The 220,841-nt window shown below is 37.2% G+C and overlaps 26 protein-coding genes, 2 long non-coding RNA genes and 3 other non-coding genes across 54 annotated transcripts; 11 read left to right on the top strand and 20 right to left on the bottom strand.

The window, feature by feature from the left end:
- Nucleotides 1–1,170: 1,170 nt before the first annotated feature.
- Nucleotides 1,171–1,243, bottom strand: Trnak-cuu (transfer RNA lysine (anticodon CUU)). The gene has a single exon. It is a non-coding gene; the product is annotated as a tRNA-Lys (tRNA).
- A 9,909-nt stretch (nt 1,244–11,152) lies between these two features.
- LOC149734483 (DNA-binding protein inhibitor ID-2-like) lies at nt 11,153–11,787 on the bottom strand. The gene has a single exon (XM_089880682.1). It carries the CDS (start codon nt 11,701–11,703, stop codon nt 11,410–11,412), a length of 294 nt encoding a protein of 97 aa, XP_089736808.1. The 5' UTR covers nt 11,704–11,787; the 3' UTR covers nt 11,153–11,409.
- A 1,905-nt stretch (nt 11,788–13,692) lies between these two features.
- On the top strand, nt 13,693–16,635 carry LOC149734482 (sulfotransferase 6B1-like). Its single transcript, XM_089880667.1, has 8 exons — nt 13,693–14,164; nt 14,218–14,451; nt 14,502–14,615; nt 14,674–14,783; nt 14,834–14,975; nt 15,132–15,241; nt 15,309–15,459; nt 15,782–16,635. Exons 1-8 carry the CDS (start codon nt 14,158–14,160, stop codon nt 15,892–15,894), a joined length of 981 nt encoding a protein of 326 aa, XP_089736793.1. The 5' UTR covers nt 13,693–14,157; the 3' UTR covers nt 15,895–16,635.
- Nucleotides 16,631–19,189, bottom strand: LOC149734481 (sulfotransferase 1C2-like). Of its 2 annotated transcripts, XM_089880668.1 has the most exons (8): nt 18,553–19,189; nt 18,256–18,489; nt 18,092–18,205; nt 17,924–18,033; nt 17,732–17,873; nt 17,490–17,599; nt 17,271–17,421; nt 16,631–17,015 (listed from the first exon to the last, which is right to left on the bottom strand). In XM_089880668.1, the coding sequence occupies exons 1-8, from the start codon at nt 18,557–18,559 to the stop codon at nt 16,903–16,905; spliced, it is 981 nt and encodes a 326-aa protein (XP_089736794.1). In that variant the 5' UTR covers nt 18,560–19,189; the 3' UTR covers nt 16,631–16,902. The 2 variants fall into 2 exon arrangements, with proteins under 2 accessions (XP_089736794.1, XP_089736795.1); XM_089880669.1 differs by lacking the exon at nt 18,256–18,489 and having other exon boundaries at nt 18,553–19,136.
- Nucleotides 19,190–20,741: 1,552 nt separating this feature from the next.
- On the top strand, nt 20,742–21,338 carry LOC149734480 (DNA-binding protein inhibitor ID-2-like). Its single transcript, XM_089880683.1, has one exon. It carries the CDS (start codon nt 20,814–20,816, stop codon nt 21,105–21,107), a length of 294 nt encoding a protein of 97 aa, XP_089736809.1. The 5' UTR covers nt 20,742–20,813; the 3' UTR covers nt 21,108–21,338.
- A 12-nt stretch (nt 21,339–21,350) lies between these two features.
- LOC149734479 (uncharacterized) lies at nt 21,351–22,694 on the top strand. Its single transcript, XM_089880662.1, has one exon. The coding sequence runs from the start codon at nt 21,351–21,353 to the stop codon at nt 22,692–22,694; it is 1,344 nt and encodes a 447-aa protein (XP_089736788.1).
- A 4,158-nt stretch (nt 22,695–26,852) lies between these two features.
- LOC149734478 (G protein-coupled receptor 84-like) lies at nt 26,853–38,518 on the top strand. The gene is made up of 12 exons (XM_089880657.1): nt 26,853–30,264; nt 33,329–33,432; nt 34,213–34,426; nt 34,916–35,051; nt 35,126–35,246; nt 35,303–35,386; nt 35,718–35,791; nt 35,988–36,068; nt 36,496–36,556; nt 36,624–36,681; nt 37,366–37,568; nt 37,885–38,518. The coding sequence occupies exons 1-12, from the start codon at nt 29,872–29,874 to the stop codon at nt 38,024–38,026; spliced, it is 1,671 nt and encodes a 556-aa protein (XP_089736783.1). The 5' UTR covers nt 26,853–29,871; the 3' UTR covers nt 38,027–38,518.
- Nucleotides 38,519–43,803: 5,285 nt separating this feature from the next.
- On the top strand, nt 43,804–53,174 carry LOC149734476 (putative monocarboxylate transporter 5). The gene is made up of 9 exons (XM_089882067.1): nt 43,804–44,225; nt 44,438–44,586; nt 48,320–48,494; nt 48,781–48,902; nt 50,034–50,270; nt 50,680–50,879; nt 51,154–51,379; nt 51,767–51,883; nt 52,247–53,174. The coding sequence occupies exons 1-9, from the start codon at nt 43,912–43,914 to the stop codon at nt 52,648–52,650; spliced, it is 1,944 nt and encodes a 647-aa protein (XP_089738193.1). The 5' UTR covers nt 43,804–43,911; the 3' UTR covers nt 52,651–53,174.
- LOC149734477 (uncharacterized) lies at nt 45,523–46,151 on the top strand. Its single transcript, XR_016385390.1, has 2 exons — nt 45,523–45,662; nt 45,738–46,151. It is a non-coding gene; the product is annotated as an uncharacterized LOC149734477 (long non-coding RNA).
- Nucleotides 53,175–53,494: 320 nt separating the features above from the next.
- LOC149734475 (methylcrotonoyl-CoA carboxylase subunit alpha, mitochondrial-like) lies at nt 53,495–57,974 on the top strand. The gene is made up of 7 exons (XM_089882065.1): nt 53,495–53,783; nt 54,223–54,349; nt 54,730–54,922; nt 55,206–55,444; nt 55,642–55,887; nt 56,309–56,401; nt 56,675–57,974. Exons 1-7 carry the CDS (start codon nt 53,572–53,574, stop codon nt 57,761–57,763), a joined length of 2,199 nt encoding a protein of 732 aa, XP_089738191.1. The 5' UTR covers nt 53,495–53,571; the 3' UTR covers nt 57,764–57,974.
- A 6,908-nt stretch (nt 57,975–64,882) lies between these two features.
- Nucleotides 64,883–72,694, bottom strand: LOC149734474 (uncharacterized). Of its 3 annotated transcripts, none has more exons than XM_089880457.1 (15): nt 72,543–72,694; nt 71,808–71,901; nt 71,726–71,753; nt 71,397–71,457; nt 70,835–70,909; nt 70,533–70,571; nt 70,007–70,150; nt 69,411–69,541; nt 69,169–69,232; nt 68,834–68,914; nt 68,222–68,473; nt 67,695–67,948; nt 67,056–67,155; nt 66,314–66,426; nt 64,883–65,325 (listed from the first exon to the last, which is right to left on the bottom strand). In XM_089880457.1, exons 1-15 carry the CDS (start codon nt 72,583–72,585, stop codon nt 65,233–65,235), a joined length of 1,572 nt encoding a protein of 523 aa, XP_089736583.1. In that variant the 5' UTR covers nt 72,586–72,694; the 3' UTR covers nt 64,883–65,232. The 3 variants fall into 3 exon arrangements, with proteins under 3 accessions (XP_089736583.1, XP_089736582.1, XP_089736585.1); XM_089880456.1 differs by having other exon boundaries at nt 70,835–70,912; nt 72,543–72,693; XM_089880459.1 differs by lacking the exons at nt 64,883–65,325; nt 66,314–66,426 and having other exon boundaries at nt 67,045–67,155; nt 70,835–70,912.
- Nucleotides 72,695–74,810: 2,116 nt separating this feature from the next.
- LOC149734472 (vinexin-like) lies at nt 74,811–99,348 on the bottom strand. 16 transcript variants are annotated; one of them, XM_089881709.1, is made up of 23 exons: nt 97,866–98,008; nt 95,681–95,764; nt 94,326–95,330; nt 93,798–93,877; nt 93,203–93,251; nt 92,653–92,849; nt 91,964–92,278; nt 91,554–91,638; nt 91,234–91,302; nt 90,567–90,727; nt 90,078–90,147; nt 89,811–89,865; nt 89,429–89,531; nt 88,486–88,560; nt 81,272–81,349; nt 80,824–80,856; nt 79,722–79,756; nt 78,659–78,738; nt 78,329–78,384; nt 77,780–77,959; nt 77,305–77,450; nt 76,555–76,745; nt 74,811–76,062 (listed from the first exon to the last, which is right to left on the bottom strand). In XM_089881709.1, the coding sequence occupies exons 2-23, from the start codon at nt 95,712–95,714 to the stop codon at nt 75,542–75,544; spliced, it is 3,618 nt and encodes a 1,205-aa protein (XP_089737835.1). In that variant the 5' UTR covers nt 95,715–95,764; nt 97,866–98,008; the 3' UTR covers nt 74,811–75,541. The 16 variants fall into 16 exon arrangements, with proteins under 16 accessions (XP_089737835.1, XP_089737829.1, XP_089737831.1 ...); XM_089881703.1 differs by lacking the exon at nt 95,681–95,764 and having other exon boundaries at nt 97,866–99,348; XM_089881705.1 differs by lacking the exon at nt 95,681–95,764 and having other exon boundaries at nt 89,811–89,862; nt 97,866–99,348.
- LOC149734473 (uncharacterized) lies at nt 81,356–88,479 on the bottom strand. Of its 2 annotated transcripts, none has more exons than XM_089881721.1 (2): nt 85,373–88,479; nt 81,356–85,173 (listed from the first exon to the last, which is right to left on the bottom strand). In XM_089881721.1, the coding sequence occupies exon 2, from the start codon at nt 84,811–84,813 to the stop codon at nt 82,651–82,653; it is 2,163 nt and encodes a 720-aa protein (XP_089737847.1). In that variant the 5' UTR covers nt 84,814–85,173; nt 85,373–88,479; the 3' UTR covers nt 81,356–82,650. The 2 variants fall into 2 exon arrangements, with proteins under 2 accessions (XP_089737847.1, XP_089737846.1); XM_089881720.1 differs by having other exon boundaries at nt 81,356–85,154.
- Nucleotides 99,349–109,526: 10,178 nt separating the features above from the next.
- On the top strand, nt 109,527–110,941 carry LOC149734471 (uncharacterized). Its single transcript, XM_089881723.1, has one exon. It carries the CDS (start codon nt 109,688–109,690, stop codon nt 110,768–110,770), a length of 1,083 nt encoding a protein of 360 aa, XP_089737849.1. The 5' UTR covers nt 109,527–109,687; the 3' UTR covers nt 110,771–110,941.
- A 175-nt stretch (nt 110,942–111,116) lies between these two features.
- On the bottom strand, nt 111,117–140,617 carry LOC149734470 (phosphatidylinositol 4-kinase alpha-like). Its single transcript, XM_089881701.1, has 45 exons — nt 140,479–140,617; nt 140,080–140,196; nt 139,503–139,590; nt 134,556–134,732; nt 134,118–134,291; nt 133,483–133,604; nt 132,991–133,165; nt 132,517–132,644; nt 131,854–132,015; nt 131,157–131,307; nt 130,676–130,778; nt 130,268–130,363; nt 128,821–128,911; nt 128,420–128,515; nt 127,790–127,893; nt 127,224–127,308; nt 126,660–126,923; nt 126,337–126,445; nt 125,417–125,565; nt 124,885–125,018; nt 124,262–124,412; nt 123,786–123,886; nt 123,354–123,459; nt 122,766–122,939; nt 122,491–122,634; nt 121,991–122,098; nt 121,625–121,719; nt 121,110–121,347; nt 120,621–120,742; nt 119,972–120,112; nt 119,078–119,346; nt 118,616–118,758; nt 118,144–118,302; nt 117,763–117,906; nt 117,307–117,440; nt 116,908–117,015; nt 116,271–116,397; nt 115,538–115,732; nt 114,956–115,117; nt 114,374–114,505; nt 113,735–113,859; nt 113,265–113,385; nt 112,712–112,885; nt 112,072–112,257; nt 111,117–111,816 (listed from the first exon to the last, which is right to left on the bottom strand). The coding sequence occupies exons 1-45, from the start codon at nt 140,554–140,556 to the stop codon at nt 111,733–111,735; spliced, it is 6,246 nt and encodes a 2,081-aa protein (XP_089737827.1). The 5' UTR covers nt 140,557–140,617; the 3' UTR covers nt 111,117–111,732.
- Nucleotides 140,577–143,694, bottom strand: LOC149734469 (uncharacterized). The gene has a single exon (XM_089881722.1). It carries the CDS (start codon nt 143,531–143,533, stop codon nt 142,061–142,063), a length of 1,473 nt encoding a protein of 490 aa, XP_089737848.1. The 5' UTR covers nt 143,534–143,694; the 3' UTR covers nt 140,577–142,060.
- A 3,859-nt stretch (nt 143,695–147,553) lies between these two features.
- On the bottom strand, nt 147,554–152,488 carry LOC149734468 (uncharacterized). Its single transcript, XM_089882014.1, has 8 exons — nt 152,301–152,488; nt 151,618–151,774; nt 150,627–150,775; nt 148,616–148,840; nt 148,237–148,518; nt 147,959–148,071; nt 147,841–147,903; nt 147,554–147,760 (listed from the first exon to the last, which is right to left on the bottom strand). The coding sequence occupies exons 1-8, from the start codon at nt 152,452–152,454 to the stop codon at nt 147,725–147,727; spliced, it is 1,179 nt and encodes a 392-aa protein (XP_089738140.1). The 5' UTR covers nt 152,455–152,488; the 3' UTR covers nt 147,554–147,724.
- A 3,839-nt stretch (nt 152,489–156,327) lies between these two features.
- On the bottom strand, nt 156,328–166,115 carry LOC149734467 (codanin-1-like). 3 transcript variants are annotated; one of them, XM_089882010.1, is made up of 19 exons: nt 165,204–166,113; nt 164,917–165,035; nt 164,587–164,723; nt 164,204–164,355; nt 163,604–163,678; nt 162,304–162,445; nt 161,771–161,855; nt 161,338–161,528; nt 160,962–161,088; nt 160,624–160,712; nt 160,080–160,260; nt 159,537–159,660; nt 158,991–159,164; nt 158,507–158,667; nt 158,201–158,239; nt 157,995–158,118; nt 157,516–157,641; nt 156,717–156,801; nt 156,328–156,666 (listed from the first exon to the last, which is right to left on the bottom strand). In XM_089882010.1, exons 1-19 carry the CDS (start codon nt 165,993–165,995, stop codon nt 156,428–156,430), a joined length of 3,162 nt encoding a protein of 1,053 aa, XP_089738136.1. In that variant the 5' UTR covers nt 165,996–166,113; the 3' UTR covers nt 156,328–156,427. The 3 variants fall into 3 exon arrangements, with proteins under 3 accessions (XP_089738136.1, XP_089738137.1, XP_089738138.1); XM_089882011.1 differs by having other exon boundaries at nt 164,204–164,349; XM_089882012.1 differs by lacking the exons at nt 156,328–156,666; nt 156,717–156,801; nt 157,516–157,641; nt 157,995–158,118 and having other exon boundaries at nt 158,481–158,667; nt 165,204–166,115.
- Nucleotides 166,116–171,868: 5,753 nt separating this feature from the next.
- LOC149734466 (integrator complex subunit 11-like) lies at nt 171,869–178,620 on the top strand. Its single transcript, XM_089882013.1, has 11 exons — nt 171,869–172,163; nt 172,784–173,012; nt 173,434–173,648; nt 174,052–174,193; nt 174,485–174,627; nt 175,192–175,390; nt 175,829–175,987; nt 176,579–176,760; nt 177,279–177,336; nt 177,681–177,827; nt 178,140–178,620. The coding sequence occupies exons 1-11, from the start codon at nt 171,961–171,963 to the stop codon at nt 178,278–178,280; spliced, it is 1,818 nt and encodes a 605-aa protein (XP_089738139.1). The 5' UTR covers nt 171,869–171,960; the 3' UTR covers nt 178,281–178,620.
- A 350-nt stretch (nt 178,621–178,970) lies between these two features.
- On the bottom strand, nt 178,971–182,345 carry LOC149734465 (12S rRNA N(4)-cytidine methyltransferase METTL15-like). Of its 2 annotated transcripts, XM_089882016.1 has the most exons (7): nt 181,973–182,345; nt 181,265–181,456; nt 180,789–180,859; nt 180,319–180,469; nt 179,530–179,751; nt 179,081–179,255; nt 178,971–179,047 (listed from the first exon to the last, which is right to left on the bottom strand). In XM_089882016.1, the coding sequence occupies exons 1-6, from the start codon at nt 182,269–182,271 to the stop codon at nt 179,126–179,128; spliced, it is 1,065 nt and encodes a 354-aa protein (XP_089738142.1). In that variant the 5' UTR covers nt 182,272–182,345; the 3' UTR covers nt 178,971–179,047; nt 179,081–179,125. The 2 variants fall into 2 exon arrangements, with proteins under 2 accessions (XP_089738142.1, XP_089738141.1); XM_089882015.1 differs by having other exon boundaries at nt 178,986–179,255.
- A 1,190-nt stretch (nt 182,346–183,535) lies between these two features.
- LOC149734462 (microfibril-associated glycoprotein 4-like) lies at nt 183,536–187,199 on the bottom strand. The gene is made up of 6 exons (XM_089881963.1): nt 186,835–187,199; nt 186,392–186,507; nt 185,914–186,010; nt 185,504–185,600; nt 185,168–185,308; nt 183,536–183,886 (listed from the first exon to the last, which is right to left on the bottom strand). Exons 1-6 carry the CDS (start codon nt 187,079–187,081, stop codon nt 183,694–183,696), a joined length of 891 nt encoding a protein of 296 aa, XP_089738089.1. The 5' UTR covers nt 187,082–187,199; the 3' UTR covers nt 183,536–183,693.
- Trnac-gca (transfer RNA cysteine (anticodon GCA)) lies at nt 184,514–184,585 on the top strand. Its single transcript has one exon. It is a non-coding gene; the product is annotated as a tRNA-Cys (tRNA).
- Nucleotides 184,767–184,838, bottom strand: Trnac-gca (transfer RNA cysteine (anticodon GCA)). The gene has a single exon. It is a non-coding gene; the product is annotated as a tRNA-Cys (tRNA).
- Nucleotides 187,200–187,473: 274 nt separating the features above from the next.
- On the bottom strand, nt 187,474–187,987 carry LOC149734461 (uncharacterized). The gene is made up of 2 exons (XR_016385378.1): nt 187,874–187,987; nt 187,474–187,677 (listed from the first exon to the last, which is right to left on the bottom strand). It is a non-coding gene; the product is annotated as an uncharacterized LOC149734461 (long non-coding RNA).
- Nucleotides 187,988–188,308: 321 nt separating this feature from the next.
- LOC149734460 (putative sodium-coupled neutral amino acid transporter 12) lies at nt 188,309–195,560 on the bottom strand. The gene is made up of 12 exons (XM_089881962.1): nt 195,420–195,560; nt 194,614–194,735; nt 194,261–194,345; nt 193,907–194,012; nt 193,287–193,394; nt 192,525–192,624; nt 191,875–191,977; nt 191,571–191,664; nt 190,439–190,740; nt 189,661–189,777; nt 189,126–189,364; nt 188,309–188,831 (listed from the first exon to the last, which is right to left on the bottom strand). The coding sequence occupies exons 1-12, from the start codon at nt 195,432–195,434 to the stop codon at nt 188,732–188,734; spliced, it is 1,491 nt and encodes a 496-aa protein (XP_089738088.1). The 5' UTR covers nt 195,435–195,560; the 3' UTR covers nt 188,309–188,731.
- Nucleotides 195,561–195,746: 186 nt separating this feature from the next.
- LOC149734459 (succinate dehydrogenase assembly factor 4, mitochondrial-like) lies at nt 195,747–197,124 on the top strand. The gene is made up of 2 exons (XM_089881964.1): nt 195,747–195,995; nt 196,606–197,124. Exons 1-2 carry the CDS (start codon nt 195,764–195,766, stop codon nt 196,713–196,715), a joined length of 342 nt encoding a protein of 113 aa, XP_089738090.1. The 5' UTR covers nt 195,747–195,763; the 3' UTR covers nt 196,716–197,124.
- On the bottom strand, nt 197,090–198,532 carry LOC149734458 (small integral membrane protein 7-like). The gene is made up of 5 exons (XM_089881965.1): nt 198,288–198,532; nt 198,133–198,174; nt 197,822–197,877; nt 197,625–197,715; nt 197,090–197,410 (listed from the first exon to the last, which is right to left on the bottom strand). Exons 1-5 carry the CDS (start codon nt 198,311–198,313, stop codon nt 197,395–197,397), a joined length of 231 nt encoding a protein of 76 aa, XP_089738091.1. The 5' UTR covers nt 198,314–198,532; the 3' UTR covers nt 197,090–197,394.
- Nucleotides 198,533–198,643: 111 nt separating this feature from the next.
- On the bottom strand, nt 198,644–202,493 carry LOC149734457 (serine/threonine-protein kinase RIO2-like). The gene is made up of 6 exons (XM_089881961.1): nt 202,188–202,493; nt 201,469–201,609; nt 200,965–201,181; nt 200,468–200,649; nt 199,929–200,048; nt 198,644–199,300 (listed from the first exon to the last, which is right to left on the bottom strand). The coding sequence occupies exons 1-6, from the start codon at nt 202,421–202,423 to the stop codon at nt 198,688–198,690; spliced, it is 1,509 nt and encodes a 502-aa protein (XP_089738087.1). The 5' UTR covers nt 202,424–202,493; the 3' UTR covers nt 198,644–198,687.
- Nucleotides 202,470–203,361, bottom strand: LOC149734456 (protein transport protein Sec61 subunit gamma). Its single transcript, XM_089881967.1, has one exon. It carries the CDS (start codon nt 203,229–203,231, stop codon nt 203,025–203,027), a length of 207 nt encoding a protein of 68 aa, XP_089738093.1. The 5' UTR covers nt 203,232–203,361; the 3' UTR covers nt 202,470–203,024.
- A 443-nt stretch (nt 203,362–203,804) lies between these two features.
- LOC149734455 (putative E3 ubiquitin-protein ligase HECTD2) lies at nt 203,805–217,634 on the bottom strand. Of its 2 annotated transcripts, none has more exons than XM_089881957.1 (21): nt 217,416–217,634; nt 216,997–217,069; nt 216,030–216,123; nt 215,665–215,788; nt 214,747–214,892; nt 214,164–214,274; nt 213,049–213,169; nt 211,577–211,641; nt 210,469–210,624; nt 209,789–209,934; nt 209,319–209,442; nt 208,908–209,030; nt 208,449–208,544; nt 207,959–208,064; nt 207,366–207,473; nt 206,666–207,049; nt 206,350–206,424; nt 205,843–205,979; nt 205,343–205,487; nt 204,829–205,001; nt 203,805–204,632 (listed from the first exon to the last, which is right to left on the bottom strand). In XM_089881957.1, exons 1-21 carry the CDS (start codon nt 217,557–217,559, stop codon nt 204,512–204,514), a joined length of 2,772 nt encoding a protein of 923 aa, XP_089738083.1. In that variant the 5' UTR covers nt 217,560–217,634; the 3' UTR covers nt 203,805–204,511. The 2 variants fall into 2 exon arrangements, with proteins under 2 accessions (XP_089738083.1, XP_089738085.1); XM_089881959.1 differs by having other exon boundaries at nt 216,997–217,066.
- Nucleotides 217,635–218,248: 614 nt separating this feature from the next.
- On the bottom strand, nt 218,249–220,613 carry LOC149734454 (origin recognition complex subunit 3-like). Its single transcript, XM_089881960.1, has one exon. It carries the CDS (start codon nt 220,529–220,531, stop codon nt 218,411–218,413), a length of 2,121 nt encoding a protein of 706 aa, XP_089738086.1. The 5' UTR covers nt 220,532–220,613; the 3' UTR covers nt 218,249–218,410.
- Between the last annotated feature and the right edge of the window lie 228 nt (nt 220,614–220,841).

Here is a 220,841-nt window from a genome sequence, read left to right as displayed (position 1 = left end):
AATTTTAACACAAACTGCGTAAAATATGGGTTTTACAAATTTGTTGTGTCGCAAATAAATGCAGAGGTTCCAATTGTGCTGTCTCTTCTTATGTTTGGGTGAAACGTAATAAAATCAAGGCCTATATTGTAATAATCAAGGCTTAAAATATAAGTACACTGTTTGTTGTTTATCCCACGAACCGGTACACTGTTTGTCGTTTATCTCACGAACCGGTACACTGTTTGTCGTTTATCTCACGAACCGGTACACTGTTTGCCGTTTATCCCACAAACCGGTACACTGTTTGTCGTTAATCCCACAAACTGGTACACTGTTCATATTTTATACCTTCTACCGTTTAAATGCAAATTCATTTATATTTTGAAAATAACAGAAAAGTTTATTTATTCAAAATAATATCCAAGACCGTTTACCAAGATATGGCAGCGTACTAATGGGCCATTACAACAGCGAGCGACAAAAAAAAAAGAGTCCGTACAATCATTTTGCTATCTGCTGGATGTCTAATAGCAGCTCCGGTAATATCGACAATAAAATTATTTGTAAAGGTCGTAATGGTTAAGTAATTTCGGCAAAACATTGGTCGCTACGACGCCATCTCTGGCGCCGGACTGACGACAGAAAATATGAGAGTAACTTGTAAGTAGGGGTATTAGGAAAACATGAACGCCCATTAGTATTGTACTGGGCGACTAACTGGCGACGTAGCTTAGATCCTATAAGCCCTGGGTCGTAATAGGTGTGTAAGCTTAGACCATAATTGCATGTTAAGCCTTGCGCTCATGGGCGTTTGTATACTGCGTGAAAATCTGCGACGTTTTGGCATTGTCGCAAATTTTCACGGGGTTGATGTATTTTGAATGGGTTACCGGTATTTCGACGTCACAGACGTAAGACAATGGCATTGTAGCGGTGCAGCGTATTCTCACGGTTGGTGTATTGTACACGAAACAATATAGACGCTTGTGACGACACAATATACCGCGTTACTAGATTCCAAACAACAATAGTCAACGCGTATGTTACAATGAACACCTGTTCATTATAAACACTGGAATAAAATCAACAAAAACGTCACAATAAAAATATCCAATCAATTCGACGGTGGAAACTCGAAAAAGAAAATACTGCACCAAGATAAGTTTTAAAAACTTTAGAAAAAATATTCGCCCAACGTGGGGCTCGAACCCACGACCGTTGGATTAAGAGTCCAACGCTCTACCGACTGAGCTAGCCGGGCGACGTTTGCAGACAACCCAAGTGCGGTATATGAACAAGGTCGCATGTTTTAGACAGAGTTAAATAAATTTGTGTTTTATTTGTGTCTTGTGTGTATATATTTTGCGATTCCGATAAAAGCTTTTATAACTTTTTGTGAATTATTTTGTACAAGTGATATACACTGTATATTAGGGCGTCCATTTATCTAGTTTGCGTAGCAGTAATCTAATTATAATTCAATTATTGGGTATTTAAAATGCTTTTATTTATAATAACCGTGATGTCACTGGTTTTACAGTAAATTATAAACCATGGTAAATGGGTGTATTGGATGCCGGTGTAAATCGGGACGGCTGGTCGGATAATAAGCGCGAAATCGACAATTATGACGACACAGAACCCCCTGTTCTTACACCTGCAGATTATTAATTAGATTAAAAGCGCGAGATTGAGTGTTACGTCATAATCGCGCGCGGTCGGTACAGGTGCGCGTGGCGGTCGGATTGTCGCACCTGTGTGACGAAACAATGAGGTTTATGACGACACATAGGTGAGAAAACAGTGATAATGAAACAAGATACCAGGCCCTTTGTTTACGAACAAACCCCATTCATAGTATACTGTTACGTCATAAACAATCTTGTGGCGTCGTGATTCTAGTTACCAAGGGCAACGGTAGGTAGACAGGTGCGTCTGGGGAATAGTTTTCGGGAACAAAAACCAAAACTATAAGCCCGACTCCAGCGCTTTTGGTTTGATGTCAAAAATTCGCCCAATAAATGAATTCAACACAAAATGTCAAAAACGCTAAAATATTCGTAATTTTTATCAAGAAACTGCAGAATTCTTTGTCAATTTGGGTGGTTGGGCACATACGTCTTATAAAATCAACATAACATGATTTTGAATGGGGAAGATGTATCTAACAGCTGGTGGGCGCGTTCCGGGCAACTGGGGCTCTATTGGGGCGCATTGAACCCACTATGTGCACCTGCGTTGGTCGGGGGTAAATATACACGCTTAGCCAAGCATAAAAACACCAAGCGTAGTTTTGTTTGTGATTTGTAACATGATATACGTCATAATTAACATTGTGATGCAATCGTGAGGGTATTGTCCGGTTATTGTTTGTTGACAATCATAACCAGAGATATAAAAAAACGCGGAAAAACAGGAAACGTTTTTTGGGAATCTGTAAAATTAAACCTTTATGACGTAATAATGTAATAACGAAGGGGTTATATGATGACATAACAAGAATTTTAGAATTATTTAATTAAACAATGTGTGAATTAGCAGTAGAACTGTAGTAAGCAATATAAATAGGCCAATAACTCGTTTCCTACTTTATAATTGTAATGTTTCTTATTATAAATACATCATTAGGTGTAAACTACACCATTAAATTTCGTTACCTTTTTCCGTTGCTAATTTTACCGTTTAACCCTATAGTCAGCGTAATATAACACAGACAGACCAACAAACATAATGGAGAAGTAACGTGGCAGATAAGTAAGTACCCGAATGCACCTGCACGCCTGTATTTAAATAAGGACAACCGATTAAACCATAACAAAGTTACCAAACACGATTAATTCTCTAAAATCGCTAAGTCAAATTGCACACCTGTCCTTCTATGACGTAATAAAAATGTTCAAATTTAAAAAAAGCGCGGGAATTTTTAAAACATTATGTTTTAGTTTCTAATAAAATCTTTAAAAAAATGTTTTTTTGGCAATGATTTGAGTTTTGATGTTTAAAGTTTCGTCTGCCATCAACAAACATATTTCATCATTTCGTTAAAATGCTACTGACTGTACATTTTAAGATTCCACCATATTGCAGTTTTCTTGTAAAAAATATTTTCAGCTGAAGGCATGTTATAGCTATACAAGTTTAGAATGACGTAAATTGCTATTTCACCGACCAGAGCATTATTATGATTATACTGATGGGGGGAATGCGGTGTATTTGACTTCATGCATTCCTGGAACAGCCTCTCAAATTTCCACTGTCACTAATTAAAACGTGTTGAGCGTTGAACAAAATGTTACCGAGATATTTTCTTGCGGGAGGTATTCTACCTTTCAACGCATATTGGTAAGGGTGGGTAAATGGACTTAATTAAAATTTAAAGAATAAGCGTGTAAGATCGTAACGAGTCTTGTGACGTCGTAGCGGTACTTAAGTATTATATCTAGTAGGGTGGGGGAAGATTAAACTCCTTTTCATTCTAACTTCTCGTTCCATTTTATAGTAAATAGAATAGTTTTCCACTTCCACAGCTCAATGAATCATAAACAGCAATTTGATGTCCCAGCCCTGGCCATTCTAATCAAATGTGACACTAGTTGGCCGGCCACCCTAAACAGAACACCCGTGTTATAATGGCCTTCACTGGACCGCCATGCGAGGATAAACAAGTTGCATTCATTCAACGTTGCTTGAGTTTGGGGATCTCTGCCTGGCCACAGATAAAAGACGATTTTTGACAAATTTGAACCCAACCAACACCAATAAAAACTGTAAACCCTCTAAAACTGACAACATATTTGGCACACCTACAAACCCAAGGTTTCGCAGGTGTTCGGGAGATTTCGGTTCTTTTCGGATGACACCCCAGCCCAGATGTTGCGGATTTTAAAACCACGACCCAGCTGTTATCCATTTTAACTCCTGGCAACTATCTTCACGTTACATAACAAGTTGCATAAAATTCCTAATGACGTCATTACTGGTGACGTCATCCCGCAAAAATAACACACAAACGTTATAAAGGCACATGGCGTCATGAATATGTTCGTAAAATATAGATTTTCTGGTCAGATTCAATATAATCATGAAATCTCATATATTTATAATACGATTTTCATCTCAAACGTTTCGGTTGAAAAACTAAAACATTTTCAAGAACGTCGTAACGTAATAAATAAGATCGCTAAATTGGAAAGCATCAATAAACATCCGAAGTGTCGCCAGAATATATTAAAATAATCCCATTACAAAGGGCCACCCTAACAGATCCAATTTTGAAATCTTATTACTTAACATCCGGCGCCGGCATTGGGGTTTTAAGGCGTCATAGGCGGGCTTCGGAACAAAGTATCCCCGCGGGGAAAGTCGGTTACGCTCGGGCTCACAACTGTGCAGTTTATGACCGCTTCATTGAACGTGACTGTCGCTTCCCAAGCCCACCCGGAAGATAGCCGACGCACATATGTGTTTACATTCGTCCTCAAAACAGTTTTCGTAATGCAATTAATAATTTATTAAATTTATTATTATTAGGTTAAACTCAAGGTTCAAATTATAAAATCTAAAAATTAATTTAACCACGTGATTTTATATAGGATTTAAATTTAAAACAGGCATTCTACATTGTGACGACATAAAAGTCATCGTTACGAAAATAAAAGCTCAAAAATCAAAGCAGAATTTCAATTCCGCGCAAAACTGCTCCTGCGAAGATAAAAAAGAAACTACTTCTCCGGAGGATAATAAAGAAACAAAAGAGAAAAGTGAGAAGCGAAGTTTACATTCCGCCAGAGCGAGACGTAGTAAAACGGGGCCGCAGACTGAGCGACGCCAGTAGCCACCTGGGCCAAACATACGACCAGGCTTCGCATTAATTTGGTCGGCTCCCTACAGGTGCACTGTGTGGTTCAATTTGTTATTCCATCGAATCAAGGTAATGTTCAAACATAACACGCGACACGCCTTCAACATTATCATTATAGCATACGAAGGGTCATGAGTATGAAATACGTCACCAATAAAAATAAAGTCAAAATAATTGTATTCCGTTAGAAATAGTTCTGTGGGGGAAGACGGGACACCTTTAGCACATAATATCTAAATATCTTGATCGTGTTTTAAACAACTAACAACAATCTATGGGAGTCGTGAGGATACGGTTTTATAATTCTTTGAATGTTCTTTGTTTACTACAAACTGGGACGAGAAAATAGAAAGACAGGTTGCCCCATCTTCTCCCCCCCTCCACTATATATATTGTTCTGAATATATGACAAACACAAGACTCATGATTTTATTTTAGACAATGTATATACTTTATAAAATAATCTTTGGACCTGATTTTGTTACATACTTCGTAGCGCTTGGTCCTGACTGTTATTTGGTTACGAGAATCGTCCAACTTCATTAGATCAGGACCAGATTAATGGAAATCAACACATTATACATATATGTCGGTTTGAACAAGTCTCGCGACTTAACAGCGTTCACCGCGAAACTTTGTTCGTGAACAACTAACATTGAGCTAAAACCGCGTGTTTTTATATTATGATGTCATAGCCAATCGCGCACCTGTATTGTGACGTTTCAAAGTAATATTGACACGTCATAATGCAACATTGTTTAACATAATGAACAATAATGGAAGAATCTGGAATTCTAGAACTTAATAGCGCATTAGTCACGTGATGATAAAATGTGGTTTATGACGTACAATGGCGGAGACAATGAACTTCTGCAATATTGAAATTGTGACGTCATAAGCAGAAACAACTCGTTGTGGATTTTAAACCAGGGTGTGACCATTGTGACGTAGCTTATACGTAAACAATGGGTTTTGTGACACGTGAATAAAAATAGTTCGTGAAATTTTGCAGAAGATTAAAAATGGATTTCCCCAAAAAAACATACCACTAAGGATGGTTAAAGTTGATTAACTGAAACTGCACCATCCTCAGTGTTAGATAAGACAAGAGTGAGTGTTATATAAAGACCACTTGGTACTTGCAACACCGATAATGGTTAAAGTTGATTAATGAATGAACGACCCGTGTTTCCGTCGGTGATTTAAAAGCAGACGATAAACCGAACAACCTCTAACATGATGATCACTTAATTGTCGGCACAGTTGTGTTAGCTTAAGCAAGTATATGAAGTTAACCGTTGTGTTTACACACGTGCACAACCTTTCAATTCATGTTTGAACAAGGAAACACTGCTTAGTGAACTTGCAAACACTAAGTCAGTGATGACCAAACAAATTTTGAAAAAAAAACTTCAAAAAAGGTAATTTTTTCAAACACATAAAAATAATTCTTAAGGTGTTTAATCTCTAAAACTACTAATTTAAAACTACTAAAAAATCAAAGTGTACCATTTTTGTTCGGAAGCACTTTAAAAATAATCTGGCAACACTAAATTTTGTTTGCAGACCTTCCCAACACGTTAACTGTGTGCACACAGTAGCGGTTGTGAGGTCACTATGGCCCATTGTTGCATCCCGTTTGATCACAATGGTTAAAACCCTGAATAAATGTACGCAGCTGAGTTGTTGCAGCTGAAAATATTTTAACAGGGGGATTCTAGAATAACTTATTACGTACAATAACGACTGTGACGTCATTAGGAAACAATACACATTGTTTTAACCTCATAGATATCAAATTTTGTAATATGGGGTAAGATGGGACACTTTTATCACATAGTATCCCACATTTCCCAAACTTGTTTTAACAATTAACAACGCTCTTTTAAAGTCGTTAAAAAACGGTTTTATAATTCTGTAAATATTCTTTGTTTGCTACCAAATGGGACGAGAAAATAGAGTAACAACATGAACCATCTTGCCCCAACCCACTATATTGCAGAACAGTCGAGTATATGGAACAACCCTCGCTATTGATGACGTCATTATATAATGACGTCACGCTACGTTTCGTCACGATCGAAAAACAGGAAAGTCCCTTTTCGTGATGTTTGTAAAAACACATTTGCTTGTTTCCAAATAATCGTCTTTGTTTTAAAACAATGGATGATACACTCCCATAGTTACGTCATAATACATGCACCGCTTCCATAACGCGGGTTTTAAACTGCTGACGCTATTCCCATATTTTCGACGTATAGTGTGTTTTTAACGACTGTTGTTTTCCTACTAAAATTTGTGTTGTTTTATATTTATTGACTGTGAGTTTATTGTATGTTAGGTTCAGCAGCCACGCTTTTTATTTGACATTTTTCATCAAGTAGTTTTAGTAGTTTTTACCATAGCGTGTTTTAACGACTTTCGTTTTGCTGCCAATTTTCCTAGTTATTTCAATTAAACTGATATTCAATGTCGTTTTTAAAATGATAAATAAAAGTTATGTCATGTTATAACTGTGAACTGTGACGTCACAGGAAATAATAATGATGAACGTGAACAACGGCTTTTATGACGTCACAGGAGAAAATCCTGATCGGGAATTCCGTAATTCCATTGTCTCCCATTGTTGAAGGCATTGTTCGTAACAATTAATGAATTCTAGAATATGTTTACATAGTTTACAACCTCCGAGAAATAATGAGTCATATTTGGCATTACGGGTTAAGTGTAACGATTTACTACCAAAGGCGGGGTTTGAGTCATGAACCTCAAGGTAATTCTGCATTCACCATCAATAGAGGGTTGTTCCATATACTCGACTGTTCTGCAATATAGTGGGTTGGGGCAAGATGGTTCATGTTGTTACTCTATTTTCTCGTCCCATTTGGTAGCAAACAAAGAATATTTACAGAATTATAAAACCGTTTTTTAACGACTTTAAAAGAGCGTTGTTAATTGTTAAAACAAGTTTTTAAAAAAATCAAAAAAACATCTAAATCAAACGTTTAAGCGTAGATATAATAATTGATTGAAACACGATAAGGGTATTTGAACATTATGTGATAAAGATGTCCCATCTTCCCCCACAGTCACTATATTTAAATGTTTTTGCAGCCGGCGTCTATACACTGTAGCATAGCTGCCTCGGCGTAAAAGGAACAAACAAAGAAATATCTACACCCAGCGTTGTTCAGCGCAGGTCAGCGTAGATATTTCTTTGTTTGTTCTTTAAAACAGCGTTTACGTTACATTGATTGATTACGTATTTACCCAAATGTGATAACGCCCTTTTAAAATAAATAGAATATCTGCAGTAGTTACTTATATATTTTTGTTTGCCCCACCGAGTCATATAAAGATAAACATATCGGTTTTGTGCAAAGTGTTTATGTCCGGTAAATATGTTCAACAGATGCGTGAACCAGGTGCAAATGTAGGTGCAGCTGTGATCACTGTAGTTTAAATGCCTCTGCCTGTTTGGACTCAAAGTTACGACAGTTTGGGGGTCGTTTATGTAAAGATATGATTTGTAATGTTGAACCACGAGTGCTGGGAGTTTGAATGCAAGTTGTAAAGGATAAATAAACAATGCGTGATAATTGCCAGATCATTTAAACTTAAACTCATGATCAGCAGATGTTTCGGACTGTAACTTGGTGAATAGTAACCTCTTTTACACTGATGGTGGACCAAGTTATAGAACACAGCATTCATCCCAACAATAAGCATACAGCGATTTACGCGACCACGGCATTGGTTTGTTTACATGCAAATGACCTTTTGAACCTTGCTGCATTCATTATGCGTTTTCTTTCTTACATGGCGTAACAATAAACCTGTCACGTCACAGATTCACTTGTTGCAAGATAAAAGCTTCTTCCGCTTAATTATTACGTCATAATATGATCGATTGTTGGGTAATTTCCTGCAACGGATCTTTTGAAATTCCGACGCATGTTCTCGCGTTAAATTGTGACGTCACAGAGGACGATTGTTCCCACGCGTCCGCCATCTGCTTACAACCATTATGACATCACAGGCACATGGGACACGCGCGAATAACTAACCGCGAAAATGTTCCCATCGTTCCCATGGGCGGAAACAGCTGATTACGCGATTTTCGCGAAATTCAGAATCCGTCGCGATTTGACGCGGCAACAACAATCGTTTTAAAACAATACCATTTATCGAATTCCAGAATATCAATGTACATCAGTCATTGTTATATAGCGAACGAAGTGGTTAATAATCATGATATAAAATTCAAATTACGTCATAATCAAATGTTATGACGTAGTAATGACGTATACATTAATATATGTATTACCACAAATATAACATAAACGCTTTCCGTAATGGCATAACTTCCTAAATGGTTAAACACATCGGGTATAAAAAACATCATACCTTTTTAGATCTATATATTATACCTTCGTTGCTCCGTTGCGCCGTCTTGCGACCACTTTTTTCACAATGTTTCCGCTTTACATCGATACATTTTAGACCTAGCCAGGTTCTGTCGGCAATGTTGGTTAAGTATGAAACAGCTCTCTCATGCCATCTGCCGGCACAAACTAAGCACCTGTCGCGCCTCTGTCAACAAAGTGAACACATGCCTCGAAACTAGACACAGCAACAAGCCTATATCAACTTATACCTTCGGGTACGGATGCCAGTTTTTCAAGCCATTAAGTTTGTTTGTAAAATTTAGTCTACATTTTATCATATAGTACTAAGATGGGAGACCTTTAGAACATAATATTCAAATATCCTGATCTGCTTAAAACAATTAACAAGGGTCTATGAGAGTGGTGAGGATATGGTTTAAAAATTCTTTAAATGTTCTTTGTTTACTACCAAATGGGACGAGGAAATAGAGTGAAAAAGCGTCCCATCTTCCCCCACCCTACTATACATGATACGATATGCAGCAACTCGACAGTGAACATAAGGTGTGCCGTTCTTATTTTATGTAATATTAATAGCGTCTTTCGACTAATTAAATATACTTTTACCCGTAAGCCTATTTCATATTTAACGACTGTTGTTTTGTCGCTATATCTTTTTGACGTCACCTGTTCTTTAATCTACGCTACCGTAATCAAAGATACAAATAATAATTATTGTTATAAACTAGCCCTGTTAAAATATTGGCTAAAACTGGTATTCACATATCTAATAGCTTTAAGCAACCGCAATACTGCTAAACTAGCGCACTCCGCCTTAGCAATTGTGGCTAATACAGTAACTACAATGTATATTACTGCTTGGCCGTGCCCGCGTTGATTATTTGATTACAATTACGCTTTGTAAAGGTGTACTGACTATGTAAACATAAAGGGTTGTTTTATGCGAATATACAATGTTTTTCATCATATTTTGTTATAAATTAGGTAACTTTAAAGCAATATTTGTGTATGGTTTAGAAATGTAGTATCAGAACATATTTAAATGCCACCTAAATGTGTTTTAAAGTTTGTATGTAACGAGCGCTAGGTTTATTACCGAGATTTCGTACGAAGAACGCCGCGAGCCCGGTTAGCTCAGCCGGTAGAGCGTTGGACTTTTAATCCAACGGTCAAGGGTTCAAGTCCCTTATCGGGCGCGACTTTTTATTCCATTTTTGTTTAAGTTTTAATTCGATTGCACATGTATTAAATATATGTTGCATTCATTATAATTTTTAAATTTTTTAAATAACTCTAACGTTAATTGATGCTACATTTCGAACGCAGCGTCGCGTAATATATCAGTGTGTTTATGCCAGACACCGGCGTGCCTGATTAGCTCAGTCGGTAGAGCGTTGGACTTTTAATCCAACGGTCAGGGGTTCAAGTCCCCTATCAGGCTGTCTTTTTAATTCAATATTAAATGTTTCATATGGAATGCTTCTGCACATTTTTTAAATCAAGTTAAATGTCGCCTATTTCAATTTTTTAACATATTAGATAACTTTAGTATACAATGATAAACGATTTTGCTGCCGGCTTCGCAGCGCGTAATATAACCTTATGTTTGAGCGAGACAGACGCGAGCCCGGTTAGCTCAGCCGGTAGAGCGTTGGACTTTTAATCCAACGGTCAAGGGTTCAAGTCCCTTATCGGGCGCGTCTTTTACTTTCATTTGATTTTTTAAACCTAAACTTTGGCATATACCTAGTTATTGCAGAAACTTATTTTATCTTTCATGTTTTGAGCACTGTAGAGTCTGTAGAAAGTAGACAGTCTAAATAACCTTGAATATTATATTCACAAGTTTCTAAATGCAGTATTGTCATTCCAGCACACCTCTTAATAGAAAAACCTCGAATCTTTTAAAATAGTTTTTGTATTACGTACAATACGATATCACATCACTACTTTAGTTTAAAACATACAATAAAACGATTTTTTTCATTTTTTAACTCTTCGTTGTTTTGCGCCTTTTCTTGTTTCTATTGTTCCACGTTACCTTCTACGTCACAGAACCAACTCTTGCGTCACAATTAAGTGATCTGGAATTTGATGACGTCATCCACATGGGTGATTCCCCGGACTTGATCCTCTCATGAAGTAAAGGTATCCATCTCAAACTGCTTGCAACCTTGTCTGGTGTATAACAGGATATGACGTCATATCTTCGTCACTCAATGTCGACCATAAATCGTGGATATAAAATATCGCGTGTTGGATTATCTCCAATGACGTCACTTCACTACTTCCGTTTACAGCTGGAACTGCCGCTTTTAATTTCCGCAGAAGGTCGTCAACGATTGGTTCTTCCACTTTTCCTTCGCGGGAAATCGAGATCGACTTTGCAGCCAAACTTTTCAAATTTTGTCGAGCCGACAACTTTGATGATTTTCGAACAACTTTAACCATTTTGCTGATTCTAGAATTCTTTCAATTATTAAAATACTCAAACGTTTGTGACGACACAGAGCAGTGTATGACGTTTTATAGTCGATTGCCTTTTTCTTCTCGACTGCCAGAAGCCGCTTAATCAGTTCCAGACGAAATAATCAAACAAACAAAAGAATCGCGTTCCTATTGTGACGTCGTGTCATTTTCCAGCTGCGATGACGTAACAATGAGCGCTCGAAACAGAGAAGGAAAATAAAACAAGAATTTTATCCAAAGTTATTCCAAATATTAGTTGAGCTTGTTTATCTGTCTGTATTTGTCTTCTGCGTGTTTACACACGTGATCTGTTTAAAATAATTGTTGCAATATGACGTAACAATGCTTGTCTGTGGCGACAGATAACGCGAGACGTCGCGTGTGATCAAGAATTTTATATTTTTGAAACTTTTTATAAAATATTTCGCCTAAAATTATTTGACAACCTAATTTGCATATCGGGTTCAAATTTTCCGCCCAATCTAATCTTGCTGCTTGATTGGTCAATTTATGATGTCACGTGTCGCATGACAATACATATTGTTTCGTCATCATTGATTCTCATCGTAAACCACCTGCTCCCACTCTCTCCTCTTTTTATTCTCTTTCATTCATCTTACTCCTCCTGATTGCCGCTTACCGTTTAATGCCAATTATGACGTAATAAAGCCAGTGGAAATGAGCGCGTTCCCACGCCGCCCACCGTCGATTAGCAATGGCGTCCACCCGAGTTCCCGAACGCTGATTCGAACGCGAATCATCGGATTACACCTGATGTGACGTCATTAACGCGAGCGTGGGAAAACGAAAGCGTGTCTCCTTCAATTATGACGTAATCGACAGCGTATGTCGTGATATTACGTCACCATATGCATTATGACGTATGTATCGGTTAAAACAGATGACACGTGTTCGCGATTTATTAAAAATCTATTTTAAACACGCGAGGGAACTAATAGCAAAGAAAATAGTTTGGTTCATTTAAGTTGCGCGGGTTTTATATTCAGTTTATTCTATTGTTACGTTCATATTACGTAACATTGCTCCAGGTGTTACATCACAAACGTATTTATGCGATTCGGGCGGGAAATTTGAATGAATTTGTTAAAAATACAAAGACGGCTGGTGATTCGCTGAAGCAGCTGCCACGTAGACAATGGCGTATATGACGTCATAAGTAACATACGGAGGTCGATATGTGGTTGGTTGGCAGCAGTAATTCGGGAATTTAACTTCTGTGACGTAACATATGGGTTTATGTGATTCTTACGTAACCATATGTGTTCAATTATGTGTCCTAGTCAAATATAATGGTGTTCTTTATAGTTAATATTGAAGGTAAATAGGCCAATGCTATAGGTATAACAAATTTGTTCATGCCCGCTTACAAGTTACCACGCATGTAACTTATTTATCCTCGCATGACGGGGCAACGACAGTCGTTATAACACAGGGTGTTCTGTTTCATACACCTCAAGCCGGCTTACAAGTTCGGTAATCCTTTAGCTGGTGGCCACCTGAAATTTTGGTTTTAAAATGTTCTATAGCCCTCACTGATACCTGCCGTCTACATTTTTTTTAAAAAAGTCGGGCGTTCAAAAATTAACTTTGAAAATGCGCGAAAACATGCTTCGTCACCGTGATTCGTCTGATTTGCGTAAGGTTAACGATTTATTACGTCACAATCGCGGTCTGTTACGTCACAATAGTGGTATATTATATAAGTTACGGGACGTTAGAGCCTTGTTTTTTCCCCACTGTTTTAACGTAGGAATCAAATGTAACAATACGCGTTCTATGACGTAATAATCCAACCTTGGTTTAATTCATAACGGCTGGTGTGGAAAATACGGTGACGCAGCACGATTTCGCACATTTTCAAAGGTTATTTTCGACACAAACGCCCGGGTTTTTTGAAAAAAAAAAAATGTGGACAGCAGGTATCAGTGAGGGCTATAGAACATTTTGAAACCAAATTTCAGGTGGCCACCAGCTAAAGGATTACCCAAGTTTCTATGTATGCAACTTTGCTGGCGAATATTCTCAGACAAACGATTGTTCCAATTGTCCCTACTGCACAACTTTGTAAACATTGTTCAAAACAAACAAAAGCTTTGCTACGCTCCAATGCACTTTACAACTGCAGCGCTTATAGCACACACACTCCACCGACGGCCTCCGTGCTCAGTTAGTCGCATACTAGGGTTATTTGGCAACAACATAACGCAAGTATGCACGGTTTGCAGGTGTAAAAAGCTTCTATTTCCAAACACAATCTTTCAAAGTTTATTTAGAAACAAGGACAAGCTAGAATACGACGATATAGTGATTACTTATACAGCTAGTGACGAAGCACAACAATCTTGGTTGTAAAGGTTGATTGTAGATTGTTATTGTTGCGTCACAATACAGGAAGTTAATCGGCATAGAGCTAAAATGAGCGGTAAGATTGAAACGACAGACTTTTACACTTATTACAACTTTTTGATGACGTAGGGAACCCGGAAGAAAATATCATCAATGACGTCACAAGCTACATGCAAGAGAGCGAGCGACCAGATATGACGTCATTAATAGAATATTTCAAAAATGGAAGTCTCAACCCGGAAGTGAAACTATGGAAGGGATTTCGATTTTGGCCGCGGTTCAATCCCGAAACTGCCAAATTCGCGTACGAGGATATGACGTATAAGGATAGTGACGTCATTGTGGCGTCATTCGCAAAAACAGGTAACTCAAATACTGACTTGTGTAAAATAAGTAAATATTACGTCACACAGGTACAACTTGGATACGAATGATAGTTCACCACCTAGTGTACGACAGCGACCCCATGCGGATGGAAATTAGTTCAAAGATGAACATGCCTTTCAGTTACCTTGAAACCGGGATTCGTATGTTTCGATAAACGCAACAAAATAACCTCGATTTTTACTTTACTTTGCACCCCAGCGTTAAAGTTTCAAGTCGTGAATAAACTTCCCCTGCCACGGAGGGTGTTTGGGACGCATCTGAACGCACAACTTGTCAATTTAAACAAGATCAAGAAATCTGGGGCAAAGGTGAACTTTGTGACGTCATGCTTACGTCATCATTACATCATGTTGTGCAGGTGATCTACTGCATACGTAACCCGAAAGATCAAGCCGTATCGTGGTACCACATGTATCAGAATTACCCGTTTCGTGACCACCCGAACTTCAAACACTTTTGTCCGAAATCTTGGGATGAATTTTTCAAACTTTATACCTCCGGTAGGTGGCGCACTTTAAATATTTTAAAAACAGTAAACTTTCGTGTTTTGTAAATGAGAAGTTCAGTGTTTTATATTTTATTTGCATAATTCTCATAACTTTTTGTTTTGTCATGTTGTTTTAAGAATATTGAATCGTTGTATTATGACGTCACAGGCAAACAGCCATTGTGCACACGCGATGGCGAGTGGTATCCTGACCACGTGATGTCGTGGTACGAACACCGTGATGACGTCATGTTTGTTGTTTTTGAAGAAATGAAACAGGTTATGACGTCATAAGCATAAATAATTGTCACAATCGCCAGTGTTCCCGATAAACTTTCTTTCACAGGATCCGGTGAAAGGAATTTTAGAAATCGCGAAGTTTCTAAATATTCCGGCAACACTGGGAAGAGCTCAACAAATTGCGGATATGACGTCTTTTAACAACATGGCCGCTAATTTGAAGAAAGGTCATCCAATAAAAAATTTTTTTAGAAAGGGTAAAAAAAAGTTTTTCTAATTAACTTTATATATTTAATATGGGTAATGGGCCAACTCTGGTCTAAATCCCAGGTCCCATGGCGTTCCTCACTGTAGGACCTCACTCATATAGAATAGAATGTACACATACTATTTTGGGGTAATGGGCCAACTCTGGCCTAGACCCTAGGTCCTCGACAAGAACCTCACCCATATAGAATAGAATGTACACATACAATGTTGGGGTAACGGGCCAACTCTGGCCTAAACCCTAGGTCCCATGGCATACTCACTGTAGAACCTCACCCATATAGAATAGTTTCTATTATTTCTATGAAACAGGAGAGGTGGGAGATTGGAAGAATTATTTCAGTGATGACCAATCCAAAATCATGGACGAATTAATCCAAGAAAAACTTGGAAACACTGAAATTAAGTTCATATACGAACTGTGACGTAATAAACAAGATTTTCTGGTCTAACAATTAGCAATTATTACTTTTACATTGTGATCAGTTTTATACTGTTACGTAACAATGCTTGTTGTGTCGATTCTATTATTTAGATTATGTCGTCACAATCACTATTGTTACGTAATACCGAACAAACCTTATATAAAAAGTGCGGCAAATTTAAATATTTTATCACTTGGTAATAATGTCATGCATTATTGTGACGTGTGAAGCAATCATAAATACCTTTTTGACGTCATAACCCAATATGTTTGGTTTATTTTCTTCATAATACACATCTAGTATTATACTGGTATAGACTATTTTGCAAAATATACTTGTTTTATTCAGAGCTGATTTGTTTAATGTTCGCGTTAATACAGCGTGTGTCAATTATCTAACAGGGTGGGGGAAGATGGGACACCGTTTGCACGTAATATCCAAATATCCTGATCGTGTTTTAAACAATTAACAACGGTCTATGGGAGTCGTGAGGATACGGTTTTATAATTCTTTGAATGTTCTTTGTTTACTACCAAATAGGACAAGAAAATAGAATACAAAGGTGTCCCATCTTCCCCCACCCTACTATATATTAAGTTACAAAGCGTATACTAATCACCATTGTTGGCGCATTCCTTCGTTTTCCATATTATAACATTCCTGTGTTTTGTGTGGTGCCGTTGATTGGTTAATTGCGTGGTTTCACAAATTCTCTTCGTAAGAATACATCAGTACAGTTGAGTTAGTGAGGTCGTTTATTTCTACATAGATGAAACCGCTACAATACTATGACGTAACAATGTCGTTAAATGAAAGGTTGTGACGAAACATTTGTAATGGAATAATACGATACAACAGGTAAGCAATTGTTATTGTTACGTAACAATATGTTGAATTATGAAGAATATAGATAAATACGTCATAATACAAAGTTTCTAATCGCAAAAATATTTGAAGTCTTCATTATGACGTATATCATCCTTCTTATATTGTGACGTTTCACTTATATCACGGTTCGTATATAAACTTAATTTCAGTGTTTCCAAGTTTTTCTTGGATTAATTCGTCCATGATTTTGGATTGGTCATCACTGAAATAATTCTTCCAATCTCCCACCTTCCCTGTTTCATAGAAATAATATAAGTTATTCTATACGGGCGAGGTACTACACGGTGGGCACCCCATGGCACCTGGGGCTTAGACCAGAGTTGTGGCCCATTACCCCAACATTGTATATATGCACATTCTAATCTATATGGGTGAGGTCCTGCAGTGAGGCACGCCATGGGACCTAAAATTTAGGCCAGAGTAGCCTATCACCCCAAAATGTATTCTAAATTCATTAAAAGAAAAAACGAAAATATATTTTTTCCTACCCTTTCTGAAGAAATTCTTTATCGATTGTTTTTTGCTCATATCGGCCGCCATTTTGTTAAATGACGTCATGTCCGCAATTTGTTGAGCTCTTCCCAGTGTTGCCGGAATATTTAGAAACTTCGCGATTTCTAAAATTCCTTTCACCGGATCCTGTGAAAAAAAAGTTTATCGGGAACACTGGCGATTGTGACAATTATTTATGCTTATGACGTCATAACCTGTTTCATCTCTTCAAAAACAACAAACATGACGTCATCACGGTGTTCGTACCACGACATCACGTGGTCAGGATACCACTCGCCATCGCGTGTGCACAATGGCTGTTTGCCTGTGACGTAATAATACAACGATTCAATATTCTTAAAACAATATGACAAAACAAAAAGTTATGAGAATTATGCAAATCAAATATAAAATACTGAAATTACTGTTTTTAAAATATTTAAAGTGCGCCACCTACCGGAGGTATAAAGTTTGAAAAATTCATCCCAAGATTTTGGACAAAAGTGTTTGAAGTTCGGGTGGTCACGAAACGGGTAATTCTGATACATGTGGTACCACGATACGGCTTGATCTTTCGGGTTACGTATGCAGTAGATCACCTGCACAACATGATGTAATGATGACGTAAGCATGACGTCACAAAGTTCACCTTTGCCCCAGATTTCTTGATCTTGTTTAAATTGACAAGTTGTGCGTTCAGATGCGTCCCAAACACCCTCCGTGGCAGGGGAAGTTTATTCACGACTTGAAACTTTAACGCTGGGGTGCAAAGTAAAGTAAAAATCGAGGTTATTTTGTTGCGTTTATCGAAACATACGAATCCCGGTTTCAAGGTAACTGAAAGGCATGTTCATCTTTGAACTAATTTCCATCCGCATGGGGTCGCTGTCGTACACTAGGTGGTGAACTATCATTCGTATCCAAGTTGTACCTGTGTGACGTAATATTTACTTATTTTACACAAGTCAGTATTTGAGTTACCTGTTTTTGCAAATGACGCCACAATGACGTCACTATCCTTATACGTCATATCCTCGTACGCGAATTTGGCAGTTTCGGGATTGAACCGCGGCCAAAATCGAAATCCCTTCCATAGTTTCACTTCCGGGTTAAGAGTTGCATTGTTAAAATATTCTATTAATGACGTCATATCCGGTCGCTCGCTCTCTGGCAAGTAGCTTGTGACATCCATTATCATACTTTCTGTTAGATTCCCTACGTCATAGTCAAAATTTAAACAATCGAATACGCGATTATTACGTCATCATTTAAACTTACCGCTCATTCTAGTTCTAACGGTTGGTCTTTGTTTTGTATTATGACGTAACTATCCAGGAATCAACTACCTATTTTTCCTACTATAATGTGTTTGTTTTATAAATCATCCAAACAATAACAATTCTCTTGTTTATTTATATTTAAGTTCAAGGGTTTATCAACCACGCTTTAATTTGACACTTTTACTCAAGTAGTTTTTACATAGCGTGTTTTTAACGACTTTTGTTTTGCTGCTAATTCCTTTCTCTTTGTTGTTTAATTAATTTGATCTTCGCTATCGTATTCAAAGAGATAATTAAATACCATTATGTTATACGTTAGCATATACACTACCATACGTTAGCATATACACTACCATACGTTAGCATATACACTACCATACGTTAGCATATACACTACCATACGTTAGTATATACACTACCATACGTTAGCATATAGGCTACACTATAATATACTACGAATCTTGGCTCTTTCTGTCAATGCTAGCATACCGTAAACCTGCTTGCCTTGCTTTGCATTTCGTTCGGTTAATGTTCGACTAAGTAGGGTTGCTGTGACTGAGTTCTGAAGCGGTTTGGTTGAAATGGTTTTGTTTGATTTTAACAATGTTTAAAGTGCTGCAGTAAACATGAGTTAAAAGCAAATAAAGGGTTGTAACCAATTTATTCTCGCATGGCGAGGCAACGACAGTCGTTATACACGGGTGTTCTGTTTTATACACCTCGTGCCTGCTTACAAGTTACCACGTATATAATTTAATTATCCTCGCATGGCGGGGCAACGACCGTCGTTTTATCACAGGTGTTCTGTTTCATACACCTCGTGCCTGCTTACAAATTACCTCGTTTGTTACTTTGTGGGTAATTTATTTATTTTTGCCCTTTTTAAACCTCTGGAACAGAGGCGACCGTTCCATCTATAACGTCATGTTATGACGTCAAAATCTTTGATCCATAATATTGAACATATTGTTACGTAAGAATCACATAAACCCATATGTTACGTCACAGAAGTTAAATTCGCGAATTACTGCTGCCAACCAACCACATATCGACCTCCGTATGTTACTTATGACGTCATACACGCCATTGTCTACGTGGCAGCTGCCTTAGCGAATCACCAGCCGTCTTTGTATTTTTAACAAATTCATTCAAATTTCCCGCCCGAATCGCATAAATACGTTTGTGATGCAACACCTGGAGCAATGTTACGTAATATGAACGTAACAATTGAATAAACTGAATATAAAACCCGCGCAACTTAAATAAAGCAAACTATTTTCTTTGCTATTAATTCCCTCGCGTGTTTAAAATAGATTTTTAATAAATCGCGACCACGTGTCATCTGTTTTAACCGATACATACGTCATAATGCATATGGCGACGTAATATCACGACATACGCTGTCGATTACGTCATAATTGAAGGAGACACGCTTTCGTTTTCCCACGCTCGCGTTAATGACGTCACATCAGGTGTAATCCGATGATTCGCGTTCGAATCAGGGATCGGGAACTCGGGTGGACGCCATTGCTAATCGACGGTGGGCGGCGTGGGAACGCGCTCATTTCCACTGGCTTTATTACGTCATAATTGGCATTAAACGGTAAGCGGCAATCAGGAGGAGTGAGATGAATGAAAGAGAATAAAAAGAGGAGAGAGTGGGAGCAGGTGGTTTACGATGAGAATCAATGATGACGAAACAATATGTATTGTCATGCGACACGTGACATCATAAATTGACCAATCAAGCAGCAAGATTAGATTGGGCGGAAAATTTGAACCCGATATGCAAATTAGGTTGCAAATAATTTGAGGCGAAATATTTTATAAAAAGTATCAAAAATATAAAATTCTTGATCGCACGCGACGTCTCGCGTTATTTGTCGTCACAGACAAGCATTGTTACGTCATATTGCAACAATTGTTTTAAACAGATCACGTGTGTAAACACGCAGAAGACAAATACAGACAGATAAACAAGCTCAACTAATATTTGGAATAACTTTGGATAAAAATCTTGTTTTATTTTCCTTCTCTGTTTCGAGCGCTCATTGTTACGTCATCGCAGCTGGAAAATGACACGACGTCACAATAGGGACGCGATTCTTTTGTTTGTTTGATTATTTCGTCTGGAACTGATTAAGCGGCTTCTGGCAGTCGAGAAGAAAAAGGCAATTGGCTATAAAAGGTCATACGTTTCTCTGTGTCGTCACAAACGTTTGAGTATTCTAATAATAAAAGAATTCTAGAATCAGCAAAATGGTTAAAGTTGTTCGAAAATCATCAAAGTTGTCGGCTCGACCAGATTTGAAAAGTTTGGCGGCAAAGTCGATCTCGATTTCCCGCGAAGGAAAAGTAGAGGAGCCGATCGTTGACGACCTTCTGCGGAAATTAAAAGCGGCAGTTCCAGCTGTAAACGGAAGTAGTGAAGTGACGTCATTGGAGATAATCCAACACGCGATATTTTATATCCACGATTTATGGTCGACCTTGAGTGACGAAGATATGACGTCATATCCTGTTATACACCAGACAAGGTTGCAAGCTGTTTGAGATGGATACCTTTACTTCTATGAGAGGATCGGGTTCGGGAAGTTCCCAGAGGATGGACGCGTGTGACGTCACGAAATATGACGTCAGAGCATATATCAGTGACATCATAATGGCGACCACAAGAAAACCAAGGGCGTCTTCAAGTGGATTTAGATATCGAAATTGTTGGTCGCCAGTGGGCGGTAGTGAATGGTGTTTGTTTCGCGAGAATTGATTTTATTATGACGTGATTTCACGTTTAGTATGGCTAGCGGACGGTTGTCCGCAAGGGCAGCACCTGAAAGGGCCAGCTTCGCTCAGATGGTGGCAGCTAATACACCAGGAATAGTGTTTAAAAGACCAACATGCCTTATGTTTAGAACGAACAAGCTAATGTCAAGAAGCGAGATAATATTTCTGTTAAAAGAAGCAGGTTTTACAAAAAACAGAATAGCTGGCATTGCAGCAATGAAAGGTAACAAAGTGGATATCACCTGTGTTACCAGGCAGAATGTTCTGGATCTGTTCGAAAAGTTAACGACAGTAAACGAAATTTACGGCCTTCGACTGTACGAATCCGACATTGTAAATGTAGTAATAGGATGGGTTCCAATACCCTTTCCTGAGAAAACGCTGCTGGAACACATTGAAAAGGAATATGGCAAACCAATTAAAAGCACTCACAAAATAGATAAAGATGGGTTCAAGACCGGAGTCAGATACATAACAATGAAAAGAGAAGATGTGGAAAAAAACCCGATTCCCAGTTATATCGTAGTTAACAATCTTGAGTTTTATGTCTCATACTTTGGCCAAAAGATTACATGCAAATATTGCTCAAAACCTGGTCACAAACAAGCAGACTGCAAACAGAGAAAAAGCGACTTCCCTCGTCTCGAAACTGCCACGCTCGAGCAAGAGTCCGGCCTGAAGCTGAATACTCCGACAGCCAGTGCGAGGCTACCTGACGTCAGAGATAAGAACGCCAGCACGCTGCCGCAGGTAGCGCGTGACTCGCAGGAGGCGTCAACTGCTATGGAGAGCGAAACAACCGCTGCTCGAATCAAGAGAGCTTATCCCAGCCCTGATGACCAAAGAAACACTAGAGTCAAGTCGGCTAGCGTCAGTGAAAAAAAACTACCGGTAAACTGCCCAAAGTGCAATATGGAAGGACTCACCACAGAACAAACCGAAAGCTACTTCTGCTGGAGCTGCAGCAACGAATTTTTGATATCCAAAGTGTGCTGTGGAAGCGACCTATTCCTCACAAGCTTCGATAGTGAATCAACTGCATGCCCAGTATGCAAGGAAACTATGCTATTGATGCCGTGCTGTAAAACGGTACAACCAGAATACAGATTGGAAGATGGAACATACGAATGTGCGAACTGCCAAAGGTACTCCACACATTGTAAATGCAACCAATTTAACGTTCTTCTTGGTAAACCCTTAAGTAAAGCTTGCACTAACGCTAAATGCAAATGTCGCCTAATCCACTGCGATTGCGGAAAAAGGTATATCAAAGAAATAGAACCGCAAGCACCATTTAAATGTAGCTGTGGCTTTGAATATGAATACGATGTTGATATTGGTGTTAGAAAACTTTAATAACAACTTTCCAATGACTGTAAATTTTGCAACCTTTAATGTAGCTGGTCTAAGAAATGATAAAAAACGTAAAACTATTTTTCGCTATTTACAAAACAAACGATACTGTATAACTTTTTTACAAGAAACGCATTGCTCGAGAGAGAAACAAAAACTTTGGGAAATGGAATGGCAAGGGGAAATTCTGTGGGCCAACGGTACCAATAACAGTAGGGGGGTAGCAATACTCTTTAACAAAAGACTGTCATATGAAGTGCTTACCCACGCTGCGGATCCTATCGGACGGTGGTTAATGGCAACGATAAAGATTAACGGCACGATATTAACCATCACAAACATATACGGCCCCAATAGGGATGAACCTCAGTTTTTCGAGGACCTATTTCAAAAGCTGCTTATTACCCAATATACCGGAGCTACTATAATAGGAGGAGATTTCAATGTAACGATAAATCCTGCGCTAGACAGAAACATCCCAACCCTTCGAAACAAAAACTCCCACCGCGTTTTAACAACCAATATGACTGCTCATAACCTTTCAGACCCACTCAGATTTAATAATCCTGGTCTAAAGGTTTTCACGCGCATCCAAAACAACCCATACGCCGCTAGTAGAATTGATTACTTTTTAGTCTCCAAACTCGTCCTATCAAAACTGCGTGCTGCGTCCATAGTTCCCGGCGTAAAGTCAGATCATTGCGTCGCTACATTTGAGGTTATGCTTGATCCTAACCCACGAGGTAGGGGTACTTGGAAACTGAACTCGACTGTGTTATCTGATGTTCGCTACATAAAAATGATTAAGGCAGAAATTAAAGAATTTTGTACATTTAACCCCCCGCAACAGTTTAAGCCGACGCTGAGGTGGGATGCGTTAAAATGCCATCTGAGAGGAGTAACAATCAAATTTTGCGCGGAAAAGACACGAGCTCTTAAAGCTGAACAAAAAGAGATTGAAAATAAAATTAAAAAAACGGAATCCGAAATAACGAGTATAATCAACCCGTCGACGGAACTTTTACAACAAAGGGAAGCTCAAAAGAACATGCATAATACCTTAGTAGAAAAGCGGACCATGGGCGCAATCGTGAGGAGTAGGGCGCTTTGGACCGAGAAGGGAGAAAGAAGCACAAAATACTTCCTAAACCTGGAAAGAATACGCAGAGAGAAAAATACTATCTTTAGACTTAAAAGCGATAACCGGGAAATAACAAACCAATCGGCAATAATAGCGGAACTAGCAAACTTTTACCAGGAACTATATGAGCCAAATCGCACAAATTGGAATACTAAACAAATCGCTGCTCATCTCGCAAGCCTTTCCCCGCCTCGCTTGACCCCAGAGCAAAGTATGGTGCTTGAAACCGAAGTTACAGAAAAAGAGTGCTTATTCGCAATTAATTCAATGCGGAACAATAAATCACCAGGCAACGACGGCTTTCCTATCGAATTTTACAAAGCGTTCTGGCCGACATTGAAACCCGTATTCATGCAAGCCGTTCAATTCTCGGAAAAAACAGGTATTTTATCCACAACCCAAACACAAGGTGTCATTACACTTGTACAGAAAAAAGACAAGGACCCACACTATCCGACAAACTACAGACCGATAACCCTTCTAAATTCAGATTATAAAATTATCTCAAAAGTAATAAACAACCGCATGAAATGCTTCTTAGACGATCTGATCCACAAGGACCAGAACGGTTTCATAAATGGACGATATATCGGAGATAATATTCGGCTCATGTTTAATATGATTGAGTACTGCGACCTAAAACAGATACCGGGAGCTATTATTTCAGTAGACATGTATAAGGCCTTTGATACAATAAGCTGGGAATATATAATCGAAACGTTAAAAGCATTTGGATTCGGTAGTAGAATTATAAAGTGGATTCGGACAGTGTACGATGCGCCAAAATGTGCTGTCACAAACAACGGGTATGTGTCGAAGTATTTTGATATACGCAGGGGTGTCCGGCAAGGCGACCCTCTGTCTCCTACTCTGTTCGTTATGGCTATAGAAATGCTGGCGATCGAGCTACGAGCATCACCCTTTCAAGGTATAAATATTAATAGTCATGAAACAAAGCTCTCTCTACTGGCCGACGATACGGTAATATACACGAGGGGCAATCTACAGGATTTTAATCTAATTTTCCAAATACTGCGACGTTTTGGTCATGCCTCTGGCTCTGTGACTAATCTGAATAAATCAAACGCATTCTACGTAGGAACGAAACGGAATTGTACAATGCGCCCAATGGGCAATGAAGGTCTCGCATGGCCTAATGATCAAATAACATATCTCGGGGTTGTCATTCCACTGGAAATGCAAAGTAAAAGAATCTTCACGCTTAACTCCGCCACTATGATAAAAAAAGTCGACATTCGTTTAAACATTTGGTCTAGTCGTGCACTGACGCTTCTCGGGAAAATAACGGTCATAAAATCCCTCATCATTCCCATCCTCACCTACAAACTTACAGTCTTACCCGAAATACCACCGCAGACGTTTATTAACAAATTAAAACAGAAACTATTTCGTTTCGTCTGGAAATCTAAGTGGGAAAAGATAAATCGTACAAAAATGTGCACAGACATAGAAAGAGGCGGGGCTGGTATGATCGACATCGAAACATATCTTTTAACACTGAACCTACGATGGATAAGAAACGTACTAGACCCAAATTACCACGCTCCCTGGAAATTAATAGAAAAAGAGTTTGTCGACCAAAACATCATGACCGTCGCTATGTTATCACCAATGAGAGATGGCTGTGCCGACTTTCGGCGCATATTCCCACTGCGCGCCTTACACAAATCAGTAATTCTACTGCGGCGATTGTTTAAGAAAGGGATAATTTCGGACTACCGTACGGACCCACGGCTATTGTGGTTAAACCCAAAAATTAAAACGAAACAACAAAGCTTTTTAATCGAACAGTTTTTAACTCATGGCATCTCCTCCTATCATGACCTTATTAACGAAAAAGGCGAATACATGGGATACAACGAAATAATAAAAAAATGGAAGGTCCCATATAAGGAGACAGATTTTTGGAGCTACAACCGGCTTATAAAAGCTATCCCGGACGAATGGGACAGGGAGGAATCGCCTCCAGCAAATCAAACAGAATATAGAGAATACCCCGAAAAACTGCTAAAAACGGTGATGGACTGCCATAACACCAAACATCTATATAAGACATTAGTGAATATATCCTGCGAGCAGACAAATAAACAGGGCCAAACGTGGGCCACGTTACTAGGTATCGACCCTGATTGGAAAAAAATATACAAAACCAATTACTTCTGTACCTTAAAAACAAAATTCCGCTCATTCCAAATAAAAGTAAACAACCTGGCGATAATAACAAATGATAAACTATTCAAATTCGGAATTGTTGACTCAGGCCAATGCGTTTTTTGTGAGAGTGCACTGGAAACAGTGCATCATATTTTCTGCACATGCCCCAAAGTAATTTTATTCTGGAAAGAAGTTTCCGACTGGATATGTGCCACTTTACGCACCCCTTTTGTATTTCAAGATGAGCATTTTCTTTTTGGTGTGAGTGATAACCCGATAGTTTCTTGCTTATTACTATGTGCTCGCTTTTGTGTATACCGCTCTAAAGTAGCAAAGAATGAACCGAAATTGCACATGTTCTTAAGTGATGTAAACAGAATGAAAAACGAAGAATGGATAATAGCAAAAAGCAAAAATAAGAAAGATGTGCATAACTTAAAATGGAGTAACTTTTAAAAGTCAATTATATACATCGTATTTTCTATTTGCTGCTGTGTATTTTCAACCAACTGTGCTGTTGCGCCTTTTTATTATAAAAAAAAAAAAAAAAAAAAAAAAAAAAAAGATTTTATTATGACGTAATAAACACTCTTGTCATAAAACCGCGACATGATTATTACATGCACTGATAATGCAGACAACTCTTTATTAAACATAACCTCAAAGTCGATGTTGAGTTCAAAAAAGTTCAACTATATTTAGTTTACCTCGTACATAAGCAACTACCAACGGTGTCATTAGTTATTGTGCAAGCAGGAAGATGCGATCAACGGGTATTTGGTTCCTAACAATTCATGCGAGAGCGAGAAATGTTTGAAATAAAACAATGTAGCATCTAAAAAAGATAACGAAACAAGTCATGGCTGTCTCTTTAATTACTTTTTATTTAATTAAGGAATGAAAAGGGTATAGATGTTTGTAGGTAATTTTTAACGTATTTTTGCATAATTTGTCTAACATTAAAAATGGTTTTGGGTTGTAAAATTTTTCGGCATTATATTTTTTTTAAACTTGGTTTAATAAAAATGGTCGCTTTTGTTTCTAATTTGGAGCTATATAGTTTCGTCAGTTAACCCACATAAGTTAACAATGAAAATAAAAGTTATATTCACGTGTGGATAAATAAAGGAAACTCATTCATTTATTTTATTTCAGTTTGCCATAAAGCGGATTCTTTTAAGTTAGTTATTGACGCTTAGCAACCGTTACTATGTAAGCAGGATGTGTATAATGACGTCACACTGATAAATTGTGACGATTGAATGGACCATTTTGTAAGTACTTTGCACTTTAACTTAGTTTAGAATTTAAGAAGTGTCAGAATTAGAACATTTGATATGACACAAATGGTCAGTTACGTCACAAAGATAAATATGACTTGACAGTTTTATTTTAGATTTATTAAATAATAAATATCAGAAATAATAAAAATTTGGATAAAATAATATTTTGGGGAAATTTGGAAATTGCATATTCGGGAATTATAGTTATTGAACAATAAATTAATTTTTATTTTTAGTTAGTTACCGCAATTGTACAACAAGATGGGACAGCTTTTCATTCTATTTTCTCGTCCCATTTATTAGAAAGCAAAAAAACATTCAAAGAATTATAAAACTGTATCCTCACTATTCCCATAGACCATTGTTAATTGTTTAAAACACTATCAGGATATTTGGATATTATGTGCTAAAGGTGTCCCATGTTTCCCCACTGAGCTATATCTTACCATATTACCCCACAGTATATTATACCCAACTTTAGGCGGCTTTACATGAGCTCTTTAGAACATCTACACAGTTTAAGTCAATAAGTCTAATTCGTAACTTAAATTAGGCGCGAGTATTTTATTAAAGGAATTTGAATTTGCGTAGCATTTCATTGATTTTGTTATTTGATTGCGGGTTTGTTTACCAAGAAAGGATTAATTATTTATTGTTACTTGCTCTTGTCGTGGGAATTGCGGTAAAACAAGTTTGATAACATTATTTAATCTTTTAAATACGGTATAGCGAAAATCAAATTAATTAAAACAACGAAGAGAATTGAATTGACAGCAAACAAATCGTAAAACACTCTACGGGTAAAAACTACTTTAGAAAAAATGTTAAATAAAAGCGTGGCTTCCTAAATTAAAACCCATGAATTGAACCACATACGGATTAAACTAAAGTTAATATCGTATCAGCGTCTGTCTGTCCACGACCGATATCAGGTTCCAAACTCGTTTATTGGGTTGTCACAGCACAAGCATATACTCGTACCCCTTTATGGTTAATGGGGGGCTTCCTACTTCCCCAAGTGGCGGTTAAATGCATGTCATCCCTGAAAATATGGACCTACTAGCTTGTTTATTTTTGCCATCAGTGGGACCTTGATTTCTGAGAAATCATGGCTTCGTTTGATTTAGAGGTTGTAATAATTTTAACCTTGATTTGCTGAGGCGGGCGATAGAGGTTTACTTTTTGAATGTGCATATACAATGTTGGAGTAATGGGCCAACTCTGGCCTAACTCCAAGGTTCCATGGCTGGCTCCACTGTAGGGCCTCACCCATATAGAATAGAATGTGCATATACAATGTTTGGGTAACAAGCGAACTCTGGCCTAAATCCGAAGTCCCATGGTATGCCTCACTGTGGGACCTCACTCATATAGAATAGAATGTGCATATATAATGTTGGGGTAATTGGCCAACTTAGGCCTAAATCCCAGGTCCCATGGCATACCTCACTGTAGGACCTCACCCATATAGAATAGAATGTGCATATACAATGTTGGGGTAATGGGCCAACTCTGGTCTAAATCCCAGGTCCCATGGTGTGCCTCACTGTAGGACCTCACCCATATAGAATAGAATGTGCATATACAGTGTTGGGGTAATGAGCCAACTCTGGTCTAAATCTTGAATCTCATAGCGCACCGTACTGTAATTGGAGGGCGTAATATTTATTTGGCAACCTGGAAAATAAATTAGATTGTCTTGGAATTTTGCAACCCGATCCTGACAAACGATCTTTGTCCTAATTATCGAGCATACGCTTACCGCGATTGTTTGTTATTATGACGTCATAAACAGAAACAATATATCGAGAGCTAGAATTCGATAATTTTATTTCAAGGTTAAATGAAGACATGTGTTCATTGTTAAATAATGTTATATAATAATCTGCATTGTTACGAACGTGAATGTCAATATATATAGTAGGGTGGGGTAAAACGGGACACCTTTAGCACACAATATATCTAAATATCGTGTTTTGAACAATTAACAACGATCTATGGGAGTCGTGAAGATACGGTTTTATAATTTACCAACAAATGTGACGAGAAAATAGAATGAAAAATGTCCCATCTTCCCCCACCGTACTATATGATAAGATTTTCATCTCGGACACCTCGGTTCAAAAACAATAACCTTTTTCAGTGATGCCGGAAGTTTAAAATCCGGTGTCTGCTGGTTACGATAGCTGTTTAAGGTCCGACATCACTGGAAATGGTTCTAGTTTTTAAACCAAAACATTTAAAATGAAAACAAGGGTTATAACTATAACTTCATCTTGAATACCACAACATTATACAATATATCTGAGTATTAAGACTTGATACAGAGAGTTTATGCTTTGTATTGGAACTGACCCAAAAATTCTTGTCCTATTCTCATAATATGCATTGTTACGTCATAATAGGTGATTGAATTGTCATCGAATTGCAATCGCGATATTATTAATGACGATTTTATTGCATGAACATTTTGTTGGGGGAACGCGAGAGTTGCAGGGAGAAGAAGACACTGTGACGTCACAATCATGGGATTCTAGAATGCAAGCGCTGGGGAGTGATTTAAAAGTTAAACGCGTCGCTGATGATCGAAGCAGTCGCGACTTCTATTACATCGAGTGCATTCGATAACCGAGGAAACTTTGATAGTTCTGGAATATTTGACAATCAAGTGAACGATTCAACTACAATGGGGGAATTCGAGAATACGACAGACTACATTGTGACGTCAGCAATCAATTTCAGCGTCGCAACGACATCGGAAGTCGACGTTTCAGCGATGAGATTGTTAGGAATCGTCATCGGGATTATTGATATATTTGCTGGAACATCGGGAAATTTATTGACTTTGTTGGCGATATACAACAACAAGCGACTACAAACTACTTTCCATATTTTCATCGCTAATTTATGCGTCATAGACCTCCTTACAGCGTCAACAATGATGCCATTCAACGTCACAAGTTACATTAAACAGGTGAATTATCATTTGAATTTAGCATTTGTTAAAAAGCAAATTTTGTTTTATTCCAAAATTTAAGATTTTATTAGGAATAAAAACGTTAAAAATAAATACGTTTTTTACTAAATGAGCGACAAAAACATTAATTTACATTACGCCTGGTAGCAGAAGTAACACAATTATTTATCATTGTTCAATAATGGACTTTTGTTGCGTATTTCTTTTTACGTCACGTGCCCAACTTTCGCGCGATGTATTTCCTCAATTACTTTGAAACATTGTGACGTAACACTCAAATTCTTGAAACCATAACACCTGTGCGACAATAAAGCGTCCTGGGGGTGGGGGGGAGGGTGTAAAACAATGCCAAACAATACAGGGCATTCTTGCTCTTGAAGAAACGAAATTTAAACACACCGCATTGTCCCATTTGTGCTGTAATAATAGTGTTTGTTTAGTATTAACTTTATTAAAACTGTATTGTGACGTAACAGACCTTTGTTTCATCAATCCAACGTCACACGCACGATTGTTACGTAATAAACACAAGCACAAGCGTTCATTAAGAACGCGCGAAAACTCCAATGATCCGAATCCTCTGTGACGTCACAATAAATCAATATTGGCTAATCCGTGTATCAAAAACGCGAAGGTGCTTCGTTCCGCGAGGTTCTTCTTTCATCGGAGTTTCACTAAACATATTATGAAAGTAAATTAGTTTTCGACGCTAACTTTATAGGACCATGTATATTGTGACGTATCGTCGATCATAATTGATTTTCACGCGCGCGAAACTCGCGTAATACAATTTTAGACGCGGCGGGTCGTGGGGGGGAGGGGGTGTAACGACACGTCAGCATTAATATTCAAGATGGCAAATATCTTGTTAAAAATAGATTCGTTAAAGTAGATACCACATAACGCCGTACTTTCTCCCTAGATTATATTTCTATGATAAACTCACTTTTTGTCAAAATACTGACAAGATAAAAATCTTCATATGACGTCACAATCCACTTTTTCAACGTAACAAACACTGACATTTGATATTTTTTGTCACAGTACGTGTTATTCTAAAATATATAATTCAAATGTGACCTAAAAAGCTCTCAGTGACGTCACAATGCTGTACAAACACTCAAGGGAATACAAATGTAAAACAACAACATTATTTTGAAACCGCTAAACCCGCAATTAAATATTCTGTGTATTTTATTTCAAACAACAAATTAATAATTAAAGCTTTTAAAACAAACTCTTGTCGGGCAATAACTTCTTTATTAATTTTAACATTTTAAATCATCCGACGTATCAGTTGCGTCTATTCTTACTAAAACCGCTTCTTAGATCTCCAATCACGCCAAACCTGCGGTAAACGAGATCATAAGCTCTTATAGACTAACCCAATGGCTTATATATACATGCGTACAACTTAACGGTGATATGCCGTACAATATAATGCACGTATAGTACTGTAGATAAGATGCAAACCGTTATATGACATAATATCCAATATTTCCTAATCGTGTTTTATAGTACTGTGGGGTAAGATGGATACCGTTAGCACATAATATCCCATATTTTCCAATTATGTATTAAATTAAACAATTAACAGGGATCTATGGGAGTCGTGAGGTTACGTACTTTGGGGTAAAAGGGATACCTTTATAACAATAATAATAATATCTCATATTTTCTAATCGTGTTTTTAACAATTAACAACGGCATTTTAGAACCGCGAGGATACGGTTATACAATACTGTAAAATGAAAACATTCTACATGTTTACCACCAAATGGGACGATAAAAGAGAATAATGACCATCTTACCCCACTCTACTATATACGCGACACGGTTTAAGAATCAATTATCTAAAGCCCTCGAACACGCATCGATTATTAATTATTAGTTGACAGCATTAATTGTGACGTAATATAAGAGAGACAATTCTCCATATTCCAAACCACGTGATCGAAACTACCGCGGTTAACATATTATGACGTCATAGTGAAGCTCATCGTGTAACCTATGACCTATATTCGGGAACACAAGAGGTCGCCGAATACTCGCGAGAGCAGTTTATTACGTCACAAACGGTACGTCATCACACGAGTTCACGCGATTGGTTCCTATTTTACAAAACAAGTTGTTTTTCTTCCATAAATAGATTCTTGAATATTCATTATTAATTCAAACACCCTTTGTTTTAAAACAATTGCATATGTGACGTCACAGGGTTTGAGAGAAATTAGAGTTCGAAAATAGAAAACAATGTATATTGTTACGTCATAATCATCGAAACATTGTATATTGTTACGTTATAATGTGTGTTGTTGAGAATGTGACGTAATAATATAAAATTTTAGTTGAAAAAAACTATGTCGTCACAATTACAGTTGTTATAAAACTTTCACCCGGTTGTTCTAATTTCCGTTTCGAAATTAATTATTACGTCATAATGCATATAAGGACACGTCATAATTAAGTTATTACGAAGGAATAATAATCCGAGGGGAAATCACTTCAGTAAGAAGTTTAATAAGTTCGGATGCGAGTTTGGATCTTTGCATTAACGTCGTCTATTCTAATATTCATCAAATAATGGTTGGCCTCCTCTGTTACGTTGAGTGACGTCACAAGGGAATTGAACGCGATGATGAAAGACATAGATATCTAATTGAAGATAATTAGCTTTATTTGTTTTATATAAACCCCATGAACCCGGATTCGAACCTTGCAAGGTTTAAACGTAAACATTATCGCAGAAAACGAAAAATTCGTGGATTCTATCAGTTTTACTCATCCATTCGCATGCATACCTTCAAATACGATTCGGGTAATTTATTCTGTACGTTGGGTTTAGCAGTCATGTTTTTATTTGACACTTTTACTCAAATAGTTTTTACGCATAGCGTGTTTTAACGACTTTCGTTTTGCTGCTAATTCCCTTCTCTTTGTTGTTTTAATTAATTTGGTCTTCGCTACCGCTACAAAAGGATAAATACGAAAATATGGAACTAAATTTCGGGTTAAAACTTGTTTTTTTTTATGACGTAAAAGAGCATATATTGTGACGTAGGAATGGCCGTTCGAGAATGACTTCACGTGTTCTTTCATGGCGTTTTCTTACTATTGTTGTGGATATACTTCGATCGTTTGTTTGATTACAATCACTGTAAATAGGTGAGTTGTGAATAGAAATTTCACTCTTGTTTTTTTTTTTTATTTATGTATAACTAACATTTTTATAGATGTAACTTATTTATCCTCGTATGGCGGGACAATGACAATCGTTATAACACGGATGTTCTGTTTCATACACCTCGTGCCCGCTTACGAGTTACCATGTATGTAACTTATGCATCCTCGCATGGAGGGACAATGACAATCGTTATATCACGGGTGTTCTGTTTCATACACCTCATAACCGCTTACAAGTTACCACGTATGTAACTTATTTATCCTCGCATGGCGGGACAATGACAATCGTTATAACACGGATGTTCTGTTTCATACACCTCGTGCCCGCTTACGAGTTACCATGTATGTAACTTATGCATCCTCGCATGGAGGGACAATGACAATCGTTATATCACGGGTGTTCTGTTTCATACACCTCATAACCGCTTACAAGTTACCACGTATGTAACTTATTTATCCTCGCATGGCGGGACAATGACAATCGTTATATCTTATGGGTGTTTTGTTTCTTACACCTCGTTCCTGCTTACAAGTTACCACGTATGTAACTTATTTATCCTCGCATGGCGGGACAATGACAATCGTTATAACACGGATGTTCTGTTTCATACACCTCATTACCGCTTACAAGTTATCACGTATGCAACAGTGTGATTGACTCCATATCCTTTGGTCTATACAGTCTAGACCCAAGGGGCTGTTTAACTGGCATGTCAAGGCTACCCCACAACCCACAATTGTTAACTTTCTCCTAATTCTCAGGTACGTTGGAGTCTGCCATCCCAAACATAGCGACAGGTTATACACACGTAACAGAACAGTTGTCGTCATTATAATATCATGGTTGTTTGCTCCTGTGGTTTTATCTCCATTCTTCCTACCGGGTGAGGGCGGACAAAGGGGGTTTGGTTGGGTGCAAAGGTTGACCTTGTGCGTGTTTAAAATAACAGCGAAATGGCAGCATTATTACATGGAGGTAAACGTTCATTTTCGTTCTTTGGTGAATAGCGTCAAATGGCTCTATTCTTTTTATTAATAGCAGAGAAAAATCAACATTCTCAATACGTTTCAGCATCTTGTCTAGAAAATATAAAGGATTGGTGTCGTTTCTTCCATTGTGGGCGTATGTGTCCTTGGGCGTAAACAGAACACCAGTGTAATAACGACTGTTGTTGCCCCGCCATGTGAGGATAAATAAATTACATACGTGGTAACATAAAAGCTGGCACGAGGTGTATGAAACAGAACACCCGTGTTATAACGACTGTCGTTGCCCCGTCACACGGCAATTAATAAGTTACACACGTGGTAACATGAAGCTGGCACGAGGTGTATGAAACAAAACACCCGTGTTCAAGAAACATACGCCCACAATGGTAGCACCGACGAGCCTCAAACCCAGATACTCGAAGCCACTTAATACCACCATCTATATCCGCATTAACATTACCTTCCTTCCTTCTAGTTCACCCGGGTATTATTCCAACTCCTTCCCCTCTTGGTAATAGTTGCGTTATACACCCTTATCTTTATCGAGGTGAGGAAAAGCGGACGTGACGTCATGGCGAGGTCGAAACGTAGCGCCACCAAGCGGATTACAGGTTTAACCCATAAATACCATGTATATAAAGTTTACTCAAAATTTGTCAAAATGTTTTATTTAAATAATGTACAGGCATCAACGATCGTTGTAACGTTTGCGATTTAAACAATCGAATTCTCAAAAGTCCAACACAGCCTATGACGTCACAGAGGAATTCATTGTCCGCTGCGCCTTCTATTCACGTCCTAATAGAGTAAGTTTAAAACAATCGTTCAGCTGTGACGTATAATAATCCATGTTACGTCACAGTTGCAAAAAATGCTCAAGTGAAACTGATCCGTTACGTCATGATACCGAGGAACCAACAAACATCGAAGAACCGACGCCAAAAAGGTTGGTGTGACGTCACAAACATTCAACGTAACAATAAAATTATGTTAACAAGCGTAAAATCATATTTAACGCTTTGTTTAATATATGCGTGTTAAGGTGCCGTGCTGGGCCAGTGGTTAGCGCTCCTCACTACAGGCCAAAAAGGTTACTGGTTCCAGGCTCGAGTTTGACATTGACGACTGTCGTTGCCCCACCATGCGAGGATAAATAAGTTGCATTTATTGATTGATCTGTCATTATGAAGTTTCCATTTTGATGAAAAAGTTTTATTTAATCGTTCAATTGTGTGAATTATTCATATTGTTACGTCACAATCACCATTATACTTTAGTAATGAGATCGCAAACTTGATCGCGAAGGAACGTTCTGGAATTATATCCGAACCCGTGACGCCACGAACGAAAGGTAAACTATATAGATTATATAGTTGACTGTGAGGTAAGATGAAAACTTGTTTGCAACTCACGAATTTCCTGATCATGTTTTTAACAATTAACAACGGTCTTTCGGAGTTGTGAGGATACGGTTTTATAATTCTGTAAATATTCGTTATTTACTACAAGTGAAGTTACACTAATCGACTATTTCTTATGTTTTTAAGGCAAAGACAACTTAGGTGTCAAAGTTGAGATTAAATATTTACAAGTTGGTAAAAAGAAGAGAATCAACAAAAAAGAAAAAGGTAAAAGTTTGCCTTTTTCATCCGGGGTACACCGCATATACATGGGGTTAAAATATTTGCTTAATTAGCCTGACACCTAACTGTTGTTTAATTTGGTAGTTCGATTTTTTTAGGTTGCTAAGAATTGTGTGTATTATTTTGTTCTGTGGGGTAACATGGGACACCTTTAGCACATAATATCTAAATATCTTGATCGTGTTTTAAACAAACAACAACTGTAATTCTTTAAATGTTCTTTGTTTAGTAACAAATGGGACGAGAAAATAGAATGAAAGGGTGTCCCATCCTCCCCCACGCTATTATATAAGGGGTAAGATGGAAATTACGGCGGCAACTCAAGGGATTTGGGAGTTGCCACGTTTACATAAAATATTCATATCATTTGTTACTGAAACGTCTTGTTAATTTAAATTGTTACTTCCGCTAGAAGTCGCCCCGAGCCCGACTTTACATTCAAACGAAAATTCCCATTGTCAACCAACAAAGAGGTGAATTATGTCGTAACAGTTGATAATTTATCTTGATTGTTACGTAACACAACAAAAAAATACACAGCAATTTGAGACTGAAGAGACAATATACGGCTATGCAGTTGGAGGAACGAAAGAGAAAGGTGAATGAATGTATCTATTTATACCAGCGGTTCCCAAAAGATTCAGGGGGTTAAGGTGGCTGTACACAGTATCCGGCGAATTCGCTTGCGAAGTCGTATGCAAACCCGTGTCCAATTCCACATGCGGCAGCAAAATCCGAACAAAACAGACAGAATGGACGAATTCCGGATACTGTGTACAGCCACCTTTACCGTATTTGATAGTTTTTGATTTATTTTTCACTGGTGCGGTTTTTTCATTTTTCTGTAGCAATCTTGGATTTTTATTGGTCTGCGAAACATCAAATGTTTAAACAAGCCAGACAATGTTATGTGTAGAACTATACATATAGTGCTGTGGAGTAAAATGGGATAACTTAAGCACATAATATGGTAGGGTGGGGGATTATGGGACATTTTTTTCTTTTCTATTTTCTCGTCCCATTTGATAGTAAACAAAGAACATTCAAAGAATTATAAAACCCTAACCCTACGACTCCCATAGACCGTTGTTAGTTGTTCAAAATACGATCAGGGTATTGAGATATTATATGTGCTTAAGTGTCCCATCTTATCCCACCCTAATCTATTTTGTAGAATAGGATTTGTTTAACTTTTTTTTTGTCTGTTACAAATTTCATAACACCAGACCCCGACAGAGTTCTGTTCCATGCATCCCAAATATTAAACTTTGTAATTTTTCAGAGTTTGGATCGAAAGTTACTCCGCATGAGCGTCGCCATCTGTATTGTGTTTATGATTCTGTTTCTACCAAGCGTTGCGATCAACCTAGCCCAGGTGAAAGATCCACGTGTTCATATGTTCGCTAGCGTCATCACGTGGTTGAACTCATGTGTGAACCCAGTGGTTTATTGTTTCATAAACAAAAGAATGAGATTACAATACAAGTAAGTGACGTAATAATACAAGTAACTGACGTAATAGCATGTGTGAGTTACGTAATAGTACAAGTAGGTGACGTATAAAAGTAGCAATTGTTACGAAACATTGTATATTTTTTTTAAATAGTAAATCACTCTATTACGCTTCGGTACCAACGTATTTGTATAAGACGCACGTCCAAGCACTATATATACCAATCAAGTCGCATTAACCCCTAACCGAAGCTTAACAGAGCGATTTCATTGTTTATAAACGGGAAATGGCTGCGTACTTAAAACAAATAACAGTAACTTCCTAAAAAATGTTTTGTTTTTGTTCTAGAAATCTTTTATTGAAGTTTTGGGGTCGCGTGTGTGTTTGTATCGGGAAAGAATCGACCCACAGCGCCCACAGGCGGACGCGTTATAGTAGAAGTTCCCAACACTCGGAGTCGCAGAAGAGCTCTACGAGAAATCGAATATAACTTAATGATCCTCGCATGGCAGGGCAACAACAGTCGTTATAACACAGGTGTTTTGTTTCATACACCTCGTGCCCGTTAATGAGTGGATTCGAACCCAGGATCTCTGGTTCTCCAACCCTGACCTGGATTCGAACCCAGGATCCCTGGTTCTCCAACCTTAGCCTGGATTTGAACCCAGGATCCCTGATTCTGAAACCCTGGCATGGATTTGATACCAGAATCCCTGGTTCTTCAACCCTGGCCTGGATTTAAACCCAGGATCCCTGGTTCTCCAACCCTGGCGTGGATTTAAACCCAGGATCCCTGGTTCTCCAACCCTGGCCCGAATTCTAAGCACAAATGGTTAAAGCTGTTGTTTTACGCCTTAGCTACTGCGCATTATAAAACTGTTGTTTTGATCATACGTCTCGTGTGCAAAAATATGAAACGTCACAATGACTTTTAAAACGTCACAAAGTTCAAAATATTAAAAAATAAAAATGTCTAAAATTAAAAAAATCATAATTATGTTTTAGTAGCTGTCATCACTCAAGAAAATATCCCGGCAACACTGAAAAAAGTGGCCTGGTAACACTGTAGCTTGAGGTCAAAGGTTTGAGGCATTTTAACCAAAATACCAAAATCCACGGCTTAGCGAACGGTGGAAGAAGGCGCGTGAAAATTTGCGAAATGCTGCAAAATATAAAGAGAGTTTTTTGTAGCGAGTACTTTAGGTTTACGAAGCACAGAGTGTAGATTTTGTATTAGATGGTGGGTGTGACGTCACACTAAAGTCGTGCGCGTGACGTCACAAAAAAAACTAAAATACGAATTTAAAAAATCGAGTTTTCGCGTTAAAGATGCACTCGCAGAAAATAACAGACCGCTATTGTTTACGTCACAGTTATCAGCTGTTCCCGGTGAAGTGTGACGTACACAACAAGTTTTGTTCGTCAGATTCACAGTGTAACTCATTCCCCATTGTGACGAAACAGTAGGTAGGTGAGGATTGTGACGTAACAGTAGATGGTTATTACGTACAGGTGCTTAATTAATGTGTTTAAAAGGTATATTTTAAGTAAATACAGTGCTATGGGATAGAGTGGGTGCTGTTAGCACGTAAGTATAACACTGTGGGGTAAGATGGATACCGTAACACATCATATTCGTATAGTTTCCTAATCGTTTCTTGTAGAGTCATGAGGATACGGTGGTAGAATTCGGTAAAAGTTCTTTGTTTACAACAAATGGGACGACAAAACAGCATAAAAACATGGACCATCTTACCCCACTATATTATATGTGAAAGTTTCGGCAGATTATATTTTATATTTTTATGGGGAGATTTCCGACTAAGTTTTAACAAAGGGGTTTAGTGGGGGGGAGGAGCTGGCAATATCTCGAGTGCAATACGCCACACCGCAATCCTTGAGACACAATCGAAAGTTAGTAGCATCTTGTTGAAGTGACGTCACAATACCCATTGACGCAACAATGGGGTCGAGTCTAGAACGCTTTGCACGTGGTTTCACGTCACATGGAGATGTGAAAAGTCGTCAGAGGGCAAATGAACGTGTGGTGTATATGGTAGGGTGGGGAAGATGGGACATGTTTTTTATTCTATTTCTCGTCCCATTTGGTAGAAAACAAAGAACATTCACAGAGGTAAAAAATCGCACGACTCCCATCGACCGTTGTTAATTGTTTAAAACACGATCAAGATATTTGGATATTATATGCTAAAGGTGTCCCACCTTCCTCCATTATATAACTATAAAAAAACCTTGAGGTCACAGTCAGAAGTTTTGTATTATACCTTTGCTTTTGAGGGTTACTGCATGGAGGCATGATCCGTAAGTAACTTATTTATGGCAGCAAAAATGGCAGCAAAACGACAGTCGTTAAAACACGGTACGTATGTTATGCTATTGTGGATGTACGAACGAATAAATGCTATGGAGTATATGACTATACAAACTTACAAGAGATGTGCGTATACGGGGTTGGACGGTTGAATGCAACGTATTTATCCTCATAAACTTAGTCACCACGTATGTAGTTTTGGGGGCTTTATAAAACTATATTTTATGTAAGGTCAAATAAAGAATGGAACTTATTTATCCTCGCATGGCAGGGCAACGTTAGTTATTATAAAACTGGTGTTCTGTTTCATACACCTCGCATCGGCTTACGAGTTATAACTTATATATTTGTTCAACTGAAGACTTTGCGCGCCCTATGACGTCATACTAGTTGCGTAATTCTTAGGATGGCAAAATTTAAGTATATTTGCTGTTGGTATAGTTTCGATAAAGCCAAGGTCGGTAAAATGTCAAAACTATGAAAGTTCAAAAGTCCAAATGTGGGTTTGAGGTGTGTGACGTCATAATAAAGTCGCGCGCTTCAAGATGACGTTGATAAAACTTGGACTCAGTGTAGAGTATAGCAGTCTGGTATATATGTACGTCCTATATCGGTGCAATAAATTGCTATATGTATAGTGGGATGGGGGAAGATGGGACACCTTTAGCACAAAGTGTATAAATATCCTGGTCGTGTTTTAAACAAATAACAATGGTCTATGGGAGTCGTGAGGACAAGGTTTTATAATTCTTTAAATGTTCTTTGTTTACTACCAAAATGTACGAGAAAATAGAATGAAAAGGTGTCCCATCTTCCCCCATCCTACTATATGTATTAAAAATGTAACTTATTTACCCTCGCATGGCGGGGCAACGACAGTCGTTATAACACGGGTGTTCTGTTTCATACACCTCGTGCCGCATATAGGTTACCACGTATGTAACTTTGCGGGTGGATGTTTTTCTGTATGGCTGACAATTTAGATAACTCGTTAGTGACCAGCACTAAGTTATAACACGGGTGTTCTGTTCCATGCACCTCGTACCCGCTTATGAGTTATAACTGGTATATGTTTCCCTTTGTATTTGTGTAATATACCAACATCCAAGGTCACGTGACAAACTTGGTACCGGTATGGAAATCAAAGTTGTTTCATAAAAATATCCGTTTTATTTGTTTTATATCATTGTTTTTGTTATTGTGGCCTAGTCGTTTGGCGAATCTCCAAGAAATATTAAAGTTATTTTATAAATAGCGGTTGTATCGCGTTACGGCGCTCTAGGCGTTCTAGAATCGCTTGTTCAGCACTGTGACGTTACAATCTCACAAAGCTATTGTTGCCATTCGAGAATTAATCTTTCCAACTATGACGTTGCAATTGATTGTTGACCCCACAATTCACATTATGGTCGTTGTTTCGACACAATGTAAATAGAATGTTCTGTATGACGTCATATACAAGGTTGTTGGTTTAGCAGCCACGTTTTTATTTGACACTTTTACTCAAGTAGTTTTTCACCTGTAGCGTGTTTTAACGACTGTCGTTTTGCTGCTAATTCTTTTCTCTTTGCTGTTTTAATTCATTTGATCTTCGCTATCGTATTCAGAGATAAATATTATGCATTACAGCTTATATACGCCGGTTTAGTTGTAAGACGTTTTACGATCATTGTCAACCCACATTACCACATAATGTGTGGTGGGGTTTCGGTAAAACAAACTAGAATGTCCAATACAAATATGCGTAGTGGTATTGACGACGAGGTTCCGTAACCTATATGTGCTGTTATACGAGCTTTTACTTTATCAATAATTTATGGAAAAGTTTTATCATGTTGTAAAGAGTTTTAAAAATGAAGTTTTCAAAACTGCCAACACATCTTTAATTGAATGAATGAATGTAACTTATTTATCCTCGCATGGCGGGGCAACGAAAGTCGTTATAACACGGGTGTTCTGTTTCATACACCTTGTGCCCGTTTATGAGTTACCACATATGTAACTTATTTATCCTCGCATGGCGGGGAAACGACAGTCGTTATAACACAGGTGTTCCGTTTCATACACCTCGTGCCCGCTTATGAGTTACGACGTATGTAACTTGTTTGTAGGTGATTATTTTGGGGGTATTTTTAAATTTTAAAAGGTACCACGTTGAATAAAACAGAATATACATTACCGCGGGGCAAGATGGATACCGTTAGCACCTAATATACCATATTACCTAATCTTGTTTTTAACATTTAACAACGTTCTTTTAGATTCGAGAGGACACCTTTATATAATTCCTTTAATATCTCATCTTACCCCAACAATCTGCACAAGAACTTTAACAAAACGTGCGTTCGTCTTCTGTGTTCTACAATCGTAGATTACGCGATTTTGATTGTTTTACGTTCGGTTTCCTACAGCGACCAATCTTTGATTGTTAGGTCACAGAAGCCATTGTTAGAATAAACCAGTATTGTGACGTCAGTGGGGCTCTTTGAGATTGGATTGTGAAAACTATGACGTAATATGGAGTACCAAGTGGTGTTTGTGACGCGACAATATGTTGGGGGTGTAACAATGTTGGTTGTGATGTTGATTATTAAATCACAATCGTTATTATTACATGGGAAAGGGGGGTGTTACGTAACAATCACGATAACAAAGGAACAATTCTCCATACGCGCGAAACAGTAAAACACGCGGTAACTCGAAGCGGTAATGATGCAATTGTTTCATCACTAAATACGACGAAGGGTTTCCAGAAGTGACAGCTTTAGTCGGTGTGGGGATATCGCGGTATCGATGCGAAACATTAGAACAAATGGAACATTAGACTTCCGTGACGTAACAATACTTATGACAGCGTGATTGTTACGAAAGAATAAACATTGTTCAACGAATGTTTCGCAATTTGCGTTCTGAGATTTTGCAATCGCCGTTATTACGTAACAATCCATACACTATGACGAAACACCGCTCCTGAATAATTGAGAAAGGATTGCTCCCACTTCTCGTAATTTCTTTGTTTCTTTATTATCCTCGATCCCCGGTGTTTTTCCTATCTCCTAGTCAGCTGATACAGCGCGTGGGGAGTCTGTGACATCACAGAGGATATTATGCGCTCATAACAAAGAACTTACATGTGCGTTAAGAACAGAACACGAGGCGTAAGGACAGAACAGGCAGCGAAAACGCGATTATTGAGAAACTTAACGTAAACAACATGTTGTATCAGCACTACAGAATAAGTGACAGCTCACAGGTTAACACCTAATATTCCTATCCTAGTATATAGGATATATAATGTTACTGTACATTGTGTAACAGCTTATATATGAGACATAGTTGATGATGAAGGTCTTATAAAAGCTTATGTATCTTGTCGTTTTATCAGTTAAGTTTTGTAAAAGTACATCTCAGGTTTTAATTGATTAATTTTTAAAATGTTTTGTTTCATTTTCTGAAAACTAATGTCGTTTAACGACCGTCGTTTTGCTGCTAATTCCCTTCTCTTCGTTGTTTTAATTCATTCGATCTTCGCTATCATGCAATTTGTTATGTCGTGTAAACCAATAAAAAGGCCTGTTTTCAAAGGTACGCTAAGTGTGCTATAAACCCCTATTAAATATGTCGTTTTTTACTCGTATGTAGAGAAGAACGCATTGACACAGTATATGATGGTAGCTTCACCATTAGGCATTCTGTGTGCGACAGATTGCAATTAGAAACACGCACGCCAGATGTTTACGTGTTTATTACTGCCTGCTGTTTTACTTGATGTAAACACAATATCGGTAACTTCGTTTCTTTGTTGTGCAAGAGTCATAAAAGGCATTGTTCGCTGACAGAGAGCACTGTGTCGTAATAATATCAACAAAAAGTTTCAATATTAGCAGAGGTTTGCAAGCCAGTCCAGTTTGACAGAACAATGATCATTGTGAGCTGTAATGCAGTGTGTTTGTGATAAAATAAAGAGGATGTGACGTCACAGTATCCTCTATTATGTGTAAACAAAGGATATTTTTCAGCAATAATTGATATTAAGTTGTACCATGGTTGAGCAGTTTCAACTTTTGTCTCAAAACGAAGACCAAGACAACGCAACCACACAAGCTAATGACGTAGACAGCATGACGTCACCAAATCATGACGTCACGGAGCAGCACGAAACTAGGAATGGCGGCACAACGAGTCCGAGCGTAACTTTCAGCAACGGATTTTTGTTTGATGACGTATTAGGCAGCCGTGATGTGATGTCATCACCTACTGCGTCACGAATGACGTTGGGCTTCGGTTCCTTAGACATTGTGATGGCGAACGACAAGACAAGGTCGCCTCAACACGTCACTAAGGAGGATGGTGGGAGGTAAGTGAATATGAAGAATGTAACGTTATCTTTTTGTGACGTAAACCGCAATGATGTCATTTGCTATGACGTAATTTACTGTGACGTAGTTTAACGTGACGTAGTTGACGATAGCGTTTTTTTTTATAGATTTTTCTATTACCCGATTTACTGTGACCTAATCAGATATGACGTTATTAATTATGACGTAATTAACGGTGACGTCATTACAGCGTCATACCCGAGAAACCACAACGATGGGGGTGGGTTGTGGTGGTCGCTTCATGGGTTGTCATGATACCAATAGCGGGGGTGCTGGCGAGTTTCGGGAACATCGTGTCTTCGCTCACAGAGGAGTTCAACGCTACAAAGCTAGAAGCAGGTGCGTTTGTGACGTCATAGAGTTTAATGTATTGGTTTATATGTCGAGGCTTGATGGTGGTGCCATTGTGGGAGTATGTGTTCTTGGCCAAGACACAGAGCAACCAGCCATACAAAAAAAACACAATCACCCGCAAAGTTACATACATGGTAACTCATAAACGGGACGAGGTGTATAAAACCAAACCTGTGTTTTAACGACTGTCGTTGCCCCGCCATGCGAGGATAGAGAAGCTACATTTATTCACGTAATAAACCCAATTGTATACGTCATTAAACGTAATAAACACACCCAAACAGCAAGGTTTGAATGCAATACTTTTTAAACGACTTTTTACGACGTTCGTACTTATGAGGGATTGTGCATCGTGTTTGCTTCACAAACGATGTGTTTTTAACACCCCACAGTCGTGAAATTGCGGTATATTAGATTTTATATGGGCCAGGTCCTATAGCACGCAAGGGGCCTGAGTTTAGGCCAGAGTTGGTACATAATTAGCCCGTTCACATGGCCAAAAAAAAGAAGGCATACCGCTTTTTTTTCGGAAAAAGCGGCAAATATTTGCTGAGTCACTTTCAAAAAAGACGGCAAATTCGGACCAAGTCGCGAGGTGGTCCAGACGAGAAAAGTCTCGAAAAAAAGAGGCATTTCACGGCGCGCGCGTCAGTTCACATTTAGCTTTGAGGTTGCGGGTGCTTGTTTTACTATTTGCAGTGAGGGTTTAGACAATGTTTAGTTATAAACTAGTTTAATATATATGGTTTTCAACCAAATACGAAGTTTCAGCTACAAACAATAAGTTTTTCTATCTTTAGGATGCATTTAGTATAAGAAACAGTACCGAATATAGTTTGTACAGGAATGATGATCCTAATTTGGCAATGAGAAAGGATGTGTGGTGCTACTGAACAATTATTAATCAAACTGCCATAATGCAGATGTAGTTGAAATAATGATTTTTTAACTAAAAATTGTATGTTGAAACATTTACTTTGAAATATTGATCAAAATGGATGGTGGACAGCAGCTCATTAAATTTGTGTCTTAATCACTACTGGACCAAGAGTTTGTAGAAGGTATGTTTGTATATGTCATGAGTTTGTGTTGTGTAATGTAAAACAGGTTGAACATATGCTCAATTTGTTCTGCAGGAAAATTGTCGACAACACCGGTACATTTAGAAGCAAGATGGAAACCGAAAGAGTGTGTGAATTACATGTATCAGTTTGGAGAGTGATTTGTAAACCCATCATTTGAAGAAAAGACAACATACATAACATAATACACAGAACTGACATTATACATAGTACTGGGCTGCTAAATCAAAGCAACAAACTAATCTTTGCTTTACCACAAACCAGTGTAATAGTAAAACACAATGTGTGTGTATTTTGTGCACATATGTGTATAATCAAAGCGGTTATTATTATTTACTTTCAATGCCTTTAAAAGCACATCCCTTTAAAAGCACAATCTGTTTTATTTTGTACATCAAATGCACTTTTGTTATTGTTTTCATGGAGTTGTGTTTTGTTATACTTTTCAATAAAACTAAAAACAAAGAACCTGTGCTATATTACAAATTGATTCAGCAGACACAAGGAATCTCAATTTATAACATGACTAAGTGGTAAGTTAGAGAAAAAAGTTAAGTGGGACTAGCATCTGTTGTGTATATTAGATATATTTATATGTGTGTTTGTGTTATATGTATATTAATACATTGTGGACAATACATTTTTTACCAAATAAGTGTTTATGATGGTTTCGACTACTTTTCTTTTTTGGCAGTAGTAATTCTAAATTTAAAATCACTCTTAACTATGGGAAAATATTGATTAAATATATTGCGTACATATGGGGAGAATTAAAATATTCAATTTCGACGTTTAAGAAAACGAGGCCAAATGGCCATGTGAACGCACGTCAATTCTGGCCAAAAATTGCCTCTTTTTTTGGCCTGGCCAAGTTTGGAAAAGTCTCTTTTTCGTTTGGCCATGTGAACGGGCTAAATGTATACGATTTTGTGCATTAGTTTTTATCTTCGTTTTTCAAGTCGACGAATACAACGATAGTCATTGCCGCGTTTTGCAAATACATTATGCTAATGTATATATAGTACGGCGGGGGAAGTTGGGACACCTTCAGTACATAATATGCAAATATCCTAATGGTGTTTTAGACAATTAACAACGATGTATAGGAGTCGTGGGGATACATTTTTTTAATTTTTTAAATGTTTTTTGTTTACTACCAAATAGAACGAAAAAATAGAATGAAAATGTGTCCCATCTTCCCCCACACTACGACAGTCGTTATAACACTTTGCTGCAACAGCACAAAACACATGACATTTTCTCGCCTAAAATCCCATATATTTTACTAGGCCATTCTACGAAGGTAATAAAACCAGTACTAAACTTGGCAATATTTACTTTCGCGTTCAAGGCAAAACCACACGCTTGAAAAACATGTTTATGTGTGGTGGGTTCTATTGTGCCGTGTGCAAAACCGTATGTGACGTCACAGACACCTTTATCCAAGATGGATTATAGGGAGTGTTACGTAACAAACCCAATTATGGTGTCATCATTATACAAGAATAAGTAAGATTAATACGTCACAATACTGTTTGTTGCAAACAAACACCCCGCTTGTTTGCAATAGGCAGAATTATGACGCAACAATCAAGATTCCAATGCAAATCGTGGAACCGCGCCGGCCGGTGTTTCGTCATCAATCGTTATTACGTCATCGATCGCGTATCGATTATTGAACAAATTAAACATCGCGACAGGCGTTCTAGAACCCGAGACAATGGGACCGCGATCGACGCGAAAACGCGAATGGGTAATTCTGGAATTACGAAACAAACCCAGAAACAGCGTGGGCCGCGATGTACCGCAATTTAAAAACTTCCTCTGGCTTTCGAAGATCAGCTGATCATATCAATAACAAAACTACACGCGGTTCAGGAACTTAAACCACGCGTCAATCACGCACTGATCACGCGTTGGCCGCGTGGTCTCGGGAATAACAAAGCATTGGAAAGATTGGAAAAATAAAGTTTCTAAAATAACATGAATATTTTTTTATCCCTTCGAATACGATATTGAAGGTCATATTAATGTAACAACGAAGTGTGTTAGCAGCAAAACGACAGTCGTTAAAACACGCTACGGTATAAACTATTCAAGGAAAACATCAATTAAAACAGGTTTCAGTTAAAACCGCCCACCCTAAGTCAATAGTATTTATGATCATAACAGCATATGTGACGACATAAGGGAAGTTAATATACTGTGAATACACAATACCCCTTATTACGTATCTCTGTCATCATAATTCATGTAAACTCGGTCAATATCAAGTGCGCGCGCTACCTTTGTGACGTCATGGTATGGACAATGAAGTAGAGCGTGCGTCTCCAGCGACATCTACGGGATGAAATTTAAGCTTATTAAATAAACACATTATAACAAATAGTAGAAAACCCTTTCAGCTAATTGTGTTTAAAACAATCACCTACAAAGTTACATACTTGGTAAATGGTAAACGGCATGAGGTGTTTGAAACAGAACACCCATGTTAAAACAACGAGGATAAACAAGTTACAGTAATTTGTAAATTGTAACTGATGTCTCTTAGCCAGAGAAAATAAACCTTTGATAAGACATCAAGGATAACTAAATGACATACATACACTAACTAAACATAACATACAATATCCCAGGTTGGATTGGATCTCTTGCCTTTAGCTTCACTGTTGGCACCTGTCCCCTCAGCACCCCCCTAATGACTGTATATGGAGCAAGGAAGGTGGGGTTTGTGGGCGTGGTGGGAGCGTCGATAAGTGTCTTTGTGACATCATTTACACCTGTATTACACCTCATGTTTCTTACCTACAGGTGAGTCAACTATAAGTTTTGGTTACATGTTTGTGTTGTTTATTAAGTAAGTAAAGACTTGGTTATAGTTTGTGTATGAATGAATGAATGTAACTTTTTTTTCCCATATCGCGTGTGTCCTGTTTCATACACCTCGTGCCCGCTTACAAGTTACCACAAATGTAACTGTGTGACTGTGGACATTGGAGCAACAACCGTAGATAAGCCACCCACGGACCCATACCCTACTAAATCCACATAACTACCCACATAACCACTCACATAACCACCCACTCCATCCATACAGTGCCATGCTGGGAATATTTGCCAACTTTGTCTACAACACTGCCATGAATCTAACTGGCCAATACTTCCCCAACAAACACCAAGCTTTGGCAACTTGTCTTGCATCTGCTGGGGTTTCATTCGGTAAGTTGCGTGTACCTGTAAAGAAATATATATATAGTAGAGTTGGGGAAGATGGGACACCTTTAGCACATAATATCCAAATATCCTATTTTTGTTTTAAACAATTAACAACGGTCTATGGGAGTCGTGAGGATACGGTTTTATAATTCCTTGAATGTTCTTTGTTTGTTTCCAAATGGGAGGAGAAAATAGTATAAAAAAGATGTCCCATCTTCTCCCCCCCCCCCCCTACCATGTACACCGCACTTCATTTGCCCTCTGACGACTTTTCACATCTCCATGTGACGTGAAACCACGTAGAGTGTTTTTATACTATATGTGTTTTCATAGGCTTTGGAATAGACATATATGTGTTTAGTCATTTAAGACTTGCACTTTTAAAAAATACACTATGTGTGTTTTGCCGCAAATTCCTTTCTCTTCTCTGTTTTAAATACGCTTATCTTCTGGTACTGTATTTGAAGAGATAATTAAAAATTTATGATCTCATGTGTTTGTGCTACCTGGGTTTGTTTAGTATTTTTAGATCAAACTTGTAGTCAAAGTAAAATAAAATTTTTTGTAATTTTCCATAGTGTAAAACAAATCCCTTCATAACAATCAACATTCAACCAAAACAATCCACAATCACGCTAAGGCATTTATAAAGTTGAACTTGTTTACCAATATACTGTGTGGCCTGAGATTGCAATAAATTGTTTTCTCACACGTTAAACTAAAAATAGCTTATATAGCTCCCTTAGCCATTAGTGGTACTTTTGATGGAATGTGTTATTTCAGTCGCTTAAACCTGTTTACCAAGATATTACCAAGAATCGAGTTGTTTATTGAGAGATTTACTTATTAAACCAAACATCCTATGTCTTTAACAGAATTACAATTGTAAACATGTAGCTTTTATGGCTTCCAACCCAAGGAATGTTCCTAGTTGATTATTTATTTAAACAAAAAAGAGTTATCTTTTTAAAAAGATGACTGAAATAAAAAAATTTAAATGTCTAACTGTTTTTAAATTTAACTTTATATTTTTGCCAGGGACCCTTCTTGTAATATTTTTACTGCATACTTGTTAAAAAAAGCAATTTTTATTAGTGTCACTTTTAAACATTTAACTTTATATTTTATTTTCAGGCACCCTCCTAATCAACCCCCTCACTGAATACTTGATACGCATCATTGGTTGGAGGCATACCCTCAAAGTTATGTCTGGTATGATAGCAGTGGTGGGCGGGGTGTGCGTCGCAACGTTTAAACCAGTGAAGACACAAGAGCAGAAGTTACAAACCAAGATACGAAAGGCTGTGAAGCAAGGCAAGGAAGCGACAGCAGAAGCGCTGATTGAAAAGAAAGTCGGATCTTTGTCAAGAGGTTTGTTTTGTAATTATTAATGAATATCTAGCACCACGGCAGAGTCATTAGTGCGCCTGCCCATGGCTTATAAGTTACGGATGCGAATAAAAGAAAAATTAAATGTAACTTATTTATTCTCAGTTGCAACGACGGTTGTTATAACACTAGTGTTCTGTTTTATACACTTCATGCCTGCTTAAAAGTTACCACTTATGTAACTTATTTATCCTCATGTGTTGGGGCAATGGCAGTCATAACTCGTGCCTGTTTAAGACTTGCCATGTATGTAACTTTGTGGGTGATTGTTTTTATTTTTTTGTTTTATATCATTTTTAAAAATCTTTAGTAATCTAACACAGATATGTTCTGAAAACTGGTTAACTGTGACGTAACAATACAGTTTGTTAACATTACAATTTTTATTCAGTTGACATAGAAGCTGTGACGGAATCGATCCAACACATGCACACAGAGAGTCGTATGAGTTTGGCCGCACAGGAAATTAAGAAGAATGTGATGGACAAGAGCGTGTGGGATTGTTCCTTCTGTAGCAACCCTGCGTTTATATTATGGATGTTGGGGACTTTGTTCTGGAGCATCTCATTTCTCTTCCCATTCATTTTCCTGGTGAGTAGAAATGGATAAATGTTACGTCTTCGCATTGTAACCAGAAGATAGTATGTTTAAGGCTCAATACAGCTACCATTATGAGTGTGTGTGCTATTGGGCAACAATTGTGCTACCCAGTGGTCACTAATGGGTTGTCCAAATTATCAGTCATACAGAAAAACAATTACATATAGTTGCATATGTTTTAACGACTATCATTGCCCCGCCATGCGGGGATAAATAATAAGTTACATTTATTCATTTATTTTTAATTTTAAAATATCCCTTTCAGATTGATTACATGGGAACAATTGGAATAACTGGCAGTTCATCAGCGTGGGTGCTTACAGCTTATGGAATAGCAGAGTTTGGTGGAAGGTTACTGTGTGCGCTGACAGCTGGAAAGATTAAGTTCAGTCTTGCCTATGTGTACGCTGCCAGCGCTGCGTTTGTGGGGGTGGCTACTATACTTGCCCCACAGGGAAAAACACTGGGAGTAATGTACGCGTACGCAATATGTAAGTTAGTTTGAATGAATGTAATTTTAACGTGGGGTCTAACCATGCAACATAGCTTTTGGAATGATATTAGGCAGCTCACTTCTTATTCAGAGGATATGTTGTTTATATATGAGTGATGCCTCATTGCGACATGGGACATGGGATTTAGACCAGGATTGTCTAATTACTGGCTTCGAAGATTAATGCTGCTACCATTGTGGGCCTAATTGTCTTTTGGCATAACACTTAACGATAATTTCAACATCCCAGTGGTCTCTAACGGGATGTACCACCCTGGATTTCGGGATAATGACCCAACTCTAACCTAAATCTCAGGTCTCTTGGTGTGCTGCATTGTATTAATATGACTTTTTTTCTTGTGTCAAATACTCAATACGATTTCAGCTGCCGGAATCAACTCTGGAATCCTAAACTCGTTGATGTATGTGACAACAATGCAATTGTTTGGTAATGAAAAGGGGAGGCATGTGTGGGGTTACATCAATGTTATGCTGGCTTTAGGTGAGTTGGAATATAATGATTAAAGTGCTTGTATTAACTAGAGGGCACTGGGATCAAGGCTCGATGCTGCTACCATTGGGGGTGTGTTCTTGGGCAAGACACTAAGGGTTTTCATTTATTTGTTCTTTTCTACCGTACTTTTCCATTTATTTTCTATAGCTTTTTTTTGACAACCATCATTTTATTGCTAATTTCCTTCTCTTCGTTGTTAAATTGATATGATCTTGGCTATCGTATTTGAAGAGATAAATAAACTTATCTTAAATTATTTAAAATGCAAAATTAAACTTTCTACCCCAAGGTGTTTTAGAAAACAAACAAATTATTGTTATGTTTTGAAATAAAAAAACTTTCTTTCCCCAGGCATGGTCACTGGCCCAGTAGCAGCAGGGGGAATATACGATGCAACAAAATCGTATTCCACTTCATTTTACATGGGTGGTGGATTATTTATACTATGTTCCATTGTCATGCTACTTATCCCAATCTCGTTGCGACATTTCCCACAAAATGAAGAACCTGAGCAACAAGTTGTCAAAATGAAGCCACCCCGCCCCCCACACCCCACCACCGGGTCCATCGTAAAACCAGGAGCCTTGCGGAGGCTAGCTCAACACCAGGCGGCGATAAAGAGCTCAAAGTCGAAATGGAACGGGGAGGTTGAGGAACATCTTCAAGCGTTGGATGAAATTGAAGAGGAAGTGAACCGGAACAGTCATGTGACAGAGACCGACCAATCAGAAGGGGCAAAAGATCCTTTGGTTTGAAATTAAAAAAAAATGTTTAAAGTTTTAAAAAAATCGTAATTGTGACAACAAACGAATATTTATGATGGAACAATCAAACGTTCGTGTGAAGTTCGATTGTGATGCAATCAATGGAAGTAACACTGTAAGAGTGTGATGTCATAATACACAAGACAAAGCATACACAATGTACATAAGTCCTAATGGTACGGCAAAAAAACAAGATTAAATCGCCATTGACACATTGCTGCTTTTGCTAGGGTGAAGACAGTTTCACAAACTTGCTGTATTTATTATTTTTTTAAACGAAATTCATGCATTTTTTTGTGAAGAAACTTAGTTTTTTCAAAATTAGAATTTTTTAATGCTTTGGTTAAAGAAAATTAATACATTCTTGAATGTTTTGATTTTCGGTAAAATTATTAAGCTTTGTGGGATAAGTTAACACCTAAATCTTTTTTTGTGCCGATTTGTTGAAGATTTTAACGTACTGCTTCTTTAAGAGTCTTGCATCAAATAAATTCCAAGAAAAATCAAAAACCAAATTTTAAATTAAAAAAAAACAATCGTATTTTAACATGAAAAAAATGCAAAGAAACATAAATAACTAGACACAACAATGCTGGCAGATGTATTTTATATCATTTATTGTAATATTTTTTAGTTTATTTTAAAGTTAAAAAAAAGCAAGGGTTAAGTTTGCCCTCCGCACCACCCCGATGTTCGGCGCCGGTGATTAAAAATAGCATTAACTTTTCTGCACTAAATATGCATAACAATTGTAATATTTCCCCAATAAGCATTTATCAGTCGACAGCAGCCGTTTTAATTAGTTATTACCCTTTAAATTTTCACATTATTTCTACGATTTCTGTGTGATCTCGAACCCAAACAATTCTGACATACACTGTCAACAAGAGTGATTGTTACGTCAAAAACATAATGCTGCAAATTACGAGAACAGCGATTTTTAGCCGTTTTCGGTGGCGTAGAGTCCGTAATAGTGCAGAATGTGTTAATTTTGTGCCAAATTATCGTCGATATTCAAGCCAGCCAGTTGAAATAAACGAAAATGTCAAAGAAACACAAATTTCGAAACTTCTTATCGCGAATCGGGGAGAAATCGCGTGTCGGGTAATGAAGACGGCGAAAAAGTGAGTTTTGGTTAAATTATATGTTTTTGTCACTTTAAATGTATAACAATAAAACGTATTGATGCTAAATAGTGATAGGCGTCTAAGGCGTGTGTGTTCTTAGGCACGACACTTAACGGACATTGCTCCAACCCAGTGGTCACTAATGCATTTTATTTCCCTTGGTGTATGGGACCACTGTGGGCCTGTGGCCTAAATTTTATGGCGTGCCTCACTGTAGGACCTCACCCATATAGAATAGAATGTGCATATACAGTGTTGGGGTAATGTCCATTACCCAACTTGGGCCATTACCCAACTATACAGTGTTGGGGTAACGTAATGTCCATTACCCAACTTGGGCCTAAATCCCAGTTCCCATGGCGTGCCTCACTATAGGACCTCACCCATATGAACAGAATATAAACCACCAGTTTTAAAAATTCTCCTTTACCTTCAGCATGGGTATTAGCACTGTAGCAGTGTACAGTGAAGTAGATAGATCACAGATGCATGTCCAGATGGCTGATGAAGCTTTCTGTATTGGAGATGAACAAGGTTACTTAGGAATGGATGGTATATTGAATGTAAGTTGCTTTGGGATTGCATGGGAAAAAAAAGTTTCATGTTTCATGCTGTTATTATATGACATGTAAATACGTTGGGGCTTGGGGGGCAATGTGGGGTAATTACAATTTTATTGAGGGATAGGACCTGAATCCTGAATGTAAGTTACAAGTATTAGTTACACTACACTGGATGCTTAACTGAAGGATCACCCTCCTGTGTTTATAAATTTAAGGAAAGATCTATAAATGTATTCTCAACATATTTCAATTAATTGTATTACAAAATAAGATGAATTTATTTTACAATGTTGTATGTTTACCCATTTCTGCTTTCCTCCATTTTTAAAAGTGTGATATAGGAGTGTAAACTCAATACAGAAAACTTATTTACTACACAGGTAGCGAAAGACGCTGGAGCCGAAGCCATCCACCCAGGTTATGGATTTCTGTCGGAAAACGCAGAGTTTGCCGAGTTATGTTCAAGCAATGGAGTCATATTTGTTGGCCCGCCCCCTTCTGCTATCCGAGACATGGGGATTAAAAGTACTTCGAAGAGAATAATGTCTGCAGCTAATGTTCCAATTATTGAAGGTGGGGAATGTATTATGTGGTAAAATATAAAGATACAGCAATGTGTTTCTTAGGTCATAATAATATAATTGCATGATATCATGCGTTTCTACCAAGATTTTAAAAACGCGATCCTATCCTACTAAAATCTTGGGTGGCATTGTTAAAATGCAGTTACAGTTCTAGTCATCAAAAGTAGTTGTTTGTATAGACACCTAACAGCAGGGTAAAAGCTGTTTTAACATCACATCAATATCTTGGACACCCCTAACATTTCACCCATAATAACATCTTCCACCCATAGGTTACCATGGTGATGAGCAGTCGGACTCACGCCTCCTTGAAGAAGCGGATCGGATCGGGTTCCCTGTGATGATAAAAGCTGTAAGAGGAGGTGGAGGGAAGGGAATGAGAATCGCAACATCCAGGGATGTCTTCTTGGAGCAATTATCGTCCGCAAGGAGCGAAGCGATCAAGTCGTTCGGCGACGATGTGATGTTGGTAGAGAAATATGTGGATCGACCGAGGCATGTAGAGGTTCAGGTGGGTGGGTTGTGTTGTAGAACTTATAGGCGAAAAAAGCAATAATGTGAAGAAACCCATGGTAAAAGTTGACATTTTTCGACATAGGTATTCGGTCAGCTTTATAATGGGTTGTCCAGTGTCCACATAGACTAAGACTGCCCCTTATATCATAGGATCAATCTATATAGGTGTTTAACTAAAGTCCCTCCTCACAGGTGTTCGGAGACCACCATGGCAACGCTGTCCACTTATTCGAGCGCGACTGTAGTGTCCAACGTCGGCATCAGAAAGTTATTGAAGAGTCCCCAGCCCCGGGTATTTCCCTTCGCACCCGTACCAACCTGGGTGAAGCCGCTGTCCGTGCAGCGAGGGCAGTGGGTTACGTCGGGGCAGGGACGGTGGAGTTTGTGATGGACCCCCAACAAAACTTCTACTTCATGGAGATGAACACGAGGTTACAGGTAGGATGGTGTGGTTGTGTGCACGTGGTAGTTTATGTATCCAAGTGTAAGTTGGTTACTCTAACTATGTTGGTGAATGTAAATTAAATGGAACCACAGGGTTGTGTTTGTACCAGAATGTGTTTGTAGCAGAACTCGAAAAAATCCCATTTTTTGCCAAAGTCAAAAAAGTGAGATTCTACCCTAACGCATGATACCGGTATCATGTGTTTGTACCAGAACTCGAAAAAATCCCATTTTTTGCCAAAGTCAAAAGAGTGAAATTCTACCCCAACGCATGATACCAAAATAGGCGCCAAGTTACAGGGTTTTGGAGTGGCATGAACAACACCTATATATATAAACGTATAAACGTTACTTATTTATATTCTACCATTATATAATAGTCAACTAATACAACCTTATGGGTATTCCCCTGTAGGTAGAACACCCAGTCACAGAAATGGTAACAGGGACAGACTTGGTTGAGTGGCAATTATTGGTAGCACAAGGACATCCTTTACCATCAACCCAGGTGAATATATTCTGTGTTATAACTTATCATTATGTGAGTGGTAATCATGGTGGAGCTCGGTTTGTTATTTACACAAACTATACATGAGATTTTTCGTTTTTTCCCATGTATACATATACCCAGGAATTGATTTTTTATATATATATAGTAATATAAGTATATACATAATAGCCTATACAAGTTATTTCATGTTTTTGATTTTTTTTGCTCCCAACTACATTCACCTTTGTGTTCAATCAGATTATTAATTAAACCTCTATTCTCATATCACAGCAAGAAATATGCGATCGAACACGAGGTCATGCTTTTGAAGCGAGGATATATGCTGAAGACCCTGACGATGACTTCATGCCCCGAGCCGGACCCCTAATCCATCTATCGGCCCCAAAAGTCACCCCGAACACCCGCGTCGAGACTGGGGTCCGCCAGGGTGACGTGGTATCCCATTACTACGACCCTATGATCGCAAAGCTAGTCGTTTGGGGCAAAGACAGGGGTTCTGCGCTGCGAGGGTTAGTTAGGGGTCTGGGTGAATATTCTGTGGTTGGATTAGACACAAACATCAAGTTTTTACAACGACTTGCTCTTCACCCAAGCTTCAAGGCTGGTGACGTACACACTGGGTTTATTGAACAACACAACGAAGCATTGTTTCCAAACAAACCCACGAAAATATCACCTCATGCTGCTTGCCGCGCTGCACTAGGGTATTTACTTCTAGAAGAAACACCTAACACTCAAGATCCATTTGTAGAATGTTCCAATTTTCAAGTCAATATCCCGAGTCCGAGAACAATAGAGCTGACAGTGGGTGATTGTGATGTCATAGTGGTCATTACTCCCCTTAGTGACGGAAAATACTCAATGAATGTGAATGGTGATGTCACAAACGAAAACAATGACATGATTGTCTCGGGTTCGCTAACAAAGGACATTATGACATCATCAATGAATTTAAAAACAACCATTGATGACATCACAACCAGCGAGAAAATGGTGTTTATCCCTGGAGAGTCTCACGTCAGGTTTTCCGACCCAGATTCGATCCATCTTTACCCGACAAACGGAGAAGAGTCTTTAAAGTTTTCGCTCCCGTTGCCGAAATACCTCAGCGAGTTTGCGACATCAGGAGTGTCGGGCGACCCGATGGCCCCCATGGTGGGCGAGATACAGAAGGTGCTGGTGGCACCCGGTGAAGAGGTGGCTCAAGGGCAACCCCTAGTGGTGATGATAGCGATGAAGATGGAACACACGATACGCTCGCCACGCGATGGGGTGGTGGAGTCGGTTCACGTCGCAGCGAAAGATAACGTCGCGCGTTTCGATGTGTTGGTTAAACTTGTGCCAGAAGAAGAAGAATAGATTTTATGATGTTATTGTGTCACTTGTGATGTCATATTGTTAATTTATGATGTTGTATTGCTATTTAATGATGTCATAATGTTCCTCTATGACACTATTGTGATACATTATGATGTTAGTGTGATGTTATGAAGAAATTGTGTCACTTTATGATTGGGAACTTGATATTTATTGCATCAAACTTGGTAAACAGTGATGCAATTACACATATTATGTCTTGTTGTTGTCGGTTCAGAAATTGAAACAAGTTTCAGATTATTTTAGAACTCTGAAAAAGATTTAATAAAGTTATAAAAATACTTCCCTCACATAATTGTTTAGTGGTTTATAACAGCAGATTTGGTGAGGTTGCCTACTACAGTACAGTGGTTCACTATATTTGACTCTTTAATATTAGTTTAACAAATTTAGTGTGTGGTTGCAAAAAAGGTGTGGGAAATGTAGTTTTCAGAAGTTCACACGTGTCATGTTTATGACATATTTATGTCATGTTTATGACATATTTATGTCATGTGTGTCATATTTGTGTCATGTTTATGTCATGTGTGTCAAATTTATGTCATGTGTTTCATATTTATGTCATGTGGGTCATATTTATGTCATGTGTGTCATATTTATGTCATGTGTGTCATATTTATGTCATGTGTGTCATGTTTGTGTCATGTGTGTCTTATTTATGTCATGTTTATGTCATGTGTGTCATATTTATGTCATGTTTATGTCATTTATGTCATGTGTGTCATATTTATGTCATGTGCGTCATATTTATGTCATGTGTCATGTGTGTCATATTTATGTCATGTGTGTCATGTTTGTGTCATGTGTGTCATATTTATGTCATGTTTATGTCATTTATGTCATGTTTATGTCATGTGTGTCAAATTTATGTCATGTGTGTCATATTTATGTCATGTGTGTCATATTTATGTCATGTTTATGTCATGTGTGTCATATTTATGTCATGTGGGTCATATTTATGTCATGTGTGTCATATTTATGTCATGTGTGTCATATTTATGTCATGTTTATGTCATGTGTGTCATATTTATGTCATGTGGGTCATATTTATGTCATGTTTATGTCATTTATGTCATGTGTGTCATGTTTATGTCATGTGTGTCATATTTATGTCATGTTTATGTCATATTTATGTCATATTTTTGTCATGTGTGTCATATTTATGTCATGTGTGTCATATTTTTGTCATGTGTGTCATATTTATGTCATGTGTGTCATGTTTATGTCATTTATGTCATGTTTATGTCATGTGTGTCATGTTTATGTCATGTTTATGTCATGTGTGTCATTTATGTCATGTTTATGTCATGTGTGTCGTATTTATGTCATGTGTGTCGTATTTATGTCATGTGTGTGATGACATAAACATGACATAAATTTGACACACATGACACACATGACATAAATATGACATAAACATGACATAAATATGACATAAACATGACATAAATATGACACACATGACATAAACATGACACACATGACATAAATATGACACACATGACATAAACATGACATAAATTTGACACAAATGACATAAATATGACATAAATATGACATAAACATGACATAAATATGACATAAATGACACACATGACACACATGACATAAACATGGACACACATGACATAAATATGACATAAATATGACACACATGACATAAATATGACACACATGACATAAATATGACACACATGACATAAACATGACATAAATGACACACATGACATAAATATGACATAAATGACATAAATATGACATAAACATGACATAAATATGACATAAATATGACACACATGACATAAATATGACACACATGACATAAATATGACATAAACATGACATAAATATGACACACATGACATAAACATGACATAAATATGACATAAACATGACATATGACATAAATATGACATAAACATGACACATGACATAAATATGACACACATGACATAAATATGACATAAACATGACATAAATATGACACACATGACATAAATGACATAAACATGACATAAATATGACCCACATGACATAAATATGACACACATGACATAAACATGACATAAATAACACACATGACATAAATATGACACACATGACATAAACATGACATAAATTTGACACAAATGACATAAATATGACACACATGACATAAATATGACATAAACATGACATAAACATGACAGACATAAATGACATAAACATGACATAAATATGACACACATGACATAAATATGACACCCATGACATAAACATGACATAAATATGACACACATGACATAAATATGACATAAATGACATAAATATGACATAAATATGACACACATGACATAAATATGACACACATGACATAAATATGACATAAACATGACATAAATATGACACACATGACATAAACATGACACACATGACACACATGACATAAATATGACACACATGACATAAATATGACATAAATATGACACACATGACATAAATATGACACACATGACATAAATATGACACACATGACATAAATATGACACCCATGACATAAACATGACATAAATATGACACACATGACATAAACATGACATAAATTTGACACACATGACACACATGACATAAATATGACATAAACATGAAATAAATATGACACACATGACATAAATATGACACACATGACATAAATATGACATAAATATGACATAAACATGACAAAAATATGACATAAACATGACATAAATATGACACACATGACATAAATTTGACACACATGACATAAATATGACACACATGACATAAATATGACACCCATGACATAAATATGACACACATGACATAAATATGACACCCATGACATAAACATGACATAAATATGACACACATGACATAAACATGACATAAATTTGACACACATGACATAAATATGACATAAATATGACACACATGACATAAATATGACACACATGACATAAATATGACACACATGACATAAACATGACATAAATGACATAAACATGACATAAATATGACACACATGACATAAATATGACACACATGACATAAATATGACATAAATGACATAAATATGACATAAATATGACATAAATATGACATAAATATGACATAAATATGACACACATGACATAAATATGACACACATGACATAAATATGACACACATGACATAAACATGACATAAATGACATAAACATGACATAAATATGACACACATGACATAAATATGACATAAACATGACATAAATATGACACACATGACATAAATGACATAAACATGACATAAATATGACCCACATGACATAAATATGACACACATGACATAAACATGACATAAATAACACACATGACATAAATATGACACACATGACATAAACATGACATAAATTTGACACAAATGACATAAATATGACACACATGACATAAATATGACATAAACATGACATAAACATGACAGACATAAATGACATAAACATGACATAAATATGACACACATGACATAAATATGACACCCATGACATAAACATGACATAAATATGACACACATGACATAAATATGACATAAATGACATAAATATGACATAAATATGACACACATGACATAAATATGACACACATGACATAAATATGACATAAATGACATAAATATGACATAAATATGACACACATGACATAAATATGACACACATGACATAAATATGACATAAACATGACATAAATATGACACACATGACATAAACATGACACACATGACATAAATATGACACACATGACATAAATATGACATAAATATGACACACATGACATAAATATGACACACATGACATAAATATGACACCCATGACATAAATATGACACCCATGACATAAACATGACATAAATATGACACACATGACATAAACATGACATAAATTTGACACACATGACACACATGACATAAATATGACATAAACATGAAATAAATATGACACACATGACATAAATATGACACACATGACATAAATATGACATAAATATGACATAAACATGACAAAAATATGACATAAACATGACATAAATATGACACACATGACATAAATTTGACACACATGACATAAATATGACACACATGACATAAATATGACACCCATGACATAAATATGACACACATGACATAAATATGACACCCATGACATAAACATGACATAAATATGACACACATGACATAAACATGACATAAATTTGACACACATGACATAAATATGACATAAATATGACACACATGACATAAATATGACACACATGACATAAATATGACACACATGACATAAACATGACATAAATGACATAAACATGACATAAATATGACACACATGACATAAATATGACACACATGACATAAATATGACATAAATGACATAAATATGACATAAATATGACATAAATATGACATAAATATGACATAAATATGACATAAATATGACACACATGACATAAATATGACACACATGACATAAATATGACACACATGACATAAACATGACATAAATGACATAAACATGACATAAATATGACACACATGACATAAATATGACACACATGACATAAATATGACACACATGACATAAATTTGACACACATGACATAAATATGACACAAATGACATAAATATGACACCCATGACATAAACATGACATAAACAAGACACACCATGACATAAATGACATAAACATGACATAAATATGACACACATGACATAAATATTGACACACATGACATAAACATGACACAAATGACATACATAAATATGACACACATGACATAAATATGACACACATGACATAAACATGACACAAATGACATACATAAATATGACACACATGACATAAATATGACACACATGACATAAACATGACACAAATGACATACATAAATATGACACACATGACATAAATATGACACACATGACATAAACATGACATAAATGACACACATGACATAAATATGACACACATGACATAAATATGACACCCATGACATAAACATGACATAAATATGACACACATGACATAAACATGACATAAATTTGACACACATGACACACATGACATAAATATGACATAAACATGAAATAAATATGACACACATGACATAAATATGACACACATGACATAAATATGACATAAATATGACATAAACATGACAAAAATATGACATAAACATGACATAAATATGACACACATGACATAAACATGACACACATGACATAAACATGACATAAATTTGACACACATGACATAAATATGACACACATGACATAAACATGACATAAATTTGACACACATGACATAAATATGACATAAATTTGACACACATGACATAAATATGACACACATGACATAAATATGACACACATGACATAAATATGACACACATGACATAAACATGACATAAATTTGACACACATGACATAAATATGACACACATGACATAAATATGACACACATGACATAAACATGACATAAATTTGACACACATGACATAAATATGACACACATGACATAAATATGACACCCATGACATAAACATGACATAAATATGACACACATGACATAAACATGACATAAATTTGACACACATGACACACATGACATAAATATGACATAAACATGACATAAATATGACATAAACATGACATAAATTTGACACACATGACATAAATATGACACACATGACATAAATTTGACACACATGACATAAATATGACACACATGACATAAATATGACACCCATGACATAAACATGACATAAACAAGACACACCATGACATAAATGACATAAACATGACATAAATATGACACACATGACATAAACATGACACACATGACATAAACATGACACACATGACATAAATATGACACACATGACATAAACATGACATAAATATGACATAAACATGACATAAATTTGACACACATGACATAAATATGACACACATGACATAAATTTGACACACATGACATAAATATGACACACATGACATAAATATGACACACATGACATAAACATGACATAAATTTGACACACATGACATAAATATGACACACATGACATAAATATGACACACATGACATAAATATGACACCCATGACATAAACATGACATAAATATGACACACATGACATAAACATGACATAAATTTGACACACATGACACACATGACATAAATATGACATAAACATGACATAAATATGACACACATGACATAAATATGACACACATGACATAAATATGACACACATGACATAAATATGACACACATGACATAAACATGACATAAATGACACACATGACATAAATATGACACACATGACATAAATATGACACCCATGACATAAACATGACATAAATATGACACACATGACATAAACATGACATAAATTTGACACACATGACATAAATATGACACACATGACATAAACATGACACACATGACATAAACATGACATAAACAAGACACACCATGACATAAATGACATAAACATGACATAAATATGACACACATGACATAAACATGACACACATGACATAAACATGACACACATGACATAAACATGACACACATGACATAAACATGACACACATGACATAAATGACATAAACATGACATAAATATGACACACATGACATAAACATGACATAAATATGACACACATGACATAAACATGACATAAACATGACACACATGACATAAACATGACATAAACATGACACACATGACATAAACATGACATAAACATGACACACATGACATAAACATGACACACATTGACACACATGACATAAATATGACACACATGACATAAACATGACAGGTAAAGGGTTAATCTTTTCACTCACTTTCCTTATCGACTCTTCACTTTTTGCAAAATTTACACATTTTTGGTTTTTCTTTATAATTTTTAAATGATTTTTTCTTCATACTTATTTATTTGGAATTAATTTCACTTTCACTATATTTAAAATCTGATCACATGACAACAATTGTTTTTAATTTTTTTCTTCCAGTCACAACTTACTTTTCGAAATTCGTCATTGAAAAATTGTTAATAAAATCGACTTTAATTATTTTCAGTTTAATTCTTAAAAAATTCACGACTGCACATATCGTTATGCAAACAATAGAATTAATAATAACAGCACGAATACGAGACCTCCCAAAAAACAAAAACTTCTAATAATAAAAAAATAATTAAACAATTCTAATTTAATTATTAAAATATTTAAACAATTGTAATTAATCAACAATTATATAGTAATTAAAAAATTACAAATTATTAGAAAAAATAATGATAGTTTCAGCGATGATTAAACAAAAAAAAATCAAATTCTAACTAATCAACAATTATAACTAATAAAAAATTACAAAATTACAAAAAAAGCAATCATTTTAGTTTTTAGTTTCAGCATTTAAAGTTCGTAAGCCTCCATGAGATAGTCCCGCGGAACAAGCCCAATGATTTTATCTTTCTCTGCCACCCACCAACCATAGTTGTCGTATTCCTATGAAATAAGAAACAATAACTTTATCTGATTATGGTAGCGAAGATAAAAGAATATTAAAGTAACGGTTGTTATATCAATAAAATTAGACATAACATGAATTTAAAAAAAATTGAACATAACATAAAAAAAATATAAAAAAATGGGACATATAACATAAAAAAAATGGGACATAACATAAAAAAATTTAAAAAAATTGACAAAACATGAAAAAAGTAGAAAAAAATGGCCATAACCTAAAAAACATACAAAAAATTGGCCATAATATGAAAAAAATTGAACATAACATAAAAAAAACAGAGAAAAATTGGAAATAACATGAAAAAAATTGGACATAACATAAAAAAACTAGAAAAAAATTGGACATAACATAAAAAAACAGAGAAAAATTGGACATAACATGAAAAAAATTGGACATAACTTGGAAAAAATAAAAAAAAATGGCCATAACATTAAAAAATGGAAAAAAATAGACACAGCATGAAAAAATAGAGAAAAATTGGAAATAACATGAAAAAAATTGGACATAACATAAAAAAAAAGAAAAAATTAGACATAACATGAAAAAAATAGTAAAAAATTGGACATAACATGAAAAAAATAGAAAAAATTGGACATAACATGAAAACAAAAACAAAAAATTGGACATAACATGAAAAAATAGTAAAAAAATGGACAAAAATGAGCAAAAATTGGTCAAAACATGGACTATTTATGTAACTTGTTTATCTTCGCATGCCGAAAATCGACAGTTACCATGTATGTAACTTTTAATAAATTAAAAAAAAACTAAAAAATGTAAGAAAAATATAACAAAACACGTAGAAAAAGCAACAGTTACAAATTCCCCTGTATCTAATTATTAATGAATTAAAAAAACTAAAAAAATGTACGAAAAATTGAACTAAACATGAAGAAAAAAACAACATTAACCAATTCCCACGTATGTACGTTGTTTATACCATACATATGTACATTATACACCAACCTTTGATATCACGTGGCATATTTCTCCACGCTTGAGCGCCAATTCATTATTTTCATCTGGAATAAGATCCCACATTCCCTGGTACATGTTCTCATAATCTTCTTGTGATGTCACTATAAACATTATGATGTCACTGTTAACATTGTTATGTCAACATTTTTTTTTCAAATAGAATCTTTTTCCTAAGTTTGACAACTATGAGTGTAACTGTATTTTAACAATGTCACCCCAGATTTTACCCTGCTGTTAGGTGTCTAAACAAACAAGCAGAGCCAAAGTATATTGCATTCACCACATTAATCAATGAGGTTCCCTATGTTTGACAACTATGAGTGTAACTGTATTTTAACAATGTCACCCCAGATTTTACCCTGTTGTTAGGTGTCTATACAAACAAGCAGAGCCAAAGTATATTGTATTCACCACATTAATCAATGAGGTTCCCTATGTTTGACAACTATGAGTGTAACTGTATTTTAACAATGTCACCCCAGATTTTACCCTGCTGTTAGGTGTCTATACAAACAAGCAGAGCCAAAGTATATTGCATTCACCACATTAATCAATGCGGTCCCCTATGTTTGACAACTATGAGTGTAACTGTATTTTAACAATGTCACCCCAGATTTTACTACAATAAACATTCAAACTATTCTGACAACCCATATTATAACACAACACCTAATATACAACACATATACACAAATATATTAAAATTGAAACATGAAATATCACGACTCACCATCGTCAATCACACCCGGTGGCGAGGGTATGGGTGACGGAGGAAGGGGGGTTGTCTTCGTTTCGTGTTTGTTACCCGGCACAGGAGGTAAGTTACGTGACTGTAAGTATTATGATGTCATAATTAAAAAATTACATTTGATACTAAGGTAATAGAAATAATGAGGATTAAAAAAAATGAAAAACAAAAAAAGGATTCTAATTTTTGTTGTAATACTTAATTATGACAAAGAGAAACATTATGACATGCAAACAAAGAAAAAAACTACAAAAACTGTTTTTTACTGTATTCATAAATGTAAAGGTAACATTTCATGAATGTGATGTCAAGACCAATTTTAGTTTTCGTGAATTTTTATTTAAATACAAAAAAAGAACTTGAATTATGACAAAGAAATATCCATTATGACATCATTAGAACAATTTTGTTTTGTATTTCTTAAATGAAATATTTTATGTGGAAAGATTGAAAATTAAAACATATTATGACATAACTAATATCCATTATGACATAAACTATGATATTATCACTGTATTGAAGACAGAAATGTCCCCAAAAATTTTTTTTGCTAGTTTATATTTAAAAAGTTAAATTAAAATTAAATTATGATGTAAGAGACCTCCTTTATGACATAATCACCTTATCAGGAACCGGAAGTTCTTTCCGGTTGAACGCACCACTAGCCGACCCCGACTCCTCGATATGAGCCCCCCCGGTGGGTGAACGAGGGGGTAACTTCGGAACGGAGCTCCAACCTGGGCTTTCCCCTGTAGGGGTCAAACTTGAGCGAGAGGGGCTCCGGTCACGAGGGGGGAGAAGAGGGGACCCAAGGGATTTTCCCGGTTTGGGGCCGAGAGATGGCGGGGGTAGGGGCAGGTTTCGTTTCGTTGGGTCTGAACATAGAAATGTTATAGATATAAAACATAGAATTTATAAAGATTTCAAATTAGGTCTTAGATCTAGTTAATTAGTGTTAATCTTTATAGTTATAGGGGCGAATACTTTGATTTTTAATTTGTGGGCGATTGTTTTTGTATAGCTTACAGTTTGGACAACCCATTAGTAACCACTGGGTTGGAGTAATTATCGTTAATATTTTGGGGGATTCGATTGGCAGTTAACGGCAGCATCGAGCTTTGATCCCTGCACCCCTCAGCCACAATTACCTGGTGCTGGATTCGTCGCTAAATCCTCGTAGTTTTCCTCGGGAGGTTGAGTGTCTTCATACACGTCGTCGTTGTTCACAGCTGTATCCATGTATGTTTCTGACGCCCCGGTATCGGTATAATCACCATTAGGTGGCAATATATCAAGGTCATCGTAAGTTTCCCCGGGTCCTGTGTCGTCGTACACGCTGTCGTCACCAACCTCCGAGATTGAAGCAGAACTCTTGGAGTTTTTCGATCCAAGACTTGAAACTAAAGTAAAAATAATTGAATGTATGTAACTTATTATCCTCTTGTGGTGGGGTTAGGACAGTCGTTATAACACGGGTGTTCTGTTTCATACACCTCGTGCCTGCTTACGAGTTACCACGAATGTAACTTATTTATCCACGCATGGCGGACAACGACAGTCGTTATAACACGGGTGTTCTGTTTCATACACCTTGTGCTCGCTTACAAGTTACCACGTATGTAACTTATTTATCCTTGTATGGGGAGGCAACGACAGTCGTTATAACATGGGTGTTCTGTTTCATACACCTCGTGCCTGCTTACAAGTTACCATGTATGTAACTTTCAGTCAAAATTTAAATTACAATCAATCCAACTGACTTATATTGAAGAAAGACTTTTTCCCGTGCGTTGGGGTGACAGTTTCCATGCTTGTAGTGGAGCAGTGTGAAGCGGACAAACCTATGGAATAAAGAGTATGATGTCACAATTGATGATGTCATAATTGGATGATGTCATAATATCGAAGCGTAATTTGTTTTTTATCTCTTCGAATACGATAGCGAAGATCAAATTAATTAAAACAACGAAGAGAAGGAAATTAGCAGCAAAACGACAGTCGTTAAAACACGCTATGGGTAAAAATAACTTGAGTAAAGTTTGGAATAAAAGCTGTTAACCTGATTTACTTCAAGTTAATGTTATTTCTATTTTACCTCGAGTGGCAGCAGAGAGAACCTTCTTCCATTTTTGTAAACTTTCTTTGTCACTGGCGCAAAACTGGAAAGTAATTAATTAAAATAAATTGATGGCACTTATTTTCCCACGCACCAGCTTACAAGTTACCACATATGTAACTTTGTGGGTGATTGTATATGTAACTTTGTGGGTGATTGTATATAAATGTAGGGGTGCTAGGGGTTTTAGGGTAAGTATGCACTAAAACACAACAACTTACGCAGTAAACTTTGTTCAATTTATCGTTCTTCAATTCGAAACACCTTTCTTTCCGCTTCGCTTCCTTTGTGATGTCATCGCGTACTTGGAACGAGAATCCAACGACACTAAACGCTTCTTTTTGTTTCTTATCTGATGTAACAATAAAAGTTAGAGTAAACATCCACAAAGTTACACGGAAACGCGCGGGCTCCTCCCTAAGTAATGCAAATGATGCCAAAATTTTATTGACTTCAGGTAAAAACCTTTCAACACCTAATTAGGTATGTGGTAATGGTTGTCCTTTACCCGGTACAGTGTTTGGTATTTACCCAGTACAGTGTTTGGTATTTACCCGGTACAGTGTTTGGTATTTACCCGGTACAGTGTTTGGTATTTACCCGGTACAGTGTTTGATAATTACCCGGTACAGTGTTTGATATTTACCCGGTACAGTGTTTAGTATTTACCCGGTACAGTGTTTGGTATTTACCCGGTACAGCGTTTGGTATTTACCCGGTACAGCGTTTGGTATTTACCCGGTACAGTGTTTGGTATTTACCCGGTACAGTGTTTGATATTTACCCGGTACAGTGTTTGGTATTTACCCCAGCTTACCTTTCGAGCTATCGTACATGTAGAAAACATTTTTATCCAAGACGCACCATCTCTTCTGCCACGCCCCCATCAACATGCTCTTGCTCTTCAGGTGGAGATGGTTACACATGGTGGCGGTAGTGAGCTCCTCGCATGGAATCGGGGCTGGGGAGTAAAATAAGGTAAACGTAAGACTAAGAGCCATGGTGAAACACTGGGGAGTGAGGGAAGGTGAATATATCAGCTCATAATAAACTAAGGAGTGGAGAAAGATAAATGTAAAAGCTGATGTAAATACTGAGGAGTAAAGGGAAGTGAATGTAACAGCTATGAAAATGATTCGGGAGTGGAGAAAGGTAAATGTAAGAGCTGTTGTTAATACTAGGGTAAGAAAAGATGAATTGGCCCCATTACCCCAATAATCGGGAATTTAGACCAGAGATGGTTTATAATCAAAAACAGCTAGATTAAGAAATTAAAAACACACAACCTGTTCATGAACGACAGTGTGAAGATTTTCCTTATAAAACTATTTTTACAAATTTACCTATTTCTCGCGTAGGAGCTTCTAGATCTGTATATTCATCTGCAAAATAAATAGAAAGTAAAAGGAGTTCTTAAATCACACAACTTTAATTTGTATCTACACTTGTATTGACTCTAGCGGGGAATCCTCCGCATGCAGATTTGGTGGGAAGTGTTAGAACTTGGAAGTTAGGGGTTATAGGGCTTAGCAGTCATTGAAGAAAGACATTAAAAAATTTCAAGACTTTATAAAAGCGAGAGTTTTCAATTTGTTATGGTCACACCACCTGAAAAGGCTACTAGCTGTATTTAACTAACACCCACCCTGCTGGTCCGCTACAGTGTCCGTGTAAACGTCGTTTGGTTGAGCTGTATCATTGTATGTGGTTTCTTCTACTTCTTCTGTAACAATGCAAGGTTAAATCATTGTTACGTCATAAATAAAATAATACGCATTCTAGAAATATCAATTTCATAATAATGAAGTAGGGTGGGGAAAGATGGGACACCCTTTTATTCTATTTTCTCATCCCATTTGGTAACAAACAAAGAACATTCAAGGAATTATAAAACCATATTATACTCCCATAGACCTTTGTTAATTGTTTGAAACATGATTAGATTATTTGAGTATTATGCGCTAAAGGTGTCCCATTTTTCCCATCCTACAATGTGTATAGTTAGCTATGTAACTTAACTTAAACAGAACACCCGTGTTATAACGGCTGTAGTTGCCCCGTCATGCAAGGATAAATCAGCTATATTATCATGAAATGTAAATTTTTAGAACGTTACATTCATCATCAATTAATAACTTACAAAATATGTTACAAAAATAACCATATTTAAAAGTTAAAGGCTAATAAATGGCATTATGATGTCATACTTCCTTCGACGTCATTGTAAACTTCGGAATCGTTTGTTACAACGTCATTGTAAACCTCACCCTAGGAATAATTATTTTTTAATAAAATAAAAAACATTTTTAATTAAAAAAAATATATATATAGTGGAATGGGAGAAGACGGGACACCTTTAGCACATAATATCCAAATATCCTGATCGTGTTTTAAACAATTAACAACGGTCTATGGGAGTTGTGAGGATACGGTTTTGTAATTCTTTGAATATTCTTTGTTTACTACCAAATGGGACGAGAATTAAAATAAATAGGTGTCCCATCTTCCCCCACTCTAACGTATAGAATTTATTTACCTCTTCTGTAGAAGCGATTTTCCGGCATCTAAAAATAAAATTGTTAATTAAATAATTAATTAACGCTGATACACGTTCTTACTTTTCAAGAGTTTTTTTCAAGCTTTCAATCAACGTGTCTTTTTCTGACGTCAGCTTTTTGTCGAGTTTCAGTTTCAAGAGAAATGTAAGAACAGCTGAAATGAACAATTTAGTTAACGTATTTGTATATAATGTATTTTAGTAATGTGGCCTATAGATGGATTCCAAAACCACGTAATATCGTCCGCCGCCGTAGAACTGTTGGTTAGCGCGCATGACTCTGACTCAGAGGTTATTGGTTCAAGGTTGTTGCTGCTACCATTGTGGGCGTATGTGTCTCTGGGCAAGACACTTAACGGCAATTGCTCCAACCCAGTGTTCACTAATGGGTTGTCCAAATTATCAGCCGTACATAAAAATGATGTTAAATCCGTTCGATAACGACTGTCTTGTTCCGGTCACGCGAGGATAAAGTTACTTTCATTCAGTCGTTCATCGTTATAACACGGGTGTTTAGTTTCATACACCTCGTGTTAGCTTACAGGTTACACATTTCTGCATGTTATTGGCAGCAGTTCATATAGTAGTATGGGGAAAGATGGGACACCTTTGCATTCTATTTTCTTATCCCATTGGGTAGTAAACAAAGAACAGTCAAAGAATTATAAAACCGTATCCTCGCGACTCCCATAGACCGTTGTTAATTGTTTAAAACACGATCAGGATATTTAGATATTCTGTGCTAAAAGTGTCCTATCTTCCCCCACCCTACTATATATTGATACGATTTACTCACCACTCAGTTGGCTCGTAGCTTCTCTCAATGCACCCGACTCCATATTGGTTTGAGGTCAGTTTTGCTGCGTGTTAACAGACACAAACTTATAAATAAAGTCAAATCTGTTAAAAAAATGTAAAGAATATTAGGCTGGGGTAAGATGGCACATATTTTCATTTTCTTTTATTGTCCAATTTGGTTGTGAACAAAGAATATTTACAGAATTATAAAACCATATCCTCACGACTTTAAATGTCGTTGTTAATTGCTAAAACACGATTAGGAAATATGGGATATTATGTGATAATAGTATCCATCTTACCCCACAGTACTATATAATAACGCGGCGATGATAAGGTGTATGAAGCCACCATGTATAACGCGCAACACCCGTGTATTAAATCCATATAACTGCGTAACAAACCTCTTTAAACCAACATTCTTAACATTGTAAACCAACGTAATAAATTTCCATGTAAATACAATGACAACTCCTTACGAAGACGCGACTTCATATTCGGTTACATATGGCCGTGCTAGCAAATGGTTTGTACGTTTTACTAGAAAGCCAATTCACTTAATTGAGCATACCCAAATGAAACCTTAGCGTATATATTTATATATTTATCCGGCTGTTATATGTATAGTAAGGTGGGGGGAGACGGGACACCTTCAGCACATAATAACCAAATATCCTAATCGTGTTTTATACAAATAACAACGGTCTATGGGAGTCGTGAGGATACGGTTTTATAATACTTTAAATGTTGTTTACTACCGAATGGGAAGAGAAAACAGAACGAAAAGGTGTCTCATTTCCCCCACCCTACAATAAGTGTAGCGGAGTAGGGGAAGAAAGGACACCTTACATTCTATTTTCTCGTCTCATTCATTAGCAAACAAAGAATATTCAAAGAATTATAAAACCGTATCCTCACGACTCCCATACCGTTGTTAATTGTTTAAAACACGATCAGGATATTTGGATATTATGTGTTAAATTTGTCCCGCCTTTCCCCAGCCTACTATATATGCACACTACACTTATACAGTATTACCGCACTCAACAATAACATGTCAACTTACAAACAAATTACTTCACTTAATTCACGATGAGCCTAATATTTAAATATCGACTTCCATAAACCGAGATTCGAATTCCTTTTGTTGCAAACAAACACTAAGCGCCATCCTCTATGACGTCACAAGCATTACCTCGCTTAGAACAAACGAACAGCAGAATAAGTGATTGTTAAACACGCTAAACGTCTCTTACTTCCTCTTAACAGATCGCATTGTTGTAACACAAACCTGATTATTGTCAACAAACTTGTGTTTGTTACGTCGCAATAGGGGAACTTAACACCAGCATTGTTGCGCACAATGACCTTTATTTTATCAACAATTGAATGAAACCTGAAACAAACTCTCTTATTACGTCATAACCAAACTATGACAAAACAATATCTGTTCAGTGTCCATGACGTCACAATCCTGTTTAACTTCAATCTAGAATCAAGGCATTGTGATGTAATAACTAACTAGTAGTTTTAACTGTTCGCTAATAAATCGCCTGCGTAACAATACCAACATTGTGACGTAATAAAACAATCACAATCGATCGCGGACAATCTCTACAGAGTCTACACTTTCGTTTTAGATTCTGATTCTTGCATCAGCGTTCTAATAATAGATTCCTTACCGAACCTACTAGAAATTCAACCTCAAACGCGAATTATTTATCTCAAAAACTGCCGCCTTTTGACGCGATGGACGCTTTTTGCTTCTGCAGGTGAAAGATAACTGTGCGGGTATTGTGACGTAACAAGGAAGTAACAATCCACATTGTGACTCACAATAAACGTGTGTGGTGTCATAATTAAAACACCAATACAGCTGTGTGACGTCACACTAGATAATAGTTTCTGTTCTAAAACTAACAAACCGCATTATGACGTGACATTAACATTGTTTCGATGCGAATTATTACAATCGAACTACTTTGGTTGCTCTGTGACGTCACATACCGAAATTCTGAACTAACTGGCCTTTCGATTCGAGAATCTAGCGATTATGACGTCATTATCTGGGATGATGACGTAAGAAACAAAGAAATAATATAAACACATTTGCGCTTTTATTTTTATTTGACACTTTTACTCAAGTAGTTTTGATCCACGGTCGTATAGCGTGTTTTAGCGACTGTAGTTTCGCTGCTAATTTCCTTCTCTTCTTTGTTTTAATTAATTCGATCTTCGCTATCGTATTTGAAGATATAAACAACAATTGTACATTATAGCAAGCTGTATTCACCAAATCTTGAAACAAAATTAGATTCTGACGTCACAATAATAAATATCAATCAATGATTATTGTTAACAATGCGCTAAATGACGTAACAGAAGAAAAGCAGAATGTTAATTGTGATGTTATAATGTTGCCTATGACGTCATATTAAAACATGATTATTACGTAATAAACACCTTTATTATAAACAAGCATAAAATTCATATTTGAACCATAATTCTAGTGCAACAAGGTGAATTGTTGTAGCGATTGTGGATTAATAAGCGCGATTATCAAGCGGATAATGTATCGGGCATGGGAAGGAAAAAAATTATGTTTTTTCAAAAAAAAAATATTTCAACCAATCAGGTGATAGCTCCACAGCGACCTACAGTGGCAAATTTACACATTGTGACGTGCATGGTGAATGTTTGTGACGTAATAAAGGCTGCGTGATAAAAGCATTGTTAAAATCATAATGACGTCACAAAAAACGTCATTGTTAATTAGATTTTGATTCACCTCCCTCTATTCATACGTCACAAGCAACATAATTACGTCACAAACAACATAATTACGTCACAAACAACATAATTACGTCACAAAAGTTCTGAAAATTCCCGTCAATTGGTCAACACTGGATTGATAAAAACAACTCGGAAACACTGGAAGCAGTTTTTAGCTGGCAACACTAGAGCAGCAGTTTTACTCGGCAACACTGCTTTCTTCCATTATTGCGCAGCAGTGACGTAATTTCCGGGGAAAGTCCCGAAACCCCCGGTCCGCTCCGAAGTCCCCACGTACCAGCCGTCGTCACAAATTTCGACCACGATAACGACGTCACCAGGGCGGAGGTCAAGTTCGTCCTCGTTGCTCGATTCGTAAGCGTACAAAGCCACGTAACGACCGATAATTTGGCCGTAATCGATGTCGGGCGCTGGGGGCGAGATGGCACGCGGGCTGGAGGGCTGGGAGCTTGTAGAAGAGGGGTAAGATGGTACGGTAGGTAGGGGTAAGGTTTGCTGGGTTGGGGGTGGTTTAGGGGACTGGGGTTTTATGGGTTTTGGGTAATCGTAATGGACCTCTATGTTGGTTGGTTTCGGCTGAGCGACTGTCGCGGTTGATTGGTCGATAACTTGGTCGAGCTCCGTGAGGTCGAACTCCCCCCGGTGACGGTGGTTGCTCGCTAGTGCCGGCGTGTGGCCGACAACGGAGTGAGCGAGAAAAGCAGCCCGATTCTTTTTCTCAGTTTCTGGGAAGAATAAGCAATTTATAGACACCTATGATACAGATATAAACACCTAATTATCTAGGAAAAAACTTCTATTCTATAAGGGTGAAGTCTTCAGTCAGGCACACCTGAGACCTGGTGTGTAGGTCTATTACCCCAACACCCAGGGTGCTACCATCTAGACCCTACTGAGGCAGTTTATAGACACTCAATAATAGAAATTTTATTCTATAAGGATGAGGTCTTCAGTGAGGCACACCTGAGACCTGGGATGTAGGTCTATTACCCCAACACCCAGAGTGCTACCATCTAGACCCCACTGTGGCAGTTTATAGACACTCAATAATAGAGATTCTATTCTATAAGGATGAGGTCTTCAGTGAGGCACACCTGAGACCTGGTTGGGGCAATGTCCATAACCCTAGTAAAACACCCAGGGTGCTACCATCTAGACCCCACTGAGACAGTTTACACGGTAATATAGTCATCACCCCACCATACAAACAAACATACCATCTGGTTCACTGCTGTCCAAACTAGTCTGACTAATAGTTGACGACTGTTGTGAATGGGATGATCTCGGCGAAACCTCAAGTTGTTTAGGAATCGTTTCTTTCTTGGTTTGTTTAGTTTCAGGTTCCAACGTTACTTGCACGTAGCCTACAGGGAGAATACCGGTGTTTGGACCAAGCTTGCCTTTGTACCTGGGGAGTTGGTGAAACAGGAGTGAATGTGTTGGTTTGTGAGTAGTATCTGGGACTTAGACCAGAGTTGGCCCATTATCCCAACATTGTATATGCACATTCTATTCTATATGAGTGAGAACCTACAGTGAGGCATGCCATTGGGACCTGGGGTTTAAGCCAGAGTTGGCCCATTACACAAAAACTAAACGACAATTGCTTCAACCCACTGACAATTACCCAAAGTTACATACGCGTTCATGACACCAATCAAGACACCGCGGCACCAATCAAGACACCGCGGCACCAATCAAGATACCATGGCACCAATCAAGACACCATGGCACCAATCAAGACACTGCGGCACCAATCAAGATACCATGGCACCAATCAAGATACCATGGCACCAATCAAGATACCATGGCACCAATCAAGACACCGCGGCACCAATCAAGACACCGCGGCACCAATCAAGATACCATGGCACCAATCAAGACACCATGGCACCAATCAAGACACTGCGGCACCAATCAAGACACCGCGGCACCAAGAGACACCATGGCACGAACACCACACTCACCAATTATCATCCACACGCTTCAACAAAACCAAATCATCTCCTTTCTTGAAGGAAAGTTCATTTTTAGTTTTCCCGTTGAAATCGAACTTTGCTTTGGCTTGTCCGTGCCGGGTGGGTTTGTCGGGTTGGCTGGATGATGTGATCACCTGGTGGGGGGGTTCATAACATGGGCGGAAACGAAAATGGTATTTTAATGCTTTGTTTTAAATTAATGGGACAAAAGTGGGGTGATCGTTATAGCACTGTTGGCCCGCCCACCCTGCCACCCCTGGTTTGGCGCCTTAGTCAGTAAACACTGCACATAAGCAACAAACATTTAAACAAAATAAAAACAGGGGAGGCAGGGATAGTTAGACAGACAATTCTTTAAAACAAATCTAACTTATTGGATTCACGTATTACAGCTCTTAATCCAACACAGATAGTAAACAAACCTCATATAGTTTTTACTCACAACTACGACCCCAACGCCCACCTTCAAATACTCCACGGGGATAATTCCGCTCTTTACGCCATCCGGTGTCTCCGTCATGTACCAATTATCGTCCACACGACGTGTGATAATCACCGTTTGTCCTCGCTTGACCGACAACTCCTTTCCAGTTCTTGAATTAAAATCAAACTTTGCTTTTGCTGGTTGTCGAATCCCATCACCCTAAAAAAAAAAATTATGTGTCAAAAATTATTTGTTTTATTTGATTTAAAATGTCACTTATTTTTGTTATCCTTGTTATCATATAGCTTAAATGAAAATTTAGTTACATTAAATACCCTACTTAATGAATGCACCTATTTATCCTCGCATGGCAGGAAATTAAAGTCGTTATAACACGGTTGTTCTGTTTCATACACCTCGTGCCCGCTAACAAGTTACCATGTATGTAACTTATTTATCCTCGCGTGGCGGCGCAACGACAGTCGTTATAACACGGGTGTTCTGTTACATACACATGTACTTTGTTGGTGATTGTTTAAATAGTAGCAGCATAAAGCTTAGTTATGACATCATAATCAACAAACTAACTTGTGATTTTCGTTGTTGTTGGTTCACGTTACGCTTCACTGCATCCGTGGTAGATTCTAAGGAATTAAGTTTTTGAAAATCAGGATTTTAATAACACATCATTAATGTTTTTAAGTTATTAGAAAGTTCAAGTTAAAACAATGAAAATATACAGAAGTTTTTACTTTTCTCTTTGAATTCGAGTTATTAGAAAGAAATTAGCAACAAAATTACAGTCATAACACCTTTTTATTCTACATGGTTGAGTTTCCATACCAACACTATGGAGTCAAAGTTGTCCCATTACTGCAATATTAGTGAGTTTATAATTCTACCGTAGATACGACTTACCTTTCTTATGCTGCGTTGTAATTGGTTGTTTAGTAACGTTGCTATGGTAACCCGACATTTTCGAATGAGGCGGGGTGTAACTGGAATAGAAATATTATAAAACTAATTTATAAATTACTTGCAATAAATATAACATTTCTATACCCTTATAAATGCTCTAATCTAAAACCTATAAAAAGAATAAAATTTTGCCGCTTAAGCTTTCACCCTGCTTACATTTCAACTACCTAAATAATTGATACGCAATTGCAGTCTCTGTCTGTACTGGACTGTTTTAGCTCTAAGAATGAACAATTTTCTCTCACAAAAGTAAATATTGTCAAACCTTAGCTAAAAAAAATTTAATGCAATACTGTTTAAAAACACTAACACTCTACAGCTGTTGCTAACGGGCATAATATAACTTTTAAAAACGAATGTTTTGGCATAAAAATTTAACTTTCTTGTTATTTTGCAACATAAAAGTAATATGCCTGCCAACAACAGTATATATACACTACTAATAGATCCCTGCAACAGTTAATATAGAAAAGCAAAACACGTGTTTAAAAAATAATTTTCTGGTAAAAAAAATTAAAAATAAAATTTTACCGAACTTTTTTGGTTAAGAGAAAAGTAGCACAAAAATTTTTACTTTTTATTGTTTTGAATAAATAAAAAGTAATAATTTGCCTGCCAGTAACAGTAAACTACTAGTATCCCTATATAGTAAGTTAAACCACAGCATAGCACACCGCAAGCATATTCGGCACGCTACTCGAGGTACGCACGAAAGTGAAATAAATCAAGATTGATGAAAACATTTCATTTCCTGTTTCATTGATTGAATGGGGATTGTGATGTCACTGATAGCAGTGTTGACCAAAACTTTTATACTTTCTAATTAAGCAGTGATGACCAGATATTTTCATTTAAGCAGTGTTGACCAAATGTTTTTAAATAGAGCAGTGTTGACCTTTTTATTTTGTTGGACAGTGTTGACCAAATATTTTTTATTTTTTTGACGACCAATTTTAATAATTTTAAGCAGTGTTGACCAAATATTTTATAAAACACCACAAACCTTGTAGATGAAGTTTGCACAGTTGTTTCCATTTGCTGGGGATGAAAAAAAACATTAAATATTTATCTCGTAAAATATAAACCATGAGTTTTGTACATTTGCATTGCAGTAATACATAGAAATATAAATATTATATCTATGTTCATAAAACACATATTTTCTGGTCAGTTTCAACACAAACATAACAGCATATATGCATGAAACAGTTGCCTTTATTTTTAAAAGCATCTGTTAATATCTGTTATCTATGATAAAATTGTTTTAACTGATTTACAAAGTTCATTTTTAGAATTACTAAACATGGTTTTAGTTTTTAAACCAAAAGTGAAGAAATTAAAACAATCTTATTATATATACATACAGTGGCGCAGCCAGAAAAAAATAAGGGAGGGGGGGTTTTAATCAAAAAATTTTTAAAAAAACTTTTTTGAATTATTACAAAAAATTTTTTTTGCGTTTTAAAAGGAACCCCCTAACCCCCTTGGCTGCACTGTATATATATATAGGCTGCTATGTGTTTATTAAAACTGACCGGGAAATGTGTGTTTTACGCACACGCATTGCTACATTGCAACTACAGCATGGTATTCATAAATAAGCCGTCACGACTGCTAACATCATTATGCCAAATATCTGTCATAATTATTGAGCCTATGATCGAATGAATAATTAACTAATCACGAAGTAATAAATAGGCGGCCAACTTTGTAAATACCAGGGGTGGTAGGCAGAACCTTCCCACCCCATGTGTTGCGAACATTTTATTAATTATCAATAATTTATGCAAAAGTTTAAGCATATGTTATGGAAAATCCAACTTTGGCCTAAATTCTAATAAGACCCATGGCATGCCTCACTGTAGAACCTCATTTATATCTCATATATAAAAAAAATATGAGATTTTAAGTTCGCAAAATAGATTCACAGAACTAAAGTGTGCTGTTGGCCCAAAAAGCCATAATTTATTCTATATGGGTGAGGTCCAGAGTTGTCCTATTATCTCTTGGAACTACTTCTAAAGTTTGCCAGGTGCAAAAAAGTGAGCTGCGTGAACCAGTGTGGCCATAGTTGGCATGACAACCAGGTTACTATGACAACTTACCTTCTTCACATCCATGTCCCATATTTTACTTGGCTGAGAGAAGAGAAGAAAAAAGGTTAAAGGAGAGAGAGAGAAGGAAAAAGGGAACCTCAACTAACTTTCTAGCTTACCAGTGCCCCCCCACTGAGGTCTGAACCAAGGTGTTTCTGTATAGCTGACAATTTGGACAACCCAATAGTGACTTCTAACCCCATAAACCCCAAATAATGCATCATGTATTGAAAATTTCCAGAACCCCCAAATAATGCAAAAGCTAATGTCCGTTAAATGTCTTGCTCAAAGACATATGTATCGGGAATCGAACCTAGCATCTTTTATTAGGATACAAACACCTAACCACCAAGCCACGGCTATTAACCCCCCTTACGGCCTTACTAATACATGCACTAACTAAGCTCATACAGACACACCATGGCCTTAACCTCAATGTGGGGACACCAGTTCTCACCGATTTCGGTTTAAGAATATCGTCAAAATATTCCTGCCAATCTTGCTGGGAAAAATCCTCCAGACTCGAGCTGCGACGCTGGAAAAATTCAAAAACGTAAAAAACGAAATATTTTGGGCAAATGTTGTCGTTACCACGGCATATCTGTAACTCTGAACTTCAAACATGCTTCACTTCAATGTTAACATGGACACGGCAAACTTAAACAAACACAAACTTTTGAAACCTAACACTAAATAATATTTGAGGTTAAATCACAAATAGGAAGTTTGTAGATTACAATTAACCAATTTATATTGCACTAAATATAAACTGAACGTAGCACATTCAAACAACACACAAGTTTTTAAAGCCTAACACCTTATAATGTAAAGTTAAATTACAATTACAATACACAACATAATGCAAACCTTGTTAAATTTATTTCCAAAACACAAAAACCTATGGAATCTGGCAAATATAAATAACCAATAAGTTTTTAAAACCTAACACACTGAATTTGAGGTTATTAACAACTGCAATACTTGATCCAGAATACCTTAAACACAAGCAGTTCTGAATCTTAAAACACTGCAAGGTTAAATTAAAAATACAATATCTGATAAAACACAAAAATTAATGCAAGCATTAAACATACTTGAACGCACAAGTTTAAGAAGCTTAACACACTGAATATAAAACAAGGTTAAACACAACAACAAATATGATTTGAAGTAAATTGCACCAACAAAATTGAACACACGAGACACCATGCTAGTGTAACAACCACTAAGTATATTCCTTGAAAGTAAACACACAAACTTTTAACACAGAACACTATAGTCCAGCAGAATGGTGAAATAATTGTGGAATTTGAGGTAAAAGCATGAAAATTGGTACTCTTGTAGAATTTAATACGCTGAACATTTTGAAACTCAGACCCATTCCGAAATCTCGATTTTATGACGTCACGGTGACGTCACGGTTCGATGATTTCATAACACAGTTTTTGCTAGTTTTACTTTTTGCTAGTTTAAAAAAACGTTTAAGTTTTAAGAAAAAAGGTCTGCAGTCGTCTTGTAAGGACCGTTGATGAATATATACAGTAGGGTGGGGGAAGATGGGACACCTTTAGCACGTAATATCCAAATATCCTGATCGTGTTTTAAACAATTAGCAACGGTCTTTCAGAGTCGTGAGGATACTGTTTTATAATTTTTTAAATGTTCTTTGTTACTACCAAATGGGACGAGAAATAGAATGAAAAGGTGTCCCATCTTCCCCCACCCTACTATACAAATCAACAGAACAAATCTAATGTTAATGTGATGTCATGGTGACGTCGCAATTTTGGCTTGTATTCGCATTATCAGGGAGACAAGCATAAAGTAACAATGGAGCTAACTGTCATGGAACGATAAATAAAACAAATAACGACAATGTTCATAGTCTATCGCAGTCTCCGTCACATTTGCAAAGCGCTGTGCATTGAAGCTCTGATTGAACACATTTGCACCGGCCACGGCAACCTTTTCTGGATTGCATCCACATTTAATTAGTTGTCTGGATGTTGACGATACTTCCGAAAGATTTGTCCAGAAAGGAACAAACCCTTCCGCAGATGTCTGCCATCCCCAGTTGTTTGGATTTGGAAGCTCGGGACTGGCAACCAGTGACTGGCCCCAGCAATGCCCAGCCTGATAAGCAGCTCTCCGCACATGTTCTAGTAACGCTGCTCTCGTGGGAGGCAAAGACTCAATAGATCTTCCCTTTTTTGTGAAAAGCTCTCTGCGGCAATCATCTACATAGCTACATGTGCTGACTCGATCATAAAGCAGGACAACGAAACGTTCCAAAACTGGTAAACTCTGATCAACGTCAGCAAGATCTGGTGCTTCAGAGAGAGATTTAAATGCTGGCGTGACATCTTCCAAGTGTTTCCATGTCTCCCAAGCTGTCTTTTTCCCTCTGCCTGCGAAGAAAGACACTTGATCGCAGCCTGTCAAAGCATGAAACATCAGAAGACTCTTCAATTTTTGCCTGCCAAGGCGGTTGCAAAGAGAATGGATAGGCAAATATCGCAAATTCTTTCCTGTACCGAATGCAACCCAGAGTTCCGAAAGGCCCAATTCGTGAAACATTCCCGTGGCAATCACCACTACATCCGTATCGACTGTCCGTATCATGGCTTTATCATAGCCACGCTTTGCTGCATTATATGCATGCAACAGAAGTCGTGTATCGGCTTCTTCCTGGCTGCAGGGGCAAATTTCGTCTGTTTCTTGTGGCAATCTGCACAAAACATTTTGCGCGTAAGTACTTATAATTTGTTTGTCGCAAGTAAAGATTTTGTTTGTTTCCTCAGCTAGATACTTGAACAGCTCGGTTTTGTTTTCATTCAAACGAAGAAAAGCTCCCCAGCATCCAGGAATTCTTGAATTTGGCTGTACTCTTCTTCGTACTCCTTTTCCGCGTTTGTTTCTAGTAGATGCCTTTAGACTATTGGCGATGTAAACATCCCAAACGACGTCCACCCTTGAAGCATCTTTGAGCTGCCTTTCAATGAATGGTAAATAGACATCCTTTGCATATTCTCCAAATGTTTTGGAATTCATTGGCTTCAACATATTAATTACTGCTGCACCATCAATGATGACTGCGTCAACATTAAGCTTTTCAGTGGATGGAGGGACAATAATTTCCAGACAGGTTACCAAATCTGCTTTTCTACCTGAGCGAATCTCCTCATTTTTTGAAAGTGCAGGAGGACAACTGTTGTTCTCATGTTGAAAGAATTCTGCAAGGTTTCCTTCTCGCACTTGGCATGAAATATAAAGCTGAGAGAAAAGTTGACAGTTCTTCTTTAGTGTATTGATCTCTAACTTCGTAGATGTACTGGATTTCAAAGGAGGATAGCTGAAGAGTGGGAATTTGTTCTTCGGTATAGGGTCAGATATTAACTTGTCTTTCTTCAATATGCGCTCCTCCAAAAACCTTCTGTATTGTTGATCTCCCGCTTTTTCGATACTTTTTACTGTTTTAATAACTTTTTCACTCATTATGTCACGCGTATCAAGCACGAGTAAGTCCTCACTTTCTTCCAAATAAGGATTTCCACTTTCCCCTATTACAAGTGTTAGAGAGCGGACTTGCTTCTCAAATTCTTGCTGCACACTCAATGTCTGTTCATGGTGCCGGTACAAAGTAGAGCCATGTTTTTCGCTACTTGTAAGCATTGACACTTCGAATTCCCCAACGATCCGGGCAACTTCAGGACCAGCAAGCATCCACCGTAGAAGTTGAGAGGAATCTTCCGTAAGCCCTATAGCTCCACCATCTCCTTTAACACACTTGTTATTTTGCTCGTGAGCGTGATCGAGTGCAATTGAAGAAAACTTATGCTTTGTCTTTCCCACAACAAAAGAACCTCTCGCAAATTCTATGGCAACATCTTGGTCTGTGTCTTCAAGCGTAAGCATATCATTTAAGTGAACAGATACCCAACGTGCATAGTGCGTATGGTTTAGGGCAAAAAACCACGGCAGGACCCTACTGGCATGCATCCTAACTCAGCGAATTTCAAAATGTTTCCAGCGAGTGCCTTATATATTGAGTTGCGGTCATATCCCTTTCTATGGAACGTCGCCGGACATAGCAGTTTCTCTGAAGTATCTTTTTGACAAATACAACATTTTCCCTAGTCAATAGTACTAGATTTTTCTCGTCTTACAGATCTTTCACAGTCGAAAATCACGATCTTCTTTGACATCACGTTTTATTGTCATACATCTGCAACCAACAGTTTCACTCTATTTAACGAGGTTCTGGAAAGCTATCTGAATCACAGTTACGAAGCAATTTCTTGACATATAATGGCTTCTAATTCCAAATGATCAGTTTCTCACTTTTGAAACAATAGAGTGCTGTAAATTATAAACAGTCAATACAGCGCCACGTAATAAAATGCGTTTAACCTCAATAACAAAAGTGCAAAAATTTCTTGATTTGTGGAATTTTTATGACGTCACCATGACGTCATAAAACGAGATTTCGAGATGGGTCTGAGTTTTAAAATAATCAGCATGTCCAGTTCTGTAAGTGTACCAAATTACATGCTTTTACCTCAAATCCCACAATTCGACCATAATTTGACACAATTCTGCTGGACTACTAAATATGATTCAAGTTAAAATTCATATAAAGAAGTTTTGCTGAACGGCAGATGAAACTGTTATAATAAACTAAACTACGGAATACATTTTGTTCCTCTTGCTACCAAGCATTGTTTAATAAATAAACTAACTCCTCTGGTATAAATATCCTGGTAAAGTCTTGCTAAATAGCAAATAAAACATTAGTGCAACAAAACTAAGGTTTTTATACCTAAATGTGACCTGCTCTTCCTGTCATGCATAATGTAACTCATAAACTAACCTATTAAAAATGGTTCCACCTTGACAAAATGTCAGTGGAATAAAATCATGTTTTTTAACGAAGAATTCAATTTATATAATTGTGATTAAATTACTAAACCGACCATGACCGTAATATAATAATGATATCACACATAACTGACTTGTCAATCTAACTTTAGCAACAATGATGATAAACCATAAATATGATGCAATTATTGCAGAGTGCCCAAACCTATATATAGCTAAAATATATTGAGAAATAGGGCATGCATAGGCGCCAAACCTGGGGTGCCAGGGTGGGCAGGGGTACCCCCTCTAATTTTCTGCACTGCATTAATCGCGTTTATAGGAGTTTGGTGCCCTATATGTAAAGTTACTGCACATTTATAAACAATGAAAACTTTCAATTTAACTTAAATTTATTAAAACTTATCCTAATCACTTAGACTTAAATTCTAACAACATTTATGCTTTGCATACAACAACACACACTACTATTACTGTGTGACATCACAATGTATATTGAACAACAAACAATGGTTAAGGAATTGTCTTGGAATGCATCCTATGACATCACAATCATTTCAAAGGAAATATACAAATGTTTGATTTGTTCTTGGAAAAAGGGGGTCTATACTGTGGGTTCGTGCACAGTGCAAGGACCATATATATACATATATATATAATATACCTCTAGAGCTCTTGTGTTTTATACAGGACAAAGTGATGCACTGGAGCGACCATCTCTCTTTTTATAAATTTATTTTTACTTTTAATTAACAATTTTTTTTTCTGCCTTTACTACTGCAGGGACATTTGGTTTAAAATATATAATGGACCCTGAATATGCTGTTGCTGCCAGCCATACATATCTGACTGAATGACAAAAAAATACCGGTACCATATCAAGCATCCCATCGGATATTTGTTCAAAAACAATCAATTTACCGCCAAGCGTTTTATACAGGATTCAGGAACACACAGTTTGGCACCAAACTCATAGACTGCAGGAATAGTTAGACCACAGACACTGTTAAACAAATTTCAACTTATTGTTTACTCCGCTTTGCAAGGTTTTTGAATCTGTTAAAAAATACTCTAAACACAAATACAACCTTTATCACAAATGAACATTTTTTCAAGGACCTTTAAGCCTTAACCCATGCCAGCTGTCAACAACAATAAATATAAAAATAGATTCCCCTTTTTCTTACTTAGCAAATACTACGCAAATATAAAAATACTTAAATCTACCAAATAAAGAATAGCAACTGCTAAGTCACAATTCAACCAACAACTGCTATCCATTCAACACACCCAATGTCAATAACTCGACACAATTCCATCGGAATAACAAAGTTTCCAACGAAAGTTTAAATGGCAGTCATGACCTTGTAGTTGAGGTTAATTGTTATAAGCGTGTGTCGAACATTCAAGTCTCTGTTCCCCTTTGTGATGTAACAATGCCTTCTATTTTGAAAGTACTTGAAAAGATCGAGTGCAGACCTGACCGCAGGTACAAATTTTCAAAGTGAAACAGCAATAGTGATGTAACAATTAAATGCTCATTGTTGAATTCTAATTAAATAATATATTACAATAACCTTTTTTAATTTATAAGTTATAAGTCCCTTTGATTACTGTATCAAAAAATTACGGAATGGGTAAAATGAAAAAAAACATATCGATAAAATAACAGCCGTTAACATGGCTGCAGGTTTGGCATTGCCATCCAAAAAGAGCAATAATATAGCGATGTAACAATTTAATGCTCATTGTTAAAATTATATTAATTGTTACATAACTATTCTGCTATTGCAAGTAGATAATGTAAATAAATTAGCTCGTCTGAAACGAAGTGTTCGTCCATCAAACATGCGTCGATTTTTATGACACTAAATATGAGAAACCCACACAGCAATAAACATGATTCAAGGTAAATTACAACTACAATACTTAAACACATGATAAAACATCAACCACTAGTATATTATACTACAATCCCTACCAGATACACTGTAACATATAAATTTGATTTTCTAGTCCAAAAAACGCTATTTTTAACCCTAAAGAAGCATTGCAAAATGGCAGGTATAACATGATTGTGTAATATAAACAACATTTTCTACCGGAAGAGACAATTTATATCAAACTAGACTGGTATCAGGATAACAAACAACAATCTAACCAACATAAAGGACCCTTCAACAGCTAATGACCTCGTTATAATGCAATTAATTTCCCAGAAATCATCATTGTTATAAACCAAAAACCACATAAGTCCAAATGATACTTAAACATAAATTTAAGGCCAATTATCAACAGTATTCATACTTTAACTTTAGGAATTTAATGTAATTATACATAACCAACAACATTCATATTCCATAAACATAAATACAAACTAGCTCGCATCAAACACTACAGTGGTTCATAAAACATAAGTCTACCAGTCTATAAAATAAGCAAACGCGTCTAGATCTTAACTCTGGCCCTAAGTCTATATGCCAAGCCTCGCGTGGCAGGGGAAATTCGTGAGTTATAACACAGGTGTCCAATTTCATGCATGTGGTACCCGCTTACGAGTTACCATGTAAGTAATGAAAAGATCTGCCTGATGTCTGTTTTTTATTTGAGTAAAAACGTTTCATTTAAGACTGAAAAGGTTGCAGAATCTGTCTTAATCTGATAATATATCTAAGGCTTTTTTTAAAAATAGTTTTTGAAAACCTGAATAATATTTAGGGTCTAAGAAAAAGTAATCCAAGCATTAGGTGAAAGTGAGGTGCAGGTAAGCCATGCGTTAGGTGTAGGACTTACTAAACATGGGGGGTTCCCCTGTACTGAGTATGTACGTGGGGGCGGGGGTTGGTGGTGGTTTAAGTTCAGTCTGATCTGGGTGGGTTAAAGTAGAAGGTAAAGGTATATGGGTAATTGTTAAGTGTCTTGCCCAACGACACATACGCCCAAATGGTAGCAGCGACGAGCCTTGAACCCATTACCTCTGGGTTAGAGACATACGCGCTAACCACTTTGCCACGGCACCAGAAAGTATTTAAGGGAAAAGCTAAGAGTTGTTAGCACATCTGCCTGTAGCAGTATTTATTTTACAGTCCTTGGTTCTCATTCTTTTTTTGTAGCCCAGAGTTTGGGGGTTCAAGGCCCGATGCTGCTACACAGGAGAAAATAAATATTCGTTCACTCATTCAGGAAAAAGGTGTTTATGGCTGTTTAAGTGAATGAATGTAACTTATTTATCCTTGCAAGGCACTGACAGTGGTTATAACAAGAAGAGTAAGATGAAAAAAGACAAAGAAAACAGAAAAAGAAAAGATTAACTATGTTAAAAATTAACCTGTTCTGTTAAAAACACTCAAAAATGTTAAAAATTACAGTTAAGTCATTTATACACTGCAATGAAATGTTAGAACTACCACATATGATACAAACTACAATAGTAACATGGATATACATAGGTTGTAAATTAAAATACTATAAAGCTACAATAGAAGTAATATATATATATATAGTAGGATGGGGTAAGACGGGACACCTTTAGCACATAATATCTAAATATCTTGATCGTGTTTTAAACAATTAACAACAATCTATGGGAGTCGTGAGGATGCGGTTTTACAATTCTTTGAATGTCCTTCGTTTAAAAGGAGAAGAGAAAAATAGAATAAAAGGTGTCCCGTCTTCCCCACCCTACTATATACAACAATTAGAAACAACGTTGTACTACAATAGAAATAATAAATACCGGTTTATTCTCAACCACGTATGGTTCAGCGGGTTTGTAATCCGTTATCTTTCCCACCCTGGTTGGTCGTTCCGTCTCCATGGATACGTGGTGTCGACCGTTGCTATGGGGATGAGATGGTTACGCCATCGTGTGGTGAAAAAATAACAGTCACACTCAAAATTTATATTTTCACAGTAACATCTTAACGTATAAAAAACACGGACTGGTACGCTGCCATTCATTTTAAACCAATCAAATTGCTCTGTTATGCTTTGGTGACAATATTTTAAAACTTAGAAGCAATAGGCCTTAAAAAGAAATAGGATATGAGTGGGGTCTGCTAGTCGCTTCCACTGCCTTGCAACCATTTTAAAAAACCATAAGATTAAACTACACCAACCTGCTATCTGCTGACATAGGCCTTGAACTTGAGCCATTTGTTTCTGGTGTGTCTGCTGTGAAAAATAAGAAAATGAATATATTAATGTTGTGCCTGCTTACAAGTTACCAGGTATGTTACTTTGTGGGTGATTGTTTTCTCTATGGCTGACAATTTGGACAACCCATTAGTGACCACTGGGTTGGAGCAATTACATACCACTACCCAGGCAAAGTAGACTTGGTGAAATATCTGCTATAGTATAATGAACCTAAACAAGCTACCTACCTTCATTCCCATCAATCTTATGCATTTGTTTGAACATGCTCTTATACCAATGCTTTGAATCATCAACTGACTGTGGGTGGGAAGAGTAAATATTTAAATTATTGAGAAATAGCTAGGATGGCGACAATTTATTAATTAAACTTCTTTCTATTTTCCATAAGTAAAGGACCTACAGTGAGGCACACCATGGGACCTGGGATTTAGGCCAGAGTTGGCTCATTACCTAAACATTGTATATGCACATTCTATTCTATATGGGTGAGGCCCTACAGTGAGACATGGCATGGGACCTGGGGTTTAGGCGAGAGTTGTCCTATAAGCTATAACCCCAACACCAAGGGTGCTACATTAGTGACCACTGTGTTGGACCAATGAATGTTAAGTGTTTTTCCCAAGGTCACATACGTCTATTAGTATCGAGCATCAAAATCCTTTTTTTTAGGTGTTTATTACAATTGACCTTTAATTAATCCACTAATTATTACTTACCGATTTCAACGCGACTGGCACCCCTGTCCCGGTAGTTGGCCCAATACCCTCATGGTGGGGTGCTTTAACAAGGGTGGTCGTCTTTGTGCGCTCAAGTACGACAGCTTGGGGGTCACCGGGGTTAGAAGCGGGGTAGTAGGTGTCCGTGTGGTACAGGTCGCCTAGATATATGGTTTTTGTGGTTAAGTTTGCAATTGTGTGATTTCTATGATGAAATAGGTTGGTTGTTTTTTATGACCCAGTCCTTTTAATAGGTGTCTGTGTGGTGTAGGTCGTCTGAGTATAATGTTTCTATGGTAAAGGACAATTCTCATGGTATTTCTATAGTAAAAATGTTAGTTATAGGATTTACACATTAAAGGTCATTATTATTATGATAGCTATGGTGCTACAAATCCACCCAATAATGACCATTTGGTTGAAGAAATGTCCCGCCCATGGACACATACACCTATCAGTATGAAGTCTCGAACCCGGTATCCTCCGGTTATTGTGCAAGCATCTTAACACTGAGCTATGGGCTGGATTTATACAAACATTAGACAAACAAAAAATCACATAATAATTTTAAAAAATTAAAAATCACCAACGATTTTTGGGGACAAGTTATGAATAAAAATTACCCCAAACAATTAAATTTTTTAAATTAATTAAATAATAAATTAACCTTCTTTGGTTGTGGTTTGGTAAACTGCTCCACCAGGTAAGTTGTGTTGCGGGGTAACCTCCACTGAGGCTGTGGATGATAATGGGGGTTATGATGTCATAATGAAAGGTTATGATGTCATAATGGCGGTTATTGGATATTGAAAGATGCAAATTAACTTCAAAATTAAAACAACCAAAAACTGTATATAGGCTTTATTAATTAAAACAACGAAGAGAAAGGAATTAGCAACAAAACAACAGTCATGCTACAATTGAACACCCCCTGGGTGAAGGTGTCAAAAACAGTCAGTAATACACGCTATTACAAAATAATCTCACCACCGGGTGGGGTAGGGAAGGGGGTTCCATGGATCGTTACTTTCGTGGAATTCTCAACTTTCCCTCCGTTAGAATTTGTGGGTTTCTAGTGAAACAAGGTTGTAGGAATAAAATATCTTGAAATATTTATAATTTCTGGTGAATATTAAAATAATTTTAAAAGGAGGTTTACTTGAATTAAAAATAATATATGTGCTTAAAAGAGAGAAATGAAATATAATATAAAAGAAAAGGACTTTCCTCCATTCGAATCCGTGGGTTTCTGATAAAACAAGGTTGTAGGAATTAAAATATCAGAAATTATAAAGAAAGCCTTAAAAATCGAATTCAAAAAAAGAAGATGAAACATGAATGAAGCGATTTAAAAAGTGAGAATGAAATAAAAACTAAAAGAAAGAAAGGAAACATACGATGAGTATTTGTCGAGTATCTCGTAGTAAAGTGACATAACCACCATTAGGGGGGGTTGGAGTGCGCATCATTGGTTGGCCGTTTACGGGATGCGTGGAAGTGTTGCCGGATGTTTTTTCATTGTTGCCAGGTGTAGATTCTGCAGTGTTGCCAAACGTAGTTTTTTCAGTGTTGCCAAATGTAGTTTTTGCAGTGTTAAAAGTTGTAGTTTTTGCAGTGTTTTCAGATTCCAAGGTTTTTGTATTGTTTTCCGTTGATTTTTTAAACGGAGGATTTTGATATGGCAACACTGGTCTTGTAGGAGGAGTGGGAGACTTGAGGAGAAAGAAAGAGAAGAAAAATAAGAAGGAAAAGTGAATATAAAACGTAGAAGTAAAAAGGTAAAAAAAAAGCCGAAAAGTAAGATCATATATTTTTTAAAAATATATTAAAATATAAAGTTCAGCAGAATGCATTTAGTTATAACATAATATTGTTTGTATTGAACTGATAGAGGTATAGGCTATTGGATTTTTATTTTATTAAATAATTTTCAGGATTACAAACGAAACATAAAATACTTAATTTATATTTAAACACTTAGTTTTGTCTATTAGTTCATATATATATATATAATATTAGAGAGAAAAATAAATATTGGATTATAAACCTATTAAATAGATTATAGGACTACAAACAAAACACTTACTTTTGACACAGGAAATGAAACACTCCTAAATCCCTTAGCTGTAGCGTTGGTGGTGAATGGTTTCGCTGTTGTTAGTTTCGGTTGCTCGTGGGGTGGGGGGGTTTTGGGGGCCCCGAGTAGGTCACTAGGGGGTGGGGGTAAGTCGGTTGGGGGTGGGGGGAAGTCCCTCTTAGAAGTGGGTGAAGTGGGGCTCCGAACTGTAGATGGAAAAAATGGTTTAAACTCAATGAAAAATATTTAATAAAGTAAATGAAAAATTAAAAATAAAATTTTTTAAATTAAAAATTATAATTGATTAAAAATTGAGTTGAGCCTGGGTTATAAAATATGACACTTGGTTATATATTAGTCTATACACCAAGTTCTCCAGCAATTTGTTTGAAATAACGATGTTTTGACATCCTGTTTGGGTAGCCATTATCCCGGCTATGCAGTTCCATTATTAAAAACGACTACATGGTCTATTTGAAACACATTTGAAACACATGGTCTAAAAAAAGGAAATTGCCAGAATGGTTTAACCAGACTTATAACATTATATGATCCTCACCTTTCTGGGCTGGATTGAAAGTCACTTTGGAATAATTGGTTCGAGGCTGCTGTGATGTAATAATAGAAACATTATTTACCCTAATACTGCAGTAAAAAAACAAGTTACATAATGTAACTATGCAAGAACTCCCATTTTAAACTGTTGTTGCATTGACAAGAAAGAGTTGGGAGGAGATAAATAGACATTTATACATAGTAGGGTGGGGTGGGGTAAGATGGGACGCCTTTACGACATAATATCAAAATATCCTGATTGTGTTTTAAAGAATTAATAACGGTCTATGGGAGTCGTGAGGATATAGTTTCATAATTATTTGAATGTTCTCTGTTTACTACTAAATGAGCCGAGAAAATAGAGTTAAAAGGTGTCTCATCTCATCTTTTCCTACTCTACTGTATATAGTATGTAAGGTGGGAGAAGATGGGACACCTTTTTATGCTCTTTTCTCGGCCCAACAAAGAATTATAAAACCGTATCCTCACAACTCTCATAGACCGTTGTTAATTGTTTAAAACACGATCAGGATATGTGCTAAACGTGCCCCCTCTTTCCCCACCCTACTATTGTTCATCTATTCACTCTTACACCTCACCTGTGCATTAAGGAAGGCATCCGATGGTGGAGGTGGAAGGGGTGGAAGAATAAAATCATCATCAGTTGGTTTCAAACTCCCTGCATGAACCAGTGTGTTAATAAACAATATCACAACAGGGGGAATGTTTTAATTGAAAAAAATGCATTAAAGCGACAGCAATTTAAACCAGAGGTTCCCAAACTTTTTACCCATTTCTTTTTTTAATTTAATAAAAAAATTTTGAAAAATTTAGTGTTCTTAACAGTTAATAGTATGAAATAGGCCTATGCAGTGTAGCAGTAATTTGTGTAAACTTGGTGAACTCTCGGTGACCCCCAAGTTCGGTATGTGACTCCAGTTTGGGAAACCTGATTTAAACCATTTCCACCTTTTTGACATTTTTTTTAATTAAAAATTTAATTTTAAGCAACACCATAATTAGTAATTATTTCATGCACCAAGATTGCTTTTTATTAACCAGCTACTTGCTTTAATTGCTACTAATTAAGTTAGTAATTAGCACACAACATGCATATCATGCACTACCTTCAGCTACATTATCAATACACCGATTATTTTCATTTGTTTCAAAAACTTCCGACGAACTTTCCACCAAACCGTCGAGAAACAACGTTTCGTTGCTCATCGTGCTTTTCACCACATGGTGTCTCTGTGGAGCCTTATATATTGTTTCTATGTCGTCAATATCATCATCTGTATACGGACGTTCTTCTTCCTCAACCTCATAAACTCCTGACATGGAGGAATACGGGCACGAAGTTTCAGAACTTCCACGTGAACCTGTCTCCGTCAAAAACTCCTTTTCTTTATCACATTGTTCATTCTTAGCCACCATGTCTGTAGATCCTCCCAATTCATTGCTTTCTATTTCATGTTTTGGTATTGATTCTTGGATTTTCCCATTTTCAATACTTTCTTCTTCATTTTGTATCAAACCTGGGAATTCTACCTCACTATTCCCTGGTTCATTTTTTGGTATTTCACCTACATTCGTTTGTATTTGGTCCAGGAATCGCTCTTTTCCATTTCCTTGTTCATCTTTTGGCAGTGACCCTGTCATTTCATTTTTATTTTCATTTTCATTTTCAACATTTAGTATTTTGCTTGGTGCTTCACCGTCTTTTCCGTAACCGTCTTCAACATTTTGTATCAAATCTAAAGTTTCACACTTTTCACTAGTTTCCACATTGTTTAGTACTTTGGCTAAGGTTTGGTCCTTTTCAACACCTTCTTTTTCTTGTTTATTTGGTATTATGTGGGTAGTTTCATTGTTTTCGTCTTTTAGTATAATGTTTAAGGTATCTTCTTTTATATTTTCATTTTTCTCTTGAGTTTTTAAAAGTGGGAAACTTTTTACACGACCATTCACATTAGCATTTTTATCGCCAGAAATCTCTGGTTCATCAACTTTCTTGCCATTTTTATTTGAAAATCCGTTGTCCAATGAGGTTTTCCGATTTAACTGCCCGAATCTGATTGGTTTAAACTTGCTTTTTCCAACCAATGAGAACGGAGTGGGGGTTGTGTAGTCTGACTCAGCAAAAATTCACCATCATTCAGCAGAATTTGATCATGATGAGGCATAAAATCGATGATTCAGCGAAAACCATGCAAATTATCCACCCAGAGAACAGGCAATAAAAGTTTGTGATGTTAATAAATTTTGTGAAAGTTATATTTAGAATTATGTTTATATATTAAGATACTAACATTGATCCATGCTACCATCTACTGCAGTTGTTAGTCAATGATATTTATGAAATGTGTGAATTTAAAATGGGTTCTAAATTAGTGGTAACATCATGCCAGAGTTGACTGCATTTAAATATTAGTCATGTTATATGAAATGATCAAAATTTTAAGACGAAATGGTAACGTACCTACAGAATGGTTGGTTCTGCCTTGCGTGTTCATTTTGGTGGATTTTTGGGTAAATTAATTAAAACAACCACATTCTTAACACTCTATGATTGGAAAGAATGGAATTACAAAAACACCCAGTAAGGAATTTTGCTTAAAGATCAAAATAATAGGTTTAAAACTTGTTTTTGACCAATTATTAAAAACTTGTGCACTGTAGATTTTAGTTAAAGAGTAAACTTTCTGCTATACTTTTAACCTAACATTAAATCAGGTACTTGTTAAAATATGATATGAATGAAAATTTAGCTATTATTACAAGCCTAAAATGTTAAATCTATACCAGCTAATACTCTGTACTCAACCATTGGACTTTAAAACACTCTGCAAAAAAACTCCGCAAAAAAAATTGTTTCAAAAAATATATTTAGGCTATATATTATATGTATATATCTAAAATCTTACTAACACTACTTTCAACACGACTAACATTAGCCTTTTCAGAGTAAAACAACCACCTTATGCTAAAACATACAAACTACAGGAAGCCATGAGTAAGTACCTGGTATCTACATGATGTTAATAGGACAAGCATGTGAATCTACTTTAGTTACATCATAATGTAAACAACTATTGCATCACAATGCATTCCATTATTACGCAACAATGAACTGTTATTCTAACAAATATAAGTAAATAACAACAGAGTTAGTTTGATATATTATACATACTAACATACACATAACTTAATTTTATCTCTTTGGTTACCAAGCTCATAGCAATAAACCAACATCTAACACATACAGTATAGACGAGGTACAGAACTTAAATTAATTGATATATGTACACAAAGCACATACATAACTTTTATCGTTTCGTTACCATAACAAAGCTGTAGTAATATGCAAACACAAAAAGCCGGCATATAATATTTGACCTTGTATTTATTACACTATGGTACAAATACTAAATAAAAACAGAATTCTTACATAAAGCTGCCACATTAAAATAACGATAGCAAAACATAAATGTTCAAAGTGAAACATTTATTACACAACTCAGCCGAAGGTAAATCAACTAAAATTTCCAAAATATTCACAAAATAATATCTAAACTTTCCAGACTTTAAGTTTAACTAAGCTACAGGGCATTTGTCAACCAAGTTTAGTTACACAGTTAACACATAGCTATATACATGTTAACATACACTGTGTGCTATGTACATATTGTTTTAATGACGTAAGTCAAGTGCAGACGTTTCTAAATCGAACATAGCGATAAACAGACCCTCACGCCGTCGGTCCGACGCCGATTTATTATCTCATAATGAGCTAAAGTGGTATAGAACGTATCTTACTATGACGTAACATTATCACATTTGAACCATTCGAGAATACAACTACGTCACAATGAATGATTGTTACGAACAATACCGCCCCTTTACGAAACAAACGTGTTTGAAAACAAAAGCTATTTTATTCAGTAACTAGATAGTTGTCAAAGTGACAGCAAATATGTACTGTGGGTGTATTGTGAGTATTATGTTACGTTTTAAAGCTTTTTTTATTTACGTTTTGGAGAAAATCTTCTGTTTATGCTGTAACAGCGAAAACATGTCTACCTGATATTACACAGTCATGTTCGTTTGCTGTCCAGTTACGAGAGCCGGAGTTAAAGATACTGTAATACCGTTTCAACATTATTTATTCAACGGTTTGGTTTGTGGCTTTTGGTGTAGAACCATAGTGCACATGGGTTTTACAATCCAGCGGAGCGCAGATCTAATGGTATGCGTCAGTGCGTGTGTCCTTGGGCAAGATACTTAACTGCAATTGCTTCAACCCAGTGGTCACTGATGGGATGTATAAAATGCCAGCCATCAACCACAGAGTTACATATGGGGTAACTTGTAAGCAGCCTTTAGGCGTTTGAAACAGAACACCTATGTTATAACTACTCTCGTTCCCCGCCACGCGAGGATAAATAAGTTACATACGTCCACCTCTCTACCGACGTAACAATACACGTCATTATCTTTCATTGCATATGACGTCATGACATTAGAATGAGGGGTATCTATCTACTGACAACTACGATAAGTGTCACCTACGTATGCTGTTATGACTACAACTTCTCGGTATTCATGTCTACAAGACACCAATACGTATTACATGCATTCCTATATGTGGTGACAAAAGGCATTACCGTGTGCTGATTCTTCTTCCATCTTTGCCACAGTAAAGTTTAAATTTGCAAGAATGTCGTCCAATTCCTTTTCCCGCCTCTGTTCAAACGTACCAATAGGACGTCGAGGTTTAGTCACGTGATTGATATGGTGATGCATATCGTCTGCAGTTGGAATAACGTCAGTTTGACTTCTAGTAACCCCAGCGCCGATGACGTCACCGCTACCACCAATTGGCTAAGTCTATATTTCGTAGGCACCGACGGAACTTATTTTTCAAATTTCTCACAAAACTCTGCTGCATACGTCACCAAAAGAATATTCACGTTAATTTCTAAAAGCTATGGACAGTAAATTAGACAAATACATCAGATTTCGAACAAAATTGAAATACCTGCTTTCATACGAAATATTCACCCACAAAGTTACATACGCGGTAACTCGTAAGCGGGCACGAGGTGTATGGAACAGAAAACCCGTGTTATAACGACTGTCGTTGCCCCGTCATGCGAAGATAAAGCAAGTTACATATGTGGTAACTTGTAAGCGACACGAGGTGTATGAAACAGAACACCGGTGTTATAACATAACGACTATCCTTGCCCCGCCACTAGAAGAAAACTAAGTTACATTTGCTGAAACATTAAAATGCCTCTAATGCTTTTATCCATACGTGTTTTAATGAGTTATTTTGCTGCTAATTCCCTTCGTAGTTAATTTACACTTAGTTACCACGACCGAACAGACAAACAAGTTGCGCTAAATGAAACCAACGCCTCAACACTTTACCAATTAAGTCCTTAACACTTTACCCTGTCACAGCAGCAAATACCTGTCATATAAACGACAAGCAATTACAACAGGGCTACAAATTGACCAATATAACTGCCCTTGCGGTGATAGAACACCACCGAACCATACGACGACCTTTATAATAGTCGGTAAGTCAACATAGCTTTATTGAGTTACCTCGCGACCCAGTGACCATTCCATTGTTGACAACACGAGTGCGATTGTGACGTCATAATGCGAGGAAGGAAAGGATTACTGGTCAAGTTTGTTGCATCGCGGTGTTTTATTGTTTGGGTAACAAACGAGTTTCCTACGCTATATTAGCGCTGTATTTTTCTGTTGGAAATGATATTAACCGCTACATTATATGTTAATTATTTATTCCTATCATGTTGCAACGACTCGGTTTACCGTTAATACGGGTTTCTTTCATTGTTATTTCCATTAAAATATTCTTTGTTATTGCAATGCTATGGAAAATCGCATGTTGTTCCAAACCAAACAACCCAAATTATTTGGATTCACGTTTTATTATTCACGCATAGATTTAGCGGTTTTACATCTATTAGGTTCATCCCAGAATTATACTGGTATGATGAAACGGCGGTTTAAAGCAGCAACTTTTAAACCGACACTAAACAGACAATACCTAAATGTCAAATCCTTGGCACCAGAGTCTAAACGGACTTTGCTGGGCACATAGGCGCCGATTTTTTTAAATTGCAGAAGAGGCCACGTTTATGATGACGTCATTCGTTTGGGAGAAATTAGGAAAATACGGTATACGCGAGTTTTTTTTCACTCGCGCCAAAACACGATTAAGCTATACTTTCCATGGCAGCAGTAACAATAACGGCGACTATTAAAGTTTGCCAAAACTGCTGCCTATCGTTCATGCGGGTATGAAACTGGCAAAATCACACAGTCAAACTCGTTCGTCGTTCTTTGAAGGACGTTGTTCCTACGATACGCACACGAACATTAATGACGCCTCAAGAAACATCAATGCTGTTGATTATTACATAGGTCTTAATTTTGTACAGATCTAGTGTTTGAGGGGTTTTTAAATCATTAAAACTGTTTGTAGATCGTTTTTAAGCGATTCGCAACTTAGGCTTTGCCTGTCAATCGTTACTTTCGATGACGTATTAATTTTACGAGCAGCTAAAGTTTGTTCCAAAATAAGTAGCAAGCACCTATGTCTGCAGATGGCTGTTAAAGTACTTAATTGAATCCAAGGACATCCGCCACGCCAAAAGATTAAACCGTTAAGTTAAAGCTTTAATGTGTTGAATACAGACCAATGTATGTGTTATTTGTTTTATTTTAATACAGTCGTTGTATAACCGTATTTGCAAAGGCGCTAGCCATATACTCATAGCAAGCTGTTTTAAGTATAAAACTAACGTATGTTCACTTTTCGTTAAAGTTTTAATAAACAGTCTCCACCGTAAACGTACACTATTCAGTTTGCTTTCTCTTGGATTGCTAATAATGAACGCGTCAAACCGTATTATGACGTCAATAATCGACGCATCAAATAATAATATGACGCAAATAATCAGCGTGTGAATCGCTACTATGTCGTAACAAAGCATTATGCGTGGACGCGTGGTTGAGAAAAACATTACGGAAAATGATCTTTGTTACGCCAATCGATGGCGTAATAACTGAGTACGTTTGAATATATAGTTCTTTAGCTATTTGCGGGCTTAAAACGACTAGTTCTTTAATTTTAAACGGGTTTTATTAATAAAATGCAGTTATACGCAGCAGGTGCTGCACCGTCTGCATAATATCCAGAGTAGGCCGGCCTCGTCTGCACCATATAAAACGGCGCCCATGGCTGGGCACTCCCCTGAAACCCTCAGCTCCCTAGCAGAAGAAAGATCTAATTTCGTCGATTATAAATTGGCGGGTAGCAACTAGTAAAACCACAGATCCTATGCGTCCAAATCTTATCTTGTGTAGGAACCACACGCAACAACATTCAATAAAACTTGTTGTTTTTACTATAACTCTTATTTTATTTTCACTCGCGTGTTATTTAAACCTGAAACAACAAATAAAATCGACACTGAATACCAGGCCGTCAACACACACAATCAATATTGAATAACTAACAAATAATGCTATTTTTCCGAGCATAAAATAATTTACGAAATTAACGAAGAACACACCAAGATAGCAAAACGACAGTCGTTAAAATAAGTTATGGATTAATTATAAGAGCATGAGTATCAATTAAAAGCGCGACTGTATTACCCAACATTCAGATAAAAAACAACAACATACATACTGTCCGTTTCGTGTAGAAATATCCCTATCTAAAAATTCTGTTACGCCAATGCTGTGCTAGGTTGTGAACTGTAAGCCTTGGAATTTAGAATACCGAAGCGACGCTTTATTAACGCTGCTAATGTAACCGTAAAACCCCGTGTATCTAATTTAGCTCTTAAACAAACGTATTCAATAGAATTGACTGCGATTTGCGTAAAAGTTCGCCGTGTTCGTGGTAATTTAAAGGACATGAATGTCATTGTGAATTTGCTGGTAAAGTGACATCACAATCCCCATTTTACGTGAACTAATCGTTCTGTGTTATGTCATAAAACGAAATGTGTTGCTTTGTTAACAAACAAAGTGCTATTGTTAATTGCATGATATGAATTTGGCGCGCAAATATTCAAACAAATAACACGTTATTAAACATTTATTGGTTTTAAAGATCATTTTCTAAGCGAAATTGACTGTTTTAGGCGTGAGAACAAACATCTGTAACATATTAACCAATAAATACCGCGCGTAATACCCTCCTGGCTACTGATATCAACTGATTAACGTCTATTAATATAAACCGATAAAACGCCTGTAATTTTACAAAGTAATAACGTCTATACACTGGGAAATGCATTTTGATATCAAATTATTTCCCCTTAACCACAAACACTCTGTCCAAGAACCGACCTTCTGGTAAAAAATACGCAGTTTTATTAAAACCATCTGCCAGCCCAAGACGCCAGGCTTAACTATAACGGTATTAGCCGGAATATTAGTTCTTGGTAATTATATCTTGCCTGGTAGCAATAGAACATTATACCCTCTTTACATAATAATACATAACTAAGCTGTAGCATTAAAGTATGCACAATGCTACTGTACACATCGTATGTACAAATGCTATTAATTAGTAATATGTGTGCAGATGTTGCATACTCATAACGTAGTCAAGTACACAGATGATTAACGTTCAATATAAAAACAACAAAGTTTAATTGCTAATTAATGATACTTCACTCATTACAATCAAATTCAAGTGCCTAAAATTGTGTCTGTTACAATGGTTAATATTATTTAACCTTTAATTCCTTATTTAAACATTAATAAAGTAAGGACATACTTGTAACTCATAAATTTTCGTGCAGTCGGCTATAATTAGTTTTTTATTGCTTTATTACTTGTTAGTGTAAACCTATGTGTTATTTATACAAAGTTTATAGAAAATAAATCAATAATTTGAAGAAGGCTAATCCCTCTTGAGTTTGGTAACACCATTCTATGTTGCCACAAGGGGAACTTCAACCCATCTGACCTTTAATTGAAGGATGAAAATACCACAAACTTTGAACAGGATGAGAAGCCATATTTGTGCAAGAGGAACTTTTAAACAGACATTTCTGCAACCGAGACACTTAAAACTTTGGCAAAACAGTTTACAGCAATTGCTCCAACCCAGTTGTCAGAAAAAAAACAATCACTCAAAGTTCTGTACGGGGTGACTTGTAAAATGGCACAAGGTGTATAAAAAACCATATATGTACAAAGAAAAATTCCTATATACTAAGCAATAAGCCATTGTAAAAGTGTATATATTTCTCAACGTATTCAATATATATACATTTTCATAATAGAAAAATCTGATACAAGATAACATGATCTGTCTGTATCTCTGCAGTTATGTCTGGTATGCTAATGGCTACATTGCTTTCTATAACAACTACTTTAAACCTGTATAATAAAGCATGGGATACAGAATAATAGGATATGCTTAAAGTTATATCACCTTATCTTGGCCTAAATATGTATTATAGCTTTCCAATACAAAATTGTATGTGCTTGTTACATAAGAAGCTACATAATATGTTTTAACCCATCCACTTAGTTGAAATTGCTGGCAGTGGGTGATAAGATAAGCACATGAACTTTACTATGGTATTTGTCAAATGCCAGATAATATGTCCATGGTTGCCATGGCATTTGACATAAACTTTGGGTGAATTTTAAGGTATGTTGTTTGTTTCCAGTTTTTAAAACAGCTTATTAAACGATGGTAAAAGTACAAAATTTTGCATTACACTCTAGTTATTGAGTAAGTGTTAAGGTGGCTGTACACAGTATCCAGAATTCGTTCGTTTTGTCCGGATTTCGCTGCCGCATGCAGAACTCGGTAATGGGTTTGCAAACGAATTCGCATGCCGGATACTGTGTACAGCCACCTTTACAAGAAGTCTGCATGTATTAAAAAAACCCTGCGTAAGTAGAAAGTTTTATAACTAACGTTATAACACAATGATTCATTGTGTTATGTACTTTACCCAATAGGTTTAATGCCAAAGTTAATAGCTTAAGGTTACCAGCAGCAAGGTCCTTACACCACACTATTAATAATTAATTCTAGCTAATTTAAACACATGAAGGTAAACCAATGGCTGAACTATTAAGTTTTATAATGACTTCTGTGCAAGCAAGTGTCTGCATATCTGCAATACAATAACTTAATGCCTGTCAATATAAGGAATAATTAGACACATGAAACACCCATTTATTTTCACACAGTCCAACAGTTAAAACGGACCTATCAGTAAAGCTTAAAATTTTATCCTATTCTATATGGGTGAGATCTTGTGACATGACATGCTACAGAAAATAAGATTTAAGCCAAAGTTTGCCATTATTCAAAAAATTAATATTGTTTACAATTACAAACAAATTCAAATAAAAACAACATTAAATCCAAGTTTACGAAAAAATTGCATCAAATATTTCTATACAAAAGACCAGGCACTGTCCTTTTGTAAGTTAACTCTGGTCTAGTGGCCACCATAATCTACTTGGATTACGAATAGCTGAAATACCTCTGTCATTTTAAGCAGGGTCTTATTTGGCAATGCCTGCTTGTTACGAGCTGATAACTTTACAACTCAATCATGGGGTTGACACTTTCTACGTCAAACTAAGATACAAAACCAAGAGATCACAATTAACTGATAAATGCAGGTAATGCTCGGGTTCATAAAACATAGATTTTGTGGTCAGTTTTAATACATGATACTATGACACATCTGTCTAAAAATACTCTTTAAATAAAAAATATGTCATACACTTTATTTAAACACTATAAAACAAAACTATAACATTGTTTCTGCTTAAGCTAAACACTTAATCTATAGAAGCTTAAAAATGCTTTTTCAAATAAAAATATTAAATACAACATATTTCAAACACAAAAGTGTGTTGTTTTAAACAATAAGATAAGTTAAAAAACACCAACGTAAAACATTGTTTCTCCTCAAGCTACACACCTCCTAGCTAGCTGTAAACAAAGATACATTCTCGTGGGAACTAAACTTAATCCAAAAGTCAACTAAACTTAATGACCTCTCTAAAGTGAAATTTCGCAGTTGCTCAATTGACATTGTGATGTCACAGCTGTTAAAGTAAACAACAATCAACAACTGTTACACGAACAATGGAAAACAATCGAGATACAGATTCTATGTCAAATACGAACATTGCAAAACTGAAACATAGAACTACATCTACAAAATATGGGAAAATAAGCTTTTAGTTTTGCAACATTATTAATATCAAGTAGAAGTAACATTATTGTAAACAAACATGGATATATTTGCAATGGGAATACCATTATTAGTGATAAAACAATTTGCTTCATGTTGTACATCTACGTATAATTGCTGACACATATCTACACTACAGATCACTAAACATAATCACTCTTACCACTAATTATAGGCGCCAAACCTGGGGTGGCAGGGTGGGCAGAACAACCCGGGAATTTTCTGCACTGCATTAATCAGTAAACATTGGAATCAACGATGCAAAATCAGTCTAATAACATTGTGTGTTAAACTATCCCTGCCTCCCCTGCATTAACACAAGTTTGGTGCCTACAATACAACTGACAACGCAGCTATATCTTGCTAGATTGCAGCAATGATTATACGAATTATTGCCAGATAATAATTGAACAAGATTGCGGAGAATTTGAATTAATTCCACACCACGGCACCAAACTAACTGATACCTTCATCAATATTATCCATTTCTTCATCCTGTACATCTGGTAAGGGTGGGATCACTGGGGGTAGAGGGGGGGAGGAGGGTTTGGGGGGAAGTGTCGGTTTCGGAGAAATAAACGGTTTTACAGATTTTGGGGCAGGGGGGGAAATGGGGCGGGGGTGGGTTGGGAAAGACCCAAAGGTTGGTGAAGTAAACGGCCTAGCTGTAAATAAATTAACCCCAGATTTGGGGCTAGTGGGTTTGGTGGGTGGAAGGGGCTTATTTTGTACAGGTTTAGGTGGTATCTTGGGTTCAGTTTTCTCAATAGAAGCAGCTTTGTCCTCTGGAGGCTTAACACTTCGATCTGATAAGGTATCGCGTGTCTCAATACCTGAATCTGACTTTTTGTCGCTTAGTTTTCCAACATTGCGCTGGAATTTGACTTGTTTCTTTACAGGTGAGGTTTCTGTAGTTTTCGAAAGTGACTTTGTAGGTAAGGTTTCTGTAGTTTCAAAAACTTTGACATTTTGCTCAGTTTTGAACTTTAGTTTTCCTGGTTTAAAGAAAGGTTTTGTTGTTTTGGGAGCAGATTGTTGAGGTGATGATTCAAACATTGATCTTTTCTGGTCAAACAAGAATTTACTGTGGCTTGCAAGCTTTGGTACGTCATCCTCAGAGCTAGAGTCATCTGTAACTTTAATCTTCTCGAAAGCCGAGAAAACACTTTTAACTTTCGGCGTTTTCTTAATGCTCACTTTTGGTGGAAAGCTATTAATAGGTTTTGGTTCAATTTTAGAAGCTAATGTAGTTGTAACAGATATGGTTTTCTCTTCTGATGTAAATGAAGATGCTTTGGATTTAAATTCATCAGAAACAGTAATTTCTTCGATTTTTATTGCGCTAACATGTTCGGTTTTTGTTGTTTCTATATTTCCCTTACTTGCCCCCTGTACTATTTCCATACGAAAATTTTCGTTGCCCCCCACAACATCTCTGTGATTCTGCTTTCCGCCACCAGAGGTACCAACTGGATCTTTATGATTCGTATCAACAACTTCTTCAGAGTCAACATCATCACAGACTTCAACATCGGGATCTGTTTTTTCAGCATCATTTACAGCATACAAAGAGACTCCATCAACACTATCATCCAATAAACCACCATTGCTAGAACTATCAGCAAGAAAGAATTTATGACTCCTATGACCATAACTTACAACCTTACAATGAGAATCCCTATCCACTTTGTGAGATGTTCTAGTTGTTTTATCATTGAAACCTCCACGACCTGCACCTTCTCCAACAGACACAACCTGATCAACAAACCCATAACCAGTGACAACAGCATCAACACCAACTTTAAAACCTTCTTCTTTATTTGTTTCATCACTTGGATGTTTGTTACTTACTTGCTCATGGCTTTGATCTGTTTTCATCTCTTTAATAGATAAACCACCATCATTATTGTCGAAACCAGTAGTGACAGCAACATCATCAACCTTAAAACCTTCTTTTTTGGCGTCGTCTTTTCCAACTGTAACAACACCACTTTTATGGTCATCACTATCATCAGATCCTTCTTTAGCTGTTTTTTCACTAACATTGCATCTGATGCTCTCATGTTCATCACTTGTAGTTGTTTTAATAGATACAACATGTTTATGTTTATCAGCAAAACCATAATCTTGATCATCACTTGTAGCTTCTACATGAAAAACATCTTTTTGACCATCTCCACCAGCAAGGACATGACCCATACCTACAAAGCTACCACCTGTAACATGAACTTCACCAATAACAGATCCTTTCTCTTGCTTAACATTTGAATCCATATTATCTAAAACTTCTGCTAAAACAGAAACATTTCCACCTTCACAAATTTCTTGGACATTTTCTTCCGTTTGACTCAAATTTTCAGCTGAACCCAAAACAACTTCAGATGTTTTCATCAAATATTTGTTTTCTTCAAAAACTTCTTCCATTTTTGTTCCCTCTTCATTACTTGGCATTTCTTTGGAATCAACACCCTCTGGGATCGTAACAACTTCTTCACATACAGTTTCTACGCTATGTTTTCCAATTACTTTGGCTTTTTCTTCATCTAACACTTCTAGATGCAATATATCTCTACCAAGAGTTACAACTTCAATATTAGCTGGTAATGTTTCTACATGTGTGTGTACCTTAGGTTCGTAACTTTCAACATGAATTAAGTCTTTTCCGACTCTCAGAACTTCAACATCGAGTTTTGGAAATTTCTCATTTGTTACCACTGCTGGAGTTGGGGGAGGAGGAGGAGGAAAAGTGGGAGAAAGAGTGGGAGCATTAGGAGGTGGTGGAAACTCCTCATTGTCGCCAGAATCATCTGTTCCCATATTAAAGTTGTAAATATCGTGTTCTTTCGGACTTTTTGGAGGAAACAATGACGGAGGTGGAAGAGGAAAGCTTCCACTAGATGCTGATGAAGAGCAATCGTCATCTGGAGACTTGGTTTCCGATAAATCATCATCGGAAGAAGAAGAGGAGGACGAAGATGAGGTTTCGGATTTCCTAACTCCTCCCATCACAGATGACATCACATCTTCCCAAATAATGCTCTTCACAACTTGCTCCGATGCTCTTCGTTCATTCATCCGGTTAACATCAACCACATTCGTCTCATGCTCCTGTATTTCCACATTCACCACTTTCTCTGCATTCGTCTGTTCCATCTCCAAATTCGCTTCTTGGTCTTGTATTCCCTCATTCGCAGTAAGTCCCTCCGCCACAACAATCTTCTCTTGTGCATTCTTCACATACACCTGCATTCCCTCATCCCCTGATCTTTCTTCTTTCCTCCCATATACATTGGTTACAACAGACACTGCATGACCCTCTTCCACCCCAGCATTAGTTTTAACATCTGCCACTACAACCAAGTTATCTTTCATTTCAACTTCAACGTAACTCTGGTTTTCATAATAAATAAACTCCTCCTTTTGCAACGACCTTTCACCAACCAACTGGACTTCTTCCATTTCTCTACCATTCCCATTTCTTCCAATGCTTACATGGTTAGTAGATATCACTGAGCTAGAAGTGCTCACAAATTCTTTTGTATTTTCTTGCACAATAATTTGTTTTTTCCCATATTCTACCACAGATGGCAGAGCAACATTCACTTCATTTCGGTCAAACTTTTCTTCCCCAATAATTACCTCTGGTTCTGTTGTTTTGATTTCAGCCACCTTTTCACTTTCCCCAGCCTTAGAAAAAAATTTATTGACAGCAAGTGAAGCGTCACCAATGGTATTTCCATCACCCTTATATGCCGTGTCAAGCGCAACTGGAATTTCCGTAACAGCTGGATATTTCTCTTCAATTGTTTCCACTTCTTCAATTAAACTTGAAGCATTAACAAGCATGGATGTATCCGAATCATCAAATACAAGTTTTCTTTGTACAGGATCATCAGAGATATCATTATCAACAAAGCTGTCGGCTTCTTCTTTAATCTCTTCCAATTCTTGTTCCTTAAAAACATTTTCACTCCTCTCAAGTGAAAACTTTACTCTAGATCCAGATTTTGGAGTTTGATCCTCAGATCTTGGATGCAGATCTTCTGATCTTGGATGTTGGTGTAGATTTTTGGGTTGATCTTCCTTTAACTCACTGGAGGACTCTATATGATCCTCTTCACATTCTAAAATATCATCCAAAGTTGCCGAAAACGGGTCGTCACAATCATTGAGCGCCAAACTTAAGCTTCCAACATCTTTGGGAAGAGCCTTGTCCACTTTTTGGATCGGAGATTTTTGCCATTGTTGAAAAGACGCAGAAAGTGGGCGATACCTTTGTGAACACACTTTGATTATTTCGTGAACAGATGAATCTTCTTCTTTTTTAGCTTCGTAATCTTGAAAGCTTTGCGAGAGAGGTCTCCACTGTTGGGTTAACGATATAATATTTTCATGGATGCTTGATCCTTTTTCTTCCTCTTTCTCTTCTTGAGATGCAAGAGCACTTCCCCAGTCAGATAGATGTTCATGCAGTGAATGAAGATCTTTTCTTACAGCTCTCTCCGCTTGTGGGCCCTGTTGTCGCCTCACAACAGCTTGCATTGCAGCTGTTTAGTTAAAATAATATGTACAAATGTACCAACCTATTCTTCGCAATTAGTAATTGAATACCAACGCATAAGTTATAGTATAATGTTAGAAACTGCCTGCTTACTGAATACCAATTGCTAAACTCGCAGAACAACGATACATATACGATAGAATGCAACACAAAACGTTACTAACTTGGCCGCAACACTTCTGTAATGCGCAGTGCTCATCTCTCTCTTATGGAAAGTTAAGAAGAAGGGGAATTGAACTGTATGTGTAAAAGTGGCAAGCCGACTCCTGACTTAAGGGGTCGTTTTAAAGTATGTAAAAAAGCTTTAAAATCTCTATTCACATTAATTTGATTCCTGAAAATGCAATTTTGGTTTAAAAATGTTTGCCTACTTAAAAATACTACCCGCAAATATATTTAACTATTTCTGGCCAAAAGTCACGTGGGAACGAACTAGGGGAATTACCGGTAAAAGAACACAAAATTTAAAATCTGAATTCAGTTTGTGTTTTATTTGGCATTAAATAAATAATTTTAGGGTAAATAATGTTTTATAACTTCATTAACAAACATAATTTATGTTTAGTTTGCATACCTTGATATTCTTTAGCGACATGAGGCAGTAATAGGAAATTCTAAACGGTCACTTCAAATGTATAAGCTAAAAGACTGGAACTGTTTAAAAAATTATCGTTTTAACGTTGACGATTTTACGGACGACCAACTTTTCCGTTTGAGGAGAATATGTTTTGACGTCAGAGCTGGTGGGAATTTGGAATTGAAAAAAATATTGAATCAAGAAATTAAAGCCCAAAATGTAGAAAGAAAATACTTTTTTAAGTTCGTGACGCGCGAGCGCTTAAATTACGCGAGTAGAATAAAATTTAGGCGAATCCATGATTTTTTTGGAATTTCTAACGACATTAAACTGCCAAAAGAAGAATATTTTCTGAAATGGAAACCAACTGAAAGTGTAAAAGAGCTTGGTTGGAAAGAATATCCCAAAGTTAATCTACTGCTCAGTATGCCAGTGGGGGCAGAGAAACTTAGTGGTTGGGACCGAATAAAAATCGCATTTTTTCCGAAACGCTTTGCCCCGGATTACAAGTCTAAAGAACTTGTTCATAAATTTAACCTCAGTGTTCTACAAGGGGGAACCATTATAAGTGCTATGATGATTGGTACAGGTTTGGCTTATGAGCATGGCAAGCAGTTTGTAAAGGACCATGACAGAGGGAATAAATCACAGTTTTATAATTACAGGATTGAAGCGTTACGTGCGAGACACCACGCGTTCTTTCGAGGCATGAGCAGATATTCCTTTAGGTGGGGCTGGAGAGCCGGGTTTCTCGCTGGATCGTTAATCACAATATCGCAAACGATGTGTATTTATCGGAAACAAGATTCTATAAGTCACTATCTACTAGGAGCTGGTATACCGTTTGCTGCTTATAATGTAATGAAAGGACCTGTAGGGATGCTTTTTACTGGATTGCTTGGAGCTGCAGTTATTGGGTTACCTTGTGGATTCTTGATGTCAACTTGCGAGATGAATTTTCGACCACATTTGTTCAATGCCTATGTAGTACCTCGTATAGCGAGTAAACATCATTGGTTGAATTGGACACCAGATCAAATTGAGTTGAATAAAACAAGATATGAAATGATTGTCCACGAATTATCGACTGATGATACGAATTATCGCGATCGATTATCGCATTTATTTGATGATTAAATATTTATGTGTTCCTGTTTAATTACGAAATAAACCTAAATTTATTAAATTATCAAGGCAATGGTTCAGGTAGTATGGGGCTTACTAATCATCTGGATCCGTTAGCGATGCAACACATTTATCTTATTTTACAAATTTTGTACAATACAGTGAATACACCAAGACTTTTTATTCATTATTGTTTATTTACTTAAATGACACCAGGGAGGCAGGGATAGTTAGACACACAATCCTGTGAAACAAATCCAACTTGCAGAAAAATTAGGGGTTGACCTGCCCACCCTCACACCCCAGATTTGGCGCCTATAATTTAAACCCAAGATACAGAATACCAAATTCAACCATATATTGTGTATCACATAATAATGCTTCATTTATTCTGCAACAATCACTTGAAAAGACCCACTTATGACATCACAATGCTAACCGATTATGACGTAATATTGCACCTTTTCACCGTAAAATTATTGGGAAGAAAATTTAAAATCATAAAAATCAGCCTAATTTGCATAAAGTGCCATAAAAATATTTTCTGATTGTTGAATAAACAATTGTGTTTATGACATCATACACGGCAGTGTCTTTGTAACAATTCCAATTTAAAACAAACACAACATAAAAATATAATATTATTGCATTATATAATATTTCTATTTTAAAATACATCACAGGTATCTTGTTAATAGACAGTGTAATAAACCTCATTATGACATCATAATTTCACTTTGAAGATAAATAAAGTTAAATATTTGGTTGAAAATAATCTTTTTTCAAAACTACGAATTTTTTGGTTGTACTATAACTAACACACAAAGCCACCAAAAACACCAATCATAGCTTCTTATACATAATATACTAAAAACAACTTAATTTAAAACAATATTTTTAAAAAATATTTAGATTTTCAACATAATTTGCATAATTTTGCCCAAAATTTTTACCTTGAAAATTTTTGATAATTTTCAGTAATAAGGGATCTGGTTTTGGTAATACTGGATCATATCGTACGTTCGGCTCCATTTGCTTAAAAAGCAATCACGGATAACCTGGGGATAAGGTTTAGATTGAGTTACTGAACACACGTGGCTCAGTGGTTAGCGCTTGTAACAATTTATTCACTCATTCATTTATTAATAAAGTGACATTAATTTATCTATTAATTCACTCACTTATTGACTCATTAATCTATTCATTCATTCACAAATAAAGGGCCCTATACTATATAAGTTACATTCGACCACCCACTTTTTCATTCATCTATTCATTCATTCACCAAAAAAGTTACATCTACACCCCCCCACCTTAACCATGAACTGCGCGGCCTCCTTGGGCGAAGCCGATGGTTGAAACCTCGTCCTTAACAACTTGATGGTGTTGCCACGGAAACATGGGAGTCCCGTGTCCAGCATGAGGGACACCAACGACACGATGTCTTCACGGTACGGTCGTACAGCGAGATACGCTTGGACGCATAACTCCATGAACCACTGTAATGTAACAGATACGATTGTGATGTCATTTTAGACGCATTAATAAATATGCAGCCTGGGCGTTTGGGTGATAAAACAACTCTTGCTTAAACCTATGGAACTCACCCAAAAACTTAAAATGATGTCATAATTGTAACAATCTAAGTGTTTTACTACAAAAATTTTAAGAATAAACAAAAGAATTAATTACTAAGTGCCTCGCCCTAGGATTTCTATAATAGTAGCAGCATTGGGCACTGAACCTGGTATCCTTTGGTTACAATGTGACTGTTTTAACCACTTGGCTATGACTGTTATCTTGTACAACTTATTAGTCACCACTGCGTTAACGCAATTATCATTAAGTATCTTGCTTAAGAACACATACGCCAACAATAGTAGCAGCATCAAGCTCCGAACCTAGTACCCCAACCCCCTACACTGAAACATAAAGCCACCTTAACCCACCCACCTGGAACGAGGGTGCATCCATATTCCCCCCCATTATCATCACCATCTCCTCAGTCAGTTTAATATCGGGTTCCCATCCAAGGTTGCCCCCGGGACTACTTTCGAACATGAACCCGAAGTCTATGTGGAGGAGGTGGCCTTCTTGGTCCAACATTATGTTGCCGTTGTGACGGTCCTGTCAGTTTGATTGACAGGTAAGGTTTGATTGACATGTTGTGTTTAATTGACAGGGTAAAACATAATAATAGGGTAAACTAAAAAAATATATATTGAATGAATGAACGGCAGTTGTTAAAACATGGGTGTTTCATACATCTTGTGCCCGCTTATGAGTTACCAGGTATGTTACTTTGTGGTTGATTGTTTTTATGTATGGCTAATAATTTGGACAACCCATCAGTCACCATTGGGTTGGAGCAATTGCCGTTAAGTGTCTTGCCCAAGGACACATACACCCACAATGGTAGCAGCATGAAAGCTCAAACTCAAAACCTTTAACACAGAAACAGCATCCTACAACTTTTAATATTGTTACGTAAACAACAACACTCCACCTTAATCTGAAGTATAAACAACACCAAGCTATAAGCTGCCATGCTCTTCACAAAGTTACGACGAGCTGTTTGGAACCTGGGAGAATTCTCGTCGCCGTATTTGTTGCGGAAGTATTCGTACCTGGGAAATACCGGGGTTAGGGGAATACCAAAAGTTGGGGAAACACTGGAATTTGAAGGTGATTTAATGTAATATGGTTATATCATTTCTCTATATTATGCTGTTCGGCCGATATAAAGAAGATCTTCCTGCAATCTCGCAATAAATACATATATAATATCTCTTGCCTAAATATAACATACCGATACAATGAATTCCCTAATAAACCTACAAACCATTTTTTTTATTCCGGATATGACATTTCTAGTACAAATACTATTTTTTGGGATGATAAAGAAAAAACATAGACCATCCACCCTTTTATAATTACAACATCTATACCAATATACCAAACATCACGCAAACTCACATCCCGATAGCGGTTTGCCTTCCAAGTTGGTCTCTTGACTTCGAATCAGGGATGCACTCAATCACGCCACAACCAGGTGCGGTGGCCACCACTCGATACGGGAATAAATATAAATCCAACCCTACCTGTGATGTCATAAGTAATATTGTGATGTCATCAGTTATAGTGGGTTGCTATTCATATTTAGGTGTATATAATTAAGTTAGTCCAATACTTGTTATAAAGCTTAATTGGGAACAGTAATCGAAAAGCAAAGTTACGACAGCAATGGACACTAAATCTGGGATTTCTGTACTATATTAATTATTAATCAGTAAACATTACAACCAATAAGTTGGATTTGTTTCACAGGATTGTGTGTCTAACTATCCTTGCCTCCCCTCCATTTTAATGGGTGTGGAGCCTATTGTATTATTCTTTATTTGCCAAAGTAACTAAAAAGTGTCGCTTTATATGTTGGACCTAACCCCCCATCTCAACCATCTATTAGGTTAGCATACTTTACCCTTAACCCTAAGTTTTCCATGGCAACTTACATGGTTAAAGACATTCTGTGTCTTTTACATTAGACGCAACTCCTTCAACACCCTTGTAAACAGCTTTACCTCAAAGTTTACATAAACCACATAAACCATTTACCTGTTTAAAGATATTCTGAAACAGCTGAATAACTTGTAGCGCGAGCATGTCTTGCCTACAGTCGTCGCCTACTTTGAATATCACGGCTTGCCACGATAAGTTCTCGGCGCTCGGCAATTCATATGGGGTTGTCTGTATGTGAGGGGTAAGATCATAACAATATAGGGGCAATGTTAGGGTATTTTTTAATATAGGGGCAATGTTGGGGTAATTTTTAATATAGGGGCAATGTTGGGGTGTTTTTAATATAGGGGCAATGTTGGGGTATTTTTTAATATAGGGGCAATGTTGGGGTATTTTCTAATATAGGGGCAATGTTGGGGTAGTTTTTAATATAGGGGCAATGTTGGGGTAGTTTTTAATATAGGGGCAATGTTGGGGTAGTTTTTAATATAGGGGCAATTTTAGAACACAAGTTTTTGTTACCCCATAAGGGTTCCTTTTTAAATAGCAGCGTCAAACCTAATAGTTCTTCCAAAATTATCTATTTTTTTTTTAGCCCCCATTATTACACTGACCAAACATTTATTACATCATACAATTATGACATCACACCGCACAACTATGACATCACAAACCCACCATTGAACCGAGTCGTTCCACTTCACTGATCCCGCACTCGACGACCCGGAACTTTGCCAAATAAGGAGCTTTAGCCCCGCTTTGTAACGGGGTTCCACTCTTACGGTCGATGTCGAGCACCAGGGACTCGGGGGAACTGGGGAGGTAGCAGCCCTCTAACACCTGGGGTAAGATGGATTGGTGGGGTGAGATGGTACATGGGGTAAGATGGTTTGGTAGGTGGGGTAAGATGGTACATGGGGTAAAATGGCACATGGGGTAAGATGGTACACGGGGTAAGATGAATTAGTGGGCTGGGGTACGATGGTACACGGGGTAAGATGTCACATGGGGTAAGATGATACATGGGGTAAAATGGTACATGGGGCAAGGTGGTTTGGTGGGTGGGGTAAGATGGTACATGGGGTAAGATGGTACAGGATTAAGAGATAGGCTACAAGGGCTTTAATGGTAATGGATGGAAAATCTTCCCTTGACAGTTCGGCCAAGATTATATGACTTATTAGAAGCTCCCAACTTGCATTAAGATATGTATTATCAACACAGAAACATATTTTTAAAACCAACATAGAACCACTCTACCTCAATACCAGCTAGCGCTTCCAAACACGCAGCCGTTCGCTCTGGGCCTTTAGGGAAAGGTTTAATCGTACCAGAAACCGCTGTAACATCCGAGAAAAACTTGAATTCACGACGATAAAAGTCTTGCGAGGGCCCCGATAGTTTGGAGATAATTGTTTCAATAATTTGCTCAAGTGTGGAGCCTATCTCTGGGTCCTGGGGGTGTAATGACAAGTTATAGCAATATTTTTACTAGTATACATAAGCAGCTTTGGTGTTGGGGTAATGAGCCAACTCTGGCCTAAATCCCAGGTTCCATGGTGTGTCTCACTGTAGGACCTCACCCATATAGAATAGAATGTGCATATACAATGTTGGGGTAATGGGATAACTCTGATCTAAATCCCAGGTTCCATGGCATGCCTCACTGTAGGACCTCACCCGTATAGATTAGAATGTGCATGTACAATGTTGGGGTAATGGGCCAACTCTGGCATAAATCTCAGGTCCCATGGCATGCCTCGCTGTAGGACCTCACCCATATAGAATAGAATGTGCATATACAATGTTGGGGTAATGGGCCAACTCTGGCATAAATCCCAGGTTCCATGGCTCGCCTTACTGTAGGACCTCACCCATATAGATTAAAACTTATAGACGCTCATTACACTCATTATTGAGTCTCAGTGGGGTCTAAATAGTAGCACAATAAACTCAATTAAACAATTGTTTAACAATTATTTAATTAACCAACCTTCTGATGAGCATCTTCATCCACATATATGTTTGTCTTCATGTTCCAAATAATTTGATGGGCCAACAATTGTGATTTACCTGATGCCCAAATAAGGTAATCTTGTACGTAACCCATCGTGTCGTATCTGTAAGGAGAAAGTCATTTAATCAAAAAATATTTACGTAATATTTTTTAACATTTTTTTAACATTGGGCGTAACATTAGAGATGCATGGTTTTAAATAGGGGTGCCATCAGTGGCGAAACCAGGGGAAGTTTAGGGGGTCGCGACCCCCCCTTTAAACCCAAAAACAGAAATTAAAAAAAAAAAATTTTTTAAATTCAATTTTTTTTTTTAATTTTTTGATTAAAACCCCCTTTATTTTTTTATGGCTGCGCTACTGGATGTCATCATATGTTTTAGTTCTGGTTTTAGCCGAAACTAGCTTTTTACTTTGCTGTTAGGTGTCTATGCAAACAATATAACATGACACCTATGATTTTATGTAAAAACATGCGTTGAATAAGTCCACACTCATCTAATAGATTGCACACATAAAGAAATATTTCATAACACCCTATGTGACACAATATATGTTATAATAATTCCATATTAACCCCCACATTCACCCAAACACCTTCAAACCCCCACTCACCTTATGGATTGTACAAGTTGGGGAATGTAGAACAGAATCGCTTCGGGTGGAAACTTTCGCATCACTTTCACCGAGTATTGAGCTGTTAGTGGGTGGGGACTGAATAACCTGTAGGGGGGCGTGGTTTATACGTGGTAAGTTGGCACAAGGCTTTATCAAAAGTGTACAAATAGCCAATCACACTTTTATGCCTTCCAAGAATTAGGAACAAAACTGGCTCCATACGTCTTACAAAATCGACAGTTTACTTATAAAAAACCAACGTTTAACCCACAAGACAGGATCTGGTGCTACCAAAACATAACAGACAAAAATCGAGTCCAATCAATTGTATAATAAAAGATATATTTCGCCTAAATAGCATCGTCTCATTATTTAAATAGAAACAACATAACCCACCTTGAAAAATAGGACAGTGCGGTACTTGGCGAACCCAACGCCCATGTTACCACATGGTGGAGCTCTGGAGAATCAGAATCAACCGTCTGTGATGTCACAAGGTATTTGATAGCCTCGGGACAATGTTGGGCAGCCTGTGTGGAAAATAAGGTTTTTGGTAAAACTAAAAAAAAATTAAACCACAACCAAAATCTGCCGCAAATGCCTCTTATTTCCAACTTTTACATAAGAATTACAGCTGCATTATTTAACAGACTTAAACTACCTCCTCTATGATAAACGTCTACTGTTCGTATTTTTAATCAGTGTTGAATCAAGGCCAGATTTACCCAACATATTGCAGTTAAATATAAATTCAATTGCATTAAAATAGCTTTTTGTGTTCAAGTAATTAATAGCAAAGTCATGGCAGTTTTATGGTATTAGCCACGTGCCACCGTGAATTTCTCTACCCACCTGTGGGTTGCTCCTGACCAACCTTGATACTTCACGCACGAGCAATTCTGAGTTCCGCAACCTATCGGTGAGAAACACGCACAACATTGGTGATACCTCCCATGATAAACGAACCATTTCTTTCATCTGACGGTCAGTGATCTCCTGGGGGTGGTGGGTTTATAATGTAACGTGCATTGATTATTGTAAAGTTAAGGCCACAAACCAAAATTATGTCCTCTATGTGCTGTGACCCATAATTTTCAAAACCCTAAACAGATCACACTAAAACTAGAACCACTATTGCCCTTTACTATTACTCCCATTATGACATCACACATCCACTATGACATCACACTCCCACTATGACACCACACACCCATTATGACATCACACACCCACCTGCGACCTCCATGCAGCCACAGTAGCTTCAGCTTCCACCACCCTCTCACTACCAGATGTTGGATTATACCATGTTATCAGGTGATCTAACTCAGCTGTCACTAAATACATTAGAAGGGTCCGTTTCTTCATCATTTCACGGGCGGCTATCGTTTCACCCTACGTTTGATTGACAGGTGAGTTTGAGTGACAGGGCAGTTTGATTGACATACGAGTTATCCAGAGGTTATGAGTTCATTGCTGCTACCATTGTGAGCATGTGTCTTGATGGTAACTTGTAAACTGCTACAAGGTGTATGAAACATAACATTCCCGTTTTAACCACTGTCGTTGCCCGGTCATGCGAGGATAAATAAGTTACATACGTGGTAACTGGTAAGCGGGCACGAGGTGTATGAAACAGAACACCGTGTTTTAACGACTGTCGCTGCCCCGCCATGCGAGGATAAATAAGTTGCATTCATTCATTCACCTTCCCTTTCTTCGAACTCCTCTTACTCGGAGCATACGTGGACCTTCTACTGGTTGCCATGGGAACCGTATTCATCCAACCACTGCCTCCGGTGGCCATAGTCGCGCTCGACAAGGATGCGAGGTCCGGGCTCAAGGTGTCAACTGTAAATAATAAGTTTAACATTGTACTGGGTAAGGGCAAAGCTATAGAAAACATAGGCTGAAAAAAACATTGTTAAGTAACTGCTTATTTGCTGCCATTTGAGTCCAAAATGACACGGCACGGATGGAAAAAGTTACACACCAGTTACAGCTTATGCTTGCTCTGCGACATAAGGGTAACAGTTGGATTACTTGGTCTTAGTGGATGAGAGTATAGAGAGAAGTAGAGATGGCAGGGGTAAAGAAATGAAAAAATTTTAAAGGCCATGTTAAAAAAACTTGCTATATCATGCAATAGCTAAGTACAACGAATTAATACCTTGGAAACTTTTCATTGAGGGCGTTCCATGTAACAGATTCATCCCCGCTGGGACTGTCCCTTTACCCCCACTGCCCCCGGATAACCCCGACAGCGCTGTATGACTGGGTACCTTTCTAAGGGTCCCACTCATCGGGGTGATACCAGGGGACCCACGATCGGGCACGAGGTGCTTACGATCGGTGTGGACGAAATGCCACAACCGCAAACATGAGTTGATGTCGTTACGAAGCTCGTCGGATTTTTGGGCCGGAAATTTACGCGGAGAGCTGTTGATAGTTTGTGTTGTTTATTTGTTGTGGTGGTTGATGATTGGTGATAAAATAGCAAGTGCAGTATCAGTTATAATACTGAAGTGTCGGTCAAATACAACTTAACTTATATAAACACCTGTGATTACAGGTGAATTTGTGTTGTTTATTTGTGGTGATCATTATTGTAATAGCGTTTATATAGTTTAAATAAATTAAAAGAACTGTTTTAAAAAACAAATCTGCCTGACAGCAACAGTTTATATAAGTTAAGTTGTATTTGACCAGCACTTTGGTATTTTTTACTAATTTGTAAAAACTTGGTAAACCTTTTTGTAACAAAGTTTTATATCAGATATTTAAAATTTAGGAATGTAACATAAAATTTTTTTTCAGTTGTAAGTTTGAACGACACTCATTGTTTTGAAAAGTGTGAATTTACGAAGAGAGCGGTTTTAAAGACGTCCATGGGTGTTGGGGTGATATGGTTTAAATCCCAGGTCTCATGACGAGCACAACCAACCAAACACAACTTAAATGTAAAAAGTGAGCAACAACAAACCCCCCAGAAATAATAGCAGACAAAAAAACACCAGCTTATTTGCTGTGCACGAGATTTTTCAAGAAAAATTAAAAATCTTACCAGAAATAGTCGAACATTGAAAGATAGATCCTTTCCCTTAAGAAATTCTTCTGCAGTTTTGACGCATTCACATCCACACTGTGTAGCATGGTGAAGGATAGGCTAAGAAGGTCACATCGCGCCCCAACTGATGATATGTGTCTGTTGGGGTGAAGTATAATAACAAAGTAAAGCACCTTGAGTTTTGCGGTGATGGGCAAAGTATAATATTAAAACATAGCACCCTGGGCGTTGGGGTAATGGGCCAGCTCTGTCCTAAATTTTAAGTGGTGCCAACAGCTAATGATAACATACATAAAATAACGGATAAAGTAGCGAAGATCACGTTAATTAAAACAACAAAGAAAAGGGAATTTAAATGCATATCTATGTTTGGGCAAGACACCTAACAAACATTGCTGCAACCCAGGGGTCACTAATGGGTTGTAGCACCCTGGGTTTTGGAGTAATAGGCCAAATATTGCCTAAATCAGAGGTCCTATGTCGTACCACACTGGAGGATCTCACCAACAAAATAAAACACAGAACACGGTCCCTTTAATTAGTGCATGTCCACAATATTCACTATGTCCGCTATGTAGTGAATATTGTAGTAATTAAAGGGACCCCCACAGAACCCACAGAATAACATACAACAAGCACAACCCACCTTGACAGATAGTTTCCACAACCAGGTTGTAGTATGGGTAACGTACGATGCACTAAACCCACTATGATCATGGTTTCTTCAACACTGCTGTATTTTACAACGTCCAATCTATGCTGGAGAAACTGGGGGGTATGGGGGTGTTAGGGGAATACAACGAAATATCTTTTTATATATAGGCAGAGGTGGTCATTTGTGATACAAAGGTACCACCAAAGTTTCAAAGATGATAATCTAAAATGTTTGTGTTAATTGCAGTGGGACAATGTATAGGATTTACCACGAGAAAAACAGAAAGGCTTGCAAATGTAAGGAACAACACAAAAAAACACAGACATCATACTGTATGGAAGTCATAAGGATACGGCTTTATAATTCTTTGAATATTCTTTGTTTACTACTAAATGGAACGAGAAAATGGAATGAAAAACCTCACCAATATGAAATAGACATAGATCCCACAAATTATAGATCATACAACATCATACCCACCTTAATCCACAGTGAATGTGGTTTACAACACGGAGGTGCGGGGTGGGGTATGTGGTCCTCAGACACCGCTAGTGGGTCCCCTTCGTCCTTATCTGGGGCGAATACACCCATTCTATGGTCAATGGTTGCCTGCCATGCTGAGGTTATTTCACTCATACATGATACGTTGAGGTTAGGACGTGAGGATAACAGCCATTGCCAACACTCGATGGCGCATTCGATGATGGGAACTGTTAGTCTGGAAGGGAAAGTGAAATTAAATAATTAATTTTAAAAACCCAGTCATTACTACAGCCATAAAACCAGTTCTAGTCGCCATATATGGACAATTATTGTTAAATTTGTTTATTTGATATATACAACATAAAATCGTGCCAAATTAACAAATTTAGGAATTATTGTCTCTTTATGATAAATTCAACTGAATAGTAAGCCATGGAACCTAAGATTTAGGCCAAAGACGGCACATTATCCTGACGGGTAATTGGAAATGGTTAATTACTATCACCACCCACCTATCTACACAACACCATGCGATTAAATGCAGAATCTCGCGCTTGCTTTCTTCTTTATTCGCCACTAGCAGTGCTGTTGCTCGGTATATCGAATTCTAAAAGACAAAGAAAAATATTTAAAAAAATGCACACATATATATATATATATATATAAAATAATATATATATATATATGTGTATTTTTATATATATATATACTTTAAAAACAGAAGCTGAAAAACACAATTAAAATCTCTTTGTGCATTAAGGAGCATCTGGGGGCGTTAACAAAACAAACTGTGGTACAGCTAGAATATATTTGGTTATCATTGTTCAAATTCTGCTAAAATGTAGGAAATTAAAAATGTAAAAATAATCCAAACGAACCATAATTTCAGTTTCATTGTTTTCTTTCAATGCACTCTTGTATTCTTTTATTATGACATCACAAAGGTTCAATTGTGATGATTTACCCAGTTTAATCATACCAGAAATCTGAAATAATTTTAAATCAATGTTAAATTAAAAATGAGAAAAAATGTTTAACATTTTGTAAGACTTTAAAGCACCAACATGCGAGGGTAAATAAGTTACAATTAATCAAACATGTATATCAGTCTAGATGTTGGGTAATGAGCCAATAAAGGCTAAATACCAGGCTCTAGACATGTACCTTACCCATATAGATTAAACGAAGGTTGCCAAATACACCAATAGATGAAATATTTCATAAGTTGGAATGTGGTGTATGAAACAGAACATTCATATTAAGTATAATAATGAGAATGAATTACATTCGTGGTAACCAGTAAGCGGGCACGAAATGGCAACAAACATCGTTATTAAACAAAACAACGAGAGCCAACTACCCAACCACACCAACCAACCTCCCCAAGATATTTATTCCTCCGGTGGCCGACCGAAATATTTGGTTTTTCCGTTTGTTTGTTGCTGTATAAAGCTTCCGCTGCCACAGACACGCCAACGTGCTTGTTGTGTGTTGTAGTTGTTTCATCTTGTAGTAGGTAGTTCTGTAACAATATATTAATTTCTTAACAACAACAAAATATTTATTAACGATATAAAATAAACAAATAAATTTGTGATTTGTATTTCAAAAACATAGAAACAAACTAAGATAAACATAGAAACCCTATATAACCTGCAGATGACTCGCTGTAGTAGCAGGCGCCCACTTTAGCGCCTCCTTGAGGATGTGACGACAATGTTTGGTGAAATCTTCGACGAGTTTCTCTCGCATCTTACGAGAGTCTTGCAAGTGGAGGTGGTGGTGGGTGCCGTTGATTAGGATGGGGGGGATCTCGGAGAAACGGTGCTGCGGGGGGGTCAAAGGGGTGTTAGGGGTGCTGGAGGTAAATGGGGTTAGACTTTTATAAACTTACATGCAACATCACTGCTTTGGAGGAGTACGTGACGTACAAAGGATAAACAATGAGCCTACAAGGGCATTTGGCAATCGCTTTTAAATAATGTTAAAGGTATACTGGAGTAGTTTAAAGATTTGAAGACGGGGTTGGCAAGCGTCAAAGTCTTAACGCATGAAAGTAGCTCATAAATTGAAAAGTTACCAACAAACAAAAGGGTTGGTTCATATATTTATCTAAAAAAACAATGCTAGTGTAGATAGGGCAAGGTTCGGTTTAAACCAGTTTAAAAGTTGGTGATTAATATCAATTTAATCTCTGGCCTGAATCTTAGACCCCATGTCAAAACACCTTTAGCAACTTACGGGAACCAGAGTGGACGAGAGCTGGTGCAGAAGGTTCAGCATTGTAAATAGAAATCTTCGGTTCCATAAAACGTGGGGGAAGCAATCCACTAATCGGGATAAGTAGCTGGGGGGAAATAAAGTATTTGTAATTATGTATATGTGACCTCAAGTTTGGCGATAATGATAACAGCAATTGCCACAAATTTAAAGCGGTCATTAAACCTTTAACAAAATATAACGTCTCCCTTATGTGTCTAAAAGAGATTTTTGGCAATTCTCTGTTTTATTTTGGTCAGTGTATGTGCTCTTGGACCAGACACATAACAACAAACCCTGATGTTGTCTTAGACAAAACAACTGTCTTTTAAGATCTCAAAACACTCTAGTGCCAGAAGATTTCTTTTCCACTTATAGTTTAAATAATAGAAACCTATAAACACCAAAGCCAACCTGTCAGCCACTTGTCGTATTCTATTCTGTGCGCTGTTGAACTTTATAAGGAGAAACTGGGCTTGTTCAACCAATAGTGTTTCTGTGCTGGAGGTTTTAACCTGGGGAGTGAAGTTATAAGATGGAACAGCCGAAATATTAAAGGGGGTACAAAAAACTCAAAGAACAGCAAATAATTTTGTTTTTATAAAAGGTTAAGGTCTTCAGAGGCACACCTGAGACCTGGGATGTAGGTATATTACCCCAACACCCAGGGTGCTACCATCTACACCCCACTGAGGCAGTTTATAGACAATAATCAAGTATTGAATGTAATATACCCTTTTTATTCTAATAAAACTCAGCTGAAAATGATGTTGAAATAGGAAATTAAAACATAGAAACTGACCGCATTTAAAACTTTAAATGAGATGCCTTGTAAAATATTCTACAAGGGTAAGGTCTTGAGTGAGACCTTGTTATTCATACAAACTCACCTTGGAAGCAATTATATCCAGGAAAACAGCAAACACACAATCCGCCACAGATTTGATGCACTTCCACATTTGTGATTTATCTTTTTGAATGGTTTGGTCTTCTAGGTACGTGAATAATACATGTGGGGAATACTCAACACTGTGTAGCACTCTGTGTGAGGTGTTTAAGTTAGTGACGCTCTATATGAGGTGTTTAAGTTAGTTTGTACAACAATTTACCGAAATAAATTTTAAACATGTACTGGAGCAATGGCGCAGTGGTTAGAGGGCCCACATCTAACCCAGAGGTTGAGGGTTCAAGGCTCACTGCTGCTACCATTGCAAGCCTTTAACGTTAATTGCCCCAAGTTAGTGGTTACTAATGAGTTGTCCATACAGAAAAATAATTAACCACAAAATAACATATGGGGTAACTTATAAGCGGACACAAAGTGTATAAAATAGACTGCCCGTGTTATAGCGACTGTTGTATAATAAGATAAATAAGCTACACTTGTGCTAATTTGCAAGCACGAGGTGCATGAAACATCAAGAATATAAGACGCCAACATACCGTAGGTCATATACAACATAGATAACACGTAACTGGTATTTTTATACACTAAATAAAACCCCAACCATACCTCAATCTCTCTAATCTATATACAGACAGTAGATATGTACATAAAGCAAAGTCCATCGAGTTTATCAGACCCGATATTTCAGCAGAGTTGCCAAGAAGGTTCGAGATTAAGGTTCGTAGTTCGTTTAGTTCGCCCTGTAATGTGTGCAAGTTAATATGGGGCACTTACTGCAGGTAGTTTAAATCACCGCATCTTACTGCATTCGGATTTGAACCAAAGACCCCAAGATTTTAACATACACAATTCTTTCAATTACACCTTCATTATTTTTACCTAAATACTCAATAACAGTTAACTTATTCTGCCATGAGTTTAGCAGTTGTGTTTTTATTTGACACTTTTTCCCAAACATTTTTACCCGTAGCGTGTTTTAACGACTGTAGTTTTGTTGCTAATTCATTTCCCTTCGTTGTTTCAATTAATTTGATTTGGTTGGTGTATTCCAAGAGATAAATTATCTTTATGTTCGGTTACAACCCACCCCACCGGGCTTTGAACCCACACCCACAAGGTTTATACAATCCCCACATACCGGTGTTACTGTGTCATTCTTCAATGCTGAGTTGTAACGCAATCCATTCCTCAATGGATCACCAGCAGGGAATATTAGAAGGGGTGACTTTACCGATATCTCACAAGCAGCGTTGTGCCATTCAGGTGGCCAGAAGCTTTGGGTGTAACCTGTGTATGGTGTGGTTTAGGTGAGCCTTGAATTCAGGACCCCTGGTTCTTTGGATTCCAACCCTGGCCTGGGTTTGAACCCAGAATCCCTGGTTCTTCAACCCTGGCCTGGATTTGAACCTAAGATCCCTGGTTCTCCAACCCTGGCCTGGGTTTGAACCTAAGATCCCTGGTTCTCCAACCCTGGCCTGGATTTGAACCCAGGATCCCTGGTTCTCCAACCCTGGCCTGGGTTTGAACCTAGGATCCCTGGTTCTCCAACCCTGGCCTGGATTTGAACCCAGGATCCCTGGTTCTCCAACCCTGGCCTGGATTTGAATCCAGGATCCCTGGTTCTCCAACCCTGGCCTGGGTTTGAACCTAGGATCCCTGGTTCTCCAACCCTGGCCTGGGTTTGAACCTAGGATCCCTGGTTCTCCAACCCTGGCCTGGGTTTGAACCTAGGATCCCTGGTTCTCCAACCCTGGCCTGGATTTGAACCCAGGATCCCTGGTTCTCCAACCCTGGCCTGGGTTTGAACCTAGGATCCCTGGTTCTCCAACCCTGGCCTGGGTTTGAAACTAGGATCCCTGGTTCTCCAACCCTGGCCTGGGTTTGAACCCAGGATCCCTGGTTCCTCAACCCTGATAGATTTGAACCTAGGATCCCTGGTTCTCCAACCCTGGCCTGGGTTTGAAACTAGGATCCCTGGTTCTCCAACCCTGGCCTGGGTTTGAACCCAGGATCCGTGGTTCTTCAACCCTGATAGATTTGAACCCACACCCCTCTCACCATCTGGTTCAGTAGCAAATCCAAACACGACGCAGTAAAGCCAGAAATCCCTGAAGAGTTTATGAAGCCTTGGTGTTGGTGAGTAGATGGGGGGTAGCCGACGGAGAAGCTGTCAATTAAAATATAACTGTCAATCAAATACAACTGTAAATCAAAATAAAACAGAGCTGGGCAGGTCAAACCTGGAATTTTCCACCCTGCATTAATCAGTAAACATTACAACCAATAAGTTAGATTTGTTTCACAGGATTGTGTGTCTAACTATCCCTGCCTCCCCTGTGTTTACAAAGTTTTTGATTTCTATGATCAAACACATAGCTTACCACTGCTATAATAGGGATAAGAACGCCCAAGTTCCCAGCGCTGTTAGAAGCCTTCAATATACCCGACACCTGTCCTCCATTGGTGGTCCCAACACGGTCAACAGAGCGCTTTCCTTCGAGACCAAGTTGGACGAAAAGTTCAAGAAGTTTCATCAAGAGTGCTTCGAGTCGTGACTTTGGGGGTGACTCGGGAGCTTTTGAAGGTGACTCGGGACTTTTTAATGGCGAGTCAGCAAATATTGCAGGAGAACGAATTGGGGTTCCCTGTATGTCATAATGGTGATTGTTACATCATAAGTAAAATCGAGTAGGTAAATATTGTTAAAAATCCTGTTTTGATAAGTTGTTACCATTAACCCTAGCTAAGTGGTTCGCTGGTCACTACTGGGTTGTACAAATTATCAGCCATACATAAAGTAATCACCCACAAAGTTACATCTGTAAATCGGAGGTGGGCACAAGTTGTATGAAACAGAACACCTGTGTTACAACGACTGTCGGTTTTCGGCAACATGGGGATAAATAAGTTACATTTATTTATTTAACTTTAATTATCATCAATACCTGGGTTTGTACCACTGGGGGATTTCCCTTGTCTAAGTTCAAAGCTATCTTGGCTAGTGCGTTGATTGTCGCAAGGGAACAATGCCTGTTATTGTGATGTCATTATAACAATATTATGATGGATTCGTTGTCATTACAAGGAAGGATGTCATAATTATGATTGTGATGTCATAATATAACAGTAGGTGTTACAGTAACAATAACAACAACGTATGCTTCTACATAAAAGATAAATACCGCTTAACAAATAGAGAACAGAAAGGAATTAAACTTTGGACGTAGTAGTGCAACACAACCAATTATTTAGCGTTTCTGTTTTGCCAAAGCTCCCTTTTCCTACCAAAGCTCCAAAATACCAAAGCTCCCTTTTCCTCAATAAATATATATATATATATTTAGACAGAAAGCATTAATATGCACACACATTGTTAGTCCACCAACCTGAATGGAGCAAAACTAGAGTGATAAAACATACTGAACATAGAAACCACACGCGCAGTTGGTATTTAGGCAGAAATGCTCTAGTATGAAATGTAATTACACATACACACAGATATCCCACCAACCTGAAGCTAGCAGCATCGTTATCGTTCTTAACTCCATATTTAGCTGAGCTTGCTTTCACACAAAGTTGCAACAACATGTTTAATATCTCCTGGTATAGTTTGTCCTGGGGATTTATTTTTACAGAGTGATTTATCTCAATTATTCCCTCATATTAGCTTATTCATTGGGGATTAGGTTATTCAGATGTTATTTTACATTTCCATCTTCCTTTCATATATACAGCTCGGTAAAAAAACTGAATTCAGCAAGTGCTGTTTAAAAAAAGAAAGAAAAAAATTCTGGGTATAATTAATTTAATATTTACAGCTTAGGCCAGGAAAGCAACTTTTAATATTTAAGTTATTTGCAAAAAAATTTAACAAATTTATAATCTTTATAATATTCATAGCATTAGCAGTAAGAGTTGAGTGGTTAGGTACTTGCATCGTAACTGAAGGATACCGGGTTCAAAGCTCCATACTGTTGGTGTATGTGTATTTGGACAAGACAGTGCTGCAACCCAGTGGTCACTAAAAGGTTGTAGCAACCTGGGTGTTGGGGTAATGGGCCAACTTTGATGTAAACCTAAGGAGCCATGGCTGCATCGCTGTTGGACCTCACCCATATAAAATAAACTTGTATTAACTTACCGGACCAAGCAAAGCTATTGAAGCAAGTTGATCAATGATAAGATTATCCAAAGGTGACGATGGGGAGTTCAACCTTTGCTGTAATGTACTGACAACCTGTGTAATATCTTTCTTATTGAATATAACTGATGTTATTAAGTGGTCGTGTGGCTTAGTACAATAGAATCTCTATTATTAAATGTCCATGAACGGCCTTGTTGGGTCATATTCATTATTTTATTCCCTTTATTTGATGTGTTTACCAATTAACATGTTACTCTATGTGCCCGGAATATTCACATAGTACAATATGAATTAATCAAACGCAAACTCATGTTAGGGATGCACACACACTGAAAACTTCACCATTATTGAATATAATCTCCATTAACCAACACATATTGGTGATGTCTGCCACTAACCTGTTGTATAATGAGATGATTGGACAAACCATGGGCGACACCAATACGTGACATTAGTTCAATGCAGTGTGTCTTCACCAAGTGTTTGGTGCTGCGGGTATAATGGGGTTAGTATTATTGGGGTGTACCCCATGCTCGCTGTCGAGTTAGGGGTTTATTCTCGGGGTGGGAAACTAAGGGGTTTAATACACGGGTGTTGCACACCATACATGGTGGCTTTATACACCTCATGCTCACTGTTAAATTATAACACGGGTGTTACACACCATACATGGTGGCTTCATACACCTCATGCTCACTGTTAAATTATAACACGGGTGTTACACACCATACATGGTGGCTTCATACACCTCATGCTCACTGTTAAATTATAACACGGGTGTTACACACCATACATGGTGGCTTCATACACCTCATGCTCACTGTCGAGTTAGGATACTTTCATGTTTATCCTCGGGGTGGGAAACCAAGGGGGTTTAATACACAGGTGTTGCACATCATACATGGTGGCTTCATACACCTCATGCTCACTGTCGAGTTAGGATACTTTCATGTTTATCCTCAGGTGGGAAACCAAGGGGTTTAATTATATACAATATAAAGGTAGTGGTAGCTTAAAGAGACCGACCGATATCACTTTTTTCCACCGATACCGATACCGATATTTTTAGCTTTTACCGATACCGATACCGATATTTTACCGATATTTGTCACTATAGCGAAACATATGAAATGATCAGTTTTAATCAAAAGTAATGCCTGTATTCAAGATATTGCAAGTTATAGAGAAAAATTGGTTGGTCTACATGTTTTTAGGAAACATGCATGTTTTTAGGAAGGTTTTGCTTTTGTACGAAACTAGGACGCACATGAACGCTAAACTACAACGCACGTGGACGTTAAACTATGACACACGTGGACGTTAAACTACGACGCACGTAAAGGTCAAACTACAAGGTCAAACTACGACGCACGTAAAGGTCAAAACTACGACGCACGTAAAGGTCAAACTACGACGCACGTAAAGGTCAAACTACGACGCACGTAAAGGTCAAACTACGACGCACGCAAAGGTCAAACTACGACGCACGTAAAGGTCAAACTACGACGCACGTAAAGGTCAAACTACGACGCACGTAAAGGTCAAACTCCGACGCACGTAAAAGTCAAACTACCACGCATAAATACGACGCACGTAAAGGTCAAACTATGACGCACGTGGACGTTAAACTAGCACGCACGTGAAGGCTAAAGTACGAGACACGTGGACGTTAAACTACGAACACACGTAAAGGTCAAGTAGGACGCACGTCGCTTCGCACGAACTATTAATATATCGGTGAAATATCGGCGCTTTTTTACCGATACCGATTATCGGTGGAACGTAAATATCGGCCGATAATATCGGTGAACCGATATATCGGTCGACCTCTAGTAGCTTATATACCTCTCGTGCTTGACGGGTGAGAACAAATCGTTTGAAAGCGAGGATAGAAAAGCTGGAACGCAATCGTGGTCACTTTCGCAACCAACTTCCAAGGATCTGGGGGAGGGAGTGAAAACGATTTAAGCAACTTTATCCCAAAAAAATTTCTAAACATTTTTTTGTTTGGTAAAATCTGGGATGCCATTGTTAAAATGCATTTACACTCATAGTTGTTGATTAGGAAAGGCAGGGATAGTTAAACACACAATTCTGTGAAACAAATCTAACTTATTGGTTGTAATGTTTACTGATTAATGCAGTGCAGAAAATTCCAGGGTTGGACTGCCCACCCTGCCACCCAAGGTTTGGTGCCTATGCACGTGGACATAATGTACCCGCATATTAGTTACTTTGGTGCAACCAACTTACCTACAAATGCTTTGAATGGCAACAGTTTTAATATAAGCATACGAAGCTTTCTCTTGGTCTTCAAACGATGACATCAGAGAGGTGTGGGATGCCTTTCTCCCTACTGTGGGTGGTTATGATGTCATAATGTGTATTTGTGATGACATATTATATACATGTATGTTTGAAAGTGTAATTCAAATACAATATAAATGTAGTTTTAATAAAAAAGTTAAAATACTAAACGTATATAATAACTTTTAATTAGTTGCACCCCTTTTCAAAGATGTTTATATAAGTTAAGTTGTATTTGACCAACACTTCAGTATTTTTGACAGCTAGTTTTACAAAGTGTCAACAAAACAATAACCTTGAATTTGTTGCACCACTTTTCACAGGTGATTATGTCAGTTTACCCCAACACCCAGGGTGACACAACCCATGTAGTGACCACTGGGATGCACAAATGCATTCCATTACCACTTCATTCCAACCAACTTACATGTCTCCGTGTTATTAAGTCCCAGTGGTGCCGATTTCTCAAGTTTCTTGAGTTTAACCAACGCAGGTGCTGGTTTGAGTAAGAACTCGCGCAACACTGAAAGTATTTGGGAAACTTGGCTTGGAGAAGATCTCGCTAGAACCCCTAAGCCCTGGGTTTACATACAAGTCATGTATTAACATATAGGCAAATTACAATACATATATAGCATGTGGGGGAATATGGGACACCTTTTCATTCTATTTTCTCGTCCCATTTGGTGGTAAAAAAAGAAAATTCAAAGAATTATAAAACCGTATCCTCACAACTCCCATAGACCGTTGTTAATTTCCTAAAACATGATCAGGATATTTGGATTCCCCCACCCTACTATATATACTAAAATGTTCGTATATTTTCAAAAATAGTTAAAAATAAACCCTTTAGTTGAAAGAATGCACAAGTTCATTTATAACAAATCAAATCCCTTTGTTACACTTCGGATAAAAGTTCATTTTTTCTAACTCGATTGGTCTAGCGCTTAGACATAATTTTTTTTTAATATTTTTAATTTGTAAAAGTTAGCGGCCCGCAAACAATAACTCTTATTCCCATAGGCACATAACATGGCTACGCAAGTAATTTGTATACATGCTAAAATATTCAGAGTATCTTAAACTTATGGGTAGCTTGGCTTATTTATGTGCGTAAACCTCACCTTTAAACACGCATGCAGCAAAGGCAAATGCGCCAATATGACATGACTTGACTCGGATGATAATAACCTTGACGTCATCTTCTCAAACAAACTTTGCGAACCCCCATTATCTTCTGTGTGAACGACAAGTATCGCATCAAGGCATGCAGCGCATGATCTGCACTGTGGGGGGGGGGAGTTTATCAAATGTAAAATAGTGGTTTTGGAGCTTAATGTGTATAAAACATTACTTGTATTAAGTTACTTTTGGGATTAGATTTTATAGAAAGGGAGTCGTATACGGATATTTCACATTGCCCGAGGAAGGTATCTATAAACTGTTCCCAAAACTTATAAAACTTGTATATGTATCATTGAATTGAAGTTTTACAATGCTACACGTTGGAGAAACTTGAATTTATGGCAATGTTAGCACATTACCTGAAAGCTTGGCAGTTTTAAAGTATATTAACCAAACAGTTAATTCCGTGAACTGGATATATCTACAGCATCACTACATATATATATACTCTATAACTTTAGGTTTGCTCTAAAAAATCCAAATTCAAACCATACTGTGTTGCTGAATGGCAAACGAAACACTGATCCAATAGCCCATACCTACATTTATACCAGAGTAGCAATTTAAAGTAATGAACCATAATATATATTCATAACACATACCTGCATAAGAAACCTTTGTAGTTTATGTTGTAATAAATCCTCTTTATTTTGTAACATTACGCTTAGTTTTGAATATCCATGGCTAAAACTAGATTCGGCAACACTACTGTATTCCTTGCATTTTACACCTGGAAACACTGGTTGTAAACAACTTTATAGGTTCATAAACATCCTAATTAATTAACAACAGACAATGAAACATTAAGTTAAACAATTGCTAGGTTATGAGCGGCAACCATTTTAAAAAGCAGGGGAGGCAATGCTAATTATACATGCAATCAAATTTATTAAAAATGTTTACTGATTAATGCATCGCAGAGAATTTGGGGTTACGTATAAGTTCGCAGCAGCTGTAGGACCTTAACAATGTAAGATAGAAAAAAAGATAAAAAGACCAAATCATTGTTAAAAATTAAATGAAGTAATAATAGATCTGAAAATGAACATCGTTAACTAATCCGTTGATGGACCCACCATCGAGTTCATTAACGTTAATTACATCTCTAAGAAACTTTGCAGCGCACAAAACCAACACTTCGGATATAGATGAATAGTGTAGTGGGGGGTATTTCCCCTGTGGGTCATTCCCCATGGATGAGAGAGTCACATCAAGATTGTTTAACACAGTTGGTTGTAACAAATTTTTCAGCTGGAAAATGGGAATTTTAGTTTATTCTATATGGGTGAGGTTGTACAGTATGGCTAGCCTACACATCTACATATTATTTATAATGTCATAAATACTCTAAATCTCAGATTCCATAGGCTATGGCCGCCCTAAAGACCTCACCCATGTAGATCGATAATATTAAATATCTTGAGTAATGGGGCAACATACCTACATCCAAGGTCCCCTTACTCACTGTAGGACCCCGCCCATATAAACTAGAATCCATACACCAGTTATAAAAATTTTAGCTCCCCTTTAAAAACTATGACACAACAAACAAGTCATTATGAACTCACAACATCAATTATTTGCCCGGCTTGTTTGACAGTGAACCAATTGAATCCATTGTCACCATCCATGAATGAAATGTTGTTTCTATGTTGATGCTTTCCAGGGGTCGACATCAAGTTACTGGAACCTTAAAAGTGATGCCAATTGTTAGTTTTATTTCAGTGTTTACATAGGAAATAAAAGCTTGCGCAGCACTGAAAAAATTCCATGGCTCAGTTGGCAGCATACCTGCCTGAACCAAAATGTTACTGGTTCAAGGCTTGAAGCCAAAGCCAATTGTTAGTTTTATTTCAGTGTTTGCATGAAAAATAAAAGCAGTGCGCAGCACTGGCAGTTGGCCTCTTTGTTTAAGAGAGAAAATGTGAACTACTTACCTACCATCAAATTGAACCCAGTTAAATAGTGTTGCCAAATGCTGACAGATGTAAGATATAATGGTTATTAATTAGTAGTTCAATTGAATCTCTGGGGTATTACAAATCCATGTTAGAAGCCCAAGAGTAACACTCAAATGCATGTTTACGACATGAGAATGAAGGTCTATCAGAGTTTAGAATTACAATAATTACTACGGGGTAAAGGTTGGGGATTGTAACTTTAAATTTGTCCTAAAATTTTGACATAAAAATAACTTACTTACGTTTTGTTCTGTAATCATCTCTATGTGGGGCCTTCCCCATCATACTATGTGGTGTTTCCCCTGATTCACTACCATCCACACCAAACATAGAGGTAAACATGGGGTGGTTGGGTGTGCGGGTGAAACCACGTAACAAACCAAGTAATGTTGGGAGTACGATGCTGTATAAAGTAGCTGTGGAAAAGGGGGGGTTATTTAAAAGTCTAATTTTATAATGTGTAGCGGTGTAGGCTAAAGATTCTATTCTATATGGGTGAAATCCTGCAGTAAGTCACACCAAAGGACCTGAGATTTGGAGCAGAGTTAGCTCATAACCAAAACACTACAGATTTGAATTTATTCTATTTTCTATGGATGTTATACGATGGGTGTAACTGCATTTTAACAATGTCACCCCAAGTTTTGTCCCAAACTTGTTATAATCCAAGTTTCGCTTACCTTGAGTGATATTTGACGAGATTGACACTTTGCATAGTGATGTAATAGTATCAACAAACGCTGTTGTTATATCGTCATGGTAACTGACTTTGTATTCACCCGACAACGAGATGATTATGACATCACTAAGGACGGTTGTTAAACAAAATGCAAATCTTTCTGGGAGTGGGAGTTGCTCTGTGATGTCATACAGCTTATTATGTGTTATATATAGGATCAAACAACCAATAGAGCAGAATGAACATCATACTGTGTATTTTTATTTCATTTATATCTTTGCATACGATAGCTAAGATCAACATATTTAAAACAATAAAGAGAAAAGAATTTGCAGCAAAACGGCAGTCGTTAAAACATGCTATGGGTAAAGACTACCTGAGGAAAATTAGCTTCAAATAAAAGTGTGGCTTAGACGAATATCGTCTTTTTACGTGTATACGTCACACACGCGCTACGTCACACATGGCATTATTCGCCCGTGAATGCCACGTGTGGTGATGCAATGACAAATTCATCAGTTTTGCGTTTAATGCATGTAGTGTACTGTTACTTCGTTTATTATGCCTTTCCTTAACTAATTCATTCGGCAGAGTTGCTCCAATTATTCATTAAGTTCATCGTAAACAAATTTTAAACAAAGAGCTTTGAAATAGGTTGTACCTTATCGTCTATAGCTGCTAAACCCACAACACAGGTAAATAATATACATAAGGCTGGTATTAGAACAAAGTTAAGCATAACAACTTCAGCAACGCATATTGCCGCAGTACTGATGCTTTAGCATACTACCAAATATAACAATGTCACCCCAGATTTTACCCTGCTGTTAAGTGTTTATACAAACAAGCAGAGCCAAAGTATATTGCATTTACTACATTAATCAATGAGGTTCCCTATGTTTGACAACTATGAGTGTAACTGCATTTTAACAATGTCACCCCAGATTTTACCCTGCTGTTAAGTGTTTAAATAAACAAGCAGAGCCAAAGTATATTGAGGTCCCTATGTTTGACAACTATTAGTGTAACTGTATTTTAACAATGTCACCCTAGATTTTACCCTGCTGTTAGGTGTCTATACAAACAAGCAGAGCCAAAGTATATTGCATTTACTACATTAATCAATGAGGTTCCCTATGTTTGACAACTATGAGTGTAACTGCATTTTAACAATGTCACCCCAGATTTTACCCTGCTGTTAAGTGTTTAAATAAACAAGCAGAGCCAAAGTATATTGAGGTCCCTATGTTTGACAACTATTAGTGTAACTGTATTTTAACAATGTCACCCTAGATTTTACCCTGCTGTTAGGTGTCTATACAAACAAGCAGAGCCAAAGTATCTTGCATTCACCACATTATTCAATGAGGTTCCCTATGTTTGACAACTATGAGTGTAACTGCATTTTAACAATGTCACCCCAGATTTTACCCTGCTGTTAAGTGTTTAAATAAACAAGCAGAGCCAAAGTATATTGAGGTCCCTATGTTTGACAACTATTAGTGTAACTGTATTTTAACAATGTCACCCTAGATTTTACCCTGCTGTTAGGTGTCTATACAAACAAGCAGAGCCAAAGTATCTTGCATTCACCACATTATTCAATGAGGTTCCCTATGTTTGACAACTATGAGTGTAACTGTATTTTAATAATGTCACCCAGATTTTACCCTGCTGTTAAGTGTCTATACAAACAAGCAGAGCCAAAGTATATTGCATTCACTACATTAATCAATGAGGTTCCCTATGTTTGACAACTATGAGTGTAACTGCATTTTAACAATGTCACCCCAGATTTTACCCTGCTGTTAAGTGTTTATACAAACAAGCAGAGCCAAAGTATATTGCATTCACTACATTAATCAATGAGGTTCCCTATGTTTGACAACTATGAGTGTAACTGCATTTTAACAATGTCACCCCAGATTTTACCCTGCTGTTAGGTGTCTATACCAACAAGCAGAGCCAAAGTATATTGCATTCACTACATTAATCAATGAGGTTCCCTATGTTTGACAACTATGAGTGTAACTGCATTTTAACAATGTCACCCCAGATTTTACCCTGCTGTTAAGTGTTTAAATAAACAAGCAGAGCCAAAGTATATTGAGGTCCCTATGTTTGACAACTATTAGTGTAACTGTATTTTAACAATGTCACCCTAGATTTTACCCTGCTGTTAGGTGTCTATACAAACAAGCAGAGCCAAAGTATATTGCATTTACTACATTAATCAATGAGGTTCCCTATGTTTGACAACTATGAGTGTAACTGCATTTTAACAATGTCACCCCAGATTTTACCCTGCTGTTAAGTGTTTAAATAAACAAGCAGAGCCAAAGTATATTGAGGTCCCTATGTTTGACAACTATTAGTGTAACTGTATTTTAACAATGTCACCCTAGATTTTACCCTGCTGTTAGGTGTCTATACAAACAAGCAGAGCCAAAGTATCTTGCATTCACCACATTATTCAATGAGGTTCCCTATGTTTGACAACTATGAGTGTAACTGCATTTTAACAATGTCACCCCAGATTTTACCCTGCTGTTAAGTGTTTAAATAAACAAGCAGAGCCAAAGTATATTGAGGTCCCTATGTTTGACAACTATTAGTGTAACTGTATTTTAACAATGTCACCCTAGATTTTACCCTGCTGTTAGGTGTCTATACAAACAAGCAGAGCCAAAGTATCTTGCATTCACCACATTATTCAATGAGGTTCCCTATGTTTGACAACTATGAGTGTAACTGTATTTTAATAATGTCACCCAGATTTTACCCTGCTGTTAAGTGTCTATACAAACAAGCAGAGCCAAAGTATATTGCATTCACTACATTAATCAATGAGGTTCCCTATGTTTGACAACTATGAGTGTAACTGCATTTTAACAATGTCACCCCAGATTTTACCCTGCTGTTAAGTGTTTATACAAACAAGCAGAGCCAAAGTATATTGCATTCACTACATTAATCAATGAGGTTCCCTATGTTTGACAACTATGAGTGTAACTGCATTTTAACAATGTCACCCCAGATTTTACCCTGCTGTTAGGTGTCTATACCAACAAGCAGAGCCAAAGTATATTGCATTCACTACATTAATCAATGAGGTTCCCTATGTTTGACAACTATGAGTGTAACTGCATTTTAACAATGTCACCCCAGATTTTACCCTGCTGTTAAGTGTTTATACAAACAAGCAGAGCCAAAGTATATTGCATTCACCACATTAATCAATGAGGTTCCCTATGTTTGACAACTATGAGTGTAACTGCATTTTAACAATGTCACCCCAGATTTTACACTGCTGTTAAGTGTTTATACAAACAAGCAGAGCCAAAGTATATTGCATTCACCACATTAATCAATGAGGTTCCCTATGTTTGACAACTATGAGTGTAACTGCATTTTAACAATGTCACCCCAGATTTTACACTGCTGTTAAGTGTTTATACAAACAAGCAGAGCCAAAGTATATTGCATTCACCACATTAATCAATGAGGTTCCCTATGTTTGACAACTATGAGTGTAACTGTATTTTAACAATGTCACCCCAGATTTTACCCTGCTGTTAGGTGTTTATGCAAACAAGCAGAGCCAAAGTATATTGCATTAACCACATTAATCAATGAGGTTCCCTATGTTTGACAACTATGAGTGTAACTGTATTTTAACAATGTCACCCCAGATTTTACACTGCTGTTAAGTGTTTAAATAAACAAGCAGAGCCAAAGTATATTGAGGTCCCTATGTTTGACAACTATGAGTGTAACTGCATTTTAACAATGTCACCCCAGATTTTACCCTGCTGTTAAGTGTTTATGCAAACAAGCAGAGCCAAAGTATATTGCATTCACTACATTAATCAATGAGGTTCCCTATGTTTGACAACTATGAGTGTAGCTGTATTTTAACAATGTCACCCCAGATTTTACCCTGCTGTTAGGTGTCTATACAAACAAGCAGAGCCAAAGTATATTGCATTCACTACATTAATCAATGAGGTTCCCTATGTTTGACAACTATGAGTGTAGCTATATTTTAACAATGTCACCCCAGATTTTACCCTGCTGTTAAGTGTTTAAATAAACAAGCAGAGCCAAAGTATATTGAGGTCCCTATTAGTGTAACTGTATTTTAACAATGTCACCCCAGATTTTACCCTGCTGTTAGGTGTCTATACAAACAAGCAGAGCCAAAGTATATTGCATTCACCACATTATTCAATGAGGTTCCCTATGTTTGCCAACTATGAGTGTAACTGCATTTTAACAATGTCACCCAGATTTTACCCTGCTGTTAAGTGTTTATATAAACAAGCAGAGCCAAAGTAGATTGCATTCACTACATTAATCAATGAGGTTCCCTATGTTTGACAACTATGAGTGTAACTGTATTTTAACAATGTCACCCCAGATTTTACACTGCTGTTAGGTGTTTATACAAACATGCAGATTCAAAGTATATTGCATTCACCACATTAATCAATGAGGTTCCCTATGTTTGACAACTATGAGTGTAACTGTATTTTAACAATGTCACCCCAGATTTTACACTGCTGTTAGGTGTCTATACAAACAAGCAGAGCCAAAGTATCTTGCATTCACCACATTATTCAATGAGGTTCCCTATGTTTGCCAACTATGAGTGTAACTGCATTTTAACAATGTCACCCAGATTTTACCCTGCTGTTAAGTGTTTATATAAACAAGCAGAGCCAAAGTATATTGCATTCATCACATTAATTAGATTTCTGTAAATATTAAAAACAAAACCACTATTATAGTAGGATGGGGGAAGATGGGACACCTTTTCAATCTATTTTCTCGTACATTTTAGTAGTAAACAAAGAACAATCAAAGAATTATAAAATCTCAAGTTGTATATATGTCTACACTTTGGCATGCTACTAAACACAGAGGTATAAACTTATAGATAACTGACCTTGTTTGTTCACATTACATTTCCTCCATGCAGCTGAAGGTAGATATCGCAATAAATCAACCAAGTAAGGAACCAATGTTTCATGGTGCTGGGGAGAAGTGGATTGGTATATTACACATGCCTGTACCCTAAAATTACGACTCTATGGTTTTCCCTTATACATGCTTAATATACATGCTTAGGTTTATATGTGTATTACATAACTGGTACATGGATGCCTTTATTTCTACTTTATGTAAAGTACGGATATATTTATTCTGCTTATATAGGTGAAGGTGAAGACCTTTGTCAGGGAACTGTGGATTTAGGCCAAAGTTGGGCTTCTACCCCAAGATTGCAACCAAATTTACAGTAACTATGTACACAAAACTGTAGCCTTTAGACAATTTATCATAGGCACCAAACCTGGCAGGGTGGGCAGGCCTACCCTGGATTGTATGCATTGCATTAATCAGTAAATATTACAATTACTGCAAAGTGAGAAATTCTCTCACTTTGCAGGAGGAGAGAACACAAGAAAAAGGCAATTGTGATTTCCTTTTATGACCACCATATTATGTATTTACATTCCTTTTACCTCAAGTTTAGATTCAACAATATAAACGCTTAGAGCAATAATTCCAAAGTAGTTTCGATTGTCAAGTTGGTACGACCCGTTTATGATCTTGGGACAAAACTCTTTCAGCAACTTCACCTAGAAATATACTTTGTAATTATTACTTCGAAATAAAAGTTGGGTAAAAATCCCAACATTATGTTACATTATCTAAACATTTTTGGGTCAATAATCAAATATTTGGAAAAAACATGAAATTTTATTTATATTTTAGATCAAGTTAAACAATTTTTGTTTTGTTGCTATATTATTCTGTCGTTTCATTTACCTATTTTTTTTCAAATTTGCTACAGTAATCGAAGAGCCAAATAAAAGCAGGTATATAATTACTATTTTATTTTAAAGTTTAAACATAATTACCTGGTCCAATCTTGCATTCTTTTTCTTGGCCAATTTCTTCGCCAAACCAACGACAGACTTAAAATAGAATTGATCCATCCCTATATTAACATGCCTGATCTAAAATCATAACCACAGTGAAAATACAAACACAGCAGACTATCTAGGGTTAAGTCAGGGCTTGGTTGGGACCAGGGGCGTACTCAGGGGGAGATCAGGGGGGTTTAGGCACCCCTTTTTGTAAAAAAAGTTGTTCTGGCCTTTCAAACCAGCCCTGGTAAAAATAAAAACGAACAAAACTTTTGTCGACTCTTTTAAAGTTGAGAGCAAATAGAAATAATATAAGAAACACGAAACATAGAAATATAATATTAATAAGGTTAAAGTTTGATTGACACTTAAGATTTGGGAAGCTTGCTATAAAGTACATGTCAACAACACAATAACCTTTTCTTAATGCTATTTCTGTTTTCTGTAAATGTAGAAGACCAGGGGTAACAGTTGTTGAACTATGGGCCAGAATTTGTATTAAATACTAGTAGCATATGCAAGTCACAATACAAATGGGAGGGAGACACTCTATGTGTGAGGTCCTTGACGACTTTCGATTTATGCCAGGTTTGGCCCATTACCTATATTAACAGTTAAGTTAATGCTATAATTGCTAATAATGTCTTATGGGACTTGATAAATGATTTAGAAATGACCTCGGGGCAAAGTTAACTAACCCCTGACATACACAACAAAGCAAAATAATTCTTGAGATTTAAAATGTGAATAAAAAATCGAAGACGAGAATTATCTAAACAGCCACATTTCTAAGGAAGGGATAAGACGGAACATTTTTGGTGAAAAAAGGGGTAAAAAAAACAATTTGACAATTATCGAACATAGGCGCCAAACCTGGGGTGGCGGGGTGGGCAGGGCTACTGTAGAATTTTCTACACTGCATTAATCAGGAAACATTACAACCAAAAAGTTAGATTTATTTTACAGGATTGTGTGTCTAACTATCCCTGCCTCCCCTGTGTTTGAAAAGGTTTGGCGCCCATAAACGCAAAAACAAGTTCAATTGAACCACATTCACAGCAAATATTTATCTTTTAAAATACAATTGTTCAGGTTGTTGGTTCTATTTGCACCAAAGACTGTATAAAAACATAATAAATGGACTTAATGGCACAACTTCTACTATTTGAATAAATACTAAGCAAGAATAGGCTTACTACATTTAAGTGACATTATGTTTTACGAATTGCTAGTTTGGCTACTGCCAATTATTTCAAATATAATGTTCATTAATTTTTATAACTGAATGACTGCTTTATTTGGCCTTAAATAAAATAAAAGAATTAATCTTAATGTCTGTTTTAACGTGAATATTGCAGCCTATATATACAACACAATAGTCTTTAATTCAAACATTTCAGTTAAAAAAGTTTTTTTGATTCTTAAATCAAAATATTTAAAAATAAGACAATTGTGTTATATAAATAAACTGCCATTTTTTTTATTAAAACTGGTCAGAAAGTTCGTGTTTTATGCGCCATATAACTCCTGTTCTGCCGCTCCAGTGTAAAATTCTTGTTCTCAAGTAGTAGCATTACCAGTAACATAAAACGGTAAGCACACCGGGAGCTTCGGGTGACGTGGCGATTAATTTCACGTCATCAGTTACCATGATATTAACCAAGCTCGGATTACGATGGACTACATTTAGTAGCTTCCCTTTCACGGCGTCCCACACTATAATCTTCTTCTGGTCCCCACTGGTGATCAGCATCTCCCTTCTTAAAGCCAAGCACCTCACAACCCCAATATGTTCCTTCATGGTATGCAAACATACACCTAACCAGCTCCATATCCTCACAGAGCTATCGGCAGATCCAGAAGCGATAATTTCAGCGTTAAACCCAACACAATACACATCGTCTGTATGTCCGACCAAGGTCTGCGAGCATAAGCCGTTTCCCATCAGCCATACCTTAACCACGTTGTCCCCTCCCCCCGTTACTACATATTGGTCATTAGCATGGGCGCAATGCACCACCTCTGTGTGCCCTATCAATGTATACGCGCATACACCACTCTCAGTGTCCCAGACCTTAACAGTTTCATCCCATGAAGTTGTGACTGCATATTTACCAAAGCAAATCATGCTAGCAATGTCGTCAGTATGCCCAGTCATCACATACAAACATCTGCCCGTCAAAACCGCCCAAATTCGAACCGTTTTATCGTCGTGACCGCTAATTGCTTTTGTGCCATCAAAACATAGAAATCTCACTCCAGATTTTGCTTGATGTTCGTCTAAAAGTTGTCCAAGACACTTCCCAGTACTAACGTTATAAATCCGAATAACACCGTCAGCGCACCCACTCAACAATAAATTATTTTTTATCTTAACGCATGTAACTGCATCATTATGGTGACTAAAGACATGCAGTTTGTCCCCGGTGCTCACATCCCATAACACCACTAAGTGGTCATCGCTGCCCGAAGCCACAATATTCCCGGCACAATCGACGCAGGAAATACGATCTTTATGTCCTCTCATTGGCGGCATGACCACATATCTACCGGTGGCCCAGTTCTTCTGCAAGTGGTTGGCTCTTATGTAAATATCCTTCCATTTGCACATGGGAGGCATATACTTGCACGTGTTTATAATAGGGGTGAATGTTGGGGAAGTTAGCACTGTCATAGGGGCTAATGTGACAGGCGTAGAACTAAACAGTTCTTGTGGCTGGCATGAACCTTCACCAAAATGCAGCCACGATCTTCTTCTGCATAAAGCTTTCCACAAACTGCTGGAATTTGCTCTTTCCCTCCATTGGCTGCTGCAGCAACTGGCTCTTGATAACTCCTGTGGGGTAAGATACGAAAATATTCTATCTACGATTTCACGGGGTATAAACGGGACGAAATCCACCGCTAATAGTTGCCGTGTATCTCCGTACAACATTTGTAACTGCCTGGGTTTACATTTTAATAAAAGTTTTCTCAATAAATCGTCTTGTTCTGCTCTTTCCATTTTCGTAAACCTGCCGATTATCATTTCTTCGTCGGTTTCCATTTTGATTTAAAATATCGCACGTAACAATGGAACCTATGATGTCATAATCTGAAAATTTAAGTTTAAAATCGACTTTCAATTCGCGTATACATCTGTTACTAATTTAAAGCAGTTTTAAAGCAAAAACAGCTACCATATTAGATAATTATAGCAACATCAGATAGCCAAAACTTCAATACTATACGTATACACTCAATACTATGTTTAAAAACGAAAATATTTACATTTTTAACAAAACTAAACAACTTTCGAAAATAAAAATAGAAACAGAAAATCTAAAGTAATAGAAATCTTGAAAAATTTCATAAAACTAGTCATGCGTATTATTTTACTTTCTATTTACTTTTAAAGGGGGTTGTCTAACTTAATATGACAACAAAGCTGTTTAAATACATTAAATATTTATTCTTACATTATATTAGTAGAAACAATGGTTCCATATTTTTACAATCGCACGTAAAATAGGTGCTTTATTAATCTTTATTATTGTTAAAATTCATCGCCGCGAGACGGCGCCACGGAGCTGCAGGTAAGTCAAGAACTTCTGGCATTCGAGACTTCAGTAATCGAAAAATTTACTTACACAACGTTAGAGCGTGTGACAGGGGCTATATATAACACATGCGTCCGCGTCAAGCCTATAGTTTCAAGAACGTAACTCGTAAGCTGGCACGAGGTGTTAAACCCGTGTTATAATGACTGTCGTTTTCCGGCCACGCGAGGATAAAGTAAGTTACACTCATACACGCTCAACGTCTGTTCTCGGGTCTAGAGACAGGCGCTCCACTCACGGCGCGGACAACCCAGTGGTCACCTATGGGTTGTCGAAATTGGCAGCCAAACATAAAACCATCGTAGATTGCCACGACGTGGACAAGGATTTTATTATCTACAAAAGCTGTGTGAAATGTAGCTTCGGAAACTGAATGGCCTTCGCGATTTATTTTTTACTTAAAATATTAACAGCCTTAAGCCATGATTCAGTTTCGTTTAATTAAAAATTTCCCCGCTAAGCCTTACATTTTTAAGAGATTGAATATTTGGCATTCCTTGCACTTTAAACGCTTAAGCAGAGCAACTTTATCATCCCGTGTTGTTAATCACGTTCCTCCCAAACCGCGCATTGCTTATCTATGCGAGGGTAAATAAGTTACATACACGGTAACTTGTAAGCGAGCACGAGGTGTATGAAACAGAACACCCGTGTTATAATGACTGTCATTGCACCTCATTCTCTGATAAGTTACGAATGAATGTAACTTTGCGAGGCGGGAAACAACGACACGGGTGTAGAGTTGTAACTTGTAAGACCGTATCTTCACGACTCCCCTAGACCGTTGTTAATTGTTCAAAACACGATCATGATATTTGAATATAAATGTACTAAAAGTGTCCCGCCTTACCCCAGCACCCTACTAAAAGTGTCCCGCCTTACCCCAGCACCCTACTAAAAGTGTCCCGCCTTACCCCAGCACCCTACTAAAAGTGTCCCGCCTTACCCCAGCACCCTACTAAAAGTGTCCCGCCTTACTCCAGCACCCTACTAAAAGTGTCCCGCCTTACCCCAGCACCCTACTAAAGGTGTCCCGCCTTACCCCAGCACCCTACTAAAAGTGTCCCGCCTTACCCCAGCACCCTACTAAAAGTGTCCCGCCTTACCCCAGCACCCTACTAAAAGTGTCCCGCCTTACCCCAGCACCCTACTAAAAGTGTCCCGCCTTACCCCAGCACCCTACTAAAAGCGTCCCGCCTTACCCCAGCACCCTACTAAAAGTGTCCCGCCTTACCCCAGCACCTTACTAAAAGTGTCCCGCCTTACCCCAGCACCCTACTAAAAGTGTCCCGCCTTACCCCAGCACCCTACTAAAAGTGTCCCGCCTTACCCCAGCACCCTACTAAAAGTGTCCCGCCTTACCCCAGCACCCTACTAAAAGTGTCCCGCCTTACCCCAGCACCCTACTAAAAGTGTCCCGCCTTACCCCAGCACCTTACTAAAAGTGTCCCGCCTTACCCCAGCACCTTACTAAAAGTGTCCCGCCTTACCCCAGCACCCTACTATATAACTGATTCTAAACGAAAATGTTGCACGTTGTCAGAATCGTCAGGAATTCTCATGAATTTATAAAACTTTAAAAAATAGCCTTATACTAGTATTTTCCTATTGGGATAATGGGTCAACCCTGGCCTAAATCCTGCGACCCATGGCGTACCACGTCGCGGGACTTCACGCACATAGGATAGAATTTCACTGACTACCGAGAATGCTATAAAGACAATGCGCATTTTTTAAAGAATTTGTAAAATCCCCTTTAAAAAAAAAGACGTCTCGCAAACACACTACTTCGAAACCAAACTAAAACATGGCTTATTCTTAGAATGGGGTCACGGAACGACGATGGGGTCAGTTCCTTGAAATTTAGTTCTTGGGAAAACGTTTGGTTTCGTTTATCTTTCTCTTACACGTCAATGGTATTTCAAAGAAATGTTAAATTAACATTCAGTGGCGGATGGGAAACCCGCGTTTTGTCGCCACTCCCATGCTCGCTGTCGAGCTATTTTATCCTGACTATACAAGTAACTGCATAACTTTGTAAGTGTTCATTTTATTTGGACTTTTTCGTTATGTCCACAATGCTAGTAGCAGCGTAGAGCCTCGAAACGTCTTATCGGATGCATAGCGGCGAGTGTTCTAACCATTATTCCACTGTGTCGTGGACTTCCAACGGGCATAATATTTGGTCCGGGTGTCATTACCCACGCTTGCTCAAAAGATCGGATTAAATTTCATGCGAGACCCGTAAAATATGTTCCGGGATAGAAGAATGTCCACACCCGCTGTATTTATAATCACGTTTTTGAGTCACACCTTTTAATCCGCCGACATCAGGTTTAACCTTGTAAATTCAGGGACTTCGTGTTTCAATGACGTCAAAATCAGTTGCCGCCAGGCAGATATACTAATCTGAGATAAAAAAAAACCGAATGCACCAAAATAAATAGATATACACAACTGATATGTATGTTCTTTGCTAAAATCGGCGGTAAAATTTACCGAAAACGTCTCGCAATTTTGCAAAAGGGCATCTTTGTTGGGTGTGTATGACGTCACAAAACCGCGCCATTACCGCGAAACCGCATCGAAAATGGCAACATTTTTTCGCGACTTTGAATATTTGAACCACCCACGTAACAATGCTCCATTCTTCGTCACTTTGACCTTCTGTGACGTAATTATCCGCATCAAAATAACATTGGCATTTAATAAACCAGCTGTATAGACAATACACGCTGAAGTTGCAAAACCAGTGTTGTCAGAATTCGTGCCAATACAAACAATAAACGTCATAAAGTCGCCGAGTTTCCTGCGCCTGCAACTTGACAACAGACCATGAAACTGCTCAAAGATCAAATGAAATATCTAAAAAGTAATTACCCGTAAAGTTACATACGCGGTAACTTGTAAGCAGGAACGAAACCGAACACCCATGTTATAACGGTTGGCGTTACCCCATCATGCAAGGATATAACTCGTAAGCGAACACGAGGTGTATGAAACAGAACACCTATGTTATAACAACTGTAGTTGCCCCACCATGCGAGGATAAATAAGTTACATACTTCATAGTAACTTCTAAGCGGGCACGAGGTGTATGAAACCGAACACCTGTGTTATAACTACTGACGTTGCCCCATCATGCAAGGATAAACAAGTTACATTCATTTATCAAACAGTTGTAGTAAGTTACGTCAAGGCAAATATTTGAAGAATGTAAAGATTGTTCAAATTTATCTTCGTATACCTCTCGCTTTAGTGCTTAGGGGTAAGATGGGACATCCTTTGCACATAATATCCAAATATCCAGATTGTGTTTTTAACAATTAACAAGTCGATGGGAGTCGTAAGGATACAGATTTATAATTCCCTTTTTGGGGGACGGGAAAGTAGAATAAAAGATTGTCCCATCTTACCCCACCTTTCTACACACCCCATGCGTATTACGTCATGAAAATAATACGTCATCATTTCTGCAATATTTTAATTTATGCAATCAAGTGACTAAGTCATAAATGGAAGAACGATCGGTAATTCACAGCAAGTGGTAATGACGTCATGTAAGTAGTGATGACGTCACAACATGATGACGTAACAGTATGATGTCACGATGAATTTAGAGCAGAATATTTTTGACATCACATCATATCGGCTTCCCCATCGTCGGATCGAATCTACAACGTATATTTGACGTAACAAAAAATGCTGATGACGTCAGCATAAAATATTAATGACGTCATTACAAACTACTCACGATATTTCCGGTCAGTGACGTCATTTCCTTTTCCGTATGTCCCAAAGTTTTGTTCAGTTTATTCTGAGAGTTTGTTACGTCAGTGATTTCAAATAATACATTATGACGTCACACTTACCTTTATCTTCCAACGTCGGTTGGTGATTGTGACGATAATCGCCATTGTGACGAAAACAATCAAACCAACGATTGTTAAAGAGAATATTAAGTTGGTGGGAAAAGATGCTCCAGCTGAAATAGAAATCATATATTTATTGCTCCATGTGACGTCACTAGGTATGGCGTCACCCGTTAGTTTGACGTCATGAATTATGATTATACGTAACTAGTGATGATTGCGTTACTGGTTAAAATGATTAGTTATGACGTCATGAATTATGATGACGTCATACTTACGTAATTGTTTGGTGCATATGACGTGCGTGCCCATTGGTAGAAACTCCTCTGTGCCGTTCGGCCAAAGTGAGATACAAACATATTTGTCACCGTAAGATCGACTGTAGAACTCTAATACGTCGATACTCGTCACCGTGACGTCATCACATTCTCGTGACGCGTTCCACCTGTCAATCATCTCACCACGTGACCATTGGAAGCCAAGTAATTGGTAGATACGACGGCCAAACAAATTGTCCATAGTGAGGTCATGATCTTTCTGCTCGGATGACGTCACTTCATCTGATAAAAACGTCATTTAAAAATGATTCCAAAATTACAATAAAATTGTTAAAACATAAAAATTAAATAAAAAAAAATCTTTAAGTTTTAAACTCACCCTGATTGAGTTGGAACTTGCAGGTTTTTATCTCAGTCTCGTACGAACCGATGTGAGGTTCACGAGGTTTGATTAAAAACTCGGTGATGTCCGTCGTATTTTGAGCGCTTACTCCGCCCATATACGAATCGTATCTTAAACAGTATCCTCCAAGCTTATAAAGGAAATCAGCGTCACCAGGGGAACAAGAATGGAAGAAACGATTGGGTTCTCGACGTTGGTAACCTGCCGGTGGGTTTAGTTATAAAATGCGCTTGTTAAAAACATGTATAATATATACAGTAGGGTGGGGAAAGATGGGACACCTCTAGCACATAATATCCAAATATCCTGGTCGTGTTTTAAACAATTAACAACGGTCTATAGGAGTCGTGAGCATACGGTTTAATAATTCTTTGAATTTTCTTTGTTTACTACTAAATTGAAATAGAAATTGGAATGAAACTGTGTCCCATCTTCCCCCACCCTACTATAAGTAAGAACGACAGTCGTTAAAACACGCTACGGGTAAAACCTACTTGAGTAAAAATGTCAAATAAAGGCGTGGCTGCTAAACCCAATATACCGTACACATAGTATAACAAGTGCGTACATTGATGCATTAAGTTTATAAAGTTACACCACAATTTTAAGTAAAACTTTCACTCTCCTTAACCCATAACCAAAGTGTTTAAACCCAACCCGCATAACCTTAACCCGCAAGGGAAGTTGAATGAATGAGCTTATTTATCCTCGCATGGCAGGGCAACGACAGTCGTTATAACACAGGTGTTCTGTTTCAGAAACCCCATGCCTGCTTACAAGTTACCATGTATGTAACTTATTTATCCTCGCATGCGGGGCAACGACAGTCGTTATAACACGGGTGTTCTGTTTCAAACACCTCGTGCCCGCTTACCAGTTACCATGTATGTAACTTATATATCCTCACATAGTGGAGCAACAACAGTCGTTATAACACGGGTGTTCTGTTTCAAACACCTCGTGCCCGCTTACCAGTTACCATGTAAGTAACTTATTTATCCTCGCATGGCGGGGCAACGACAGTCGTTATAACACGGGTGTTCTGTTTCATACACCTCGTGCCCGCTTACCAGTTACCATGTATGTAACTTATTTATCCTCGCATGGCGGGGCAACAACAGTCGTTATAACACGGGTGTTCGGTTTCAGCAACCACGCCTATAAATATAACCACGTAACATTGTAATTGATTGTTTTCACCCAAAACCACTTTGTTCTCTAACCCTCTGCCAATTACTCGTGCAGCCAAACTGTATTTGCGGCTTTAACCACAGAAAAATTCTTAAACCCTATATGGAAGACTCAGAAGTCAGATGTGGATTTTTCAATGACGTAATTCAGCTCATAGTTAAATTGCCATTTCTTAGTAAATTCGCACAAGTAAAACGTTTTCCCTATTTTTCCATAACCTTTACCAATAAAACGAAGAAATATCCGGTGTTATTTCAGTCGCTTGAATTGTTTACTCAGATATTACTAAGAATCGAGCTATTTATTAAGAGTTTTTCTTATTAGGTGTACAATAAAATACAATAAAAAATACGTAGCGTTCATGGCTCCAAAAGGTTCTCGGGCAAAGGTTTCTCTATAGTAAAATCTACTCTATAGGCCACAGAACATATATAGTAGGGTGGGGGAAGATGAGACACCTTTTCGTTCTATTTTCTCGTCCCATTTGGTAATAAACAAAGAACATTCAAAGAATTATATATCCGTATCTTTACGACTCCCATAGACTCCCATATATGGGGTAAAGCGGTCCCTTCTTTCCCCACCCTATCACCATTTACTCTACTCGAGACAACATTAAGTAAAAACCACAAAAACACATGAATCAGCAAGAGCGGCCCCTCTTAAACCGTGACTCATCACATAAATTATCGTAAATTAAATAAATAACAAACTATGACGTCACAGTCGATGACTGTTACGTTACAAACAAACGTTTGTTACGACACAAAACATAACTATGACGTCACAAACTCACATTTATGGTCCGTATCGAAGGCAACCCACAGTGATGACGTATTAGACATTGTTAAACTTGGAATAATTGTTCCTTCAACACAAGATGGCGTAAAACACTTTCGGGAGCTAAGTGTGACGTCACAACAGCCTGGAAGGGGTTTTCCCAACCTAAACAAAACATAACTTTTGTATATAGTAGGGTGGGGGAAGATGGGATACCTTTTCATTCTATTTTCTCGTACATTTTGGTAGTAAGCAAAGAACACTCAAAGAATTATAAAGCCTTGTCCTCGCGACTTTCATAGACCGTTGTTAATTGTTTAAAACACGACCAGGATATTTGGATATTGTGTGCTAAAGGTGTCCCATCTTCCCCCACCCCACTCTATATAATTTTTTATGTAGGCTAATAATTTCTACAACCCATTAGTGACCACTGGGTTGGAGCAATTGCCGCAAATCCCTATTAAAACCCAAACACATTACCGCTAATTTAGAACGGTGTATCTATTTCATGCGGTTTGATAACCGCAAAGTTAAACACACCAAGAATATATATTAATAACAACACTATAGTACGGTTAGGGTAAGATGGATACCGTTAGCACCTTAATACCATAATTCGTGGGTTTTCAGGATACGGTTGTGTAATTCTGTAAATTATTTTTGTTCGGGACGATAAGAGAGAATAAATGTGCCATCTCCCCTCACCATGTCCCATCTTACCCCAACATGTCCCGCCTTACCCCACCGCGTCCTATCTTACCCCAACATGTCCCATCTTACCCCACCTTGCTACGGTATGTAAGACCTAATTGGTTATTCCACTTTATTTCTTCTTTTAAATTATTTTTGTTCGGGACGATAAGAGAGAATAAATGTGCCTCCCCCCCCATCATGTCCCATCTTACTCCACTTTGCTCGGTATGCACGGCCTATCTCTGGTAGGCCGTGCGGTGTGTAATAAAAGAAAAAAATTGGTATGATAAACGTATGTAATAAAACCTTACCCTGTACTTTCATTCCATAAATACAACGTCATAGTTATATTGTCTACGTCATAAACAGATTTGTCAACTTTCCAACTGAATTCATTTTTCTCTGTGACGTCACGTTCAACTTTATTACGTCGCCAATATTCATCGAGATGATTCAAGATTGGATCGCCTGGAATATTTAGTTGGGGCAAGATGAAACCGGGGTAAAATGGGACATAGGTACAGTAGGGTTGGGGTAAGATGGTCCATGTCCTCTTTCTCTTTTATCTTTCCATTTGGTAGTAAACAAAGAATATTTACAGAAATAAATAACCGTAGCCCTGCGACTCAATTTAGAAACAGTACAATATGACACAATTAAAAAATATGGGATATCATATGCCAACTGTATCTATCTTACCCCACAGTACTATAAAACACGATCAGGAAATATGAGATCTTGTATAATATTATACCGGTATCCATCTTACCCACAGTACTGCTCCCATAGACCGTTGTTAATTGTTTAAAACATGATTAGAAAATACGAGATATTATGTGCTAACTGTACCCATCTTACCCGATTCTTAATATGAACTGGTAACGCGAATTGAGCAGCGTAGAATTTAAATTAACTCCAAATAAAATCTCTTGCGAAAATTTGACGTAAAACTTTGTTAGGAATTCAAAATAAAGTAAAAATAAACCAAACTCACGTTTTCTTTTTACATATCCATACTTGACACAAGTCCGACATCGACCTCCTACGTCACTAGCGATGACGTCAGAAGTGCAATCGCTAAAATAGAATCGGCCAAACACGTGTTGGGAAGTTAGTGTTAAAAATAAAATACAAATTGTAGTTAGCATGTTTCATGTAAAACCTGGAAAATATTTAAAAGTTAGGCCTGGATTCGAACCCAGGATTCCCAGTTTTCCAACCCTAACCTGGATTTTAACCCAGGATCCCTGGTTCTCCAACCCTGGCCTGGATTCGACCTCAGAACCCCTAGTTCTCCAACCCTGACCTAAACGCAACGCGTGTACGTGTAAATACAAATCAAAATCATCTTTATAGCGATTCCAGCGTACAAGCTTCTTCTAAGTAAATTATGTGGAAGCGGTTTTAAGACGAACCGCTCCGTCTAAATTACCAGCGCCCAAATTTGAGCTTGCGGTTAAACCCACAACCCGACCACACAGAATATAATCTTCATTCCATCTTACAGATAATCTCTGGTGTAATAACCGTAATGTTGCATCAACACGTTAAAGGGTGGGGAAGCAATTAATCTTAAAATTAGAATGTTGTGATCTTATTTGGGTAAAACAACGACGGGTAGAACAATGTATTCGTTTAGCAGCGATAAATACAACTCATTATGATTTCATTTAAACTGTATCGTGGGTTTTTAGCAGCCACGCTTTTATTTGACATTTTTACTCAAGTAGTTTTCACCCATAGCGCGTTTTAACAACTAATATTTTGCTGCTAATTTCCTTCTCTTCATTGTTTTAATTAATTTGTTCGTCGCTATCGTATATATAGGGGAGGCAACGACAGTCGTTACAACACTGCGGTGTTCTGTTTTATATACCTTATGACCGCTTACGAGTTACCACGTATGCAACTGTGCTGCCCGCTTAACCACAAACCAGTTCAAGTTACGAAGAACTAAATCCCAGTAGACAGTACGATACCTGCTACTAAATTCTTGAGCTGCGGTTTACAAGTCACCATAATATACTAACTTTATCCATTTTCTAGGTAACGACTACCGCCTAATTTTTCAAAGCACCAAGTAGACAAGTGATATACCTCACGTTTGCAGTCCATGTACGGTTGTATCTGCTGTGTGGTATGTCTTGGAGCTTTTCTTATAAATAGAAAAATTCTTTAACTGAAGAACCACATTGAAATAACTCAATTTGACTCAATTTATATTGTCGGTTTAACCAAAGAATCTGACCACGCGATACATTCCCCCTAACCCCTTTAAATAAAACTCAAAATGAAATAATTTATACTGCATTGTGGGGTTAGCGACCTCGCTTTTGTTCGAGACTCATAGTTTTGACTCGTAACGACTTTCAATATGCTGCCAATTTCCTTCTTTCGTTGTTCCTCGAACGTTCTGCATTTTAAGGCTCTCTTTTTACACCATAATAACGGGCGGTTTCCACACCACTACCGAGAAAACTGATAATTATGATTTAATTAAACCCAACAGAAGTTGTTAGTCTGTCATGTGTTGTAACCTCGTGAAAACGGCCAATTGTTTATTTTCTATGTCAAGTAATTTCGTATGTTTTGACCATAAACCCGATTGCAGGGTGGGGTAACTGGTCCTATTTGCCGAAAAAAATGTTGTTTGGCCATTAATTGCACGACGGGGGATAAAAAATGTATGATATAGTAGGGTGGGGGAATATGGGACACCTTTTCGTTCCATTTTCCGCCCGATTTGGCAGTAAACAAAGAACATTCAAAGAATTATAAAACCGTATCCTTACGACTTCCATAGAACATTGTTAGTTGTTTAAAACAAGATCAGGATATTTGGATATAATGTGCTAAAGGTGTCCCATCTTCCCCCACCCTACTATAAGGGCCTGGCGATTATATCATTTAACAAGCCACCACCGTTTCGAATTGGAAAATCCGTAATGATGATTTACCTTCAATTATTACAAGGGTTTATCCTGGTTTAAATTAAGCTGCGTTTACACTACAGTAGAGTGGAGGAAGACGGGACACCTTTAACACATAATATCCAAATATTCTGATCATGTTTTAAAAAATTAATAACGGTCTATGGAAGTTGAAATGATACAGTTTTTTAATTCTTTGAATGTTTTTTTTTACTACCAAATGGGACGAGAAAATAGAAAAAAAGGTGTCCCATCTTCCCCCACTCTACTATATAAGCTCGCATTAAAAAGAATAAACGAAAAAATATCTGAACAAAGCGTTGTCAGCGTGGATATTTACTAGAAATAACTTTATGCATGACATGCATAATATTCTCCCAGATTATATTATAAGTGCGTACACTACATGGTAGCTCACAGCCTCGCCTTGGTTTAAAAATAACGAAGAAATAACCACATCCAGAGTTGTTCAGCGCAGATATTTACTATGCTTGTTTATTCATTTTGGCGACTTTACTATAAAGAACTTTATCCTTAACTGTAAAAACAGATTATCCCAGATTAAATTCTAAGCTGCGTTTACACTACAAGACTACATGGTGACTCGCCTCGGTGAAAAAACTACAACGTATATAAACCGTTACTACCAGGTGCAAATAAACACCAGGAGAGCTGTTTTAACAAGAACAACGTCTGTTATTTCACGGAAAATTTAATAAAATTTTTATCAGCGGAAATTTCCATTCGCACTGAATCACGTCGTTCGCGCATGCGCACTCTAACAAACATTCCACCAGCAACGTCACAATTTAAATTTCAGAACTATGAATGCATGAACAAATAAAGGTAACTTGCTTTATCCTTGTGGGGCAACGAAAGTCTTTATAACACGGGTAGTAATGTATTACTGACAATTTAGAAAACCCATGCGTTTCGCAAATATTTCAAAAGGGTTGACAGGTAATATAGTGGGATGGGAGAATACGGGTCACTTCCAGCACATAATATCCAAATATCCTGATTGTGTTTTAAACAATTAACAACCATCTATAGGAGTCATGGGGGTACGAATTTATAATTCCTTGAATGTTTTTTGTTTACTACCAAATGGGACGAGCAAATAGAATAAAAAGGTGTTCCACCTTCCCCCACCTTACTATATATATGTGTAAGTTGTTTATCCTCGCGTAGCGAAGAAACGTCAGTCATCACATTCGAGATTATTTACATTATGACGTCTTAAACACAATGACGTCTTATCGCGGTTGTTACGAGAATTTGAAAGATATACGGCGGTGACGTATCTACTGCTGCCGCCTAATTTGTTTGTATCTCTTTGAATACAACAGTGAAGATCATATTATTAAAACAACGAAGAGAATTAGCAGCAAAACAACAGTCGCTAACCACATGCAACTAAGGTTTAAATTTCGAAGGCCTTACCGCATGGTACACGAACTATTGGTTAAATTAAATAATAAAACTTACGTTTTCAACCATATAGTAGGGTGGGGAAGATGGGACACCTTCAGCACATAATATCTAAATATCCTTATCGTGTTTTAAACAACTAACAACGGTCAGTGGGAGTCGCGAGGATACGGTTTTTATAATTCTTTGAATGTTCTTTGTTTACTACCAAATGTGACGGAAAAGTAGAATGAAAAGGTGTTCCATCTTCCCCGCCCTACTGTACAACTCCTGGTAGGAAGAGCAGCAAAACCATAATATCTTGAACTGTAGCTCTAACTGCCATGCTTTACAGTATCTTTTACACCACTGCTACACTACCTCTTCTTATACGTTACAACTTTGACACTAATGTTCAAGTTAGTATGTTTCACTACACTCGCTCTTTTGCGCCACCACGCGATAGAAGTATTTTGTCTTTTTACTGTTACGTTCTTAGCTTACAAACCAACTGCTTGTTTGCGCCAACTGGCGACGGCCGAAAGTTTTCCGATTCACGCGACCGACCACAGTTACGTTATAAACTTTATGACGTAATCGATCTATGACGTCATTCCTTTCATGACATTATAGCTATACACGCATAACTAGTAAAGTATATCAAAAATACAAAGTTGCGAGTTGACAGCGAGCATGAGGTGTTTTTACTTTAAGAAAAATCAACAAATATCAAATTAATTTTCAAAAAGATTAAAAATTCTAAAAAATTTCTTAAAAATATTCAGGCAGTTAGAAGTTTGATGACATCACAATTGTCTAAATTGAATGAAGCTATGATGTCATCAAAGTTGATGACATCATCAACCATTGTGACATCACTAGCAAGTAAAAGAAGTTCTTTGGTTAGAAAAGATAAAACGTTACGAATATGTTGGGGCAGGTCACTTATGACATCACAGGGGATTGATTGTGAGATAATGGTGACCTCATAAAGTGCATTGTGACGTTGACAATCAGAATCTGTGGTGAAATAATAAGTGCTTGTGACATCATAATGTGCATTCACTTACCTGTTTCTGATTGGTTGGTTAAAATAACTTGTCGTGCATGGCTGATTAGCGAGGAAAAGTTAAAAGTTTCAAAATCTTGGCTTTGCTGAAGAACGAAGTTAATTAATTAATAATGACATAGTTATTAATTAGGCCAACCCATTGAGAAATTAAAGTTAATGATAAATTAAAGTCATAAAAAGTTTTAATTTCTTTGCTTTCCTGAGTAATTTAACTTAACTAGCTAAAGTTAAATATTAATAAAATAAATTACTAATTACCACAATAAATTAAAGCTAAAGATTTTAAAATATTTGCTTTCCTAATTAATTAGAGGCAATTAATTAATAATTTTATCTCAAATATTTCGGTTTTAAAACTAAAACCTCTTCAGTGATGTCGAAGTTAGAATTAAAAGGGGAATCACAAAATTAAAAATAAATTATTCGGAGTTGTGTAACAATTTATGCGTGTTAAAAAAACCAAAGCAGGGACTTTAGGTGAAAATTTGGACAAGATACTTGTGTATAACATAAGTAGTAAATAGTACAATTATAAATAAATACAATATAGTAGGGTGGGGGGGGGATGGGACACCTTTGGCGCATAATTTTTAAATATCCTGATCATGTTTTAAACAATGAATGACGGTCTATGAGAGGATACGGTTTTATATTTCTTTGAATGTTCTTTGTTTACTACCAAATGGGACGAGTATAGAACAAAACGTGTCCCATCTTCCCCCAACCTACCATACAACATAAATAGAACAATTATAAATAAATAAAGTTACTGTTTGGCAATTTAGAATATTTTTTACCTTTGTTTTTGTTGTTCGGCTCGATTTAATTTTGGCCACCAAGTGATCAAACAGTCGCTCGTTCAACCACTGGAGGGCAGTGTTGGTGACTTGACGTTCGGATATAAGACACGATGTTTCTACAACCTGTAAGTGGCAACCATGGATAAGTTACTCATGATCACACCCATATATATGGCAGTGGTTGGCGGACCTGCCTTTAACTTCCAGCCCAGAGGTTATCGGTTCAAGGTTTACCGTTGCTACCATTGTGGGTGCATGTGTCCTTGGGCAAGACACTTAACGGCAATTGCTCCAATCCAGTGGTCACTAATGGGTTGTCTAAGTACTAAGTAGGAAGTTGGCAGTCATGCATAAAAAACACCCAGGGATTAACACTTGTAAACAGGCACGAGGTGAAGTTTTTTACTGACTGTCGTTGCCCCGCCGTGCGAAGACAAATAAGTTACATACGTGGTAACTTGTAAGCACCCACTCACCTGCGTTGGGGTTGACGTATGCAACAACGCTGAGATACTCCTTCTTACATTCGTTGAAACAAAAACTGAAACTTCATATTTAATCGAAGACAAACAATCTCCATATAATTCTTGAGCAAGCGTTCTATGGGAGTGGTAAAGTAAGTTGAAATATTTTTTCATTATTTACCCGAATAAATTGTTGCAATGAATCCCAGACTACTTACTTGGCTTCATCTTTGTGTATTTCTTTTGCAGCAACAAATCTGGAATGTTAAATAAATGTATATGAGATAACATGTATGTAACTTTGTGGGTGATTTTTTTCTGTATGGCTGATAATCTGGACAACCCATTAGTGACCCCTGGGTTGGAGTAACAGCCTTCAATTGCTTTGCCTAAGAACAACACACACTTCTAACTAAAGACTATAATATTCACACAAGATACCATCTTAAAAGTGAACACTGGGTTGAAAAAATTGACAACAAAGGCATAAACACCCACACTGGTTCAACATTCACACAACCCACATAGCAATTTTATCGGATTTGTCGCAGAACTCAGGTAGGAATGATTGGCAGATGTGCTTGACGCAGTTTGAGTGACAACGCTCAGATACGAACGTTACGATACGCTTCAATGATGACGGCTGGTTACGGAAGAAAAATTCCTCGAGTTGGAATTGTACGTCCTATAGAAATATTATAAAGGTAAAAATAGAAATAATATAAGCTTAAGAGATATAGTATAGTGTAAAAAGATGATGGAAATAATATAAAATATAAAATAGATACAATATAAAGATAGGATAGAAATAATATAAAGGTAAAAATAGAAATAAGATAAGCGTAAAGAATGTGCAGATAAAAATAATATGATATACCTTATATCATATACTTGTGCAACAAGCACGTCTGTTTGACGTAAACCATATAAAAATACATTAAAGATGTTTTATTTATAAAAGGTAGTAGTTACAATAAAAGCGTGTTTATAAAAACAAAAGAAAATTACTGTTTTTTCCGGGAGTTTTTCACTTGAAGGTTTTATTTTCTTCGGAAAACTTCGTTTTGAAATTAATCGCGTTTTTAATATCGTTGATATTTCGTTCATTCTCCAGTGTGATGTCATAATCATTTCGTCTGTGATGTCACTGATGAGGTCAAGCGAGGTCGTAGGGTTTCTCGTCTAATTAATTAATTAGTAAGATTACATAATTATGTATTGCTAATTCATTAATTGATTAATATACTTAGAATTTACCAATTACTTTTACTATTAACCAATAATCACAAATTTTCTTAGAAATAGAAATATTTTGCATCCAATTAAATAATAAGTGGGGAATCTAGGGATTAATTAATTAATATTACTAATTAATTACTTGCTTTATCCTCATGGGGCCGGGAAACAACAGTTGTTATAACATGGTTGTTCATAAACTTCGTGCCAGCTTACGAGTTACTAAAACTATTACTAATTAATCAAAACAGTAAGAATTAATTCCTTTTTTTTATATAAATATTTTTCGCTAATTAATAAATCAACAAAACCTCTTACATTGTGATTAACAATGGGTTGCATTATGACATCATAGAACAGATTAACCATCCCCCCCTCAAACAATGAACCAACCATTGTTACCAAATAAAGTCGCAAACGAGGGGGAATCCCAGATCCATATCTAAAAATAAATTTTAAAAATAGTTTGAACTTAGAATATTTTAGTAATGGTGAATTTTATTGGCGTTTCTTTAAGTAGTTAAAATATTTTTATAAAATAAGTAATCATCAAATTTAAATTCAACATTTTAGGAGCCAGATTTGACCAATTACCCCAACGCCCATGCTGCTATCATGCATAGAGTAGGGTGGGGTAAGATGGGACACTTTTAGCACATAATACCAAAATATTCAGATCCTTTTTTAAACAATTAACAACTCCCTTTTGGAGTCCTGAGGATGCGGTTTTATAATTTTAAACGTTCTTTGTTTATTACCGAATGGGACGAGAAAATAAATTAAAAGGTGTCCCATCTTCCCCCACCCTGCTATATACAACATCACCATGCACCATATGTGACTACTTTGGAATATATTTACCTTGATACTTTAGCAACTTGATGGAAAACATCCCAAATCCCAGTGTTGCCAGGTACAGACTGTGTAGCATAGGAGAGGTATTGCACAACCCATGGAATGGTCATCACTGTATGATGGTGGTTGGTTGAATGGTGGATGCGAGATGTTATGAAGTCTTGGGAGATGGATGAGGTTGGGGGGCCTGTGGGGGTTAGGGGGCTGTGTTACTTGAATATAGTAGGTTGGGGGGCCTAGGTGGTGTGTTAGTTTCTAACTTTTTAGGCTTCTTATGCCTAACATATATAAATGTAGATTTGTCCCATTCCCCCAATACTGCCAATAACCAAGGTCAAGGTACTTTACGTATACGATTTATGCCAAATTGCTCTATTAAGTCAGTCATTAAGTAGACTAAAGGGTACCAGGTTCTAGGCTCGGTGGTGTCACTATATTGTCCCTAAATGTGTTCTAGACACTTAACAATAATAAACAAATCTGGCAGCCTATGGTTAAGACATAAGTGCTTTAACTACTTCCCCAAAGTTCTAGTGTAAAAGAAACTTACCCACAGAATCTAGGAACGGCAGGAAAACGACGAATCCATAAAAATTTCCCAAAATCCTTAGATTGAATATTACCTGGTGTAATTCCTCACTGTGGATGATAATGGTGGTTGTTATGTGAGTAAAGCTGTTTATGATGTAATAATGGGTGTTTTATATGGGTGAGGTCCGATTGCCACGGGGCCTGGGGTTTAGACCAAAGCGGTTTCATTACCCCAACACCCTGGATGCTACAACCTAATAGTGACCACTGGGTTGTAGCAATTTCTGGTAATTGTTTGCCCAATATATACACCAGTATCGAAATATATTATGATATGTTTATGTTAAAAACATTTACTTTATAAGATTTCTATTATGATCATGATCCATGGTATCCATGTTAGTCTCCATGGCAACGATACGTTCCTTTATCCCATGAAGTAGGTAAAGGTTGAGGGAAAAGCTGTCCGAGGTTTTCACGAATTCTGTCGGTTAATATAAAGGTTAACGATGGGATGGATGAATTGTTATTGCAATATTTCTGGTGAATAATACTGCACTAAAATACTGTTTTTAAGAATTTAAGATTAGAAAGTATTTAAGAAGTAAAATTATAAATCAATAAATTATATTTAAAAAATAAAGAATGCCTCTAAAAGAGCAAAAATCGCAAAGTTATACAAATAATTATATTAACATTTAAATATATGTATCAAAACAACAAGAAAAAAAACCTCTGAAAAATTGAAGCTCCGCGCTCAGCCAACCATGCGATGATGTCATTCGGGGTTGGGTTGGGGTCGTGACCCTTGACTCCAGGAGTCGTAGTCGTTCAGGGTCACCAGTCACCAAACTTGGGTGGGGGGTGTCACGTTTTGGTGGCAACTTCTTGTTGCCAGCAAGAATGAGGTTGTCAAGGAAAAGTCTGGAAAGTTACAACTCTAATTTAGCTTTGGTTTGTGGGAAAATTTAACTGATGATGCTGATGCAATCTCGTATATAAAAGTCAGTTCGAAATAGTGGCTGCAAATAGATATATATATATAGGTTTTATAAAACATAAGGTTTTTCAAATTTCAAACAGCACTAGAGAAGCCTTAAACTTAAATAACCCTTTGGTTTAAAACTCTTGACACAAGCAATATTAGATACCATACTCCCACCAACCTTATAAAAGGTTCATAAGTTGAAAAGTTCTTGACTTGCGAAACCAACCAATGTATTTTACGTGTCGTGTCTTTATGGGAAGGTTCTGTAAAAGTACCAACATAAGGTTAAGGTTTTATTTAAAGCTGTTTTAAAACAGTGCTGATTTATTTATAATCATTATAGACAGTAGTAATATCATGGATAACCATAGATAATAGTAATATAATTATTTACCTTTTGCAACAACTGTACCCACTTTATTTGGTGTTGTTTTAGTTATAAAGTGTTTTAATAGTAATGTATATATATTAAAAATGTATAACTGTTTTACTGAGGCTGGATAGTAACAGCGTGGGTTTGAATAAGGCCATGGGACCTGAGATTTGGGCCAGAGTTATTTGGGTCAGTTTTACAACTGATTAGTGACCACTGGGTTGAAGCAATTGTCGCTAAGTGTCTTGCCAAAGGACATATATGCCCGCAATGGTACCGGTGTGGGGCATTGAACCCGGTATCCTTCAGTTATTATGTAAAACATCTCAAACACCCACCCCCACCACCCCTCCATTCCTCCATTATCTCATAAAATAAATCTCGTTGTTTCTTGAACCCCTGGAAAGATTTATCCGACACAAAGTTACTTCGCTCGTCAGCATCGAGTTTAAATTCAACAGCGCCAAAGTTTAATGTTTTCTGTGGAGAAATTCATTATGAATGAAAACTTATGGCTAGCGGGGCAACGACAGTCGTTATAACACGAGTGTTCTGTTTCATAGACCTCGTGCCAGCTTACAAGTTACCAGGTATGTTACTTATTTATCCTCGCATGGCGGGGCAACGACAGTCGTTATAATACAGGTGTTTTGTTTAGGGATGCACATTACAGAATTTCGAATCCGTGAGATTCGAATCCTCTTGTATTCGAATCTAATTACGGGATTCGGTATTCTGTTTAATGACGTCATTAGACGTCATCTCATATACTATGTTAACAATTTTTAAAACTTATTAATTTTGAAAAAAAATATTTTTGTGTTTGTGGGACTTTCGAGAGTAAACGTTTCGTAACGTCTTTTCATAGCCTGCTATACGTTTCATGACGCAAAAACTACTCAATAGTACAATTTTTGATCATTTTACAACTCAAGATCCAACAAGGCTGTTATGAAAGGGTCAATAAACTGACTTTTGTGGGTAAAATTTTTTTTTCCTATAAATATAAAAAGATTCGAAATTCTAGATTCGGAATTCTAGATTCGAATTAAAGTATTCTAGGATATCCTAGAATACCTAATTATTCTGTAATGTGCATCCCTAGTTTTGTTTCATACACCTCGTGCCCGCTTACAAGTTACCACGTATGTAACTTATTTATCCTCGTGTGGCGGGGCAACGACAGTCGTTATAACACGGTGTTCTGTTTCATACTCCTCGTGCCAGCTTACAAGTTACCACGTATGTAACTTATTTATCCAGGCATGGCAGGGCAATGACAGTCGTTATAACACGAGTGTTCCATTTCATACACCTCGTGCCCGCTTACAAGTTACCACGTATGTTACTTATTTATCCTCGCATGGGTGGCAACGACTGAACAACAGTTGGTATACCACGAGTGTTCTGTTTCATAAACCTCGTGCCTGTTACCAATCATACAGTTCTTATAACATAAAGGTTGTAGAAGCTAAGTAGCTGCTAGGCCATTGGGTTGGAGCAATGTTTGTTAAGTGTCTTACACAAGGGCGCATATGTCCACAATGGAAGCAGTGGTGAGCCTTGAACCCGGTATACTTTAACTACAATGCAATCCCCTAACCACTGTACTATGTCGTTAATAGCACATATGCAAACCTTGTGAAAAAGTTTTGCCGTACTTCGTGTCTTGATCATTGAAGTTAGTTTCATCAACAAATCATTGCATTGTTCCTGTGTATGACATCATAATGGTGTGTATGAGTAATAAGAAAATCAATTTTGACCTGCACAGCTACCCACTTTATTTTTAACAGCTAGTTTTACAAAGTGTCAACAAAAAATAACCTTGAAATGGTTGCACCACTTTTCACAGGTGTTTATATAAGTTAAGTTGTATTTGACCGACACTTTAGTATTTTTGACAGCTAATTTTACAAAGTGTCAACAAAACAATAACCTTGAATTGGTTGCACCACTTTTCACAGGTGTTTATATAAGTTAAGTTGTATTTGACCGACACTTTAGTATTTTAGGTAGTTTTACAAAGTTTCAACAAAGAAATAACCTTGAGTTGGTTGCACCACTTATCACAGGTGTTTATATAAGTTAAGTTGTATTTGACCGACACTTTAGTATTTTTGACAGCTAATTTTACAAAGTGTCAACAAAACAATAACCTTGAATTGGTTGCACCACTTTTCACAAGTTAATATTGTTATTAATCTTTTTAATATTAATACAAAACAACAGACTAACCTTGGCCTGGATGGCAGAATGCAGCAACTGCAACATTTCTTTGTTAAAAACTTCAATTATTAAAGTATGGGAGAGATGGAGGATCGCTTCTGTCGCGAAAATGAAACCTTCATTGGTTGTTCGGAGCAGGGGGCTTAGATCATCATCTAGTCCTAGTGGTAAAATTGAGTTATTAGAAATTGAAACTGATATTTCATTTCTAAAAAACTACTCAACGAATACTGCCCAACTGTTAGGTTATATTTAAAAAGTACAGGTCTGAATGGCAGTCATACCAAAAAGCTTTCATCTTTAACTTTAAGACAGTTCTAGCTCCAAGCTTCCCCCATTTTAAAGCCCCATCCAACCATATGAATTTGTGGGTTACTATCCTTACGACTTACCTGGTTGATTTCTATTAACCTCCACGTTACCCTCCAGTGTTGGGTCTAATGTTAGCAGCATCACCACAAGGTGGAGCTCTTCCACAATACTGGGGACGAGGAATTGAGCAACGAGGTGTGCAAAAAGTGAAGCAAATCTGGTGAAGGTTATTTAAAAGTTAGATTATTACAATGTTGTGTAATGGGCCAACATTGGTTTAAATCCCAGGTCCAATGGCGTGCCTCACTGTAGGATCTTAACCATATAGAATTTAGCTTTGAATAATCCAGTCACCAAAGTTTTTGGGTAAGATATACTAGCCAGCTATGTACAAGTGTTTGTTCTCTTACCTTTTCATTTCCTTAATATATGAGTTGGTAACAGTTGTGCGTGGTTGTTGTATTGGTGTTGTAGTATCTGCTTGAATAGGGCTTATGCATTCAAGTTGTTTGTCCAGGCTTGATGCAATCTGTAATCGCAGAACTATGTTATTGTGAGGCCTAATGTACGTAACTTATTCATCCTTGCATAGTAGGCATGGGTGTATGTTTTTCATACATCTCTTGCCCGCTTACAATTTACCACGTATGTAATTTTGTGGGTGATTGTATTTTGGGGTTAGTTTTTTTATTCTTACTTTAACAGTGGTTGATTTTTCTGCGTTAAAAATTCTTGTTTTCAGCAGAATTTCTTTTTCCTCTTGTAGCTGTTTTGCTGTGTCCGGAAGTTTAACATTACTTCCACTAGTTGGAGAGGAAAAAGAATCGAAGACAAGTTTGCATTTTTCCGTGGAAATGGAAGAAGAGACAAGAGTTGGTTTAATCCTTCGTTTAGATTTCTTTGTCTCATCTGTTTTAGGCTGAGGGGCAGAAGAAGATAGAGATGGGAAGTCTTCACTGTTCGAAACGTCAAAACTTTTACTTGTTTTCAACAGAGACACTTCTTTCACTTGTTCTGTGCAATTAAAAACTGAAGGTTTTGTAGTTTTAGTTAAATAATCTCCAAAAACTGGAGTTTTGGGATCAATTTTTAAATTTCTATGTCCATCGTTAGAGTTTTCCTGTCTGCTACGGTTCAACTGTTTTCGATTTTTCTTTTTTCCTGAATGAGCGGAGCGGTTTATATGATCTCTATGTTGCTGGAAACCATCATTATAAGATGTCTGTGGAGATGCAGTCAAGGCCTTCGGAGTGCTTATTCTCTCCACCTGTCTTTGGTTCGCTGTCGACGGTTTTGTCACCAATTTTTCAACATCTTGACTTTTCACGTTCGCTTTACTGTTTAATTCGAACAACTGATGTGACTTGCTATGAATAAAATTGAGGAAAAACGAAATAAAATGCGGAGATTTGAACTCTTTTTGTAAATCTGTTGTCTCTTTATCAGAATGAAGATATTTTAAAAGTAAAGTTCTTTGTTTTGTTTCCATTTTGATTTATTGGCAGAAAAATCTTACAAAAACTAAAAACATAAGACCTGTCAAAAACATTACCATTACTATTTACATCAAGTTAAACCAAATTCAAGTACTATACGTTAGATTGGTGTAGATGCCAGAAAAAAAGTTAAAGAAGCTGTCGTTTTGTTCTGTGTTCTTCTAATAAAAATTCGTGGTGATAGAAAGAGACACATATAAGTTACGTTGCGTCATAAATCAGGACCAAACAACTTTAAAATTACCAAACTACATCATACAGACTACTAACGTACTTACCATGTACAAAATATATCGATTTTTAGCCTTTCATTCGCCATAAAAACGTTTTAAACCGAAATCTAATTTTTATTTTTCCCTTCACACTTTTTGTAGGTTAATGCTTTAACGCTCAGGCTGGAAGCTTTCCGAAAATCCCCTTAGTATGACGTAGTTAGATATTTCTATGAGGTCGTCGAGCGTGTCGATGTTATTGCGCAATTTTATTTAACTGTTTAGTGTTATTTAAAAGTTTGAGGTAGGCCTGGAGCATATTTGTTGTTTAGTGTTATTTTAAAGTTTGAGGTAGGCCTGGAGCATATTTGTTGTTTCGTGTTATTTTAAAGTTTGAGGTAGGCCTGGAGCATATTTGTTGTTTCGTGTTATTTTAAAGTTGGAAGTAGGCCTGGAGCATATCTGTTGTTTAGTGTTATTTTAAAGTTGGAAGTAGGCCTGGAGCATATTTGTTGTTTAGTGTTATTTAAAAGTTGGAAGTAGGCCTGGAGCATATTTGTTGTTTCGTGTTATTTTAAAGTTGGAAGTAGGCCTGGAGCATATTTGTTGTTTAGTGTTATTTTAAAGTTGGAGGTAGGCCTGGAGCATATTTGTTGTTTCGTGTTATTTAAAAGTTTGAGGTAGGCCTGGAGCATATTTGTTGTTTAGTGTTATTTTAAAGTTGGAAGTAGGCCTGGAGCATATTTGTTGTTTCGTGTTATTTTAAAGTTGGAAGTAGGCCTGGAGCATATTTGTTGTTTCGTGTTATTAAATTGTTTAGTGTTATTTTAAAGTTGGAGGTAGGCCTGGAGCATATTTGTTGTTTCGTGTTATTTCAAAGTTGGAAGTAGGCCTGGAGCATCTTTGTTGTTTCGTGTTATTTTAAAGTTGGAGGTAGGCCTGGAGCATATTTGTTGTTTCATGTGATTTTAAAGTTGGAGGTAGGCCTGGAGCATATTTGTTGTTTCGTGTTATTTTAAAGTTGGAGGTGGTTAATGCTTTAACGCTCAGGCTGGAAGCTTTCCGAAAATCCCCTTAGTATGACGTAGTTAGATATTTCTATGAGGTCGTCGAGCGTGTCGATGTTATTGCGCAATTTTATTTAACTGTTTAGTGTTATTTAAAAGTTTGAGGTAGGCCTGGAGCATATTTGTTGTTTAGTGTTATTTTAAAGTTGGAAGTAGGCCTGGAGCATATTTGTTGTTTCGTGTTATTTAAAAGTTTGAGGTAGGCCTGGAGCATATTTGTTGTTTCGTGTTATTAAATTGTTTAGTGTTATTTTAAAGTTGGAGGTAGGCCTGGAGCATATTTGTTGTTTCGTGTTATTTCAAAGTTGGAAGTAGGCCTGGAGCATCTTTGTTGTTTCGTGTTATTTTAAAGTTGGAGGTAGGCCTGGAGCATATTTGTTGTTTCATGTGATTTTAAAGTTGGAGGTAGGCCTGGAGCATATTTGTTGTTTCGTGTTATTTTAAAGTTGGAGGTAGGCCTGGAGCATATTTGTTGTTTCGTGTTATTTTAAAGTTGGAAGTAGGCCTGGAGCATATTTGTTGTTTCATGTGATTTTAAAGTTGGAGGTAGGCCTGGAGCATATTTGTTGTTTCATGTGATTTTAAAGTTGGAGGTAGGCCTGGAGCATATTTGTTGTTTCGTGTTATTTCAAAGTTGGAAGTAGGCCTGGAGCATATTTGTTGTTTAGTGTTATTTTAAAGTTGGAAGTAGGCCTGGAGCATATTTGTTGTTTCGTGTTATTAAATTGTTTAGTGTTATTTTAAAGTTGAAAGTAGGCCTGGAGCATATTTGTTGTTTAGTGTGATTTTAAAGTTGGAGGTAGGCCTGGAGCATATTTGTTGTTTCGTGTTATTTTAAAGTTGGAGGTAGGCCTGGAGCATATTTGTTGTTTCATGTGATTTTAAAGTTGGATGTATGCCTGGAGCATATTTGTTGTTTCGTGTTATTTATTTGTTTAGTGTTATTTTAAAGTTTAAGGTAGGCCTTGAGCATATTTCTTGTTTATATAAGAGTTTAATGTTTTGTATGCAATATTTCCAATCTAGAACACAAGTTATGTTTTGAATGCAATATTCTCATCCTAATGGTAGGTAAGTGAACTTGTCCTTGTATTGAGTAAAATCAGATGGTAAATGTAAATGGCAAATGCAATACCACAGCTCGGAAGTGGTTTCATGCAATAGGCACTGGCGTAAAGTTACGGGGTTGCAGGATTGCCTGGCAACCCTTTGATTTTCTCCATACTAATAATGCGTAAGGAATTACGTTCAACCAAACGAAGACGCTATTATTACTGCAAACAAACTTCGTTTACGTTCGTTAAAATATGTCAATACCGATGCGTCATTCACGACACAAATGCGTTCAACTGGTATTTAAACTCCTGTTTGCTAAATAATTCACGTGTGAATCGCTATTATGAAGTCAATAATCAACGTGTGAATTGCTATTATGAAGTCAATAATCAACGTGTGAATTGCTATTATGTCGTAATCAATTGCCAGGTTCAAACAACCGCTATTATGATGCAATGAATCCACATGTAAATCCCTACTAATTCGTAATAAATATGCTGCTTGGCTGAGGAAAACATTGTATATAAATATAAAGCAGTGTTGGAAACGATTTAGGCAGTTTATTTCCGCGATATTTCGTTCTAGAAACCTACTATTTCCGATGGACGGATCTTCGTTTGTAAGATAACCGCACACCCGTGTGGGCTTGACGAAAGGCGCATGCGACATAGCAACTGTGACGTTACTGGCGCAGCAATCGGATTTGACCGTTTCTCATTACACGGACTCGCCGAACCCGCGTAATTTTAATTTGTCTCATTCATCCCTAAGTATTTCTGAATACGTTTACGTTTGTATGAGCGTTTAAAAAGCACATATTTAAACGGTTGCAAACCGAAAACAAAGGGTGGCAAAGACTTCCTTTTTTTCTGGTTTTTGCAACCCTAACGTTTAGTAAAACTTTACGCCTATGGCAATAGGCATGAGCAATATACAATCTGTTAAGATGATTGCTTCTAAATTTTGAATCAGGTAATGTCCTATATATTATGATGTTATTGATAAATGTTATGTGTGCTGACCGAATGCCTCAATTAGGTTGTTACGTTACAGGTATGGCCGTATGGGTGCTTTCCATACCTGTACATAACTACCGATATCGATGTGTTCAATTCAACTTATTTCACATATTTCACAATATCAGTAAAGTGGTATCTAGTATGCTGCTGGCGTCGTGGCTTAGTTTAGGCGCCTGCATTGCAACCAAAGTGTGCCCGATAGCCAGGCAAGTAGATTATTGTAGATACGATTCAAAACATAGATTATTGTTGCTACCGCAGGCCAATGGAAGTGGTGAATTAAAACTTTTGGTTTGATTTACGGCTACGCATACATTAAGCCACCACGTGTGAATCCCTACTGTTTCGTAATAATTATGCTGCTTGGCTGAGGAAAACATCGTAAATATACAGCAGTGCTACTTCTGGAACATATTTAGGTTGTTTATTACCGCGCCTGTTGCCCTGTTTAATTGGCAAATTACTTTTATTTTCAACTTTGAGAAAGGCAGTACCAAGTTCATGCCCGCGGAAAAAATAGGTGTGCGTGCGGTTTTTAATTTCACTATTTAAAATGAGTTGTTCACGAGCCTTTAGTAGTTTAGTATGTAGGTGGTTTGAGAACGCTGCTTGAACCAAAAAGTGGTACGCGAGTAGATAAAGTTTGGTAACCACTGATTTAAATGCTGATAAACCGCGATTATTATGCATTTTAATTGGTGCAAATATAAGTGCGAGGAGCGACGCTATCAGTAAATTGGAACCAACACAAATTGTAATATATTATTATAAAGTATCGCCCCGGCAGAGCTTGGACAAAGGCCAAAAAACATCGTTTGATGACACCGCACGAGAACCAGAGTTTTATTACGTCACTTTTCACGAGAATAAATTCACAACGATTGCTTCGTTTGTTAAGTGTTGAATGTATGCTACCACATGCGTCTTCCTTTATTTCCTACGCCGGCGCAGAGCGTAAATTCACACGTTGATTATTGACTTCATAATAGCGATTCACACGTGAATTATTTAGCAAACAGGAGTTTAAATACCAGTTGAACCCATTTGTGTCGTGAATGACGCATCGGTATTGATATATTTTAACGAACGTAAACGAAGTTTCTTCGCAGTAATAATGCCGTCTTCGTTTGGTCGAACGTAATTCCTTACGCATTATTAGTATGGAGAAAATCAAAGGGTTGCCAGGCAATCCTGCAACCCCGTAACTTTACGCCAGTGCCTATTGCATGAAACCACTTCCGAGCTGTGGTATTGCATTTGCCATTTACATTTACCATCTGATTTTACTCAATACAAGGACAAGTTCACTTACCTACCATTAGGATGAGAATATTGCATTTAAAACATAACTTGTGTTCTAGATTGGAAATATTGCATACAAAACATTAAACTCTTATATAAACATGAAATATGCTCAAGGCCTACCTTAAACTTTAAAATAACACTAAATAAATGAATAACACGAAAAAACAAATATGCTCCAGGCCTACCTCCAACTTTAAAATACCACTAAACAACAAACATGCTCCAGGCTTACCTCCAACTTTAAAATAACACTAAACAACAAATATGCTCCAGGCCTACTTCCAACTTTAAACTAACACTAAACAATTTAATAACACGAAACAACAAATATGCTCCAGGCCTACCTCAAACTTTAAAATAACACCAATCAATTAAACGACACGAAACAACAAATATGCTCCAGGCCTACTTCCAACTTTGAAATAACACTAAACAATTTAATAACACTAAACAACAAATATGCTCCAGGCCTACCTCCAACTTTAAAATAACACTAAACAACAAATATGCTCCAGGCCTACTTCCAACTTTAAAATAACACGAAACAACAAATATGCTCCAGGCCTACTTCCAACTTTTAAATAACACTAAACAACAAATATGCTCCAGGCCTACTTCCAACTTTAAAATAACACTAAACAACAGATATGCTCCAGGCCTACTTCCAACTTTAAAATAACACGAAACAACAAATATGCTCCAGGCCTACCTCAAACTTTAAAATAACACGAAACAACAAATATGCTCCAGGCCTACCTCAAACTTTAAAATAACACTAAACAACAAATATGCTCCAGGCCTACCTCAAACTTTTAAATAACACTAAACAGTTAAATAAAATTGCGCAATAACATCGACACGCTCGACGACCTCATAGAAATATCTAACTACGTCATACTAAGGGGATTTTCGGAAAGCTTCCAGCCTGAGCGTTAAAGCATTAACCCTTTTTGTAAAGGCGCGGGAAATAAGCTGTGTCATTTAGTTTACATGAGTCAGCTAATCTAAACAAAATGTAAAATAAAAAAACAAACAAATTCAAGTACAAAATATAATTTTAAACTTACATTAGTAGCAATAAAATATTTAAAATAAATTTATTTTGAAAATATTTTAATTAAAAGATACGAAAAACTAAACTTACTGTATTTTTGTGACAGACTATAGATGCACAGTCATAATTACGTCAGCAGTTTCTATTTGACAGCAAGATCTTATAACACGTTTTTCGTGCGTTTACATTTCAATATTCTATTGTTGCTGCAATTTTTTACTCTTTCCAGCTGAAAAATACAGAAAATGCCTGAAATTAAATTGGTGCCGCTCGGCGCCGGGCAAGATGTCGGCAGAAGCTGTATTATTGTTACTTTGGGAGGAAAGAATATCATGTTAGATTGTGGTATGCATATGGGGTTCAACGACGAACGAAGGTTCCCATATTTTGATTATATTACTGGCGGCAAAGGAACACTGACAGAACATATTGATTGCGTAATCATCAGGTACATTCAGAATGTTAAACTGTGCAATAAAACTATTTCATGTAGCGTAACTTAACGCACGTGAACGCTGCGCTTTCGTAGTGTAATGGTAACGACGTTCGTTTTGAAACAAAGGATACCGGGTTCAAAACACGATGCTGCTACCACATGTTAGACATATGTTAATTGATCCAACTCAGTGTTGACATATATATCAAGTATTTTTATATAATGTGTTTATGTTATATATGTATGCACTTTGCAACACTTATTGCTGTTCACCAAGTTATAAAGTACAAGACACCGATGTTATGGCAAAAAGACCCCATCTGAAACATAACCTCCCTGTTATACTAACTGTTGTTGCCCCGCCATGCGAGGATAAATAAATTACATACGTGATAATTGTAAGCCGGCACAAGGTGTATGAAGAGAACACCCGTGTTATAATGACTGTTGTTGCCCGCCATGCAAGGATAGATAAGTTACATACGTGATAATTGTAAGCCGGCACAAGGTGTATGAAGAGAACACCCGTGTTATAATGACTGTTGTTGCCCCGCCATGCCAGGAAAAAAAGGTTCATACATTGATACATGGTAACTCGCAAGGATAAATAAGTTTACATTTTTACATCGCAGCCACTTCCATCTCGACCACTGTGGAGCTTTGCCATACATGTCCGAGATGAAAGGATACGACGGACCAATATACATGACCCACCCAACTAAAGCTATATGTCCCATATTACTGGAAGATTACCGGAAAATTACGGTGGATAGGAAAGGAGAAACCAACTTTTTTGACTCGAAGATGATCAAAGATTGCATGAAGAAAGTGATTCCAGTGAACCTTCACCAAACTATACATGTAAGTTGGAATTGAAGTGTTGTTCTAATGTTAGTGTTATTATATGAGTGAATGAGACCAGTGTTGTGGCCCTCGTGGGTCAGTGGTTGGATCCTTGCATTAGATACTGGATTCAATGCTTACTGATAGGTGTATGTGTCCGCAGGCAATACATTTAACTTACAAATGCTCTGACCCAGTGGTTACTAATGGGTTATAGCACCCTGGGTGTTGAGGGAATGGCCCAACTCTGGTCATAATAACACGGGTGTTTTGTTTCCTACACCTCGTGCCTGCTAATAAGTTACCCTGTATGTAACTTTGTAACTTTTGCAAGTGATCATATCTGTGGGGTGAATATAGGTGACAATTTGGACAACCCATACTAATGTATTAAACACACCCCCCTCCACACACATAACTTTTACCCACCCCCCTACAGGTTGATGACCAGCTTGAAATAAAAGCTTACTACGCTGGCCATGTCTTAGGAGCCGCCATGTTTCTGTTAAAAGTTGGCACGGACTCCGTTCTTTACACAGGGGATTATAACATGACTCCTGATCGCCACCTAGGGGCAGCATGGGTGGATAAATGTCGGCCCGATGTTCTGATTACCGAGTCAACTTATGCGACAACTATCAGGGATTCAAAAAGGTGAGTTGCAAGTTATGGGTTGAAAACAACTTTTCAAATCAAGTACCTACAAAGTTTGATACGTGGTTACCTGTAACCAAGTCGTAATTGGGCACGAGGTGCATGAAACAGAACACCCGTGTTATAACAACTGTCGTTGCCCCGTCATGCGAGGATAAATAAGTTACATACGTGGTAACTCCTAAGCGGGCACAAGGTGTATGAAACAGAACATCTGTGTTATAACGACTGTCGTTGCCCCGCCATGCGAGGATAAATAAGTTACATACGTGGTAGCTCCTAAGCGGGCATGAGGTGTATGAAACAGAATGCCCGTGTTATAACAACTGCAATTATCATTCAAGCAGTTCCAAATTAGGTTGTCTTGCTACCTGAATTTCTGATGTAACAATTCCCTCACCAGGTGTCGTGAGAGAGACTTCTTGAAGAAAGTCCACGAGCGAGTAGAAGATGGAGGGAAGGTGTTGATACCCGTGTTTGCGCTGGGGAGGGCTCAAGAACTTTGTATTTTGCTCGAGTCATATTGGGATAGGATGAATTTAAAGGTGATGGATTGTTTAAATTATTTATATGTGTAAAACTGGTGCAAAGTAAATATTCTATTCTATGTGAGGTCTTACAGTGGGTGCATAATGGGACCTGGGATTTAGGCGGGAGTTATCCCATTACCCCGACAGCCAATTAGTGACCACCGGGTTGAAGTAATGTATGTTGGGTGTCTTGCCCAAAGACACAGAAGCATATTTGTATTGAATATCCTTACTTGAACTACCATATTAGTAGATCTTCCAAATTTCCCAAAAATACTCTAAGTCTAACACTTACCCACACCCCAGGTCCCCATTTACTTCTCAGCTGGCCTTACCAACAAAGCTACAGAATATTACAAACTGTTTATAACATGGACCAATCAGAAGATCAAGGATACTTTCGTTGAAAGAAACATGTTCGATTTCAAACACATTAAAGAGTTTAACCGGTAAGTTATCTAGTGCTTAATAACCACTGGCCTGTGGAGGGCTTTTGGTAATATTAAACATAATATTTTTGCAAAATTTCTTAACACTTTGGTAAACTAGTTGTTAAAAATACTGAAACAACTTATGTAAAAACATATTAAATATTATTAATTTTGCAAAGTTTCTTAACATTTTTTTAAAAGTAGTTGTCAAAAGTCAAAGGTTAAAACTAAAAACAACTTATATAAACACCTGTGAAAAGTAGTGCAACCAATTCAAGGTCATTAGGCCCATATACCTTTAAATTTAAAAGGAATATATTACTTTAAAGTTAAGGTGTAACTGGTGTACCTCACCCATAAAAAGACCTCTAAAGTTTAGATAAATTTTAAATATAGAAATCTTCAGTAAAATCTATAACTTCACAAATCCTACATAGATAATCTTATTGTATGTACAAATACACTAAAAGTAATTGGCCAACCACAACCCACATTCCAGGTTCCCTGCAGTGCCTCACTATATAATAAAATTTATATATATTTCAATATATAAACCTTTGACTATAAATTTCACTTCCACAGATCCTACATAGACAACCCTGGCCCTATGGTGGTGTTTGCTACCCCTGGCATGTTGCATGGGGGATTATCACTTGAGATATTCAAACGCTGGTGCACGAATGAGAAGAACATGATAATCATGCCTGGTTATTGTGTAGCAGGGACTGTGGGAAACAAGATCTTGTCGGGGATGAGGAAAATTGAACTTAAGCCTGGACAGGTGGGTTGTTACAACATAATGGGCACTGTTTATATCAGCTGCAGCGTAGTGTTATTTTTGTTGCAGAAAAATGTTTGAAGTCGTATTTGGCGGGTAGGCTTACTAGTTTGCTACCTGCGATGTGGTTGGGTGCTTGCATTGTAACCGAAGCATACCAAGTTCAATGCTTGCCGTTACCATTGTGGGTAAAACACTTAACGTTAATTGCTCCAACCCAGCGGTCACTAATTGGTTATAGCACTCTGGGTGTTATAGGGTAATGGACCAACTCTGGCCTAAATCTCTTGGTGTGCCAGGACTTCACTCACATATACAATAAACAAGCACAAAGTGCTAACAAAACAAGCTAAAATTAGCTTAGGCCACTCTGATCATAGAAAATTATGAATAAAGAAGTTGTATACATTTATATACCCACCCCACCACCCCCATCCACAGATAGTGGAGATAAAGATGCAAGTGGAATACATGTCGTTCAGTGCGCACGCTGATGCCAAAGGTATCATGCAGTTGATACGGATGTGTGAACCGTCGAACGTAATGTTAGTGCATGGGGAAGCTGGGAAGATGGATTTCCTAAAATCAAAGATTAACCAGGTTATTATTTTATACTTTGTTGGATAATTTCTTAACTTCACTCGCCCCCATTTTTTCCTTTATTTTTTTCTCCCTGCTTTTTTCTTGCGCTCATTTTCTTTGCTATATTACAAGTAAAGGTTAAGGTTTTATGAAAAATATTTGAATAAAATTAACATTTTTTGTACCGAAGAAGCGTAAAAAGTCTGCATGACATCATTATTTATGGTGAACAAAACTGAATTAACAGAAAACTGGAACATGTTTGTCTGTGTTATACACAACATGCATTTATACACAAATTAGTTATTCTATATGGGTGAGGACGTGAGATCCTGCTGAGGCATGCCATGGGACCTGGGACTTAGGCCAGAGTTGGCTCATTTTCCCAACATTGTATATGCACATTCTATTCTATATGGGTGAGGTCCTACAGTGAAGCACGCCATGGGACCTGGGACTTAGGCCAGAGTTGGCCCATTATCCCAAGTTCCCAACACAAATTGATTAAATATCATTAAATTTTATAAGGTAATAAATTATACCTGGTAGCAACGGCAGCATAATTTCAAATTACTGTATTTTTTCCATATCTGTCATCTAATTGGTCAGGAGCTGCATCTACCTTGTTTCAAACCGGCCAATGGGGAGACAGTCGTCATAACAACCAACCCACCAATCACAGTGGACGCATCAACGAACCTTTTGCGGAAAAATCGTGAAATCTTAGGAACGTCCTATAACCCGAAGCGCGTTAAGACGTTGCATGGAGCTGTGCTTATGAAAGGAAATGAGTGAGTTGTTTATCCTTAGCAAAGTCTATATAGTAAGATGGTACGTATATATAGTAGGGTGGGGCAAGATGGTACACATATATATAGTAGGGTGGGGCAAGATGGTACACATATATATAGTAGGGTGGGGCAAGATGGTACAAATATATATAGTAGGGTGGGGCAAGATGGTACATACATATATAGTAGGGTGGGGCAAGATGGTACATACATATATATAGTAGGGTGGGGCAAGATGATACATACATATATATATATAGTAGGGTGGGGCAAGATGGTCCATGTTTTCGTTCTGTTTTATCGTCCAATTTGGTCGTAAACAAAGAATAATTACAGAATTCTAAAACCGTATTCTCACAAGTCTAAAAAACGGTTGTTAATTGTTAAAAACCGGATTAAGAAATGGGGTATTCTGTGCTAACGGTATGCACCTTACCCCACAGTACTATATATATGTATCACACACTAACAGTATTGTATGTATGTATCACACACTAACTAACCCCCTCCACCACCAGGATAAAGGTCGTTGACGGGGAGGAAGCCGTGGAAGAATTGCAACTCAAGAAACATGAGGTGGGTGATGTCATAATCATCATTATGTGCTCAACAATACATTCACGATTATCTGGTCCAAAACTTTTTGCAAGTATAAAAAAGTCTTGCCGAATGGCATATAAAACGTTGGAATAAAATTAACGGTTTTATAATAGAGGAATTTAACAGCCATGCTTTTATTTGATATTTTTTCTCAAGTAGTTTTTACCCATAGCGTGTTTTAACAAATGTCGTTTTGCTTCCAATTTCCTTCTCTTCGTTGTTTAATTTAATTTGATCTTTTTGAAAATAAATAAAATATACAAATATATACACCATTAATATATTTATATATAACTCACCGTGTCATGTACCCCCTCCAGGTTCGTTTCACATCAACTATTCACATGCCGACCTCCCAACCCCAACCCACATCGTCATCCATGGAGCAGCTTCATGATCATCTAAAGAAGACCCTTCGTACGCATAACGTGAGCGCAACATCTGACGGGAATCTTCTTATTGATTCGGTGAGTGCAACACATATATGGGCGAGGTCTTCGTAGGGAACGCAGACTGAATTCATTAAATTAAAAACGCAGTTGCGATTTCTGGGTCTTTTTAGAATAGTTAGTGTGTCAATCAAGGTATCAAAGCTTGTGAAAAGGAAGGTTATGCAAATGTAAGTACCACCTTAGTTTGGGTATTGGGGTAATTGGCAAAATTCCAAGTCCTCTTGGAAGAGAATAGAAAACAACTGTAAGCATAAGGTAAACAGCCATGCTATAACTCGACAGTGAGCATGAGGTGTATAACTTGTATTAACACAACAATCCCCCCAGATTCTCCTTAAAGCCCAACCCTCGCCCACTGACGAATCGTCCCATCTTGACGTGCTTGTATCTTGGTCTATACAAGATGAGGAACTCGGTAGCTACATCACTGATCTTCTTCGAACCGGACTCCCAGCTCGTGCTCAGTAATCAGAAACCATGGATGCCACATAATACTCTTGAATATAAATGTCCAATTTTTGCTCACTTTGTCTAATTTTGCCCAATTTTTTTGAATCCCAGGCACTCAGAAATTTGTTTTCCTAATTTTCAATCAGCGCGCCTGGTAATTTTAGGAGACCACACCATTTTTTCTCTAAAACATTTTCAACAAAAAAAAGTTTTTTTCGTTGGAAATCATTTCCAAGTAAATAACGAAGTTTCATAGAAATCATATTTCTATTTTCTTTTTATAAAATCATTGGAGATTTTCTGCTTTTTGTTGTAAAATTTCTGTTTAAAGTGAATAAAATTTCTGATATTTCAGAAACATTTTGTATTGTAGCGGCTTATGGAGTATGCTGCAGTAACAAATTGTAACAGATAATCAGATAAAAAATAAAACAACTCAAAACTTCACATTTTACACAAATGGTAAAGACAAATCGCCTTTTTGAATTTAAATTCAGAACACCTGTGTTATAATGACTGTCAAATCATCTTTTTGAATTTAAATTCATCATATAAAAGTCAGATAAACTGTTTTCATAGGTGCCAAGGTAATTATGTATGCTGTTTGTGCAATATCAAATTGTCTTCATACCTACGGAGCAGCATATAATTATTTGTTTTTTTATCAGGATTTGGCTTTTTGAATTTAAATTCATCCTATAAAAGCTGCTGTTTGTGCAATATCAAATTGCCCCTTTACCTAGCAGCATATAATAACAGCATAAAATAAGTCTCTTTATCTGGATCTCTGCCTAGGTTCCACATCACTATACCTCAACCACAGTAAGTACCAGCCTTGGGCCTTGAACCTCATACCCCCCACACTAACCATCTCTGCACCTCGTAGCAATCCTTAGTTTCGCCGAACGTGATCTCGGGTTTTGTTCAATTTCTTCACCACTAGGGAGCAGCAGAGATTGCTCTCGTTTCCAATATCGTCGCTCAGTTTTGGATCTGATCAAAAATAGTGTTGCCATTCATAAAATACAGTATTTAGAATAAGCACAGTGTTGTTATTTTTAAAATACAACAATGCCAGTCAAAAAATACAGTTAGTTAAAAAACAAACAAAAAACGCATGGCTGTTGAATCCAACATATGGTGAACTAATGATGAGTTGTTGTACATTTAACTCTGCAATTCCGCGAACTCACATTTTTAACTGTGTAAGTGGATTTACTCCACTACGCAAGGCAAATAAGTCTCATTCATAAATAAATAAATATACCTCTTCCCGACTCCCATCTTAACATTAAAAGGTTTGGAAATCTCAATTTGTTTCAACATTCTCTTCACGACACGATCCTCCAACGAGTGAAAAGTGATGACACCCATCTTGCCCTCGTCCATTAAATATTTCTCCGATGTTTTAATCCCGTGACAAATCTCATTTAACTCATCGTTCACGAAAATACGAATCGCCATGAAGGTTTTAGTGGCGATGTGACATCTGGGGGGGGGGATAATCTTTCTTGTTAACAAGTTAGATATATTCCAACCCAGTGGTCTTGTATTCGTTCAATTGCTGTTAAGTGGCTTGCCTCAGTTTAGCACCTTGTTCTCACTTTTATAAGGGTTTTAGTGGTTACGTGACATCTTGGTGGTGATAGCAAATAGAAGTGTTGTCACTTATTTGAAACCACTTGCAAGTTCTATTCTATATGAGTGAGATCTTAGTCTGTATTAGAGGATGTAGAATTTATGCTAGAAAAGAATTACAACGTATGTAACTTTTATGGTAATGGTTTATGCGTATGGGTGAAAATTTAAAAAACCCATTAGTGACCACTGGGTTGGAGCAATTTCTGTTAAGTTTATTGTCCAAGACACATACGCCCACAATGGTAGCATACAATCTATGTAACTTTTCAACATTTCACTGCAAGCCAATCATCACATCATACAAACGACCCATCTCCCACCAATTAAATCCAACATAAGGATTAATATAAACATTAAACATGCACGCATAATGGTAGCAGCTACGTGCCTTGAACATGGCAGCCCCTTCACCTACCTTCTACCAAGCGAATCTACCCTGAAAACATCCGATGTTTGCGAGAACGCCATCGATACAACGCGAGCCAACTCGAGTGTCGTCGATATCGGCCGATTCTCGATGATTGAAGACGAGATGTTTCGAGCGTTTCGTTCGTCACCATATTTATCTAATAGATGAAAAAATGTAACTTAACTTATTTATCCTCACTGGGCGGAGCAACAGTCGTTATACCACGGGTGTTCTGTTTCATACACCTCGTGCCAGATTACGAGTTACTACGTATGTAACTTATTTATCCTCGCATGGCGGGCAACGACAGTTTTTATAACACGGGTGTTCTGTTTCATACACCCCGTACTCGCTTACAAGTTACCACGTATGTAACTTATTTATCCTCGCATGGCGGGCAACGACAATCGTTATAACACAGGTGTTCTGTTACATACACCTCGTGCTTGTTTACAAGTTACCACGTATTTACTCACAAATAATTTCTGTCAGTTCCTCTTCATTCAAATTGTTGACGACATCCGCTGCTGTGATTTGACCTTCTGACCTAAGAGGTAAACACACGTTACACATATGGTCAGATACAGAGTTCAAGTTAAATGCTTCAACATTTACAAACCATTGCTTCAACCCAACGGTTACTAATAGCTTCGTTGCAGGAAACCCATCAAAATGGCAATAGTTTAAGGGTTACTGGTTAATCTAAGACATAGAGGTAGATTCTTCAGTAGTGCCACCCGTTATTTTAACTGGTTTTGTATTTTAATTGCATCTTAATTTCATTATGGTCGATTTTATTGCAACGTTTTCGCCCAACGAGCTGCGCCAAACTATGTTGTGCCATGGTCCTTGGGATGATCCCCATAGTGCGTTTAATTGGGCACGGAAGCAATTATTAAACCACCAGCCTCCAGAAAGCCCGTTCATTGAAAAATTAAACAAAACGTCCCACCTGTTCCCATCCATTCTCATGTCCAGAGGGCCGTCCCTAACCAGAGAAAACCCTCGTTCCGGTTGATCGAACTGCATGGATGAGCAACCGGCATCTAGCAGCACGGCGTTTAGCGAGTTTTCCACGATACCATGGTCTGATAAAAGTTTGTCAAGTTCGGAAAATTTTCCGAGTAATGGGATGATGCGTCCTCTGTTGGATGATTGTATGTAACTTATTTATCCTCTTATGGCGGGGCAACAACAGTCGTTATAACACGGATGTTCTGTTTCATACACCTTGTGTCTGCTTACAAGTTACCACGTATGTAACTTATTTATCCTCACATGGCGGGGCAACGACAGTCGTTATAACACGGGTGTTCTGTTTCATACACCCGTGCCCAGCTTACAAGTTACCACGTATGTAACTTATTTATCCTCGCATGGCAGGCAACGACAGTCGTTATAACACGAGTTTCCTGTTTCATACACCTCAGGCTCGCTTACAAGTTACCACGTATGTAACTTTGTAGGTGATTACTTTATCGATTTTTCAATTGATTCTTAAATACAGGTGTAAACGAAATAGCGAAACTCACCCGGACAACCCATTAGTGACCACCGGGTTGGAGTAATTACTGTAAAGTGTCTTACACAAGAACACATATACCCACAATGGTAGCAGTGTAGAGCCTTAAACCCAGGAATACACAACATACATACTTACTTAAATTTCTTTGACAAATCTTGTGCAATCTCAAACGCTTTTTTGTCTCTATCGAGCGCAATAACTTTACAATGTTTGTAATTTTCCATGAGGAACTTTGTGTGACCTCCAGCACCAAACGTCATATCGATAATTACGTCACCACGTTTAATATTAAGCCCACTAACAAGTTCCTCAGCCATAACAGGAATATGCAAAGCTGTTTCTTTTGAATTTGGCCGAGATTTTCCGTACATACGGAACAATTTTGTGCACGGTTCAAAATTTGAACGAATTACTCGAGCAAAAATCGGTCTCATTTCTGTATACTAGATTCACCCTACAGAAAATTTTGTTTAAAGCGCCAACTTTGTTAAAAAGGGTCCTACTAAAACACGCCCGGCGGGGCCCGGTGGGGCCCGGTGGAAAAAAATATACTAAAACACGCCCGGTGCGGGGCCCGGTGGGGCCCGGTGGGACCCGGTGAGGACCCGGTGTTACGAGTCATACTAAAACACGCCCGGTGGGGGGCCCGGTGAGTATTTCTTGAAACGGGAGCTTTCCCTATGCAAAAGCCACCAAAATGCGTGTGTGAAACAGAACTTGTGAAAAAATTGGAAGATATTGTCTGTCTTCAAGGCATAAAGATGGCAATTTTCGGTGATAGAAGTAACATTCTTGCTTCGCACGTCATCGCTGAAACAAAATGTGCATAGGAAATAAAACATGATGATGAAAATGGACACGTAATTCGCAAGTCCTTTAATTATCGCTCTGCTAAAACGGAAACAAACGTGGGATCGCGCTACTGAGGGCTTGTCCGAATACGTAAAAGCCTAACACGCTAACTAAAAGACACATCGTGTCTAATATTTACATTTTTCGTTTTAAAAGTTACATTGTTCGTCTTTTAAAGTTTTTAATAATAAAACTTCGATCAAGTATAAGTGTATGTAGGCTATAGTACTGTGGCCTAAGGTAGGACACTTATAGCACATATAGTAGGGTGGGGTAAGATGGGACACCGTTTCATTCTGTTTCTCGTCCCATTTGGTAGTAAGCAAAGAACATTCAAAGAATTATAAAACTATATTCTTACGACTCCCATAGAACGTTGTTAATTGTTTAAAACACGAACAGAAAATTTGGATCTTATGTGCTAAAGGTGTCCCGTCTCCCCCTAAAGGTGTCCCGTCTCCCCCCAGTTTATTATGTAAGTGTACAACGAAACAAACTTCGTACATCCATAATCAAAGTTAATTTTCAAAAAACTCAACTCGGGGGTCTCATTAGGCTAAAAATCTGAATACACGCATCACATTTTGGTGGATCTTGAATAGGGAAAGCTCCCTTTTCAAGAAATACTCACCGGGCCCCCCACCGGGCGTGTTTTAGTATGACTCGTAACACCGGGTCCTCACCGGGCCCCACCGGACCCAACCGGGCCCCGCACCGGGCGTGTTTTAGTATATTTTTTTCCACCGGGCCCCACCGGGCCCCGCCGGGCGTGTTTTAGTAGGACCGGTTAAAAATATATTAAAAAAATCGCGTTTTAACCTAGGGAGATTCCCTTTTTGAACACTGTTTAGAGTTATTTTTTAAATTTTATTACGGGGGCGAAAGAGTAACTTTTCGAAGATATACAAAGCATTAATGCATTTTTAAGTATTTTAGCAATATATTTATGTTATATCATAGAACAATAATACAGTTTACCATAGTAACATACTGTACAACGTATTTTAATTGCATCTTAATTTCATCATGGTCGATTTTATTGCAACGTTTTCGCCCAACCAGCTGCGCCAAACTATGTTGTGCCATGGTCCTTGGGATGATCCCCATAGTGCGTTTAATTGGGCACGGAAGCAATTATTAAACCACCAGCCTCCAGAAGGCCCGTTTTGGTTCGACGCGCAATTGCCTTTGTTATTTCTGAAAAATAGAAATATGTTTTTATGCAACAAAACACCGCCCGATAAGGGACTTGAACCCTTGACCGTTGGATTAAAAGTCCAACGCTCTACCGGCTGAGCTAACCGGGCTAGCGGTGATAACAGCATCTATTGCTGTTTTAAATATAATCGATTGAAATTGCTCATAACTGCGTGCGGTCTGAATCTCAGACTGGCCGTTTATTTAAGCTTGGTGAGTGTAAAAGACGATACTAGATATGTAGTGAAATCCACGGCCTACTACGGATTGTTTTACAAAATAGCGAGGTAAGATGGAACACTTTGGGCACATAGTATCCAAATATCCTGATCATTATTTAAACAATTAACAACGGTCTATACGAGTCGTGAGGATACGATTTTTTTAATTTTTTATATGTTCTTTGTTTACTACCAAATGGAACGAGAAAATAGAATGAAAAGATGTCCCATCTTCTTCCACACCCTTCTTTATGTGCAGTTCTTTACAAAGACACCTCCGGCAGTAAGGTGTAGCGCTGTGTAACTACTTGTGGAAAGTAGAACTGAAATAACCTACGGCAATTATGATAATTAGTCATTGGGTAACAAAGAACAATGCAAGAAACACAATAGAGTTGTATGTGTAGGGGGTATAGCTCAGTGGTAGAGCATTCGACTGCAGATCGAGAGGTCCCTGGTTCAAATCCGGGTGCCCCCTGTTTTAATATTTCTGACGATTTTATACTAAGAAAAACTTGGATTTATGGTGGAAAATACTTTCATTCTGTTTTATTGTCCTGTTTGGTAATAAACAAATTTCACCAACCAAAGAGCATACGTAATGTATGTGAGAACCACATTTTCCTTCGTAAAATATTGTAAATCAGAAATATTAAAAGAGGGGGCACCCGGATTTGAACCAGGGACCTCTCGATCTGCAGTCGAATGCTCTACCACTGAGCTATACCCCCTACACAAAAACCTCTATTGTGTTTCTTGCATTGTTCTGTGTTACCTAATGACTAATTATCATAATTGCCGTAGGGTATTCCAGTTCTACGTTTCCACGAGTATAATTGTGAAGCGCTACACGTCGCTACCAGGCATATTTACCCACAAAGTAACATACATGGTAACTCGTAAGCTGGCACGAGGTGTTAAACCCGTGTGATAACGACTGTCGTTTTCCGGTCACGCGAGGATAAATTTAGTTACATTCATTCATTTATTCATAATGTAAGTAATCTTTCATCGGCCTATCTAGTATAAAAAACGTTGTGTAAACGTAATCCCATGTCACCTGTCATTGTCCCTATCGATGGTTGAGAACGCCATGTTATCATGTCCCTCATCGTCACGTGACAAACTATCTCCAGCCGTTCCACTATATCCGCCCACGTGGAGGCGGTAGAGGTCTCCTTCCGCTTCAACGGAGAATGAGCTACAAATATGACGTCATTAATTCTACGTCATAGGGTATCAGGAAATAAGGTTATAACTAAGCGGATGTAACTTTTTTATCCTCACATGGCGGGGCAACGACAGTCGTTATAACACTGGTTTGTTTCAAAGCATACACCTCGTGCCCCCTTACGATTTACTTGTCATAGTTAGGGAAATACCCTGATGACGTCACCTGTACTCGGCGAAAGCATGGTCGTCATGAAAACTCCATAGATCAACCCGTAGTTTGCAACCTTTCATGTACGTCATGCAGTGTATCTTCTCAAGCCCTGGAACAAATATATTTAACCGAATCTCACCTCTCTAAAAGAGCGTGGGTAATTGTTTAAAATACGCTTAGGAAATATGGGATATCATCTGCTAAAGGTTTTCATTTCACCCTAGCCTAATATAATTAATAAATTAAGAAATGGCGCCCTCCAGTTTCAAGGTAATGCGATAATTCGTCATATAACTCATCAAAACCGTCTACTAATGGTACAAGCGCTGCAAAACCATCCGCCTCCAGTTTCAGGAGAAGCGATGACGGTGTCCAGGCCTGTTATAGAGGGCGCCATGAATTTAGGCGATTCGCAAACCCACCGATCCAGAATTCGGTTGTTATATTCCCGAACCCGATCTTGTAGTCATGCCAACCACGTTGGAAGTTAACGCTACCGTCGAAACGCCGCTGGAAAACCTGGAATAAAGGTGATGTGAGTGGACGTCATTTATTTATTCTTGTGTCTGATTACGGGTTACCACGTGTGTAGCTTATTTATCCTTGCATTGCGGGAAAATGACAGTCGTTATAACACGGGTGTTCTGTTTCATACACCTTGTACCTGCTTACAAGTTACCACGTGTGTAACTTTGTGGTTGATTGTTTTTTTGTATGGCTGACAATAGACAACCCATTAGTGACCACTCGGTTGGAGCAATTATAGCTTAGTCTTGCCCAAAGGCACATACGCCCACAATGGTGATGCACTGAGACTTGAACTGTACATACTCGGATTACAAAATGTTTCGTCCACGGTTCTCAACATAAAATATTATTGGTGACGTAGCAATGACGTACCGTCCATCCACCGTCGCAATACGTCATTTCCCCTGACCTCAGCTTAATGTAGCCTGATTGTGACGTCATATGGCAAGTTTCAGGGAGCAACAACAACGTCATCTTGTTTTCGAGTTCTGGAAAAAAGATTTTTTTAAAAAATCACCAAGTTATATAAACGTTAGCTCGTAAGCAGGCACAAGGTAGAACGACTGTCGTTGCCCCGCCATGCGAGGATAAATAAGTTACATACATTCGAAACAGAACACTCGAGTTATGCAGACTTTCGTTGCCCCGCCATGTGGAATAAATAAGTTACATAATACATACATTCGAAATAGAACACCCGTGTTTAACGACTGTAGTTTTCCAGCCACGCGAGGATAAATGAGTAATATTCGTTCGAAACAGAACACCCGTGTTATAACGACGTAGCGCCAACAAGAATTCTTTGAAATAATCACCTGACAATCGGTCGGTCACTTTATCCTCGAAAGTTTCTTTCTTAGTTACTACTGCATTTCTGCCAGGTCGCCCTGGATAACCTCTTGGCCCCATGCGACCAGGGAGCCCCCTGGCACCTTGGGGGCCAACTGGTCCCACCATGTGCACGAAAGATTGTTTGTTTTCGTCACAAACGTACCGGCATTGTTGGCATTCGGAAATATCAAATAACATTATGACGACACAAAGAGATAATAATGCAAGCATTGTTACGCAATGTTCTAGAACTTAAACTTTCTAGAAAACTAAAATTCCAATAAAGCTTTTTATTTAAACGATAAAATATGTTCGAATACCGCTAATCTGTAGCACTGCCAACTTAATTAAAAACATTTCAAAACTCTGCTAAAAAAGCTGGAATAAAACTAAATTCGTCCTTTACTGAATATATTGCGTTTTGTATGACCATGGCTAGCAAACAGCATTATTAATGATCTTTCTATACGGTCACTATAACTCACAAATATTAACACACGGTGCAAAGGTAACACAATTTCCGGGTCAATTTTGCAGTTTTAACTTTGCTTTTAAAGTTACCGTATTTGACGCACATTTTTTACAAGTTCTTAATTTGACATTATGTTTGTAAAACAACTATATTTTGTATATTTGAAAGCAATTTATTAAAATATCACTTCTTTCCTATTCATGGCACCCATACATATATTGCACTCAGAACGTATATAGCTTATAATAATGCACAGTTAGAATAAATTAGACATAAAATATCCTATAGATTGTTCTGTTACATCATATGCTATGATATAGTTGAATATATAGTAGGGCGGGGCAAGATGGGACATCTTTAGCACATAATATCCAAATATCCTAATCGTGTTTTAACAATTAACAACGGTCAATAACAGTCGCGAAGATACGGTTTTATAATTCTTTGAATGTTCTTTGTTTACTACTAAATGGGACGAGAAAATAGAGTTAAAAAGTGTCCCATCTCTCCCCATCCTACTGTTTATAGTAGGGCGGGGCAAGATGGGACACGTTTTCATTTTCTTTTATGGTCTTATTTTACAGAGTTATAAGACTGTATCCTTAGGACTCTAAAAAGCATTGTTAATTGTAAAACCAGGATCAGGAAATATTGGATATTATGTGCTAACCATATCCCATCTTGCCCCACAATAATATAGTAGGGTGGGGGGAGATGGGACACCTTTTCAATCTATTTTCTCTTTCAATTTGGTAGTAAACAAACATTCAACGATTTTTTATAAAACTTTATCCTCACGAATTCCATAGACCGCTGTTAATTGTTTAAAACACGATCAGGATATTTAGATATTGTGTTTCAAAGATGTCCCATCTTCCCCCACTCTAATATATATGGCTTTTTATATTATGTTTGGGCAAAAAAAGTTATTCTATGCTTCACATGGTAAAATCAAATGAACGTTGACATTTAAGCTGACATAACAATTTGAGGGTTGTGGGTTTCTATTCTATATGAGTGAGGCCCTACATTTAAATCGAAGTTGGTGTTAAATGATCAAGGTTTTGAAGGGAAGCATGAATTGCACCATCTATATTTGGTAAAGTTGAAGAATTAGACATTTAAACATTGTATGTAAAATAATCAAAATGTAGTCTCTAGGCAACTATTATAAAGGAGAAAACACAAAATTCCCCCAAAAAAGTTTTGCATTGTAAACTTCAAATAAACAAACAAAAATAAGGCAAATTGAAACTGCTAAAAGTGGATGTTGTCATTTCAAGTTTTTAGTTAAAATTGACAACTTTTAAAACACAGCAATATCATACAATAAACAACAAGAACAACTGTTCAATGAAAAATTGAAAAAAATAGTCTGTGAGGCCATTAATGAGCTTAATAAGTAAAATTTAAGGTAATGATAAAATATGGTTCACAGTTACGAATACCAAGCATACGGCCGCCCATACTAACACCATGATCACCCATAACCTACGTGAGAATGGAGACCTGGAGAGGGATAGGGGGTTAGGTGATTAGAGGTAGAAGGGGATACAGGGTTCAAGTTACCACGTATGTTACTTTGTGGGTGAATGTTCTTTATGTATGGCTGACAATTTGGGCGACCTATCAGTGACCATTGGGTTGGAGCAATTACAGTTAAGTGATCCAACGTCAAATACACCCACAATGATAGTACCGTGTAAAAACTCTTAATCATAGCATGGCATGGCATGGCATTTCTCAGGCCCCCTGTTTTTGCTACATTATTTTTTTCAACCATAGAAAACATATTTCACAAACCTGTGGCGGTTTTTCCGAACCACAGCGCTCCCATGATACCGCGTTGCTTCTTGTCTCGCTAACAGAACAAGACACGCGGGTATAACGTATTGGACCCCCGCCCCAGCGTACGACCCCGTTATCCCCACTAATGTAGTTAGATTGTTCGTAATAAAGGCCACAATAATGGGAGGGACAATTGCAATTGTCGGGAAGAGAATCCTGTTCAGCCAGAATGAAGAAGAAGGTTTGAATAACGCCTGTGGTGGAAAGGTTGATTAAAACTTAAACAAGAAATAAGAAAAACCTCCAAGAGCTAATTAATGCATCTTCATTGGTGAAAATGCCGAGCCTTTTGTTTCATAACGTTGATGAAAATGACGGAATTGTGTTATATGTATCAGTTGTTGTATGTATCAGTTGTTGTATTCCTCTTGTAGTGTGTATTAGAATAGTTATACCAAAACATCAACTCCTTTTATTATAAAATTAACAAAATCCAACCAACTAAAAATTAACAAAATATAAAATTAACAAAATCCAAGTTCCAACTAACCTTAAGGTTATTGCGCAATGTGACGGCAATTATGGGAAAGTTACTCGATAAAGTGAACACTGGAAACAACCCAAGAAAATATCGAAGAACAATGATGTTTGTGACATCACATGAATCCTGGGGATGATTATGATGTCATAATCATTGTTTATTAATAACACAATAAATAAACACTGTTGTAAAAAAAAATTTCAGCATATGTTGTATAAAATAGCTAAAATAGTTATGTTATTTTTGTAAAAATTTCACTTATTAACAATAATTAGGGGGGTTGAAATATTAGTAAAATAAAGACAATAATTAAACATTAGGCTTTATAAGATCAGCGTGTCAGTGCTAAGGGCTTAGATGAGTCGTTTTATGTTTACCAATAATTTATATAAAAGTTTCAGCGCTGTGTAAAAAAGTAAAACACGAGTTCTTAATAAACTTAATGCGCTGTATACAGACCTAGAGAATAATTGTTATTAATATTAGATTAAATAAACTTGTAAGTATAATGAGTAGGGTGGAGAAACGGGACACCCTTTAGGAGAAACGGGACACCAATATATAGTAGGGTGGGGGAAGATGGGACACCTTTATAACATCCAAATATCATGATCGTGTTTTAAACAATTAACAACGGTCTATGGGAGTCGTGAGGATACGGTTTAATCATTTTTGAATGATATTTGTTTACTACCAAATGTGACGAGAAAATAGAATGAAAAGGTGTCCCATCTTCCCCCACCCTACTATAAAATTATATATTGTGGGTAAATTTAGGCAACTTTACCTGGAAATTGAGGGTATAAATATCCTTTATTACATCACTTTGAAAGCAGTATATCGCTGTCATACCAAGCAGCATATAGAATAATAGAATGAGTATATAATCGGCCCCCAGTAGGTAGGGGAGTCGTCGTTTATTGCGAATAGGGGTCACAAGGGAGGGTAGGGAGTGTTGGCACATAAACGAATAAACCGAGACCCCGAAAAGGTTCGGAACCCCGGATATATTGGCCACTGGAGGATGCCCTTCACCGCCCTTAGTGGTGGAAATATGGATGATAGCGAGGGTTATCATCGAGAGGAAAGCTGTGGTATAAGATTTCTGTGTCAGGTATTTAAATGAGAAAAAAACAAAATATAAGTTTAGCAATTGATGTCCGTCAGTAAATCGTTTTAAATTCATAAACAGAGAAAGTGAGAAACCCACTCTTTATCACCCTAAACTATGATATGACAAGAAAAACGGAATGAAATGTTTAAGTTAATAAAAGGTTGGTATTTATTGTGAAAGAATGGAGGTTCTCAAACTCATAAGAGTCACACAACACTTTAAATTACTGAATCTGCCCTTAAGAAATTTATAAAACTTATAGTTTACATGACTTGCAATAAATTCCGCGAATCTGACCCTGATCTGATGTACATATAGTTGAACGATTCTTGTATAGTGAAATGCAGTGATGATCTGGTGCTATGAAAACGTAACCAACAAAAATCAAGTCCAACCACTAGTAGTAATTGAGAAATATATTTCGCCTAAATGGCATCGTCAGTCTCTCTTTTAAATAGAATCTTTTTACTACTAGTGGTTGGACTTCACTTTTGTTGGTTATGTTTTCGTAGCACCAGTTCATTATAGTTTACATATTTTATAAAACCAAACCCTGCCACAAGAAGCAAATCCTTGTCTACTTGTTGACGTACAGCACGACACAACAAGAATGAAGGTTCTCAAACTTATAGGAGTCATACAACACTTTCAGTGAATGTTTGAGGCGCAACAAATTTATAAAACTTATATTTTAAATATTCTAAATATTGTCGATCAAAAAAGAAGTAAAAGAAACTTGTAAGTAATATATATATATTATTAAACACTGAATTTTTAGCCACAAGGCAGCAGCATACACACTTACCCAGCCATCTTAACACAGTTGTAAAGATTTGCAAATATTTTGTTTTCTGTACGCTGAAGTAGGTGAATGGTCCGAGAACAATCGTGAACAATGCCTGTATTATGATGTCATAGTCGGTAATATTTTAAATAATTTCATCTTGTGTTCGAAAAGATAAACAAATTAATACAAATTGATAAATTTTTGATTTTTTAACAACTTAAATGTTAAAAAACAAAAAAATATTAAAAAATATGATTTTTATAAATTTTACTTTTCCAAAAACATTTTTGTATTCATATTATTTCTATTTATTTTTACCTACCAGAAATATTTGGTACACATTGTTCCTGGTTATGGTGGTTCCCCAACATATGTCGCCATCTTGTGGCGGATTTGAATCGTTCGTTGAACATGACATGTTGCCACTAGGGGATAGAGTGAGCATTACAAGATTAAGATAATTCAGTTTTTGCTGTTCTGGTAGTTTAAATTATTTTCTATTCTATATGGGTGAGGTTCTACAGTGAGGCATGCCATGGGATCTGGGATTTAGACCAGAGTTGGCCCATTACCCCAACATTGTATATGCACATTCTATTCTATACGAGTGAGGTCCTACAGTGAGGCATGCCATGGAATCTGGGAGAGCGGGCCATTACCCAAACATAGAGTGACCACTGGGTTGTCTTTCCCAGGGACAAATATTCCTATTAATATCGAACTCGGTATCTTTCCGTTACTTTCAAGCACCTTATCCGCACAGGACTGAAAAAGTCTAGGCTTGGACCAAATACACTTAAACAGTTAATAATCACGCAAATTCTTTGTCTGAAAGTTGCTGCTACACTGAAGACAATATTAGTGACCAAAAGTAAATAGAAAGATAGCGATAACCACCATGGAGGCTAGCATGCTAACCACTACATTATGGCACCAAATTAACTAGAAACAATCACACGCGAAGCCACCCACCATACTATATCTCTCATAGACTTTGGAACAGCAGCAGCGTATATAGCGAGGTCACCATAGAGATACACTATAATGCATACGTAGAAGAGAATCCTTCCAACTGCGAGGAGTGGAAAGCAATATTAAAGTTGGTAATAAAATGTAGCTCCTGTGGCCTTGTATTATGTTATGTGCGCATGGGCAGAAGAGAATCGTGGAAGGTAAAAATGAAAGTTAGAATAGGAACCTTCCAACTGTAGGTTGGGAAAGGTAATATTAGATTAAAACTTTATTACATTTATAATTTATTGCAGTTCAAATGATTTTAAATGACGTTGTCTATATATTGAAATTCAATCATGTTTTGCAGTTTTCTTTTGTATAATGTTATCATTGAAGTAGTGTTTGAATAATAAAATGAAGCCCCTGGGGTTGCATAAGCAGAATGTTAGCTGCACATGGCCGTGAGAAATATATCTGTTGTAGCTTCTTAATATACATAATGCAAAATATAGGCGTAATTAATAAGGTTGTGCAACTTTTAAATATGGGCCCAGGGTGCCCTGGCATAAGTGTAATGTTAGGGGAACCTGGAATGACATTGAAGGTTTTGAAACAGAGATAAAACACTGATTTTATAGGTTTAGCATCCAAGTTTTAAATGTATGATATATATTTTCTGACTATAAATTGAGATTCAAACATGTTTTTCAGTTTCTTTTGTAAAATAAACATTTAGTAAAAAACTTTTTTTAATTGTATATAAACTTTAGTTAAACTTACTTTTATTAAAGAACATGTCAGCCATCTGTCCCATCTCCACAGCTCTTGTGATCGAGAACATTGAAGTTGTGTTGCTGTTTATGGAGGATCTTCTGCTGGTGTAGGAAGCTGAGGATAAATACTATAAATAGTTGGATGAATGAACTTATTGATTTTTGTGTGGCGGGGCAATGACAGTCGTTATAACACGGGTGTTCTGTTTCATACACCTCGTGTTCGCTTACAAGTTACAACCTATGTAACTTATTTATCCTCGCGTGACGGGGCAACAACAATTGTTTTAACACGGGGGTTCTGTTTCATACACCTCGTGTTCGCTTACAAGTTACAACGTATGTAACTTATTTATCCTCGCGTGACGGGGCAACAACAATTGTTTTAACACGGGGGTTCTGTTTCATACACCTCATGCCCGCTTACAAGGTATCACCTAAACAACCTATAAGGGAATTGCCATTAAGTGTCTTGCCCAACAACTCAGACGCCTACATCGGTGGCAGCATCTAGGGCAGGCTTATTAAGCAATGTGCCGCACACCGGAAAAAAATGCTAACTATTTCTATAATCCTCCCAAACTACAGCCCAGTATATACAATAATTGAACCACCAAACCGACTGACATGAAGCAGAATCCAGCAGTGCGCTACGTTCCGTTGGATCAATGGGAGGCGGTGGGTTTATGGAACGATTGGAGTCGGAATCGGTGTCAGAAGCAGCAACTGAATCCTGTTCAAAATGTGATATCCACAGGAGTTTAGTTGGATGTGAAGTCTTTATATAAGCCAATACTAAGAGTGAAACATATACCTTATAAAGGCTCAAAGTTATAAAGATACAAAAGTATTGATATATATATATATATATTATTGGTTTTGAACCAAGTTATTTTAGAGTTGTTGCAAAGTGTCAACAAAACAATCAACCTAAATCAGCTTGATAGCAATATATGAGTTTCACATAAACATAAACCTTACTTCACTTAAATTTTCTCTTTTATTTCTTCGAATGCAAGCGTTGGCGATCGACAAGGATTCAACCATAAATGTAGTTGTGATGTAACTAATAACTGACAATGTTAATTTAAATGAATGTAACTTATTTATCCTGTCATGATGTGGCAACAACAATCGTTATAACACTGGTGTTCTGTTTCATACACTTTAAGGACACATTCCCCTGTAATAGTAGCAGTGACACAATCACAGTACTGTGGCAGGTGGTTCCAGAGCTATGCAATGCATATTTAGTATTTTCACATTTTATACTGGTACGTGCCCGTTCATTATTCACTTGTTCTTAGAGTTGTAATATAAAATATCACACTAACCTCACAAACCCTAATAGAGTGAGTAATATTAAACTGACAAGCCAACCAGCTGATGCCATGGCTTTGGGAAGAGTTAGAGCTCCTGTTCCAACTATAAGGTTGAAGATGTAAACAACACCCACCTGTAATAGATATGATGTATGTTTATAATGTGGTTTGATTGAATGTGAATGAATGTAACTTACTTTATCCTCGCGTGGCCGGAAAACGACAGTCGTTATCACACGGGTTTAACACCTCGTGCCAGCTTACGAGTTACCATGTATATGTTACTTTGTGGGTGATTATTTTTTTGGGAATTTTTTCATTTTTTTTATGTATGGCTGATAATTTGGACAACCCATTAGTGACCACTGGGTTGGAGCAATTGTGGTTAAGTGTCTTGCCCAAGGACACATACGCCCACAATGGTAGCAGCGACGAGCCTTGAACCCATTACCTAATGGTTACAGGCAGGCGCGCTAACCACTACGCCACGGCGCCGGACATTGGGTATATAAAGGTGGTATCACCCTGGGTGTTGGGGTAATGGACCTACATCCCAGGTCTCAGGTATGCCCCACTAAAGACCTCACTCTTTTAGAAGAGAATCTATATTATTGAGTTTATATAAACTGCCTCAGTGTGGTCTAGATGGTAGCACCCTGGGTGTTGGGGTAATAGACCTACATCCCAGGTCTCAGGTGTGCCTCACTGAAGACCTCACCCTTATAGAATAGAATCTATATTATTGAGTGTCTATAAACTGCCTCAGTGTGGTCTAGATGGTAGCACCCTCGACGTTTATTTACAAGTACAAAACTTACCGCTGGAGAATACATTCTGTGCTTTTACGTATATTTTTGAATATTTGCTTAATCAAGACCACAGCACTGTAAAGTAACTTTGCACAAACTGCAAAAATAAAGTTGGTCACGTCTTTTAAATACTCGTAAAAATTACTCAACCGTAACGACTATAAGCTTTTCAATATTTTGGAAACTATTGGGGAGCGAGATATTTTAAAGTACAACAAAACAGAAACTAAATTAAAATTGCTAATCAAAAACATAACACACTCACGTTTTGTTTTTATTAATTGGCTATAATATCATTTGTGATATATATTTTTATCTTGGGGTATCTGAAATTTTCACTTGCAATAAAAGAAATGTTATTAACATTGAGTAAAAGCGACAACACAACAGACATGTCTCGTTTGCTTAGGTACAGCATTAGTCCAAACGCGCAAAAAACTACGGCAAATTTTGCCCAAAGAATTATTCCTTCTGCGTTTTATTCGAAAAAGGAAATTCCTGCCGTACCACCGAAGAAACCGAATACTCCAAAAGGAAAATTAGACGACGATTCTACTAATACGTCTGCTACGAATGCATATGAACGTAAGCTTAGTTCACTAATTATGTGGCAATGTTAAATATATAAGCATGAAAAGTCCCTACATGTTTTGGTACCGATTATATTCCAGTATGGCTGACAATTTGGACAACTGATAAGGGACCAATAGGTTGGAGCAATTGCTGTTAATCATTATGTCCAAGAACAAACATCTACAATGGTCTCTAATAAAACTACAGGTTGCGGGCGGTTGCAAACCAAAATATCTGCATCCGTTTGCAATTGGTTATGGTTTTTTGACCATAACTCAAAAACCATTCGAGGTATCGGACCAAAAGTTGGTTTGTAAAACTCGTATGGTCATTTGACATCTATTGGACGAGGCCGCGTAGCGTTTCTGGTTGAAATAACCAAAATATCTGAAACCAGTGCAACCTGTAGTTTTATTAGGTACCCCATCTACAACGGTAGCATCGTTAAGCTTAAGAATCTGTAACTTATATGCTGCAGGCAGGTGCTTTAAACCTATATCCTCTAGACTAAAGATAGGCATGCTATCCACTATGCCAAATTCTCTGCGACATTAGGTCTAAATACACTGATATCTAAACAACTTTATCATAACCACCCTTTTAAGGATATGTTCTTTTCCAGCGTTCCCCAACAATGTAAATCCTAAAACTGGTGAAATAAATGGTCCCAGGGGACCAGAACCTACAAGATATGGAGATTGGGAGCGAAAAGGAAGGGTGACCGACTTCTAATTGCAAACACTTTGGTTTTCAAATGCAAATGACTTTACAATCTATTCTCAATTGATCATTCTAGGTTTATTGGGAACTTTTTTATTGTTATTGACTTATTTGTTTGTCGTTGCGAAACAGTTTAGAGGCTACATCATGAATGTCCCATGGTACACTATAAGACTTCATTCACATTTAGCTATCATTTTTTGAAGTATGAAACTTTCTTATGGGACCCTTTATTTCCAATTGCATCAAGTTATGCATTCAAATATATTGTATTTGGTTCTGCAACTCAATGGCATCTGACTTCATGCTTTCTGAACATTTAACATAAATTGGGTCCCTCGTACAAGTTCATTATTCCTCCCTAATATATGAACCTGAAACTCATATTTGCACTTGGAGAAATAAAGACTTTATTCAACAATCGTATCATACATTTGCGCCAAAACAATTTTATATCAGAATAATTGCTCGTAAGTTTACTATTTCAAACATTGCTTAGGAAAGGATTCATACTACAGTTATATCTGTGTAATCACATAATGGATAAATAATGGTTTAGAAACACTATACCACTATTCCATTACCAGAAAATATTGTGCATGAATGACTACGCTGTACAGTTTGTAGTTTGTGCTTTTACAAACAAAAATAAATATTTTTCAAGTTAAAATATCTTTTCATTCAAGAAGATTCAAGATCCAAAGAATCTGAAAACAAAAGATTTGATTAAATAATAATAACTTTCATTTGTATCTTGGATTATGGTAGCGAAGATTTATAAATATTTTAAACAAAAAGGACAAAATATAGCAACAAAACAACAGTTGTTAAAACAAGCTTAGAGTTAAAAATATATTTATATTGAAGATAAGTTTCTAAATCAATGATAAAGTAAGGTTACACAGAAATCAAAAAACTTACATTATCATAGAAAACATCATAAAAATATTCCACATTGCGATGACTAAGCGAAAATAACGAAGGTTTCCAAGAAATTCACGAATTTTGTCGCCTGCGTGTGAAGAAAGAGATGCTTTTATTTCGGGACTAGGATTTTTAAATTCGAATTTATTATGTTAATATGCACAAAAGTTGTTTCAAATAAGTAAAATAAATACCTGTAGTTGGTGCTAATTGTTCGCTTCCAAAACTTGGATCGGTTTTCTTCTTTTTTCTGTTTTAAATTAAAACCATAAGTCTTAGTTAAAATTGAGAACAAAACAACAGGCGTAAATACGTTTAAACAAACTAAAGTTATTTTATTGATGGAAGCAGGGGCCAGTCAGGGTGTTGAGTTAAGAACCTCTTTGAAAGGAGTCAAGAACCATGAAAGGTTGAGAAACATCACGAATATACTGTTTAAAGTTATTATAGGCGCATGTGCATTACTACAAAAAACATTTACTTATTGTAGAATTAATAAACTTACAAACTGAAGTTTAAAACGGCTCCCGCATTCACGAGTAGAGTCCTGAAAACGATAAATTTATGAAACGACTTCTGTTTTTATAAACATATAAATAACGACGGTTTTACTAAAATTCGCCAAATACTATCGATAAATTAACACCCAAAAGTACTTACCCGAATAATAAAAAGTCTGAAATCATATCTTCCAAATATTCACCGCCTTTACGATAAATTTAGGTCGAAATATGAATATATGGGCAAACAAACTGTCGGATTCTGTTTACGTGTCCCCTTTAAAAACTAGAAAATTTTTGATCTCTATGTAGCATTGTAGATTTATCATAGATATCTTATAAAAAGTCATAAAACATCTATTGCTGTGATAAATAATTAAAGATATAATACAAATGCACCAAAAGAGGTCACACGCTTTTTATAAAATGATTTTTTATAACTTCTAAACACCCACGCATAACAAGCATCAATTTTTAGACAAAAATTGCATAAACCCCCTTTTTTGCAGGAAAAACTTTGCAATTTCATGATTTCTTTATTTCTCTTATATTCACAAAAATTAAAAAAAGTCGTCAGACATTCCGCATTTAACTTCCGCACGTAATTCCCTTCTTTGTTTGGTCACAATAGAGGCTTCTCCTTTCATTAATCTTCTGTGAAGCGCCATTTTTTTCTGGACAGAAATATTTTTTTTAACTCTAAGTTTAATTTGTTCTTCAGACACGCTTGTTCTCGACATAGATGCTGATGGGGCATATTTCGTAACATGACTTGGCAGTTTTACGCTTTCCTCATTCCTAAACGGCCGAAACTGAGAATTCGCGATTGATAAATCTTCTAGTTCCTCTAACACTTCTGTATTTATGTAATCTTCTTTTGTAACAATTCCATCTTCTTTTACCGTTTCAGAATGAATGTCAACATTTTCAACAATCTTTTCATCAATAGCAAACTTTTGACCACTATCCAGCTCTTTCCCACTTTTTTCCTCTTCCTCCAGGTGTCTCCCACTCTTCTCCTCTTCCTTCTCATTATCCTCTTCCTCCCCACTCTCAATATTTTCTTCTTCTCTTTCATTCTCTTCCTCTCCCTCCACTTGCCTCCGAAACTCTCTCTCCAAATCTTCCATCTCTTCATTTTCTTTTTTCGTGAACCCACTCGCCGATATTTCCCTAAATAACAAAAATATTTTAACTCCACAAAATAAAATTATTAATAACCCTCCCACGACCCTCACCCCTTACAAATTTACCCAGTATTTTTGTCACAGCACCCACAGAACAAACGGCAACCAATTTTCATGTAGAATTTAAAGCATCCACCTTTAAACTAGAAATTATGCTGATATAAATCAAGGGTTAAGTACCCACACGGCCACAAATAACACATAACACTTTGTTTAGCTTTTAGACTAAAGTTTGTTAGGTACAACTACAGGGTTAAGAAGTGAGCATGAATAATTGAAGTTACCCCACTTACCCCAAACTACTTCCACCCCCACGCACTTATCATCAAACATAAAAATTAAATAGTGATCAAGGGGCTGAGAATCCACTGAAGACAACAACTCCTATAACTCCCACTAACTTATCCATGAAGCATTAAAATGAAAGATTGAGGAGCTAAGAAATCACTTAATCCCCCTGAATACAACAACCCCCATAATCCCAACCCCAACCCCCATAACCCCAACCCCTATAATTCCAACCCCAACCCCCATAATCCCAACCCCAACCCCCATAACCCCAATCCCATAATTCCAACCCCAACCCCTATAATTCCAACAGCACAACAACTAACTTATCCATGGAGCATTCCTTATGAACATCCCGTTCAAACTGAGGAAGATCCTCGGATTCAAATCCGAACCTCCGGAAGAAAAAGTCACGAACGCACGCCACGTCTCGGTCGAAATAAAACCTGGGATATTTAGTTAGTTGGTTTTGATTGAATGTTATTTATCACATTGAGGTTTCATAAACATAGGGGAGGCGGTAATAGTTAAACACAAGAAAAGTCACGAACCCGTGCTTTTAAACTAACATAACTTATTCATAAAAACATCTGTAGGCTGTGGCAGAAATAGTTAGACACACAATTCTATGAAACCGATCTAATTTATTGGTTGTAATTGTAATTAATGTAATATTTACTAACTAATAAAGTGTTGACAACTATTTGGGATATAGGCCAACTCTGGAATAAATAACAGGGGTCTAAACTACAGAACAGTCTGTATGTCCAAATAAGTCACCGCTGTAGGACTTCACACATATATATGTTTACTGGATAAAGTTTGGCACCTATGCTTGCGCGGAAATTACATCTAAATTACTTACTTTGCGTTCTTGTGAGAAGTAGACATCATCTGAGGGAAATCAATCATGGTCACGTGATCGTTTTCATCAAGCATGAGATTAAACTCATTAAAATCACCGTGAATCAAACCATGGTTTGCAAGCTTTAGTATCATGTGCATTAACTCAGTGAAAACGGCAGCTGGGTCGCTCAGTTCGTGGATCTGTGGATAAGATGTTTTGTTTAAGTGTGTGGTTTTAGGGAAGTGGCAGCCCTTAAACATATATAGCGGTTGATGTGGTAGCACTTGGGCGTCAGGGTATTGTACAATCCATGTCCTAAATCTCAGGAAATTTCAATGTTTGATGAGTAAACATTACGGGTTCACAGCCAATAAGTTTAAGCTGTTTTATAGAAATAAGCACGCAACTGTTGTGTTTTTGAAAGTTTTGTGCCCGTAGTTATGAGTGAGCTTCTCATGTAAGTCTGCACCACCATCACAGACTATAATCTATCACAATCTATGACATCACAATACCTGTTGAAGAGGGTAAGCCTGCAGAAGTTCCATCACAACTAAATGACGATTGCTATCGATTGGTTTTGGAACCGGGAACCCACGTTCATACAAAGCCTTCATGTAAGCATATTCTTTGGTGGCAGCGAGTCGCGATAGATAAATCCACGAAACTGTGTTTCTTTTCAAGTGGAGATCGCGCTTGTTCTTTAACTGTCGAAACGATGTTCGACCAAGTCTGTTCGGGATGAAATTATTGAAATGGGTGTGTAGGTTATGTAAAGCAGTGACACCAACTACAAATATGCTATTATTTCATAAAGACATGTAGCTCTATTACCCCAACACTAAAATGCTCTCTTAAAAGAGAGATTTTGTATAGAAGATCAGAAGTTTTATAATGTATGTAAAAGGAGGGGCACAAAAGACACCAAATGACTAAACATACTTTCTACCAACGTTTTCTCAATAACCAAGAAGTTTAGAAACCCAAGTCCACTGAATACGCAAATACTACCAAACAACCTGTGTATCTTCAATGCAAGTTGTTCTCCCCCTTCACCAGCTACAATATAAATGTCAGATTCCTTGCCCACCCCGATCTGGTTGCCGACAGAATGAAGGACGTCTCGATGTGAGAGAACCTTCAATGCAAGGTAGTCGTACCTGGGTGTATGGGGTCAAGTTATGGGTGTGAACATTTACATATAGGCTTAAATGTGATCCTGTCTCTAGTTTATCACAATTTAACACCTTGCATAAATACGGCTGTATAGAATATAGTACTGTAGGGTTAGGGATGGGCACCTTTATAATATCTGGGGTATATTGGGTTTAAGTTATGGGTGCAGTTGGTGTTATCCGGTTCCATGACTGAGTGGTTAGGCGCTTACACATCCTAACCGAAGGATACCGAGTTCAATTCTCGATACTGATAGATGTTTGTTTTCCTAAGCAATATTTTAATTTAACCCAGTGGTCACTAATGGGTTGTAGCACCCTGGGTGTTGGGGTAACACTCCCCAAGCTCAAATCTCAAGAACTGTGGCATGCCTCACTGTAGGACCTCACGCATATAGAATAGAGTGTGCATATACAATGTTGGGGTAATGAGCCAACTCTGGTCTAAATCACTGTTCCGATAGCATGCCTCGCTATAAGACCTCACCCAAGTAGAATAGAACAAGAAGTAACATTATACTTAAACATGATAAAAACAAACTGATAATTCAGATCCCACCTACCCTTTATTGGTAAGGCGATACCCTGCATTCATTTTCGATTTTTCGAACGCCAGCAACCGATGTTTTGATAACTCCCTCACTACTTTATGAGTTCCACCGTGTTTGAGGTTGGCTATTGAAGCAATGAGAGACACGGGAACTATCTCATGATTTTTCATTCCCATTTCAACAGCAGTTAACACTCTCATGTCTTCAGGGGACAAATACCTCAACATCGACACATCCAACTTACCCATGGTTAATATTCATTCAATAATTGACCAAGTAAGCTTAACTTTACAGCTGCATGTAAAGAAACACATAATTTTTTAATCAAATTTACTCATTAAAAATTTTTTTTAGGCTAATTTAATGTAATGTAATTTTGATCTAAATTGCATATTTTTACAAATGTCTCCCAGTGTTTTATGAAGAAGTAACAAGTTTTAACACAACAAAATATTGAAATTTCTGTACAGAATTAGGGCAATTGTGAATATGTATTTATGCATTGGAAAATTTTAAATTAAACTTTAGCAACCAACAAAAATTGCACAATTTTGGTGATGAAAATCCGCAAACGAATTGATTTGCAGTGTTGTCGTTAAACCCTGATAAATTTATATTATATAATATATAATAAGATGAACAAGTTGCAATGATCATTAAAGTAACAAACATGACAAAATTATATCGCGATAAACACCAATTTTAATTTAAGCAGTTAGAAACAAATCAAATATGACAAAAACACCAACTACTACACAAAACTAATACATTATAAACACACCACCACAACAAGATCATCATATGAGACATAATCCATTTCAAAAGTCATAATTCATCCCCATATTCTCCTTAACTACCGACGATAATGTTGTTTATGGGGATATGGATCAGTTTGACGAAGAAACCGATAAATCCCATTATTGCGAATCCAATAGCGGTAGCAACCGCGATCTTTTGGAACTCTTTTCTGTCGGGCTTCGTACATCTCTTTACAAGCCGAATAGAATCCTTTGCGAATTGTTTCCCAGGTTCAACCCATGCCATTACTTGATCCATAGTTGCTTTAATTCGTTTTTAGCCTTAAATTGATGAAATCACGAATTTTTCGAGTAAGTATTCTGTTTTTGTAACAACACATATGCTCAAGCAAAAATCGTGTACAGTGTGTACGCAATTTTACCAAAACCCAAAAGTTGCAATTTTAAACGCTGAATTTAATAAATTTTAGATCTTTATTCAATTATTTCATTCGATTAAAGTTTTTTATTAATAATATAATGTAGATTTTGTATTTTGTCTTTTTTTAGAGCGGCAATAATTTGTTTTATTTTAATTCGTATTTGTATTGTGCAACACTGATTTTAAATGGGGGTGTTTTGTAAACGCATGTTACTCTGGCAATTGGCACAGATATTTATAGTCAGCACAAACAAAGCAGTGTATATTGATATATTTACTAAGAAAATATAACCACAAACATTATATAAGTCTGGAGATATTTTAGCAATTTTTGTAATTGTAATTATAAAGAACTAACCTATACAAAAGTTGTCAAAATATCCATTTCAGACTTATTATAATACACTGTTTATAATAAATCTATCATTTGTAGTAAAATCTCAATCTAAATCAAGGTAACCATTTTATTGAAATCACAAAAACTACGTCAAAATTTACGAAGAGCATGAAAACAGTAAATTTTGAAACATATTTAACGAAAGAATGTAACTTTGTTTGTTTAGTAATAATCTCAAATTATGACATCATAGTACAGTTTAGGAATGACAATGAAGTTACAATTTTAAGTTTTTACTTGAATATCAACAACACAGTTTAACAAATATGAGTTTTAATTGGTTTGAAAGCAAACACAGTCTAATTACTGATACAGTGCTGCGTGCGGACACTTTAGTTTCAGGGAGAAACGCGTCGAGGATAGAAAAGGTGCAAAAATAATCACAGTTCAAAGGTAAAGCACCAAAGATATGAATAGTACCAGAGTACGACTGTAGGTATAGTACCAGAAATTAACATTAATTGTACAATAGGCAATTACGTAAGTTTGAAACCAACAATTTTGAGGCGTATAGTATATGGATTGTAAATTAGTTGTTCTGATGTCTAAGCAGATACCAATACTGAAGTATTACAACATATTTAACAATTAGTACTTTACCACATAATGTGTGAAACATGGGGTGGAATTTACAAACTACACATGCAAGATAAACACATACAAGGCAACTAAACACTCCCCTGTGACATCACAGCTGCCCCTTATGACATCATAGCTGCCCCCTGTGACATCATAGGTTCCTCCTATGACATCACACCACTCATTCAAGGCCAAACCCCTCTGCATTACTCACAGCTATGATTAATTTTCCTTCTAAATGTTGTTTGTTGCCGTAAGGTGGGAGAAGTAGTTGATTGAAACATGTGTGTGCCATTGGGAGCCTGTTAAAGTTAAAAAATAAGCATATATTGTAGGGTAAAATAGAATGTAAAGGTGTCCAATCTCCCCCCCCCCCACCCTACTATACATAATTTAACATAAAATGTGCAAAAAGTAGTTGAGGAAAATTGCACCAAAGCATATATAAATATATATATAAGCATACAAGTGAAAAAACCATAAATATTATAAACTCACATATTTTGTGCAGTTGGTGTCCGAACAATTTTAAAGTTGAGCTCTTGCATGCCACCTACTGGTACCCGGTCACTCCCCGTGCAGAAGTGGAGAAACTTTTTCTGTAGTTCCCGTGGCAACGATAGTAAAACTTCCCAGAAGTAAATTATGGTTGGGTCATTGCTACGGTAACCCTGTGATACAAATAACTTGTTAAGAAAAAATAATTTGAAAAGGAAATGTTTTTTACATTGTTGAAACTAAAGTTTAAACTGATTCTTATATATCTCAACTTTATAAAACCTGGACGACATTAACTGTCTCTTGCATAAGGCTACGTATGTCTGTCAGTATTGGTATCAGTATCAAGCAGGTTTAGTTGTACATTGTGTAAGTTAAAATGAAAAGTCACTACTAGTCTTGCCCAAGGACACATATAGCTACCAGTGTCGAGCATTGAACCCGGTATCCTTCGGTTATAATTCAAACGCCTAACCTCAGTGCCACAGTGTTATTTTCATAAACAATCACCAACCTGGTAAGCTGTATGTTTCTTCAGATCTTTCAAATCAAACACAGCATTCCCGCATATTAACACTTCAAGTTCCTCAGGGCAAAGGAAAGTTAATGCATTAGATGAACAAACGGTGTAGAAACCGTGGTAGAATGCAAGGAATTGCCTAGAAGGGGTGTTAGGTTTAATATAATGTATTTAACTACAGAGTTTGTTAATATAGGTTGTCTAAATTGTCATTACACAGGAAAAAAATGACACTCAAAGTTAAACACATACCAACTTGTGGGTGGAATGCAAGGAATTGTCTGGAAGTTTGTTATAAAAAAAAGTACTAATTTAGCACTGGGGCACAGAGTACAAGGCTGGGCACTGCTACTATTTTGGACACATATGTCCTTGGGCAAGACACTTAACCATAATTGCTTCAATATGGGTTGTCCAAATTGTCAGCCATATATAAAAACCATCAAGGTATACACGTGGTAGCTTGTAAGTCACATCCAAGGTAGACAACCCACCTATACACTGATCTATTCATCTTATACTCCAAGTAGGCTTGCACGTATTCGTCACGATTAAACTCAGTGACCGATATTTCTTCCCCACCCCGTTTCAATGGAATGCTCCGTATGTTGCCTAGTTCACTTCGGGTGGTCTGGATAGTTAATATATTGTATATAGGTGAGGTTCTGTAGCAAAAAATGTCATGGGACCTGAGATTTAGGCCTGAGTTAGCCCATTACTCCAACATTGTATATGCACATTCTATTCTATATGGGTGAAGTCCTACAGTGAGGCACGCCATGGGAACTGAGATTTAGACCAGAGTTGGCCCATTACCCCAACACACAGGGTGCTACACATAAGTGACCACTTGGGAAAGTCAATGGCATCTTGTCCAAGGAAACACACGGCCCACAAAGTAACAGTACCGAGCTTCGAACCCAGTATCTTTCAGTTACAACGCAAGCGTCAATCCACACAGCAATGACATCAGACTAGCAATGACTAAACAAGTAACAAACCTGGAAAGTCAGTCCAAAGTCATCTTCCACATCCCCATCATAATTCAACAATTCCTCTAATCCTCTCACCATGTCCTAGGGGTAATGTAGGGTTATTTAGAGAACTAGGGATCATGGGTTCGAATCCAGGCCAGGGTTGGAGAACCAGGGATCCCGGGTTCAAATCCAGGCCAGGTTTGGAAAACTAGGGATCCTGGGTTCGAATCCAGGCCAGGGTTGGAGAACTAGGGATCCTGGGTTCGAATCCAGGCCAGGGTTGGAGAACCAGGGATCCTGGGTTCAAATCCTGTCTTAAATTATAACAATAATTACTTACAGGGTCAATACTTCTGTAATCTTCAAGTGTTACTGGAATCACACCACAAAGATTCTGGTTGATTGTCTCTTTTTCATTCTCTGCTTGTTGACTAGTTGGACCAGATTGCTGACTGTTTGGACCAGATTGTTGACTAGCTGGACCAGATTGTTGACTAGTTGAATCAGTTTGGGAAATAGTTTGACCAGTTTGAGAAACAGCTGAACCAGTTTGTTGAATAGTTTGGCCAGAAACAGGTGAACCAGTTTCAGAAATATTGGGACCAGAAATGGAGTCAGGTTGTTGCACACCAGATTTAGGGACAGATGAAAGCAACTTTTTGTAACACACAAGCGGCAACCTTATGTCTAATGTTATGCAGTTATAAACTGCTAACCCCATGAGCTATTATAGGTAAGTTAAGGCAAATGTTTAAAAGAATTTACATAGAAAAAATATAAAACAAAACTATTGCTGTCAGACATACAACATATAAAAAGTTTGCCCTCGGGCAAGACACTCAACAGCAATTGCTCCAACTCAGTGGTTACTGATGGGTTGTCTGAACTGTCAGCCATACAGAAAAACAATCACCCATGCTGTAGTTGTGTAATAACGACTGTCGTTTTCCACCATGCGAGGATAAATATGTATGCTGGTAATACAAAAATATCCAAAAATCCAAACTAATATTTAAAATATTCATAATAATAAAGGATACAACGCCAACGAGGAACAAATCCGACGAGTTTTCACAACCATTGTCCGCAAACCAGTAACAATGAGATTTGTTGTTGTATACGAATGTGTTATAGTCTGGTGCTAGAACCTGAAGTTTGTATTAGTAAGATGTTAGTGTCTTGTCTACATGTTATGCAAAATTGTCAGTAACATTGTACAGTCTTTAACTGGAGTGTAAAATGTTGATGTTTAAATTAATATTATATAGACTTGGAATCCAGGCTAGGGTTGGAGAACCAGGGATTATGGGTTCAAATCCAGGCCAGGGTTGGAGAACCAGGGATCCTGGATTTGAATCCAGGCCAGAGTTGGAAAACCAGGGATCCTGGGTTCGAATCCAGGCCAGGGTTAGAGACCCAGGGATCCTGGGTTCGAATCTAGGCCAGGGTTGCAGGGTTCCTGGATTGGAATCCAGGTCAGGGTTGGAGAACCAGGGATCCTAGGTTTGAATCCGGGCCAGGGTTGGAGAACCAGGGGTCCTAGGTTCAAATACCCCAGGGATCCTAGGTTCGAATCCAGGTCAGGGTTGGAGAACCAGGGATCCTAGGTTCAAATACCACCCAAGTAGCTCACCTTTCTCAACAATAGTAGAAACCACTCCTTAGTTAAACCTCCCATGTCATATCCTGGTTCGCCAATGAAGGAAACTCGTAACTTCTTTTTCAACTGTTTGCGATTTCTAAAAGTGTTTATAAATTGATTAGCAGGGTCTTAATGGTAGCACCCTATAATCCCAGGTCTCGGGTGTGCCTCACTGAAGACCTCACCCTTATAGAATAGAATCTCTATTATTAAGTGTCTATAAACTGCCTCAGTGGGGTCTAGATGGTAGCACCCTGGGTGTTGGGGTAATAGACCTACATCCCAGGTCTCGGGTGTGCGTCACTGAAGACCTCACCCTTATAGAATAGAATCTCTATTATTAAGTGTCTATAAACTGCCTCAGTGGGGTCTAGATGGTAGCACCCTGGGTGTTGGGGTAATATACCTACATCCCAGGTCTCAGGTGTGCCTCACTGAAGACCTCACCCACATTATTACAAACATAATACATGACCCTTACCCATATATTTGGTCGAGCGAATCCTGCAGAAGGTTTTGACGCCTAACCGATATGTTTAAGTAGAGTTGGCTCACACAGGGGACTCGTGTTGGTCGTCTAAACATGAATATCATATAAAATGTGGCCGGTAATAAAAATTGGCAACATATGAAGTAATGTGTTTAATTGAGTTGGTAAATATATAAATAGACAGAATTTATTAATTTAATATTTAATAATTTGGTACAAAGTAATGGCATGATTAATACCAATGACACCACAACCTATGACATCACAACTGATGACATCACAACCAATGACAAAAAAACTGATGACATCACAACCGATGACATCACAACCAATGACATCAAAACTGATGACATCGCAACCAAGGCCATCGCAACCAATGACACCAAAACTGATGACATCACAACTGATGACATCACAACCAATGACATCACAACCAATGACATCACACACCTCCTAACGAACTCGACAAGTTCATCGCGTGCTGTTCGAATCATCTCACGTTCCTGGTCGCGACGTAAGATCTTTAACTTGGCCAGTAAACTAAGGATAAAGGGGAACTGACAGAATGTGAATCTGGAATGCAATGATAGTGAATGTAAATGCTGTATCAAACATAATGTTTAACATTCTATTCCATATGAGTGAGGACCTAGAGCGAGGCTTGGGGACATAAGACTTAGGCCAGAGTTGACTCATTACCCCAACACCTATGCTGCGTACTTTATTATTGTAGTTTTGTTGTTATTTTAGAAGAGAGATTAAAGCCGAAGTGTTTTTTTTTTGTATTTAAGCCAAAGTGGTCTATAACCCAACACTCAATATATATATAGTTAGCCCACAACTCCCATGGAAACAACCAACCCTGAATGTGAGGCGGGGTTTTCCCACTGTCGATACTCTGCAGTGACATCAATGTGGTCGATGCTGTGATTGTAAAACTCACGGAACGAAACCAAGCGAGGTTTTATCATCTCGTTCGCTTTGTCTGTGGGGTAGAGGGGTTAAACATGGGAAGATGGGGGTCATGGGCATATAACATGGGTATGAATGCTTTGAATAAGTTATGATACACTATCAGGTTAATTGGGGTTGTGAAATATGGGGTTTATGAAAGAATGTAAATTATCTATCAATGCATGGCGGGGCAACACAGGTGTTCTGTTTCATACACTTCGTGCCCGTCCAAGTCTATAGATGTAACAAAAAATACCAAAACCTTTTTTTTTATCAAGTGAAATCCAGCAGCATTTAACAAATTAATATACATATTAGTTCACATAGAGAAATGGGGCCAACCAAAGTATTTACAATAACCAGTATAGTCGACTAACTTAGCATTGAAAGCACTTTGACCGCAGAAGGAATCCACCAACCACAGTTAGACATGGGAGGTAATTCTGATTGGCCGGGAAATAAACGGAGTTGTATGAACTGATGTATCCTCTCTATGATTGGTCGAAACCTGGGCGTCGACAATCTGAAAGGGGGTGTGGTTTTAGGGAGATTAGTTTTGAAAATTAAAATATTTATTGTTTTGAATATTACATAAAACGAAAAACACGGATTTTCTCATCAGGTTTAATACAAACATGACAACCCATACACATATAAATATATATATGACAAAAATTTCATTCCCAAACTTTTACTTAAAAAACCTAAACCATCTGCACTAAACCATGTTACAAGTTAAAACTCGTCTGCTTGTTTGTTTGTTAGGCAAGCTATGTAGTTGCTGTAGGGTAAATGATGCCCAAGAACAAACAAAGGAAATACACCCAGTGTTGCTCACCAAAAGTTAGGAGCCATTGTTTAGCGATGGGAGAAGTTAAAATTTGTCTGTTTTATGTAACTAAAAGAACAAACAAAGAAAACTACTCATAAACCAGCATGTTCTACAAAACTCAGGGTTGTAGAAGATGTAAATCCGACGGTGACATTTTTACTGAAAGGGTATTTCCACAATCCTACAAAAACTTAGGGAGTAAAACAACCAACCAGAACAGCTTACCTTCTTAACCAATGAGTGACCAGGGTTTGGTCATGTTCATTGAATGTAGCCACTTGTCTCAATAGATGAGCAAACACACCATACGTGTTGGTTTGGGTAAACAAGGGGTTTTGCAGCAAAATAAAGTAAGCACGAAGGTCACTTTCTTGCTTTGCGCTGTAAGGGGGTTAAAGATGAAAGAATGTAACTTATTTATCCTCACTTGGTGGGACAAAGACAGTTGTTATAACACGGATGTTCTGTTTCATACACCTCGTGCCTGCTTACAAGTTACCACGTGTGTAACTTATTTATTCTTGCATGGCGGGGCAACGACAGTCGTTATAACACGGTTGTTCTGTTTCATACACCTGGTGTCCGCTTACTAGTTATAAGGGGGTTAAAGGTTATTGAAAATGAATGTATTAATAATTCATTAATCATTCTGGAGGGGTGGGGCAACAACAATTGCTATAACACGTTTTTGTGTGGGAATGATAAGGTTATTTTGGTGTTGGTAAAAGTAGGCATTAAAACTAAATTACTAATAAAAAATACAATCTAAACTTTGAATAAATGTATGAATGAATGTAACTTATTTATCCTCGCATGGCGGGGCAACATCAGTTGTTATAACACAGGTGTTTTGTTTCATACACCTCGTACCGCTTACAACTAAATTTATATAAATATGTTAAAGGGCAGGGGGCCACAGGGTTAAGTGTCTCTGAAAGAGCCACAAACCATGAAAGGTAGAGAAACATATTTGTTTTAATAAATGAACTACTGGTGACCCTATGAACTATTGGTGACCCTATGAACTACTGGTGACCCTATGAACTATTGGTGACCCTATTAATTTTTCATTTTACGTCCTTTTGCATTAATAATTTGTATAGCAGACAAAACGTTGGTATAATGAAATTAACCTTTTTTACCAATTGAGTTATTTATTGTCGACAGAAGAATTTGTAATAAATTCACAAAATTAATCGTCTATTACAACAATACAACTAGGTTGGTGTTTATAATATGGTATTCAAAGAATTGAGTTCAAATATTCATTGTACTCCAGCCAAAGCATGAATAATGTATTTGATAATAATAGCCCTTATGACGTCATAATCACCTTTTCCATTCATTGAGAAGACAATTGACAATTCCTTTCAAGACCAATTTCTGTACTTCGCGTGGCTGGAAAAATATTAACTTAACATAAATATAACATTAAATAAACATATCAATGTTTTCATAGGCGCCAAACCTGGGGTGGCAGGGTGGGCAGGACAACTCGAAAAATTTCTATACTGCATTAATCAGGAAACATCCAATAAGTCCAACCAATAAGTTGGATTTGTTTCACAGGATTGTGTGTCTAACTATCCCTGCCTCCCCTGTGTTTATAGGAGTTTGGCGCCAATAATAATATAATAACTATAACAGAACCAATGTCAATGCTTATAATGTAGATAATATAAAGATATTAAAACAGGCTTGCCGATTTGACTGTGTGCTTTTGAACATATATTATTTATAATATTTAGTAGGCTGGGCTTTTAATATAATGGCTTATTCATCATAGACGAGTTGCTTATAATCTGTTTCCACAGTTTAAGTATATTGAATTTAACTTAACAAAAAATTAATGTGTTTTTAAAATAACTATTCCGGCATTACTGACATATTACTATAGTTGTGTTAAAGTTTATATGTGTTTAACCTTACGCAATTTTTATCAGTAACATACTGTAGAGCATGGTACCGTAATGCCATGGCATGATACCATGGTCCTCATAACAAAGGCCACAATATGTTTTCAATGTACAATTCATCAAATAAAACATAAATAACACAATGTATTATAGCATGGTACCAAAGACCGTGGCGCGGTACCGTGGCCCTTAATAACAAAAGGTCACAATATGTTTTCATTGTAAAACTTACTAAACAAAGAAACCTCCCAAGAGCCAGCAATACAATAGACTCAAGTTACATAAAGTGGCAATTCTCATTTATTCCTAATCCTGCCCAACTTAAGTACTATTAACAATGAAATTTGTGTTGTTATAATACCCATTATAAGAATAACAATGGGTAAGACAACTGTAATAATGGCCATTATAAAGTTAACAATGGATTGAATGATATTAATTGTTTGGAACAATAGTGTTTATTTTGAATAAATCCCATTGTTTACACCTTGATTGTACATGATTATGACATCATAAACAGAAACATTCATTTCATTCACATAAACACAACGTATTCATTACTAAATGTGTAAATAAATTCAAACATAGTTTGACCAGGACTTAACTTGTTCAGAATAGATCACTTCACACACACAGTGTCTTTATACAACCCTGCGTACCCTTTGGCACATTTAACTTGTACCACACCGTTTGCTGGGATATACCTCACCAACATAAAATAGAATGTGCATATACAATGTTGGGGTAATGATTCAACTCTGGCCTAAATTCCAGGTCCCATGGCGTGCCTCATTATAGGGCCTCACCCATATACAATACAAACCGTTTACACACCCCCACAAACTTACTATTAACGTTAGCACCTCATACATGCCCCCCACAAACTTACCATTAGCGTCAGCACCTCATACACCAACCCCACAAACTTGTGTTGCAAACACGGGTCCGGTATCCGGTCACGCTTCACCCACCTCGAACTTCGCCCATTGCGTGACCTGCAGCTTGGAACGCTGTTTTATGGAAGTTTGTATGTTATTTTAACGGCTTTTTTTTTTTCTAAATAGTAGGGTAGGGAAAAAGGGACACCTTTTCATTTTTTTTCTCGTCCTATTTGGTAGTAAACAAAGAACATTCAAAGAATTGTAAAACAGCATCTTCACGACTCCCATAGATCGAAATAATTGTTTAAAACACGATCAGGATATTTGGATATTAGGTGCTAAATATGTCACATATCACCCCACATTACTATAATAATAATCCTGTATTACCCCACGCCACTATAAGTATTGTCCCATATTACCCCGCATTACTATAATGCTAATCAATACACATGATTGTAACTTTGATAACATTATATAACTCAGAATAAGCAAGCAGAGCACGTAACAGCAGACTTCAAACAGAATTCCCCTTTTTAAGTTTCAAAATGTTGAGATAATGGGGCAATAAACACTTAAGTATAACCACCACTTACAGGGGGAAGCATTAAGTGTTTGAGTAGCTACAACAGTGAGGATTAAGTGGGACTTTTACATTGAAAGATTGAAATCATATTTTAATATTCTGTTACTTCTGTTGCTACCAGGCATAATGTAAGGTTTTTGGTTTCTATGGTAAAAAATGTTAATTTAATTCCAATATTTTGGTTGCCATTTGGCAAGACTTCATTAAGGTTTAACTCTATCAGAAGAACCAAAAGGTCTATATATACTATATTTAAATATATCTTGCATAAGTTGTGCCTGGTTCCCAAGCCAATTAACAGGAAGATAACAGTCTATATTTCATTTTGCCATTATAACACGATAAAAACTAAATTAAAACGCATTTCTAAAAAATCGGCGGCTGTTAAACCTAAGAAGCAAAACTAAAAGAAAACGTTACCCATAAAACATTGGCCCCACAAACCCTCACCTAGTCTTTATTACATGCTAGAACAAAAATAAATTTAACGCATTTCGTAAAAAAAGAAAGGCGCACAAAACATTGGCGAACCATCACCTGTTTTTCTTGAATGTTTCATTGATGGATTCAAACGAATCAAATACAGCTCGATAGAATTCTTGTAGTTTGTAAACTTTCTTTGTTTTCTTCCATTTGTCCAATTCATGTCTAAGAAAGAAACAGAAATTTTTTGGTCAGATTCAATACAACATTAGAGCCCATTTATGACACAATTGTCTTACTAAGAATAAAAAAAAATAAAAAAAACTAAACAAAAAAGATGGAAGCAAAATCTATAGTGACAGCCATTTTAGACTTAAAACAGGTGTTCTAAATCTGTCATTCCTGTTTCAAATTACTTTACCCGAGTTATAACGACTGTTGTTTTCCAGCAAGAATAAAGCAAGTTACATTCATTTATTCTTTCTAATAATCGAAACAAAAATAACTGAACTGTTTGACTACAAATATATATTACAAATAACAATAATGACACAATGTATATATGACATCATTGCCTTCAACTTTTAAAAGTAAAAGAAAATACAAGTTACCATTCCTTGATTTGTTTGACCTCATATATACATAACACAGCTGTCTTAATTGTTAAACATTAAACGAAAATACGAGCAACCTTTACCTGAATTGTTTGATCCCGAACACAACAAAGGGTTTTCTGTCTTCACTTTCCCTCAATGTTTTCCTCATATCCCCAGCGCTTCTACATGTTATACGAGTGCTTGGTGACGAGGGGTCCTGGGGGGTGAATTCCTGCGATTTCGATGCCTGGAAAGACCCCACAAACAGAAGGTTTAAATTTTGAAAAACCCACAAACAGAAGATTGAGATTGTAGCAGGAACGTTGCAGATTAAACCAGATACTTTGCCGTGGAGACAGCATTATTTTTTAAATTATTAAAGACAAACAAGGAAAACATATTATACATAAACTTATGTTTAACAATTAGTGGAAAGATTTTTTTAAATAATAAAAGAAACAACGAGAAAAAAGTATATATATATATATCCTATTATATAAATACATGAAACTTGTGGTTGGAATAAACAGTAATATATAATATAATGTAGAACATTCGTTACTTGTATTCCGTGTAAATTATTGGGGAACAAACAGCAAAACAGGTACACATATACATGATATAGTACGGTGGGGGAAGATGGGACACCTTTAGCACATATAGTATCCAAATATCCTAATCTTGTTTTAAAAAATTAACAACGATCTATGGGAGTTGTAAACATACGGTTTTCTAATTCTTTGAATGTTTTTTGCTTACTACCAAATTGGAAGAGAAAATAGAATGAACAGGTGTCCCATCTTCCCCCACCCTACTATACTTCTGTTTTGAAATTTGGGATAAATAATAATATATCAATATAAAGCGTAAAAAATTCCTATTAATATACAATAGAGTTCAAAAGTTACTATGACCTGTACTTCATGTAAATTATTGGGGAACAAACAGGTCCATATATAAATGAAACTTCTATTTTGAAACTTGGACTAAATAATGATATACTGATATAAAAACATCACCTGTATTCCATGTAAATTATTGGGGTTTATTCGAGGTCGTTTTAGCCCTTCAGCGCCACCCAGTGATGCGTCCCCACACATGGAAGGGGGGGTGATGGGGTGGACCAAATCGTTGAATGGATTTCTATGGAATATATAAGATTTCAATGATAATAGTTTACATTAGAAAGTGGAGAAGGTTTGTGAATGCCTGAGACTTCAGATGTAGGTCTCATTTGGTAGTAAACAAAGAACATTCAAAGAATTATAAAACCGTATCCTCATGACTTCCATAGACTGTTGTTATTTGTTTAAAACACGATCAGAATATTTAGACATTATGTGTTAAAGGTGTCGTGTCTTCTCCCCACTAATACATTCAATACCTCGGTCTGGGTGGGTCTTCACTTAAAAACAGATCTTCCCCTAGTTTAGAAGAAGAAGTTTCGTCATCGGTCGTTTCAATGGTGGGAACAGCTCCTTGAAGAAGATATAATGAAATAAATACTTTAACATGTAGTAGGATGGGGGAAGATAGGACACCTTTAACACGTGATATCCAAATGTCCTGAACAGGTTTTAAACATTTTACAACGGCCTATAGGAGTCCTGGTAATACGGTTTTATAATTCTTTAAATGTTCTTTGTTTACTACCAAATGGGACGAGAAAATAGAATGAAAAGGTGTCCCATCTTCCCCCACCCCACTATATAAGAATTGTTTCTATTTGAATAAGAGACTGACGATGCCATTTAGGCGAAATATATTTCTCAATTACTACTAGTGGTTGGACTTGATTTTTGTTGGTTACGTTTTCGTAGCACCGGATCCTTACTGCATTTCACTATACTAGAATTGTTCAACTACATGTACATCAGATCAGGGTCAGATTCGCGGAATTTATTACAAGTCATTTAACATAAAGCTTTGCTGTTGTTGCCAGACATGTTAAAGCCTAATAGCTCTTCTGGCAGTTTATTGTTTTAAGAATCAACATTTTGAAGCCTTAAGGTGGCTGTACACAGTATCCGACATGCAATGAATTCGCATGCGAAGTCGTATGCAAACCCATTACCGAGTTCCGCATGCGGCAGCGAAATCTGGACAAAACGGACGAATTCCGGATACTGTGTACAGCCACCTTAATTCTGAAAGAGATTTTCTGGCATTTTTTATAATTCAACAAAAATTGTAAAGGCGATTGTATTTATAATAATTTTAACTTCATATAAATAGGAAAGCAACATTTCATTAAGGGGACAGTTTAATTGTTGATATCAAAACAACAAATAGAAATAGTAATTAATAATAAAACTACAACCCAAGTTTAAACAATATATTTCATTTTTCACCTTCTGGATTTGCGTTGCCTGATTTTGACGACTCATTATGTTTATTATCTCTATGGTCAACTTGGGATTTCTGCTGAGTAATGGTATAATACATCAAGGACATATTGAGCAAAGTTATCAGTTTACAAAGTTACTTTAGCAATAAAGAAGTCATAGCAACTTTAGCAAGTGATATTTGTAAATCATTGCGACTTGTGTCGCCTACACCACCTGGTTTAACTGTATAAAATATGTTTTATTTTGGTTTAACTGCATAAACAGGGGGTTTAACTGTATAAAAGGGGACATTTTATTCACAAACAATTAGATCACCCTAAAGTCCTATACAATGTAGAGAGTGTACCAACTTTCCCAAGATTCTGTTCTATAAGAACCAGTCTACAAACAATTTGATCACGCTATACAATGTCCCAACTTACCCCTGAAGATTTCTTTCTTATTGGGGGCAACTTTTGGGGCCGATTGGTTTGACGGGGTTCGTGGGGGGGAGTCCCTCTTGTTGGGGTTCCTCGAGAAGGTGGTCGGGGCTTGGATGGGGTAAGGGGAAGCCCCGAAGAGTACATTGTGTATTACTCCATTTAAATTTAGTCTTGTTTTAACCCAACTTAACTAAAAGACCTTGGAGGTTTTTTATAAAATGAACTTTAAATAAATGGCAGTCGTAGCTATGCGCACAGAACAACATTTATTCAATGTTTTACTTTCTGACACAGTAGTGGCTAAAAATAGATTATTGCCTCATTTTACCCAACTTAACCAAAAGACCTTGGAGGTTTTTTATAAAATGAACTTTAAATAAATGGCAGCAGTTGGTGGAAGCAATGTGAGGAAAAAGTTTGGAAAATATAAAGAAATATTAACAAACTTTTAGGTAAATAATCAGCTGGAGCCTTGGATGGCATTCTCAGCAACCAACTAAACCAGTCGCCGCTTAAATCGACCGACTAAAAAAAGTTGCCAGAATCGATTGTCTATCTTCTACAATAAGTAATGCAAAGAAAGTTAATCGGTCGATTAAAAAAACGCAGTAACCAGTAGTAACCGCGACCGACTAACTTTAGTTAGTAGCGGAGAATGCCATCCCTGGGGTAACAATTATTCTATGTTTAACTTCAGATATCAGACTAACAGTAATGGATAAAAAGAGATTATGACAACTGTACAATTTTAAACACAATTTTTAAACCTTATATTCCAAAAAAAACACTTTATGGCTAAATTTTTGAAATAATTTTAAAATATTCATTTTACTTAGAAATTCCAAATATATCAACAATGACCTTTATGAGGTCATGTTTTACTCAGAACTACAATCTACAAAACAAATGCACTACATACATTTTGCTCCAAATATACATTTTTCTTGTAAAAATACAAACTGTGACCTATATTAGTTCATTATGACATCACAGACTCAGCCATGGCACCAGGTTAACCTCTGCACGTGATCAGTTTTACGCTTCGTTGGTTTAATAAAACCTAGTAATTGAAGTTCAGACACAGCTCTTATAAATCGGGCTTGCGTAATTTCGTCGATTTCTGAACAAGTTTCTTCACTAGAATGCACAATTGTGTGAAAGGCCGTCATCCAGTCGTATAGGTTTATAATGCTAGCTGACTCAGTGTGCAGTTTATAAGCTATACATATATCCGGCATCTCTGGTGTAGCTATGTCTTCACTTATAGATTGTAAGTTGAGGTAATGCCCGGGATCTGATAGTGCTTTCTGTATGGCGAACCTCGGAGCAGCCATTTTATGTTGTTTGATTGTCATTGTATCGTCAAAGTAAAATGCTTCATGCAAAGGCAAAGCCACCACTGGTCTGAGATTAAACTCAAAAAAACCTTTGAGATAATTTATAATTGCTTCTTGCAGTTTTTCAAATTTTGTCATTTTGTTCCTTTTTTTCTGCTTGGATCTATTCCTTATTCTTTCCTGTAGTTGGTAAGCATATTTAACGGTTTCTAAAGGCTCGTTTTCAATCTCTTCTGTCCCTTCTTCTTCTGCGGCAGTATCATCCAAATTTTCCAACTCTAAAATGAAATTTCGGAACTTTTCAACAGCAGTTAACGAATGAAATTGTGTGTCTACGTTATCTGAATATTTTCCCCCAACAAGAGCATTAATACAGCTTTGAAGAACCTCCATTAATTGGTCCTTTGATGTCACTTTTAACAGTAGTAATGTCTGTTTAAAACCATCGTTATTTTCCACGCCAGATTTATAGCAAAGACAGAAAACTTCTCGTAGTTGTTTCCCCATTGGGTGGTGTGTGAATACCATTGTTAACGCATGGAGGGAACGCAATACAGGAAAATAAACTTCAAAATATATTCGTAAACCTTTTATCCATTGAAGAACTTCTTTCCTAAAGTTTGAGTCTTTGCTGAGGCTCGAGTTCGATTCATTTGATAAAAACTGTTTCACTGAGGCTACGTTTCGTAGAGAGTTTAGTTCACTTTTCGTAAGTTTTGCGACAGTTGATGCGAGCTTGTCTGGCGACAACGAACATAAAATACTCGCGGGTTGGTTTTGGAAATGTTTTGAAACACAGAACCTTAAACTGTGAAGGAAGTTTAAGATCGAGAAATCGTTGCAGAGAAAAACATCCAGTAGGAGCTGTAATGATCTTCCGCTGAGCTTGAACGGAAGATCCGAGTTGAGGAGCATACGGTCCATAATGAGAGCGAGATGGGAGGAAGAGGTAGGAGCGAGGAACTTCCTCACAGCGAGGTGAATGGATGCAGAATGTGGGAGGAGCCGTTGTGAGACGTCGAGCCATGAGGTGGCGATACCGAGTATTAATACAAACGGTAAAAATGGGGAGTGAAAACTACACATTAATATAAAGTCGATCAAAATGTTGGGATTGAACATTTCAAGGTCTTGGAATATTATTACAATTGGTTTTCGGGTAATAACGCTAAGTTTTGGCTGTTTCTTCTTACTTGGTGAAGACTGGGTCGGTTTAAGTTGTTTTTCGTACCATTTTCGAACCATTGTCATGGTAACTGCGGAGAACTTTTTCTTCATGTATTCTAAATCTGCGTCATCTTCATTTTCACCCTCACTTTGGGTCTCTGTGTCATCTACTTTAGCAATCAACTGCCTACTGACAACTTTCATCATTGATTTCATTGTTAGGCATTGCTTAGAATGCAGCAGGACAACATGGGGCGAAACATTCGTTGTAACTTTACTTTTCAACAAGCTAAACAACTCTGAGTGATCAGGAATGTTTACCCCGGTCACCAACGCAGCCGTGGGAATCTGGATCCGGTTGCCATGATTTACAGAGTGGGCGTTCTCCACAAATGAAAGCAACCCGTTAAATAAACCTTCTTTCAGTTCCCGATGAACCTCATTCACACGGTTTTCGATCTCCTCCCAAACTTTTTGCCCAATCTCCCATCGCAGTTTAGATCTATCGCCCTCAAGCGACAAGAAATTCTCAGGTTTCAATATTTCTGGAGATTTTTTCGCTTTAATAACGAAACAACCTTTAGAAACTGAGGTGGTGGGTTCATCATTCATTTGGTTTTAATTCATAAACTTTGTGCAAAATAGATTATTACTACTCTAACACCTAGGAACAAAATTGTACATAGGTTTATGCAGTGTTAAATAAGGCTTAGATTTACATTAACAATAAGCAACTTATTCGTTTGGCACTCACATGAAACAAAACTGAAAAAATTAAGTGTATTTTTGTAGCGATTAGTAAAAGAATATAATTTTGATTTTGATTTAGAACACATTAATTAACACTAAGCAGCTCATTCTTTTGGCACACTATTACTACAACTGCTATAACAACTGATAACAAAACTGAAAAAATTAAGTG

The sequence above is a fragment of the Ciona robusta genome, chromosome 7 (genome assembly GCF_009617815.1).
Source record: "Ciona robusta chromosome 7, ASM961781v2".
Lineage (NCBI taxonomy): Eukaryota > Metazoa > Chordata > Ascidiacea > Phlebobranchia > Cionidae > Ciona > Ciona robusta.
The sequence above is the reverse complement of the archived record's forward strand: the minus strand, read 5'-3'. Positions and strand labels throughout refer to the sequence as shown.

Bases quoted from the DNA above. Each gene is read 5' to 3' on its own strand.
- LOC149734483 (XM_089880682.1), bottom strand. From the start codon at position 11,703: ATGGTTAAAGTTGTTCGAAAATCATCAAAGTTGTCGGCTCGACAAAAT.
- LOC149734482 (XM_089880667.1), top strand. The intron at 14,452-14,501 runs GTAACTCAAATA...TACGTCACACAG, and splicing joins GGCGTCATTCGCAAAAACAG to GTACAACTTGGATACGAATG. The intron at 15,460-15,781 runs GTAAAAAAAAGT...TCTATGAAACAG, and splicing joins AAAAAATTTTTTTAGAAAGG to GAGAGGTGGGAGATTGGAAG.
- LOC149734481 (XM_089880668.1), bottom strand. The intron at 17,874-17,923 runs GTGAACTTTGTG...CATGTTGTGCAG, and splicing joins TCAAGAAATCTGGGGCAAAG to GTGATCTACTGCATACGTAA. The intron at 17,600-17,731 runs GTAGGTGGCGCA...ATTACGTCACAG, and splicing joins TTTCAAACTTTATACCTCCG to GCAAACAGCCATTGTGCACA.
- LOC149734480 (XM_089880683.1), top strand. From the start codon at position 20,814: ATGGTTAAAGTTGTTCGAAAATCATCAAAGTTGTCGGCTCGACCAGAT.
- LOC149734479 (XM_089880662.1), top strand. From the start codon at position 21,351: ATGGCTAGCGGACGGTTGTCCGCAAGGGCAGCACCTGAAAGGGCCAGC.
- LOC149734478 (XM_089880657.1), top strand. From the start codon at position 29,872: ATGATCGAAGCAGTCGCGACTTCTATTACATCGAGTGCATTCGATAAC. The intron at 35,052-35,125 runs GTTTAACCCATA...AATAATGTACAG, and splicing joins CGCCACCAAGCGGATTACAG to GCATCAACGATCGTTGTAAC. The intron at 37,569-37,884 runs GTAAGTGACGTA...TTTTTGTTCTAG, and splicing joins AGAATGAGATTACAATACAA to AAATCTTTTATTGAAGTTTT.
- LOC149734476 (XM_089882067.1), top strand. From the start codon at position 43,912: ATGGTTGAGCAGTTTCAACTTTTGTCTCAAAACGAAGACCAAGACAAC. The intron at 50,271-50,679 runs GTTTGTTTTGTA...ATTTTTATTCAG, and splicing joins AGTCGGATCTTTGTCAAGAG to TTGACATAGAAGCTGTGACG. The intron at 51,380-51,766 runs GTAAGTTAGTTT...ATACGATTTCAG, and splicing joins AATGTACGCGTACGCAATAT to CTGCCGGAATCAACTCTGGA.
- LOC149734475 (XM_089882065.1), top strand. From the start codon at position 53,572: ATGCTGCAAATTACGAGAACAGCGATTTTTAGCCGTTTTCGGTGGCGT. The intron at 54,350-54,729 runs GTAAGTTGCTTT...TTTACTACACAG, and splicing joins GAATGGATGGTATATTGAAT to GTAGCGAAAGACGCTGGAGC. The intron at 55,445-55,641 runs GTGGGTGGGTTG...CCCTCCTCACAG, and splicing joins CGAGGCATGTAGAGGTTCAG to GTGTTCGGAGACCACCATGG.
- LOC149734474 (XM_089880456.1), bottom strand. From the start codon at position 72,585: ATGGAGTCGGGTGCATTGAGAGAAGCTACGAGCCAACTGAGTG. The intron at 70,151-70,532 runs GTAAATTTGTAA...TTTACTCCCCAG, and splicing joins AGCTCCTACGCGAGAAATAG to CCCCGATTCCATGCGAGGAG. The intron at 69,542-70,006 runs GTAAGCTGGGGT...TTGTTACATCAG, and splicing joins CATGTACGATAGCTCGAAAG to ATAAGAAACAAAAAGAAGCG.
- LOC149734473 (XM_089881721.1), bottom strand. From the start codon at position 84,813: ATGCATGCCAGTAGGGTCCTGCCGTGGTTTTTTGCCCTAAACCATACG.
- LOC149734472 (XM_089881703.1), bottom strand. From the start codon at position 98,004: ATGCATCACCATATCAATCACGTGACTAAACCTCGACGTCCTATTGGT. The intron at 88,561-89,428 runs GTATTTATTATT...TAACCCACCCAG, and splicing joins ACGTGGTTGAGAATAAACCG to ATCAGACTGAACTTAAACCA. The intron at 79,757-80,823 runs GTAAGTTGTCAT...TTTCATCCCCAG, and splicing joins GGGACATGGATGTGAAGAAG to CAAATGGAAACAACTGTGCA.
- LOC149734471 (XM_089881723.1), top strand. From the start codon at position 109,688: ATGTATAAGCTAAAAGACTGGAACTGTTTAAAAAATTATCGTTTTAAC.
- LOC149734470 (XM_089881701.1), bottom strand. From the start codon at position 140,556: ATGGATCAATTCTATTTTAAGTCTGTCGTTGGTTTGGCGAAGAAATTG. The intron at 125,019-125,416 runs GTATGTGGGGAT...CACACATTACAG, and splicing joins AGAATGACACAGTAACACCG to GGCGAACTAAACGAACTACG. The intron at 112,258-112,711 runs GTGGGTGGGTTA...GTTACATTACAG, and splicing joins TGGATGCACCCTCGTTCCAG to TGGTTCATGGAGTTATGCGT.
- LOC149734469 (XM_089881722.1), bottom strand. From the start codon at position 143,533: ATGGAAACCGACGAAGAAATGATAATCGGCAGGTTTACGAAAATGGAA.
- LOC149734468 (XM_089882014.1), bottom strand. From the start codon at position 152,454: ATGCTAACTACAATTTGTATTTTATTTTTAACACTAACTTCCCAACAC. The intron at 148,072-148,236 runs GTAAGTATGACG...TTTCTATTTCAG, and splicing joins CATATGCACCAAACAATTAC to CTGGAGCATCTTTTCCCACC. The intron at 147,761-147,840 runs GTGAGTAGTTTG...TATACGTTGTAG, and splicing joins CGTCACTGACCGGAAATATC to ATTCGATCCGACGATGGGGA.
- LOC149734467 (XM_089882010.1), bottom strand. From the start codon at position 165,995: ATGGAAACAAAACAAAGAACTTTACTTTTAAAATATCTTCATTCTGAT. The intron at 164,356-164,586 runs GTAAGTCGTAAG...TTTTACCACTAG, and splicing joins GGTTAATAGAAATCAACCAG to GACTAGATGATGATCTAAGC. The intron at 161,856-162,303 runs GTGGGTGTTTGA...GTACTTTTACAG, and splicing joins GGAATGGAGGGGTGGTGGGG to AACCTTCCCATAAAGACACG.
- LOC149734466 (XM_089882013.1), top strand. From the start codon at position 171,961: ATGCCTGAAATTAAATTGGTGCCGCTCGGCGCCGGGCAAGATGTCGGC. The intron at 173,013-173,433 runs GTAAGTTGGAAT...ACCCCCCTACAG, and splicing joins ACCTTCACCAAACTATACAT to GTTGATGACCAGCTTGAAAT. The intron at 174,194-174,484 runs GTGATGGATTGT...CCCACACCCCAG, and splicing joins GGGATAGGATGAATTTAAAG to GTCCCCATTTACTTCTCAGC.
- LOC149734465 (XM_089882016.1), bottom strand. From the start codon at position 182,271: ATGAGACCGATTTTTGCTCGAGTAATTCGTTCAAATTTTGAACCGTGC. The intron at 181,457-181,972 runs GTAAGTATGTAT...ATCATCCAACAG, and splicing joins GATTTGTCAAAGAAATTTAA to AGGACGCATCATCCCATTAC. The intron at 180,470-180,788 runs GTGAGTAAATAC...TTCATCTATTAG, and splicing joins GGAACTGACAGAAATTATTT to ATAAATATGGTGACGAACGA.
- LOC149734462 (XM_089881963.1), bottom strand. From the start codon at position 187,081: ATGCTTGCATTATTATCTCTTTGTGTCGTCATAATGTTATTTGATATT. The intron at 186,011-186,391 runs GTACGTCATTGC...CCTTTATTCCAG, and splicing joins ATTGCGACGGTGGATGGACG to GTTTTCCAGCGGCGTTTCGA. The intron at 185,601-185,913 runs GTGGGTTTGCGA...TATTTGTTCCAG, and splicing joins AACAACCGAATTCTGGATCG to GGCTTGAGAAGATACACTGC.
- LOC149734460 (XM_089881962.1), bottom strand. The intron at 189,365-189,660 runs GTTAGTTGGAAC...TTTCCACCACAG, and splicing joins CATTGCGCAATAACCTTAAG to GCGTTATTCAAACCTTCTTC. The intron at 188,832-189,125 runs GTTTGTGAAATA...ATCCCTCTCCAG, and splicing joins GTTCGGAAAAACCGCCACAG to GTCTCCATTCTCACGTAGGT.
- LOC149734459 (XM_089881964.1), top strand. From the start codon at position 195,764: ATGTTATTAACATTGAGTAAAAGCGACAACACAACAGACATGTCTCGT. The intron at 195,996-196,605 runs GTAAGCTTAGTT...GTTCTTTTCCAG, and splicing joins TGCTACGAATGCATATGAAC to CGTTCCCCAACAATGTAAAT.
- LOC149734458 (XM_089881965.1), bottom strand. From the start codon at position 198,313: ATGATTTCAGACTTTTTATTATTCGG. The intron at 198,175-198,287 runs GTAAGTACTTTT...TATCGTTTTCAG, and splicing joins TCAGACTTTTTATTATTCGG to GACTCTACTCGTGAATGCGG. The intron at 197,878-198,132 runs GTAAGTTTATTA...AATTTAAAACAG, and splicing joins GCCGTTTTAAACTTCAGTTT to AAAAAAGAAGAAAACCGATC.
- LOC149734457 (XM_089881961.1), bottom strand. From the start codon at position 202,423: ATGGGTAAGTTGGATGTGTCGATGTTGAGGTATTTGTCCCCTGAAGAC. The intron at 201,610-202,187 runs GTAGGTGGGATC...CCATACACCCAG, and splicing joins TATCGCCTTACCAATAAAGG to GTACGACTACCTTGCATTGA. The intron at 200,650-200,964 runs GTATTGTGATGT...TCTTATCCACAG, and splicing joins AGGCTTACCCTCTTCAACAG to ATCCACGAACTGAGCGACCC.
- LOC149734456 (XM_089881967.1), bottom strand. From the start codon at position 203,231: ATGGATCAAGTAATGGCATGGGTTGAACCTGGGAAACAATTCGCAAAG.
- LOC149734455 (XM_089881957.1), bottom strand. From the start codon at position 217,559: ATGTACTCTTCGGGGCTTCCCCTTACCCCATCCAAGCCCCGACCACCT. The intron at 209,935-210,468 runs GTAAGCTGTTCT...ACCCCCTTTCAG, and splicing joins GTCACTCATTGGTTAAGAAG to ATTGTCGACGCCCAGGTTTC. The intron at 208,545-208,907 runs GTGTGTGATGTC...ATTCATGTTTAG, and splicing joins CTTGTCGAGTTCGTTAGGAG to ACGACCAACACGAGTCCCCT.
- LOC149734454 (XM_089881960.1), bottom strand. From the start codon at position 220,531: ATGAATGATGAACCCACCACCTCAGTTTCTAAAGGTTGTTTCGTTATT.